General features: G+C 37.1%; 2 protein-coding genes and 1 pseudogene across 2 annotated transcripts in view; 2 read left to right on the plus strand and 1 right to left on the minus strand.

The window, feature by feature from the left end:
- The first annotated feature begins 56,168 nt into the window (after window positions 1–56,168).
- Window positions 56,169–240,946, plus strand: DOK6 (docking protein 6). Its single transcript, XM_070942417.1, has 8 exons — window positions 56,169–56,324; window positions 145,753–145,860; window positions 165,998–166,112; window positions 184,404–184,523; window positions 191,178–191,367; window positions 194,979–195,117; window positions 210,721–210,838; window positions 240,799–240,946. The coding sequence occupies exons 1-8, from the start codon at window positions 56,259–56,261 to the stop codon at window positions 240,930–240,932; spliced, it is 990 nt and encodes a 329-aa protein (XP_070798518.1). The 5' UTR covers window positions 56,169–56,258; the 3' UTR covers window positions 240,933–240,946.
- Window positions 169,746–169,839, plus strand: LOC139316063 (U6 spliceosomal RNA; annotated as a pseudogene).
- Window positions 240,947–249,346: 8,400 nt separating the features above from the next.
- CD226 (CD226 molecule) overlaps window positions 249,347–268,071 on the minus strand; it is a 25,388-nt gene continuing 6,663 nt past the window's right edge. Inside the window, exons 4-7 of the mRNA XM_070942418.1 lie at window positions 260,471–260,806; window positions 253,387–253,474; window positions 252,405–252,471; window positions 249,347–249,460 (exon numbers count right to left, since the gene is read on the minus strand). Coding sequence (XP_070798519.1) covers window positions 249,347–249,460; window positions 252,405–252,471; window positions 253,387–253,474; window positions 260,471–260,806 — 605 coding nt within the window. The remainder of the gene's footprint in view (window positions 249,461–252,404; window positions 252,472–253,386; window positions 253,475–260,470; window positions 260,807–268,071) is intronic.

Genomic DNA, 268,071 nt, shown 5'->3' on the forward strand with positions numbered 1-268,071 from the left:
TCAGGAGTTCATGAGTTCTAATCCCGCCTTGGGCCCAAAGCCAGCTGGGTGACCTTGGACAAGTCATTCTCTCTCAGTCCAGGAAGCAGAGAAGACATATCACTTCTGAAAACATTTCCAAGAAAACTAGCAGGGAGTAGCCCAGGCAATCTCTGAGAATCAAGCACAATTGAACAGAAGAAAATGGGACCTAAAAATTAAGATATAGCTTATATAATACTTACAATGTATTTGTGTATGTTTATAAAGAGAGGAATCTGTATTTGCTTAGAGTTTGGCTGGAAGCTTGAGGCCTTCTAAACAAAAAATAAAAATTAAATACATACACAATGCTGTAATAACTTTTAATCGGCTGTAATTTATCAATTTACTATTAAGTGGGTTAAATTGAAGATTTCTAATCCTGTGCTATATTGTATATAAATAAGTACTGTGGGATATTGCTTTTTTTAAAAAATGATTGTTTGATACAAAACAATGAACAATGATCAAAACCATTTAGGTAAATGTGACTAGATTATTTGAGGGACAGCTTCTCAGTGAAATCTACTGGACCCATTAGGTTTGGTAGGAAGGGTCAGGGATGGGATTCTATCAGTTCGGGCAAACCAGTAGCTCTGACGATCAGCTGGGAGTGAACCGGTTCACTCCGACAATCTGGTGGACCCACCTGCCTGCCTGCCCGTCCCTGCACTTTACTGACCTATATCTTATCAACTGATTCGTGTGGCAGAACAAATTGCCGCACCTCAGCCGTGTTACTCCCCAGCAGTATCACGGAAGGTAAGCTTTCATAAAACTGTGCACGTGTGTGCAGTTTGGTGTTGAAGCACCAAACCTGTTGTTAAACTGGCAGGATCCCACCAGTGGGAAGGGTATATTCTGGTTCCCTCTATTAGGGAGTGCCATCTATTGTATCCAGGAAAAAAACCTTTTCTGTCATGGCAGCTGGGCTTTGAATATCATTCCTCCAGAGATTAGACTGGTCTTGATCCTGTTGGATTTGTGCATGGCTTTAAAACATGGTTCTTGCTGATTGGAGAAGTCTGGGAGTTGAAGTTCACGAGTCTTAAAGTTGACAAGGTTGGACACCCTATTTTAGCCTGTGCAATGGCTATGAAGCCTGGTGCTATGGTTTTTTACTTGGCTGTGGATTATTTGTCTACTACTGATTCCTTCAAATAGTTCAAAATATTGTTTTATATTTTTTATGCTGTATTTATTCATAGCCTTCCAGAGTCATGAATTTGAGAGGGACAGCCATATAAACTGAAATAACCAATAATTAATTAATAAACAGAATTCCTGTTTATAGTATGTATACAATTTATAATTCCTAAATTGAGATAACAGTTATTCCCATTTCTCCAAGAAGCCGTGTAACCAAATCTAAAGTGCCTTCAGTTAAGGTGCAAATAAACAATAACAATGGTAACATTAACACATTTTCAAACCTTTCTGGAATTTGAAATAAGAATTTAAAATATTTAATGGAATCTCATTTAGTCTTTTTATCTATATTGCAAAAAGCCTAATCTTCACTGAGCGTGGTGTGATTTTTAAAGAGAGGAAAAATACATTCATTAAAATAAAAGTAAAATTCTAAGGAGGTTATGCCCGTTAATGTGCTTTTATATTGAACAATATATATTACATCTGTGACAGCATTGTTAAAATCTTGGTATTTCCTTTATCTCCATATTTTGAATTCAAAATGAATTAATGTGTCTTTTTTCCTGTTAAAAATCTTTTAGTGCCCCTGAAAATGAAAACATTCCATTTTGCCAAAAGACTTTTGAGGGAACACATGTAGTCATCGCCTATTTCTTTATTTCCATGCTTTGTTCTCAAATTTATAAGTAGTTTTTTGGAATTCAACAGTAGTTTAAAATATAAAGAGAGCCAACATTTTTGATTAAATGTATTTTAATGGAGTAATGGTACAATAAAAAGAATGATTCAAGACTTTGATGATCAGACATAAAAGAAAGTAGGCAGCAACTCTGTAATTGTTGAATGACTTTAAAGTTGTTTCTTCAAAGATTTTTGATGAAAGCAAGAAAATCTGTGGATATCTATCTGCACAACATACCGTATTTCTTGTTTAATTTTTTTTAAATATGTTGTAATCCTAAAAAGCAAAGACATCACCCTGCCTACAAAAGTGTGTATAGTCAAGGCTATGGTTTTCCCAGTTGCAATGTATGGCTGTGAAAGTTGGACCATAAGAAAGGTTGAGCACCAAAGAATTGAGTCTTTGAACTATGGTGCTGGAGAAGACTCTTGTGAGTTCCTTGGACTGCAAGGTGGTCAAACCTGTCAGTCCTAGAGGAGATCAACCCTGACTGCTCTTTAGAAGGCCAGATCCTGAAGATGAAACTCAAATACTTTGGCCACCTAAAGAGAAGGAAGGACTCACTGGAGAAGAGCCTAATGCTGGGAAAGATTGAGAGTAAAAGAAGAATGGGATGACAGAGAATGAGGTGGTTGGATGGAGTTACTGAAGCAGTAGGCATGAGCTTAAATGGACTCCAGAGGATGGTAGAGGACAGGAAGGCCTGGAGGAGCATTGTCCATGGGGTCGCGATGGGTCAGACATGACTTCGCAACTAACAACAACAAATCCTAAATGAATATACAGTATGAACTATGTATGCCTATTGTACAATACGAAGTATGAAGCAGGTATGGATACGTACTTAATCTATCTTCTGGTTAGTGGAAAGGATAACATATAGCCAAGTGAAGACATTTTAAGGCACAGAAAACTGAAATGTTCTTTAAGACCAGCACTAATTTTAAATTAAAATCAATGAGGGCAAACATGATCATTTTGTGTTTGAAATTTATTTAATCTGGAAAAACATTATTATGTTCTTTGCTGCAGTCATATTTTTAAAAGCTTATATTACATTCCATTTAAACATTTTAGAAAACTAGAGGTAGAACCTATATCCTATCAACATGTCCATCTTTCCAATGAGCAACAACATGCAATTGAACTATATTTGCAATTAAGTGACATCCACATTAATTCCACATTATATCTTGTTACCGGCAAATGTGTTCATTTGAAATTTATGCTAATGATTAAGCAGCCATAATTCACTTTCATTATCACCTCACACAACTGTTTTCCCTGGAGAGACTTCAATAAAACAAATTTTGTTGTAAATTAACTAGTGGGTGCAGTCAGAATATTTACACTCTGCATACCTCCGAATATATAAATTTATCATTGCTGAAAAATTATTTGAGTACACTGTATCGCTGGACATATAGATAAAAGTTTGAATAAATCAATACAATAAAATATACATGAATGGTCAAACAATGATCCCTCTATGTCTGAGTCAATAATGGGTGCAGAGATAACCTCAGCAAGCTTTCCCATAGACAATAATAAAACCTGATCACTCCCATTCTCAGCTAAGAAATGTTTTCATTTGTTACTAAGCAAAATAAAGTTGCGAAAAAATCAAAAAAACTATAACTAAAATTATTTTAAACCAACAACATTCACTATAATTCTCAATATCTTACTTTCACCATGTTCATCTATTCCTTGTATGTTGCCTTTTGTTTCTTCACATTAATATCTCAGTCTTCTCAAGAATTTCATCAAGTCCATTCAACCATTTTCTTGGTCTTTCCCTTCATCCAAATCCATTAATTCTTTCTTCATATAATTGTTCTAACATTCAGCCTCCTCATTTATAGGATTGGTCTCAGTGTAGTTTTTCATAGACATCACTCTGTTTTATTAGTTCATATATATTCAACAGCCATTCATTTTTGACTCTACAACCCAGGCTCTGGCTCACTTAAAGCAACCAAATCCCTTTGAAGTTACAACACAATTTGCATCGATACAAGCAAAAATAGACTATATACTGGAAGCTCAGTAAATTTTGACACTTTGCTTTTGCCATTAGCAAAAGCAGTACCTTAAATACCTTTCATCCACTACATTGCAAGAAAAGAAAGATAAAGGCAAAACAAAGGAAAAAAGCAAACACATTGGAAATTACAGCATGACATTGGAATATTTTAGATAAACCCATCTGTTTAATTTTATTATGTATCCTTTCCTACGAGGTCAGTATGTTCGCATACTATCTTTTCTGATATGGTTAGTGAATAAAAACATGTTGGTGTACTAGGCCACAGGTCCTTCTCCCTGTTTCACTTAGGATCCAGTCAGCTTGCTGTGAATGTTTTCTTTAAGGGCACTTTCAGCAAATCATTACTTGACATTTACTCTGTCTCTTCTTTTACCCCACACCCATTTCTACTGCACTTCAGAGGTGGGTTTCAGCAGGTTCTGACCAGTTCTGGAGAACCGGTAGTGGAAATTTTGAGTAGTTCGGAGAACCGGTAGTAAAAATTCTGACTGGTCCCGCCCCCATCTATTCTCTGCCTCTCAAGTCCCAGCTGATCAGGAGGAAATGGGGATTTTGCAGTAACCTTCCCCTGGATGGGGAGGGAATGGAGATTTTTCAATGTCCTTCCCCTGCCATGCCGATCAAGCCACACCCACCAAGCCACGCCACGCTTACCAAGCCACATCCACAGTAAAAAAATTTGAAACCCACCACTGCTGCACTTGTCTTTATATTTGTTTCAATATAACTAATTCTTACATCCATATAATACACCAGCGAAAAACATGCACTAATATACAGACATTTTAGCTTCTTTGGGGGGAAGTGATGGCTCAGTGGTTAAAGATGCTGAGCTTGTCAGCTGGAAAGCTGACAGCCTGGGTTTGAGACCCGAGCACTGCGCATGGTGAGATCTCATCCTTGCCCCAGCTCCTTCCAACCTAGCAGTTCAAAAGCATGCAAACGCCAGTAGATAAATAGGTATTATTTTGGTGGGAACATAACAGTGTTCCTTGTGCCTTGGTGTATAGTCATGCTGGCTATATGACCATGGAAGGGCCTTCATATAACATTGGTTCCCTCAGCTAAACAACAGAGATGAGTACCACCCCATACAGTCGGGACAACTGGAGAGGAGAAACCTTTATCTTTTTAGCTTCTTAGTAAAGCATCCATATATCACCAGAAACCACATATTTGCACATCTTAGAATTTCCATATTTTCCCACCTTTGGTAAATTTTAGACCAAAGTACACAAATTCATCTGCTTTCTCTAGCTCTTCATCATGTATGTTTAACTTGCAGACTCTCTCCGTTTCCCAGTTAAAGAAGTGTCTTGGTTTTTGATATATTAATTTTGAGATCTACACAGTTTCTACAATCTAACATTGCTGCAAGATATTTGGGTACTCAGCCAACCGCCTGGCATCATACGCATAAACATGTATACACATATTCACATACCCAACCAACACACCTCTAACATCACCACAAGCATTTTTTATATATTTATTCACAAAGACATTAAACAACCAAGGAATCAACAAATGCTCTGCTTACACCCTGGCTCATTCACTAAACAGTCAATTTATTATCATGTACGCTTTAGGTCCATCATATACTATTCCTACTGTTTTCAGTAACATTCTTTCAGCTCTTTATACACACAAAATGATCCATAATTGAAGTCTAATCACTCTGGCATAAGCTTTCTCTAAATGAACAAACACACAATAAAGTTTTTTTTTCTCTTGTGCCTCCAAATAGTGCAGTGTCTGTTTCTATACCGATTATCACTATTCACTTCAACATAACATGTAATTATCACCAACATATGAATTCCTATTTTCTAATGGTACACTCATCATCAATGTAACTGAGTCCATCTCCCTTGCTGCTAGTAGTACTCTTCTTCTCTTTCCTTCTACATTTCCCAGCATTAGAGCCTTTTCCGGAAAGCTGTTTTTGCATAAAGTGTCCAAAATTAGAAAAAATTATTTTGGTCATTTGTGCCTTGAGTGAGAATTCTGTGTTAATTTGTTCAATTATTAGTTGGTTTGTTTTCTTGGCTGTCTACACTATTCACAGGAGTCTTCTCTAACAGCAGAGTTCAAACATCTCAATACTCTTTCTAGCTTGCATCTTCAAGGGCCAACTTTCTTTGTCCTTTGTCACAGCAAATATCGTGGCTGATCTTTTGGTATAAACACGTCATGGCCTTTGAATATCTTTTACAAGGTCTTAATGGCTGCTATGAAGTGCTAGTCCTAGTCTGTGATGTATTTCTTGACTGTTTGTTTCTTTACCATTGATAATTGAACCTAAAAGGCAGAGGCTGTTCAGTATCATCATTGCCAATTGTAAGACTGGCTTTATATTGGTACTTCCTGTTGTTAGTTTGGTCTTCTTTGTATTTCATGGCCATGCTAGTAGTAACAAAAATAGTGGTCAGTAATGATATTTTTAGGTAGTATGTCACAATTGTAACCAAGGGAGACTTTTGTCTAAGCATGCATATTACATCCAAGCTAGCATAGAATTAGAAACCACATTGCAAGCCACCCTATTTTTGTCCAGATAGCACCAGCTACAATTGATATATAGAGTGAGATATATCAGTGAGCTGGCACACTATGGGGATGCCAGAAAACTGTTTTTGTTTTGTTTTTGTTTCTTCCAATAGCTCACTGCAACCCCATAAGTGGCCCCATAGTGTGCCAGCTCTCTTGGCTGGTGCTGTCTTACATTCTCCTCCAACTTCTGCCCTTCAAATAATCTGATGATGGGGGTTAGACTGAGAGATGTTGAATGACCAAAAATATCCAGTGACTTTCTATGGCACAGAACGAAAATAAAAATCAATACCTCTAGTCTTAGTCCAATTCCAACTCCCTTATTTACAGTTCTTCTGAGAGGGAGAATTCATGTTGTCAGATATAAATACATGGTTATGGGGCTTGCATGCTCTGAGGAAGATGAAATCTAAGGCTCAACCTTACTGGACAAGTCTCATCAGAGGAGCCAGATGAAGATAAACAGTACGGTGAGATGTAATTTACAGAAATACATCCTGGATAGGCTGTTGCCCAGATCAACAAAAACCATGTTAGCTATTACTGTTCCTGGGATCTGGTGATGCATAGATTACCTGAGCAACCAGACTCAGCAGCTTCAAAATCATTGGAAGAAAAGTTGCTTATCCATCACAAATATTTTTGAAAACAAAAAAATCTGTTATTACAAATCAAGTCCAACAAAAAGAGAATATATGAAAATCATGGACTGGCTCTCTGTTGAGACCATAAAATAGACAAGTAATAGATAATGAAGAAGCTAGAGTGCTCTTGGACTTTAGAATACAAACAGACAACCAACTGCCACATAACATCCCAGATTTAACCATTTTTGTTTTCAATAAGAAAGAAAAAAGTATTGATAATGGATATTGCATTACTGGGAGACAAGAGAAGAGAAGAGAAGAGAAGAGAAGAGAAGAGAAGAGAAGAGAAGAGAAGAGAAGAGAAGAGAAGAGAAGAGAAGAGAAGAGAAAGAACTAGAGGAAATCTGAAAAAGACCTTCAAACCAGGGATGAAATGCTCCCGGTTTGGACCGGATCACGCGATCCGGTAGCGATGGCGGCAGGTAGTTCAGAGAACCGGTAGCAAAAATCCCTGCCCCCCCCCACCACCTTGCCCAGCTGAGCCACACGATCATCAGAGGCTTTTTTTTTTTAACTTTTAAAAGCATTTTTTCTACAACTTCTTCCACCAAAAAAATGTTTTAAAAGTAAAAAAAAAAAGCCTCTGGTGATTGCATGGCTCAGCTGGGATCTCAGAGGCTTTTCAAAGCATTTTTTTTCTGCAACCTCTTCTGGGGAGCCTGTTCTGGGGGAGAGGTGGTTAAAAAAATGCTTTGAAAAGGCTCTGACGATCAGGCAACACAGCTGCCTGTGCCAATTGGGCTTTTGAGCACATGCCGTAAAATAAGCCCCCCCCCCCTCCAAAAAATATAAGACCTCTCCGAAAATATTTAAATGCATGTGCAGCTGGTCCCTGCCTGTTAAGGATATTGTTGTTGATAATTGATTAGTTGTTGAACTGGATATAGCTAAATTACAACCCTTTGTGGGTCTATTATTATCTCTAACAGACATTTTCTTATTCTTACAATATTTAGCTATATGCCCTTTAGCCCCACAAGCAAAACATCGTTTTACAACATAGACAGTTGAATACATTTTGTCTTCTTTTGGTTGATTTATTCTCAACTGATCCCTTTCTTGTCTTCTGGATTCTTCCAATAACCTACCAGTTACGCCAGCCAATGTGAGGTCATCTCTAATCAAAACCTCCAGTGAAGAAACATAGTCATCATAACTTTCGCCCAGAGAAGAAAGAATTATATAGACTTGCTGTAGTTCCAAGAAAACAAGTTCCTTTTCGTGCAGCTCCTGGAAAATTCTGGTCATGGATTCCAAATGAGCCATCATATCTCCTCCTTTAAGAAGATGTTGCTTAAATAATTTCCGTGTGAGATTTATATGAGGACCCACAGTGTCACGAACATATAGTCTCTTTAACTTGGTCCAACACCTAGCAGCAGACTCTTCGCCACGAATATGGACAAGTTGCTGGTCACTCAGTGTCAGTCCAATTATGCAAAGAGCTCGTTCATTGTCTCTGGCAAATTTGGCTATTTTCTTCGCATCTTCTTCGTCATCAGGATTCCATGTTGTTACATCCAGTAGATTAATTACTATGTCCCAAAGTCCTTCTCTACGCAGAAGTAGATTACATTTTGTAGGGATACATAGTTTGTTCCATCCAGCCGGGTTATCATGGAAATATTCGATAACTGTTCTTGTGCCATCTTACCTTGGATTCTTTATCACAAACACAGTTTTCTGTATTATTCACATTAACTCTCAGTTTAGCTCTGAACAATCCTAGTTAGTTCTGGTTGGCTCTGGGCCCATAACCAATGTTAAGGATATTGTTGTGTTACCAACCAGCAGAGTAAGTGCACAGAGAAATGGTACTGAGAGCAATGAATACAATACATACAAACTGATTTAACAAAGCTTTTACTTTGTAGTGAAAAACAATTGCATAGTCTTTTAGTTAATCCAAGTCTTTAGCCATTCAAATCAGTCCGAAGTTACAGATATCTTCTTACCAGACAAACAGCAATTCAACGCTGGTAACAAATCACGATGGTAGCATATCCATCCACGATGAGAACTCCTTCATACACGATGAGAGCAGGTCCAACCAGCAAGTCAAGCAGCAAGTCAAGCAATGATGAGAGCAGGTCCAACAATGTCTATAGCTCGGCTTCCTTCTTATATACAGTTTACACTAGTAATTATCCACTTAAGATAAATGAAGTCAGCAGTGCAATGACTCAACAGTACAATTACTCAGCATTACATTTAAAGTTACAGAATACATTTAAAGTGATAGAACACATATATTGCCTGGACAATTTGTTAGACTTATACCATATCCTAACACTGCCATTTCCTCTGGTTTCCTCCATGCCCACCAAAATAATAAGACCTCCCTGAAAATAAGGCCAAGCGCTTATTTCGGGGTTCAAAAAAATATAAGACAGGGTCTTATTTTCGGGGAAACATGGTATATCAAAATCTCTCCTGAATTGGCTTCTTCTCAACATATGGAAAGTACAAAATGATTGGCTACCAAGATTAGCAAACAGAGCCCCACAATTCCTCAATCTATTGCTATTTAGGTCAAATCAAATCAAATCTAAGTAAAAACATTTCAAAAAGTGACACTTAATATCTGTACTTAAATGCACTTCCTTCACTTTCATGAAAGCAATTAGAGACTCACTTGCATTTCTATGTAGTTGGCTGGAATAATTCTAATCATAATACGAACATTGCTCTTGATTATCAAAGACAAAAGAACTTCTGGAGGCATAACATTTAGAGCACTTATACATACAGAGGAAACACTTCATTTAATATCAAGGATTTCTTCTTCTGGTACCTTCTTAGGACAGGCAGATAAAGAACATAATAAAGTTTCATGATTCTTCCAGAGACTTGGAGTTGCATTTTGGATGGGGAATCTATAAACCCTCCCCCCCACACACACACACACACCAATGCTTGCACACTGTTTATGATTTACGAATTTGTTCCTGCCAGATGCTGATTATTTTCTGTCTTCCAGTGAAAAAAATGTGCCATGGAATTAGCTGGCAGTTTATTGAAGAGCAGGAAGTAAAGGAAGCTGCAGGTGCCCTCCAAAAGAGAGAATTCATCCAGACCAGAAGTGGTATTCATCAGGTTCTGACCAATTCTGGAGAACCGGTAGTGGAAATTTTGAGTATTTCGGAGAACCAGTAAATACCATCTCTGACTGGCCCTGTTCCCATCTATTCTCTACCTCCCGAGTCCTAGATGATCGGGAGGGAATGGAGATTTTGCAGTAACCTTCCCCTGGAGTGGGGTGGGAATGAAGATTTTACAGTATCCTTCCCCTGCCACGCCCACTAAGCCACGCCCACAGAACCGGTAGTAAAAAAATTTGAATCCCACCACTGATCCAGACATGTAGACCTGTCAAAAAGAGTGTGGGGGGGGAATCACAATCAGCAAATAATGAATAATGATTGTACATGTAATGGACATGTAAACTTTTGATTTCAAACTCTGAGCTTTTTAAAATGTGGAATTAAGTTAGGAGCCTTCACTTCTTTTAAAAAGGGCCGTTCTTTGTCATTGTCATCTCTTCCTTTTAATGCTGGGCTCTAAATTTCCTGGTATCACTAATAATTGAGTTATGCCACTGTATTGCTAATGTGTAGCTATAAACAAAAGCAAAGCCTGCCTGAAGTCAGTTGTGCTGGATTGTCATGCACTGCCACTGCTGATGAAATATACAGTAAAATATAACAGTATCTATGATGGGGGGAAGTTTCCTCTCATATTCCCATTATAATATTTAACTCTTCAGTTTCTTGCTCTGAGAACTTCTTCCACAGCTGTGTACGTGTTTCAGATTTCACATTGTTTATGGCATGCTTCACATCTCAGAGTCTGAGGATTGTTAATCTGGGGTGCTAGCTGTCAACCCATTTGAACTAAAAATGAGTTCTTTGAGGTCAGACACTATATCTGTCCTTAGGTGATAAGTGGTATGCCCAGCAATAATTTTTAGGGAAGCTAGCACACAGTTGCTAGATTTGTCATTAAGAAACTCTTTTTTAACATTTTGAAATCATTACTGCTGCATTACAAATACGAACATTGTCACTTGCCAATATTGAGAAATAGTAGGAGTTGTGGTTTAGGACCGGGATGCCTTGCGCATGGTCACTCACGCCCTGGTCACCTCCCGGCTGGACTACTGCAATGCTATCTACATGGGGTTCCCCTTGAAGAGCACTCGGAGGCTCCAACTGGTCCAGAATGCGGCCGCGCGGGTGGTTATGGGCGCGACTCATTGTGCCCATGTGACACCTCTCCTCCGCGAGCTGCACTGACTCCCAGTGGTCTTCCGGTTGCGATTCAAGATGTTGGTCACCACCTTTAAAGCGCTCCATGGCTTAGGACCCAGGTACCTTCGAGACTGACTTCTGCCACCAGTAGCCTCCCACCGGCCAGTCCACTCCCACAGAGAGGAGCTCCTCAGGGTGCCATCAGCCAAGGTATGTCGGCTGGCGACACCCAGGGGGAGGGCCTTCTCTGTGGGAGCTCCTGCCCTGTGGAATGAACTGCCCCTGGAATTGCGCAAGATCTCTGACCTCCATGTATTTCGCTGTGCCCTCAAGACCCTGCTGTTCCGCCAGGCCGGGCTATCAATGTAAAGGATTTTAAATTGGGTGTTTTAAATTTTTGGGTTTTAATTTGGCCAAAATTATTTAATAATTTTAATAATTTTTTAATTGATGTATGTATATTTTTGTGTTTTTAATAGGCTGTTATTTAGAAATAAAATTAATAATAATAATAATAATAATAATAATAATAATAATAATAATAATAATAATAATAATATTTCTGTGTTTGTGTGTGACAAATTTCATGTCTCCATTTTAAAAGGGATTTTGGAATTGTTTGGCTACTACATGAGCATTCATGATAGCATCAAGCCATCTTCAACATGTGGCACATTGAGGAATGTCTATCAGAGGTAATGTTGAAAGGAGTGATAACAAATAACTTTAATAGCAACCATCATTGTATACATCAGGGGTGTCCAATCTTGGCAAATGTAAGACTTCTGCTTAGGAATTCTGAGAGTTGAAACCCACAAGTCTTAAGTTGCCAAGGGTGGGCACCCATGCTCTATAACCTTCTCTTCCTCAACACTTTTGGGCTTTACATTTAATGCTGAAATATCCCAAATCCTCATTCAATTCATCTCCTTAAACCCATATTCCAATCTTGGAAAGTTGCTGGTTTCCAGGAACAGCTACTACAATTTTGACCCTGCTTCTTGTTCTAGCTTGCCTCTCTACCCAATAAACCCATATTGGGTAGAGAGGCAAAACCCATAGAGATTTATAGAAAGTAGTAATTGAATTAAAGTCAAAAAGTGACATTCGCTACCAACAAAACCTTTTCTCTCCTGCTGAGACAAACCTGTTTGCAAATATGAGGAGAAAATGTTGGTCACTTTTAAATTGTTTTGATGCTAAGCATGAAATGAAAAAAAAAATGTTGATTTATTAGGTAATTTAGGATTACTTCATAAATAAATGAAATCCATCTTAGAAGGCTTCAAGAAAACAAATGACTAATACAAGAATGCACTTGCATGTCTTATAGTGGCATTTTGGAGACTAATGGGGAGATTCACATGGAAGGATAGATATGTAAATTGGAAACAAAACAATCTTTCCTGTGATGTGTATTGGGGAGAAGACTGCCTCCAGTTATATACACGATCATAAGAAATGCTTTGCTAAATTAAACCAAGGATCCATTTAGTCTAACATCTCATTTTGCACAATGGCCAAACACCTGCTTCTCATAAACACAAGCAAGACAGGAGACAATATTTTTCTATCTTGGTATTTCAGCAGTGCGCCACCTATAAATTTCAGAGCTGGACTACAATAGGGAATTTGTGGGTTGTGGGTTGGGCTTTATTGATTGATTAGGCATACCTGAAATTGTATATTGTCACTTGATTACTTTGAACTGCCTTCATATACTGTCATTCCAGACTTCCAGAAGGTTCAGTCAAGCAACTGAAAAAAATCCATTCCTGACTCCAGTGCCTTTTTTTCATCAGTAAAAAAGACACAGCAATATCGACAAAGGAAGACTTCTAAAAAGAAAAAGAACTCGTTAACAACTTATCCATTTTCAGCAAGGGAGAAAAGGCAGTTTGAACAAATAAATAAATGAAGAATAATGGTAAACTGGTTACCGTGAGTAAAGACACAAAGAGCAGAGATATCGAAGATGTGGACATTCATCTGAGGAGATGTGAACAATTATTGAGGAAAATGTGATGTTGAAAAAAAAAAGGGTGCCTAATTTACCAATCAGCTCTTTATTACAGGCCCAAACCAGCATATGGAAAATGGGATACAAATAATTAATAATTTTTAAAAAGCTACAAAATATAAAAATGAAAGTTTCACAAGGTTAAAAAATGGTGCCTGTTTGCTATGTGATACAGAAAATGTTCAGCTTGTCAAGGTGCTTAACTGCTGCCCAAAAAACTTTGCAATACAGCTTTTCCAAAGTAGTAAATTCAGTGGGGAAACCTTTAGTTCCCAAACCATTAGCATTTGCAAAGTGATTTTAGTTTAATATGTGCAAACTAAAAGAGACAAAGAGAATCCACTGCAATAACTGCTATTGATAAAAAGCTGTCTGAACATTTGAAAAATTGATGAAATTTCACTGTAGTAAAGAGCAGGTAGTCTATGGAATTCTGGGGAAAAAATTAAAATTAAAAAAAATATTTAAGAGGCAGATGGGGCGTTTGAAATTGTTGTCCATAGGAATTGTTATCTCCATGGAAACTGCAGCTAGAAATACGATAGAGCTGCAGTCAGAAGTAAAAACAAATGAAAATAAGCTTGCAATCACAAACAGGCAGAGAGGAACAGGCTGAAATGAACTGTACGATGATTGTGGCAAAGATATCAACTCAATGTGGATTTAAACGAAAAACCTGTAGAAAATGCAGCACAATGAGGTATAGTACAGGAGAACAAATGGATAAACAAGCATTTAAAAGAACAAAGTCTATGCCATTGGTGGAGAATAGGATAATAAAACTGAAAGGAAGATGCAAGCTCTAAATCTATAGCATAAAAAGTGAATAGCAAAGCCACATCAAGGCAATCAGTCACTGGTTCTGGTGTATATCACAGCAGGAATTTGAGCAGCATTTCTGAGATGCTAAACTAAAGCTGTCAGAAATCCACTTAAAAACTTATACAGGAGAAAAGATCATTCACATTGAAAAAAAAATGCTTTTAAGTGGAAAACACAATAATCAACAAGACGTATTGAGCTGAGACATTGTGAAAATAGTTGGCCAGCACTATAAAATCATGTCTGGCTGAGGAAGTTGCTGCAGGATCATTGTCAAATCAACAGCTTGTGGATTATATTTCCTATCATGGAGGCTACAGAGAATAAATTGAAGAAAGATATTGGATAGGACATTCAAACACATCAAAGATAGGATAATGTTATAACAAAATGCTGAACCCAAGCATATTCCGTTTTACAGATGCAGAAACAGTAGAATCTGAGCAGAGAGAATTCTTCCAAAAGATTATTGGAATCCATGGGCTCTACCTGTGATTGCAGCAATTAAAAAGAAGAGATCCATCAAGATCTATGATGATTTCAGAGTTATTGCATGTCTAGCTCAGTAGGCTGATTATTGCAGAAATGGAAATACAGGAACATTCCAAAATGTTTATTTCCATAACTATATACAACGAGTTATATTATTATAACTCATTTGTAGAATAGTATCTTCACTAACACTTTGCCAGAGAGCCCTGGAACAAATGCTACAAGATTATCCAGACATTAAATGAAATCACTAATGCCAGAGAAAATGTTGATGTGCATCTGAGAAACCTTCAAGATAACATTGCAGATAGATCAGATCATTTTGGTCTTTGAACATCATGCAGCATATACGAGTTCTGTAAAGTTTGCCTTATCAGTTGTGGCCATGCTATTAACGAGCAACACTTACTTTAGCATACTGAGAAAATTAAGATAATTATGAATGCACCAAATTATGACATAACTATATATCACTTATAGCCTTTATGTACACTGAGAGCTTATGCACCGAGGACAAATTCCTTGGCTGTCCAATCACACTTGGCCAATAAAGAATTCTATTCTATTCTATTCTGTTCTGTTCTGTTCTGTTCTGTTCTGTTCTACTCTACTCTACTCTACTCTACTCTACTCTACTCTACTCTACTCTACTCTACTCCTATTTCTATTCCATTCCATTCCATTCCATTCCATTCCATTCCATTCTATTCTATTCTATTCTATTCTATTCTATTCTATTCTATTCTATTCCTAATTCATATTCGATGCATATTCTATTCTATTCTGTTCTATTCTTTGCAGAGTTTGTTATTTTAGAAACTTCTTGCCAAATTTAGCCACTGTGCTCCAGTGCTCAAATACTTTGCTGCAAATGGGTTGGTTAGAGCAATGGACAAAATGGTGCAAACTCATCAAATATGATGCTGGCACTTTAGAACCTACACTTACAGTAAGTGAGTCTGACTTGTGATGCTTCACAATATGGCAATGGCATGCTCATGGCACATTTCATGGAAGATGGCAGTACATGCCTAACAGCTTTTGCATCATCCTCACAACTGCTGAAAAAAATATGTACAATAAAAAGGTGCTGAGTTTGCTTTAGAGAATTAAATGTTTCCTCCACTAGTATGGAAGGAGTGTACTTTCATCAATGATCATCAGCCACTACTGTCACTCTTTCAGCTACAAAAAGGGATTCTGTTTATAGCAGCTGCCCAAGTGCAGCTTTGGGCTTCATTCCTTGGCACATGCAGATATAAAACAGAATTCAAAAGGACGTGTAATCATGCTAATGTGGATAGATTGTCTTGTTTACCTCTAGAGAGTAAGCAGTCTGAAAATCCATGTCAGATAGGGATTTCTTTGACATGTTGTCTCTCACAGAGATGAATGGTCTTTCTCTCAAAACTAAAATGATTCAAAGAGAAATTAGAAGAGACACAACAGTGTCAAGTTTACACAGCAACCCAGAATAGATAAGAATACAGTCCACAGCAAAAAAATCTCTGTTGAGTTTTACTTCACAACTGTGGGCCTGACATCATACAACAAACAACCCAAGCTATGTAAGCCGTAGATTTTGAGGCAAACAGACAGCAGCTGGTGAGCTTTAACTAACCTACTGTAAATCTTTCAGCAGTAACTGTAGCAAAAAATAAGAGCAAATATTAGACAGGTTTGGAAATATAAAAGTCTGAGTTCTTATTATGTAAAGTGAACTATGTCAGCAGAGCAAGGCTATTTGCTTGAAAAAAATGCAGGCAGGAAAACTTGGAACATACAAGAACAGGCCATGTGTCTAGCCTATCGCCCGAACCGGTAGTGAAAATGCTAAGGTTCGCCCAAACCGGTAATAAAAAAATGCTTTAAAAAGTAAAAAAAAAAAAGTTCCAATGATCACGCAGCACAGCTGATCTTCGGAACTTTTTTTTACTTTTTTTTAGCATTTTTTTACTACCAGTTCAGGCAAATAGGTAGTAAAAAATGCTTTTAAAAAGTTTTTTAAAGTTCCAACGATCAGCTGTGATAATCAGCTGTGCCGTGCAATCCTCGGAACTTTTTAAAAAACTTTTTAAAGCATTTTTTTACTACCTATTGCCCGAACCGGTATTTTTGTGTAAAGTGTGATACTTTGTTTTTGAGCTCTCTGTGAGGTTCCTGCTTGTTGCAGGGGCCATTTTGTGTGAAGTCCAGCTGCTTTTGCATTGTGTGTGAGTCAGTTGTGTAGCTTTTGTGTTATTTTTATGTAAAGTGTGATAGTTTGTTTTTGAGATCTCTGTGACTCTGTGAGGTTCCTGCTTGTTGCAGAGGCCATTTTGTGTGAAGTCCAGCTGCTTTTGCATTGTGTGTGAGTCAGTTGTGTAGCTTTTGTGTTATTTTTGTGTAAAGTGTGATAGTTGGTTTTCCTGGTCACATGACCACCAAGCCACACCCACCCAGTCACATGACCACCAAGCCACACACACCAAGTCACACACACCAAACCATGCACACCAAGTCACACACACAGAACCGGTAGGGAAAATTTTTGAATTTCACCACTGCCGAGCAGTCCTATGTATGTTGAGATATGTTATCTTATTTGCATATGGAATTCACCACAGTGCCCAGATTTAGATAAATAATATTTGCATCTTGGCAGAGACAGTATATTACATTATTATTGTTGTTATTGTTTAAGTATATGCAGTACACAATCTTGTATTGTTACTCAGTTACCTTGGATTGCTTGTGTACGTTATATTGTTTACATTTTTTGCAGACTTAAAATTTGTTATTCCAGAAATTATTTAGTTATTTATTATAAATAATAAATTATTTATTATTTAGTTATTCCAGTAAAGCAAGCAGCAGAAATACCTACTTTTGATTTTGGAATCATTTGCTGATCAGTAGGAAAGACACAATATTGTAGTTCTCCAAATGCTGTTGAACTATATAACTAGTAGCAGACACGATAAGCATGGTCATTAAAATACAATATAATTGAGGAATATCTTTCATGACAGAATATTACAAACAGCCATCACAATATTTTCATCCATTGATTTGTCTAATCCCTTTAAAAATATTCAAACTACATATTTTGCATTTTTATCCCTATAAAATAAATTTGCAAGTTTCCATTCTGGATTAGAGTTCACCAACTGTTTACTTTCCTGAATTATGCTCACGTTCAGTATATCACTCATCACTTAAAGAAAACCTCCACTTTTGGCAATAAAGTTTTTTCAATGGTGCCCTTAGATTAGTAGGCACAATTCTTTTATCCTCACTCATGTCAATTATCATCATTTATTTATTTATTTTTGTTCCTTCCTCATTATTTAAAACTTTACATAGAAGAGTGGCAATGTGTGGGATCTGCTTGATTAAAAATGTATATGTTGACCTTCCGAAACAAGATAGATGTTGCGGAGGAGGGAAAGACCTGCAGAAAATTAATGTGAACCAAACTATACAACACGTTCAGTGAATAAACTGCTAGGTTACCAGTAATACACTTATGTAAGTAAGTTGTATTTCTTATTTAAACTTCAGGTTCACATTCATGTTGCCGCAGAGCTAGCTCTACCATTATGAAGAGTGAGACAACTAGAGGCCATGTCCACATTTATCTTTTCAGCTGCTCTTGTCCAGGGTTCATGGCAGCTGTAATCTAAACTGTCTTAAGAAAAACATGCCTGGGCCAAGATACCTTGGAAACAACTTGCAAAGAATTCAGTCTTAAATACATGCTACCTTCCACTGGGCTGTTCCCCAGTTGCTCTGCCTCCATCTTACTGTTCTAGGTCAGTAGTTATCAGCTGCTTTCCTTCCTGTGGGTGAATCTTCCTGGATATATATAATTTTATACACAGTAGTATGCATTCATGCATAAACGCATATTTAAAGTTAAATTTATATTTACAAAGTTAAAGCGTCAAAGGTATCTTGCACTCTTAATAACTTCTAAATTCTCTCTCATCCGTGATAATTACTGCTTCCTTTCCTTCATTTATCTAGCTTTCCTAACTAACTAACAGCTACTTTTCAAGAGGAGGAGGAGGAGGAGGAGGAGGAGGAGGAGGAGGCCCACCCGCCTGGACATCATCATGGATGCTCTGCGCATACGCAGAAGCACCGCGCACGAGCGCAGCAAGCGCACACACATGCACGCTCAAAGTTTCAAACCGGTAGCGGAGGTAAGTGAAACCCACTACTGGTGGGAGGTGGCATCTTATTCCACCCTCAAAAGTGACTGCTGTCTTATTTTGGTGACAGGGAATTAGACAGCACAGAGAAATTCTGACTCAGATCGAATGCAGAATGCTCTCTCAGTCAGATGTCCAGTTAGCTTCTGTGGATGAAATGGGAAGGCGATTTTTTATCTTTTTGCCTCCAGTGGCAAAATATTTTGACCCAATATTTTGAAGCCTGAAACAGTATGTATGCATGGCATCATGTCAGGCTTTGACTAAAAAAACATTTACATTTCTCTTTATCTTTTTCCTCCTGGGACCTTGTTTGAGGGCATTGCTGCCATAACTTGAAATCTCCACATACTGTGTGGCGAACATTGGATGGCCCTAATTAATTGTGCTGTTTTGCTATTGCTGAGGATTCTATTATAATAGAACAGGAGTAAGGAACTTTTTTTTTCAGCTTGGAGGCAGAATTCCAATTTAAAACAATCCAATGTGCTTTATTCCACTGGAGTTGGAGGCCAAGGTCAAAACAGATGTCTCTAATGAGATGGTGGATGTAGCTTTTCTTTCACAAGCAACTGAAAGACCAGGTGAGATGCAATTCAAAACCCAATCCCTATCCACATTTACAAGAGGAAACTGTAACAATTAAAGATAGTGAGAGATACCATATTTTTCAGAGTATAAGACGCACCTTCCCCCCCCCAAAAAAGAGGCTGAAAATTTGGGTGCGTCTTATACTCTAAATGTAGCTTTTTCTAAGCTTTTTTTCAGCCCTAATGAGGCGCTAACAAGTCACTAGTGAGTGAAGCGATCTTCCCAGCTTCGCCTGCTCCCTCGACTCTCCGCTGTGCTTTAAGAAGGTGCTAGCGAGTGAAGCGATCTCCATGCTTTGCTCCAACTCTCAGCTGTTCTTAGAAGTTTTTTTTCCAGCCCTAACTAGGTGCTAGTTGAGTGAAGCGATCTCCCCCCCCCTTGTTTTGCCTGCTTTTCTCATTGCTGCTTCCTCTCAGCTGTGCCTTAGAAGCTGTTTTTTATCCCCAAGCAGGGGATAAAAAACCAGCAAACTATTGTACTGAACCTGACCATACTAAGGACGCTACCCAGATGAATACCTGGTAGGCAGATTTTTTTTCCTATTTTCTTCCCTGCGGAGTATAAGCTGCGTCTTATACTCCGGTGCGTCTTATACTCTGAAAAATACGGTAAGTAAAATATTAGACAGAGGCATTGCTTTGACAGCAAGAAGCAAATGCTGTCCATTGGAAGATACAGACTCAACTCCAGCAATCATTGAAGGGCTCTTGAATAGTTAAAAATGCCAACCAAACCTTGGAAAAATAAATTTTGAAGATCTCAACACAGTCTGAAACTTTGAAGCTCCCTCCAGAGATTAATAAGTCTCTACAGTGTTCCTTGCACTTACAGAGCAACGGGCAAAGATTAGAAGGTCAAAGAAAGACTGGAGTTAGAATCTCAAGGCAATTTAATTCAGCAAAAATAGACAACTGAGAAATCAGAAAGTTAAAAAAGAATATGAAATCCTTCTACCAGCCCTGCTTCTCCAAATACTTCAGAAGTATTAGGGTTAAAAACAGGGAATATGTTCACAAATAATGGTGGGGGGGAGAGAGGAGAGAAGCAAATCGGACTAGATAAGATAGCAGGACCAATAGATGGGCCAATTATTGATTATTGATTGATAACATTATTGATTCTTATTGTATTTACTTACAATCATTTTTACAGACAGCCAATATATTTATCTTAAGTAACCTCAGGCGTGCAGACATATTGTAATCAAAAATATTACAAATAATATTTACATATCTTTTTTTCAGTTACAGATGAATAAAATTAGCCTCAGTTAAATCATTCATTTATCTTATAGTACTTATAACCCACTCTGGACTGTGGATGCTATACAAAATCAAAACAAAACAAAAATTAAAAACATGACAATAAACAGCGAAGTCCAGAACAGAATGAAAACCAGAAATAACTAGTAAAGAAAACAAAGGGAAAAATTAACCCAGATAGCTACATGTTTTTATTATAAGGATTTCTGCCTTGTTTGGGGAAGACTTGAGAAGAAATACAGAGTTTACCTCCCAAAAATTGTGAATTTGTGCTTTCCTTTCATACTGTTGTCTTCCAAATAGCAACTAACTATATCTGAAACTTTAGAATTTAAAAGGCAGCCTTTCAAATAATATCAATTTCTAGTTTCTACAAGAGTTAATTTCTTAATTATTTTATATAAAGTGCAACAGAAATGTATTTTGGTATTTATAAACTGTGTGATGGGAATTATTATTCCACTGAAAGTTTTCACCAACTATCTCTTAAAGTTATCAATAATGCTAAACTTTTGAATACTTCTCGAAATATATGAGGCAGTGCAAACCAGTAGGACAGTTATCTAGATTTATGAAACTGCTTATTACTACTTTTATAGCCACTGAAATCTGGTTGTTGAATAATTTTTCCTGCAGTATATTTCATTCTAAACATAAAGCTAAAGCATCTCATTTAATTTTATAATGATTCAGTCTCTTCTGGAAAATACAATATAAACCAAAACCTTGTGCTATGAAAAAATGAGATGAAATGCAATCATCTGCTTCTATTTGAAATAGGAAATATTTCAAAAATGACAATACAATTTTTGCATACATACACACACACAAAGAGAGACAAAGAGAGAGACAGAGAGAGAAACATGCTGAGAGAGAGAGGTTTAACCAGATGATTTATCCAAAACAATATCAACCATAAAAGTAATGGTACTTCAACATAAGAATAAATGTTTGCTGTTTTTTAAAGATATCAGGGTACGATGGCTCAGCAGTTAAAAAAGCTGATCTTGTCAGCTGGAAAGCTGTCAGCCCAAATTCAAGACCTGAGCTCCATGTGATGGAGTGAGCTCCTATTACTTGACCAAGCTTCTGCCCATCTAGCAGTTCAAAAGCATGCAAATGAGAGTAGATAAATAGGTACCACTTCAGTGGTAAGGTAACAGCATTCCATGTGCCTCAGCATATAGTCATGCTCACCACATGACTATGGAAATATCTTCGGATAATCCTGGCTTCCTTGGCTAAGAAACAGAGATGAGCACCACTCCTTAGAATTGAATATGACTGGACAGTGAAAATTTATTTATTTCTTTATTTATTGGTTCGATTTATATGCCGCCCTTTTCCGGAGACTCAGGGCAGCTTACAATGCGTTAAGCAATAGCCTTCATACTTTTGTATATACCTGCTTAGTAGGGCTTTCGGGCCCCCTGCTAAGCAGTGTTCTTTTTTATACAAAGTCAGCTTATTGCCCCCACAAACCGGGTTCTCATTTTACCTACCTCAAAAGGATGGAAGGCTGAGTCAACCTTGAGCCTGGTGAGATTTGAACTTGCAATAATTGCCGGCAGCTGGTGTTACTTACAGTGCTTTAGTCTATTGCGCCACCAAAAATCTTTACCTTTACCTTTTAAGATATGCTTTTCATTGTCAACTCTACAATCTTCCTCTTTTCCTTCTATAAATTGTTCCATTTTCTGCGTCCTCTTTTCTCCTTATACTATATGAGACCTAATCCTGACACTCAAAGGGTTTAGAAGACTACAATTTGAAGCAGTATTTGAACCTTCCCAACTGGCTGGTTTTTCTCACAGCAACAGAAGCTAACAAGCACGAAACAACATGTGCACTGTTATCAGTGTCAGGTTATTGGGAACCACCATTTTCATATTTTAGAATCTCCTAAACTTTGGAGAACTTAGGAAAAACAAACAGGTAGCTCCTCGCTCCAGTCATATGGCATATATAAGAGTATTGGGAATAATTAGATATAATATTATAATAATAATTGGGAGGATGTGATAATCTAATGGATACGGTTGTCCTGAAAGCTTCTTTATGATACCAAGACTGGGTACTGCTACCCCCTCTCTCTGTATGACAAGACCTAGAATACAGGTAATAAAACATTACAGCAAAAACAAAAATCCTGAAATATTCATACATACAAACCTGGAAAATGGAGAACAATTTTCTAATATACCCTTACTAATATCATTACTGTCCAATGCCATAAATAGTATCAATACAACAGTGACAACCTTATGAGTCAGAATAAACTGACAGTGAGTTACAACCAATTCAGTAGACATTCTAATATGTCACCTAGATAGGCATGACAATACTTTACTATTCTGGCTCTTGATAGCACTGCTAACTCAGAAAAAAAAACCTAGTAAGTTTAAGGTTATACTTTCTATCACATGGCTCAGAACATCTGCAATTCCTCTGTAGCTTGTTTATGACTGAGCCCACTCAAACGATAAAAGCTAGATATAACTTGGGCTGTTGAAGATGCTTATTAGCATTCATCTATGATTATATCTGTCTCTTCCACCCCAGCAGACCCATTTACATATATTAATCTAGTGGAGTTACAGATGGCAAGCTCAGTGGTTAGAAATTGCTCTGACATTTAAACTTATCTGTTCTTAATTGCCATGCTTGAAAATCCTGAGCATACCACCTAACACAATTTTCTGTGCTCTTATGACCTTACCAGAAGCTGGAGGGTACAAGGTTGGAGAAATTAAGTAATGTCTTTTTAAAAATGCTTTTTAAAATGGCAACTAATCACCAAAAAAACAAAGAATGCTGGTGGGTACAGCTTCAAGAAACTTTGATATACGGTAATAATTTCAATATTCCTAGTTAGACTGTAATCATATACCAAACATGGTTACAAAGTTTGTGAGATCATATGGTTTAACCATCCTTCCCTATTTAATGCAGGATGTACTTATAAAATGGTTACCCTACCCTTAATTCTGCCTAGCTGCAATAACTACTTATCCATAGTTCAAAAACAGGCAGAAGTCTGATCATGCATACATATACCAGTACTTGTTCTTAGAAACCATTCTGAAAGTTGTTTTCTTTTTTTCAAAGGAGAAATTGAGGCTAAGAAGAAGTATTAATTTTCTAGATGAAATCATGCCAGGGTATGAATGAAGAGATGAAAGCTACCCAGTTTTTAGGCTATTTTATTGGAAATTTCTTGTAGTGGTACCAGGCTAGAAACCAGGGAATATGAATTCTAGTTCTGCCTTAGCCAAGTGGGTAATTTTGGACCAGTCACCTCTCTCAGTCCCAGGAAACAAGATTCTGAAATTTTGCCAAGAAAAATGCAAGGTCTTATCCACACTCTCGCCGGGAGTTAAAAAATGACTCAAAGGTACATTAAAGAAATGGAAACACCAGTTTAGAATAACAATAATAACAATGACACAATAAACATGGCAACATACTGGATTCTGAATTGGATGTTACTTTTCAGAATATGTATTGACAGCATACAGATTAAGCATCTTAATTTATTTTTTGAAAAAAAAACCAAGAATTATTTATAGTGTAAACTCAACCTTGGTGAGCTTACAAGCTCACCAAGAGCCTTGGTGATGCAGTTGACTAAGCGCTGTTAAAGTAGCACCAGCTGGCTGCAATTACTGCAAGTTCAAATCTCACCAGGCTCAAGGTTGACTCAGCCTTCCATCTTTTCGAGGTAGGTAAAATGAGGACCCGGATTGTGGGGGCAATAAACTGATTTTGTATAAAAAAGACCACCGCTTAGGGGGGGCCGAAAGCCCTACTAAGCAGGTATATACAAAAGTATGAAAGCTATTGCTTAACGCATTGTAAGCCACCCTAAGTCTTCGGAGAAGGGCGGCATATAAATCGAACCAATAAATAAATAAATAAATAAATAAATAAATAAATAAATAAATAAATAAATAAATAAACAAACAAACAAACAAACAAACAAATAAATAAATAAATAAATAAATAAATAAATAAACCTTTAAATTGTTGGTTATGACTTTCAAAATAGAACCAGGGTATTTCAGGAAAGGCCTTCCCATAGAATTATTCCTATGAATTAGTCTCATGTTCTTGATCACTGGAGTTTTGTTTTCAGTTCTAGTTCTTTCTGAATTTATATTGGATAGACCAGGCTGGATCGGGCAAATTGAAGAGGCAGCATGACCAAAGCATCATTCTTTTGTACATGCATGAAATATTGTTGTAAGTTCATAGCCACTATCTTGATGTTTTGTTCTCTCCCTTTTTCTGCCTTCTGTTGATATTGTTGATTACTGAAGGAAATATAAATTATTCTCTTTCCCTGTAAAGTTCCTGAAAATATATAATCTGGAAGAATGCTTGATACAATATGGGAGATAGCTTTATTATATCCCAACAAGAAAGGAAATCGATGAAAATTCCTCTTTCTTCCTTTTTCAAATGAAGGCCTCTCTGGATCCCAACCAATTCCTCACCAAGGAAGCCTTCTACTTAATGTATGCAAAATCTTTACCACACTTAAATAAAATAAACATTGAATGTTACTCTCTCTCTCTCTTATGAAAGAGTTAGAGTTTAATTTCAACCATTATAAAGTTACCTTATAGAAAGCTTAAAGGATTTCCATTTTCATCTCAAGAGAACACATTTCTTTTTACAGTAATGTACAAGTGAGAGGATTTGTACAAAATGTCATTCTTAGTCTTCTGTAATGAAGTAAATAATGAAGTTACATTAAAACGAACATAAATTGAGAACAATTAAATACACATTACATCGTTCAGCACGACAGTAGTACAAGGGGATAATGAATGTAAGGACACTTTTAAAAACTGAGCAAAAAGAATAAAACCAGTTTATCATGCCTCATAAACTGAGTTTCAGTTTTAAGCTGTAACAATAATTTAAAGTATAAACTTCTAATGAACAGCCAAGGGAAGATTTTATTATTCAAAGAGAAGTTAGAGATTATTTATGATTCTGTGAGAAAGGGAAAGCGAATAAAAAAACACCTTTTCAAAAAAAAAAGTTTTACAATTGGATGCATGTAAGAGTATGAATTATATAAATGTATTTGTAGGGTATGTGAAAAGATAGTGTGGGGTCCTTGTCACTAGAACACATGTATTGCTGCCAGTGTAAATGGTAAATTTGCTTAGTATTCAGATATTTGCACTATGATGAAATCTTTCCTCTGTTATCCATGACCCTCTTTCTTTCTTTCTTTCTTTCTTTCTTTCTTTCTTTCTTTCTTTCTTTCTTTCTTTCTTTTTTCTTTCTTTCTTCCTTCCTTCCTTCCTTCCTTTTTTCTTTCTTTCCTTCTCTTCTTTTTCTGATCATAGTCACTAATTTATTGAATACCCATGTCTTTAGAAATTTTAGGATTTCTTTTCAAGCTCTGCATTTTTCCTTATCCCACAACTTCTTTACCAAAACTGTAAATTATACTCTACTACACTACTTCCAACCAGCAGCTCAAAAATATCCAGTAACACATTGTCTCTGCCTCAGCTCTTTGACTCAGCTATTCATTTTATAGAGAAGGGAAGGAGTCTGTATGAAATTCATATATTTTGAACTTACATGACAGGGACAAGCTCCCATGATGGATGATTGTGAAGCATCCTGCCACAGTCTCCACAGGAACTCAGACTTCCAAAATGAAGTCTATCTTTCATCTTAGGTTGGTGAAGCTGGAGGGAAGTCCCTCACCTTAGCATGTGAATTGTGTTTTTAAGCTTGAAAAAGGCTTTTTTTTTTTTTTGAAAAAAAATCTTGAAGAAGGCATCTTTCCAATTATCTGACTGGAAAATAATCTTTAAAAATCATTCCAAAATATTTTGAAAATTGTGGTATTGACAGTTGCAGAGCCATCAGGCTGAAAGCTGCAATTGGCCTTTGATTTATACTGTATATTGGGAGCTATACAAAGCAAAGGGAAGCCAAGTTAAAAATGTAATGTAATGTATAATGTCTTCTAATTTAATTAACATTTAATCTAATCACAATTCATATGACTGTTGCTTATGTCTGTCTGCGATCCTATTAAAATTTATATTTTATTTCATAATTTTGATTTCCCCCCCCCCTCTGGATACAAGTGATTTTATGGGCTGTGTCCAGAGCTTTATGGATCACAGAGAAACCTGACAGCAAGTCTCTCTGAAAATAGGAATTATGAAAGCAAGCTATGTTATTCTGTTCTCACTTTCCTTTCCGTCTCCTTGAAAAAGAGACCCTTCCAAATGAAAAAAAGAACAATAAATGCAATGGGTAAAAGAGAGGTTTATTTTGTTTCTTCATGTGGTAATACAAGAGGGCGTGTCTTTCTGCAATATAGTAACTTCAAAAGAAAGCACCTATTTTGTTCTGTAGTAATTAATCAGCAATTTTGCAAGCAAATATTGTTTATTCAATATTGTGTAATATTTTGCCGCAGCTCCCCATATTATATGGATCATCTGTGCTAAGAATAATCTGTGTTGCTGTTACAAGACAAATTCAATTAATGAGATCTGACTGTGCAACATTAACTTCCATCTCATGTAGATTCTTCTTTATTTGCATTGTTTGGTTAAAAATGTTGCTGGTTTAATATCTGCATTTGGAAATATTTACACTAACAAAGCAATGTTTCCATTGGAGGAACACAGAGCATGGTGCCATTCATCTCGCTTACAGGTGAAATAAGGCTAATGAAATGGGACACAAAAATATGAAATACAGCTAGGCAAGACACAGCTGGGTTATTGTACAGGGCTTTAATAAACTCAGTTTGGGGCAGAATGTCTGTGTAGCATATCATGTTTCGCACTACCAAGTTGGTTCTAGGATAACATTTGTATAAATTGGATATAACAAAAGCAGTAATAGTGACTGATCTGTGTCTGTGAAGCCTGGTGGCTCAGCAGACTGATAGCATTGTGATTAACACCAGCTGTCTGCAATTACTGTAAGTTCGAATCTCACCAGGCTCAAGGTTGACTCAGCCTTCCATCTTTTTTAAGGTAGGTAAATTGAGGACCCAGTTTGTGGGGGCAATAAGCTGACTTTGTATAAATATACAAAAGTATGAAGGCTACTGCTTAATGCATTGTAAGCCACCCTGAGTCTCCGGAGAAGGGCGGCATATAAATCAAATTTTAAAAAAAAAGCCCATGGAGGTTTCTGAAAGAAATACCTGAAGGACACCACATTACTGCTTCAGACAGGAAGGCAGTGTAGAGTGATGAGGTTGGCAGAAAAGATAATGTGTGTGTGTGTGTGTGTGTGTGTATCAGGGGTGAAGTGCTTCTGGTTCGGACCAGATCGCCCGATCCGGTAGCGATGGCGGCAGGTCGTTCAGAGAACTGGTAGCAAAAATCCCTGCCCCTCCCCCATGCCCAGCTGAGCCGCGCAATCATCAGAGGCTTTTTTTTTTTTACTTTTAAAAGCATTTTTCTATAACCTCTTCGGATGAAAAAATGCTTTTAAAAGTTAAAAAAAAAGCCTCTGATGATCGCACGGCTCAGCTGGGATCGTCAGAGGCTTCTAAAAGCATTTTTTTCTGCAACCTCTTATATATATATATATATGCACCGCCTGCCCCACCACATCCATCGGACAAACCAACAGAAGAATAAGTGCACGCATTGAAGAACACAAGAACTCAGTCAGAAAAGAGGAACCAACTTCTTCCCTGGTCCAACACCTTAAAGCCACAGGACATGAAATTGACTTTAAAAAGTCTAGAACTATCGCCAAAACTGAGCACTTTAACAGCAGAATAATCAGAGAAGCAATTGACAAATGAGTCCCTAACACAAAGAATGACACCAGACCCACACTCATGAAAACCACACAGGATGTCACCACCACACATCCACGCAAAAAGCAAACTCAAACCCACACTGATGATGAGGCACGGCCACAAACCAGAAGCCAGACCACAGCTGCATCATTACCCACTTTAAACCCCTCCAATCCATACATGACGCAAACTGACACCCACCAAGAAGATGTGGCATGACCACAAACGTGAAGCCAAACAACAGCAACGCAGCTTACCAGCTCAAATCCCCCTGCAACTCAGACTAACCCGAGCACAACCAAGCCCCCACCCAAACAGAACACACCCCCATCCAATCAGAGCACAGCCAAGCCCCCATCCAATCAGAGCACAGCTAAGCCCCCAACCAATCAGAACACACCTCCACCCAATCAGAACACAGCCAAGCTCCCACCCAATCAATTCGCACCCCACTAGCAGTTAAAAAGAAGAAACAGCTGTGATCACACATTGCTCCTAGAAGCATGAAGCCGAAAACCCCAGCCTGAAGATGATGAATGAGACTTCGTTGAAACATCGCCAAGATACTTCCAATTTTACGCAGGAGAAAACCCGAATAACCAAAGACATATATATATATATATATATGCAGAAAATTAAAATCTCGGGTGTTTTCCCACATCATTATAAATAAATTGGTTAAAATATTTAAAATCCTGGTTAAAATCCCAGCTTAAAATCTTCTAAAAATCCTTACAGAGCACTCTGTAAGGTCCTTTAAAACCTCAGCTAAAATCCTACCAATGACTTTAAAAGTTTTTCTGTCATCTTCAGGCTCTGTTATATATTTTCTGAGGTTTTCGCGGGTGTTTGTATGTAGGTCTTTGGTTATTCGGGTTTTCTCCCGTGTAAAATTGGAGGTTTCTTGGCAACGTTTCGACGAAGTCTCATTCGTCATCTTCAGGCTGGTGTTCTCGGCTTCGTGCTTCTAGGAGCAATGTGTGTGATAGCAGCTGTTTCTTCCTTTTAACTTAAAAAGGAAGAAGTTAAAAGGAAGAAACAGCCACGATCACACACATTGCTCCTAGAAGCACGAAGCCAAAAACACCAGCCTGAAGATGACGAATGAGACTTCGTCGAAATGTTGCCAAGAAACCTCCAATTTTACGCAGGAGAAAACCCAAATAATCAAAGACCTACACACACACACACACACACACACACACATGTGTGTGTGTGTGTGTGTGTGTTTTTCCTCTAGCCAGGTTTTCCCTACGTAACCAAGGTTTTTCTGCAGCCCTAACTCAGTAGAATCACATCCACTCGATTCTGGGCTTTTTTTCTTTTCTGGTAGCCAGCAAGTTCTTCCTGATAGGTGGAAGGAAGGAATAAATTTCCTGCTAAGAACTGCTAAGAAAACCTGGCTAGAGAAAAAATACACATAAACCCTGGGAAGAAGAAAGAATGTGTGTGTGTGTGTGTGTGTGTGTGTTTTCTGAGGTTTTCGCGGGTGTTTGTATGTAGGTTTTTGGTTATTCGGGTTTTCTCCCGCGTAAAATTGGAGGTTTCTTGGCAACGTTTCAACGAAGTCTCATTTGTCATCTTCAGGCTGGTGTTCTCGGCTTCGTGCTTCTAGGAGCAATGTGTGTGATCACAGCTGTTTCTTCCTTTTAACTGCCAGTGGGGGTGTGAACTGATTGGGTGGGAGCTTGGCTGTGTTCTGATTGGGCGGAGGTGTGTTCTGATTGGTTGGGGGTTTGGCTGTGCTCTGATTGGATGGGGGGTTGGCTGTGCTCTGATTGGATGGGTGTGTGTTCTGTTTAGGTGGGGGCTTGGTTTTGCTCAGGTTAGTCTGAGTAGCAGGGGGATTTGAGCTGGTGAGCTGTGTTGCTGTTGTTTGGCTTCATGTTCGTGGCCGTGCCACCTCTTCATGGTGGGTGTCAGTCTGCTTCATGTATGGATTGGAGGGGTTTGAAGTGGCTAATGATGCAGCTTTGGTCTGGCTTCTGGTCTGGGGTCGTGCCTCATCATCAGTGTGGGTTTGAGTCTGCTTTCTGCGTGGATGTGTGGTGGTTACATCCTGTGTGGCTCTCGTGAGTGTGGGTCTGGTGTCATTCTTTGTGTTAGGGACTCATTTGTTAATAAGGGTGGGTTTCCAAATGGCTGGTAGGCGGGAGGTATCATCTCGTTTATTCATGCTGTGTGGACGTTTTCCTATCTCGATGGCTTCTCTGGTTATTCTGTTCTTAAAGTGTTCAGTTTTGGCAATAGTTCTGGTCTTTTTAAAGTCAATATCATGTCCTGTGGCTTTGAGGTGCTGGACCAGGGAAGAAGTTGGTTCCTCTTTTCTTCAATGTTCTTGTGTTCTTCTTCTGCGTGCACTTATTCTTATTCTTATTCTTATGTTGGTTTGTCCGATGTATGTGGTGGGGCAGGCGGTGCATGGGATTTCATTTCATAAAATCAAGGAGTATATATGCAAGTGTAGGAGACCCTACACCATTTCTGACAGATGGCAGTGCAGTCTCTTCTTGAAAGCTTCAAGTGATGAAGCTCCCACAATTCTGAGGGCAAGCTGTTCCATTGGTTGATTGCTCTCACTGATAGTGAGAGCACTATATATAGAGAGAGTCACTGTGTGTGTATGTAGGTATATATTTATGTATGTATATAGCATGTGTATATGTGTGTTATGTATGTGTTTGGGTAGATATATACTTTCTCTTGAGAGCAGGCAACAGAATTTCATTTTTAATGGGGGCCAGTGTGCTCACAATTAAAAAAAAAATGACAATAAGGTTATATTATCTATTATGATTATTGCGTTAACACTATATGTTAACTAACAACAGCCACGTAAATAGGTTTAATTTTTAATACTTTTAAAATGAAAATTGTATGGCTATAGTGCTTAAACAGCTATCTTTATGCTGAGAGTAGGAGAAAAAGAAATAATAATTTAGCTATATTCCTCTAAATTCAGACAGAACAAGACAAATAGACAATCTTTTCTACACTTTTACTGCTGTTTTGATATCACAAGCAAATCTGAGGTGTTTGGTTCCAAAATGACATAGAAAAAATAGGAAATTGCAAATCGTAAGAGCTGAATTCATAGATCACACTTGAGGTTTCTTTAGATATACTTCGTAAATCAGAAGTTATGTTTCAGCTTGGTGTGTGAACTCAGCCAGTTGTGATTTGATTCATGACTAATCGCTGGTTCAGTGCAATACAGCCAAAGAATGTGCTATGCAAGGCCATACAAATGTTGTGTGAGACTGACCGTACAGTGGTTTATGCCTAGTTTAACTTAATCCTATCATGCTACCTAAATGGGGGGGGGGGGAATACAATGTTCACTGTATCAAGAATCACTGACATAATTTTCAAACAGATCATATAAAAGCTAAGCCTAATGGAAAACAGTACATTCAAAAAGACAATATTAAGGAATTGCAACCAATCAAATAGTTTCAAAAAGGTATGCTATTTTATATAAATCAGGGGTGAAATCCAGCAGGTTCTGACAGGTTCTGGAGAACTGGTAGTGGAAATTTTGAGTAGTTTGGAGAACCAGTAGCAGAAATTTTGAGTAGTTCAGAGAACCGGTAGCAGAAATTTTGAGTAGTTCAGAGAACTGGCAAATGTCACCTCTGGCTGGCCCCAGAGTGGGGTGGGAATGGAGATTTTGCAATATCCTTCCCCCAGGAGTGGGGATGGAATGGGTATTTTGCAGTATCCTTCCCCTGCCACGCCCACCAAGCCACACCATGCCCACCAAGCCATGCCCACAGAACCGGTAGTAAAAAATTTCATCACTGATTAGGGTTGCCAGGTCTGCTTCCAAAACATAGCGGACAAGCGGGGGGGAGGGGGGTTAAGTAGTAAAAAAATAAAAAATAATTACAATTAAATTATATATTTTCTTACAAACATTTTAACACGTATTAAAATAATCACTTCAAAACTTTACTTAAAATTCGAAACATCAAATATAATAATATGTAAAAATGGAAAAATAGCTTACTTTTTGTATTAATGTAACAAGATCACATCCCATCTCCATAAAGCAGCTTATCGTGTATGCAAAGACCTTTATGTACTATAATAAATTTTGAACTGAATTCTATATTACAAGTATGATTTAAAAGTTCAGTGAAGGTTGCCACTGAGGATGAAATGTGTTAGCAACCTAGCCTTTGTAGTTTGACTCATATGCATTATTTCTTAATGTACTGTACTTAAATTAAAGCTGTAAATGAATAAATATTTTACAGCAGCGGCCATTATATTCCCAGAATATTTTAAATGGGGTTCCCACTGCACATTGATAATATTCCCCCTAAAAAAATAAGAAATGGGAAGCCATCATATTAAAGTAACATTTATATGGAATTATATCAGCTTTAAAAAGATGTATGTGCATTCCTCATATTTAAACAGTGATTTCCACGATTCAAACAAACATCAAAATGGTGAAACTGAAGCAGAGTTAACTTTCTGGTTTAAATCAATGGGACAAACATCTAGAAGCCCTTTTAGCTGCAGCTCATGGGGTCATTTGCACTGGCATAAAAATCCTTTCTTTAACAAATGGGTCTGAACCTTGCAGCTTACTCCCATTTGCAGTTTAAAGATTCAATTGTGCAGGACAGCTCTATCGCCAGGCAAAATGAAATTAGCACTCCCGGCTGCTGATTCTGGGTGATATGGAAGGAAGCAGATTGATAGTTAGGTAATTAGTTAGTTGTGGCATTTTTATTGCTTAGGATAAGAAAATATACTTATGGGATGTTCCCTCTCATGTGACAAATATAACTTGCCTGGTTATGGACATAATGAAAGGAGCAGTGAATTGACATAGTGCAGTATTTAAGCAGCAAGTATCTTCAGCCAGTCCTTAAATAGGAGTCCAAAGAAGAGACTGGTTCTTTTTGTATGATTTAAAGGTTATTGATCAACTTTTGATCAAAGAAACATCTGGTGCAAACTTTCTGACATTGCATTTCCATTCTGCATTTCCATCATCATCATCATCATTAGGTCCTGTGCAGAGCACATTGGGCACCAAATGTTTTCCAGCAGTTTCAGTCATCTTCGGCATCCTCCCAAGGAACATTAATAATCTTAAGATCTTCCTTAAATGTTTAGCACCAGATTTTTTGAGGTCAGCCTCATTTTCTCTTTCCTCCAGAAGGTATCCAACGTAGTGCAATTTTTGGATGCTGACCTTTAGGAATATGTAAGGTATAGCCAACAAGCCACATTCAACATTCATTCAATAAACTCTGATAGAATGGAGCTTATTATATATCTGCAAGATGTAATCTGAGGAAAAAACCCAAGAATTTTGGCAACCTAAATTATCCACTTCATTGAAGCAAGAATAGTAATATGTATAGGTGGATGAAGACATTGAATGCTTATGAATAACATGCATGTGTACAGAAGCATTTCTTGAAGGCACTGTTGGCAATGGCCCCAGGTGTCTGTTGGTTACCTATGAATGATTTAAATTACTAAAAAAAGAACTTCTGCCTCGTGTTGGTCCTATTTTGACAGAATTAACAAGTTTCCAGATGGCAACAAAACAATGCATTTCACTGTAACGTGACTCTATACAGTATTTGATCATGTGTGACTTGTAGGGCCATCTTACATTTCCTAGTTAAGAACAAAAGGAGCTGTTGAATAAAGGAATATCGGGAAAGGCTAAAGACTGCAGACATTCCTGCTGAAAAGCTTGCATGCCTTACAGGTAAGCAGTTGTAGGGAAGGGGCTGGTGACTGATACGTTTTAACTTTTTTGTACCATCTGACCAGGCATTGTTTCTGCTTTAGAATCCTGTCCTGTTAGATCTTTCCTCAACTCATTCAATTCTTGGATCATACCCATTGTTTCTTCCAGGACCTCAAATTGGTTTAAATAGCACTTTCTCCCTCCAAAACTCATTTCCATCCAGTTTGGTCCATGTGAGAATAGAATATACATGTAGATAGAGCTCAATTGATTTTATAAAAGGAGTACCCTATTCTACAGGCAATACATTTTAAGTAATATATGTAAATTCATTTTATATGTGTATGCCTTCAGGGAGGTATGAATAAACACACCAAAAAAATGGATGTATTTTACAAAAGAAATTGATTTTAGCTGGAGTTATCCAGCTTTTATTATGCAGGTGTTATGCAGGATTTCTCCCCTCCCTGTCCCCCGTCCTGGTCTACCCTTGTTTTCTACCTTTTTTGGAAAATTATATTACATTTGAAGTTAAGTAAATAATAAGTGTATATATTAAGATTAAAAAGGTTTTCCAGCAATTACATGATGCCTTTTTCAAGCAATGTCTGAAAATGATAGATTGCAGAGAAATGTTTATGTTAGCAAAACACTTTTAAAAGCACTGTGATTTTGTAGGCAAAGTAGATATTTCTTCCAAGAAATATCAATACCTTATTCTGTTGATTTATGGAAATTGTTATCAGTGTAAGTGTGCATTTATTGACCATTTGTTCTGGTGTAGTCCTACCAAAGTGGACCGTATACCTGATGTAGTGCTCTATATTCCATTTGTTCAACTAATTTAATTTAACCAGCTTTTCTCAGATTTGTTGACTCTAGTCTCTGGGAAGTTGGACTTAGAGCATATACATTTACATTTAGAAATCCAATTACATTTTATAAGGCAGTGATTTTTATTTTTGGTGGACTTTGAAAAAACATTTTTTCTAGTCAATTAAAAAGTGAATAGTTAGCTGTTTCTAGAAAAATATGTAAATTAGATTTTCAAACCCCATAATATTGTAATATGTCATATGTTTTATATAATATATAAGCCACTTTCCATTACATAGTATTTTACAACCATATTGTATCTGGAGACCAGATATATCCAGAAGAATCGGGTGTGGTGCATGGCTGATGGGGAGGCAGAAGGAACTGGGAAGTATGGCCAGGATGATATACCTTGAATGTCACTGTTTCTTATACAGAATCAAGAGAATATGTAGTGAATAAAGCATTAGCTAAATAAATAATATTTAATGACTTACAGTGTGAAATGGACACAGAATTTGTAATGTTTTTAAAAAATCAGCATCTTCGAAAGATTCAGGCATCCAAGGACCCAGATGTCTGATAGCAATAACAATAGCACTTAGACTTATATACCGCTTCACAATGCTTTACAGCCCTCTCTAAGTGATTTACAGAGTCAGCATATTGCCCCCAACAATCTGAGTCTTGATAAATAGGTTTATTATAAATAAAAAAAGCCTACGGTAGTTTTGGCAAAAGAACTCATGTGACTGCTATGTATGAAATGCAAACCACATTTGTACTGAAATAAAGATGGAAAATATTGTGTGTTTTTCTGCCATTCCCAGAGTGTGATGTTGGTAATAAACTAGCTTCATTTCAGGCTGTTATTTCTAATCTTGTTCAATAGCATCTCACAGTTGGTGAGGTTCTATGGAGAAAAGATTCCTTCATCTGTCCTTTCTTACCATTTAACACATCTGGTTTAAGAATTTAACTTTTTATGTAATGAGAAATACAAATATACGGGTAATCTGTGTACTTTCCAAGACAACACTGGACAAATTACAGAATTAGAATGAAAGAAAATGCATGGTCAGGCATACATAGATTAAAATAAAAAAAGATTACATAATCAAAATGATTACATAGGAATTTTCATTTTTGTTCATATCTACCTCAAACAGCTGAATCATATTTTAATTTCATGGATGGGAGAGACAACATATTCTGAAACATAAGTTACTCTGTGATGTCAGGAAAACCTATTTGAACAAAATGTTGCTTTATCCAAGTTACACATAAAAAGAGATTGTATTTTTTAATAAACAGCAGGTACCTAATAAAACAAGAAATACAGCCACATTAGCTTTTTAAAGGGAATTTTTGAAAGTAATAGCATATTCCAAAAAATTATCCATTGGGTATTTACATTTATATTTCAGTGATACATTGATACTTTATTTTTCCACATTTAAAATAAGCAATGTCCTAAACCAACTAAGGTAGCTTGTTTCCTCAAGTGCAATGGTAGATGCCAACCTAGCTCTTTCCATACAATGTAGTATGTTATCCTTGCTCTGGAGAGCAAAATATGACAGGGACTTGTGGTAGCAGCTCAAAGATGAATGTAATCATGGTCTTCAATGTATTCATAATTGTAATTCTAAATTGTGTAGACATTTAAGGTTTTGGATTTTACAGATAAGGCTTTTGATAGCTTAAAGTTAAGTAAATTGTCACTTGAAGGGAGCGGATAATCCAACAAGATAGATAGGGCAAACAATTTCAATAAAGTTTTCAGAAGACCCGCAAACAACATTGCCTTCTCCTCTGCTGCAAACAAGTTTATTTTGCATTAGAAATACAAATGTAGGGAAATAGGGAAGAAATAGTGCAGGAAAGTCTAAATGAAATGAAATGTTTTGGGCTTCAGGGCTTGATTTATTTAGCGATGAATGTGCTTCCTGGGACTAGAATCCTGAACTTAACAGTGTACTGAAGGCATATATTAATGATCTAGTAAAACACCTCCTGTTGTGTCTCGTTGCTGGATTTGGAAAGACTGTGGTGTGTTCACATTCTTTTTTAAAATCTCTAAAATTATTAAGAATGTGTTGACCTTGAAAAGAGTCCCTAATCAAAAGCAGTTGTTTATACTTGCTTGTAAAATGAACAGTAACTCTATCCGTCTAATCTTTTATTTATTTCTGATGAAACACAAGTATTTTCTATAGCACTGTACAAGGTTTTCATTTTTCAGTGAAGAGCTGAAATGCATGTTAAAAGTAATGCAATTTTATATTGTTATTTCATATTATTAGCATTTTAGTGCTGCCACAAAATTTTAAAAATAAACTTTTGTTATGTTTAACTTTTCAACTGTAATACAACTTTGTTGCAGTCCTAAACATTTTTCTTACATTCCACATTATTATTCCACAATATTATACAAGTTAGATGGTGTACTTATACTTAGGTTCCTTTACAAACAGTGGCTACCATTTCCTAATAAATACACATTAGCATGTTAAAAAAGCAGCTGGCTTTGTAACTTGCATGGCTTCAGCAAATTAATATGTTCTTGAGAAACACACTGCAAACTAACACGGCTAGTTTGTTGGACCTATCATTCAACAGAGCAAGGCACTTATCGAGATAAGACTTAGAAAAGGTAACAGCAGACAATTTTTTAAAAGCAGGGCTGTGTGTTCCATATAATCTCCTTTGCAGCCTTAAAATAGATTTTTTTCCACCCTGCTATTTATAAGCCTCTAAAACAAGAGTAGGGAACCTTGGCCCTTTTATGACTTGTGAACTTCCACTCCCAGAATTCCTGAGCCAGCCATGCTCACTCAGGAATTCTGGGAATTGAACAGTGGTGGGTTTCTACCGGTTCGCCCTGGTTCGGGCAAATTGGTAGTGGCGGCAGCGGGAGCCTCCACCCACTCGTCCAGACGTCATTACGGACGCTCTGCGCATGCACAGAAGATTCTGCGCATGTGCAGAAGTTCAATGCACGACCGAAGCGTGCGCGCTCACACTTCCGAATTGGTAGCGAAGGTAAGTGAAACCCACTACTGGAGTTGAACTCCATAAGTCATAAAAGGGCCAAGGTTCTTCACCCCATTCTAAAATAATGAGTTTGAATGTCCTGTTTTGATAAATCAGTAGAGCATCATAATAAAATACTATGAAATTAAGTGTCCATGATCTTGTAATTAAGTAAATACAGCACCAAGAACAAGAACAAAATATGCTTAAATATTGGACATCATGTAAAATGTTTAATAAACATATAAATGATAGTTGCAGTCACCTTACTCTTGGAGATACAATTTGGGAATTGGAACAATAACTCATATGATTTGGTCTTATCCTTATCCTAATACTGTCACAATTTAGGACAACATCATTAGAATTGTTAATTTGACTTGGGAGCAATTTCTGTGTTAAAAATGCATATGCTATTCTTGACTATTTTCCTAGGAATTGGAATCTATCAAGATACTGTATCAAGTACAGTCAACAGCTGTGTCATAAGAGCACAAAGGCTAAAAAGGACTACTATACAACACTGCAAGGAAAAAGCATTCCTAATTTGCAGCAGTGGGTACACATTCTTCCACATCATGGTTTTTACTAATAAAGGATGACATAGCAAGAAAATTAAGATCATAGTTTGCTGCAATGAGTAGTAATTCAATAAGTTGATTGTTAGAAAAGAAACTATTTTTCTGAAGAGCAGCCTCTCTTGTTATGAGAAGTACATTTTAAAGTGATATGATAAACTGCTTAACTACATCCATGGCATTGTAATTTTTATGCCATAGAAGTGAGTATTTTGTAGTCCCAATACCAGTAAGCCAGCAGCCCACATAGTTAATTATGAATGTATTCTCTTAAGTTAGAAATCCAATATCTCAAGATGTCAAAGCAGGTGTTAAACTCATCGAGTATTGTTATCAGAAACTTGCCATATCTTGCAAGCAAGTAAGATTACTATAGTAGTCTTCTTCTTTGGATTGCTGTGAAATATTTGCAGGTATCATTAACTGAAATTGAGATGCGGGAGAAGTTTTAAGAAAACATGTTAACAAAGCAGTTGGTGGCCAAATTACTCCATCAAACCTATTTCCATCTGTAAAATTGGGAAAATGAAACTTTGCACACCCCACCTGAAACATGCACTGCAGAATTGTAGCCACAGCCTCTCATAACTTTTGACTCAGCAGTCGTAGTTAGGTAATTTATACATATTTATGGGGGTGAAATGGTTTAATAATCTTCTATGATATTTATCAAACGTATCCCAAATAAAATTCAGGTCCGTGTCTTGTTGAGAACAGAACAGACCTCCAGCTGCATGATAAAATTTATGATTCCCTAATGGTGCTCTGCGGGCCTTCTTTAACCTTTATGGACCTGAGAACATTTTCACCTGCTGTTGTGTGCTTGAGCGCTAATGAGCCATGATTATAAGGATGGGATGATGCATATGTCACATTCAAATGCATAATTTTCTATAAATATATAAGAACTGTAACAAAGGAGAAGAGTGGAACAGAAAGAAAGCTGGGACATGGGGTGGCGTGGGAGTGGAAAAATACATATAACTTTTGAAAGAGCAACAAAGAGCAAAGAAATTTTAGCTTTCAATTTGCAAGTTCTTCTTAAATGAATCTGACGTGCTTTGCAAATCCAACAGTTACTCATTTAACTTCTGATATACTTTGTGAAGCGTGTGTTTATTTGTGTTTTAATTTAATTTAGAACAAATACATGTTGTAACATTTTCTATTTCATATAAAATAATCTCCACCAGTCCTCTCTGTTTCCCAACTTTATCACATGCAGTGTACACTGAGATTTTATGAAATTTTATAAATTACTCCAGCTTCTTGCATTCATATGGCTACATTTTACCTACATTGAATTCCACTCAGCTTCTTTCTACTGGCTACTTCTGGGGAAGACTTGTGGATTGAAGATGGCTCTGTGTAATATATCAGTGGCCCCCAACCTTTTGGGCTCCAGGGGCCGGTTCTGTGGAGGGCAGTTTTCCATGGACCAAGGGGCATGGTTTAGCACACTGCCTGGATCCCTCATGTAGGCAGATAGGGATTCGCTCACTTGCACAGCCTGGTTGTGGCAGTGTCGTTCTGTGGCCTGGGGGTTGGAGTCCCCTGTAGTATACATACTTTTTGTGAGCTAAGTGGAAAATTGCTTTCTTAGTGTTTTTTCTTTCTAATTTTTCTTTCTTTTTTGTTTTCTTTCAGTTTTTACTCATTTTTTTTTAATTTTTCCTTTCTTTTTAGTTGATATTATCTGTTACTATTGTAATTAAAAGTTTAATGACATTATTTGTAAAAAAAAAAAGATTCTTCCTACCAGCAAAAAGAAATAAAAAGGGAATAGAAAATGAATTGTGATCAAACTTTGCCTTCCTGACATTCCCACCATTACTTTTCTTACTGTTCTGAAGAGTCCCCCAATTTCTAAAGCGGAGTAGCCCGAGATGACTACATTTCTGATGTGTAAACTTCAGCTCCCAGTATCATCAGCTCTAGCTAGGCTGGCAGAGATTCCTAAAAGTTCCTCTCACAAGTGGATATTCCCAGTTTAGAAAAATCTACTCTGGAGCCTATTTTGCAATGGCACGGGGGACAGCAAGAGAAGTTTCAACAAGAATTGTCAACTCTCCCATTTCACAGTGTACAAAGTTAGCATCCACCCCTCTCCTAGAAGAATGAAATATTTTGGGAAATATTAAAAAGGCAGAATATTATATTTCCCCTAAAAGAGAAATAGAGATCGCAAGGGAGAAAGAAACTCAGCCCCAGCTCCCTGCTCCCAGCAGATATTTGGTGCCTATTAAGAAAGACTGGGCCATCCTATCCACAAGACAAAAGACCTTCAGCTCCAGGGTGATGGGATTAAGGCATGACCCTCCAGGATATAATAGGATTATCTAGCAGAAGACATAGAGCCCACTGCATTGCAATCTCCTAAAGACATTGCATCACCCAGCAACTTCAACCAAATTTATCTCAGACAAACATGACCCCACATGGCCCCATGGGAGTCTGACAACAGCCAATACAATACATGTTCTTGCATAGGAACATGAAGTTCAAGTACAAAGCCCAAGAGAAGTTATAAAAGCCCCTCTCTCTCAACTCCATGTGGGCAGCTACTCAGAATCACACATGCTTGGTGGTTCTGCTTCATCAATAAATGGACCCTCTTTCCAATCAGCCTCCATTTTGTCTCCAGTGCCTTTCTCCTGGCTTGGAACTGAACCAGATGCAGAGGTGGGTTTCAGCAGGTTCTGACCAGTTCTGGAGAACCGGTAGAGGAAATCTGAGTAGTTCGGAGAACCAGTAAATACCACCTCTGGCTGGCCCCATCCCCATCTATTCTCTGCCTCCTGAGTCCCAGCTGATCGGGAAGAAATGGGGATTTTGCAGTAACCTTCTCCAGAGTGGGGAGGGAATGGAGATTTTACTGCCATGCCCACCAAGCCACACCCACAGAACCAGTAGTAAAAAAATTTGAAACCCACCACTGACCAGATGGATATTTCTTCCAACAACAATCAGGATTTCTTGATTGGATCAGAACTTTTCTGTAGACAAGTTTATTTTCTGACTGCCTAAAGCATATGATATACTTTTTCCTTTTGTACTTTCTCTGCACTCTTTTGAGTAATGAAAAGTAATAAAACTGCTGTTGGTAATAACGTGCCAGGGAGGTTTTCTCCCTCTGCTCCCCTTTCATGGCTATTCTAAGATGATTTCTGATACCTGAGTTGGAGCAGCAAATGGTGCTCTCTTCTCATCATGATGAAAGTGTTGATTATGCTGACTAAATTATTTTGGCATCTGAAATTTAAAAAAAACAGCAACCCAGAATCTCCACTTCCTTGACCTGAAAAGATACATTTAACAAAATAAATAAATAAATAAAGATGGGTGTCCCCCCCCTTTTTTTCCCCCTTTGGGAGGGTGTGTGCTTTCCATGACATTCAAAATGTGCTGCCTCATTTTTCCTTCATCCCAAACATTATTTTTTTAACACTAAAAATATTTGCATGTGAATATTTAGCACAGCCCTACATGTGAAATATCTATTGCAACATTGGAAAGTCATTATAAATATATATATTTATATATATACACCCGAGAAAACACCCGAGATTTTAATTTTTTGCATATGTATATCTTTTTCTTTCTTTTTCGTAGGCTTTTATGTGCATATTCTTTCTAGCCAGGTTTTACCTACGTAAGCTATGATGTTATGCAGCCCCGGTTCTGTGAAATTTCATTCACAAGTTTCTGGGCTTTTTGTTTCTTGCTAACAGACAGCAAACTCTGTGCTGCTTTTTGGGAGACTCAGATAGCTATTTCTGCCTTATAAGGCTTCATCAGTGAGCCTTATACAGGGAGGATACCTGAGAAGAGGGTGTGGCTCACTGATGAAGCCTTATAAGGCAGAAATAGCTATCTGAATCTCCCAAAAAGCAGCACAGAGTTTGCTGTCTGTCAGCAAGAAACAAAAAGCCCAGAAACTTGTGTTTAAAAAATATCTTAGTTGCCCATGGAAAGCTAGCTAGTTGGACCATAGTGATTAATGATAAGTGCTGCATGATTAAGTCCACTCCCCCTGAAGAACTTTAAAGGATTCATGTAGTATTTATTATACAATAAGGAACTCTTCCAAGTTAGCCCTTGGCATGTGCATATGCACACAACACACAAAGATATCTCAGTATGATTGCTTCATTTATATCCTATAAATAAAATTACATTTCCTAATGCCATGAGTTGCATTTATATATTATTATCTTTCCAATGATGGACAAGTTTGGCAATATAATTAGAGACTGGAAGCATGAATCATGTATAGTTTTCCATCCATTCTTCACTCAGGAGCAAAAGCTTTGCTATAGATGTCAAGCTGTATATTAGAGACTAAAAAAAAAAAGAGAGAGAGAGAGAGAAGCTGTGGAAAAAAAATACTGTTTTTATTCTGATTCAACTACCAGAATATCAGCATTCTCTTTCTTCGCTCAGCAAATTGACTGCTGACCTTATTAAAATATGAAAGGAAATGGAGTCGGAAGGCCATTAATTTAAAACAATCAAGTATAAAATGAACAAATATTAAAATGGGAGATGATAGGTAAAGGGTAATGTATCCTGCAGTCATAAATGATCAGTTCAGAATCTGTAGCAAACTATTATATAATCCTGGTAATACATCCAGGCTAGAGAACAATACTTCCAGTACGTGGAAAGTACTTGAACATAATCCCTTTTGGAATATAATGAAAAACTTGCAGGAATGAACCAATCTCAAATAAACAAAATCCAGTTTTGTCTGGCATTTTGATAGGGATCAATATTGAAACTGATCATCTTTTTGGGTGACCTATGGTGAAAAGTGGATTAGGGAATTTGGTCAGTTCTCCTAGACTTCTCACTGAGTTTTAGTATCCTCAACTATGGCTTGATTTGGCCTGGCTAGTGGAATTGGAATTTAGATTTCCAATCCTTCTATTCAGGATGTATCCAGATGTTGGTGTTGGGACACTATTTATATAGAACACTAACTTATGATGTCATATAGCATTTGATTTATTCCTCATGTTGTTCAACTTCTAGATAAAAAAACCTAGAAAAATTGTCAGAATTTTAGAGTGGAGTGCTATCAGCATGTTATTCTTCCTCACAATACAAATCCAATACAATTATTTGTATTCTTGAATATTACCTAATTTCTATTACATGACATTTCCATAACTTAATTCTCAGCACAGATGGCCTGTTTTAAAACACTTTTCCTTCTTACTGTTAGTAGGTACATTCTTTATCCTCAGAGACTTTATTCTTATGGTACTAGCAAGGCGGAAGCTCTTGCCTATGTATTTCCTTTTCTATGTTATCCCAAGAGATACTTTGCTTTCCCCAACTAAGGATCCTACAGAAAGAAGTTTCTTATCTTTTAAAGGAAGCTATCCCCTCACTTCAATTTTAAGTAGCAAAATAGCTCTACAAAATACAGACTATAAAAATACGAAATACCCAACTGTACAAAACTCTGATTAGATGTGTTCTTTTACTGTTTATTCTTCTATTATAAGCAGTTTTTCCTCCTCTTCTTACGATATTGGTCAAAACCCATAGTAAACATTTATCAGGGAAGAAATGCTACTGGTTTGCACCAGTTCAGATGAACCAGTAGTAATAAAAGCTACTGGTCCAGGCAAACCGGTAGTTAAAAAAAATGCTACCGGTTCATGAGAATCGGTATTTCTGACGATCAGCTGTGCCGTGTGATTTATATTCTCTAGAAAGTAGGAAATCCTGCTTTCTAGTGAATCTAAATCGCGTGGCAGAGCTGTTCCCCCCCTCGCTTTTCTACCCTTTTTCCACGTGAAGCGCGCGTTTGGTGTGCACTGCGCATGTGCGTTCATGCAGTATGCATTTGGCGCACACTGTGCATGCACGGGCAGCAAACCGGTGGCAAACTGCAGAGGATTATACCACTGACATGTATGTATGGTATGTATGCTTAACTTTAATAATGGTCTGAATAAGAGAAAACAAGTTGAAATCAAATCCAGGCAAGTCCAATAAATTGGAAACTAAGTCTCTTGAGTACTAAATTTCCCAAGTTTCCAAGTACATGTTGCTTTTGATGGAGTTGCAGTTACCTTGATTATCTAGGATTTCTTTGTGATCTGGAACTATTATTGAATTCACAGATAGCAAATGTGGTGAGGAATTCATTACATAATTACACCTAATGCAGCAACAGTGAGCTTTCCTGAGCTGCTTCAGTTTTAACAAAGATTATCCACACCTTCAGTACTGATTCCTTTTGCTACAAAATGTTTTGTAGTATGCTACCAATGCTGGACCACCTTTCAAAGTGTCTGAAAGTTGTTACTGATGTAAAATGAGTTGAGGCTCTTCACGGCACAAGGTATAAGGATCATATAGATAATTATATTGAAGATACCACGTTGGCAAATTGTTTACTTAGCAGAGTTTTAGATACAGTATTACTGTAGGAAAAAAACTCTAGATTAAAATATTCTTAATATTAAAAAGAGGCAGGATAGAATATTTCCCCAAAGGAGAAAAATCTTAAAGGCAGAAAGCAGCCCCCATCTTCCAGCTATAGGAAAAAAGCCTCAAGCAGAAGCATGAAGAGGCCAGTCTTTAGGAAATTTTGTATCCATTCAGAAAGATTGGGTCACTCTATTCATAAGCAAAGAGCCAAAGTTGACAAGATTGACAAGATTAGAGACCTAAGATTTGCATTTCCCCTTTTACCTGTAGAGCCAGCCATGACCCCTACATGACCCCATAGGAATCTGGCAACTGCCATTAGAAAGGGTCTAAGACTTTTCAGATCGAACTCTTGGTGCTGCTTGTTTCTCCACCAGGGTTTCACCTCCGCGTTATTATGCCCAGCACTTTGGGCCATGGACCCTCTGTCCCAGTCCCTTCGACATGGCCCATTCATCGCAGTACAGTTCGCGTTGGGCTTTTGGGCACACAGGACAGTTTGGACTGACTCTGACTGACTCTGTCAGTTTGGAGCCTCCCGAGTTGGCCGAGAGCAGCGCAGGGGAGGGATTCAGCCACAAAAGATGGGGGGCTGTAGAGGTTTCCAGGGCCTCTCCCTGTGGAAGAGGGGTCTGGGAGTTGGCAAAGGTATTTCTACTCCAACTAGGACTGCCATAGTTAGTAGTGCTTGGGGCTCTGAAATCTCCACCCCGCCACAGCCACGAGCTCCTCACCTGTCAGTTTGGAGCCTCCCATGGTGGCCAAGAGCAACGCGGGGGGAGGAGGGCTGTAGAGAATGAGGGATCCATCAGGTCGGGCTTTTGAAACCAGCTGGCGGGAATGGCTGGCCTGATCTTTTGCTTTTCCTTCTGGTTTCTGAAGATCTTTTGCTTTTCCTTCTCCTAGTTTCTGAAGACCCACCTGTCCCAAGAGCCCTGCTCTCTTCTAACCCCAATCCCCACCTCTTCATTCCCTCTCTGCTTCTCCCAGGATTCTGGGAGTGAAGTACCTGGCATTTGTCAAAACATATGTCTCACCTTCTGTCTAAGAACATATCTCAGCTTTGATCTGTTCCCATCACACCAGAAGGAGTTACACCTTCTCTGAAGTGTAGCCTCCATTTAAGTTTCTTGTTTGGCATTTATGAGCTTAAACCAGGGGTGAAATGCTCCCAGTTCGGACCAGCTCTGGTGAGTAGGTAGCGATGGCGGCGGGCAGTTCAGAGGACCGGTAGCAAAAATTCCTGCCCCCGCCCCCCCATGCCCAGCTGAGCTGTGTGATCCCAGCTGAGTTGCCTGCTAATCAGGAAACTCAGCTTGGATTGTCAGACCCATTTAAAAGAAAAAAAACTTTCTTTTTTTCTCTCCCCTCCCCCCCAGCCTCCAACTTGCTTACCTTTGCTGCTGCTCGCAACACCTGCCTTGCTTTGCTTGCTGTAATACCTGCAATACATTGCATCAGCAAGCAACTGAATCTCCCTGCCTGCAATCAAGCTCATCGGTGAGCAGCTCTATCTGCAACTTTAAGACTTGTGGACTTCAACTCCCAGCAAAACTGGCTGAGGAATTCTGGGAGTTGAAGTCTACAAGTCTTAAAGTTGCTAAGGTTGGAGACCCCTGTTCTATTGGGTAAAAAAGTTTTTTTCCCCCCTTTGGGAGCTTTAAAAAAATAGTTATTTGGGGATTTTTTTAGTTGTTCTTTTTTTAGACCTAGCCATTTAAAGTTTAGGAAGTTTTAAATTTAGCTTCTTTTATATAAAAATAAAAATAAATAAAAATAAAATAATATTTGTGCAGCTTTCTGAGATTTAGTGTGTTTCTGTAGTGTTTCACTCTAACTACACAAACCCACAAAATCTCACAAAGCTGTATGTGGAATTTTGTGTGTGTGAAGTGTGAAAGTTGGTTTTGGGGGCTTTTTGTGGCTGTGTGAGGTTCCTGCTTGTTGCAGGGGCCATTTTGGGTCTAGTACAGCTGCTTTTACATTGTGGGTGAGCCAGTTGTGTTGTGTTGTGTTGTGTGTGTGTGTAAAGTGTGAAAGTTGTTTTTTTGGGCTTTTTGTGGCTGTGTGAGGTTCCTGCTTGTTGCAGGGGCCATTTTGGGTCTAGCACAGCTGCTTTTACATTGTGGGTGAACCAGTTGTGTTGTGTTGTGTTTTGTAGGTTAAAAAAGGGCAAAGAAGTGACATTGACTTGGCCATGCCCACCCAGTCACCTTACCACCATGCCCCACCCACTAATTAAGCCCCGCCCACAGAACCGGTAGCAAAAACATTTAGATTTCACCTCTGGCTTAAACATATTATTATTGGACCTTACAGATGGAAATGAAGAGGAGTGAGGAGCAACACTAATTCCAATCGCTTCTCCTTTTCTCTTTCTCTGCTCACGTTCCTTTCAAGCTCCCCATTGAATTCCAAGGAAAGACCGTCCACCCTGACCAGGGGCTCTAGCCCTCCCAGGGATGTTTGGGGAAAGGAACGTGAGCAGAGAAAGAGAAAGGATAAGCAATTGGAATTAGTGTTGCTCCTCACTCCTCTTCATTTCCATCTGTAAGGTCCAATAATAGTACGCTTTAGCTCATAAATGCCAAACAAGAAATTTAAATGGAGGCTACACTTCAGAAAAGGTGTAACTCCTTTTTATACAGTCAGAAACGTCATAAAATAACATCCTGGCTTCCTAATTAGATTTGTGTATTCGTGCAAAAGGGATAGAATACTCCTCATTAGCCTTTACAGTCCAATCTTTTTCCTTTCTCTCTCTTCTTTCTTTTTCTTCCCACCCCCTTCTCTTACCATTCGGTGTCAGGGAGGCAGGATCAGATATAGGGCAGCTTCCACCCCTCCCCTTCCTTCTCCTAACAAATGCCTGATGCTGTTTAGCCTTGTCCTAGTAAACTCCTTCTTTTTTCTGGGAATTTTCCTCTCTGTTAGAGGCACCAAAATAACTCAGATGATATAAGGTCTCCTGCTAGAGGAGGGGGTTGGACTAGATGAACTCCAAGGTCCCTTCCAGCCTGAATCTATGTCTAGTTATATTAATGACTGGGAACCCCACCTAATGGATCCCTTGCCCTCTACTGCCCCCCTCCCCCTCCCCCATCCTGATGCTCTCAACAGCCTCGGGAGGCTCCGAACTAACAGGCGAGCGGCTCATGGTCGGGGGTGCAGAGCAGAGGTGAAATCTAAAAATGTTTGCTACCGGTTCTGTGGGCGTGGCTTAATTAGTGGGTGTGGCTTGGTGGTAAGGTGACTGGGAGGGTGTCGCTTGTTGGTCAGGTGGGCGTGGCCAAGTCAATGTCACTTCTTTGCCCTTTTTTAACCTATAAAACACAACACAACAAAACTGGCTCACCCACAATATAAAAGCAGCTGTGCTAGACCCAAAATGGCCCTGTAACAAGCAGGAATCTCACAGCCACAAAAAGCCCAAAAAAACCAACTTTCACACTTTACACACACACAACACAACTGGCTCACCCACAATATAAAAGCAGCTGTGCTAGACCCAAAATGGCCGCTGCAACAAGCAGGAACCTCACACAGCCACAAAAAGCCCAAAAACACAACTTTCACACTTTACACACTTTACACACACAAAATTCCACATACAGCTTTGTGAGATTTTGTGTGGTTGTGTAGTTAGAGTGAAACACTACAGAAACACACTAAATCTCAGAAAGCTGCACAAATATTATTTTATTTTTATTTATTTTTATTTTTATATAAAAGCAGCTAAATTTAAAACTTCCTAAACTTTAAATGGCTAAGTCTAAAAAAAGAACAACTAAAAAAATCCACAATTAACTATTTTTTTAAAGCTCCCAAAGGGGAAAAAAACTTACCCAATAGAACAGGGGTCTCCAACCTTGGCAACTTTAAGACTTGTAGACTTCAACTCCCAGAATTCCTCAGCCAGCTTTGCTTTGCTGAGGAATTCTTGGAGTTGAAGTCCACAACTCCTTGCCTGCTTGACTGCAGGCAGCGGGATTCAGTTGCTTGCTGATGCTATGGATTGCAGGGATTACAGCAAGGCGTTGCGACCAGCAGGTAAAGTAAACAAGCTGAGGGGGGGAGGGGGAGGGATCGTCAGAACCATTTAAAAGGAAAAAAGTTTTTTTTTCTTTTACATGGCTCTGGCGATCCCAGCTGAGTTGCCTGATTAGCAGGCAACTCAGCTGGGATCGTCAGAGCTTGGCTGGTCAGAGCCATTTAAAAGAAAAAAAAGGCTCTGATGATCGCGTGGCTCAGCTGGGCATGGGGGGTGTGGGCAGGGATTTTTGCTACTGGTTCTCCGAACTGCCCACCGCCATCACTACCTACTCACCTGAGCCGGTCCTAACGGGAGCATTTCACCCGGGTGCAGAGCCCCAAGTGCTACTATTGAAATACCTTTGCCGCCTCCCAGCCCCCTCTTTCACAGGAAGAGGCCCTGGGAACTTCTATAGCCCCCCTCCCCCCATCTTTTGTGTCCCTCCCCCGCACTGCTCTTGGCTGCCTCGGGAGGCTCCGAACTGAGCATCCCTCTGAACTACAGCCTCCTCTCTACTCCCAAAGCCCCTGAGGCCCTGCATTGATTGGCTGGCTTCGAACTGTCCTGTGTGCCCAAAAGCCCGACACGAACTATACTGCGATGAATGGGCCACGGTGAAGGTACTGGGATGGAGGGGCCGTAGCCCAAAGTGCCAAGGTGTAATAACACGGAGGAGAAACCCTGGTGGAGAAACAGGCAGCTCCAAGAGTTCGAGCCGAAAAGTCCCATTCCGATTAGAATATTATAGGACATGTTCTTGCACAGGATCAGGCATCTCAATCACGAGGCCCCAATGTATAAAATGTATAAAAGCCCACCTATCTCAACCCCATTTTGTCAGCCACCCCAGAAACATGCTGCTGTCATTGAAGTTGCTGGCATCTAAATAAACAGAGACCTTCTTTCCTTGCAGCAGCCTCCATTTTATTTCCAGTGTCTTTCTCCCAGCTTGGAACTAGATCATATCTTTATTCCAACATTACTGTTAATCTTTAAGTTTAAGAACAAGTTTAGGAACTCACTATTTTAAGGAACTGCATCCGGCATTACAGATCTATAATTATTATTTCCACCCATCACCAAACATTCTGGTTGCTCTGATTCTTTTTATTTCAGGTTGCTACTATCAGATCAATCTGCTAGTACTTCAATGGTTACAGCCAAATAGTGTTCCATAGTTTGTTCACTATACTGTAATTTCTCTTCAAACGTTGGGTATTTTCTGTTTTGAAATAATGAAGCTATCTTTTTGGTTTCTACTTTTTGAAATGTTTTTGATATTTTTAATTCAATGTTATTTCAGTTTTAATTTCATTAGCTGCCAATATAGATAATATAATCACTATAATGAGACTCTAACTTTTAGTTTTGAAATCATAATAAATCCTTATGTATTATCTTTCTTTATACATTATACCACTATATTTTTCTAGATTTAATAACAATTAACAACTTTTCCTCCTTTTAATATTATAATAGTTTTACATATATTTTACTATTAGGTTATTTGGTTACCCTATATAAATTCTATCCTACTGTACTATTTACATGGTAATGTGCCAAACTCTTAAATTTTAGTTTCCAATTTTACTTATATTTTTATATAATTTTATAGCTTGTTTTATTTCATTCAATTGGGACCCTTTTGTTTTTCTGGTCAGTGTCCAAAATAAAATGAGTGATTGACCAGCTGATCAACTGATTTTCATGCTCCTTCAAATCTTGCTTTTAAAAGTTACACAGTGTTCAAGGCTCATAAGTTCTCTCATCTGAGGAACAAATGAGGGACAATTCAATTTTTATATGATCACAAAGAATGCCTTAGATATCCCTTTTCATTAAAAAGTGTATTAAAGGATTGTTAACTCAATATGATAGTCGTCATAGCTCATTTAAAGATGAATACTGATAGGACTATACATTCCTTTTTTTAAGGAGCAACTTCTATGAGTATGTGAACACCCCCACCAAAAATCTCTCTCTCCTAGCAATCAGCCTATTGAACCTTCTCATAAAACTAATATATTTCTTTGCTGTCTTCTGCAAAGAAAGATTATATTACATAATCTTTCCAATTTCTTCCCAGATGTCACAATCCACATAATATTTTCTTTGAACAAAACACATGCAGGCAAATCTGAGGTAGGTATAAAAATGTTATCATAAAGGAATTGAGAATAATTCCACTTTTTTGTTATGAACTTGTCCAGTTTTTAAGGTCTACAAGAGAAGCCCATCTGAAGATGTTCCTGTTTTTGGACACTTGCTTGTGTGACACATGGATGGGGCACTTTTTTCTGAATAATTCCTAGATTAGGGAATGCTTTCCCTTAAAAGTGGTGTCTGGCCTTTATTCTTTCTGATTTCAGAAATGCAATTAAAACACATCTCTTTCACCACCTTTTGTTACTTTTGTTTAAATTTGCATCTTTGATTTTTTAAAATTGTGCTTTGCATTTTATTAGCTATCATCTGCTTTAAGCACTCAAAATCATTAGAGAGTAATGACTGAAATCAAAACAAATATATAAACAAAACAATAAACTAAAAGACATTTCACTCAGGGACTTTGAAACATATCAACTTGATATAGAAAATATTTACAGTAGGGATACCTAGAAACTTTAATGATTTCAGAAATCTACCCATGAAATAGAGATGGGGACACACATCTCAGCATTTTGCTATTGAATTTCAGAAATGTGATTTTAAAGACTCTGGAAAGGTTGTGGTACAAGGAACTGAGGATGCCTGATATTCTCCTTTCCTTTAGGTAGAACAAATTGGGGTTTTCAGAAGTCTTACCTGTTTAAAAAAAACTCTAATATCTCATTTTTGATAAACATATAAACGTACCCAAGAATATATTTCATATGGATTTTACTAGGTCTGGGTTTCAAAAATCCAGATAGCTAGTGTATCTATGGCAGCAACAGGATGCAGAAGACACTTTTATATCCTGTGATCATTTGGATTTCTCCAGCCAGATCAGTTAGATCCATTTTAAAGCTTCCCGAACAAATCTTCTTACTTCTTGAACAAATCTTCTCACAGCTCATTATATTTGGTGGCAACATATAAGCAAAAGGTAGTTGATTTTGACATCTAAAACTCAGCACCTAAGGAAGACATGGTAGCTCTGTTTCCCTAAGTAATAAGAGATTTGTGGCATCCACACTGACTTTCTGCTGAAGCCCCTAATAATGTTTATTTACTGGTCTTGAGTCTTGACCTAAATAAAAATGAATGAATGAGATTTTAATGCAGTGGATGAGTTCCTACTGATTTGCTTTATTGTTTCAACTGTAATTGTACATATTATTGTTGTTGGCCACCTTGAAGTTTATCTGTAGGGAAAAGATGAGATAGAAATTTTATATCTTTAAGTAAAACAAAATAGCTAAAGCAGACATACATTGGAAGCTTGCACAAAGCTTTGATAGGGAGGAGATCTAAAGCAAAGGTAATTGAGAATAGAATAGAATTCTTTTCCCACTCTCTCTCAGTATACATGCAAACAACAATTAACTGATAAGTCACAGATCATAAATTGTAAGGTACAATCATAAGTCATAAGATACAAACAAGAGTTGATAACTCATAATATACCAATAGGAAAAGGTAGTAGAAAAGATGAGAGGTGAGAAAGATGAGGAGATCAGAAGATGGGAAAGATGATAAGATGAGACAGATAATAGCATTAAAGCCTACTACATGGGTCTACATCTTAAAGAGTGCTGTGAGAGTTAGGTCTTTAGCAGAGTGATGCATGGAGGAAGAAACTATCTTTGGGTCTAGTTGTTTTGACATGCAAAGCTTTATAGTAGTGTCTTGAGGGGAGAAGTTGAAAGAGTTTGTATTCAGGATGTGAGGAGTATGTAGATATTTTCTCAGCGCTTTTTCTGGTTCGTACAGTATACAGGTCCTCAATGGAAGACAGACTGGTTGCAATTGTTTTTTCTGCAGTCCTAACTATCCATTGAAGTGTATACTTGTCCTGAATGATCCTATCAGAATGCAAATGCAAAATGAAGTGACACAGTATTTTTTTTTTCTTATTGGATTGGCACAGTCATGCTACTTCAAGTTGTCTGCTTCTTTGGCCCCTTAGTGTTCTTCTGTACAATGGCAATGTACCCACAAAAGCCAAAACAAAGCAGCTCATCAAAGCAAATTGGTTCCACTTGAATGCTTAAGTGCAATGCATCTGATGATTTTCTTTGGGGACTAAGTCACATTGCATCACTGCAGATGCCCAAAATGAAATATTGATATAGATTGGGCCCGTTTTTTTTAAACCCAATAAATGGATAATGCAGAAGGAGCATCTTATTTCTTCTGTATATTTTCCTTAGCCTTTTCAAAATATAGTATATTATCCTAGGATTGTTGGAAAAATAATTATCTCTAAAGCTGCCTTAAGTTGCAATGCAATTAAAGACAGTTTTGTTTAACTGATGGAGGACTTGGAGATGTTTCATGAAGGGAACTATTATGCACTCATGCATGCATCAATAAAATTAGGACTCAATTGTCAAAGGAAGAAACATCTCAGCTTTTCTACATCTGTAGATTCTGTACACATTTTTGATTAAGCTTCCAATAAGGCTTAATTTCATTTTGTTACCATAGTGAATAGTGCCGATAGTCTTGCTGAGCAAACCTACTCAATTCAATGAAGCTCAAATTCATTGAGATATGGATCAATTCAATGAAAATAATGCTGGGCTTCTACTCTAGCTGATTCACTAGATTTTGATCAGTCATACGCTTTAGATCATGCTATAATCAAATCATTGCAATCCTCTTTTCTATTACGGGTATCCATCTACATATACATGTAGAAGCACAAGGACAGCAGACATATACCAGTACTTCTTTCCTTACTTCCCAACATTGTATGTTCCATTGGACTCCCCTTTATAATCAGACAGTGTGGTATTTATACAGAAAACCTACATTATATTGCATAGAGTTGATGTAGTTCAGTGCATCTGGAAGACACAAGATAAGTAAAAGCTAGCAAGAGCTTATTTCTGATAGACTGCGATGTTATTAATCAATGCTTAGAAGAAAATCTCTTGTCCTTGGAGAACTTTTTACTTAATTGTACATTTCTTCAAAATGCAGTTTTCATGACTGAAATTCTCATCCCCTGATATTCATATGGAGAAGACTTTGATAATTTGGATGAAAGATTCTTGGGTTTAATCAAAATTTCAAGATCTCTCTTTAAAACCAGTATCATTCAGGATTGCCTCCTAATTATTTGGCAATTTCCTAGGAACTTGTTATGGGCTTTGTATACATTCTTGAAATAAGTCAGAAATTAATATAGGCTTAATTTTAATTTATGGCCTGCACTTTCATTTCATTATATAGCCTGTATACTCTTTGTTTTGCAGTATAACTGCCTTGTGAGTTATAGTGATCAGAAATATGATTACAGTTTTTTTTCAGCCAGATTCAGGGTTTCTTCCATGGAATATAAAATGATGTAGAAAGGATTCCTCAAACATTCATCTTTTAATTAGGGGAGAGGTTGCTTTATTTTGAACATTCTTATATGAAAGCTATTTTTCTGAAGCAGAATGACCCAGGCTTTCTTCCCTGCAGTTTCAAGAATGAAGCACGCAATCTTATGCATACTTATTTGGATGTAATTAAGCCCGCTGAATGAATGGGATTTACTTTTGAACAAACAGTGCAAACAGGGATTTTATTGGGTACGGCAATTATTACTAGCATAACTGTAGAGGTAAAACTTCTCAGTATTACATTGCATACTCCAAGAGTCTAAAGGTAAAATTCTGAGAATAATTTATGTAAACAAACTATTTTTAAACCTAACTAAACTTAACTATTTTAAACCTAAAAGGACTTCAGAATATAAAGTAGTGGCTTGAGGAGTTATAGCTATGTTGAAATTCAGTTTCCATAATGGTGCGGAATCTCAACTTCTCTGAAGGACATTATCCTGGAAAAGGATAGTGTTGCTTCCTAGGGCATTTTATCCTCTTTTAATGAAAAGTGAATTTATCAGCAAAGGAGCATTAATGTCATTTGCATCCAAATCCCAGCAATGAAGATAGAGGAGCCGTGCTATGGACCAGTCTGTTTTATACAGAAATCTTCTCATATCAATGTGAGAAAAAAGTGATCACCCTTTCTGTTATCTACGTTTGTATCTCTGCTGGTGTGTAAAACCATCCTCAGTTTTCCAAGTCTGGTCAACTGGCCAAAAGACATTTCCCAGAGCCATAGTCCAGTTTTGACTATGGGAAGAAGTGACTTGCTAGGCCCACGAGCTTGTCCAGCTTGGAGGGGGGAGGGAAAGAGAGAGGGAGAGAGAGTGGGTGGGTGAGAGAGAGAGAGAGAGAGAAAGAGAAAGAGAAAAAGAAGAAATAAAAGGGAAAGGTGCGCTCGGGCATGAAGAGCAAGGCTGACATTTTCTTAACCACCCTCCTCGGGGGGCGAGATGCGCCTTAATGGGGAAGACGACGAAAAAAAGGAGGAAGCGAGCGGGAATCCCTCCTCCTCCTCCCTCTCCCCTTTTTCTCCTTCGCGCTGGAGGGAAGCTAGTGCGGCGGGAGCAGCTCCAGAGCCTCTAGGTGCCGAAGGAGCGACGCTGGCTGCGGAGGGGCAGGGGGTGGGATCTGCGAGAAGAGCCGGGGAAGCGGCTCCTTCTTCTGCGCTTCAGGCAACGATGGCGTGGCGAGTGCCTCCTCCCGCTTGGTAGCGTTTGGAACCGACTTGCCGCTGAGATCCAAGCAGCCGCTCGCTTCGTATAGGGCGGCCGGAAAGGTTCCTGAGTGTTGAGCGCGGCGCCCCGCAGGCGGAGTGGGCGGGCTGCGCTGGGCCGGTGTGTGCCCGGCGCGCGCCAGAGGTCCTGCACAGCCGCCGCCGCCGCCGCCGCCGCCGCCTGGATGCCAGAGGCTCCCCGGGAGCCGGCGGCCAAGGGCACTCAGCGGCAGCTGGAGGAGGAAGAAGAAGACGAAGAAGAGGAGGAGGAGGAAGAAGAGGGCGACGATCCCTGGCGCGGAGCGGGGGGCCTTTCCGGGGCAAGCTGATCCTGGCCATGGCCTCCAACTTTAACGACATAGTCAAGCAAGGCTACGTGAAAATCCGCAGCAGGAAGCTCGGGGTGAGTGAGAAGGGGGAGCCGAGCGCTTTGTTTCTCCTCTCCCCCACCCCCCGCCGTCATCTCCCGCGTTGGGTGGCGGAGGTGGAAAGGCGGGCAGTCTTCGAGGCTAGGAGACGTTGGGTTTGGCTTGGCGTGGGGGGTCAGGTGCGAGGGGCCTCGGGTTCCCCGATCGCTTGCCTCGGAGCTGCTCGCTTTTTTCCCCCTTCCCCCCCCCCCGTGCCTTGCGCGCCTGCCTTGCCCGCTTCCCGCGAGGAAGGCAGCGCGCAGTGTTGGCATCTCGGGAGGCGTGCGGGCAAGGCATCGGGGTTTAACTCGGGGAGGAAGCCCCGCGGGTGTCAGTCGGAATTGATCTCGACTAAAGTATGGCTAGGACTGCGGCTTGTTATCGCGGCGGGCATTAGACGCTGCTGGGCTGTGCTTTGGCTAGAAATCTGACTGAATTCATCCGGGAGGATTGTCCTTTTCACTCAACTTGGTTTTTTTTTTTTTTTGAGGGGGGGGGACGTACATGTTTTATTTATATTATTATATTATATTATATTATTATTTATATTAATTATTATTATTATTATTATTATTATTAATTATTATTAACACCACCACCATTTGCGTGGTGAGTTTGAGTGGAATCGGCCACGTTACTTAAACTTCCTTTTCCTCCCCCCTTCACACATCTCCCCCCCCCCCCGCAAAAAGACACCCTACTTGTAGGCTGAAATCCTAAATGATTTTGACCAGTGAATAAATCCCACCCAGAAGATAATGGGGTTTCAGGAGAAAGATTGTATAGGACTGAGCAGTGGGAAAACAATGCCTTGATGAAATTGGAAGCAGAGAGACACCCCCCCATCCCATGTTTTCCTCTCTGGTTCAGATGGCAGCACTTAACAGGTTGGAGTGTGACTGGATCAAAGGTCAGGACGTTGTAAACTTTGTGCAGAAACATTTCTTCCTCCTCCTCTTCCAGTCACCAGGAGAAAGCTTGACAGAGCTGATGAGATTTCAACTTGAACAGCTCTTGTGAGAAGGCAAGCGGGAGTGGTGGGAAACAGGAAAGCGAAAAATGCACAAAAGCCTCTCCTGGGTGGAGCGTCTGATACTGGATTGATAGGACAACAGGGGAACCCCAGTTAGCTAAGGTTCTCGGCAGGTGGCAGCACCTGGCTGACCTTGGAAAAGCTTAGAAGATAAGCAGGGCTGAATCTACTTATCCTTTGAATGAGAATCCACCAGGCAATTTCTGGAAAAAATTTAAAAACAACCATGGGAGAGGAAGCACAGTAAATGGCTTTTTTCTTGCCAAAAATTTACTGTACCTAGGTGTCGTTAGCAGGGGTAGAATGCAATTTAGGGTTTTTACTTTTATTCAGGTAGTTAAGGCTCAACATCACTGGTGGAAAAATATGTAGATTCAGTGCACAGGGCAGATGGTCTAGAGAATTGGCAGGTGGCGGTTGCTTTCTCTTCACTTCAGCTGAAAGATTGTATAGGCTTGCAAAGAGAAGATTTATGGCTTTAAAGAAAACATTACTGTCACTTAGAATGATGATAAGTAATGAAAAGGGATTCACCTAATTTTTGGCACTATCGTCTGCTTCTGAATTTGGCTGGCTATCAGGAGTCAAAAAAAGGCTATAGCTCTTACTGAATGCTGTCATACTTACCCAGAATAGAAAGTTCTTTAGGAATTTGTTAGGAAATATGGTTGTTCTGAGAGTATTTGACAGGTTGTAGGCAAATACAATACAAAGTCTCATGTATAACCAGATGGAGATATTTGCTCTTGTTGCACATTACAAGAATTTTATCCAGCTACAAGTCAAATAACTGTTTATTTATTATTGTAACCTGACCAATTACTAGATGTTTTTAATGATAAAAGATACAATATAATCAATAAATACCATTTTCAATTTAAAAAGTGTTATGATTACTGGGAAATTATTGTTTGCTTTGCATAGTAATCTGCTACTTGCTGTGAACTGTATAGCTTACATCTTACTTGTCAAACAATATCAGAACCAGATTGTCTCCAATCTATGCATACCTGAAAACACTGTACATAATTGAAAAAGTGAGGACAAAAATGCTGCTGATTATCATGATGTATTCGTATTTATTTTAATGATAATCGAGGTTGTTTCTTTGTTTGGAAAAGGTGTTCTTTTGCAAATCACAACATGTTAAATTCTTTTACATCCCTTAACCCCCTCATATCTCTATTGTGGAAAAGATAATAAGCATTTTTAAGGAGTGGTCTAAAATTATGCCTCTTACTTATCAGGCTAACAAATTTTAAAGATAGGCCACAGCTATTCAAAATGACAGTTCTTTTAAATTTTTTTAAAGTTTGAAAAATAAATAATACTGCCATAAAAACAGAATAAATAATTACATATACCTGTTTATCCATAACCATCATATTATTCTTTTTTGGAACAAAAAGTGCTATGGAAAGGGTACAAAAGGAGTAAGAAATAGTTAGCCAGGGAATTAAAGCATCATGAATGAAAAAAAAGAGGAAACATAGTCAATTTTAGTTTACTTAACCATGATACCATTCCATACCATTTGGTTTTGCAAACTATCCATGCTGTCTTCAGAACTGTATACTACTTCATACATTTTGTTCTTTAAGCTTCTCGTCTCTCTATTTTTCATGATCTCATCAGCTTCATCCAACCAATAATTGTGGCAGTTATCCTTAACTCATTCCTTTGTTTATTTGTTTTCTGGTTCAGTCTTCATTAATTCTCTTTATATAAACAAAAGTACCGAATCCACATTCATTCAGTACCTAGTCATTCTTGACCCTACTTCTTCTTTCAATTAAAGTTTTTAAATTTGAAGGTGTAACTATATCATTTTTTTAAAAAGAAGTCTCATATAAAATTGATTTAAGTGTTGCTTAAAGGCAAAACAATTTATAGGCTAAACAAATGCCTAAATATTTAATTAGATGTTTTTTTCATGCTAATATATTTGAATTGTTTTCAACAGATAACATTTTGTACGGAAAAGGCAACTTTCTAGACATTCTCTTTTTAACCTGGCTTATTATCTAACTTGGTTTATCTAATCTGGTTTTTATCATCATGGTTAGCAAAGAATTCTTCAACATTGGAAAGATAGTACAACATCAGATTGCATATAGGATTGCCACTAAGTCCAATAATGACATTGGAATTATTTAGAAAGGGGTTTTGCCATGCTCCATTTATACAAGATATTTTCCATGTTTCTGTGACTTTAGCATGGGAAATGACTAATGTCAAATATTTTTCCATCCTTACACCATTGATATAGAGTAGTGGTATGTACACTGATGCTTTCCATATTCTTGCTGAATTCATTCCGTCCCTTTCCATGTATGCTGAAGTTGATAGTAATTGATCTAAAACAAAACAACTGACCAGCACCTGATTGCTTATCAGTGATTCCATTTCTTTGTATGATACAGATTTTCATTTTACGATGATGTAAGTGAATTTTAAGTATTTAGTGATAATGGCTACGATGTTACAAAAAGTTACTTCCTTTTGAAAAACAACAGATAAATGGATTTTTGCCACAAGATCTGGTGTACAGAATCAATACGTTAGTTAGATTTTGCTAAAAAAATGCCAAATATATTACCAAATTGGAGTTGGAACATATTTAATAATTCCAACAATCAGCATTTATTGGTCTGTTGTACCTTATAGTTTTGATTGTTTGTGTTCATCTGTTGGCTGGACTCACTTGCCCTGATAAAATTATTGACCTAAGTGATCCTCTCTCTAGTATCTCTTCAATGTTTGTTATGCCACGATAAAGCCTCCACTAGTTTTAGGCCTTAAGGTGTTTTTGGAAATGTATAGGGTTTGATAAGGTTGAACTAGACAACCTGTTATGTTTAATAACTTCACCAAAGAAAGAAATGTATATATATATATCTGGAGAAGAACTACACATAGTAGACCACTACATATACCTAGAGCAATGGATCTCAATGGACGGTGATACAATAAAGGAAATTGAACGGCATGTTAAATGTGGTTGGCAGGCATTCGGCAACCTATCTCCTCCCACTTATGACTGTATGACTGTAATCTTGTTGCTGGTATCCTTAAGATTTATATTGACTGTTTCCTAATATGATTTGATTGCTTATTTGTTGCCTATGACTATCATTAAGTGTTGTACCTTATGATTCTTGACGAATGTATCTTTTCTTTTATGTACACTGAGAGCGTATGCACCAGGACAAATTCCTTGCGTGTCCAATCACACTTGGCCAATAAAGAATTCTAGCCTAGTCTAGTCTAAGCATAATTTTCAAGAACAACCTCTCCCCCATGCCTGACGAGAAAAGTTTTCAATCACTGTGCGCTACTTGCTCTAACATATAGCAGTGAAACATGGACACTAACTTCACAATCAATACAAAAACTATGAGTTTTAAAGAGCCATGGAAAGATACATGCTTGGCATTACAAGACAAGATAGAAAGATCTGCACCTGCATTAGAGAACAAACAAAAGCATGCAATATCATCAAGAGAGTAAAGAATTGCAATGGAAATGGGCTGGTCACATAGCAAGAAGAACTGATGGCAGGTGGACCAAGGCAGTCATCGAATGGATCCCACTTGATAAAAAGAATCCACAAAAGAGACTTAAAACAAGATTGAACGATGACATCAGCAAGTATTGGAGGCCCAATTGGCAAAAGAAGGCTCAGGACCGTATTGGTTGGAAACATGTGGAAGGTGCCTTCATCCTCAATGAAGGCACCTTCCGCATGGATAGACACTGCCTAAAATGATGATGATGATGATGATGATGGTGATGAAACAGAGAAACAGAAAGACCAAGTGAAGATCAAAGAAAAGTGGTGGCAGTAGGAGCACTTTCTGACTTCCTGCTGGCTTCCCCATCGAGTTTTGGGAGTCAGGGGTCCCAGATTTGGGATGTATTCTATAAGTTAGCCCCTTTAAGGTACCCTTTAAGGTTCAAATTTGTTGCTCCACATTGCACCATTTCACCCAGTTAAAGGTCATGACATTGAGAATTCTAGTAGCATACAGATTCTATATTTTTGGAATTACACTATAACATCTGGAATTTTCATTTCGTCTTGGGTTAGATAAAACTTCCACTATTTTCCTAATCTGCATTAGGAGGACAGTTAGCTGTATAGTTAAAATTGTTATTAGCTCAAGGGAATATATGTACTTAATATGAATGTACTCCCCTTTCAAGAGAGGTAAGGGGGAGGCCTGAGAAATTTCAAATTGTTCTATAAGTGACTAAAAGCATCATATTGATAGCATATATTATCTTTGCTTGGGTGTGCTTTTCTTTGCAAAAAGGGAGTTCATGACTAAGGCAAATCTAATCGCAAACTGACCTTTGAAACATGTTTTCTTGACATGTCCTTTACTTCTGAATAAAAGCATTAACGTTGCTGGAATCCCTGCTACAGAACCTTCAATATTTTTGTTATGGGATTTATGTTTTTGTTTTTAAGATAGCAGCTTAAATTTTTTTTGGAAGCTGTATTTTGGAATCTGTGTTGTAAAAGGGAAGAAGTGCTGAAACCTGTAGTCATGCCATTTGAAACAAGGCTAGCTGATTGCATTACAGAAATGTTATTTTCTTTTAGTTGCCAGAAAGCCAGCATGGAATGTGAAAATAGGGTTAGCTTAGGTGAAGGTTAGCTTAGTTGAAGGTTCTAAGTGAGATGAATTTCTATGTCTCCCTGAAGGTGGCAGAATGACCTTTAATGACCCTAAAAGCCAAGATCCTGGATCAGAGCATGAAAAATGAGAAGATTTGGGAGAGAAAAAGTTTATTATTATTAGCTGCATTCTAATAATAAAATACTAATATTATTATAGTAGTACTAATAACAACTACAGGTAATCCTTAATTTACGACCACAATTGAGCTCAAAATTTCTGTTGCTAAGTGAGACAGTTGTGAAGTGAGTTTTGCCTGATTTTTTTCTTGCCATAGTTGTTAAATTTAATCTGGCTTTCCCCATTGACTTTGCTTGTCAAAAGACCACAAAAGGTGATCACATAACCCTGGGACACTGCAACTATCAAAAATATGAACCGGTTGCCCAACTTCCTAATTTTGATCATGTGATCATGGGGATGCTGAAAAATGGTCCTAAGTCAGAGATGGGCAACTGTGGCCCTTTTACAACCTGTGGACTTCAACTCCCAGAATTCCAAGCTGTCTCAGGAATTCTGGGAGTTGAAGTCCACAGGTTGTAAAAGGGCCACAGTTGCCCACCCCTGTCCTAAGTCACTTTTTTCAGGGACGTCGTAACTTTGAACAGTCACTAAGTGAACTGTTGTAAGTCAATGACTACCTGTACTTGTATAAAAGCTTTGAGTACTAGGAAGTATTAGTATTAAAATTCAAGATTTATATGTGCAAGTACTATTAGGAATATATGTCATTGCATTTTCAGTCAAGTTTTTATATTTCATAGATATATGCCACTAATTTTAAGCCAATTTTAAAGTGGTTAAAAGTATCATTTAGAAGGGGGATGTATTCATTATAATGTAAGCTGATTGAATCACTAATTGCTTTTGTTGGTGTTATTGCAAAAGCCATGATGGAGTATAAAATATTTGCCCCACTTTAAATATCTATTTTCAAATGAAAAATTACTGTGATGTGGGACATTATTTTTATTTTCAGTATATAATGTCTTTACGAGCAAGAAAACATTTGACTTCCAAATCAACTCATTTATATTTAAAGCTGGCTGATTACTTCCAATGTCATTTTAATCAGAAAAGAAGTAAAAGTCACTCATATTTCTTTTTTCTCCTCCTCCCAAATATGCTATAATTTTTAAAAGGAGATCTCTGACTTCCATTTTGGAATTTGATTTGCTGATGAGATTGAATATCTTTTAACAGAAGCAAGTTAAGTAATATCTGCTTTCTCTTCCCTTTCAACAGAATAAGTTGCTTGATTGATTATTGCCATCAAGTTGATATTGATTCTTAATTACCATAGTAACTAAGTAGGATAAAAATTGATATTAAAATAGCTTGAATATAAGTATATTCAATATAAGTAAGGTTGCAATAGTGGTTTACAGTATATCCATAGCTGCAGCAAAAGAAATCACTGCAGGCTCTGTCCTGTATATCAGGGCAAATTATTTGTAAATCAGCATAATATTTTCTGTTGTAACTGGGAGAAGTTATTGGAGATCTTGGCACATTATTAGCTATCTGATCCGGAGATGTTAGCAATCAACAATCTTTTTTGTGTGTGTGTTGCAACTTGGGCATAGAAATCATCACATCTCATCTTTGTTCTCCATCATATCCTCATGAACTTGGAATCAATTTAACTTGGAGCTTTGGAGTTATGCATTTATATCCAGTAATAAAAGTGAACAAGAAGGTGGTGTAATTAATAACAGTAAACAATCATCTACAACCAAATTTTATCTTGTTATACTTTTTTACATAGGAACTCAATTCCTGTGGTAGTAAGTTATAATGTAGTTAATTGGAGTTTCTTGAATAAACCATATTCAAGTATTATTTTATATATATATATATATATATTGAATAAAGCAAAATAGCCTACACTATGCTTATGACTCTATGATAGCTGAACATACAAATGTTCTGGAAGTCTAGCAATGAAAATTAACAGCATTTTTAAAAAATGGAGATAAGATTAAATATAAAACCAAACAAATAGTAATAGCTAGAGGAATCAGCTTTAGAATTGATAATGAAATAGTCAAGTGGTAAATAGTGTTTACTTTTAGAATTGACTATCAATAATAAAGGAAGCAATAGTCAAGAAATATGCATCAAACTAGCACTTGATTGGACAGCAATTAAGGCCTTAGAAAAGATAATTCAAGTGTCATGTTCTGTCTAAGAAGATCAAAATCATTCAGGTAATGATTTTTCCTGTGACACTTTATGAAAAGTAAAAGTTGCACTTGAAGAAGCTGGATAGCGTATTGATCCTTTTCAATTTTGGTATGGGAGAAGACTTCTAAGAAATCACTGTCCAGTTGGCCAGTCACTCTCTTTCAGCCCAACCCAGCTCACAGATTTCCTGTGGGGAAAATAGGAGGAGGAAGACAATTTAACCACATTACTGCTACACCTAATGGATATGTTTGCTGCCTTGAGCTATTTGTAAAAAATAATAAAGTCGACATAGGAAAAAAAAAAGAAATAAAATAAATGATGAATGGAAGTATATACAGTGTGATGATAGGAATCCCACTGAAGTATGAAGTTGGGGCAAATCATCCTGGGGAAATGTATCTCTGTGTGGACACTAAGAGTTAATACTGTTTTGATTGCACTAATCAATCTTCAGTCACACGTTACACTAATATGTAACTAGGATAAACAGTGTGCAATTCTCATGCAACATGTAGCACACTATTTGTGGTTACCCTCATCCTGAAACAGGATTGCTAAAATTCAGTAATAAAAAGCCAATTCTAGGGATATGATGCTTCTTCCAAAAAACAAACAAAAAGATAGAAAGACAATGGGTGGCTTCTAAAAGACAAATCACTTCCATTTCAAGTTTAGCCTCCACAAACATTGCCTGACAATGTTTAGCCTCCACAAAAAATTGTGCCATGAAAAGTGGCATTATTCAGCCCAATCATAGTGTGTGAACTCAGTCATGAGGTTAATTGAACACTGCCACTATCTAGCTGGAACGCAAATTAGCTGACTAAATAGCTAACTTTTCTGTGGGTGAAGTCATTTAAGGATATAAAGGCAGAAAAAGTTGCATGGATGTAGTAACATGTTTTTCTTCTGGTAAACTAGTCAAACATTTAACCAGATATCTAAATAAAAATATATTTGAGTGAAGGTGTAACACTAATGTAGTTTTGAGTTAAATTGTTTTGGTAATTTAAAATATGGCTTTGCTTAAAGGCAGAGCTTGTGATATCTTTGTACCAATGCCCTGAGCATGAATTAAATTACTGTCAATCAAGAAATGTATTTTTATCGCCTAGTGTTATAAGCCTAAATGATACATAACACTATATTGATAGATAAATAAGTGCCTTTGATCATGTGTTATATAGTATTTATGAACACAAATATTACATGGAGTTACAAATATCTCTGACACAGGAAAAGTAATATTTCACTGCTATGTGATAATTTTTAAATATTTTGCACTTCCTTCCTTTCTTAGAAACTGGCATGTTTACATATTAATCATGTAATTTTATTTAAAACAGTTTCAAAATTCTGAACATGTATGTATGCATGTATCTATATCGTACACACCCCTATATGCACATACTGTGTCTGATTTATGATATTTAAATTGGCATTTATGCATTGATGTTTTAAATATTTGATTTTATAACATAACTAGTATTCTCAAGATTTTAATTGAATACATTTATAAACAAGTCCTGTAAAAATAACTATATTGGCCTCCAATAATAATTAGCTTCAGCTACAGATGAAATTATTAGCATTTTTCATAAATATTTTTTATTCTTGCCATATTAACATAATTTCAATAATTGGTTGGTTTTCACTGCAACTGTTCCAAAACAAAAATAAAAGAGCTGAGGAATGTTTTTGTCTGTGGTGGAACAGCTGAACATTATATGGTACCAAGCAGTCACAGTATGTTTTAACCCTGCCCTAGATGGACCCAATCTTAGAGCAAATGTTTTATTTATCTTGGCAGGAGCTATATCGAACTATGATTGCCTTATCATTATTTTTTAACAGTCTGCTGATACAGATGGTAGCTAATGTATTATGAGTATTATGAGCTTGCATGTCATGCCTTTGGAGCTGCCCATCAGCTACATAAAACTTCTCACATATCAATAGTATTTCAGCAATATCACATTATGACAGTATTACTCTTCCAACATCTGTTCTTTTCTCAGGAAAATAATTTAACCAGTGTTAAATAGACAGCCCTCTCCAGTGTGTCAACATTAATTATGCTTGCATGCTTTTATCAAAAACTGTGGCTTTTGTTAGTATGGTTTGCTAGCTTAGAGTGGATGTTAACACTACTACAGCTAGAAATGAAAATACAAATACTGTACTATAGATTTGTTACATAAGAGGTATCATCATCATCATCACTTTAGCCATTGTCTATCCAATGCAAGATGAAGGCCTCTTCTGCATTTTTCCAACCAATACAATCCTGAGCTTTCTTTTGCCAATTGGGCCCACAATATTTACTGATGTCATTGATCCATCTTGTTTTAGGTCTCTTTCGTGGATGCTTTTTATCAAGTGGAATCCATAAGAGGTATATAAATTCAGAGTTCATGATTCCACTAAGGGAGTTTTATATAAAAAAATAAAATCGCTTTTGAAAAAGGAAAATACTCTTGGTGTTTTATTTCTTGTACTTTTATAGTTGACACGGAAACATGTAGACAGTTGATGGCAAACCCAAAAGTTGGTCTTATCTTGATATGAATATTATTCTTAAATAAATTCTCCATAATTTTATTCTGATTCTCTTTAGCTTCAAAAAGATTATGGAGTGTCAGTAAGTCAGAAGCCAACTAGGTATCTTTAATATAAACAGAATATGTACATATACATATACATATACATATACATATACATATACATATACATATACATATACACTGTACATACATACACACACACACACACACACACACACACACACACACACACATATACTAGATTTTAGGCTAGGATTTATAAACATGCATGAATCTTTATTTTGGATCTGAAAAGAAGTAATTTTTAGAATAAATTAGGTCTCCAAAATGTTCCAAGTGCTTGGATTTATTTTTGAAAAACAAAAGCAAAACAAAAACTTGAAAAAACATCTTGAATGATATGGCATTGGTTTACATATAATGGTAAAATGGGAGTCCCATTTCCTCCTTCTGAAGTGTTTCTGTGATGGGTTAAGGGAAGATGAATGATGAAATCAGCATTGTATTCAGGATCTGCCTCCTTTGTATGTGTATTGTGATATCACATATAAAATGGTGGAGCTGACCGTATGCTGTTTTGGGATTTTGACAAAGAAACCACATCATATTTACATATTTACATATGTTTACATATTTGTCAAACTAAAATGAAACAAATTGTGTTACATCTTCATGTAATGCGTAAACCTATGGAAGTACTAATTTCTTCCATCTTTCTTCCAAAACTAGAACTGTTCTCAGATGGTTTACTGTCAGATTTTGATGAATGATTTTAAAGGCACCAGGGATTGAAAAGAAAATTTGAGATTTTGTTTAAGTAACTCTTGTTTTTGGTTTTTATAATTCATACTTAATAATAATTATTATTATTGTTATATTGTTCTCAGAGCATAGCCTAGAATGGAAAGTTCCATCTGAACTCTTCTCCAGTTTTTGTGCTGTAAAGCAGTGGTGGGTTCCTCCCGGTTCGGTCTGGTTCAGCCGAGCCGGTAGCAGTGACGATATGATGTCACCGAACCGGTTCTTCCCCCCCCACCCTCGCACCCCCCACCCACCCACGTTATTCTTACCTTTTATTTGGTCCCACCCCCAATCTATAGCTGCCTCCTGAATCCCAGCTGATGACTAGAGGGAAAAAAAACTGTTTAAACTCTTGCTGCAGGGCTTCCTGCAGCTGATCAGTGTTAAAAGCAAACAAATGAGTTGGGTCGTAAGTGCGAGGACTGGTCGTAAGTGCGAGGATCTTCCAGAAATGACTCTGACCAGCTAGCCACGCCCACCTAGTCACATGACCTCCAAGCCACACCCACAAAATAAGCCACGCCCACAGAACTGGTAGTAAAAAAATTTAGAACCCACCCCTGCTGTAAAGCTAGTCTTTTTGCATGCACTAATTTACAAACATCGTATTTTATGAGAAATATAAATAGGAATTAATTGCATCTGAAAACAATACTGTACAGATGTTAGAGTACTGTACAGTACAGTTCAGGTCTGCATTATTTGTTAAGGAAATTCTTCAACTGGTTCGCTAGCTCACGGTAGAGTTTCTTTGGGACTTAGTTGCCTAATCAAAAGAAAATCAATTAAGTCTTAAATTAAATGGATTAAATAGTAAATTAATTAGAAGCCTTGGTTATTGCAAAGTGTTTAAGTTTAAGTTACTTTTAATAGTGTAAGTTTCTACTCATTTACAGGAGCAAAAACCATCCCTTGGAATTTGAATTTTTTTGCTGCTGCTGTATTGGAAAGATCTGTGAAAAGCTTTTCATAGACGCTCAGATTATTTCTACTCTGTGCACATCAAAGGCGTATTATGTGCATGCATAATTTTATTACCAAATCAACATTATTAATGTCTCAGGATTGTACAGTGCAACATATAATGTAATTGGGCTTAGAAAATATTTTTGCCTGAACAATGTTTCAGCCAACTCCATAAAAGAAAGATAACCTGTTTGCATTTTTTGTATTATGCATTTGATCTTCTAATGTATTTTGTTCTGTTTGTAGTAGATCTATAGCCTGCAGATAACTGATGACAATTAACTTAATTGTCATCTACTGATTAGTTGGCTATAACTCTTTTATAACCGTATATTGCTCCATGGTTGTTACAGACAAGATAGGATTTGAGGAAGTGAGAGGTGGAAAATTGTTTCCCATTTAATCTTGTTTGGGGTCCTGAAAGCAGCAGAAAACATTAGAAATACGTGTTTTCTTAGTGAGCCTGGGTTTGAAAACTTAATCCAGTGAATTAAAGTAGGTAGGAATATACACTATACTCAAAGATACTATTGAAAATTTTACTTCTTTTCAGCATATATTTGTTAAGCGGAAGTTAAAAATATACTTCCACAGATGATGGAACGATAGTTTATATGAAGCCAGGAACTATGATAATTGAAAACAGAAGGGAAGGGGAAAATTGCTTATTTTGAACTTTGATAAATCTTTGTTTTCTGTGGTTTTCATTCCAGTGAAAGTGATTATTTTGCTTTCTGAAATAGCAGGCAAGTTTAGGCCTGTTTCTTAGTTGGAATACTGTATGTCAGGTAAATTAGTGATTGCAAGTGAAAGGATCTGTAGGGGAAAGTGTTAACAAAAGGGAAAAAACAGAACTTTATATTGCTAGGGGGATTTCTAAGACTACAGAGATTTTGAGTCATTTATGTCCCCTATTCCATTTCTGCAACATCTCAATAACAAGAGAATTTTTATACTGTGAATATCTGCCTGCCTTTTCTTCTGTAAAATGTATAAAATGATAGGATAGCAAACCAACATTAAACCAAAACCAAAAACTTTGCTATATCGTTGAAACAGAGTATTTATAACTCAGGATTTAACTGTAGGGTCCTTGGTGAGTTTGGTTGTTTTTTTGCAGACATTTCATTACCAAACTAGGTAACATCATCAGTGCTGTAGGGAATGTGGCTTGTTCTCATTTATATACTTGTAGCTTTCCCTGTCAATGTTGATGGGAGTTGTCTTGGTGCTTCTTTGATTGGGTTGTTGTTTACTGTTAGTTTGTTTGGCAGTTCCTTGACTGGCGTGTAATTTGCTTCTTGATTGTTGGTCTAATGTTAATTTTGGTGTCAGTCTCTGCTTATGCTGGCCAAGACGTGTTTTGGTCTTTTTGTTTCCTTTATGGTTTTTTAATTATCTTTTTTGAACAGTATTTAGATATTGTTAGATATGTTGTTAGATATCCAGACTTCCAGGAATTCTCTAGTATTTTTTTTTTTTTGGACCTAACTTGGTTTAGTATACACATAGCTTCTCTGTTGAAACTATGGTTAAGTCTGCCCATATGATGTTCAATTAAAGACTTTTCACTATGTTCTCACTGCTAGTTGTATATTTATGAATTACAAACATCTTACATCTATACACTGTTCCAGATCGTAATAAATTCACTTGCTTTTTTGCTTTTTTTATTTTCAACTATTTAGCCTGATAAAGAATTTTAAGAAACACAAAATCACTGAACTGAAATGCAAAATCCTATGTCTGTTATAATATCCGTTAAATTATTTGGATAATAACCTGATAATTGATAAAATCCTTATACTCATACTCCAGCTGCAAGTACGAGGCTATTTTGAATGTGTAATTAATGAAGTTTTATTCACAGTTGCAACTGCTGCTGAATGTAGCACTTCCTTCTTGCATGTGTGTATTAATATTCATATCTCCAGTTAGCATTTAAAAAATAAAATAAAATCTCAGGGTTGCCAGTCTAAGTGGGTTCTTCTTCTCACCATCATGTATTAATAATAAGGTAGTTTAAAGGAATCTGAGTTGCTTCATTACTTCCAAAATAAAAATACTTGAATATAGTTCAGCATTTAATTACTGTCAAGAAAAAATCTTAACAGCAAATAATTATAGAGACCAAGTTTTTACAGATTTGAAATGTAGCATACTTTGATGAGAAGTATATATTTTTCTGTTGCCAGGATACCGACACCCAAAGTTAAGCAGATGTGTTCTTAATTCTTTTTTGGAATTAAACATGAACTATGTCTGTGGTATATTTGTGCTGATAATCTATAGAAAATGAGAGAATGTGAATCACATGGCTAATGTCAAATTGTTGCAATAACTATCATATTATTTTTTTATTTCTCTATTCTTGAAACAAGTTTTGTTACTTTTTGCAGGATTAGTACTCTCAAAATTATGTCATCAGAAATAAAAAATTATTTGTTTTCAGATGCTATCATCCAGAATGCTTTTTTTCCCTCTGAAATTTCATATTCAGTTCAGAATATGATTATTATGCATCCCTGCTATGACGAACTATAGAAAAGCATAGGAAGCTGGAGGCAGAGCTTATTATTCTTGTATATAAAAATTCCTAGTTCAGTTCCTGATTTCTCCAAGTTGAAAAATGAGCCAAATTTTAAGGAGAATTTATCAAAGGGTCATTCTGCCTCATTGCCCCCTTTATCCATGAACAATAGTATTTAATGTTGCTTTTGTCTGGTGAGATTTGCTGTCTTTGAATGTGTAGAGAATATGTAATTTAGCATATATATATATAAAGTATTTTCTAACAGTTAAAATACATCATATATTGCCTCAATCATATTTTGAGGAAATTAGCTCTAATTCCTCAGTTTGATTTATTGTATCCAGTATAATACCCAAAACCATATTTTGAAGTGGAAAAATGTATTTAGATAGAAAACATGGCACTGTTTTTTCTAGAAAAACATGAGGTGGGAATGTTAATTTCCCAGTATTGGGGAGGGTGGTTATTTAAAAATATAGATTCTTAATGCTTATTTATACTAGCAGAGGGATTTCAAAACTTTTGGTATCATGCTCTTTTTTAATTTTTTTAGATACCCTTACCTTCCCCCCCCATATCTATTAAATTCATCCATCATTTTGCACATGCCTTCACAGTATATCATAATTCCATTAATTCACTCAATCCAGTCTTCACATTGCTTCTCTCTATTTCATCCATTCATAGTAATTTCCCAGGTTTTTTTAGGTCTTCATTTGAATATTACTTGGATGCATTTATGCTAAAAAAAAATAAAAATGAAAAAAAAAAACATATTCATTTCCCTATTCCTGCCACCTTTGTTTTTCAGGTTGGGAATATTTCCAGTAGCCCTTCTTACTGATTCTGTGATTTCTGGATCATTCCCATAGTACATAATGTTTTTCTCAACCTTGTGATGACTGTTGTTTTTAAAAGTTATCGAAGTATATTGATTTCTCGTGAGGGTGGAAATGGTTTCAAAACCATAGAATTAGTTGTATAGTATTTTTCTCCTCAACTTCTCTTTTGAGAAGAATATGGAACTCTTTTTCTGTCTCAATCTCTAGAACATTTTCTCTGTCATCTACCATCACCATTGGAAATGGTGTTTCCAACATCTTCAGCTGTTTCAACTAAGAGAGAGTTGGGGCTGGGATGTGAAGGCTGCCTGTCTGGTCACGATCAGGAATGAAGCTACTGTTAAATTTTCTTTAAGTTTCATATAGGAATCTGATGGTTTCATTTTTGAAATGAACATGTCGTTAGATAATGCTTCAGCAATGCAACATAAATCAGCAAAAGTTGGAGATCAGTACAATCTGTAACATTTATTAATTACTGTAAGTAATATGTTGTTAAATTTGCATTTCTGCAATTGCAGAAATAAAAATGCAGTCAAGTATAGTGGCTGTTTATTCCTTTGCTGTGATGGTGATGATAATAGAATGGAATAGAATGAATGAGCTGGAAGGGACCTTGGAGGTCTTCTAGTCCAGCCCCCTGCTCAAGCAGGAGAACCTATACTATTTCAGATATGTGACTGTCTAGTCTCTTCTTAAAAACATCCAGTGATGGAGTGCCCATGATTTCTGGAAGCAAGCTGTTCCACTGGTTAATTGTCCTCACTGTTAGGAAGCTTCTCCTTAATTCCAAATTGCTTATTTCTTTGATTAGTTTCCAACCATTGTTTCTTGTCCAGCCCTCCGGTGCTTTGGATAATAATTTGACCCCTTCTTCTTTGTGGTAGCCCCTCAAATACTGGAATATTGCTATCATGTCACTCTTAATTCTTCTTTTCTTTTGTGATGATATTATCTATTCAGTTGTGTCTGACTCTTGGTGATTCAATGGACCAGGTCTCTCCACATTTTCCAGTCTTGCACTACTTTCCTCTGTTGTTCAGATAATATTTCAAAATCTTACGATACTTGATTTATCTAATAATCACAGCAATATACAGTGATGGGTGACATTATTATAAGCACAGTTGTAGCTGAGCTACATTAATTAATGTATGCTCAAAGCATAACTTTTATTTGGGGAAAAGCTATAAGAAATGAAAGAAGCCTCACAGAAGCCTCCCCCTATCCTATCCTCTTCTCTCCCTCAACCTTGCCCCACAGAAGCCTCTCCTATCCTATCCCCTGGTTGCTGCTGTAAAAGTAAAACTGAAAGTTAAACTCCTCTTCTTTGCTTATGTTTTGCATTTGGAACAGATTTTTTTTCAGGTGGGGAGGGGGAGTAGAACTCCTTAACATCAGAGCGTGTTAATCATAATGTAGGAAATACTAATGCTCTGATGGTCATTTCGAAAAATCCTTTCTTAGTGAGCACATAGAAGCCAAGAGAAACACACATGGCAAATTTCAAGTTTGTAGGCTTTACGGTTCTGGAGATTCAGTGATTACAGCATGAGTGGTTTTTGCGTTTATATATATATAGATGAAAGAATCTTTAAAAAACATGCTCATACTATGGACATACATACACACACAACTCAATGGCCTAGAAATGGAGATAAGCATCACTCTCTAAAGTTGGCTATTACTAGTGGAGTAAAATCCATATAGACTCCTTTATCTTTACCTTTTACATAATCAGAGGCATACAGAAATGAGCATATCAGATAGATTTGTAATGTTGAATTCTTGATTTCTGAACAATTCTTCTGCTTAAAAAAGTGGTTTCGATGTGTATCCTGCTGGGATATGAAATAAGGTAAAAAGGTGCTGTGTGATAAAGAGCTTAGATATCTTCTGGGAACGAACCATCTGGGACATGTCTGAAAGTCTGATTAAAACATCCTTAAAAATACCAAGTGGAACCTCATTGAAAAAAAGGTAAAGCCAAGAAAGTAACTGAAGACAGACTGGAAAAGATCAGGAAACAAGGATTATATTCTGAATTTAATCACAAGCTGTGAGCATGGACTAAATATGTGTTATATTTTAAAAAGTAATTTCTCTGCAGTTCTTTATTTTATTTTATATTTTTTTTAAAAAAAGAAGTAGTATATACTATATAAACTCTCAGAGGGATCATCAGTGCTGCCTGTTATTGTTGTGTCATTGCATTTTGAACCAGCTATAGTTTCCAGATGATCGTCAGAGATAGTCTCATGTTCAGCACGTTGCAATAATCCTATCACAAGGACTTTAGGTTAGTACCTTAAATCAGAGATTTGGTGTATATGAGTTGTTCTGGAAGGTAGGCTACCTAAACCAGTCATTCTTTTCTTACATTTTATCATTTAATGGCATCTTCTTTGCAAGAAACTGCAAATATTTTGGAAGTCAAGAATCCTGTATTTCAATATTGTTACTATCTCTTTCAAGTTTGCCATTTAAGTTGGTCTTGAACCTTTAGTATTTTAAAACATTTCAGTCTGCCAAGTATAAATAATTGTTTGGTATTAGCAAGCAAATAAGCATTTCTATGCCATATATATATATATATATCCCTATTCTTACATAGAAATAAGCCAGTTGTTGCAGTGAGGTTCCTATTCAAGTATTTGTGCCTAGGGTTAGATTTATTTAAATGTCTATAATATTCCACATTAAGATTCTACTAGAATCATTTGAATATGATAGTTAACCAGTAATATATGTTGACATATGATTATAAATAATCAAAAAGTTATTTTTAAAAAGAGAATATCAATACTAGGTTAACTCCAGAAGGCACCTTCTGACAACATTGTGGCTTGTATACTATGCCTGTATTCTTCAATCTACACTTTTAGTATAAATTGTGTCAGTTGACCTCTGAAAAGTGAAAATATCTCATAAATCTATTAATAATTTGTCTCAAGAATAAATGTAAATAGAGAAAAAGTATGTACAGATTTATAATACAATATTGAAACAGATACTTTAGGAAAAGATAACATTATTAATAATTTAACTCTATACTTGGACACTGTTTTTAAAACCCATGAGTTTTGGAGGGTTTTTTCCTCAGATAGATCAAGAGATACATGAATATGAAAAGGAAGCAAGAAAAAGAAATTCAGAAATTGCGATTGATTGGGGTCAAACTTCCAGTTTTTATAGCTTTTTTTTTTTCACTCAAAGGTACATCCACTGAAAACATTTGACTTCTACCGTGTTTCCCCAAAAACAAGACCCAACCGGAAATAAGCCCTAGCATGATTTTTCAGGATGCTCGTAATATAAGCCCTACCCTAAAAATAAGTCCCAGTTAAGATTCTCAGCCAGATGGATGCATTTAGTACCGTATTTTCCTGAAAATAAGACCTAACCAGAAAATAAACCCTAATGTATGTTTTGGAGCAAAAATTAGTATAAGACCTAGTCTTATTTTCAGGGAAACATGGATAATTAAAAAAAAAAATTAAAGTTGTATCATAAAGCTAGACTTGCTGAGTTTTCTTTCCATTCTTTTGCACTTTCTGAAGATGTAAAAAAAAAAAAAAAGACATTTCCTTGTAACCTCAGAAATGAGACTAAATGAGACTAAAATGTTCCTGAATGTAACTACCTATTATTGATTGCTGTACCATGGTCTGCCCACAAAGTTAATGTGAAAATTACATTACATTCCTCCAGTCATAAGATATAGGGTCTTGTAATATTATGTTTAAATTATAAGTGGCCTCTATATTGTTAAACCTGTGGGTAAGGGTTTTAGTTCTTGTGTCATTATTGGTAGCTCTTTAACAGTAGCCTTTGAGTACATCTTACAGTTTTTAAAATTAATGTTACTTCTTCAGATGTAAGTTGCTGGAACCGGAAGAGGACATTCAAAACTCAGGCAATCACTGTTTGGGGAATACACAAAAATGATTTTGTTCGAAATTGGTCATAAATTTTGACAATTTGGTTTGTCACTAAAATGTTGCTGGTCATCACAGATACAGATACAGGTTATCTGTAGGTTATTGGAGAAAACAAATAGAAATGAATAGAATATCATATTAAGGTATAGTTGACTTTATAATTTAACACATTAAGTTATAGTTCATTAGGAACCACAGCATAGTTTGGATTTTCACGTACACAACAAACATCTATAGTTTTTTTTCTTGTTCCCTGTTCTCATTTAATGAAACAAATGACGGCCGAGAAGTTTTACATGGCTTTATATAACTATAATTTATAAATAATGGTATATGACAGTACAAACTGTGGTTTGCAAATAAGCCTCAGGTGGACAGTTTTAGAGTTATAGGTTCATATATTAAACAAATAGTGTGGGGTCTGTGAAATAAGCCCTTTATTCATCTTCTAGCTGAATTTTCAAAAGCTGTATAATGATTTGTTTCAGTCTGTTTGCTTTTCTATGCCACTCCTGTTGTTACTGACTCAGCAGTTTACATACCCATAATCCATATACAAGATCAAAACAATAATAGCTATAGAAAAAAGCATAATAGCAGTAATACTTCAGATAGACATTTAGACTGCAGGAGAAATCTATCTCATAACTTATCAGCCTCCAAGGCCTACTGACCTGCTGAAGCAGCTAGGTTTTAATGGCTTTTCTAAATCCCAGCACGATTGGGGCGGCCAATCAGGATTCAAGGAAAATGTTGCTTCCAAGAAAAGGAAATGGAATTAGGAAGACCTAATGCTGGTGTCCTCTCTGATGTCACTCCCTGAGATAAGGAACAGGTGGATACTATGGATGATCTGAAGAGTTACTGGAAGAATGAAAAATATATCACTTAAATGCTGCAATGGAAAAATGGCAGAGGTCTAATCACATGGTTCCAATTGAAGAGAATATCTGTAGCTCAGAGATGAACTGTGGAGCTCGTGGTACCCTGTGATAAATCATGAGGAATGGTTCTCGTATATATAATATATCGCACAGCAAGGCAAACTAAGAATATGGTTTTTGAAGAACCATATTCTTAGTTTGAAGTTGTAGAATGAGCCAAGTAGAAATGAGAAACAATTGCACTTAGTCATGTAAGCAATTGGGTGACTTTGGGCTGGTCACTCTCTTTCAGCCGATAGCATTAGGCTCAGGAGACAAATTGTCAGTTAATTCTTTTGTAAGCAATGGATCTAACACTTGGTTGATCCAGATAAGCACTCAGTTCGACTCCTGGTTGCAAAAAAAAAAAAAAAAAAAGTGGACCCTGCATTTGAATGAAAAACTCTAGGGAAAACAATGTTTTATTACACAGAAATGGAAGGATTTAAATATAATCCATGACTGGAGAGAAAATGTTATCTTTTCAGCAGACCAACAACAACAAAAAACCAGAAGGTCTTTTACAATTATATTTATTTAAAATAATAGATTTGGTTTAATTTGTAACTGCTCCAACAGTTTACATGAACAGAGGGACACTGCAGCAGTTACAAATGTGGGTGCTCAACATGAAGTTACTTCAAACATTTGCTAAACAGGACAGGTGTTAGCATGGTCTACCTATAGATATCATGCCAGACTGTCTACCAAAGTAAATAGTATTTCATTAGTTTACTTCAGATGCAGCTAGATACGGTATTCAGGTCTTCTATCTAAATTTAATTTTCCAGTTAAGATATTTTTTTTAAAAGATAAGCATCAGTCTTCAGAAGTCCTTCTGTAAATTACAGTATTATTTGCATTTCTCTCTACATGAATATTACGTTTTGTAAAGGATATGCTGATTCCCATATATTTGACCAGTTCAAAAGCAGATTTAATTATATATAGGGTTTTTTTTAAAAGAAGGTTTGGGTTTTTTATGCAATTACATTTGTCAGAGAGGAAGATTAGTTGAGATAAGATGGTTTACTGTGATCCACTTGATTACATTGAGCTGCAATCCTTTCCAGAGAAAATACAGTTGAATATCTTGGTGTGGGCCATATCCTAAAAGAACCTATGCACAATGAATCTGGGAAGAAACAGAAGAAATGGAATGGTGGAAGGAAAACGCACACCAAAGTATTGTTATTTTCTTCATAAAAACAAAGACTCTGAAGAAAATTTTAAAGGAGGACCTTTGTAAACCAGAATGTATGACAACAAAGGCCTATACTGCAAAGGAGCATTTTCATGGAGATTGTATGGGGATTTGGCATCAAGACTGAGTCACAGAAACAGTGAAAGTTGATGGAGAAAACAATTAACAAAGGGTTTTAATATTATATCTCACTTATCTGAATTCAAATGTACTGATTGTATTAAATGGAATGCACTCTGAGCAAGGCACTTACTATACACATTAAAAACAAGAAAATTTGTAGACTTACCCTGAGTTAATTTTATGGATACTATCCCAAAAAGACAGCTGGAAGATTTTTTTTCCCCTTAATCTTTACAAATAATTTTTCAAAATATATTTTGACATACTTTCCCAAAAATAAAGATGAACAGTTACAAAAACTCAGATTATGTGTTCAGAGTAAGCTATATATTTAGAAGACAGTCTAAGACAATGGAGAAACATAATGCAGCAGTCCAGAATTACATTCAAAAATAGAACTGTAAAGTATATAGAACATTTTCCTGACTCGATGTGCCGCCAATCCTACGTATGGGTAACTTGCTTGATGATTGGGTGTACTGAGTGCCTATTAATGTTTCTGCAGCCTTGGTACCGCCCCTTATGACGTTAACCCTTCAGTCTTTTTCACTCAGTGAAAGGGAGTACATCACAGTGCCTATTCTCCATAGAGAATTTTCTTTTCTCCATTGAGAGTGGAGACAGCAGCCAGTGTGGGTACCACTCATCCAATCAGATTGCAGGACTGAGTCAGCCAATAATTTCAAGTCCCGCCCCTGTTGCCGGGCAGGCCCAGCTTTGGCTCAGTCCTTCAGTTGGACTGGCGTGTGGGTCTCTAGCTCTGACTGCTTTCTTCAAACTATCTGTCTTTTTTTGGAGATATTGGTATTTTTTGGATCTGGACTTTTTCTGACATTTCTTCTGCTTCTCCCTATGGACTTGGTTGCCTTTGGACTTTGTGAGTTTTTCCCTTTGGTTTCCTTTAAGGACTGTTAATCCTCTGGTGTGAGGGCGTTTTGATTTGTCCCTTTGGGGACCCCTGGGGGGCTTCCTGGGAGTTCCTGTCAGGCTTGGCAGCCCCTTCTTTTCAGGATCTGGCCCCCCTTTGCTAAACGCTTCCCCAGGGACTCGTATTTTTCTTCCCGGCCGTTTTTTCGCGCCGTTTCTGTGGTGGCGGCCATTTTGTCGCCCTCCGCTCCGATACACAGCCTCCAAATTTTAAATAATTTTTTTTGCCTGCTATTTGGGACTTTGGACTGCTGGGCTTCCTCGCCTTATCCACCTGGGGGCTGAATTTGCTGCCTTCGTTGTTCCTGGTTGCTTCTCTCCTATTTGAGCCCGACGTTGCTGCAAGCGCTATTTCGCCGCTCCGACTAACAGCTGAGCCAATTAGTGGAGTTTTTTTCGCTCCCGCCTTTCTTAGGCAGCGCTGACAGCCGACGAGCAGCTGAGCCGAGGTTGAAGGCTTCCTTTGATTGCACGCTTCCCTGCTACAGCGCCTGGGCGGCTTCCTGATTGTTTAGCCATTGAGGTCTTTGAGTGTGGAACTTCGCGCCCCCCCCCCATCCCAGCAACAGTGACTGAACTGCTGGTCTTTCCTGGAAGCTGTTGGCATCTTTAAGGGGCAACTATCTGGACTGTGCTTGAACTGGGCTGGCTGTGCGGGTGTTCGTGGAGCTTTGCGCCCCCTTCCTTTGACTGTTGGACCTGTTGTATTCCCGCTGACCTTGCCAGCCTCCATTTGCTGCCTTCCTGATTGCAGTGGCCATTTTGTGGAGTGTCTGCGCTCCCCTGCCTTTCGCCCATTGGATCGTGTGCACAGGGCTTGAGATTAGTGGAGTTGCCGCGCTCCCCACCTGGTCCTCATCTTGTGACTGTTGTTTCTGTCTTGGACTCTGCCATTATGCCGAAGTCATTGACCAAATCTAAACATGGTCGTAAGAACAGCTCTGCTACTCAGAGGCATTTGGAGGATGGACCTGCCTCGTTTCAAGATCCTGCACAGTCACTTGTTGCCCCAGCTTCTCACGCCCACCACAAGAGCAGGAAGCATAGCAGCGCGCTGGACAAAGTAGAAAAACGCGGGGACAGAGTCCTCACTCAACTTTGTGCAAAAGCGAATTCTGACCTTCAGGCATCAACGGCTGCTGCTCCACTGCAGGGTTCTCGACCGGCGACTCCTGACCAGTTGTCCCTCAGGGACTGCCCTGTCACTATCTCCACCTCAAATTTGTGGGGTCCTGCTCCTGCGGACCTTGTCACTGCTCCGATCCCGGATGAGGATGTTCCTGATATTTCACCTCCTCTAGACTCCTCTGCGGTTCCCTTGGCTCCGGTCCTGCCTCAGGAGGCGGTGAGTTGTCCTCTTCCTTCTGATCAACTGCAAAAGATGATTGAAGCTGCGGTGCAAAAGACTTTGGCAGCGGGCCGTCGTCCCTCCAGTGTTGCTGGCTCTGTTCTGTCTGCCTCGCCGGATCAGCCTCGTTCTTCTGGTCACGTATCCTCGAGAGCGCTCCACTCTCCTTCTTGTTCCCAGGCTAGTCTACTGTCCTCCCTGTCGGATGCAGACGATAGTGACTCTGGGTTGTCAGACGACGAGAACCTTCCACCTGATCAGCCGGCAACTACTGCCCTTTTTCCGCAGGCCTTGTTTAGGTCTCTTCTGTTTAAAGCCGTCAATACGGCCCAACTTTCCTCCCCTGCTTCCCAACCTTCTGTTTCTGTGCCGCCCGGGACTTTGGACCCGATGTTCGCTGAGCCGGCCAAACCGATTACAACCATTCCCACGCCTCCGCTTTTCCTGGATGTCGTGAAACGGCAGTGGGCTTCGCCGGGGTCAGCCCCTATCCCGTCTTCGTCGGACCGTACGAATTTCCACGTCGCATCTGAACTGGACAGTCTTCTGCAGCTTCCATCAATAGATGCTCCCATCGCCGCTCTCCTGTCTTCTGCCACTGTTCCGGGCGATCCTGCTGAGAGCTTACGACCTGATGAACGCCATGCTGATATGGTCCTCCAAAGAGCTCATCTGGGGGCGGCCTGGGCCATCAAAGCGGCGTCAACAGCGTCTTTCTTTAACCGCACCAAATTGTTGTGGCTCCGCCAGTTACAAGAGAAATTGTCACTGGAAGATGCTCGTATTAAGCATGACCTCAATAAGATTGTAGCTGCGGTTCAGTTTTCAGCGGACTCGACACTCGGTGCGGCTCACTTTGCTGCGAAATCATTAGCCTCTGCTGTGACGGCTCGCCGTTTGACCTGGCTCCGACATTGGCAGGCGGACGCCAGGCATAAGTGGAAGCTCGTCTCAGTCCCATTTGGGGGGTCCCGTTTGTTTGGGGAAGCCTTAGATCCCTTTTTGACCGAAACCAGGGACAAACGAAAGGTTTTGGCGGCGGCTTTCCGCAGGGAGGATTCCCGCTTCTCGCCGTATCCCCCTCGACCCCACTTTCGAGGTAATGATGTTGGAGGGCCCTCTTCCTCCTCCTTTCCCTCGCCCCGGCCGTACACAAATTTTGGCAGGCATCGGGGCTCACAAGATAGGGGATTCCGGGGCAGATCGTTCGGGTCTAAACGGCCCTTTCGAGGGGGAGGAGGTCGTTCCATCCATCGCCGGCGCTAATTACATTGCTGATCCTCCCATTGGCGGTAGATTGGCCATCTTCGTGGCCGCCTGGGAACGGTCCACCTCTGATCAGTGGGTCCTAGCCACTCTTCGTTCTGGTCTAGCTATCGAATTTGTCTCCACCCCCCCTGACTCCTTTGTCTGCTGTCCGATTTCTCGTAATTCGGACAGAAAGTCCCTTATGGACGCAGCAGTTCAGCATCTCCTGACCATTAGGGCTATTCAACCCGTCCCTGCGGGTCAGGAGCGTCAGGGTTTCTATTCCCGGGTTTTCCTGGTTCCCAAATCTTCGGGGGGGTGGTGCCCTATTTTGGACCTGAAACGTTTAAATAGGTACGTGGTGTACCGTAAATGTAAAATGCAATCATTGCAACCTATTTTAGCCGGTGTTCGGAGGGGCAATCTCCTCTCTTCCATAGACCTTACGGAGGCTTATTTGCACATCCCTATCCTTCCTTCCCATAGGCGTTTTTTAAGGTTTTGTTACGGTGGGGTCCATTATCAATATAGGGTGTTACCCTTTGGTCTCTCCTCTGCCCCCTGTACTTTTACGAAGGTACTGGCCGCTCTAGCGGCTTCTCTTCGTATCCGTTCTGTTAGGCTTTTATGTTACCTCGATGATATTCTCCTGTTGTCCCCTTCTGTCTCTCAGGCAGTTTTGGACGTTCGCCTCACTGTAGAGACTTTGGCGGCCCATGGTTTCTCGGTTAATTTAGATAAAAGTCACCTCTCCCCGTCCACCAGTTTGGTCCATTTGGGGGCCCTTATCGACTCTGTTCAGGGTAAGGTGTTCCTGTCCCCCGATAGACAGGCGGGTATTCGTCAGTTAATTTCCAAGGTGGAAGCTTGTAGGGCCGTTTCCCCTCTTGTCCTCTCCCAACTGTTAGGCAAGATGATCTCGGCCATCTCCATAGTTCCTTGGGCGCAACTTCACGCACGGGAACTTCAATGGTTTCTCTTGCCGTTGCAGAAGGCGGGCAGAGGCACATCATCCAGGCCGGTTCCGGTCCCTCCTGCTGTTCGCCGATCCCTGCGATGGTGGCGCTCCCCGGCCCTAGCTGCAGGGTCGTTCTTCCTGGAACCTCAGAGGGTGGTACTAACTACAGATGCCAGTCTACTCGGCTGGGGGGCCCATTGTCAAGGTCAGTTGGCTCAGGGCACTTGGAGCCCGGCAGAGTCCCGTCGCCCGATCAACTGGCTAGAACTTCAGGCGATCTTCCTGGCTCTCAGGGCCTTCCAAAATCTGATCTCCAACTCCCACGTCCTCGTCCTGACGGACAATGTTGCAGCAAAAGTGTACCTGAACAAGCTGGGAGGTACCAGGTCGAGGTCGCTTCTTCTGTTGTCTCTGCGACTGGGATTCTGGGCGGAGCGGCACCTTTGCTCGCTCCGGGCACAGCATATTTCCGGAGTGGACAACTCCCAAGCGGACTGGCTGAGTCGTCGTCAAGTGGACAACACGGAGTGGCGCCTCCATCCCCGGATCTTCCAGGAGCTGTCTCGTCGGTTCGGCATGCCGATCATCGACCTCTTCGCAACAAGCACAAATGCTCAATTGCCGCGGTTCTTCGCCCGGTTCCCAGATCCTCGGGCAGCGGGCGTCGACGCTCTTCGAATTCCATGGCCAGCGGGTCTTCTCTACGCCTTTCCCCCGACCTCGCTCCTGCCCAGGGTGGTTCGCAAGATCTTGTACGAGCGGGGGGAAGTGGTCCTTGTAACACCTCATTGGCCCCGGAGACCCTGGTATGCGGACCTTGTGTCCCTCTCGGTGGCCCCATCATGGCACATCCCCCTCGAGGACGACGTTCTGTCCCAGGGTGCTCTATTACACCCAGACCTCGCCTGGCTCAACCTGACCGTTTGGCGGTTGAGCGGTGCACTTTGACAGCAGTGCATATCCCGCCGGACGTTATTCAGACTTTGCAAGCCTCGCGCTGCGCTTCTACGGATCGGATTTACTCTGCCACCTGGCGTGCCTTCTGTTCCTGGTGTTCCGAGTTTGGAGTTTCCGTTCTTCAGCCATCCATTGTGGACATTTTATGTTTTCTGCAGCGGGGCCTGACTCAGGGCCTCTCGTCCAATACGTTACGTAGGCATGTGGCCGCGTTGTCTTCGGTCCTGGTCTGCGGATCCCTGCCATCATTGTCGCAACATCCTCTAATCCGGCGTTTCCTTTGAGGGGCCACGAATTTGTGTCCTCCTGTATTACACAGATACCCGACCTGGGATCTCCCTTTAGTGTTGGAGTCACTTATGGGCCCTCCGTACGAGCCACTGCGGACTACTAGTCTCCGGCTTCTTTGCTGCAAAGTCGCTTTTCTTGTGGCGATAACGTCGGCCCGTCGTATATCGGAGATAGCAGCATTGTCTATCCGTTCTGACCTCTGTGTCTTTCATTCAGACCGGGTGGTACTCCGTTTGGACCCCACTTTCGTGCCGAAAATCAATTCGGTTTTCCACCGCTCGCAGGAACTCATCCTGCCTAATTTCTGCCCGCGACCTGTTCATCCACGGGAGCGCAGATGGCACTCACTCGACGTACGATGGGCTTTACGGATCTACATTAAGAGGACATCCATTTTCCGTCGTTCGGAGTCGCTGTTTGTCTCCTTTTTGCCCGTTTCCCAGGGGTGCAAGGTCTCCTCGTCGGTTGTCGGTCATTGGATTTGGCACACAATTGCTTCGGCCTACGACCTTCGTTCCCTTCCGCGACCAGCTCGTCTGACCGCCCATTCCACCCGTAGCGCAGCTACGACCGCCGCATGGGTGACCCAGGCGCCCTTGTTCGAGATCTGCAGGGCTGCCACGTGGACTTCGCCGGTTCCCTTCATACGTCATTATCGCTTGGACCAATTTGCATCGGCGGAGGCGGCGTTCGGACGACGGGTGCTTCAGCGTGTCGTTACCGGGGAGACTGTTGTTGTCGACCAGCCGGTTCCCACCCTGAACTCGGGACAGTGAACTGGGGTATGTCCCACACTGGCTGCTGTCTCCACTCTCAATGGAGAAGGGGCGTTGGTCCTACCTGATACGCTCCTTCTCGTTGAGTGGAGACAGCAGCCAGACCCTCCCCTTTTCCGGCTGTGTCTTCTGTTTGTCTTTCTCCTCTCCTTACTTACCTGGTGGCTTTGTTGCCTTCTGTGCCCACACGCCGAGTCAGTCTTACGAGTCTTCGCCAAAGCTGGGCCTGCCCGGCAACAGGGGCGGGACTTGAAATTATTGGCTGACTCAGTCCTGCAATCTGATTGGATGAGTGGTACCCACACTGGCTGCTGTCTCCACTCAACGAGAAGGAGCGTATCAGGTAGGACCAACGCCCCTTTTGCATACTTTGTTGGCTTTAAATTCCTTTTTTTCTGTGCCTTTTGGCTTTATTCTATTTTTGGACGCTATTGGAGGCTTCAGCAGTTGCGGTTTTCGGCTTTTGGGACTACATTGCCGATCCGCCATTTTATATCCTCATCTGGTCCGTCTGAGGCGCGAGCGGCAGTTTCGGCAGGAATAAAACTGCCGATCCAGCCTGCCTTCCTGATCGCCGCAAGACAGCTGAGAGGCGCTTTTTGAAGCAGCCCCGCTGTGGAACGTCGGCTGATAACGTTTTCGAGGAGTCGGAGAGCCGGCCTGGGGGTCTGTGAGTACGGCCGGCAGCATATCATTAGTGGAGGCGTTTTTGCCTGCAGCCTTATAAGCTCCTGGGTGTGCGGTTGGTGGTCGCGCTGATCTTGGAGGGTAACGGATCAGCTTCCACACCTGTCTTTTTGGCATTATTAGCTTGGATTCTCAGGGTCCCTGCTGAAGGCTTGCATACCCTGCTGCTTTTCCAATGGCGCGGTAACGGTTGTGATTCCCGCCATTTCCCTTTTCAAATAAGGGTTCACTATTATTGCTTTACTTGTGGACCCAACTTCACCAACGATTTCAGAAATTTTACAGTTTCTTCAAGCAGGTCTGGACAAAGGTTTGGCCCCTTCTACTCTGCGACGGCAAGTGGTGGCCTTGGCCACTGTTTTACCTGGTGAAGGTCGTCAACCTCTCTCTCAAAATTCCAGGATTAAGGCCTTCTTAAGAGGAGCTACCAATTTATCACCTCCGGTGATCTATCATTTTCCGACTTGGAATTTGGCTTTAGTTCTGCAAGCCCTCACATCTGATCCATTTGAGCCCTTAGCCTCAGCCTCATTATGTTATTTGACCCTAAAAATGGCTTTTCTTCTGGCAATAACCTCGGCTAGGAGGGTTTCAGAGATTGCTGCTCTGTCGATTCGTTCCGACCTCTGTGTGTTTTTCCCAGATAGAGTCGTTCTTAGGTTGGATCCGGCCTTCATGCCCAAAGTGAACTCCAAATTTCATAGAAGTCAGGAAATTATGCTCCCTAATTTCTGTCCTGACCCCCGTCATCCATTAGAGAGACAGTGGCATACTTTAGACGTCCGTAGGGCTTTACGGCGTTATATTAAGCGCACTGCCTCTTTTAGAAGAACAGAGGCCTTACTAGTGTCCTTTTTACCAGCTTCCATGGGGCAGAAAGTCTCTTCGCATACGGTGGGGCGGTGGCTGAAAGCCTGTATCTCAACAGCTTACCATTTGCAGGGAAAGGTTGTGCCTGGTAGCATTGTCCCCCATTCCACTAGAAGTGCCGCTACGTCGGCGGCTTGGGCCTCCCAAGCGGCTGTAGATGACATCTGTAAGGCGGTGACTTGGTCCTCATTGTCTTCCTTCGTTCGCCACTATCGCTTGGACACGTTTGCTTCTGCGGAGGTTGCCTTCGGCAGACGAGTATTACAATCTGTAATCTCCACCCAGCCACAACCAATGGATCGACCCCTCCCAGTTAATGAGTAAACTTGGGTATGTCCCATACGTAGGATTGGCGGCGCATCGAGTCAGGAAAATGGACGTTGTCCTACCTGAACGTCCCTTTTATGCTCGATGCACCGCCAATCCGGCCCACCCGTTCGTCGACCATTGCTGCTGTGGGTGGTGTGTGTTTTTCCTTTTTTTGTCTCCTTTTTCTGCAGCGTGATTTCTGTGATCCTGTTGGGTAGCTTCTGCCATTGGTTGGTGTTGTCCTCATTATCTTCTTCGTGAAAAAGACTGAAGGGTTAACGTCATAAGGGGCGGTACCAAGGCTGCAGAAACATTAATAGGCACTCAGTACACCCAATCATCAAGCAAGTTACCCATACGTAGGATTGGCGGCGCATCGAGCATAAAAGGGACATTCAGGTAGGACAACGTCCAGTAAAATTGAAAAAAAAAACCGATTTCATTTACTGCAAAATAAAATTGTGTGACATGGAGAAGGTCTTATCCATAGAGGTACTTATCCTCTGCACACACAAAAAAACCCCACAAATCCAAAAACCTGTTGTCGTTAATATATTAGTCCCAATGCCACCATCTCTTAAATTTATTTACTGCTAAAACTCTAATGTCTGTTTAATTGTTTATAACCTTCAATTTGGGTGAAATACTCCATCAAAGGGCAACAATTTTTGAATCAACGTACTTCAAATGAGCTAACTTACAGAATGCATCCAAAATCCTATAGAGAAGTCAATGGGGAAGCTGGCAGGAAATTGTAAATCACACACTGCCTCTGTTTAGATAAGGAATTACCTCTTAAACAGTGATGCAATGAATCACAGATTGTCTACTGCCTTAAAAAATTCATCTTTATATGATTAGCCATGTAGTGGTATTATCCTTCTCATTTGTTCCACTATCTTCTCTTATTGGTATTGTTGTTATTATTATTAAATTATTATGATTATTATTACTTTGTTATTTTGCATGTACATAGACAGCTTATGCACCAGAAACAAATTCGTTGTGTGTCCAATCATACTTAGCTCATAAAGAATTCTATTCTATTCTATTTTCGGAAACATTTAATGGATTGTTTTTATTTATTTTATTCTGAGCAGTGATTGGGATTTAGAGATGACTAATAAACTACTTTGGGACTTTCTTTATATTCTGTTACTTTTTAAAAATGCATATTTTGGATTCCTACTTGAATCTGAAGATTCACTAATTACAATAGAATAGTGTTTCAGCATGTCACACATAATGTCTAAAGAACAGGGATTTACTTTTCAGTATTTTTTGGGAGGGTCTCTACTAACTTTTTGTTTATTCAATCTAATATGTTGTTGGGAAAGGGTATACATTTTTATTATTTTTAAAATTAAAAATAGACATTGAAAGCTGGGTTTTGAGATCATATCAGTATCTTGATGGAATAATAAACATTTCTTTTGTGCTTTTCAGTGCTGTACAGCATTTTTCTTTCTTAAACTGTAAATATAACAAAATGATTATGTACAAATGCTTTGCAGACAATACTCTGCATACTCTGATTATTAATAATTTAGCCTGGCTTTTTGACAGTTTATTTATATTTCATGCTATACAGCACAAAAGATGCAATTTTTTCCAGATCCATTAAAATTATATATATTGAATTTTATAACAGATTCAAAAATACATTGAAACAAATAGTGTTTGTATTTTCTAGAAAAGTGTTTTTCTTTCTATTGAAGTTACATAGTTATCAGGAAAGATTTATTATACATTAAAACTACACGTTCTCTATATCACACTTATTTTCTGACTTGTGAATGATCTCAGACAGATGTAAGTGTGACAGATGAGTCCAGATTCACAGTACAGAAGTGTAGGCTATGTAAACAACTAATAGTTGTTCACCTTCAAGGCCATGAAATGTAAGGCTGAAAAGCTGGAAGAAAAAGCGGGTTTAAATTAGCATGGGTACAAGTTGGAAACTGTATCTTTTCACTAAAAGAGGACTATTAACTGTTCAATAGGACTTAATTCTAGTTTGCAATTATGTTCCTTATTAGAATTCTTGAATTGAAGCAGTCAGAAGTGCTTCAAATATGTTATGGACACTCTCTGCTAGTTGTCACATCATATTATCCACAGTGCATTTTAGTCCATCTTTGTGCTTAAAGCCAGTATGTACTTAAAACTGCACATTTAGAAACTGTATAACCATGAGCTTTCAGCTGAAAATATGTGAGCTCTCAATTTAAAATGCTCCAACTGTGTATTTTTCTACTGTCTTCTCCCCCCCCACACACATTATTTTATATGTTATTGCTATGACACATTTGACATCCCATAGTTCTCCTATAGACTACCACTATTCTTTTTTCTTTGTCCCCAAAGAAAATATTTACTATTTCAGCAGTTTGATTTAAATACATACTGTTCTTCTATGGCATTGTGTTATAAGAATTTAAAAAACAATAACAACGTTCACTGAAGGGGCAAACCAACAGAATTTATGTATGCCCTGCGTTTCTAGTATTACTATCTCCATTTTGACTTTGCCAGAGCTACAGTTTGCCTTCCAGATTCTGCAAAACAATTTAGAACATCCATTATCTTATCAATGTTCTTACAGATAATAACTGCAGTCTTCTAATATCCTCTCTGTTTTTACTCCAAAAGATTTTGTAGATGATTGCTTAAGTAAACTTGATTGAACGAATGTTATCTGGAAAAAGTATATAAATAATTGAATACCTCAGGGAAGTCATTAACTAGATGCAGCTTGGAGTAATTACAAGGTACAACAGTTGATCTAAAACAATAAGGACAGAAAATACTTTCCCCATTTTTTGGGGGAAGTATCAGCATCAGAGGAGAAGCTTGGTAATTGGCAGGTTTATATAGAAGCACCACTTCAAATGGTGATTTATAGGCAACAGATGTTTAAACTATTTCTAGAAATGATTGAGTATGCACATTATGTTCAATAACAATAATACTTCATTAAAATACAATGTTTTGAGATAGACCAAAATTGTTATTTTCTGAAAAGGAATCATTACAGATGTTAACATTGAAGCAAGGTTCAGTATTTATTTAGTTTTTTAGACTTTTATCTCACCTCTATTATTGTTTATAAATAATGCTACGCACTGAACGTACATAATACACCTTCCTCCTCCTCCTATTTTCCTCACAAAAACAACCCTGTGAGGTGGTTGGGCTGGGAAAGTATCTAGTGCAAGGTCACTCAGCCAGCTTTCATGCCTTTAAGGCAGAACTAGAACTCAAAGTCTCCTGGTTCTTCCTAATGATAAGAGCCATATAACAGTCAGTCTATGAAGTTTGTGAATTCTCTACCACCAATGGTTTAAGAAAAGTCTGGATAGCCACCTCTGTGTAATTCTGTTCAACATTATGATGACACTGAACAAATGGCAGTTACAACCAATCCTTGAAGTCGCCCAGGGTCAAATGATAAAAATTTGGTTGCTTGGCAACTGGCCTGAATTTATGTTTTACTTAACAACCGCGTTGCTTAGCGATAGAAATTTCAGTCCCAGTTTCCAATTAGCGTTTCCAATGTTAATTTTAGTAGTTGAAAATTAAGAGTAGCTTATCTAAAAATTTAAAATTGACAGAATAATACGTGACAGGTTCCAGTTTGGACTATTTGTTTGTTTGATGTTCCCATCTTGTAAAGTGTGTTTCAGCTTTATTATGGCTTTACTAGTTACTCATTAATGTATAGCTTTGCTTCTGTGATATTGATGCTTAACATAGATTATACACACAAATGCTATATATGGTTATCCGAAGATGTCTTAGAAATGCAATAAAATTAATAAGAGATTGAAGTGTCAACTGACACTTGTTTTGTTTAATGAGTGTTAATTATATAATATATCATCTTAGTAATTATTTTCTTTATAGCTTTTCAATGACAGAAATGGTATTAGAGATAACTTAATAATTAATGTTACTATATATTGAATAATAAACATATAATAACTCATTAAAACTCTTCAAGTTTACCCCAGCAGCACATTATTGTTTATGTAGCAGAGAAATAGTACATAACAGATATATATAAGTAATGGAGATATATAAAAATGTATATATCCTGAAATTAGCTTATTTCCTAAACCCTTTATTTATTATTCTCATGTGACATATTTGCTGTCACATAGTATGACAGCTTACAAATGATGGCTTCACTCCTTCTTCAGTACTAGTCAAGCGTTAAATCTTATTGACCTTCAACAATACATGTGTATATTCTGGAGAATTCCTACATTAAATCCCTTTTAAGAAGAATTAATGAAAGTTGCTTGTGACATTGCTTTGTAAATCCTTCCAGGAAAAGACATTTATGCTTTAATTCTTCACCAACCATGTATTATTGGCATTATTTTTCCTGTTTTAGTCATATCTTAGTTGTACGTTGAAAATGGATGCAGGGTACATAAAGGCTTATAACGTTTACGAAATATACAAAGTAATAAACTGTTGTAGCATGGAATATTCAGCTTTTTATTTATATAGTACATTCCCACAAAATAACATCATTAATACTTTTCAACCCCATTTTCCAACAGTCAGATACCCAATTTTCTTAGAATATGTCAGCTATATGCTCACAACCATTCTTCTTATATTATGCACTTGCTTTGTATTTTTTATTTATAAAATACCCCTTACTATGTGAAACCAGATAGGCTCCAAGTGGCTTACAAAGTTTATACGTTAAAAACAGAGTTCAAATCAGAAATAAAGTTATTTCAATAGTATCTGGGAATATAAAACTGGGAAGTTAAATAGAACTATAAATAGTGGTATTGTTACATACAGTTAATCCCCACAGTCTCTTCAGAAGAGTTGCATATTTCCTTTTCCAAAAGTCATGAAGGTGGGAAATCATCTGTACTTCAGAGGTAAGCCATTCCAGAGGAAGGGAGCTACTATGTCTACCATTGTAACACTTATGTCTTATGCCATATCTCCAGCTGGATGAGGATTGTTAGCAGGCATTTGAGAAGAATTGGCAAAGACTACTAGCAAAAAGCTGTCCCAAAGTAACCCGACTCCAAATCATATAAGATTTTATAGGTAGTGACTACTACCTTGAATGGCACTCTAGGTACAACTCACTTATTATGACAGTGAAGTTTCAATAATGGAAATGACCCACACGGCATATGCAATATGAGTGTAATGTGACACTACAATACATATGCTGTGCATTTTGGACCAGCTAAAGTTTCCAGGTGGTCATGTGGATAACAGTATCTGATTTTTAATCTACATTAGTCTAATTTAGAGATGACAAGGACCTGGGCAACCATCTTTACTGCATCCTGTTTTAGATGAGGCCAGAGGTCATCCATTAGCTGAAGCTTTGCAAAAGCCATCTTGGTCATGGTGACTATCTGCTCTTCGAATTGAAGCTATGAATTAGAACAACCTCCAGATTACAAAACTGCTCATTCTGACAGACACAATCTGATCAAGAGTCGGAGATGGTATGTACTGGTATAGGTTGGGCTTTGAATCAATATCCACCATGCCATTTATGAGTTCAGTTTGAATTTCCAAACCAAACACAGCCTGCAGACACTGGGTCATGATTTCCATTGTAACTTCCAGTAGGGCCAGGACGAAGATAAATGAGTATCCTTTCCATAATGATGATACTTTACCCGGAAATGAAAACCTCTCCCCTGATTTTATTAAAACTGGATAGAGCTGAAAGAGAACTGAACCCTGAGACACTCTATATACAGAACCGAGGGCCCAACCTCTCTTTCCCACAATCGTTTTCTTACCTGCCTGCCCACGTTGGAGTAGAAACCATTGTAACATTGTGCCGGAAGCTCAGAGCCTTACAGGCAGTCCAGAATGATACTCTGATAATCAGTATCAAAAAAGTGCTGAAAGAATTAGTGCTGCCACTTAAGCACTACCAAAAGTCTGCCTTAGAAATATAATTCTGTGGGGAAAAATTGTTTTTATAATTATACCAGAATTTATTGTTGTTACCTCTGCATTACAGAAAACAATTTGATTGGGCTGAGTTTTACGAGTCAGCAAGGCAAGGGCATTAAGTGGTTTCCCAATATTTTGGATTTCTGTTCTATCAACCAAAGCCAGCATCACCCTAAAGCCAGGGGAAATTACAATCTAAAGCAACTGAATGACAATATACAGTCTGCCCCAGGATGGCAATTCTCATGGCTCATTCTCATAGGAGATTCTTCTTGCAAGATATCTACCAGGGAGAGAAGCATACATCTGGGAATCTGGGAAGGCATAATAGAAGCGTGACTGGACTAATTCACAGTATATTATGAGATTCTTGGATTTAGTTTAATGGATTGTATGAACATAACGTGGCTTTCCATTAGAGTGTGATTAAAATAAACTGCCTCAATATGACATATAAACTCAGAGTTACTCTTCTATGGTTTTGTCATCAAAAAAACCCCCACCAAATGATGTAACAAACAAGAAACAGTGTGGGAAGCTTAATGAGAAGTCTGTTTCTTCATCCCAAAATCTTCTTATTCCAAATCACCGTAAACATTGTCATTGTGCAACAGCTTGTTCCAGTGCTACTGTAAATTGGCAGTTTCTGATTGGTTAATGGTGTATCATTTTCCTATAGCAATAGTAATAGCACTTAGACTTATATACCGCCTCATAGTGCTTTACAGTCCTCTCTAAGTGGTTTACAAAGTCAGCATATTGCCCCCAACAATCTGGGTCCTCAATTTACTGACCTCGAAGGATGGAAAGCTAAATTAACCTTGAGCTGGTGAGAATAGAATGTACTATTCAGAGGAGGAAATGAAAAAATTATACTTAAATTGAATATAAAAAATTGTTCACATCTCATTTAATTTCTCATCTTAACCCCAAATTTATAGTCATCTATAAAACAATTGGCTTCTAATAAAATCTTCATTTCCTGTTTTGTTACTCATGCAATTTTTGTTTGTTTTTTGCTTTTAAACTGTTTATATATCCATTGAATCATAGTGGCTTAAAACTTTATAGCCCATTATTCAACCAAACTATTTTTCTGAAAAGACACCTATTTTTTGAATAGACACCTTTATTTGTCTGAATAGACACCAGACAAACAAAATGATTATTTACCTGTCCAGTATATGCATGTTATATATGCATATGCATACATCTTCATCATAAGTCTGAAAAGGAGAATTTCCAAAAGACTAATTATAGGAATAAAGAAAGTTGAGTCATAATAAATAGTAATTTTTTTTATTATCCAAAAATTATTTGTGGGATGTATTGTTTATAGTATTTTGTTTCCCAAGCTTCTCCTATGATTTAACACTATAAACTTGCAGGTCCAAAAAGCTTGGTGTAGTAAGAGTTTATATATCTTGAGAAAATAACAGCGGGTGTAGAAGCTGTTCCTTTCAGCCCTTTAAATTAGATTCCATTCAAGTGTCCCCTAAAGAGATCTTCCTAAGCATATTTTTGCGACAAAGAAACTGCTACAGAGAAGATCAAGATGATTTACCATGATTAACTCTGAGAATATGATTTTCTTAAAACAAGACGCCAGCAATTTTTCCACAACTGAATTTACTCAGTGGGATGATTTCAGTGTACAGACTGTAGTAGCTAATTAATTTAGTTGGTGAAAGATTAAAAGGATATTAGAATGTATTAATACAGTAACTTCTGTTAATGATCTGTTTCCTGCTTTCATATCACCGTTGTTATTGCCACTTTTAAAAAACGTAAGCAAATTTATGGTGGCATTCTAGACATCTTTAATTATACTTTGTATTACATACACAGCGAGATTAACAAAAAACAAGCATATTTTTCAGATTTAGTTATGTAGTTTATTTCTAATGGAGTATGTTATCAATGGAGTATGTAGAAAACATAAGTATACCATGCATAGTTTATACTGTAGGTAGTCCTTGATTTACAACCATTCATTCAGCAACTCTTTAACTTACAATGACACTTCGTTTAAAATGGAAATTCCAGGCCCAATTTAGGTTAAGTTTAGGGTCATCCAAGGACTATTCATAGAATAAAAAATACTGTGTTTTAATATAAGGTTTTCTTTTTATAATTATCAATCTTCTGAGGATATTATTTGAGGATTACTTCTATAATTTATGTAGGATTTACTTGGGATTTTTAAAGAAAAGAATTACTTTTCAGTTCATTACATTATTATTAGTTGTATTAAATAGGAATGAATTTATGCAGCAAAGTTCTTCATTGTGTAGAAAATCAGAGCTGCTGCCAAAGCTGATGAGAATTTTATTTTTTAAGAAAACTGCACACAGATTCTTATATTCTTTATGGTGACAGTCTAGACAACTTTAATTATGCTTTGTATTGTATACACCAGTATAATTAAGTATTAGTTACTGTAACTTTTTCTTATATTTTTGTCCTTTCATTTAAACCAAATGCAAATCTGTATTAAGTACTGATGTCTGGATTTAGCTAGCAATAGCCGTTTGTTTTGAATTTCAGTGATCTTATGCGAAGAATAAGAATTGTTTCAATATATTGGAATTCAATAGCAAAACAATTTCTTCAGATAATGTACATATAGTCAGTCAGTAGTCTTGTTCTAGCTAGTAAGTTTCAGCATGTACTGAAATATGAAAAACTGGGATCTAAAAATACATAAATTAGGTACCAATTAAAATGTTATGCCACTGACTACTGTAGTGGGGAAAAAGTATTCAGCTGAACTGGCAGCAACATCTTTTTATCAAATTTAGGTGAATAGACATATTCCTAGCAATTTAGATTTTAATCAGTAAATTTTTTAAAGCAACAAAATTCTAGTACTGTTTGCAAGTAGATCCTTAACTTCCTGAAACTTTAGCCTTCTTTAAATATGCTTATCACTGTTTTTGGCTTTTTATGATGTTAAATTGCTAGATGGCTTTCCTCTTCCAAGAAATAAAATTCCCCCCCTTGACAATAAGCATGTTTCCAAATATTAAACTTTCATAATATTTTGAGAATATGTTACATCACTGTGGCCATTCAGACACACACACACACACACACACACACACACGCACGCGCACACACACACACACACACACACACACACACACACACACACCATTCTTTTAAGATTAAACAAGAATATCTGCTTTTTAATTGATAGGTTTTTCCACTTCTTTTGAATGGTACATAGATAAATAATTCAATCCGATCCTGGTTTGGTCAGGTTGCACTTATAAATTCCAATTGACTAACTTTTGTTTTAAATGGACACATTTTGAATTTGAATACTCATTTTGAATGAGTATGTTTGCACAATGCTATGGTAGTCAGCCACCAAAAAACAAACAACTTGTAAAGCCAAAAAAAAAAAAAAAGGATTGGGTTTCAGGCAGTTACCATTTTATTTTCTAAGAATACTTTGGTTGACTTTGGAAATTAGACGCATTTAGGATCTTAAAGTACACCTGAGGCAGGTGCCTTGCTTCCCTGCATGCTAGCTCCCAAACTAGCTGTCTGAAGTTGAATAATTGAAAGAGATGCATATATTTGTCCTTGAGAAGCAAAGCATAACAGAGTAATACGATCTGCAAATATCTGAAGTTCTTTCATGTAAGGATGAAAAAGGCTTGTTTTCTAGAGGGTAGAACTAGAACTGCATTAACTATGGAATGGACAATCTATAATATCCCTTCTAAGCCAGACCTCTGATTCTTAATTATATTCCTGTTTGAACCCTTTTTTTCTCCCTGAAGCACGAATCAATAATTTGGATTGCTTTCACTTATGATAGATGTAACAAGCACACTCTCTTATTTCAAGAAATGTAAAAAGCTTAGTTTAGGTATCTAGGATAATAAACATGGATAAAAGAACATTAAGAAAAATATTAATATAGTACATTCAAATATTGTTATTTGTGCCAATGGGTCTTTTATACGTGTGAACATTCATGTTAAAGAATTTGTCATCAGTTCTCTTTTATGCAGTTTTTGAAAACCTATGAGCTCTTTGGGGGTTGAATGATCAAAATTTTATCTACTGTACCATAATTGTACATATATTTTAGAAATAAAAAATAAAGGTCATCTTACAGGATTTTTTTAAAATATTGTTTTTTAGGTTGTTTTTTTTTTAAAAAAGTATGATTACTTCATAAATATGAAAGTTGAGTACAACTTAAGATAATGAAAACCTTCTACGCGATATGTGTACATGTATTTATATGAATTCTTGCAGGAATTCTATCTATCATTTTGATAGATCCTAATACAAAATCCCAGTGTGGAAAGGATAATACGTGGAACTCTTTAAAAATTAGCTGATATTGCCTAGATCTTGCTCTACAAATTATTGTGTATTTTGGAGTTAGTCACATCAATGCATCTGTGACACTAAAGTACCATGCAATAGTAGTGTACACAATGATTAGAATGAAAATACTAGCCTAAATCAATCTCTCTCTCTCTGTCTCTCTCTCACTCATTCACTCTCTCATTTTCTCCTTAAAACAATTTTACACATCTCTGTAATAATGCAAACATCTTGGTTGTTGCTTAGTATTAAGAAACTTTACTCCAGAGAAGTGCACAAGAAGGCCTATGTGCACAGCAAAACATTTTAGTATTCAATTCTTTTTAATAACTGTTTCCCTCTAGCCTTTTGCAAGCTAAAACTGTCCTGGAGTGTGATTTTATTTCAGCTTTAAACAGACATTCATGACTATATTAAAGATTATGGTACAAAACTGAGGATTTCCACATGTTCTAATAATTTTAAAAACTTCTTTATGGTCAAATAGAAATACAGGGAAGTGTGAATATTTAAAATGGATCTAAAAGAGATGCAATCTCCATTCCATCTCAGCACAAATAGTTACCAGTATATAATATATACAAATGAATTCATTTGGCTGCCGAGCATACCAGACTTCAGTGAGATTTACTCCAGGCCTAACTTTCTGTGTCAGCATTCACACTACCCATATTTTTCCCAAAGGAAAAACATTTCTTATCAAAATAAAAATGTGGCAGAGTTTTCATCAGACAAATAGGGGACTCATCAGCCTTTCTTTGACAGTAAATAATGCATGGGACTTCATTCTCTGCCAGATGTTCTGGCCTTCGACTACATAGACTTTGATTCTATACAGGAGATGATGCCCCATGTGCCCTTATCTGCCAAGATATTCTCTGCCAGGGCTCTCACTGGCAATAGACATTATGTAGGGCACCATATCTCACCAAGAGATCTCAAGAGAATTGTAGTCAATCTTCCTGAGTCCCAGAGAAAAGAAAAAGCTTTTGTGCATCATTTACCAGCTAGCCAGATGCTCAGTGTTGCATCTTCTGTCCTGATGAGCCCTTTGTCACCTGCTGTGGAACACTGATCCGTCAAGTTAGTTTGATGGGGAATTAGGATGGAATAGTATGAAGAAGAAAAGGCAGATAAAGTAGGATTTTAGATAATGAGTTTTTTTCAAATGAATCAGTGAAAAAATATGTATTGGGATGCAAGCAAACTTTTTTTTTTTAAAGAAAGAAAATCCGATTATTTAGTGTGCAAATAATTTATTGTTTGCAGTTGCAGTGCATAAAATACAGCCTTTTTCAGAAATGATATTACTGCTTTCCTAGGTGATCAATTCTCAGAAACCTCTGAAGAAGGTTGCAAAAGTCTTCATTGATAGCTATGGTTTTCAGAAACCACCGGGTGCTTCCTTAACATTATCAACTGGTTCAGTTATGTAATTTTATTGTTTTTTATTTACCATAGTTTACATTATTTGCTATACTTTATTTTTATTATTGGGCTTGGCCTATAAATCAATCAATCAATAATATCCTCATTGTTATAAAAAGCATCAAATTATTTAGAGGTATTTTGTCTCTTCCCTGCAATCCAGTGGCAGATGCCTCTATTTCTGAAGAACAGATACAACTGCCATCAAGGATCTGAATATGCTTTTCATTACAAAGTTTTCTGATGTTTATTCTGTCATTTTGTTAGGAACACATCGATGAGTAGATTTATATTTTTGCAAAATTATATTTCAAGATTAAAAACTACAGAATCTGAAAGCTTTTGAAAAGCCTTCTCTCTGATTGTTGCATTTTCACTCCCTTCTCATTTCAAAGCTGTTTTGTTCTGTTAGCAACAAATATTGACTGCAGCTGAATCTGATGGTGTTGTGTATTTCTGTCTAGTCATTCTGGCCATTTTCCTATGCTGTTCAGATAGAAGTAGCAGTTTCTAAACAAACTGCTAGGAATATTTTACGACAGTTTTGCAAATCTAAACACATTTAATCATTTTCACATACAGTTGAACCTAAGGTTTCAATTTAGTTGAATTTAGTTACATTTCCAATCTTTATCTGTTTTTCTCTAGCCATAGGATATTGAGCAAAGATCTCATTGTCAGATGTCTTACTAACAAATACATAAGAAATTCATGTCCTGGCTTTGAATCTATATTATTAAAGAGAGATTATCGGTATTAATTCCATTACATTTAATGTAAATTGTGCTCCATAATAGCATATTTAAAAAGAAACGATTAGGATTGTGGAGCTGTGGTTGGCTTTTTTTTTTTTTTTGCTTCAAGATATCACCATAAACGTAATGGAACCAAAATATGACAAGTTTTTTCCCCTTAGGATCAAAACATAAAGCTTAAGATGATCTCCATGAGCTACAGATTTTTCCTATTTTTGCCAACAAAGGGAGAACAGATTATATGCTTTCTTCCAGCATCCCTTTTACAGCCCAATTCAGGTCCAGTTAAGAAAGCACATTTTTAATGTTTATTTGTTTGTTGTTTGTTTTTTTTAGTCAAACACTTTGAACACACACACACACACACACACACACACACACAGACACACAAAAAAAATTCAAGAAAAAATGAAAAAAGAATAAAAAGTACAACATGTATAAATAAAACACAGGTTTTTTAAATGTCATAGTTGTGACTTCGTTAAATATAATTACTTGTACTATTACATTATGCAGTTAAGAATCACTGTAGAACTTAAGCCAAAATGAGTATAAAAACCATGGTCTATATAATTTGAATTACCAAATGGAATTGTACACTATATTAAGTTCAGACCATATTACTAAAGATTTATTCAGTGTAATGTATTTATTTAATTATTCATTTATTTGTATCTTTGAGTCAGTGTTGATTCCTGCCAACTGCCCGAACTAGATTTTCTTGGCAAGGTTTTCAGAAGTGATTTGCTATTTGCCTTTTTTTCCTAAACTGAAGAGTAAGGAACTGACACTAAGCCAGCTGCTGACCTTGGGCCAGTCACTCTCTCTCAGCCCCAGCAAGGAGGAAATGGCAGTCTGAAATCTTGCCAAGAAAGCTTCAGGGATTTGTCCAGTTGCCAGGAGTCAAAACTAAGTCGGAGGCACTATATATATATCTTTAAATAGTGGTGTCCTTTTATTCTTGAACTTGATTCTCAAATCCAGTCTTGTTAGCTATGAGAATTGGATCGAAGTGCACAGGTTTACAGTGCTCCCAAAACAGACAAAGGGCCTGATTGAAAATATCAGTATGGCAGTACAGTACAGAGTGAGAATGCTTAGAATCAAAATATATTTGAAAATCAAATGTCGTTCAAGTTGCCTGTACATTTTTGAAGGGTTTTTAACTGTTTATATTTTGAAGAAGAATCTCAGCAGGATTTGCCGTCTGAGGTTGTAGAATCTAATGTGCCACAGCAGTGACTCAGTGTCTGAAAAGGTCATGGAGCTTTGAGCATTGTTTTGTTCTATATTTTGGGTGAGTACAAGTCTTCAGACAGCACAGGCAGCCTGAGTCATTTAAGATCTTTTATTTTCAATTAATTTTGCAGCACCATTACTAGGTGAAGCCTTCTGAAGTGATGTTTCTCTCCTTGATAATTGGGCAGTTAAAGATTTGACTGCTGATCAAGATTGAGTGTTTCTGTTGATTCCGAACTTAGTGTGAAACTGAAATGATTTATATTTCTACTTTAGAATCCCTCCCCATCCAAATCCAACATTTGTTTTAAAAGTAATTGCTTTGATTTTAAGAAGAAACATTCAGTTCTAAATGAAACAATAACAAGGCAATATTTTCTTGTGGTATCTTATGAAACAGCGACAAGGCAAAATAAGAATATTTATGCAAATGAACTGCAAGACAAAATAGGAAAAATGCTTTATCACATCACCTTCTCCCTTCACGTGAGCTTTGTAATTTGAACTCTGTCTTTAGATTCAGCTCTCTGATTCAGTTTTTATATACTTACCGGTATTTTATTTATTTAAGTTTGAGTGGCATGGTGGCCTAGAGGTGGAGCTCTCGGCTGACAATCAGGAACTATGCGTTCGATCCTAGATAGCGGCAGATATTTTTCTCTCTCTGAGGGCAAAGAGAAAGTATTTGCTGTGAACTTTGCATAGGCATCAGGAAGGGCATCTGGCCAGTAAATGCTCAGTTCCATTCAGTTGCCCTGACTCTAACCCAATGCAAGCTATTAGAGGGTCATTAAAAGAAAGAACAATATTTATTTGAGTTATATATCTTATATTTATTTAGTACAACACATGGTGAGGTGCATAATCCTCCCTGTCCCTATTTCCTTCACAACAATAATCCTATGAAGTGGGGTGGACTGAAAGAAAGTGTCTGTGCCCCACTGTATTGAGCTGGCTTTTATGCCTAAAGGAGGATTTCCTTGTTATTTGTCCACAACTCTCATCATTAAACAAAACTAGCTCCCAATAATATGTGGTATCTATTTATAATATTTAACTACATTAATATATTCCATACATTTATATTAGTTATATGGCAAAGAAAACCTCAGAACAAATAGGAACTCAGATGATATGAAATTTTAGTATTCACATGTGTGCTAATTTTAGGTATGACTGCAAAAATAAATATTTGTATACCTAGAAGATTTTACAGCAATAAGAAAATTTCCACTTTTCAACATTTTAAAATGATTCAAAATTAACTGTCTTGCTTGTAAAACATGTTTAATTTACTCCTGGCCTCAAGGGCTGAAAAATTCTAATCAATATCTTTGTAGAATTCAGTGCTAATTGATTTATTGTTCAATAAGAGGAATGGGAGGTGGTGTGAAAATTCAATATGTTTTGCTAGATAGAGGGAAATGGCTGGAGTTCAGTGAAGATTGTCAATTAGATCCTATCGGCAATATAGTATGAATGGTTCTAGATTTATAGTTCTAGTTTATTGCTGTAGATTTAATATGCTGTTCAAAAAGAACATGAACAAGTTTGAACAAAAACACATCAAAAGGGTAGGAGCTTTATCATATGTAGACATATATCCGTTGGACAGATCAATGAGTATAGGCCATAAATCTATGTAGTACCTCTTTATTTGGATCTGTATAAATCTGAATATGAGGTATTAGCATAATGGGAATTGATTAGATTAGCCTTCTCCAACCTTATCCCATATAAATATGTTAGGACTAACATATCCAGAACTTCCAGGCACCTTCAAGACTTCTTGTAACTTCCACTTGTACAAAAAAATACTTGCGTTCTATCAGAAGAAGTTGGCTTGCAATTTGGGGATTGAGCACAGATACAATTGTAAGTAGAAAGGATTTGCTCCTATGTTGCTGGTGCACCAGAAGTTGTCCCATAGTACAGTAGGCAGTACAGTAATTCAACACTGCAAGCTCTCAATTAGTTTACTACAATATCTTCTACATTGAGTTGCTTTTGAAGACTATTTAGAAACTAAAGCAGCTGATGTGTGAAGCAGTACCTGCTTAACACATCAGTACTACTGTACTACTGCTTACAGTACTAATGTAAGCAGTACAGTAGATTGAACTAAAAATCCAAAGTCAAACTTAATATTACTTTTATTATAAAGTTAGGGTAACAGAATCTTGCAAGTTTGAATATGCTTCCCCCTCCCTTCCTTTATCTTCATGAGCACTAAGGAGGGTCATGCCTGAAATGCTTTCTCAAATTACATTTCTGCCTCGGTCTTGTATTTATTTTTCTGATTGTTGTGTTGAGGTAGCGGCTCTTGTTCCTTGAGATTTTCCTTTTTTTCCCATGCCCATTGAAAACATACAATACTGATATTGTGAGCTTTTGGTTGCTGGTTAATTTCTGGGTACAGCTTAAAATATGGATCTGACTTATAAAGCTGTTTATATCTTGACATCTGAGTACTTGCTGGACTGCCTGCTCCAACCCCAATTAGCTCAACTTGCTAGATCACCTAGGGAGATGGTCCTACAATTTGGGAGGTAAAGAGCAACTGAAACTAAGGGAATAGTAATAGCAATAGCACTTAGAGTGCTTTACAGCCCTCTCTAAGCAGTTTACAGAGTCAGTGTACTGCCCCCAATAATCTGGGTCTTCATTTTACTGACCTCAGAAGGATGGAAGACTCAGTCAACCTTGAGCCTAACGAGATTTGAACTGCCAAATTGCAGTCAGCCAACAGTCAGCATGAGTAGCCTGCAATACTGCACTCTAACCACTGCGCCACCGTGGCTCATATACATTAAACATAATACATAAAACTCCTAGCTGGTACAGATAATATGATTGTTCTGAGAAATCTATAAGTATGTCAAATACATTTCTAATGGAAATAGCTTTCTCAGCTGTTTCCTGTTATCAAGACTACTTAATTAATATTATTTAATAAGGGGAACTGCTTGCCTTTAAAAGTTGTGGGTGCTTCATTACTAGAGGTTTTTAAGACAAGATTGGACAACCATTTGTCTGCAATAGTAAAGTCTCCTGCTGGAGCAGATGGTTGGACTAGAAGACCTCCCAGGTCTCTTCTGTGTATTTCCTTCTTACATTTTACTGTTAAATTATAAAGTACTAATTATCCCGATGCTACAAATAATAATGCTGGCATAGAAGTGAGTGCTACTGTCATATCAGCCAAATTTTCTTCACTAGTGGGAAGGCAGCTTTTATATTGTGTATTCCTATTACCATTGAAATGTATAAAGAGAACCTCAACTGTGATTGCCTGCTTTTGTGTTCATGATGTCCTTGTGATGTGCATTACACTGTATTAAGCAGTTGTTCTCTAATCCAGTTCTTAGTTGATTAGGGCAGCAAAGCTTGGCTGCACATGTTAAGTTTCTTCAAGCGGATTATTTGTTGCAGCTAAAGTTATAGAAAAGAGAGTAACGTAAAGAAAGGTCATGTTTATATAGATAAAAATAGTTAGAGTAACAGTGTTTTAAAATTCAAATGAACAGAAAGTTTGGCCTACAGCTTTTTTGTTTAGAATCTTACACATTTCTTTAAAATTCACAGAAACTGAAAAATAAACTGCCTACTTCTTTTTCATTAAAAAGAAAATGAAACAATATCTTTCCTTCTCCATACATAAGGCTGGTTCAATCCAGTCAACTTCATTTGGCACATACAGTAATAGTAATGATAACTGGATTGTTTGAATTCTAATGCCTTAAAATGCAATAGCCCTATGCAGCATTAGACAATTCATAAACAATTCATTGAAGAGAAGCAGAAAACTGTACTGTTGAATTATTGAAAAGAAAAGCTATTATAGAAAGAAAGAAATAATTGCTGGAGAAGCTTCTTTTCTGAATGTGTTTTCTCTTCTCTATAGGGTCTAACCCATCTGACCAGTACATATTTATATAAATATAGCTGCTCCTAGATCTTCTAGCCAAAACCTGCTAATGTTACTTGTGGGTAATTTAAAACAAAATCTCATAAATAATAGTATCTCAAAAACATTTTGCATATTTAATCATCCTGAGTAGTTGACTTTATAAATAAGAGATCATCAAAAGAGATAGGACTTGGGCAAATGCTGTTGTTTGATTTTCTTTTTTATTGGTCCTTTTATTTGTTTTTTGTTATCTCATTTTGAAGCAATTGTGCCAGAAAACATTCTGAATATATTCACATTGCTCCACTTGAAAAACACCCTTGATTCTGAAGAAGCAACAAGTACTGTCCTTTAGGAATTAAGATAAATGTCTTAAACTCTTGTTGCTGTTCTAATATTGCAACCTGGTACTGAACAAGGATTCTATAATGAAGCCAGTTCTATCTTGTGGTAATCACCTTTTTATGTAATACTAGAAGAAACAATACATTAGAGATTAAAAAAGGAATTCAGTTGAGAAAAATATATCCTTTTTATTGAGATGTTTCATATTGTTAAATTTTTAGGGCCTTTTCCAACAGGCTATAGTTGTCATAGTAGTAATAGCAATAACACTTAGACTTATATACTACTTCATAGTGCTTTTACAACTCTAAACTCTAAGCGGTTTACAAAGTCAGCATATTGCCCCCAACAATGGGTCCTCATTTTATCTACCTCAGAAGGATGGAAGGCTGAGTCAACCTTGAGCCTGGTGAGATTTGAGCTGCTGAACTGCAGCTAGCAGTCAGCTGAAGTAGCTTTCAGTACTGCACTCTAACCACTGCGCCACCTTGGCTCTTAATAGTAAATGTGATCATTTATTTATTAATTTATTTTATTAAATTTATATACCGCCCTACTCCCGAAGGACTCAGGGCGGTGAACAGCCAAAAAATAAAACACATAGATTACAAAACTTAAAAGAATAATATAAAACCACATTAAATAAATATGGCCCGGAACAAATTAAAACATCCCCAATACTGAAGACAGATTTAAAATTTATAATTTAAAAAGTTAAAAGGGAGAAGTTAGGCCAGGCCGGCCTGTTGAAATAAGAAAGTCTTGAGGGCACGGCAGAAGGTTCGTAGATCTGGGATCCTCCGTATCTCCAGGGGGAGCTCATTCCAAATAGTAGGTGCCCCCACAGAGAAGGCTCTCCCCCTGGGGGCCGCCAGTCGACATTGGCCGATGGCACCCAGAGGAGCCCCTCTCTATGAGAGCGTACTGGTCAGTGAGAGGCTACTGGTGGCAGCAGGCGGTCCCGTAAATATCCAGTTCCTAAGCCATGGAGCGCTTTAAAGGTGGTAACCAAAACCTTGAAGCGCACCCGGAAGACCACTGGGAGCCAGTGCAGCTTGCGCAGGAGAGGTGTTACATGGGAGCGCCACGTCGCTCCCATAACCACCCGCGCGGCTGCACTCTGCACCAGTTGGAGCCTCCAGATGCTCCTCAAGGGGAGCCCCATGTAGAGAGCATTACAGTAGTCCAGGCGGGAAGTGACGAGGGCATGAGTGACCGTGCGTAAGGATTCCCGATCTAGAAAGGGATGCAACTGGGGGATCAGGTGAAAAGTCTTCCCAGTCACAGCCGTCAAGTGCTCTTCTAAAGACAGCCGTGAATCCAGGAGGACACCCAAGTTGCGAGCCCTCTCCCTCATAGTACAATTAACGTATTAACTGTTGTGGAAATTGTTATTGTTGTTATGTAAGTTGTCATTTCTTAGTGCAATGAGTTAAGCCATGTTGAATGGTTTGGGACATGGCTATGGAGTTCCTCTAAACAGCATATTAATGTATATTTTTCTAGTCTTTGAGTTGGCAGGAAAATGTCAGCATACTATACGCTGATCCCACACCAAAGATCTAATCAGCCTCATAATGTGATTTCTATCCTTGCAGCTCTGTTGCAAGCAATTGAAAGACAGTGATTGGTAAAACTTTCCCGTCTTTGTTTCCATATCAGCAACTATCTGGAAAAAGTACCTTCAGTTGTTTTCCTTTAAGTGGGAGCAAACTTGGTTGAGTTTGGGTGGTTGCTTGAGTTAGATAGAAGCTTTAGTCAAATTGTTCCACTGATAGGATACCGATGTAGAGATGATACATATCGATCAAAAGAAGGGGCTATTTCTGAAAACGTGTATTAGGTTTTTTTTAAAAAAAATACTAGCAGACCTTTGTCAAAAATAGTTTAGCTCGGTGGGACAGAGGCTGGGTGCAGGATGAAGTGAAAGGGAATTGATACAATGATCGCAAGACTTTCCTGCCATTTTATCCTCCAGCCTGTTATCTTATTAGTTGGGCTGCTTTTGGATAGAGGGTTGTTAGTTTTATATAAGATTGGTGAATAAGTTTACTTTCTTATCATCCTAAATGGAAGAATTTTGTCAACTGAATCCCAATAGCCAACAATCTCAAATGAATAAATGCTAAAGAAAACTTTCTTTCTTTCTTTCTGTATTCATTCGGGAAAGAATCATAAGGACATATCTTTGCCAATTCAAATCAAATAGCGGCCTTCATCCCTCCTCCCCCTTTTGTTTCGTGTCATCACAGTAGACAAACCTATTGGTCTTTCAAAAGACTGTAGAACACATATTTAATAACAGATTATGTGATGTTTCAGAATACTAATATGCCATTGTATATAAGGAGCCCAAAGCATGGGCAGATCTAGATTGAATTCAGAAGATCATTGACAGTAAATAACTATTATGATATTGACCTTATTTCTAATAGCGTGTGCCTGTCTTTCTGTCTACTATCTACTGAAATGTATATGCCAATTATTGTTCTGATTTGATTTGTTTGAAAGGTTTTGTACTAGCAAATTAAGGCTTCATTTTCTGCTTTCCCTAGTATTTTATTGCAGATAACTTTAAACTAAAATACACCTTAAGCAGAATGTTTGAGAGAGAGCTTGATAGAAGAGACGATGCTATCTCAGGCTTTATATGGGGAATAATGAAAACAACAAAATAATAAAACATTGATAGATTAAGTTCCTATTTGTATGGAATATTCCTTTCCTTTCTTTTCTTTTTTCTATGAAGGAGGACTTAAGAGTGATACCTTTCTTTTTAATAGCCATTTTGCTTCTGTATTATTTCTTAATTCTGCTGCATTTCATTGCCCCAACCAGATTTTCTCTTCTTATTCTCTCTTACATAAACAAACAAGTATGCATTTATTGTTATATATTTTCAACACATTTTTATTTATAGAAAGATAATGTGTAAATATTAAATATGCAATTATTCAACCAAAATCTAGTGTTTCTTCAAGTGTGGCCCTAGGACTCTGAGGGTTCCCCAACATCCTCACAGATAATTATTTGCTCTCCTATGTTGAAAAATAATGCAATATTAAAATTCTTTCAAAAAGTCTTGCAAAGCAGCAGTGGCAATGAATACATCTTAATTTTTAATAAAATAATTATAACCCATATAAACAAAAGTTCTTTTAGGGTCCTTCATAATTTTTAAAAGTAGGAAAGGGTCGTGAGAAGGGAAAAAAGGTTTAAGAATTATTGCTTTAAGTGACTTTTATTTATGGTCACACATATTTTCAACTTGGAAACATAATTTCCATAATGTTTATGACAAATGTGTTTGCTACGACTCCAGTAAACTTTGGCATAACAGCACACAGCATAAAAAACTAAGAAATAAATTTGTTTAGATACAGAGCCTAAGGCTGATCATTTTGGAATGGTAAATTACTCAAGTATTAATATTTCTTAATTTTAGCAGAGAAAATGTGTGTATCCTCTATGCAGAGTACAAATCTTATTCTGTACTCTAGGCAGAGTACAAATCTTATAAACCTGGAAATAAATCACTGACATCAGACTCTGGGTGGGCATTCATTTCATTCATTATTTTTTCTCATATACATTCTATTCTTTTATGTCTATTAAATAAAAAAATGTTTTTTTGAGAAATTCTCACCAAAAAGTGTGTTCTTTGGGGTAAAGAAGGAAATACTGAAATTATTAATAGGGAATTCCACCAATCCGTTGAAGTAAATCAAAGTATGAGTTTCCTCAAGATTGACGTTTCAGTCTGTCCGTACACTTGTCGCCTATATCAATAGCTGAAAACCTATCACAGATGTTTAGTCTTACAAGCAGGATGCTCTATGTCTTGTGCGACATAGAATGCATATTATTCTATACGCAGACCTGGGTTTAATTATGAAGAATCTTGAATTTTAATTAATATTATTTCAGTCTTATAAATACATTCATGCAGAATATATTGTGTGTGATTTTTTTTTTAAAAAAATCAGGAATACTTGAGTGATACAAGCTATTGCAACACTGAAAGGTTTAATAGAAATATATCAAATTTACATGTTGCAGACTAGAAAATAATTCTTTCAAATTTTATGTAAGTTGATTTTTGTAGCAGGATTGGATTCAGAGAATTATTAATTTTTGTTGCGATCAGCATTGGTCATATATAATCTAAAGGTACAATGCAAAGTAAATTGTAATTTCTTCATTGACTTAAAATGATTGTTTCTGAAAGAAAATATTTTAAATACTCAAAACTTAAATAATAATTTAATAAATTAAAAAAATAAATTAAAAATCTGCAAATTTCAGATATTTTTTCCTATATCCTATTTTTCTTACATGAATATCTAGGATAGTCCAGACCCTCAAAGCCATATCTAATCCAAATGTATGGATGATGGATTTTATATTTCAATTTATCTAAGCGAAGATAAAGTTGAGAAAAGTTGATATCCAAGTAACTAGGTTGTTGCATTCCATTCAATTTGTTACTTATTCAAAAGTGATCTAGTTTATATATTGCTTAGCAAGTAACAGGTTAGAGCGAGCTTAAGGTAGCTACTGCCAATGAAACATGAAGTGTGCTGATAATCCAGATGACATCATGATGAAAGTTTTCTCCCCCAACATTGTATGCACATATACAAGCCGCAGTGCTTGTGTGGTGACTACACAGTGCATTTATTTACTTAAATAATGAAGTTATCTGATTCCAAACAGCTCTGGGTAGCTCACATTTTAAAAGCAAGGGAAATAAAATCTTGTCTTTAAAAAAAAAAAAAATTGTGATACACAGGAAATACCTGTCACCCGGAAAATAATTGACAAATAAATCCTGCACACCAAAAGATAAAACCATACATAACAGGAAAGAACAATATACAGAGGCTCAGCCACTTATTTACCCAAATACTTTCTGAACATCATCAGGGTATAAATTCATGAATCTTTGAGGGGGGCACTATTTCAAAGGACAGGTACTGGAGGCAGAACAGGCATGCTTCCTCAATCACAGTAGATGACATTATTTAATTGAGGTGCTTTGGAGCATATCCACTTTGCTGATCTTACCAAACAGGCACAAAAATCTTACGACCAGGACCTTAAATTGCACCCTGATGCCCAGTGGAGGCCAGTGCAGCTCATTGGACAGTAATGTCACTGCCAGGCCATGTCGTTGCATTTTTGACCAGTGGTAGCTCAGAGGTGGGTTTCAGCAGGTTCTGATCAGTTCTGGAGAACCGGTAGCAGAAATTCTGAGTAGTTTGGAGAACCAGTAGTAAAAATTCTGACTGGCGCCATCCCCATCTATTCTCTGCCTGCCAAGTCCCCACTGATCGGGAGGAAATGGGGATTTTGCAGTAACCTTCCCCTGGATTGGGGAGGGAATGGGGATTTTACAGTATTCTTCCCCTGCCACGCCCACCAAGCCATGCCATGCCACACCCACAGAACCTGTAGTAAAAAATTTTGAAACCCACCACTGTTGTAGCTTCCAAAGTTTTCAAAGGCAGCTTCTAATAGAGTGCATTGTAATAATCCAATATTTTATAAATTCTTCCCCTTTCCATATGTCTTTCTATTTGTGTCTGAGGTTTTGTGAAATAGGAATAATAATAATAATAATAATAATAATAATAATAATAATAATAATGACTTATATGCTGCCCTCTCTCCAAAGGACTCAAGGCGGCTCACATCAGTGAAACAATCCCAATAAATACACATTAAAACAAACTAAAACCCCATCAGTCCAGGCTAGGGCGTTTAAACAGTCATGTCTTAAGCTCATGGCAGAAGGTACAAAGGTCTGGGGCCAATCGAAGACCCAAGGGAAGTTGATTCCAGAGGATGGGTGTGCCCACAGAGAAGGCTCTACCCCTGGAAGCCACCAGACGACATTGTCTAGCCGACGGAACCCTGAGTAGGCCCTCTCTGTGAGAACGCACCGGGCAATGGGAGGTCGATGCTGGTTGCAGGTGGTCCGACAGATATCCTGGGCCTAAACCATGAAGGGCTTTATAGGTCAACACCAGCACCTTGAATATCACCCAGAGGGCAACCGGCAACCAATGCAAATCGCGCAGGAGAGGTGTAACATGGGAGTATCAGGATCCTCCCATCACAACCCGCGCAGCCGCATTCTGCACCAGCTGAAGCCTCCGAGTGGTCTTCACGGGCAGCCCCAGGTAGAGAGCATTGCAGTAATCAATCCGGCAGGTGACTAGCGCATGAGTGACTGTGCATAGGGCATTGTGGTCCAAGTATGGGCACAACTGGCGCACCAGGCGAACCTGGGCAAAAGCCCCCTTGGTCACGGCTGTTATATGCTCCTCCAAGCCCAGCCGTGAATCCAGGAGGACACCCAAGTTGTGCGCCCTGTCTACAGGGGGCAACACCTCACCCCCTATAGTCAGAGCTGGAATCCCTCGTTCGGTCCGCGATGCTGATATCCACAGCCACTCGGTCTTGGCCGGGTTGAGCCAAAGCCTGTTCCTCCCCATCCAGACCCGTACCGCTTCCAGGCACCGGGACATCACGTCGAGGGCATCGCTGGGCTGGTGTGGGATGGATACAAAAAGCTGGGTATCATCAGCGTACTGATGATATCTCACCCCAAAACCACGGATGATCTCTCCCAGTGGCTTCATGTAAATGTTGAACAGAAGAGGCGAGAGAACCGACCCCTGAGGCACCCCACAAGTGAGAGGCCTCATGGCTGACATCTGCCCCCCCGCCAACACCACTTGTGTACGACCCGAGAGGTAGAAGGTGAACCACCATAAAACAGTACCTCCCACTCCCAACCCCTCGAGGCGTCGCAGCAGGATATCATTGTTGATTTGTTTATGGCTATAAATCTGATTTGTCCTCATCACGTCCTATAATTCAGAATTCAGTTCCTTTAACCTTATTGGTTTTTCTTCTGGTAAATATTTTATAGTCACACCACTATAATAATATCCTTGACACATTTTTGTAACATTAAGTAGGCCCACTATTAAAAAAGGGAGGCTTTGACCTTAAGGCACAAACTGTGCAGAAAAGTGTTTTGGGTGTTGATCTACCACTTCTTCCTTAAAGAATCCCTCCAGGAAAGCTAACTGTGAAATAGTGCAACAATTTGCGAGAAGAAGCATTAAAAAAACATTTAGATAAAAAAAAATGACATCAATTGTTATGTATTCCTGTGCTTCTAAAATACTTATATATGTATCCTTTCTTCCTTCTTTCTAAGCATCAGAAATATAAAGGAACACTTATTTTCATTTTAGAAAAGGAGTATTAAAGAAGGGAAATGAAATTGCTGGGATGCATTTATTTAGGGAGCCATTTGGATTTTATTGGAAGGAATTTCCACCCAATTTAACAAAATAATTTTCTTTACAGAATTGTAAATGGCAATTAAAATTGTGTTGGATAGACACTAATACACATTTCCTGCATAAACAGAGCCAGGGAAATAGGCTTAGCTCAGATAATTTGAGTGCTTCTGCGTGGAGTGTTCAAATGTCAGTCTTACGGTCCTCATAGAAGATAATGGGGAAATAAGGCTATACCTTTCAAATAATGGGCCTAGTTAGAGTGGAGGCACTGCTAGCAAGAACTTAATCAAAATTTGAAATAAAATAACCTCATTGGCACAGTTTCATGGAGTCTAAACAACTAGATTATTTTGATTTGATAAACAACAGAGTCAGTGGTATTTTATTTCAAATACAGTAAAGGGGTAAAACATTTGCCAATTTCATTTTCTGTTATCTAAGCTGAAAAGAGAATGTCCCCTTTACAAGAAAGCAAGGAGTATTACCTTGAAATATATAAGGACATTTATACTAATGCATCCTTTTAATTCTAATCAGAAATGGGAGAAACATCAGCTAAAGTTGCATCTTTCCTGTTAAATGTAGAATAGCTTGTCACAACTGCTAAAACCAAATCAGTCTCCCTTACTCCTAGTTAGTTATTAGATTACTGTTGTTGGAGCAGGGTCTTTTGTCAAGCATAAATTTTCTTCATGTGCAGTAGTCTTCAAATCAATTGGTTGCTTAATTGTTTAATTGCCATAACAATGGCTTCAACCATAAACACTTCCACCATAAAACGTCACATTGCCCCACCTGAGGTCACATGACCATATTTCAGGTGCTTGGTGGTTTTCTTTTACAACTAGTTGCCATCTGTTCTGTGACTACATGATTTGCAATTTTCAGTGCTGGCTTCCCCAGAAGGCCAATAGCTAAGCTGGTAGGCAAAGTTTTAATTACAGCAGATCAGAGGTGGGTTTCAGCAGGTTCTGACCAGTTCTGGAGAACTGCTGGTGAAAATTTTGAGTAGTTCGGAGAACCGGTAAATACCACCTCTGACTGGCCCCAATCCCATCTATTCTCTGGCTCCCGAGTCCCAGCTGATCGGGAGGAAATGGGGATTTTGCAGTAACCTTCCCCTGGAGTGGGGAGGGAATGGAGATTTTACAGTATCCTTCCCCTGCCACGCCCACTAAGCCACGCCCACCAAGCCATGCCCCGTCCACTAAACCACACCCACAGAACTGGTAGTAAAAAAATTTGAAACCCACCATTGGAGCAGATGTTGTATTTGAAGTCTATTCCCCCAGTGTGATAAGAGATTTTCCCTCCATGCAGGATGGAAAATGTTGGCAAAAAATGTTAATGAATGTTGTTGTTGTGATCATGTGGGATAAGGAAAGGGTCCAGGCCATCCAGGTATGTCTTGGTTCTCCCAGTCATTTAACAACTGAAACTGGAAGAACCAGGATTGTGGTAGTTAAGACAAAGCAGTCACATGGTGCCTTGCTTAACAAACACTTTGCTCATTGAAAGAGATTCTTGTCCCATTTTGATCTTAAATGAAAGGCTACCTGTAGAGATACTACAATTTTCTAAAAGGAGTTCTATCTCCAATATCCCTTTTCTTTAAATCCTTTATTATATACATCTTACTTACCTGTTAGCAGTTTTAAACAGATATAGTTGTATGATGCATAGATACATTACTAAATACAAGTTCCAGTGATCTTTATGTAATTTTTTTTTCTTATTTCCAACTGATCTATTGTTGGTTCTTTTGTGTATTTTGGAAAAAGAAGCTCAGGTTATTTATTTCCCTGTTCTTCAATTGTACAGGAAGAACTGGTCTTAATGGTAATATAGACTACATCATGTTGTTCCCCCTGCCCTTTAATAGAATAATAAGACAACCTTTAGAACTCTGGAATTTGTAGTTCTTACAGTAATAATTTAGATAGGAGGGGCACTTTACTTTTTCTCTTTCAAACCCTATAGGAGCTACAATTCACTGCCATGAAATGTGAGGTAACTATCAATTTTGATATTATAGCAAATACATGATGGTAAAAACTATTAACGTTTATTCCTCATGATGGCTGATTAATTCTCTTTGCATTTGACTGCTTAGAAGTTGCAATGGAAGAGTGTTATTTACTTTCTCTTTGTCCTTGTGCATCTCACTTGATATGGCTGCTATAATTGGATATTGGACCAGATAGTTAAAACGTTGTTACTCTAATGAAAGGCCAACTTTCCACCTTTATGTTGGAATACTGTTTTTGATATGATATAGCTATTATAATATCCACATGTTCCATATAGTTACATACATATGTACATACATATATACATATTTGTGTAAAACATCTTCCAATATGATTTACTATGAGTATGGTTATGTTTTGGCAAACAAGAAAGAAAAAGAAGAAAGAAAGAAAGAAAGAAAGAAAGAAAGAAAGAGGAAAAGTATATGTGCTGATAAAGTAATTTATCCAGGGAATTGATCCTTAGATTAAGAAATTCAAAATTCAAATGTGGCATTTCTCTCTCTCTCCCTCTCCCTCTCCCTCCCTCCCCCCCCACACACAGACAGAATATAAAGCATTTTAATACTGACAGATCCTGACACTACTCACACTGTGATGACATCGGTGCTTAGTGCTCATTATTTTGTTCTCCTAGTCTATCTGTGTAATTAAGTATGGCCCTAGGCCAGTCCAAAATGGCCCACTATATCTCCACTGGCTAAAGTTTACAACTTGATCATTTATGTACAAGACTTTTAATATTTGAAACCAGTATAAATGCAATAAAAGCAGGAGTACAAACAAAGTACAACAGCAGGGTTTCATTTTGTTACTACCATACTTGGAGACTACATTGTCTAGACTAAGAAAAACATTCTGAAACCAGCAATTGTAAGGTTTGTTGTCTGGAAAACAGCCTGGATGGGGTCTATACAGTCACCAAGAGTTGAGCTCAACTTGAGGGGGTACTTTACTATTCCAACATATCTAAAGGATATCAAGATGTGGAAATCTGAGCTCTATTAGTATGCACGATAAACATAGCTGTACTTATATGAAGAAATAGGGCAACATATTGGTAAATTTGATCAGAATGTCATTTTAGCAATTGCCCCGAGCAGCCTTTTGAATAATACAAACTGGAAAAATTTGTGTACTACTGTTTATAATTCAGTGAGGTACAAAATTTAATTTGTGTAATTTACTTTTCTATTTAAATATGAATACATTATGAACTTTCAGACTCACAGTTTTCATATTGTTAATATTTGTGGTGAATTGTGCTAGGTACATATATTTTTACAAGTTGTCAATAATTCACCTGTAGTTATAGACAAGTAGTCTCATCCTTAATTATAATACCATGGTGTTATGCATGTAGTTATACTGATTAAACATTTAAAATTGTAATTAAATCTTTCTCGACGTATTCAGGTTAGGATATAATATTCCACTATTTATATTTGTTTTCTTATGATCTCAAACATCTTAATATGAAAATGTTAAAGTTAGACCAAAACAAAGAAACAGAAAGGGTACTTTATTCCATCATCAAATACATTTTCTCCATATGCCAGTGAATTAAAAATGCTAGCCAAAGGAACCAATGCTGAGTTAATTTATAGTATCATGACTACCAGATCAAAATGTAGGTTGGGCAGTTAATAAACCTTAAGCAAAATCTGCATTTTTTCCCCCAATGCGCCAAAGGGGGGGGGGAATCCTCAAGAGGATTCATATGTGTAAAATATGGGTATGCAATAAAATTACAGCTTTGTGACCCCCTCCCCATAGATTTTCTCTACAATGTGTTTCCCCCCCTCCCTAGATTTTCCTAATAACTCAAAGGTATCTGGGCTGTCTCGTTTTTGTGATTCTGCCAGTGAGATTCAAGGGACCCCAGATCCTTATCTTTCCTTCTATATTCTACCTCATCTTAGCAGGGATGTGTGTGTGTGTTCCTGGATAAGTCAAGAAGGTTGGGAACATATAGCAAGAATATAATTCCCAGCAGGATCACAAAGGTGTGAAGATCATCCTGCTACTCAACTAAAGCAAACAGACACTTTTATTGGGTAGCAGTGATAAAGGCAGATGCTGGAGATATATTATCACTTTAGTTACAATGGCAAAAGCATCAACGTGTAGGCAATATAAATTACTCATGTATTTTTACTAAGAAAGACATGTGGATATAAAATGTAGAATGCTTGACAATAAAATGTTGGATGATAAGCCCATCAAGTTGGATGACACTCAACATGCTATTGACAAAGAGCTGAAGATCTTCTGGAATACTAATAGTGTTTATGATGTGGCTAGATGAAAGTCTTGGCTCCTTATAATGAATGTACTTCTATTTGCAGAGCCTTAGAGATAGAAAACATAATGCATATATTATATTTGAAAATCCGTTGTTTAAGAAAGAGAAAGATCAGTATCTTGGACCACACACCACACAATCATGGTCAGAATTAGAAAATTATATATAATACAATCCTTTAATTGAACAAAGTATATTTGAGAACACAGTAGGTGAATCTGTTTGGATAACTTGTAGAGGTGACATGCAATACAATTTGCAATTTTCCTATTTCTTTTATTGCAGTTTAATGTATGATATCATTGTTCTGTGTGATATATTTTATATTCTGACATGGCCTAATGGCCACTAAATAAAGTATAACTAAAACCTTTGAGATGCCTAGTTTTTGATGTTGCCATAAAGGAAAAGGAAGTCTGAAGCTGCAAAGTCAGAATTACAATAGGAATATGCAGTGGATGAAGGTTGAACATGGCAAAGTTCAATTTATTGACAGGATGAATGTGAAAAGAGACTGCCAAAAATGAAGAAACAAAAGAAAACAATCTGGACATCAGAACTGTGGAAACTGCCAAAAAGACAAGTCAAAAAGAGAAAAGAAGCCAAACCAAGAAATGCAAATAGCTCAGGAAAGAATTTAATAAAGAGTTTCAGAGAATACTAGAAGATACTGTAAAGACATCAAAGATGAAAACAGGTACAAGAAAACAAGGAAAGGTGACACAAAAGATCTCTGAACTCAGAAGGAGATTCTAACCTTGAATTGGTATGCTGAAGGCCACCAGACAGTAACTGATTCAAAGATCAAAAAAAATATAGAAGACGTATATAGAAATAATCCAATATCTTTAGCAGATAATCCATATTTATAAGAATCTATAGTAGTAGATGAAATTAGGTTATCACTGATCATTACCAAGTCAGAAGACTACAGAATGATAGAATACTGATAGAATACCAGGCATTGTACTCATGGGAAACCTATATAAAAACCAGGAAGCTACAATGGACAGAACATGAAGAAACATACTGGCTCCAGATTGGCAAAGGAGTGAGACAAGGTTGTACACTCTCCCCTTATTTATTCAATCTATATGCTAAATATATATTAAGGGAAGATGGATGTGGTTTTAAAATTGGAGAAAGATACATCAATCACATATAATCTGAGTTATGCTGATAATGTTACTCTGATAGCTGAAAATGCAAAGAATCTGCAACTCTAGTAATGAAAAACAAGAACCACAGTGATAAACCAAGAATAAATGTAAAGAAGACAAAGCTAATGACAACATGTACCACAATCAGCTTTAGAACTGGCAATGAAGAAAATGATAAATAGCTTCTGTTTCTTAGGATCAACCATCAACAATAAAAGAACAAAAAGGATCCATCAACAAAAAGGAACAAAAAGTCAAGTAATCTGCCACAGACTAGCACTTGACAGAGCAGCCTTGAAGACCTTTGAAAAGATTTTCAAATGCCATGATGTGTATATCCTTACAAAGATCAGAATCATGCAAGATTACTATAAGGAAGTCAAACGATTAATATGGAACACTATGTAAAAAAAAAATTATAAGACATTAGATGAAAAAATGTGAATGACTTTGGACATTTTTCCATCAGACACTTAAAGTACTGTATCTTCTAATTTCATCCCTCCATTGCTGGGCCAAAATAAAGTAATGAAGACAAGCTTTATATCACTTTGGCAATGGCTGACTGATGCTGTAAAGACATTGTAAGTTACCAGTGCAGAAATATCTTTATTCCATTTTTTTTCACCTTCAGAATGAGTAATTGCTAACATTTTGAGGGCAGAGTGAGAGAAAACTGTAATTTGGGTTATTTTAAGTTCTCTGCCACCTATTAAGTCTTTGGCTATTTTTTTAAATTTTATGAACATGGATTTCTCTGTGCTTATTTTTTTGAACTTTAGAATCTATAGCATAATTTCATTCCACACCATGGTTTATTGTGAGTGATTGCATGAAATCATAATGCTGTAGAGTTATACGGGAGCACTGACCTTTCCTTCCCCCAGCTTAGAGTACAGTATATCAACCTTGTATGTGTGTCTCTTGTTTGTAGCTGGAGAGAACTGAAAAACCCAAAAGATGGCTTCAGGTTCCTCTTCTTAATACTTATTTTAAGGGACTAGTATGTAATGTCTCAATTTGGGAAATAATGTACTGATAGGGAGAATTAGCTCATCAGGAAACCTTGACTTATAATCATTCATTTAGCAATCATTCAAAGTTACAATGGCACTGAAAAAGTGACTTATGACCTGTTCTCACACTTAGTCTGTTGCAGTATCCCCATAGTCACATGGTCAGAATTTGGACACTTGGCAAACAGCATGTATTTACAATGGTTGTAGCAATTTGGGATCCTGGGATTGTCATTTGCAATTTATCTAGGGAGCTTCGGACAAGGAAAGTCAATGGGAGAAGCCAGATTAATTTAATACTTCATGATTCACTTAACTGCAGTGATTCACTTAACAACCGTAGCAAGAAAGGTTGTAAAATGGGGTGTGACTCACTTAACAGCTGCCTTGCTTAGCAGCAATAATTTTGGGATCAGTTGTGGTCGTAAGTCAAGGACTACCTGTGCTGAATGCTGTGAGTTGTTCAAAATTTATCCTGTTGCTCATTCTGTTCTGAATGGGACAGATAAAAGGTATTCTAGTATAAAGGGAATATAATTAGAGGGAACGGTTGGCTCAAAGGATTAGTCATGGAATATTGAACACTTAAATTTAGACTGCGGGAAATCTTCCAGAACACAATTTTATATTGAATAAAAACGTATTCATTTTTCATGCCAATTCTGTGCTTCTACCATGCTTCCTCTGGTGTTAATAGTCAACCTTGATGCTATTTGTTGTATACCTGAAACTTTATTGTAGGGTCCCTAAACCTAATGCATATATGCAGAAGCATAATAACTACTTATGTATATCAGGGAAAAGTTATTTAATTAGTTGTGATTCTCTCTGCTTTCTAAGATATGTACTTCACATCCATGTTTACATTTTGAAAATTGGCATGGAAAGCTAACTAGGGCTCTGCAACAGTTTGGATTCAGTCTCCATAGAGTGCTCTGGAGCATGCAGGAGCACAAAAGCGATACCTATTTGTAATATCTTAAAGCAGGCTCCTTTAAGATGATGTAGCGCATGGTGGTATTTGCAATTCTATGTGCTCCAAAGCAGGGCACAGTCCATAACAGTGAGTTTTATATACCAGTTTTCTAGTTCAGTTTAACTGGTTACTATAGCAGATTTTTTTCTTAAATTTTTCTTGGAACACTAAAACTTTTTTTATTCTCTGTTGCAAGAAACTGTATTTTAATGGGTTCTTGCATGGCTACTGCCATATGGAACCATTTATACTTTACTGCATGGGGTAACTATAATGTGTGAGCTTTCGTTTTATTGCGAATACTCAGATTCTTTGCTGATGGACTTGATGAGCCACATTGAGGTAGATTTATCAAAACAATTTTAAAGTGATTTTTAAAGCTTCAGCAATAGAAATATATTTATGTTGTGTCCTTTGTGCAACCAGATTTGCTTTTATTTATTGATGCTCTTACATAAGTGGGTTGTCAGCTTGGCAATGCTTTTCCTATAGGATTGTTGGTTGTAAGATGAAGATAGAGTAGCATGCTATTTAAAATAGATAATGAACAATTAGTGTCTTAGAACATAAACTCATATACTGGAAGTAATCCTTGACTTACAACCAATCACTTAATGACAGTTCGGAATTACAACAGCTTCAGAAAGGATGCTTTATGGCCCGTAAAGAATTTCCAGACATGATAAAATGTTGTGCCATCCTTGAGGGTGCCATGATTGCATTTCAGTTGCTTGGCAGCCAGGTCACATTTACACTAGTTGCTGTGTTCCATGGTCAGGTAATTACAATTTGAAAGATTTTTGCCTATTTTTGAGGTTTTTTGCCAGTTTCTAACAAAAAAACGCTCATTTGAATGAATGGATTTGGACAACTGCTTTTGTCTGAATTCTACCCATTGTCCATCTGATAATCTTTTGTCCTGAGTATCTGAGTATATGGGCTACCATTAGATTATTCCAGATAATGTAATCTGTGCAATTTTAGTATTCATGAAAGTGACTATTTGAGAATATCTATAATTTCATATCAAGACAGTATAATTGTCTCGATTATATAGAATAGAATAGAATAGAATAGAATAGAATAGAATAGAATAGAATAGAATAGAATAGAATAGAATAGAATAGAATTCTTTATTGGCCAAGTGTGATTGGACACACAAGGAACTTGGTGCATATGCTCTCAGTGTACATAAAAGAAAAGATACATTTATCAAGAATCATAAGGTACAACGCTTAATGATAGTCATAGGGAACAAATAAGCATATTAGGAAACAGTCAATATAAATCTTAAGGATACCAGCAACAAGGTTACAGTTATACAGTCATAAATGGGAAGAGATGGGTGATAGGAACAATGAGAAGATTAATAATAATGCAGACTTAGTAACTAGTTTGACAGTGTTGAGGGAATTATTTGTTTAGCAGAATGATGGCGTTCGGGGAAAAAACTCTTTGTGTGTCTAGTCGTTCTGGTTTGGCCATAAACACAAAGCTGACTATATCTTAGGTATTATTTTCAGTAACAGCCTGTGCTAGTGAAGGGGTTACTTTTATCATGGACTTGTCATACAAGTGTCATGGACAAATTACACTCTGGTCTATTTTGGACTGACTGTTTTGTGTCAAGTAGTGTCCAGTTAAAATGGGCTATCTTAGAAACCTGGAGGATTTAACTGATTTCTTGAAAATGCATAGGGAGGTTCCTAACTGTTCTGCCAACAGTATTTAAGGAATTCAGACTGAATTATAGAATATGAAAAAAGGCCTGAATAATTGACATTTTTATTCCCAAGCTTTTTGGTCTTCTAACCAAGTTAGTTATCTGATGCTGGTATTAGTGAATTATAATCAAAGGACCACTTATGGAAAACTGAAGATGAACCAGATTGTAATAGAATCTATTTATCAGAAGAATTATATTACACTAGAGTATACTTGGTGATGAGAGGAATAAAAAAAGTTACAACTTATTGCTGTATCAACACAGAATAGATGGCAGTTCAGGATATGATTGTTTTTGAAAAATAAAAGTTAAATATAATATTTTTTTTTCTTGAGGCAAAAATAAATCTGAATTTCTGCTACAGCATTTTACAACTCAGAATTCTGCAAAGTTCCTTCTAGTTGATTTTCCTCCTGTCTAGTTTTTTTATGGTTCAACTTTTGCAACAGTAGGTAGCTTTGGGAAAATACGATAGTGTGGATAATCTGCATTTAGTTGCTAGGCAGATATCCTTGCTTTTCTATACATGATTCATGCTCTTCATTGCTGTGTGGCCCAGGGCAATTTGATGCTCTATTTCTGGACTGTTCACTGGTTTGATCAATCTGCGATCCTATGACAGTAATTTTTTTTCTATTTGTTTTTTATTATTATTTTTAAAATGTTTTTTATTAATAATACAAAATTAAAAAAAACATTGGACATAGATATGACATCACTGGTTCCAAACATCTTTCGTCACTTTACAATAATATTAGTACCCATATAAACATATAGTTTTTAAGCTTTGTTCACTATTTAAACATAATATGATATGATATTAATACTTTTCCCCTTATTTCTGTATATTTATTTATCTCTTAAACATACATTTATCAATAAAACATATATACATGTTTTGTTCTAATACCATACATTTGTCTTAGCTACCCTCTTGTTATCTATCCGATCATAATATTGTTCCCAGATTTTGTAGTACTTAGTTTCACTTTTATCCTTGAGTTCCAAAGTGAATCTGTCCATTTCTGCGCAGTTAAAGATTTTCAGTAATATTTCCTCTTCAGTTGGATATCTTTCTCCTTCCATTTTTGAGCGAAGGCTATTCGTGCCGCTGTGAATATATGCAGTAGTAAATAATTTGTATCTTTCTTATATTTTCTTTCTATAATTCCCAGTAAAAAAATTTCTGCTTTGACTTCTATATTTGTTGACAAAATTTCTTCCAGCCAGTTCTTTAGTAAATTCCAAAATTTTTGCGCCTTTGGGCATTCCCACCACATATGATAGTAATTCCCAACGGTCTCTCCACACTTCCAGCATATCAAGGATTTCTCCTTATTCATTCGTGCTAATCTTGTGGGGCGGAGGTGCCACCTATAGAACATCTTATAGAGGTTTTCCTTGTAGGAAGTTGCTAGTGTGATTTTTAATTTTTTTCCCATAAACTTTGCCAATTGTCCAAATCGATATTGTAACCAAAATATTTACACCAAATTATCGTCATTTCTTTCACCTCTTCCTTAATCATATCTTGTTCTAATAAATATTGATATATTTTACTTATGGTCTTGCCTTCCCTGCTAAATAAAATTTTATCTAATTCTCATGATTCTTGCTTTATGCCCCATTCCTTTTTATCTTTGCTAAATTTAGATTGAATTTGGAGATACGCCCACCATTCCAATTCAATTCCTTCTTCTTTTAAAGTATTTCTCGCTTTTAATTCTCCTTTCTCATTCAAAATATCTTTATAGGTGACAGCTCCCTCTTGTTTTGTCAAATTTGGATGTGTGTACATTTCTAATGTTGACATCCAGTTAGGAATTTCCATATAATTATTTTTTTGTTTTTTTCCAAATATCCAGTAGTGCTCTCCTAATATAATGCCTCCGGAAGTACTGATGGACTAAATGTTTTTCCTCCCATAGAATAGTGTGCCACCCTGCTATGACAATAAATTCTTGCACTCATTCAATTTCTTCATTGTTGATTGTGATTTTGATATTTCCATTCCTCATAGTGATTGTAAGCTTGATCTCACTTTCTTCTGTAATGCTTTTGATCAGATGTATCAGGCCTTTGGTTTCTGGGAGGAGAGTTGTGTCATCAGCATATTGAAGAATTGTTGATGTTCCTTCTTCTAGTCTTTACTCCAATTTTTGATTCTTCACATTTCAGCTTTCCGATGATCACTTCAGCATTCAGGTTGAATAAGAAAGGAGTAGGAACACAAGTTTGCTGCATTCTTTTCTCAGTGTCCCCCTATGGTGTTTGGACAGTGACTTCCTGATTTTTGTACAGTGACTGCACAGCTTGACCAGATGTGTTGGCACCCTCTCTGGTCTTCTAAGGCTTTTTTGTAGTCAGTAAAGCTGTTCTTTACTGTCTGTAGATGTTCTTTTGTTCTTTTTGAGATTTTTGCCATGATCCAGTGTAGATTTGCAATACGGTCATGAGCCTGCTTGAACATCTGGTACTTACTAAATTAAGAAAATGCATGGTGACATATAACACATGCAGACGCTAGTAGAAGACAGTGGGCTATATGTGCATTGTTGCAAGGAATGGCTATTGTTGAAAAAAAGCAAAAATGGCTGTGCAAAGGGACATGTTTCTGTCCATTTTGTTATACAGAAATTAGAGCTACATATGAAAGGGGAAGCAAAACAGTTGAATGCCTTGCAAATGGCCATACAAACTTGTGTGGTTTAAAAGAGATAAGGTCAGAAATGAACAGATGATAAATGAATATGGGTTGAGTTCTGTATAGAAATTAGTGTTAGTACAAAAGAAATACTTGAAGGTAGCTTGAGTAGATTGAATGAAGATCACATTTGTGTATGTGTGCATTCTCCCTCCCTCCCTCTCTCTCTCTCTCTCAATGAATGCAGGGAAAGACCAAGAAAGTTATGATTAGATGGAATTATAGATCCTCAAATCCCGATGAAAAAGACAGAAGTGGAATTTTGAAGAAAAAAGGATGAGATATGGATAAGTGTAGGGGAATTGTAGAAGTAAGGATCTTCTCCAAGAATAAGGAGCTATGAAAGGAATAGTGAATGGCATAAACCATATTTAGTCAAATTTCTTTTTTCTTCTCTCTTAAACACCTGCCCCCAAATCGTTCTGCTTGCTACAACTTTACTATTTTATGTGCTTTGAATAATGATGCTTACCCCAAAAGGCATTAGCATGATAATTATTTATGTGTGCAATTTTGGTACTGGGAATGAAAAATGAGCAATAAGTAAATACACTTTGCTTTTTTTCTGTTCCAGATTTTGTTACCGATTACTTAATTTTATTTCTTGAGCACTTTCCTTCTTGTTCCTGTTGTTCCTCTTTCACTTGTGGAAAACTATACTTCCCATTAAACAATATATATTAGACAATGAAGCAGTTGTGCCCAAAGAATCTTTGTGTGTTCTATATTTCTATAGTCTATATTTTAAAAAAAAAACAACCATAAATAAAATGTACCCTACCAAAGTGCCAATTGGAACTTTCCTGTCAGTAAATATTTCACTCTGATGTCTTTATCTGTAAAATACCTGGAAAATTATCTTAGTAATTTATAATTATTTTATGAGCATAAATAAATAGAATTCACCCTGCAAGTTAAAACTTTCCTGTCAGTAATTAAGGTATAATTATTTTGTACCTTGAAGACATACAGTGGAGAATGTTTTACGTCAACACCCTAAAGTGTTATTAATAAAGTTATTAATGTGTGTATATGTATACGTTCACAAACAAATTTGAAACTGAGATCTGGATATGAATTAAGGATTCATTGTATTACTAGGAGATATATATATATAAAATTTAAAAAAACAAACTTTATTGAATTTAAAAATATTAACAAAAAAAAGAGAAAATATACAAATTTTCTCACTCATAAAATTTGTACATTTTCAATCCACAATTACACTAACAAACTAAATATATGTGATTATATAAACACATATATACAAATATACAAACAGTGATTTATTTACCTATTCTATCTATCTGACGGTGCATTCTGTATTGCTTGAATTTCCCCTAATTCTTATCTTTACCCCTTTTTCCTTTGGTTTATCCACTTATAACATCTATTCCATACTATAAAATATTTTGAGTCTTCCTTGTCTTTTAATTCTAGAGTTAATTTATCCATTTCTGCGCATATATAAATTTTTTGAATTACTTCCTGATCTGTTAGCATACAATCTGTTTTCCACAATTGTGCTAATGCCAATCTGGCCGCCGTAATTATATGTAGTGTTAAATATTTTATGTCTTTTCTAATATTCCTTTTTATCATGCCTAATAAGAAAACTTCTGGTTCTAATTCAATTTCTTGATCTATTATTTCTACTATCCATGTTTTTATTTTTTTTCCAATATTTCTTTATTTCTGGGCAAAGCCACCAAACATGGAAAAAAAGTACCCTGAGCTTGTTTACATTTCCAACAAACAGGATTTACCTTCGGGTACATTTTCGCTAGCCTCGAGGGAGCTAGATACCATCTGTACCACATCTTATAATGGTTCTCCTTATATGCTGCCGATTTTGTCATACTATAATTATTTTCCCATACCCTCTCCCATTCTTCTAACAGTATATTATGCCCGATATTCTTTGCCCATGCTATCATCTGTCCTTTGACCAGTTCTTCTGACAAGTCGAATTCTAATAAGTATTTGTAAATTTTTGAAATTAGTTTTCCTTCCTTGGATTCTAATAATTTATCTAATCTGTTTGGTTTTGGGTCTATTCCTCCCTCCTCCTGGTCTTTTCTGTATCTTATTTTTATTTGTGAATAGGGCCACCAGTCTATTAATATTCCTTGTTCATTAAGTTCTTCCCTTGTTTTCAATACTCCTTGTGAATCTAATATTTCTCGGTATCTTAACAGTTTTTGTTTTACTAATAAATTGGGATGAGTTATTGCTTCTATCGTTGATAACCAGCCGGAAACTTTCATATAATGTTTGCTTTTTATCTCTTGCCATATGTCAATTAATGATTTCCTAATAATATGGTTATTAAAATGCTTAAATATTTTATTTTTGGGGCTCCATAAAAAAGCATGCCATCCCTTCATTAAATCGTGACCCTCTAAATTTAATAATCTTTGATTTTCCAGAGTTACCCATTCTCTAATCCATGTTAAACTTGAGACTTTATAATATTTTTCCCATGCCGGAAGTCCAAATCCGCCTCTAGTTTTGTCATCTTGTAATATAATTAATTTAATTCTTGATTTTTTTCCCTTCCCACACAAATTTTGTAGTTATTTTGTCCAAATTGCTAAAAAAAACTTCTTATCTAATTTTATTGGGATTGTTTGGAATAAATAAAGGAGCCTTGGCAGTATATTTGATTTTATTGCTGCAATTCTCCCCAACAATGACAATTTTAATTTTCCCCATTTTTCCAAATCTTCTTTTATTTTTTGGACCAAAGGTCCATAGTTATTCTCTTTTATCATTGTACTTCTGGCTGTCATATTTATTCCTAGATATTTCACTTTTTTAACTACCTGCAATCCTGAATCTTTTGCTAATTTCTCTACCTGTTTTGCTGTTATATTTTTTGTTATAATTTTAGTCTTCTCCTTATTAATTTTTAGACCGGCTACATTTCCAAATTCCTCAATTTCTTTTATTAATTTGGGTGTTATTTTTATTGGATCTTCAATGAAGAAGACAAGGTTGTCCGCAAAGGCTTGGACCTTGTATTCTTCTTTTTTTACTTTTAATCCTTTTATTTCTTTATTTGACCTAATTCTGATTAGCAAGTTTTCCAGAGTCATGATAAAAAGTAAGGGCGACAATGGGCAGCCCTGCCTTACTCCTTTATTTATTCCAAAGAATTTTGTTGGGTCCCCATTTACTAATACACTAGCCTTTTGGTTCTTATATATTGACGATATCATTCTTGTAAATTTCTCTCCGAATTTCATATTTTTAATTTGGTGTGTCATAAAGTGCCAATTAACTTGGTCAAATGCTTTTTGTGCATCCAGAAATATCAGTGCTACCTGTCTTTCTGGATGCAACTCATAGTATTCTAAAACAATTATTACCATTCTTATATTATTTTTTATTTGTCTTGTAGGCAAGAAACCGTTTTGATCCTGATGTATTCTATTATTTAGTATTTTTTTCATCCTACTTGCAATTATGCCCATAAAAATTTTATAATCGGTATTTAATAAGGAGATTGGTCTATAATTTTTTATTAATGTTGTATCTGCTCCCTCTTTCGGTATCAGGGAAATATATACTTCCCTCCATGTATTTGGTAACTTTGCCTCTGTCGATGCCTCATTATATATTTCTAATAGTATCTCATTTATTGAGTCCCCTAAACTTTTATAAAACTCCATTGGTAGGCCGTCGGTCCCTGGCGTTTTGTTATTTTTTTGTCTCTTCAATGCTTCTTTTAACTCCCCCATAGTAATTTCCTTATCTAATAATTCTTTTTCTTTCTCTGTTAATATTGACATCCCTTCCCCATTTAGGTATTGTTCTATTTCCTCTGTTGTTACTTCATCTTTCTCATAAAGCTCTTGATAGTATTGAATTATTATCTCCTTTTTCTTCTCTAAACTCTGTTGGATTATACCCTTTTTGTCCTGTAATTTCTGAATTGTTCTTTTTTCCCTCTCTTTCCTCAACCTATATGCTAGCCACCTCCCCGGGTTGTTTGCTTGCTCAAAGTAATTCTGTCTCATGTATTTCAGTGTCATTGCATATTTCCCCTGTTCTAATATGTTCAAATTGTGTTTCGCTGCCATCCAATTAACCCAAATTTGTTCATCTCCCGGATTCTCTTGTAATTTTCTTTCCCATTTTTGAATTTCTTCTAGTGCTTTATTGTAATCTTTTTCCCTCTCTTTTTTCCATTTTGCATTATAGGCTATCGTCAAGCCTCTTACATACGCCTTAGTTGTGTCCCATAAATTTTGTAGGGAGGTGTGCTGTTTTGTGTTTTCCTTATAGAACAATTCTAATTCCTTCTCCATGTACTCCTTATATTCCTTTTCTTTCAAAATCTGTGTATTCATTGTCCATCTACTTTTTTTTCTCCACCGTCCTTTCCATGTTAACATTATTGGGTTATGATCCACCCATTTATTAGACAATATTTCTACAGATTCTATTTCTGGCATCAACGTATTAGTAACCCATGCCATGTCTAACCTGGACCAGGACCTATGTGGGTTTGAATAGTATGTAAAATTTTTAATTTCCGGGTTATAAAATCTCCAGCTGTCTACCATATTTAACTCTTTTACCAAGTCTTTAAATGTTCTAGGCAGTACATTTTTCTTACTTTTATTTCTCTGACCACTTTTGTAATCTTTTCTTACGTCCATAATCACATTAAAATCACCGATCAAACATACGTTTTCCATTTTTTGTTCTATTATTTTCTCATGCACATTTTTATAAAATTCTAATTGTCGGCTGTTTGGAGCATATATAACCACCAATAAAATGTTTTTACCATTGACCTTCAACTCTATCATCACTGTTTTCCCTATCGTGTCAACATATTTTAAATTGCTATCTATTCCTTCTTTCACATATACTAGAACCCCTCTTTTTTTCTCCTCCGCCAATGCTACATATGCTTTGCCTAGTTTCTTATATTCTACATACTTTTCATCTTGTTTTCTTATGTGTACCTCCTGGAGGCACACAATATCTGTTTTTTGTTTCACAATTTTTCTTAAGATTTGGTGTCTTTTGGATGGTGAATTGAGACCGTTTACATTCAAAGATAGAATTTTTAAATCTTGTTCCATTTCTTAGTGGTTTTCCTGTTGTTTCTTTTTTGTTTCTTCCTGTTCCTTTTTTCCTCCCTTGTTTGTACTCCTTCTTCCTCTTGAATCTCTCCTTCCTCCTCTTTTTCTCCTTCCTTTGACACTCTTTCAAGCTCTCATCTCTGTTTTCCTCTGGTGTTCTGTCCCAACTCCTCTTTACTATTACTTGTTGTTTCATTACCCATCACTTGATCATGTAATTCCCTTGCTTTGCTTTGTTTGTCCACCCTTATTTTCTTTCCCTGCCACGTTACCAGCATCCGTTCTGGTGTTATCCATCTAAAAGGTATGTATCTCTTGTTTAGTAATGTAGCTAAGAACCAATAGTCTTTCCGCATCTCTCTTATTCTTTTCGGGATTTGTTTCAGGGTAATTATTTCTTTATTCCTGTAAAACATGGGATCATCCTTTGTTATTTTATATACAATGTCTCTGACTTTCTTTCTCACAAATCGTATATGTACCTCCCGGGGTAATTTGTTTTGTCAAGCGTAATTTGTATGGACTCTGTATACTTCGTCCAATTCATTTATTATTTCGTCCTTCTCTCTTTGGAGGGCATCTGCTATCATTTCCGCTATTACTAACGTTAGATCCTCCTCTCTGTCTTCAGCCACATTTTGGAAACGTAAATAAAATGCAGCTCTTTCCATCTCTAATTGCGCCACAGTATTTTCTAATTCTTTATTTGTCCCATCATTTTTAAGTCTAAAGATTCCAATTTTTCTTCAGTCAGTTCTGTTTTCTTTTCTATGGCTATTATCCTTTGGTCGTTTTTTGTTATAATTTCCTGTATCGAATCTATCTTTTCATCTATCTTCTGGATATCACTCTTTACCTCTCTCTTAACATTGTCCATATCCTTCCTGGTTTCTTCATGGTTCCTAGTCATACACTCCTGCATCTTAACCATAGTCTCTTGTATTGTCATGAGTGTGGCCTGCATTGTTGGCATACTTAATACAGCCGACTGCTTCTCTGATGAAAACATTCCCTCTAAAGTCTTCTGTGTCACTGGGGAGGCCGATGGTCCAGCTAGTATTGATGCGGTTTTCTTCCTTGCTTTCAGCGTCTTTGTGGTGGTACTAGTCATCTCCTTAAGTATTCTGTATTGTTCCACCAATATCTTATCTACCTTCTCCCAAATCACCATCCAAATTCTATATAGCTTCTTTCTTTCTCTACTTTCCTTCCTTTTTTTTTTTTTTTTGACCTCCAACTATATTGGGCTGCTTCACTCCTAATTTATTTTCATATATTCAATTCATTAATACTTTTACAATTTCTCCAAAATCAACACTCCTACCTAATAATTGATCAATTAATCAGTCAGTCTATCTATTGTTCAGTCAATCAATTAAATAGTAAATACTTAATTACTACTATATAAATACTAAATGACAAAATAAGCACTTAAATAAAATCTAATACTTCAATAATTAAATAATCAATACTTAATTGTAAAACAGTAACAATTGCTATGAATAATTATATATATGAAATTTTGCAGTTGTAAATAATTCTAAAAGATATTCTAAAAGATATTTATAGGTTATTTATAAGTTCAATATAGAATATGTACTGTTTATATTTCTATAACGTTTCAATTAATTTACTACAAAGTCAATGAAAATAAATATGAAAGGACTAACAAGTTACTGTAGATGTATGATTATATCCAGAGGAAGAGGGAAAAAAGAATAATGATATATTATCACGAGTTCTTTATATCCAAATTGTTGTATATTTTTAGAAAAGTTTCCGGTATCTCTTCACTATAGCCTTTTCTTCCGTTTCTGATTTCCTTTCCGGCTTAGAATGTTTCAATATGGCGATCTGCAATCTGCACAGTCACACATAAGCATTTCTTACTTTGCCAAACAACCTCTTTCCTCTTTCCATTGGGGCAGCTAAAAAGCGGATGAATGTAGTGTCCAATTCCTTTCTCAATCCAGCTATTCAAACAAGCCTCTCTCCATGTTCTATTTTTTCATATATTAGCATTCAGTCTTTTAATTTTTGCGTCTGGTTAAAGTTCGCCCTCTTCCTTTTAACTCTCCTCGTCGTTTGCTGCCCGTTTAAATTCTGAATTTTTCTCTTGCCCACTGCCCCTCTGAAAATCACCTTCTCCTCTTCGGTCTCACGCAGAATAAAAGTATTTAAATTATTCTCAGTCTGCTCACACTGCTGGTCTTTGCACCATACTCACTATTCTGCTTCCCGTTGGTCTCTCTCGGGGCGTTGGGCCTCTGAGTCAGCCGCACCGGCCAGCTTCTTCTAAGTTCGGAATGAGGGTCCTTCTTGGTGTGGCGGGAGATCGCAACTCCCCTCGCCTCCTCTGAAGATTCCCCACCTTACTGCCGATCCCTCCAGGACCGATCTTCACCCAAAAGGGTTCCAAAAACTTAGAAATTCGGCACTGGAAACAGAGCGCTTCTTTTCCCGTGCCGCCACGACCCTACATCACTTCCGGAAGTCCACTAGGAGCTTTATAAAACACTCTGTTTTTCTTCAGATCTTGACATTCTAAATAGTTGAAGACTGTGTGACACCAAGAATATTATGTCACAAAGAGTGTTATCATTGATAGACATGTGCCATACAATAGCATTGGCACAAATAAGGTTAGCTGTGCAAAGCATTCTAATATCAGCTATTGCTAATATAAAAATAGTTTTATTGCTCCCAGGGCTCATTTTAAACTTGTAGCACTCTCAATTAGAGCAGTAAAAATGATTGAATTTGTCCTTCAGTGGCTTAGAACAGGTGGTGGTGATTATTATTCCATTCAGAATCTCTGCTTAAACCAAAGATACTCTGTTACATGATTTGGATAATGTAATATTTATTTTGACAATTCCCTTTTCCCTTAACATGCAATACTTGAGATTTAAATAGAGAGTTTCAGTCTTTCAGCATAAATATTATGTTTTATGTTGTATGTGAAGGTCAGAATCTTCAATTCTAAAAACTCAAACACATTTTAGTAATTACGTGTTCTCATAGTATGACACACTCTTTCATTGTGGTAAACAACATTTATCTTGTCAAGTAACAGGTGCCCAATAGCATGCAAATGTATTAAGCATCTGTAATAGAAAATTCTATTTCAATAGAATGTAAGTGACACTGCAGAGAGGAAAATATGGCATTATACTTGCAGAGGAATTACTCAAAACTCAATAAATAGTGTATGTAGCAGAGAACATTGATTTTTATTTCTTGATATATGCTGTTTACTGAACAGAAAGATTCATTTCCAGACAGCAGTTGTCAAATAAGCAAACCAAATACAAAAGCAAAACATTTATACAGAGATCTTCCTTTTCCAGTCTTAGAAATGTAAAAACCATAATCTTCTCCCCTCCTCTTCCTCATTGGGCCTAGGCTCTCCTTTACCTCTTGTGATGTTTTGCTACACAGTAAGAGTGATAACTGATGATCATTTTGGGCTTGCAAAGCAGACTTGATATGATTGCCAAAATTCAGCTATCGTGGAATTTCAAGATGGAGATATTCTACTCCAAACTGTGTTTGTAAATCTCTTCATAAGGAAAACAGGAAATAGTCCTATGTAGGTTGTTGTTGTTGTTGTTACTATTATTATTGGAAACGATAAGTAAGTCTAACTGTGGCTTATGTTTAGCATGTCTAGAGAGATAAATAATAGTTTCAGAGATTGATTTTTGGAACTTCCTTCTCTAATTACAGCTGTATCTCAAGCTTTGATAATTCAGCTTCCTTGTATGGAAGGAAATTACTTCCTAAATGTTTGCTTGCTGTGTATGTCCTTTTCTCTCTTATGTTCCCTATCAGTTGCCTGTTGTTTTAAAGGATCTGGGGCTTAACTAACAAGATTTGTAATTTAGTGCTGCTGCTAATATTAAATTGCAAGATGGTATCCAGCATGCAGCTGCTGCTGTATCTTTTTTTTTTTAAGCCTTTTGTTATTTCTATTCATTTTTACTTCTTATTGCACTACTGTTTTACACATTACTCCCCATTTCATCTGTTTGTTTTCTTAGGTTATTTTCATATATGCAAATGCATAGCTTGCATGGACATAACATGGAGCATTACACAGCATGGAGATGTTTTATTTTGAATCTGAAACAAATTATTGTTCAGTAGAAATTCTGCTAAATCATTTCAGATCTACAGACCAGGGGGAAAAAAGTTCAGAATGTTTTGTTCCAGCTTTTGACTAGGCAAAAAACATCCAGAGGGATCCTAGAGTGATTTTGTGGCACACATACAGGTAGCCCTCGAGTTACAACATTTCATTTAGTGACCATTCAAAGCAGTGGTGGGTTGCTCCCAGTTCTGTCCGGTTCTTGAAAACCAGTAGTAAAATCGGCAGGAGGCTCCACTCACCTGCCTTGATGTCATGTTTGGTGATCTGCGCATGCGCAGAAGCTTCTGTGCATGCAGAGAAGCGCGAGCGAAGCGAGTGCGCATGCACGCTCCCGTTGCAAACCGCTAGTAAAGGTAAGTAGAACCCACCCCTGGTTTAAAGTTATAATGGCACTGAATAAAGTGACCTGTGACCATTTTTCACAGTTACAGCCTTTGCAGCATCCCCATGATCATGTGATCAAAATTAAACTGTTCTTATTTATGACCATTGCTGTGTCCCAAGATCATGTGATCCCCTTTTACGACCTTCTGACAAGCAAAGTTAATGGAGAAGGCAGATTCGCTTAACAACCAGGTTATTAATTTATCAACTGCAGTGATTCACTTAAGAACTGTGGCAAGAAATAAAATGTCATAAAATGGGGCAAAACTCACTTAACAAATTCTCACTTAACATCATAAATTTTGGGCTCAATTGTGGTTGTAAGTCGAGGACTACCTGCAGAACAAAGCTGGGGTATGTGTGGCCTCCTATTTCTCTTCTGCTGTATGGCTAGCCTACTCCCTGATCTACATTCATCTTTCCTTTGCTATCTTACTTCTGTTGCTGCTCTTTTCACCAAGCTCACTCCCCAGCCTTGATTTTTTTCCTCCTGGTTCCTTTCCCTGCAAACCACTTCTTGGAACAACGGCATTTTTATTTTTATCCTTTAGAAAATAGCATTGCTTGTTTCATACAGACTATGATGTCTCCAGATAGCTGTTTCATTCATGAAATGGCTTGTGCCTAGAATATTTTGCATATCCCTAATAGATTAGTATTACTGGCAATGGAGTGAAAAGAATAAACTTCACTCTAATGAGCTAAGTGTCTTTGATTTCTGCAAAGTCAGGCAAGGAATTAAAAAAATGACAATATTTTCCCAAGTAAACTGACATATATGAAATCAAGGATCAAACTGGATAAATTCAGTTAATTCTAACTCTGTCCAGATATGATTTGCTAGAATTAGTGCTAGAATTGGAGTCGGATGAACAATTTCCTATATGGGTGGCTGCTTCTCTACTAAAGGAATTAATATTTGGAAGATGTTGCTTCTATTTCTCCAATCTTTTCATTTTGGAAGTAGTTGAAATGCATTTCAAATTCTTTTCCAAAGAATTCCTTGTAAAACTAATTTCTCCTAAGTAAGAAATAAGACAAATTGATACAAAGGGAAGGTTTATCTATGTATTTTAACAATACAAAGTGTAATTGCCATTTTTAATTATTACTTGGCATACTAAAAATGACTTTGAAGCCCTTAAGCTGATGGTTTTTAATAAAAGCTCAGGATTGTGACCTTCAAGTTACTTGGCAAATTGGCATATTGGATAGCTAGACACAGACTAATTACCAGGCAGTCCAAGACCAACCAAACCTAAAAGAAACAGCAAAACAATATTGTCAGCTTCAAGTTTATCAGATTTTTTTCTGATTTTCTCCAGTAGATTTAATAGAGGACATTGGTTATTTAGAACGGTAATATTTCTTCCTGCCTTCCAACTATTTTTCCACCATTTCTATCACATCAATTTGGCTACAATTCAGTTGGGAGAAATAAGATTCTTCTAACATGTAATTGTTCCACAGTCCCAGTGAATGTGTAAAATAAAAACTTTTTAACCATGTTTCAGATGTTTCTCACAGAGGTATTTGTAATGAGAAAATAAACATGTTAGTTATATTAAATGAGATACTGTAGCTCTAGCTATAGATATTATGTGGGAATAGTACCAGTTGATAAATAATATTCCATGTGTTGCATGAAACCTTGATAAAAAGTCATTAAATGACTGTAGCAGGCAGGCTATTTATTTCAACAGGATGTACATTTGGAAGTCCACACTACAGTGTGAAGTCTTAAATACATTGTTGTTAGTTACTGATGTAAGTGAATCATTTGCTGTTGTTCCAGAAACCATGTTGAACACTAGAAGTTTAAATCAATGAATATTTATTTCAATTTATACTGCTGAAATGGACAGTTATAAAAAACCGTTGAATAGCCCAAGCAACACATTAGGAAGTTGAAAAAGTTGTTGGTATTGTGTTGGCGTATCAAAAATAAGATTTTTTAATCTTTAATATTTGTCAGTGGAATTATATGTCTCCTACAAAAACTGATTAGTAAACCAGGAACTGATTAGTACACCAGGAACTGACTAGTATACCAGGAACAGCATTATAGTGAGAAAAAGAAAATCCAGTGATATCTATCCATAGATATAGAAGTCTCTTATTATACCTGATACTATTTTGTATTGATTTGTAAATGTTCCTCATTAATTTTTTAACACTTGTATAACGGCAATATTAAATGTATGCAAACTGTATGTGAATGCAACCAATGGGTTACCAGTGTATTTTTAAAAATCCATTGGTTATTTTGGAAAGTCCAGATATAATAAAATAAAAATTAACAAATATAAAAATCATATATTAAATTCACTTTCAGTTCCAAATACAAATGATAGCTAGAGTAGAGTAGAGTAGAGTAGAGTAGAGTAGAGTAGAGAAGAGAAGAGAAGAGAAGAGAAGAGAAGAGAAGAGAAGAGAAGAGAAGAGAAGAGAAGAGAAGAGAAGAGTGGTTCTCAACCTGTGGTCTGTATACCTCTGGGGGCTGTAATGTCATCACAGGGAAATGTTGTGATTTAAATTTGAGTTAAGTCTTGGTGGTCTGTGGCCAAGATCCATAGCCACAAAAGGTATTTAAAGGTGGCTTGTGGTGAAGAAAAGGTTGAGAACCACTGGTATACTTTATTTGGCTAAATGTGATTAGACACACAGGAATTTTGTCTCCAGTACAGAAGCTTTCAGTCTACAGGCAAAGCAACAGGATGAGGATGAGGATGAGGATCATCATCATCATCCCAATAAGAGGGGGGAGATAATAAGGATAAATGGTAATATTACAGCCATTCTACGTGAGTAATATATATGGCTTTGTTGTTGTAAGCAGGTTGGTTGGCTGTGTTGTTACATCTTGATCCACACCTCCCCACCAGTATTTATAGAGAGACACCAGCCTGAAGATGACAAGTGGGACCTTGTCGAAATGTTGCCAAGATACTCTCAATCTTACATGGGAAAAGACCCAAATACGCCAAGACTTGCATACTGTACCCGTGAAAATCTACGAAAAGATAGGTAGGTAGGTAGGTAGGTAGTAGCTATAGCTATAGATAGATAGACATTAGACAGCACTGTGAGAATTACATTTTCAGCAGATTGATGGCATGAAGGAATAAACTGTCCCTGTGTCTAGTTGTTTTGGCATGCAATGCCCCATAGTTGAAGGAGGAGAAGTTGAAGCAATACCATGTTTCCCCGAAAATAAAACATGTTCGGATAATAAGCCCAATCGGGCTTTTCAGCGCATGAGATAATATAAGCCACCCCCGCAAAATAAGCCCCCCAGTCCCGCCATTTCCTCTGGTTGCTTGCCACGCAACCAAAATGAGTTGAGGCAAGGCCGGAGGGGTGGGGAAATGGGGGACATGCTCTCCCTTCCCTGTTCTTCGCGCCGGCCAAACAGCCCAACACATCCCACCCCACCCTAATGGCAACAGCAACCTGGCTGCTTCCCTTCCCCACCGTCTCTTTATCCAGAGGGGTGGCAGGTGGGGTGGGTGAGAAGCAGGATGCAGGTCTTACCTTTCAAGCTCTGCCACTTTCCTCGCCGTTTTGTCCAGGGAAACACGCTGTAAAAGAAAGCCTTCTTGCAAGTTTGAGAAGTTTAATTGAAACCTGTGTCCCGCTTCTTGCCCACCCCACCTGCCACCCCTAAATTGCATCTCCAAAGGGGGTGGGTAGCTAAGTGAGGGGCAGGAGCCTTGTCATGCCTAGCGAGGGGGAAAGAAGAGACAGCAAGGGGAGCCATGTCTTGCTCCATGCATTTCGCTTCTCCTCTGTCCCACCTGCCACCCCTCTTGATAAAGAGATGGTGGGGAAGGGAAGCAGCTGTTGGGGACGTGTAGGGCCGCTCGGCTGGCGCAAAGAACAGTGAGGGGAGGTGACGGCAGTGATGGGACATCCAGTCCCATGCTTACCGCCTTCTGCACCCCCAAAATAATAAGACCCTTGATAATAAGGCCAAGCCAAAAGAAAATAATATGGGGAGGAGCAAATATTAAAAAGGAAGAGTATCAAACAAGCCATGTTACTTACCACATGACTCTTTGTTTCAGCCAGGAAGGGTTTCCTATCTGTCCCTTTTCCTATGTCAGTGATCGTCCTAGCATGGCCGACTTCCTGTCCTGCCGTCTGTAGTTGTCTGCTGCTTCCTTTTGCAGTGACCTTCCCAGCCTGGTTGTCCACCCTCTGCAGGTGTCCCCCATTTCCTTTTGCTGCACATGTAGTACCAAAACAATGATGAGTACTGGGACAACATTTTAATGTCAAAATGCATCAAGGACCAAATTTGATGAGTTTTGAAGCAGTCGAGAACCAAGGTACAGTACCACTCTATTTATATAGCGGGGCATGAATCTAATTAAATTCAGTGTGACTACTCAAAGTGGGTCACACTGAATTTAATTAGATTCATACCCCAATATACAAGTATAACATTAAAGCTTAATTTCTTTTTTTAAGGAAATTGTACAGTGAAAGTTGAAACACACTATTCTGTGCAAGGTATCACCCATTATGACTTTTCAATAATGAGTTCATTTGTTATACAGAACTTGTAGAGTAAAATTCTGTATTCCGCATGTAGAATACTTCTTCGTGCTACCTCAGTGATTAGTCTTCACATTGATTTATAATATTGAGTGTAAAATATCAAAGAACTTGGTAGTGCCTTTAAAGATCAACTCTGCATCTGAACTCTATCGGATAAGGGAGTTCATGAAAGATTATATCTTTTAATAACATTTGTTACTTTGAAAAAGATGCTACCTGACTATTGGAGATTAATGCCTTAGTTGTCCTCCTACAATATTGAGAATAGTGATAGTACTGCTCTATAAAATAGTCAATCATGATTTTATAAAGTTCATAGGAAGAAGCTAATATGAAGCCTTACCAGTCAATTGTTTACTTTATGACTCACTTGCATTATTGGTTGTAATTTGCCACACAAAACACAATCTGGAGTACATCACTTATTGGTTATGAAGGTGCCAAGAGTCAGTAGTGACTCAGCAGGATATGAGAAACTTGCCTGCTATTTTTCTATATGAGGAACTAAAAAAGAAAATAAAAATAATATTGCCTCATTCAGACTAGTAGACTAAAGTTTGTGATTTTTAAATTATCCTTGGCTGCTTTAAGGAAATTAGCTTTGTGGTACAGCATACTAATTTTGTCAAAACTTTTTAATGGAAAAATGATATCTCATATATATATATATATATATGTAGGTCTTTGGTTATTCGGGTCTTCTCCCACGTAAAATTGGAAGTGTCTTGGCGACGTTTCGACGAAGTCTCATTCGTCATCTTCAGGCTGGTGTTCTCGGCTTCGTGCTTCCAGGAGCAATGTGAGATCGCAGCTGTCTCTTCCTTTTAACTGCTAGTGGGGGTGTGAGCTGATTGGGTGGGAACTTGGCTGTGTTCTGATTGGGTGGAGGCGTGTTCTGATTGGTTAGGGGCTTGATCAGAACACGCCTCCACCCAATCAGAACACAGCCAAGTTCCCACCCAATCAGCTCACACCCCCACTAGCAGTTAAAAGGAAGAGACAGCTGCGATCTCACATTGCTCCTGGAAGCACGAAGCCGAGAACACCAGCCTGAAGATGACGAATGAGACTTCGTCGAAACGTCGCCAAGACACTTCCAATTTTACGTGGGAGAAGACCCGAATAACCAAAGACCTACATACAAACACCCGCGAAAACCTGAGAAAACATATATATATATATATATATATATATATATATATATATATATATATATATATATATATATATATATATATGTCTATGTAAATTTTCACGGGTATATATGTGTGTATAGTTAATATTTCGGGTTTCTTCCCGTGTAATTGTGGTATTCCACAATTACACGGGAAGAAACCCGAAATATTAACTACACACACACACACACACACACACACACACACACACACACAGATAGATAGATAGATATAGATATAGATATAGATATAGATATAGATATAGATATAGATATAGATATAGATATAGATATAATACAATATTAGTTTTTCATTGCTGAAGTAAACCATACTGATACATTTATTGTAAATGGAATGTCGAATCACAGTTTTAGGAAGTCTTTCTAATTTCCTTTATTTAGTTTATTCATATACCTCCATACTCCATATGGAGTCATGAATATCTATATATCTCTTTATTCGTTCTGGCAAGCTCTTATTTACTTGTGTGTATCTGTAAATATATTTCCAGTATATCAGTAAAACTATTTTAATTAAAACTATATGCAAGAAAATTACATTTACTTTATCAGTGTCTGAATTTCCTCTATTATTGTGGGGAATAAATGTAAGCATTATATGAAATGCATGTAAGAATTGTTTTATATGGTATACTTTAAACCAAAGGAAGGATAGTTTCTGTGCAATTTCATCTCGTAGTTTTATTTGATGTATGCTGTTCCTTATGTAGCTTTTGCTGTACATAAAAAATAATATAATGTATCCTTATAAAAGATGGAAAAGATACAGATATGTAAATAGTCAGTCAACCATGCCTTCTAATGATGAGCTTCATTCAGACCAAAACAAGATGGAGAAAAGAGGGCTCTGGCAGGGGGAAAAAACCCCAAAATTGGTGCACAGTATAAATAAGAGGATAGGGAACATGAAGTGGGAAAAAATAGATTTATGTTTTACACCAATTGCTTTAATTAAAACACATAAAGCAGATTATGTGCACACTGAAGTGAAGATTGGACAGTTGATTTTATCTATTTTTCTATCCTGTTCTCACAATATTTGATTAATCTGTTATTATAACACCATTTGCCACACCTCTCTGCCCTGTTTATTGTTCAGATTCAGAAAGGAATAAACAGATAGAATGATCTCTAAGACGTCATCTTAGATAGATATCAAAATCTATCTTCTAATAAAGCAATTCAGAGGATCTTACCTGCTTGCTTTGCAGCAAATAGATATTGTGTTGGTCTGTTGAAAATCAAACCTAATAAATTAACGTAACGTAATAGTTCCTGTAGGGACATGGTGGCTCAGTGGTTAAAATGCTGAGCTTGTCGATCGAAAGGTCGGCAATTCAGAGGTTCAAATCCCTAGTGCCACATAACAGGGTGAGCTCCCATTACTTGTCCCAGCTTCTGCCAACCTAGCAGCTCGAAAGCATGTAAAAAATGCAAGTACAAAAATAGGGACCACCTTTGGTGGGAAGATAACAGAGTTCTGTGTACTTTTGGCATTTAGTCATGTCAGCCACATGACCACGGAGACATCTTGGGACAGCGCTGGCTCTTCGGCTTTGAAACGGAGAGGAGTTGGGAACAACTAGCACATATGTATAAGGGGAACCTTTACCTTTACCTTAATAGTTCCTGAATCAGTGTGCATATATTTTGAAATACCTGTACAATAACTTGTTTATAGATTTAACAGAATATAAAATAAACAGAAGGGAATCCCCTTGTGATAGAATTCCTAGACATAATTGTTAGGTATGGAATATTGACCGTCAGCTAGATAAATAGGGAAGCATCTATCTAATTATAAAATAAACAGGGATACACACACACACACACACACACACACACACACAAAAGAAGAGGCACCAAGTCACTGCATCACCAACTGAATGGGTTCCTGCAGGAGACATTCTGTATAGCAAGATTGACTGATGGGATACTCCATTCTGCCAGTTGAACAACAGACCATTCACCAATACATAATTGGGATTAAAACGTACAGTCAATTAAAAACAACTACTAGAAGTATTCCTGTGAAACTGAGAGTCATAACTAAAAGTACCATATAAAGAATAATAAAAGGAAACCTACTTTCCCATCCAAGAGTTAGTTAAAACAATCCAGCCTTCCTTTTGATGAAAGGAAGCTTCCTAAAAGGATCCAATTGAGTATCAGGTGGCAGTATTCCAGAGAGCAGAGAGAGCCCTGATGAGACACATAGGGAGCATGGCCTACAACCTCTTTTTGACTGGTTGAGCAGGGAAAAGGCAATTGCACAAATACCTAGGCACCAAATTCTGAAAAGCACTCCTGGAATTGCTCCAGAAACCAACTGGCAAGCAAAATATCCATCAGATTATCCAGAGGGTATATCCATCTGATTCAGAGGGTTCTAACACAACTGAGCCTGCTTTGGAGAGCTGTTTGGATCTCAGCCTGAGAAAGCTTTGAGCATCCAGACACCTGAGGCTACCCTAAAAATCACCAGGTTCAGCTGTGTCCATTGTCCAGCTATAGTTCTTCGTTCGTCCAGAACGAAGAACTATAGCTGGAAAGACCACTCAGGTTCAGAGCATGCTGTGTACGATGGAGAACAGAGTAATGGTATTCGGCATATCTCTTTGTACACCAGGGTCATTTGCAGCCTTGATTGAGTGACTTAAGCTCTGTTTGATAGCCTGTCTCTCAATAGGAATAACTGCTCCATTTATCAGAATATCTGCAATTTTTTGCCCTGAACTTCTGCCTGTGGGAACTCTGCTGCTTTGTGACAATTTCATTACAGCTCTCTGATCCTCAGACTATAATTCAGACAACCTTTTGGCTTACTTCTCTGGACTTTTGACTATCCTATAGTTTTAAACATTATCTGGTCCAGATAATGTTTCATCCACAACTCTCTGCAATTTCAGTTCAATCACTTTCTCTACAACCTCCCCCTCTCTGAAGGAGAGATTGGAAACAGGTGAATAACTGTCCATATATGCAGAGTAAACCTTGGTTTCCTAAGAAGGTGTCACTTGCAAAAATGGGTAACAATTCCTGCTTGCCCATTACAGTTGATCTCCCAAAGATACATTGATTACTTTTCTAATGAAGCTCCAATTACATCTCTGGAGGCTTTCATTAACCAGGTTAGCCGTGGGTCCATCCTACAGGAATATTGGAGAGGATCTTGTCCACTTCTTCAGAAGTTACAAGATCAAACTCATTTCATATAACACTGCAGTATGGATCTCAGTCAACTTCTGACATTGGAGCTGCCCAGCTGATATCGAACTCGTGAGTGGATCTGAGTGAATTTTTCCTCCAAATTTTTCACAGCAGCAGCAGGATCTCTGTTTCCAAACTCTGTCCATGGTGCTGCAGTTCATTTATACAGGATCACAATATAAGGGGAACCTATAAGATTGCAAGTTGCAAACTGCAAACTGAATATTGATCACAGTTTTGACCTAGAAGTGCCATGAAAAGATTACAGGGACAGTAAGGATGTTGAACTGAGAAAGTTGGAGAAATTCGTGCAACTAACAGTGGATCAAAAATAATACAATAACTAACTGTACCTGAATAGTTAACTGTGTTTCTGTTGGACAAGATGTCTTTGGTAAATATACATTCATTTGTAATGCATGATATCTTCCTGATCTTATTATTTATTTATTCCACTTTACAAAGATTGCCTATTCGATTGTTTACATGCTAAACTAAAACAAAAATAGAATCCTGGAACAAACAACGAAAGCTTAAGATGTTGGATTTGTTTATCAGCTGAAATAAATGCTAAAAGCCTACAATTTACTTTAGCTGCACACCCAGCTGCAAATACATTTAACTAAAGTTAGATTGTCCAGATAGCATTGCTTTCAACAGATTTAATAATTTCAGCGCACACTGAATTGACAGTGATTTCTTTCATTGATACTGTATTTTTCCTCCAAGCAGCTCAGGAAAGCATAAATTGTTCATTTTTTTTAACTTTATAGCAAACCTCTGAAATAAATTAGTCTGAAAGTTAGGCCCAAGGTCATCCTCTGAGCTTTGCGGAAGCATCACTTAAATCTGAGTTCACATAGTCCTAAGTAATACTTAGTTCATGATAGTTTGCTAATTATGAATTGTATGTGAGTAGGCTCATTGTGCTCAGACTTTTTCATTCACTGATAAAAACCAAAAGTCATTCAATTTAGTTCACAGTATTTATCTCAACTATCATTTAAGTGATTGAATAATGAATTAGTTTGGAGATTCAGTCACAGGGATTTTGTCATTAACATTGAGAGTCAGTTAGGAAAGATATGCAGGTATTTAAAAACTTCAAGGGGGAGTTTGAAATAGCTAAAGGTTGGCAAGGAAAAGTTTTAAGTTCATTCCTTCCTTCTTTCCTATTGTATTTCTAGTGGAACATTTTCAAAATTTCATTTTCAGAAAAATAGCTATGTAATTGAGGACAGAATTACTCTTGGAGTTGAGGATGGAAATAATATTAGGATTTTTTAAATCATTAAAAATATTATAATTTTGACAAAAGGGCCTCCTGTTTTTATTATAATTTGATACAGTACTCTCATGCAAGCTTCTTGAAAAGAATTCGTGTCATTGTTCGTAGTTAAAGAAATAAATGAGCAGCTTTCTTTTTACTAATAGCTGGATATATTATTGCTGCACAGAGGATTTTTAAAAAAAATAGTTTTAAAAACTTTTAAGTTCAGGGCAAAAGAAACTAGATAATTTATAAAAAGTAGCTTCTGTAAAAATATTGGAGGCCTCATACAATATTGTACATTTTAAAGTATTGCCCTTGATCTCTGTTTCAAATATTCAAATAAAAGGAGTAGGTGTAAATTAGATTAAAAAGAACAGACATTGAATACATTGATCAGCATTAACAATAGCAAGAGAAATTAACAAAGAAGAAAGAAACAGATTCTAATACCTTGGAGATGCAGAACACAAAAGAGCCTCTTGTTACTCAAGGACTAGAAAGTGAAACCATTGTAAATTAGGTATTCAGTAAAACACTAGATATCAAAGTACATGAAAAGCACTACCTCTGGGTATTTACTTTCTACTAGGTTTACTGGAAGTCTGCCACATTGTAACATTATTTCTAGAGATAATGTAGGATAAAGTTGCTGTTACAAGTAACTCTGTGCAGTCTTCTAGCTCAATTCCCATCTCATCTGAACATCTGCTTGTTCCTGAACACTCTTGCAGTCCCCACACTGAAATAATTTATGTTCTCTTAGGGGCTGGGATCAAGTTGGTTAGTGAATATGTCATTGAGACAATTAGCAGATTGATGTTAAACCAGTTGCATATGCTAAAGGGGGGCTGGAGGAATATCAAAGAAAATCTTATCAGTTTTACTTTAATACCTGACTCTAAAACATGACTAAAACTGATATTCCAGTGCATAAAATTTATTTTTCTTGTACAAGATATATTTTAAAAACACATTGGCTGCAATCTGGTACATGCTCAGCTCAGAATAAAGCCTATTGATTTAATGTATTCTGCATTAAATAAGAAGAAGAGGAGGAGGAGGAGGAGGAGGAGGAGGAGGAGGAGGAGAAGAGAAGAAGAAGAAGAAGAAGAAGAAGAAGAAGAAGAAGAAGAAGAAGAAGAAGAAGAAGAAGAAGAAGAAGAAGAAGAAGAAGAAGAAGAAGAAGAAGAAGAAGAATGATTACAAACAACAGTCGCTCAGATGGTCCACTGGAAATTGTGTCACAACTACCATCTGTCTGTAGCAAAGAACTGGGGGATCATAAGCCTGAAAAAGTATACAGACTGACAAAGTTTTGGAACATAATACCCCAGATATCACGATTGTGGAGAAGAAAAAAGTGTGGCTCGTCGACATTGCCATACCTGGTGACAGCAGAATCGACGAGAAACAACTTGAAAAAGTCACCAGATATCAGGATTTGAGAATTGAATTGCAGAGACTATGGTATAAACCAGTGCAGGTGGTTGCAGTGGTACTCGGCACACTGGGTGCTGTGCCAAAAGACCTAGGCAAGCATTTAAAAACAATTGGCGCTGACAAGATCACCATTGGTCAGCTGCAGAAAGCCACCTTACTGGGATCTGCTCACATAATCCGCCGATACATCACGCAGTCCTAAACGCTTGGGAAGTGTTTGACTAGTGATTTGGGATACAAAATCCAGTTATCTCGTCTGCTGTGTATATTGTCATTTTGTATATTATTATAATAATAATAATAATAATAATAATAATAATAATAATAATAATAATAATAATAATAATATAATAAAGCATGCCCAAGATATGTTTATCAGTGAATCTGGTATATATCCCTAAACCAATTTCACAATAGTATAATACATGATCTTGAAAAATAATTTAGTACTAGAAATGGGCTAATTTTTTCTTGTCCAAATTATTCAGGTGTTTTTGAGATTAAGAATTAAATCGGAAACATGAAATGCTCTAAAAACAATGAATGTTTCTCACTATTCTATATCATACGTGAAACAAACAAATATTTATTTATAAATGAAATGAGGGAAACCTTACAATATCAAAGTTCTGTTATCATATTCAGGTGGCTACAATATGAGTTTTCTACGGATGGTAATTTTTCTTTTTTTTTGTTTGTGTGTATAGATTTTCAGGAGATGCTGGCTGGTCTTCAAGAAAGCTTCAAGTAAAGGACCTCGAAGGCTAGAAAAATTTCCAGATGAGAAGGCAGCGTATTTCAGAAATTTTCACAAGGTATGTAGCAACTATATTAGGCAGAAAGCTAAACCACTTTTGACACATTTGAAGTGGAAGCAACATTACTTGACACTGTTGATGTAGGCTCAGATAATGAAACATGATTGTCTTCTTTCCATCCCTTCTATAACATGCACAATTAATTAATGATCAAGTTTGTAATCTACACTAATTATCTGTAATTCAATATACAGTTTAAACACAAAATATCAGTGCATTTAAATATCTGAAGCCATTTTCTTAAGAGGTTAACAAAGAAATTTAAACACCTGCCTGGCACTGAAAAGGTTTTGAGAAAATTCATGTATAAAAGTACCACAATTTAAACGTTTGCTATCCACTGTCTGTCATTCAGCAGATGGAAACTTTTCCTTCCATTTGTATATCGTCAAAAGTACTGTAATTCATTCAATATTCTTTTTAGCCTATGTTTGCTTAGAATTCTTTTAATATTCTTAAGGCTGAGCTACAGTAATATATTATAGTGATTTTGAGAAAAAAAAAACAGCAAATATAATTTATATAGTATAGCAGCTCAATAGAATTGAATGGCTGCATATTTGAGTGGGTATCTTATAGTGAGCTTCCTATGAATTAAATATAATATATTAGTGAAAGTTTTAGATTATAACTTTTCTCTATTTCTATATGATAGTTTTTTCAGGGGTATGGTTCATGGAAGCTGAAAGTTGCCTAGCAAAAACACTATCTGATCAGCCATTTAAGACAGACTGGATGAAATGCCCTCTTAGAATTAAGTAAAGTTTTATAGTAACCATATAGAAGAAGGCATTTTACTTCTATGTACTACTGCCTACAAACATACTGTATTTTCAGACTATAAGACGCACCGGAGTATAAGACGCACCTTAGTTTTTGGGGAGGAAACTAAGAAAAAAGCTGATTCGGGGTGATTCGGCCTCCCGGAATACCCTCAATGAGCTGTTCCCAGAGGTCAACTTTAGCAATCCGTGTGTTGGTTGTGAGCTCTGCGCCTTGCTTTTTTCAGCCTCTGAAACCTGAAGTGGCTCTAGGAAGTTTATTAAATAGCATTGCTTAGGGCTTTATTTCAATCTCTCGTTTGAATTTTGAAAGTTGATAGAACTTCCTTAAACTCTTATAATATTTGGCTTTCATTCAGAAAGAATATAGCTGAGATAAGATATTTCATCAAATCCCATTTTTAAAGGATTGCATAGACGTGTAACTATTGCCAGGAATTTGGTAAAACTTCAATTTTTTATAAAATATATTTCTTATTGTCTGGGACTACTGGCTGCTGGAGCTGAAAAAGAATCCAAATTAGCTTCAAGGACAAGTATGGGTACTACTATTAAATATGGTTCAAAGCTAGACCTTAATCTCAGCACAGTCAGTAGACATTTGTTACTTAATTTATAAATTTAATCTATACTTCATATCCTGATTAAAAGGAGATGGTTGTTTCTCTAAGGGTTTTATTGGTGTTTTTGTTAGGTAGTAAATAAATTAAAGTCATGTTTTATTGAACCTTGGGTCCTGGTTTTTAATGCCAGCAGATACATTTTTTTAAGACGAAGCATTGTTGCTGACAGCAATATCAAGCAATGCTGTTATGCTCAGTTGGCAAAGATTTTATTCTGTGCCTAAGGCAGAAATAAAAATGCAGATCATTACCATGAAATATACGACAGATCTATTGTTTAGGACTTCTCCTGGCATTTTGCCCACTATAGTCTACTCAGTTTGTTTAGTAGCTGGCAACCGTTCTGTACCTTACAGTCTTTCTTTGATTGCCTGCCACTTTGATCTTTTTGCTAGGTCTTTCCTCCTGGAAATATTTGGTAGGTCTTGCAGGTAATCCTCAAACTGACAACCATTTGTTTATTACTGTTTAGTGGCACTAAAAAAAGTGACTTACAATCGATCCTCATATTTATGACCATCACAGCATCCCCATGCTCAAATGATCAAAATTTGGGCACTTGGCAACTGGCATTTACGACAGCTGCAGTATCCTGAGCATGTAATCACCATTTGTGATCTTCCCAGCCTGCTTCTGACAAGCAAAAACCATGAGGGAAGCCGGATTCACTTAATGACTTATGATTCACCTTACAATTGTAGTGATATGCTTAACAGCCATGGCAAAAAGGTCACAAAATCGGGCATGACTCACTTAATAATCTTCTTTACTTAGCAACGGAAATTCTGCTCTCAATTGTGGTCCTAAGAGGAGAACTACATAGACTCTCATGGACCTTTTAGAAGACTATACCACCTCATTTGGTCTGTTGTAGGGCCTTTTCAATGGCTGTTCTATTGCCTTTCCTGATCTCTTAAAAAGGCAAATTTCTTTCAAATTGAAAGAAAAATCTACCCATGCCTTTTCTCCTTGTTTGGTTTTGGGGGAAGCATCTATCTTGCATCTCTGTTACAGTCCCATGACTTTGCTATATAATTCTGCTTTTGTTTATGCAACTTCATCAGCATAAGAAGGTGTTTAAAAGCAACAGGATTTTGCAGGAAGTTAACAAGATACTCTACTCCATTCTCAGCAAGATTCCTTTCTTTCATAGAGTTCTAACTCCTGTACTCATAGAATCTATTCTTCTAATTTTTTTAATTCATTGAATGTTCTCACAGTGACATTGTTAAAACAGAGTAGGGGAGGCATACAGAGCATGGCTTTTAGAATTTATTCAAACATTTTCTATCCTACTGAGTAACAGTCATCATCAGAGGTATTTGTATTGTCTTATATGTAACAAGGTAGTGATATGACTGAAAATGAAGCTGCCACCAGTGTTCTGCACCTTGACTAGCAGCTTCTTCTTCTTCTTCTTCTTCTTCTTCTTCTTCTTCTTCTTCTTCTTCTTCTTCTTCTTCTTCTTCTTCTTCTTCTTCTTCTTCTTCTTCTTCTTCTTCTTCTTCTTCTTCTTCTTCTTCCTCGTATTTTCAGACTTGTTACTACCGGTTCTGTGGGCGTGGCTTGGTGGTGGTGGGGTAATGTGACTGGGTGGGCGTGGCCATTTTATTTTTTTTTACTTTTAAACCCATTTTTTTCTACAACCTCTTCAGCGAAGAGGTTGTAAAAAAATGCTTTCAAAAGGCTCTGACGATCCCAGCTGAGTTGCTCTCCAAGCTGAGAGGCTCTGCCGATCAGGCAACTCAACTTGGATCGTCAGAGGCATTTAAAAGAAAAAAAGGGTTTTTTTCTTTTAAAAGCCTTTGATGATCCCAGCTGAGCCGCGCGATCATCAGAGACTTTTTTTTTTTTTTACCTTTAAAAGCATTTTTTGGCCGAAGAGCTTGTAGAAAAAATACTTTTAAAAGTAAAAAAAAAAAGCCTCTGATGATTGTGCTGTTCAGCTGGGCATGGGGGGGGGGGGACAGGGATTTTTTTCTACCGGTTCTCTGAACCACCCACCTCCATCGCTACCGGATCGGGCGATCCGGTCCGAACCGGGAGCATTTCACCCCTGCTCGTAACGTTCTTTTGCTAGCTTCTTTTCCCATATCAAGTCTTATGAAAAAGGAGGGAGGGAGAGAGGGCAAAATAGCGGGATAAAGAGTGAACTCTTTATTTAGTTGTATATTTAGAGAAGAAATGGAAGAAAACAAATTAGTTGAGTTTTTTAGGAAAAAGAAAGGAAGTCCTTGAATTTTCAGGTCTTAGATGACAATGCCTAGTTAGACTTGTCTGAACTCAGAAACTAAAAAAGGCAAATCCTGAGTAGAATTTGGTTGGAAGACTACCAGGAAATTAGAAGACCAGGCTTAGAAACTGAAACAGGTACTGTAATGTCAAAGCTCTTCCATAGTATTGGCACAAAAATTGTTTTTGCAACAGCAGATGTAACCCGTAGCTAACTTTGACTGATCTTAGAAACTAAGCTGAATTGGCTTGATTGAATGGGGAACAACATAAGCATTCCATAATTGTTGGCTAATCTGGGAAGTTGAAAAAAAATGCTGAAAAGAAGGCAATAGAGTGCTGCCAAGAAATATGTATGGATATCGCCAGCAGAGGTATAGGGTACCTTTATTTTTTCATACGCTGTTCAAATTTTGTTTTAATGCCATGGTAATGCACAATCAAATGTAGTCAGTCTTTTTTTTTTTAATCCCAAAGCATCTGTTCATTTAATATAACAGCGTTTTGGAGGATGGAACATGATAACAGCTCTTAAATCTGTTGTTTTGTTTCATTTTTGTAGAAAAAAAATGTACGATTTGCATTCATTTACAAATAGAATATGTTGCTAAAATGTATTGGTGTTGAAATAATTAGTGCACACATAATATATCTAAACAAGTTTATTGCACTTGACAATTGTATTTAAAAAATCTCATTGCCCAACCAATATAATTCATTTAATTTGAAATCAGGTGAAAGTAGAAGCAATTTAAATTATTTTATTAAAACAAATTAATGGCAATTTATAAGAAGTTGCCTCAAACAAAATGAAATTTAAATATATTGTGTATTGTGAATTCTTTCTATTACATTCCTTAAATACCATACTTATTCTTATCACGAGAGACCTTGAATGTTTTTATGGTGATTAGCATACCAGGAAGATAAGGAAGAATGCTTTGGAAGCATAAGAACATAATTGAGTTTCTAAATGTCCCACGGTCATGCAAAGGAATAGTGCATTAAAGAGGAATCTGATTTGTGATGTGTGCCATGTGTTCAATTAACGTAGCTTGAAAAATAATGGCAGTTGCATATATACATATGGCATGGTAGGTTTCTTCAGTCAACAAATTAGGAAGCCCACCACACCTCATAGAACTACCACATGTTACTGAGATGCTCATCTCGATATTATATAGTATGAATAATATTTACCTTAGAACATTAGCATACTTGAACAAAATAACTGGAGCGATTTGATATTTTATAGGCTCTTTAATTCAATCTGTCAGACTGCACATCAGGACACGACTCAATTAATTTAGAATCTTTTTTTGCATGCAAAGATAAAACATATATATAAAAGATGAAAGGCCCTTTCCAGTGCAAAAAATGGATGTCTCTAAATAGTTGAAATGCTCCAAAATAAATTCTAGCCCACCAAGCACCCTTGGGAAGAGCACATACTTCTTTTTTTAAAAGTAATAAAATCACCCCCACTGCGCTGAAAGTGATGTTGCCTAGTGCCTTACTTACCATGACCACCCAATCTAACACTGTAGTTGCTCACCAAATTGTTAATTAGCCCACCAACATTCCTTTGCAGTCCACAAAGATTTTAAATTCATCAATGTGGGCCTTTCCCTTCTACAAATTGTGCAGGCCTGTTCTAGATTTTCCTCTTGCCTTTCTGAGTTAACTCATTGGTCTCTCGTTGACCAAGAGTTGACTTTGTAGGGAAGGATATTATCATTTGATGTATATTTAACATATGTTTTACATTTATTTACAGATTATACAATATTTGTACACAATCCACATGGCGAGGTTTGGGGCAACCTACAATAGACAAAATGTATTTTTAAAATCATAAGTCAAAAACAGAAAAGCATAATTAACCAGAAATTCTCACACACACACACACACACACAAAACCATTAAAAATTACCAATAATTTACATGAAATAGAATTCATTATAATTACAATAAAATGTAGTTAAACAACATTCAAAGATACCAATATACAATTATAACAATAAGAGCAGATAAACAGTTGGTTAGAAATACATTAAAATTAGTCACAGTACATTCTTACTTAGTATTTCTAAAAATGAATTTACAGGCTGAAAATCTCTCTGTCTCCTCGTTTCAAAATTACATTAAAATTACAGTCTGCTGTATTCAGGATATTTTACATCATGTCAGGTCTATCCAGATTTTTGAAGCAATAATTATAAACATGTATATTCAGTGTATTATAAATGCCACATGAGAAAAACCATAAGATTTAAAACTATGATGCCGATTTGAAAATGTTTTATCCTCAAGGGTTAAAGATAAGGGGAGGAATAGAACTGTGGCTGATATTTTCTCATTATTAGTGAACAAACAGATTTTTATAGCATCATTGGTGACAGAGGAAAATGTTCTGACAGTTTTGTTTTATGGTATATTGCTTCAGTTTTACTTCTTTTTCATTAACATAACAGCTGGTGAAATCATTTTTCAATGCTATCTGGATAATTTTAATGTATTATTAAAATGGTGAATATTAGTCTTTAAATAGCAGTTAAACTGTACAGTGAGGTTTGATATATGAACACCTTTCTCATTCTCTCAGGTTTTGAGAAACCCTGCATAGCAGTCATACATTATGTTTTGGCTTTTCCACTTTGCTGTTGGCATAGAGAATGTAATTTTATTCTGCTGCTGGCAGCCTTTATGGATTAGGCAGCAGTTCTGCAGTTCTGGCAGTACTACTGGTATGTGTTTTGGGAAACAAAGTGAAGTATCTTGGCTTGATGATACTGCCTTATTGCCTGATGAAGCTACCAATATGCATAATTTGCGCTGATCAAGTAGATTGATTGTGTTGGCTGAAAGAGATGGTGTCATGCTTAAGTATGTTCCTAAGTAATATAAATAGTGTAGTCTTTTAAATTGTGTTCTCCCCCCCCCCCCCCAGCTTTGGACTCCATGTAGAATTGAAGATTCAAGTGCATTTCTGTTCTTCCTTTATCAGAATGTTATTGCATAGTACAGTAAATGAAGTGTAGGGTACTAAAAACATTTAAAATGATTAACAAAAATAAAATGAAAGTAAGGATTAACTTATTCAAATTATTTTATTTCTATAGTGCTAGACTATATCACAGAAGCAAACAATTTGACACCTTAATGACTAAGAGCTATAATGATATAAGCATTCATAAAGTTGACTCTACTTTTTGGAATGATGTAGAGTTTTAGATATAAAAACTTGAGCAAAAAATGTCTTTAAGGTGCTATAAATCAGCTGTTAAAATTCTTGTTGGTTAAGATCTCTGAGTTCTCCTATCAGATATCCAGGAACCAAATCAACCAACTACTTACTGCTTTTAGTTTGAATTGAATTGTTTCTGAAATGACCATTTAGGAATGCTTTCATTCTTCAACCATATAGAAATATTTCATCAGTAGCTTTATACAATATTTAAATTTCTTTTTTTAAGGTCTGAAACACTGGTTTCATTCCCTTGTCATCTTTTCTCATGTATCTATTCAGAGTATAGATTTTCAGATGCATATATTTAATATTGTATTGTGACACTAAATATTTTCTATTAAATATGGAAAAGATTTTTGCAGAGCTTGATAGTAAAGAAAATGTGAAAGTGTGTTTGGGACCTTAGGAACTAATATTTAAGTTTGTGTCTTTCCTTAAGAAAAATCTCATTTGTTTGAGGCTTTAATTGCTTTTCTCTTTTGTAATAATTAAGTGAAAGTGGCAATTAACTCTTTTAAATTTGTAGCTAAACCCAATCACTGCTATAGTGACAAGAAGTCATATAGTTGCTTCTCAGGATACATGTAGTGCTATTTATGTTGTGATTTGTATGTTGTTTTTATATTGTGATACGGTTTTTTATGTTGTGGATTTTAATGTTGTAAGCCTTCCAGAGTCATCTGTGTGGGAGTTGAGAGGCTATATAAATTTGCTTAATAATAATAAGAGTAAATAATATACTCAGCTTGTGCAAGATCGCACAAACTGATTATAAAGAAGAATACAATACAGTCACCAAAATGATTCACTGGAACATCTGTAAAAAATATCATGTACCAGTAATGAAAAATTGGTGGCAACATAAAGTTGACAAAGTAGTTGAAAACGAGCAGGCTAAAATATGGTGCTAATAAACTGCTAATAACTTGGCTCATAACACCCCAGATATAACTGTGGTTGAAAGTGATGTGGCAATATCAGGAATAGTAGAATAGGAGACAAAGAATTGGAGACAATAACAAAGTATGAGGATTGAAAGTCAAAACTTAAAGATCCCATTGGTTCTTAGTGCACTGCGTGACAACATAAAAAATCTTGGAGGGCACTGAGAAAATCAGTGCCTTGACAAAATTCTATCTCACAATTGCAAAAGGTCACACTGCTCATATCTGCACATATTCTAGGTGGACATCCTAGGTCTGTGATGGCAAACCTATGGCACGCATGCCAGAGGGGGCACGCAGAGCCCTCTCTGATGGCACATGAGCTGTTGCCCTAGTTCAGCTCTGCTGCGCATGCACGCGCCTCCTGCCAGCCAGGTCTCTGCTGCGCATACGGGGGGGTTGGGCGCATGCAGGGGGTTGCACATGCATGCATTTTGGGGGTTCGGGCGCACACGTGCGTGCTCTTTGAGCACTTGGTCCAGAAAAGGTTAGCCATCACTGTCCTAGGTCCTTAAAAAGCTCCATATGCATGAAGACCAGCTAAAGAACTTACAGCTGTGACTTCACATTGTTGTGAGAATAATAATGATAGTGTCATCAGTGATAGGTGCATTGTGTGCAGCTCATAACAATGGAGTACCACTTAAACATCATCAACATTAACAAAATTACCATCAGTCAATTGGAAAAGGCGATTTAACTCAGAACAATTTATATTCTGCAACAATATCTTTAACAAAATATTTATTTATTTTTATTTATTTTATTTTATTTCAAATTTATATACCGCACCTTTTCCCAAGGGACTCAGGGCGGTGTACAGTCAGATAAAAACATACAATACAAACATTAAGAACAATTAAAATTTGCCTATCTACCATATTTTTTAGACTATAAGACGCACCTGATTATAAGACACACCTAAATTTAGAAGAGGAAATCAACAAAAAAAGTTTTTGGCCTCTGTGGGCCCCATTTTTGGGCCTTTTCCAGCCTTTTATCGGCCCATTTTCAAGCCTTTTTTCTGCCCATTTTCAAGCCTTTTTTCAGCCCATTTTCGAGGCTTTTTTCTGCCCATTTCTTAGGCTTTTTTGACCCATTTTTGAGGCTTTTTTGGCCTGTTTTTGAGGCTTTTTTCAGGCCATTTTTTTTTAAAAAAGGCCCAAAAAAGCCTTGAAAATGGGTCGAAAAAAGCCTCGAAAATGGACTGAAAAAAGCCTCGAAAACAGGCCAAAAAAGCCTCAAAAACGGGCCAAAAAGCTTCAAAAATGGGCTGGAAAAAAGTCTCAAAACCGAGCTGAAAAAGCCTCAAAAACGGGCTAAAAATGCTCAAAAATGGGCTGAAAAAAGCCCCAAATACGGGCCTGAAAAAGGCCGAAAAAAGGCCCAAAAATGGGCTGTGTGGAGGCAAAATAGTGGCTGGCAGGTGGGTGGGACTTCAGCAATATTCAGTCTATAAGAGGCACAGACATTTTCACCCCCTTTTGGGAGACAAAAAAGTGTGTCTTATAGTCCAAAAAATATGGTAGGTCCTTGGGAAGAACTCTATAGGTGGACAAAAATGCCAGATCTATTCTAAACATGTGGCTAGCTGTGTGATGAACCATAATATCAGTAATCATATATCTCATATATTCTTATGCACATTTCATTTATATTTCAATTTGAATAAGGCAGAGCATGAAATGCATTTAAATTGAATGGAATTGCATGCATTCATAGGTACTATATGGATTACAATAATGAAAAACTTCCAACTTAATATTGTTTCATATTCTTGCTTCAATAGGAGATCTTTTTCATTCTTTGCCAAGTTAGATGGTTTTAGAATAACTTTTAATTTCACACATTTCTGCCATTTTATAAAATGTAAAGCTGATCTTCACAAAATGCAAAGGCTTGTTTCATCAACCTACTTTATAAATACATGAACCGAGTATCAACCAGAAAAAGGATTCAGAACAAAATGGCAGAATTGTATTTGTGATGTACAGGAATATGTAGAAATATTTAAATATGCTCCATTTCAACAACAATTTTCATTAGGAAAAAGTAAGCATTATTTTGACTTAGAGATGCATATATAGCAGGCCTTGTTAGTTAGTCAAGTTAGTTGGAAAACGATTATAACAGACCACATTTGAACTATTAAAAATGTAGGTCCTGCTATCAAAATGGCTACTGCATGAGGGTTGAAATTTTTCCAGAAAAAGTAAACCAGTTAAACAGGTTGAATTTCATAGTTGCACACCAGACTGTTCATATTCAAAACATTTGTAGAAATGTTTTGCAGCATCCTGGGGGCACAAAAGACAAGATGGTGGGCATGGCAGCATAATTGAATTCGTGTCCCCTCTATGCCACATCAACACATTTACCAAAAGGGGAGGGAAAAAGAATAATTACACCTTCCCCTGCAGACACTGCTGAATAAATCAGTAGTTTTCATAACACATCATGGTGTTTGTCTATAAAATATTTACAATCAAGGCTGAACAATTAAGTTGCCAAGTTACATATGTCAGTTATTTCCAAAGAAAATTGGAACTATGGTTTCTGCCATTAAAAATGTATCTCACATTTTTAAGCTAGCCTCACATAAAATCCTAAATTCAAATGGCTTGGAAAATTCTTAAATATTGTGGATATTTCAAGAGTATATAAATACTTGCTTCAAGGAAGGGATGAACCTCCCTCCCCAATTCTGCTTCTATTGAGATCTGATTGGTAAAAAAAAAAAAGAATAATTTGCCATTTAACCCTGCGTTTAGCCACTTCTACTATTTTAGCCACTTCTACTATTTTCTTGAAAAAGGCACAATTCAGAGACTATATGAGTAAAATATGAGTACAAAAACACTCCCAATTCTACTAGACCCCTCATGGCAAACCTATGGCACGTGTGCCAGAGGTGGCACGCAGCACCCTCCCTAATGGCACATGAGCCATCGCTCCAGTTCAGCCCCTCTGTGCATGCACGCGCACCTCCCGTTGGCCAGCTGGTCTTCCGGTCTCTGCTGTACATGCATGGGGGGGCAGGCACATATGGGGGTGCATGAATATGCATGAGGTTGGGGCATGTGTGGAGGGCAGGCCGCATGTGGGGGTATGTGCACATGCGCATGGGCGGGGCACATGCGGAGACCATGCACACATGTACGGGGACTGGGCGCATACAGGGGCCATGCACGTATTACATTTTGAGGGTTTGGGTGTGCACTTTGGGCACTCGGTCCAGAAAAAGTTAGCCATCACTGTACTAGACTATCCATGAAACAAAGGTTTATCAATTTACCTGTACTGTTGTTGTCTTCTAAATTCTATTTAATAGTTGTTTTCTTTTGCTGATTATTATGAAAGGTATTTTTGAGGGTTTAACTATTTTCAGAAGATTTCAGAAATTTCTGAGTTAATCTGAAGTAAGATTGTGGCTTTTGTTGATCCCTAATAGAAAACTATGATAACAACCATTTAAAAATATTTTAATGACTTTAAAGAATTTTATCACATTATATGTTGTGGAGCTAGAAACAAATATAAAGGCAACTAAAAGGATTAAAAGAGATCAGAGTCTGAATGAAAGAAAAAAAAAACTACCCTTTCATGTACTACATAATTAATTTATAGATTCATATATTATAATAGCTTTTAACTTACTTAAATGGTTTAAAATTGATAAGACAATTAACACAGAAAATTACTCAGTGATAGGTTTAGGATTAGATAGCAAAGTATGACTTCATGTACAGTGATAACATAGCTTGGTTTAATTGTAGTGTTTCTAATCCTAGATTTCTTGGATCTGTTATTAATGACCAGTATAAGTGATTTTCACAGTTATTAAACCCCCGTTTCCCATGATTTCTAGCTTAATTAAAAGTATTTTTCTCTCTAGGATTGCAAACACATTTGATCCTAGTTTTAAACTTATTTTTGTAGTAAATTCTTTTGGTTCAGCTTTCATAAGAAATTATAGACTAATAAACCAAGAAACTTGGTTAAGCATATAGTTTGTCCCAGTGGGCCAGGAATAGTACTACTGATTTGGAACAATATTCTCTGTTTAGGAGAGAGCATTCTGGTCTTATTTAACCTTGTACTTTTTGTAGCATGTTTTTCTCAAGAATGGAAATCTACATGAGCAAGTGTTAGTGAATCATGTTTACAACTTTAATAGAAATAAGATTTATGCAATGAAATCATATGGTAAGAATAGGTTAGCATCCATTCAATTACAGTTTACCAGGAGAGACAATAAGAGATGTGGCACATTCATATGGGATCACAAGTAAAAATTCCTAAAATATCAATTTAATGGCAAAGAACAGGCTCAATATATACTTCATTGATTATAGAAAGGCTCTCATTTCTATGGCCCATGTAAAGCTGGATGCCCTTACAATAATGGGAACCCCAGAACGTCCCATTGTCCTCATCTGAAAACCTGTACACAGGGCAGAAAGCTGGAATCTGGATGAAATGTATTGAAACAAATTGACTTCATGTCAGTGAATGAATGAGACAAGGATGTAGGCTGTTACCTGACTAACCTAATTAACCTATCCATCCTAAATAAATATCTTATTTGAGCAGCTATAAAGGTCTTTCATAGGAATTAGTGAAAAACCAGAATAGAAGATACTTCATATGTTGATAGTCAGCATTTCATTTACCAGCTCAAGAATGCATCGGATACCATTGACCATTGTTGACTTCATATATTAGCATTGGAAATCCACCATTCCTAGAATATCCACAAATTGTGTGATTGATTTTCATTGATTCGATTTTTTCCCATATTAAAGAGCAACATGAGCATCTTATTAAAACAATCATTTTGCTACTACAATCCTCCAATACTTCCAAAATGGACCTATCCATTTTGTTATTGTAAAATACTGTCTGCCATGTCCTGAAGTCTTCAAAAGATATTTTTCTTTGTAAACTTATAACTCCTTGTCATGCCGACTCTGGTGATATTGCCATGCTCATCCAAATGTGAAAGAGTTGTGCATGAATTCATTATTCCTTTCAAATTTGGAGCATGACTAATATATATTTAATTCTCATTAAATAGTTGCTGACAAGAATTTGAATTGTTAGCTATGTTCACATATCTTGTATGGTACAGTAGCAAAGAATTTCACTAAAAAGGTTGATGAAGACATGTCTTCAGGAAGGAGTTAGGAAGACTCAAAATTAAAAGGAGAAGGTCCTAGACTCTTTTGAGTAACGTGGGACAAAACAACTTATTTCAGAAAAAAATACAAGAGTTCCAGGAAACCTTTTTTGATACTATTTACCTGCTGACAATTTTTATAATTCAGAACCTTTTTCTGTATATAATCTTATTTTCTTCCTGACCTTGGCATTTTCAGAAATAGTGATATAATAGCTTTTCTTTGAAATTCACAAACAATGTAACCAGCATTGTTTTTATACCAGGAATCTTTGCATTTCTACTTTCCAGGAAAACAAAATGATTTTTATAAGAGGGATTTATCCCCCATCAATCTATGCCTCTAACACCTTAACAGCATTTCTTTTCTGTATAAAACCATAAATCTGTCTCTTTCACCATGTCCTCCAGTGTGAGATTAATGCCTTGAACATGGCACTTCCAATGCCCTAGTATTTGTGTATCTTTCCTTTATTTCACATTCTTGCTGTTCTAAAAAGCTTTTGTGTTCTGGTTTACTAATACATAGCCCTGAACATGGATCTGTCAATTCTAGATCTATTCATTTGCTTAAAAAAAAAAAAAACACTTGAAGTTCTCTTATCTTGTAATAGAAAAGAACAGCCTCTTAGGATTTGGGGATTGGGATAAAGGTAGGTAAATAAAGATTTTAATTCACAACTCGGTGAATTTCTGCAAGTTCGTGAATTCCCAAGAGATACCTAGTTATTTGGTCACTTCAGAAGGAGCTAGAATAAACATAAACTGGTTCTGTGCAAGCTGTAGACTTGCAAAAAAGAAAAAGAAAAAATAGATTCATACCTGTGATTCCGTAGTACGTTGAGTATCAGCGTAGACCTGAAAAAAATAAAGATAACTTAAATATATTTGGTATTTATTTAAATATTTGTTGCAAAGGTTGATGAATGCAAGGGTTCGTAGCCTGGAAACCTTGTATACCCACAATTCTAGCAAATGGATTTAAGCAATAATACACATATCCGGTAAAGTAGATTGCCTCCAAACTAAGAGTTGCCTGCTTTAGTGCTGTGAAAATAATGATTGTTTATAATGGAGACTAGTGCTGTCAAACTGACTAGACATTATAATGATAGTAATTTAAGCCCAGAAGCAGCTTTATGTCCAACAAATAGCAAAATGTATAATAACAGTGTTGGGGTATGTAGAACTATTCTAGGTATATAATAGTCTGAAGTCCTTGTGTGACTTGTCCATATCACAATCTAGTCATATATTTATTACAAAGACAAGCATAAAAAGTGTGGTGTACAGTGCTGAAAACCATAGAAAATATATCTGTCTAAAAATAATCACAATTGTAAAATAGAAAATATAGATAAAAAATAAAAGCATAAAATAAATCTAAAAGGAGAAGTAGGAGGATTAGATGGGTATAGAGGGAGCATAAAAGTTGGGCAGAATATGTCTATCACACTACACACTGTACTGTACCCTAGTATGACATGCATGATGAATTTAGATACTCATTAAGACTAATTTATGACACAGGTCATCATATGATGGACTGCTGCATAGAACTTAGTAATATTACACGTTAATACCTGAAAGCAGCAGCAAGGTAGAGAATTACCTTGCTATTACTTGGGTGGGTATTTATGCAATAGTGATGAAATGAGGCTAGTACAAATGACTCTGCAATACAGACAATGGAGAATCATGTGCTTTCTGTATGTTCAGAGTCAGTTGCATTTTATCTCCAAATAGGGAATCTTCCTGTATCAACCTTCAAGGAGAGTTGAGGAGCGAATCTGAAATCATGCCAATAGTAGTTGGGTACTTCGAGTTTAGTTACGTATGTCCTAGGGTGTTGTGGTCCGCCAGCTGCCTGTGGAGCTGGCAGCGGAGTCAGATAGTGAGGAGGCTGGGGAGGACAATGGGCCAGTCCTGGAGTCAGGGGAAGGCCTGGACAAGAGCTCTGCATTGGAGGCAGAGATGGGGCCAGGGCCATCTGGGAATGATGCACAGACTCTGGAGCCTCAAGAGGCAGATAGCAGAGAGGCAGAGGAACAGGAGGAGCTTGTTCCTAGTGCATGAATGCGAAGAGCTGCCAGAAGGCAAGAGCAGCTAAAGGAAAAAGGACATCTCTGGAGTAAGGCCAGGAGATGATTGGCCCCTCCCAGAAGGCTTAAAAGAGCAGCAATGGCTCTTGGGATCTTTGTAGGAAAGTAACATTGCTACATTTGTTTCTTGTCAGTGTCTCTTGCTTCTGAACTTTTGCCAAGAAAAGCCTTTGGCAGGGTGCCAAATAAGACAAAGGTTGGTGATAAGGCCGAAGGACTGTTTATTTGTTAATTTGTTTTGGACTTAATTTGGACTAAGCTGAGAATGAAGTAATTCTCAGCTGTTCTAATAAAATATGTTTGTTTAAGACTGATTGTGTCTGGTAATAACTACTTGGGCCTAGGTCATAACATAGGGGAGGCAGAATACCTGTTCAATTCACTAGCAATAAAGATTGAGGCAGTGGTGAAATCTAAAAAATTTTGCTACCGGATATGTGGGCGTAGTTTGGTGGTCATGTGACTGGGTGGGCATGGCCAACTTGACATCACTCATGTCACTCACTGTTAGAGCCAGGAGCTGCACATTCTGAAGCATGTTCTGCCCTTCTGAAACCCCCAACGCTTTGAGTTTCCTTCCGCCATCTGGCATGGGATGGAGAGAGCTTTCTTAGAACTTGCACAGGACTCCCTGTCACCTGTCACATTTACTTGGGGGGGGGGTTCAAATCCCAGAGCGATTGGGAAATTAGTGTCTTTTCACTTGTCACCAACACCTTAGGGTTGGGATGTGCACTAGCTCCTCACCTGAACCCCCGAGCCTCCATCAGCGCTGCAAACGGAGCCAAGACTTCCTAGGTGGGCCACAGCAGGATGATGCAGTTGGCCACAGCCAGGGCCAGCCCACACTCTCTCCGTCCCACACTCAGTTCATTTTCCTTCCACGCAACCATCAATAGCTCCCTCTTTAACATGATTTATAGACCTCAAATCTCAGCGTTTGCAGCTGAGGGAATGCCAGGCCCTTCCTGGAACAACCCACTGCCCCCCCCCACCTGGCTGCAGATGTCCACCTGCCCTCCTGGAGCACCACTGCCACCGTTCACTTTCATTTCACAGCGAGAGAAGGAAGAAAGCGAACAGCACTGCCACGATGGTGCTTCAGGGGGGCAGGCGGATGTCCCGGGGCAGTGCAGCAGTGTTGTCTCCACCAAGGGCCGCCTGACCACCCACTGGCCAGGCCAGGCCAGGCTGGATGCCAGCCTCGGAAGGCAAGCAGGCGTGGGGGACTGCCTGGAAAGCAGGCAAGCATGGCAGGGCTGCGGGGAAGGGAGCTAGCAGCCTACTCCATTCCCCACAGCCCTGCCATGCGTGCCTGCCTTCCACACTGTGTTCCCGGCAGTCCCCCACGCCCACTTGCCTTCCGAGGTCAGTGTCCGGCCTAGCCAGTGGGTTGGCAGGCAGCTCTTGGGGGAGACACCATCGCTGCGCTGCCCCGAGACATATACAGAGCCCGGGACATCCACCTGCCCTCCCGGAGCACCACCGCGCCGCCAGCGTTCACTTTCTTCCTTGTCCCGCCATGAAACGAAAGTGAAACTGATCTCGGAAGGCAAGCGGGCCACTGGGAATGCAGCATGGAAGGCAGGCAAGCATGGCAGGGCTGCGGGGAAGGGACTAGGCTGCTAGCTCCCTTCCCTGAAGCTCTGCCATGCTTGCCTGCCTTTCACGCGGCCTTCCGCTTGCTTGCCTTCACAAGCTGGCCACGGGGATGCCGAGAAGGCAGCGCGGAAGCCAGGCAAGCATGGAAGGGCTGCAGACCAGTTCGGGGGTGTGGCCAGCTAGCAGTTGCTACTGGTTCAGCAAACCAGCCCCAATGTCCGCTACTGGTTTGCCCGAACTGGTTCAAACCAGTAGCATTTCACCCCTAGGTTGAGGATCTAGTTAGATCCAAGTGGCACCCTATCTGCTACACATGGTTTAATGAGTGCTTTGCCCTGATCATATCCCATGCTGAGTAGAAAACTTGCAGGGAAACCCATGGATCAAATTTTAAGTTGCCACTATCTTTTTACATGTGATCTGAAAATCATTTCCCATAATTAATTCCATCAGAAGAGCTGAGGGCAAAAAAAGCTTATGGTTGAGTATGTCATCCACATTCTAGCCTAGGATCTGAACAAATTCTAATGGTGCAAAATTAAAGATGGACATCATAACAAAGTTGTGCTATTGATCGGAATAATTTGAGTGCTTTAGGTGTTAGTCGATACCTCTTGTCTTAATGAATTTATTTTATTTTTATTTTTATTTTATTGAATTTATATACCGCCCTACTCCCGAAGGATTCAGGGCGGTGAACAGCCATAGAATAAAACATATAAATACAAAATTTAAAATATAATAAAACGAATTAAATAATTTGGCTATTAAGGATGGCAGATGAGCTTCTCTGTATATTTTCAGTAATGTAGTCCCCATGGGTTTCCTACTGTTAGCAGTATACTCCTGGGTATTTGAAATAGGAGACTTACTTAGTCTTGTAGACATCTATGCTCTAGGGATGGCTTTTGGGCTTTTGGCATATGCCATGATTTTAGTTTTCTGATAATTGAGGTGTAGCTGGTCTTTCTTCTTTGAAATGCTGTGTTAGAGCTCTCAGTGTTCTTTTAAGGCTTGTAAGTATTCTTGAAAGTATTGCTGCATTGTCCGCCTAGACTGCAACAAAGATGTGTCTTCTAGCCACTTTTGGAGAGTGAAAGTTTGTGTTAAGCTACCAGGGAATTGATATAGAAGTTGAATAGGACTGGGGCTAATATGCAACCTTGCTTGACACATTTCTCAGTTTCAATTATAGTGGTAAGATGGTCCTGGAAGATTCATCTTATTTTGACTAAGGTCCCTTCATAAAGCATACATATTAGATGAAGTAAGCATCAGTAAATCAAGGAGACTTCCTCTTTTTTCCCATAGTTTAAGTTGGGATATAGAATCAAAAGCTGCTTTGAAGTCTGTGAAGGCAGCATAAACAAAGTTTGTGTTCAGGAGGATTATTTTTTGATGAGATGTGAAGTAATTAGGCACTGATAAATGGTGGAGCTGTCTTTTATAAAATCAGCTTGCTCCTTTGCAAGTATGTTTTCTTGTTCCAGACAACAGAATCTTGAGCAACAAGAATCTTGATGTCTGTTATAATGGCAGAATTTCTATAGTTTGGCTATGCCTTCCAGGTCCTTGGGGGGATGTGATAGTCCACAATGAATGGGCCATTGGTTTCGGCTCTTCTCTGTGTAAAATACATTAAAATTATTTTTATTATATTACATGAACAAAATGAGCAATTCTATATAAAAAATGAATCCTATTAAGTTCAATTTTAAGTAAAAAGGCTTTCATTGTTGAAATGTCTGTTTCAAGAAACAGGTAGTCTTCCCTTAATGACCATTCATTCAGTGACCATTCAAAGTTCCAATAGTCCTTAAAGTCTTTAAAGTTACAGTTGCTGTCCCTGTGATCAAATTTTTAGCATTTGCAAGCCTTCTCACATTTAGGATTGCAGCATGTGCTTCAATTCCTCTTGCCTATCTCTCCACAAATCTGTCCTTTTGACTGCCTTACCACTGCTGCGTACCCTTGCCTATCCCAGATACCATCCCCATCTTCTTCCTCCTCTTCTTCCTCCTTCACCTGGCCAAGGCAGCACCCTGAGGTGGGGGGAGATAGTCAGACTGGGAGTTGAAGTAGAGGCAAGCCCAGCAAGAAAAAAGAAGCATGTGGCCTTCACCTAACAATGTGGTCACCCTTTGAGAGTTGTATGCATTGAAATTTCATTTTAATGTATGCCGATTAGGGTACATTAAAAGTGACAATAAATTTATATGTTAAAAGTTATTCTAATAGTTGCAACCGGGACTACCACAACTGCTGTCATTTAGCAGTGCAGTCATGTGATATTCTATCTAGTAACCATTTCATTCATTTAGTGATGAATATTCTGGTTCCAATTAGCATTGTTAAATGAGGACTATCTGTACTGAGTGGGAAGCATTAAAGAAAACTATTTCAACATGCTTTTGGCTCATGCTAATCCACTATACAGTGAATAGGAGGCTAAAGTATTAGGTATGTACACTGCCTTGAGTTATACTTTAAAAAAGTGGAATAAATAATAATAATAGCAGCTAAACACCCGCATTTTGGAATGATTCCTTAATCAAATTATTGAACATATGTTGATTGTTGTATTAGTCTCTCCATCTTTTGTAACTATAAATGAAAAATATGTTTCCAGTTCTATTTGCCTGTCCCTGCAAGTTATTATTATATATTGATAGCCTATTTCTTCAGCAGATGGAGAAAAACTTTGTGGGAATTAGTAGAATGGCTGATATTGAAATGCTCAAGATGAAAGTTAAATTTGTGTACTTTGAGTCAAGCTTGGCTGTCAATAGAACAAGCAATTCTCTTTAAAGCAAAAAAAGCCAATCTCTGTGTCATGTTAATTTGTGTGATGGATAACAGAAAGATATGCTCTCTTTATTTTTCTGTAGATTTTCAGAATACAGAAGCTATTTGGTGTTGCTTCCACAACAAATTTGCCACTTTAGAAATTTTGACAAACACTTTATACTGTGAACAATTTCCAAATCAAGGCTGCGAAAATTGATAGGGATATCTGTTTTATTTCCAAAAATTTTCTTATAAAAAATAAGTAATTGCATAGGCTAGAGCAAGTGAGTTGTACACTCCTACAGTGATACACTGTTACTTTACAATTAAGTCAGGGGTGGGTTCTACTTACTTTTACTACCGGTTCGCAACGGTACCACGCACACGCGCTCACTTCTCTCACACTCTTCTGTGCAAGCGCAGAAGCATTTTGATGATGTCAGGGTCAGTGGGCGGAGCCTCCCACCAGTTTTACTACCGGTTCTATAGAACCGGTGCAAACCGGGGGCAACCCACCACTGAATTAAGTCTACTCTAATGGATGGAAAATATTATAATGAAAATAGAGGGGGTATTATTTCTTTATCCTGCTATTTATAAACAAGACTATGTTCTGTATCCCTTAATTTTAAGGTAACAGAGTTACACAACATCAAAAACATAACCAGACTGCCTCGAGAAACCAAGAAGCATGCAGTAGCAATTATCTTTCATGATAAGACATCAAAAACATTTGCCTGTGAGTCAGGTAAGCAGTTATTACCGTATCTTTAACTTAAGTAAATTTTGCTACTTATGAAACAGTACTTCATATGGATTAAGATACATTGTTCATCTTAATAGGAATGTGCAATAGCTGTTTGTTTGTTTGTTGCATGATGTGGTGGTATATCTCCCCCTTTCTGTATTTTTAAAAAAACTTCTGTTCTTATTTATTACTTATCATTTTTGTTAGTTTGTACCCCTAGGTGGACAAAAGGTCCCTTTCCAGTTTCCAGTGCAAATTTTAGAGCTGAATAAACATTGCCTCAGGGAAGCTATAAGAGAAGCATTGATGTGCATTTTTGTTGGTTGCTAAGCTTGTTACAGGCACTTGCTAGAATATTAAAAATCCCATGCGTGTAAGAGGAGTTTAGAAAGAACTGTTCTAATTCCAGGTTAAATTCACCTTCAGTTTAATTTTATTTGTGGCTAATTTAGTTTTCCAATATTACAAACAAAGTCATATGATTCATGAGGAAAAAACTTAAAACATTTCTCATTGGAATAAATTTTCTATTTTTAAAATCACAGTATGCATTGGAAATAAATTATACTATAATAGACTCTTAAATTTCTCTCCCTCTCTTTCCCTCCCTCCCTCCTTCTCCCTCTCCCTCCCTCTTCCCAATGGATGGATATGTTTCTAATGGACCAGCAGAGGCCTATGGATAGTAGTAATAGCTCTCTCCTCTTTTGGTCCTTAATCAGAACTCCTTTTGTTCTCCCATAGAATCAAAAGCATGTTTCCCAGCATGATGTCCAACTATTGATTCCCTTCTCCTTCATTAATTCTAAAACTAAGCTGGTGGCTGTCACCATATTTTGAGGACACAAATAGCATTGTTTTATTATGCACTATGTGAAATTGTACTGGCTTTTTAAGGATCTAAATCTGTTATCATTTAGGCTCATTTAAAGTGTTTATGTTGTAGAACTCTATTTCTCACATGTCTATGCTGCCAGTAAGCAGTGTACAGCAAAGAAAAAAGGTTAACAATTGTGGAACATTGAAAAGCAAAATATATAGTGCAGTGGCACTAATCAAAAGGATAGATATCAAAACCTAGCATCCGCCTAATGTTGTACCTCAGCACAAGGTTTTCATTTATTTGAAAACCCATTAGAGTAAAGCAGAGTTTCTCAACCTCTGCAGCTTTAAGATGTATGGACCAGAATTCAGTCCAGTGACTTGTGTGTTAAATGAAATGTTGGGAATAAAGCTTTTAGCTCCCATCTCATATACTGATTACCCATATAATGTTTCCTTATGTTTATTTTATTTTGAAATGTGGTGAACAAAATTATATTGAATTATCTAGCCAGTGATGCATTATAGAATATATACATGCTACTGGTATGAAATACACCAATAGTATTTTGGTGTATTTTTCACAGCAGCTGAATTTTTGCAACTACTCAGCTATTTACTATAACTCAAATTCCTTACCTATTCATATTCATTGCATTACATATTTTGGATAGGATTTTACCTGTATGTTTGTTCTCCCAGCATTAGGAGTCTCCATAAATCCTAATTTTACTATCATCAATAGCTAAAGATCATTCACAAAAGTGTCTGCCTCACTGCTCCCCCTTGTGGAATCTCCACTTTTCATTTTATTTATTCAATTTTTATGGTCCCCCATCTCAACAAGTGACTCTGAGAGGCTAAAAAACAAAAACAAATAAACTCAATTACAATACAAAATTGAAAACATACGGCAGTTGAGAAATATACCCCATAATCACTAGCACAGCCAAGAAATGGCTCCCTGAATATACTCAAGGCCCCATCATTATATCATTCTGTGCAGGTACTGCCAGTTGTGTGTGCACACTCATATTTAGACAGCTGGATATGGCTTTGGAAATAGCTTTGCCAGTCTTCCAAAAGATATAGCTTGCTTATATTTCAAGGAAGAGTCCTTAGCTTGCATTAACATGATTTAAAATTCACCTCTTTTAATGCTTTACATGGCTCTACTCCATATATAAATGTCTTATTAATGCCAAGGGTTTCAAGACTCTAAGAATGTTAAACTGCAGACAAGCTTCAAGAGACAGTGAGAAATGTAGTGTCACAAAAGCATATTGTGGTTCAAATGAAATATAGAGGTATAACTGAGAAAATTGTATGAAATTGTAGTGGAACACCAAAAAAGAAAAAGAAAAGAAAGGATTTAGATCCTTAAATTAGAACCAATTTAAAGTCCAAAATACAGTAATGAGTATTTGAAGGCCGAATCAAGTGATTGGTTTCTTTCTGCCTTAAGGATCTTGCCAACCATCATCAATTCCATGTTTTTTTTTTAATTTAGAGCCAAGCTTAATCAGCAAATTGATCTTAAACAGTTTGATATTTCCATATGATTTCATAAAGTGGCTTCATAATTAGCCAAGAAGAAAAGGAAATAAAAAGAAATGATGCCATGCATCATAGAAAATATGTAAAGAACAAATAATCATCATATTTTCAAGTTGTAGAATATGCACAACTATGAATATATTATTCATAGCGCTGCAGTTGTCATAGTTAATAATTAGACCCTACTATAGACCTTTTGTATTTATTTAAAGAGTATTTGGCTTTATGTTAGACGCATCAGTTATATATCTTCATCATTAAGACAGTAAGCAAAACCGTGTCATATACTGTCTAAGTAAATAATAACACTAATTATTTAAAGAAATACAATAAATAAAATAAATTTGGCTATTTTTTTTATTATTATTATATCCTTACTATAAATTTCTGGGTTCTGAGTTCCAAAAATATTGTTTGTTCTCTAGAATCTATTTCCTACAGTTTTATAAACAGTAATATTAATTTCAAACTCTTTAATGCATATCTTTTTAAAACAGACTACCACCTTCTGGTTTTGGTATTTTTCTTTTACAAACTATAGTTTTTATACATAAGTCGCCAGTTATTTTTTTCTCATGAGCTGAATAACATTGTGAATTTGTCTTAAACACTGGATGTCAAAATGTTAACCTAATAAATAAAAGCCAAGTGTATAAAAACATTTATATGCATTTTTTTTCTTTTTTCTCTTTAAAGTTTAATTTCATTTATCATTTAAGAGATTGGTTATAATCAATAATTATTTCGCAAGGAGAAAGGGTAAGAACTGAATCCTCTAGCCAAATGTGAATATGTTATTTGGTTAAGAAGTGGCATTATAGAATATTTTTTGCATTTTAACTCTTTAATTGCTAGTAATGTAGCAATTAAGAAACCAAAATACACTTCAAGGTTAGGGATTGGATGCTCAATGAGGCACCCTTTGAAACATAGGAGGTAGTAGCAAAAACTATCTCAGACTAAGAGTTGGAGCTAAGGGCTTTGGGACTTAACATAATAAGGATTAAAGCATGCAATTGTTCTGCCCCAGCTACGGACCCCAAAGAACGCAGCACACACAAAGTCTGTACCAAACTCAATTTACTAAAATAACTCAGTCTTTTTCAAACAAAGGCTGTTAATAAACTTTCTTAACAGCCTACAAGAAACCAAAGATAAAGTAATCACAATCTTACTATGGTTGGCAGAAAGCCCAGAAGCAATTTACAGAGAATCCAGATGCGAAGGAGAGTGAACTAAAGTTGTTCCCTACATGTGATCGCTTTGGCAGCACATATACTAAAATTGGAACGATACAGAGAAGATTAGCATGGCCCCTGCGCAAATTCGTGAAGCGTTCCATAGTTTAAAAAAAAAAAGTTGTTCCCTACAAATTGTTTCAGTCGGCGTTCCTCCTTAAATAGGCTAAGCTCCAAACCTTACTCTCGAGGAGTCTGAGGAGCCACTCCTGCCTTTTGCCAGCTCTGCGCGCCCGTGCATTGAGAAGAGGCTCCTCCTCTTCGTCCTCTTCACCTAAAGGAGCTTCTGGAGATTCTGAAGGCCTTGGCTGAATCCCTGCCTCTGGCACCACATCTTCTCCAGCCTCCTCATTGTCTGACTCAAGCGCCAGCTGCACAGGCTGCTGGTGCAGCACCACACCAGCGTCCTCATTGTCAGAATCAGCTACAGTCTGCACAGGCCGCTGATGGGCCACAACAGCAACGTTTCATTAACCAAATTACCTTTGGGCTTATTGGTATTCTAAAATTTCCATAGCTACATCTTTGTATTATGCCAGTAAAATATGAAATAACAGGGTATACAGTGCATGGAAGCATACAGGGTATAAAATGCATCTATAGCATTGTTATATTTATATTGAACTGTCTTTGACATAGAAAAACCATTTGTTTTCTATACTGTTAATATTGTCACACAATCAAACAAGAATAAGTGAGTTTTGGTAGAGTCTTGGATCTAACAAATTCCAAATAAAAAGACTGTCAGAAAGAAATATAACAATGTTACATAATCCTTGCATCTTCTTCATATAAACTGAGAATGGTGAAATTGTTTGATTCATTCATTCATTCATTCATTCATTCATTCATTCATTCATTCATTCCATTTATATCCCTCCATTTATTTGTGATAGAATTTTTACGCAATGCAAAAAAAAAAAAATTGCAGATAAGAAAGCCTTCTACTTACAGCCACCGTTAAGCCCAACATTTCTGTTGATAAGCAAGTCAGTTGTTAAATGAGTTTTGTCCCATTTTACAACCTTCTTTGCCACAGTTGTTAAGCGAATCACTGCACTTGTTGAGTGAATTATGTGATCGTTAAACGAATCTGGTTTCCCCCTCCCCCATTGATTTTGCTTGTTAGAAGTCATTTGGAAAGGTTACAAATGATGATCAACTGACCCTGGGACAGTGCAACTGTCATAAATACATGCTAGTAGCCCAGCGCCCAAATTTTAATCGCGTGACCATGGGGCTGCTGCAACAGTCATAAATGTCAAAACTGGTCATAAGTCATTTTTTCAGTGCCATTGTAACTTCAAGCGGTCACTAAATGAATGGTTGCAACTATCATACATGTTGATGCAGGTATGTTTAAAGAAAAATAATAAATGAATAAATAAAATTAAAATTAAAAAGACTTAGCTTTGATCCATGAGTTAATTTTCCAAAACAAAGGAACTATGGAGAGAGATTTGGCTTACCTGACAATGTACACTATTTTATGATACTAACCCAGTTTGGATCATTGACTGCTTTTTTCTAAAACATTTTTCTTCTTTCTCATGCCTTCTAAGAGTTAACTATTTGGCTTAGAAATGTAAAGTGTGTATATGTGTGGATGAATACTCACCAGAATAAAGATAGATAGGCCACTTGGCATTTGCAGCAGGATAAAAAGCATTTAAATAAAATTCCATTTGCCCCCCAAAAATAGAAGAGTGGGTGGTGATGAGTTTCCCTTCTGACAGGCACTAAAAAAGCCATTTTTGGCTAAATAGTTTATCAAGAGAAATAACTTGCTCTCGCTAGACACACATCTGGGATGTGACAGAAAGAATCCGAAGACTCTTTAAGCTCATTAAGAAATATCTATCCTACTGATCCATGTGAGAACAAACGATACAGCCAAATGTAGTCTTGAATATATCACAAGGGAGAAGGACAACAATTAGGCAGTGTTGAAATGTAAAATCTGTTACTACTGGTTCTATGGGCGTGGCTTGGTGGGGGGTAATGTGACTGGGTGGGCGTGGCCAACTTTTTTTTTAACTTTTAAAACCATTTTTTCTACAATCTCTTTGGCCAAAGAGGTTGTTTTAAAAAATGCTTTTAAAAGCCTCTGACGATCCCAGCTGAGTTGCCTGATCGCCAGAGGCTTTTTTTTCTTTTAAAAACATTTTTTCTACAACTGTTTCGGCCAAAGAGGTTGTTAAAAAAAATGCTTTTAAAACCTTTGACGATCAGGCAACTCAGCTGGGATTATCAGAGGCTTTTAAAAGCATTTTTTCTACAACCTCACCAGCCAAAGAGGTTGTAGAAAAAATGCTTTTAAAAGCCTCTGACGATCCCAGCTCAGCTTCGGGATCATCAGAGATGGGGTTTTTTTTTACTTTTAAAAGCATTTTTTTGGCCAAAGAGGTTGTAGAAAAAATGCTTTTAAAAATAATAATAAAAAAGTTTCTGATGATTACACAGCTCAACTGGGCATGGGGGGGGGCAGGGATTTTTGCTACTGGTTCTCTGAACCACCTGCCACCATCACTACCAGATCGGGAGAACTGGGAGCATAGGAAGCGGTGAGGTTTTGTTTTTTTAATTTTTGCTCCTTCATATCAGAGAAGTGGCCAAGAAAAGAGAAAAGATAGTTAAAAATTGGCTACCCAAGTAATGCCAACAAGGGCAATTTAAATTCATTCATAGGGATACTTTCCAGAAAGAGGGATTCTGACAAAAGATAATTTTCTCACAAGAGCTGGGAGGTACTTTATGTATTTGGAAGGTGGTTTATAAACCTGAGCCAGAGGATGGGGCAAAAGAAGGCCCACAAATAATTAAATGCCAAGTATTGAGAATGGAACAAGTAGTCATATGCAGGATATGGAGAATGCAAAGTTAGGTAAAAAATGCAGGAAACCAGAGGTCAAATTACATGACCCAAGGACTTATTACAAATGCACAAAATATGGACAGCAAAAAGAGAAAAATATAGACATTTTAATACAAGAAGACAAATATGAATGTGTAGGTTTCACAGATACCTGGTAGAATGAAATAATGAAATTCATGAAGAATGCAAACATTGAAGAGTACTACATATCCAAAAGGAGTACGCCAGACAAAAACAAAAAAGGAATGACATTAAATGTGAAATAAGGTCATGTATGCATTAAAATCCAGAACTTTGAGTGTAAATATCTAGACAGGAATATTTGTATAAGAATACAAGGGAATTACTGAAAATACACTAGAAAGTACACTAGCTAGGCAGACCTGAATAATGCTGACCTAGGCCAGATTGCATTACTTTCACGGAATACAGAAATTTTTCATCATCATCACCAAATAACAACATCTGCCTATCTACTTGGGAAGAAGTCAGATGGATAAAATGATAAAACAAGTCTAAAAAATCTGACTATGCAACCAACATTAATAATAATACCCCAGTGACATCAACATGATTGTGGGGTTTGCATGCTCTGAGGAAGATGAGATCTATGCCAGAAGTTCAACCATACTGGAGGTGGAGGAGAAGCCAGATGAAAAGTATCTTGTCCATAAACATATGGTGAGACATAATTTGTAAACACACTGACCTGTCAGTCAGGCCTGTGATGGAGGGGGCCTCGATGGACCGTAACCTTATCTCTTTTACAATCTACTAGAACAAATGAGCCTCACAAGCAGTTTACACTAAACTGTTTTTATTTAAATAAAACAAGGTCTATTCAAAAAGAATATTAGATGTCATTCTCTTTCTGTCAGCTCTCTGGTTCAATCGCTCTATGCGATTGGAGTTCGGCTTTTCTTCCTCAGAAGGAAGAGGCTTTAGTGACTTCAGCTCTGCCTCTGATCCCGAAGAGTCACACAATGTCTGCTGGCAAGCATCTCCTTTTATACTGTCACAGTGGCAGTTAAGGGAGGGCATAAAAAAGCCCGGGAGATTCAGAGCCAGGAGCCACTGGGTGATTGGCTTATTTAATTGTCTAAGCCAAAAGCCTTTAATAGGCACAGCAACTGTGAGGGAATTTTTCTCTCACAGGGCCAGTTTGATATTACCATGGACCATGCTAGGTGTTGGAGTTCCTGAACATCTAGTGACAAGGGAGCCACAAGACTCCAGACTGTTGACTGAACAACCAGAGCTAGCAGCTGCAAGTCTACCGGAAGAAAAGTTCCTTACCCATTACAAATACAATAAGAATGAAACCAAAAATAAAATAATGATTCGCTATTACAAATCGAGTTCAGTGAGAAGAGGGTATCTGGAAAAAACACCAGTTTTGGAAATAATATCCAGAATGAGAAATAACCAAACAGAGACTAGCAGATCAGCATTGTTTTATAATACAAAAAAAATATAAATATTTAAAAAAACATTGCTGATGAACTGTGAAACCCAAATTTTACAAATAATATGATTATGAGCATAATTCATAACATTGACTAAGTTTGGAATGTTTTATTTATATTACATTTAAAAGAAGCCTTGAGCTGAAATCATGATGACATACAATTTTCTTAATAGTACTCAGGTAATGTTTTCTAATTGCTTTCTTCCAAAATGTTGTTTGTTTGTATGCATATCTTTTCTTTTCTTCCCAGTCTGGCATACAGCCCAGAAATCCCCTGGAGGTCCCCATAAAAATACAAACTCAGGCCAATTCAGCTTAACTTAAACCAAGCTTATTTGGGAAAAATTAGATATTTTTTTTAAAAAATGTAGCTTATTGGACTTTATTAGGTATGACATGCTCCTGACTATCTTGAATAGTCAGTGATCAAAAATTGTAATTCAACAACTTCTGAAGAGTCACAGATTCCTTGTCCTGGAACTAATTTCATAAGGGTTTTATTATTGTTTTAATTCTTTAGGGTGCTTTACAATTCTATCCTGTCTTTTCTATGAAATACATATTCAGGATGGCAGTGCCCAAAGAAATTAAAGCTATACTACATTAATGGCAACTGATGTTTCATAGATGATGCAGAAAACAAGTAGAGATATTTTACTTAAGCTCAAATTTTAAAAAGAGGGAGGTGATTTCAATACATCTTGCAGATATTGCAAATGAATGTATCACATCTGGTAGGAGTATATTTTTTCATGTTAGTTATCCCACTTTATTAATTAGAGTACTCTTTGGCAGCTGGATGTTGGTCAAGTGAATTTCAAATACGATTAGTTGAATCTATTTTTAAAAATGAGGAGTCATCCTATTTCTCAGCAAAGTCAACTTTTACCCATCACTTTGACTAAAATCTATAATGGTCTCAAACCCTGTGGCTGCTCAGATTTCATTGTTGACCTTTAAAAGAGCAGACTACCAACATTTCACAATATTTGCCAATATTTGTTAACATTATAGTGAAACTATTGGTCCGCTTGATTATAATATTTTTAAAAATGCTGGGTTTAAAGAATTAGCAAATGGCAAATCATGCAATGAAAATGGTACACAGAAATTCAGAATACGTATGTGTTGTGTCTTGTGTTGTCTTCACTCTGTTCAACTGTCTCATTAACACTCTTTTGTTATTTCATAAAATTAGGAACAGTGCAAAGGATTTTGGCATGATCTCCCCTCACACTTGATTTGTTCAATGAATAGTTACTAAGAAGGAGCACAATATTGTTGATTTCCTCTTATAGAAGCTTTCAAAAACAGCGATAGTGATATAATATATTAACTTTTAAAAGGCTTATTATAAATGCATAACTTGAACAGTTTTTATATATCAGAACCTGCTGAAAGTTTGAGCAGTGATTCAAAACTGTAAAGTATTTTTACATAAGCCATTTCATTCAATATATTCTGTCTTGGGGTCTGTCTTTGGATACAGTATATTAATTTGGTGGGTTTTATATTGCATTGTTCTAAAATTCCATTTTTCCTGAGATCACATGAAGATCACATGAGATCACATCACATCTCAACATACCCATTTAATTAATTTCTCTATTTTGTCCGTTATTTTTTAAAGCCATGATTTTTTTCCTAATTATTTCGGGAGGGTTTGTTTTGCTTGCTTACTTTCTTTTACAATTAATGGGACTTTCTGGAGACATGGTTAATTTGCATTTTATTCCTAGTTGAACTGGATCAAGTCCTTTTTAAGTACAAATAGTATTATACACCCTGAATATAACCATTATTCTCGTAGTCATACAATATAGTTTCTTTTAATTACATAATATTATACATCATTGTTATATCCATTATTTTCATAGTTGTGCCATAACATTCTATACCTTTGTCTATATGTTTTAATCTATAATCCCGTACAATCCACTAGTACTGTTACTTACAATATCTATTCTTATATATATCTATATAACTGTATCTATTTCTATTTTGCTGATCGTCTTTCGTTATTAAGTTACTAATCTCTGTACCTGTTATCTAACCATTTGTACAATAAGTCCCATGTTGAGTAATACTCAGATCCCTCTTTATCTTTAAGTACCATTGTTAACCTGTCCAATTCGGCACATTCTATTATTTTCTTTATTACCTTTTCGTCTATAGGTATACTTTCATTTTTCCTATTTTGTGCATATGTGAATCTAGCTGCTGGGTTGTTGTTTTTTTCACATTCTTTTTCTGAATGGTAAGGCTTAAATATAAAGTGAACCCTACGAAAAAAAAAAGGCAAAGCTTTTTATTATTATTACATTACAATATGTAATGCTTCTAATCTGGTTGTGACCATTTAGGCCTTATAGCACTCCATTTTATTTTTCACTCCCTTTTTCCCTTCCTGTCTTTTCATAGCAAGATATCCTATTGGAAATATGTATTGTGCTTTTCTTTTAAAGTTATACCTGCAATCTCCTAGGCATGCTAATAACTCTCTCCCGTTTCTCAGTAGCATTATTTTGACTATATTGCCTTCAGCGCAAGAGCTCACTGTTAGATAAGTTATTGTACTGTGTATTAGAATTAAGTATTCCAGTCATTTTAGCAGACTTTCAGCCAGTAAAGGATGCTGAATCTCAGAAAAAGTCCCCAAATGATTAATCTATTTACAGCTGCCTGTACTGCAAATACAACATAAATAGCCAAATGCAAGTGAGACCAAACAGTGACAGAAAACAGAAAATGAAAAATAGATCTGGTATTTCAGGTTAGATGCAGTAAATTACCATGTTATTCACTGAAATCTCTCCAAACCCAGAAACTCATATATCATCTGTCAATAGCTTAAATTCCATATATAAATTTATGTCATTTTTGTCTGTTGTCTCTAAATGTGTATTATTCTCAGAGGAGTCTTGAAGTTGTGGTTGTCATGTGACACAATTCTATGGATCATACTTTTACAAATTTCTTCAAAGAGCTAACCTGCTTTCCAAAAACATGCAAGAAACTGTCAATTGCTGTTTTCCCGTTTTTTTCTAATATGCTCACTTCTTGGCAAAATAGTATTTTGGATGAAAATAATTATCTAAGCATTGTCATTTTTAAATCAGTGAGGCCATGTAGATGTAAATACATTGTGCAATATTGGTAAAATATCCATTGGGATTCATATACATTGTATTCGTGTTATATTTTGGTTTCAGATTTTAATGTAATCTTATGCTTTTTTTAAAAAAAAAAATACGTAATTGCATCCCAATAAAGCTCTAATGTGGAAGGTTTGTTGTATACAGGCTTATCCAAGGTCAGATTTATATTCATCCGTATCCAAAGAAATTGTCAAAAGCCAATTTTATACTGAATCCAGGGAAAGATTTTATAAGGTGATATATAAGATGACAATAATAACTAGGTTTAAATGAAAGAACGTTATTCAGCTGAAGATGATAAAGACCAGAATATTGCAAGTTTCTTTTCTGTTGCAGCCAGATATGCAGCTAAACTCCTTAGTGCAGGGGTGTCAAAATCGATTTCATTAAGGGCTGCATTAGGGGGCCAGGGTAGGCATGGCCAGCATGATGTCATTTGTGTCGAGGGGCGCCTCTGGTGGCCCGAGTGCTCTGCCAGTGAAAATGGGCTCCTGACCTTCATTTTCGGCTGGGACAGCATCCTGTAACCCTCTGCCAGCAAAAAATTGAGCTCGGGGGGGAGGGGGGGCTGCACGCGGTCCTGGCAAGCCTTGTTTTTTCTGGCAGAGGCACTGAAGGCCGGACCTTTGTTGTTTCCAGGGCAGGCCCGTGGGCCAGATCTAAGCACTCCATGGGCCGGATCCGGCCCTAGGGCCTTAAGTTTGACACCCCTGCCTTAGTGTCATGGCCCAGGTTCAAGACTCAGTTTCTGAAACTAAATCTGGCCCTGAAAAAGCTGCTCCAGTTGAGTCTGTGGAATGTCAGCCACAGCACAAAGCCGGGAATTCTACCAGGTTGAACAAACACAGTTATCATCTGAGCAACTGGAAAAGTCAGGCGAGGATGACATAACACCTCCTAGCTTCCCCATCAGACAAGAGAAGTGAAGACAGCAAAACATTGAAATTTTCTTAGGTTCCTCATTAAGCAAAAGAGTAAACTTTCTGGCTAATGATACTAATAAAGGAGAATATTTGTAGCTCAGGGTTAACATGAAGGGTCCTTGGTGCCCTCTGAGCTTGCTTGTTTTCTTGCAGACATTTCATTTAGCAGACTAGGTAACTAGCACCAATGATGTTATCTACAGTAGTTTGGGTAATGAAACATCTGTAAAAAAAAAACAAGCAAGCTCAAGAGAGCACCAAGGACTCCTCATGACCAGTGATAGCTACCTACTGCCTTACTTAAGAAAAAGCTCTGAATTAGGTTTGCTGCAAACTACATCTGATCTTCAATTCGTGTGTAGATTCTACTCTTGGGCATCTGATCTTTGAACTGGCTGACAACCTTGACATGGCTTTCTGAAATTTGGAACAATTTTAGACAACTATTTTGCACTAGTATTTCAAAGCAAACTTTTCAGCCAAGCCTTTTTCTTTTCTTAAAGTCCTTTGCTTCATTGTTAACTCTTCAGCCTTGAAGTAAAACTGATAAATCTCTCAGTAACCATGTTTGTGGCTGAAACCTGAAATAGTACCCTCAGTTTTCTAAGACTGTATTTTTAAAAGGGCAAAAATATTAACCTGAAAACTTAATAATTTAAAGAGTATGAAAGACGATTTATCTTGAGCTGTAGCTAACCTTGGTTACTAAGGCTTCCTAATTGGGGAACAGAAGATTTGATTGTCTAGAGCATATTGTGAGAGTATTGATTTCTGACTGCACTGAGAAGGTATTGATTACAAGAGATTCAAGAAGAAGAAAGTAGAATTTAGATTTCCTGAATTTAGATTTCCTGAATTTAGATTTTCATCAACTATGCAGCCGCAGTCTCCAGAGCCTTTGCTGAACCTCTCTTCTTCCTTCAAGTACGTAGCTTCTTATGAAGCCTTTACAAATAATGTTGCAAGTCCACAATCCCATCGTTCTGCCTCCTTCAAGATCTCAGTTTGTGTTGTCAGCGGCAGAAGCGGACAAAGACATCAAACATCATCCCCATTGCGTACCACAAACACAAATAAAAAGAACTTTTGGTAAACTTCATAAAGATCAGGAGTAGAAATTCCCAGAACCCCTTTCCTTGATAACATCTAAGGGTCACAGTTTTCTTGTCCATGGCAATGTCACTTCTATGCCCAAAAAAGTATAAGGCCCAGTTCCAAGCTGGGAGAAAGATACTGGAAATAAAACGGAGGCAAACTGCAGGAAAGGAAGTCTCTGTTTATTTGGCATCCAGAAACTAGTGACAGCAGCATGTTTCTTGGGTGGCTGACAAAATGGTGTTGAGAGTAGGTGGGTTTTTATACATTATTTGGGGCTTTGTGATAGAGATGCCGTTTCCTGTGCAAGAATATTCCTTTAATATTTTAAAGGCTGTTGCCCAGCGGTGAAATCCGGCCGGATCTATCCGGCTCGTGTGAACTGATAGCACCAGCAGCAGGAGGCTCCACCCACCCGCCGGGACGTCATTATATCCTGTCTTTGACCCTCTGTGCATGCGCAGAAGGCTCTGTGCATGTGCAGAAGATGCGCGTGCAAGGGCATTCAAATTCCCAAACCAGTAGCGAAGGTAAGTGCATTTCACTGCTGCTGTTGCCAGATTCCTATTGGTCATGTAGGGATCATGGCTGGTTCTACAGGCAAAAAAAAAATGCAAATCCTAGGTGTTTTCTTTGTCTGAGCTAATTTTGTCAGTTTCTGCTCCTTGCCTACTGTGTTGCTTATTTGGAGTTTCTGGCTGCTCTTTGCTCTTTGCTTATGAATAGAGTGGGCCAGCTTTCTGAATGGATATAAAATATCCATTTCTAAAGACTAGCCTCTTTGCATTTCTGCTTGAGGCTGCTCTCCTATAGCAGGAAGACTGGGTCTGCTTTCTGACTTTAAGAAGATGTCTTTCCTGTTCTTCTTTAGGGAAAATATTCTATTCTGTTTCTTTTTAATATTAAGAATAAAGAATATTTTATTCTAGGGAGGGGGCTTTCCTACAATATGTGACTTTATTCTTTTACATGGTGACAATTCTGGTTGGTGCAAAATACTGAAATACATTTTTTTATTCTTTCTTAGAAGGATCTCAATTCAAATTCCAGAAGAAAGTATAACTTAAAACTGCTTCATAAGAGTTTTAGACATTGCACTTTAACAGTTATCCTTAACTGAGAGTGAATAGTTATATTCATGGTAGTGAGCTTTGACTTGATTAAATAGAGGAAATTGGCTTCATTGGGCCTAAAGAAATGCCCCTGCATATTGAAATCTTTAAGCTGAGTTATATATTATTTTTATTGATTAAATTTACATGCCATCCATCTCACCTAGAGGTGACTCTAGGTGACTTGCAACCAACAAAAAGCAACAAGATAAACATTAAACTGTTAAAATAATAAATATTAACATTGACGTAAAATTAAGAAAGATGGTAACAAAAGAAGCAAGATAGCAATAGCACTTAGCCTTATATACCGCTTATTTATAGCCCTCTTTAAACAGTTTAAAGAGTCAGCATATTGCCTCCCAACAATTTCCTCATTTTACCAACCTCAGAAGGATGGAAGGCAGAGTCAACCTTGAGCCGGTCAGGATCAAACTGCTGGCAATCAGCAGTCAGCAGGATTAGCCTGCGATACTGCATTTTAATCACTGCACCACTACTGCTTTTTAAGATAAAGTGGAGGTATAGTCTTATATCAGTCCATTAATCATCTCCAGTATGACACACCCCCATCGGGGCTCTAAGCCAATTGGCAGACCCAGATTTTTAGGCACTTTCAGAAGGCCAACAGGATGGATGCAGATCTCACCTTGAGGGGCATAATCTTCCAGAGAGTGGGAGGCACAGCAGAAAAAGCTTTTCTTCTGGATGCTGCCAGCTAGAATTCAGTGACTGATGGGATCTGCAAATTTCCCATTCTATCAATGCAGATGGAGTAGGTAATCCCATTACGATGAGATTCCTTGGGTAACCTGGACCAATGCCATAAATGGCTTTAAAGTAATAACCAATACCTTGAGTTCGACCTGGAAGCAAACCAGCAACAAGTGCAGCTTGTGCAACAGCGGTGTGACATGGGCCCCCAGGCCCCCCAAGAACTGTTTGCATGGCTGTATTGTGCCACTTATAGCTTCCAAATACTCTTCAAGGGTCACCTCACACAGAGTGCATTGCAGATGTGAGAGGACCAGGGCCTGAATGTCTGAGCACAGCAACTCACATATAGAGATACAGCAGAAGTTGAACATGATACAGAAAGAGGAGTATTAGGTACTGCACTGGAGATGAGGAGAGTGGGTCCCACATTTAAGTAGCAACAAGTGTAGGAAAGTATGGCCAAGGCACTGGGAACAATGTTACAGGAGATTGGGGAGCCACACATTTGTGTAGATCCCTTCTAAGCCATAAACTCCATTCTTAGGTCTAAGTGGTCAAATATTTATGTTATTTGTAAAGCCATGGCAATAATTGGCAACATTATACAGGAAATGGCTGGATGAAACTGTATGAATACTATACATGAATATATACATGAAAATGGCCTTTTGGGACAATCTATGGATTCTTCTGATAGGTTTATCATCCCATTGACCTGCAGTGACTCTCTTGGAGCTTCATTGCAAAGCTAGTATTGGAGTCTCTCTGGCCTTTGGAGCAGGGGACTTCAGCACCAATGCTTTTGGTGAAGGAAAGGAAGTAAAGTGGCCTCGAGATTCATGTCCTCAATATTACCATAAACTTGTCCCAGGTAATTTATTCGTTAATCATTAAAAAGAGCAATAGCAAGCAAAAGGAGAAAAGAAAGAAAATAATTTGTATGGAAATACAGTAATCAGTAAGTGGATAAAGGAATTATTGTGATGATACAGTTAGTGCTCATTTTGTTTATGAGAAATTATCCATAAAGCACATTATGCAGATTAAATTATTTTAACAATGTGAGAAAGGATTTGAGTCTCTTGAATGATGTCCCAAAATCTCCACTATTTTTATTTAAGAATAAAAAATGAAAAACTACTGAAAAACATTATAGATAATTACTTTCTTCCTCTTTGGTCTATTTCAACTAATACACAATATTTACAGATATTTAACCTTTTGTGATTTCAATTCTTTAATTAGTTGTTAAAAACCATACTCTAAATACGTATATGTGCCTTGCTTGCTGAATATATATAGTTTATATCAGGGGTCTCCAACCTTGGCAACTTTAAGACTTATGGACTTCAATTCTGGGAGTTGAAGTCTTAAAGTTGCCAAGGTTGGAGACCCCTGGTTTATATGGAAACCATTCTTGCTTAAATTGAGTTAAACTTCTATTGTGAATATGTGCTGTAAATTTTGTCATTATTATGCATTCCCCAAGATTAAGTACCCAGTCTGATAACCTGACTTCGTTCAGTAATATTCCTCTTTTCCGATTTTCCACATTCTGGATTTCTACTTTGTAACAGATGGAACAATATGGAAGACGTGTGTTTATTTACTTGTTAATTTTTCATGCTGCCCATCTACCCTGTAAGTTCACTCTGGGCAGCTTATAGGTTTATCCTTTATTATCTAAGGTCAGGTTTTTTTTTTTTTTTATCTAGCTACACATTGTCAGCATCTGGAATCTCTGAAATGGCAAAGGACTTTATAATGATCCATCAGAGGAACTGATGAATTTTGATGGTTTCCTGAGTGTGCTTGAGAATATCCCAGTGATAAGGAATGAAGCTCTGGTTTGTACCTGTTTGAGCTCTAGTAAAAGCAGATTGCCAAGCAGGGAAAAACAGGTTTTCAAAGGAGCTCCAAGAAATGAAGCAAATGAAAGGGTTCTTAGATTAATGGTAGTGGGTAAATCCCATTGAAAATAACCAAACGTTGATAAGGAGATGGATTTTGCACTACATGATGGTAAAAAGCATGATGAAGCAAGTGTATGCATCTGCTTTTATTGCGTTTTCAGATTCTTCCCAAGAAACTTTGTTCCAGGTATTCTGAACTGTTTGGGGAAATGATGGATAAGATCCATCAATGCTATAATATTTTTGCATCTTTCTCAAAATAGACAAGGTTTTTACAATTATAATTGCTTTTTATGGTGAGAAAACATTTACTATGGGGAGTTTTATGTACATTTTTGAGGAGATTTTTGATTGAGATTTTTGGGAAGTTTTATATTTTGACTATAACCATAGTATTTGAAATGTATCAAGACACCTTGATACATACAAAGAACTGTTAAGTTCTTTGATTAAAATAATTATTCAAAAGTAGAAGACAAAACTCTATATCTGATTTGCAGCAATGAGTTGTACATTTAATATGTTTAAATGAATAGTAAAGTTGATATATTAATTATATTTAATGTTATTTTATTTTTAAATATAATAAAGTTAAATACATTTAAATTTTATGCTAATATCTGATATTAAAATTTGGGGTTTGGTCCCCAACAATAATTTGTTATTTTCTTTTCTTGTGTGAACTGTTTAATCTAAAAACAAAATGAAACCTGGACATATGAGTAGAAGAAACAAAAAAAATATAACTGAATAAAATAAACAATCATGTGTAATAATTCAGCTTTTAAAATACCAATTACATTTTGTTGTCATTGAATCTTATCATTAAATATTTGGGTTTTGCCAAGCCAGCCTTTGATAACAGGCCAAATTATTTTCTAAGATCTTCTTTGCAATTTTCCAGGCATAGTCGATCCAGAGTTCTTCCTATTCTTCCCATCCCATTTATTATCTAACCATTTTATCCTTAAATTTTAACTCCTTTACTAAAACTCTGTTCACAATATTAAATCTGTTCAATAAATATGGAAAAACCTGAAAACATGACAAAATCATATGAGTAAACAGGGCTTCAAATCTCCTTTACCACACCATTTTGAGACTGAAACCTCCTGAATACAGAGAACACTTTTGAAAACCAGTGGAGATGTAGCTATATCACTGAATCTTATTTCTTCTAATAGCTCACTGAAAATCTTTTATTTTCTTGGCTTTGGCTCCTCTTCTTTTCCTGGGAATTCCCACCATCTTCTCTGACACCCAGGTTTTTTTCTTGATTTTTTTTTTTTTTTTTTTTGGCAGTCTCTTCTCACATTCATCATTAACAACTTACCGTACTTGATTTATTCCACAATCCCTATGAAAAATATTATTCTATTAATAAGATTCCTGGTGCATTTTTTTTTCTTTCAGAGCTTGAGGCAGAAGAGTGGTGCAAACATCTTTGCATAGAATGTCTTGGAACTAGACTTAATGATATAAGCCTTGGTGAACCCGATCTACTTGCTGCTGGAGTTCAAAGAGAGCAAAATGGTATGTGTTTAGGTAATCTACTTAACATACTTCAAAATCAGAAATTCATTTGTCAAATTATTAGGATATTTATGTTGCATATAAATAGTTGATTTTACTAATGGGTACATTAGTACAGGGTACAGTTCAGATAAGGTCAGTAAAATTTACTATGGAAGTTTGACTTCCTTCAAAACTGTGGACTAAAGTAAGTTGTGATTTATGAGTAATTTACAAGGCAAGGATGTGCCAAAGGTTTTTATCATATTCTGATAATACAGACATTACTACATAAAGAATAATCATCACTATGAAATATTTTCTGGATAAATTTGCAGTGGAAAGTAAGCAATGTCAATGGGTTTCACTAAGACTAGAAATGGAAATCTCTAGTTTCTGAAATTCTAGTATGGAACTTTTGAAAATTTGATGTAGGACTTCCCAGAATGGACCTGAGACAGTTTTATTAATGCTATAAGCAAAATCATAATTTGGTGAAGAGCAGGCTGAAATGTCTATGGGGATTCTCAGTCATCCAGGTCATGGTTATCCCAGAGGTGTTTTTCCAAGAGGCAACTGGACTTTTTTTGAAAACGTTTCATTTCTCATCCAAGAAGCTTCTTCTGAAAAAGTTTCTTCTGAATAAGTTTCTTAGGTAAGAAGCGAAACATCTTCAAAGAAAAACCAGAAAGTACAGATGCCTCTTGAAAAAGCACCTTTGGGACAGCAGGCTGAAATGTTTCTGAATTTTTATCTAGGACTCTCTTGAGCCAAGTCAGGTCAGAGAATATATCGGCACAAATGCCAATTGATGCAACAGGTCAAAATTGTCAATTTTAAATTGCCAATAGACCACAGTCAAAATAAAGAAACTAACATTTATTTATCTTATTTATCTACTCAGTATAGCTAAAACATATCTATTGTTTTAGATTAAACAACTGTTTTGAAACGAATCTATTTAGGACCTATCCCCAGGTTCTCCATTCACAATGCACCCGTAAGACTCCAAGTAGCCATAATTAACAGCAGCATTTAAATTCAAGACCCGAACAAAATGGATGTTTTAGTAATATGCAAAATTGAATCATTAGTTTCACTACTCCAGACATTGCAATTTTGATAAATATCCCCCAGTGCCGAAATTTGCATTTAAATTAGCAGAGCTAAAGCTAGCTGTCACCTTAACTCTAGAAAGAAAAGCAGGCATTACGGTTGCTACACATAGCAAGACACGATGCAAAATATTTATTAATAAATTTAAATCAGGTATCAGGACTGGATAAACCATCTTTAACTGGAGCATTAGCATCTATAACTGGAGCATTAGCATTAACTGGAGAGGGCGTTCTCTGTAGCTGCACCGACCCTCTGGAATGGTTTGCTCACCGAGCTCCGGACGGCTCCCGACCTCCGCACCTTCCGCGCTGACATTAAAGACATGGCTCTTCCACCAACTTCCCTGATCTGCCGTCGTTTTTAATTTGGGTATTTGGGGATTTTTAATTTGGTTTTAATACTATTAATTTTTTACTTATTGTCGGATTTTTTCTATTGTTGTGAGCCGCCCCGAGTCCTACGGGAGAAGAGCGGCATATAAATCTGACAAAATAAGTAAGTAAGTAAGTAAGTAAGTAAGTAAGTAAGTAAGTAAGTAAGTAAGTAAGTAAGTAAATAAATAAATAAATAAATAAATAAATAAATAAATAAATAAATAAATAAATTAGCAAATGCATTGAAATATTTCCTTTTTTTCCAAACACATATTTTTTTAAAAAATTGCTCCAATTCACTTCTTACTTGCACATCAAAGCAAAAGTTGTAATGCAACATTCATGGAAACCTAGCTGTGCTTTGCTACCTTTATCAAGAAAAAACAACATATAAATGCACATTCAGAGGATTGGGTAAAATATTAATGAGTATCACAAGATTTTATTTAATGAAATAATTTAGTTTAGAAATATTTTCCCTTTTATTCAACATACGTAGGATGCATTTGACTGAATTTTTCATTACAAAAGGGCTTCTGACATCTAAATGGTGTCCTAGCCTGAAGTCAGAATTGTATTTAAGAAACTCACAATCACAGATAACCTTTTTTTTAAAAAAAAAATCATGACTTAAATTATATATATATATATATATATATATATATATATATATATATATATATATATATATATATATATAATTTTACCTTTATTTTTATAAGTAATTCAAGGCAACAGATCTACCTACGACTCCTTACTCCTCCTATTTTTTCACAACCACAAATCTGTGAAATGAGTTGGGTTGAGAGAGAATGACTGCTCCAAATCATCCAGCCAGTTTTCCTGCCTAAGGCAGGACTAGAACTCACATTCACCCATTTTTTAAGTTGGTGTTTAATCACTAGACCAAACCACTAGGTCAGATTTTAATACACTTCATCAGTTTTATGTGCAAAATAATTCAAAGAGGCAGGCAAAAGTTAGTCTGCTTTTTAACTACTATTTTAATTATTAGCTTGAATGTTATTATTTTTTTGGCAGAGGATCAAATTTATTATTTATTTGCAGAGCTTTTATGCAACTGATCTGCTACTTCAGTTGAAACCAACTGTGAGTGGCTTACATAGACTATCACACATACATAAAAGCTTTTCTACACAGATAACAATGCTGCAGAGATAAAATTTATGTTTATTATAATCCACATTACTGTACAGGAAGCACAGCACACTCTCCTACCCCTGAAGAATCTAAATTTTGATAGCCATTCTGAAATTCAGCACAGGGAGAACCATCCATATTTTAGTTTAAACTACTAATAAACTATCAGTGGCTACTTTTACATACCACTCAGTCAAATTAGAGCCAAAACTAATCTTGAGATCATTAATGGAGTATACCCTTTTGTTAATTGATATTAATTCACCTATATTTACAGGAAAAAATAAATTCCTTCAATTTATTTTTAATGTGCATATGAATCAGGAAATGGAAAATAATTGTATGCTAATATCCATATTTTATTTTAAAAAGTTCTGTGCAATGAAGCTCTTGAACAGAGCAAATTAAGGTTGCAAAAAGTGATAAAATTGTATATAACATATTGTACTGACAGCAAAAAAAAAAAGCAATAAATAAACTGTCCTCTGATTTATAGCAAATTCAATTCTGTGTAATTATAAATTTAGAGAATGCCTTATTCTAACCAAAGTTAGTTAACATAATTATCTTCATTTTCATATGAATATTTCTTGATTAATTACTCTTCAAATTCATCCATATTGCAGCAAAGTCACAGATTAAGTAGGTCATCTAAACAAGAGTATTGTTCTTACAGAACCAGATTGTTCAACCAGGTATATTTCTTATGTTTGGAATTACAATTTCCGTCAGCTCTGGGCAGCAAGAGATGGAATTATAGCCCAAACCATCTGGAGAACAGATGATGCCTGTTCTTTTATAGTTTATTTCTTGGATTATTCCTAAAATCTCATTTGCAAATATGTATGACTGGGTTGCCAACTAACCCATTAAATTACTCATTTATTATGAATGAGCTCATATTATGGAATCAGAATCTTAAAGCCAGTGCAGATTTGTCAAGAATATTTTGTTTTTCATGCTTATATCCCTCTTCTATTAATTGTATTTATTTATGAATGTCATTCGCTATCACGGACTATCACATTAAGGCTTGCCTGTCATTTGGATTTTATGTGCTTTTCTTCTTTTTCTTTAAGATATAATTACATTTCTTAGCTGACTCAAAGCAACCATTGTGCTCAAAAAAATAGCAGGATGGCCAGTTCCGTATATTCAGTACTGAAAATGAATGGAGTCAAACCTCAGAGATGCATTTACCCTTCAGGAATTCCTAAACATCTAGTCCAGCAATTTATATGTATTTGTATAAATCTCCCAAACATTAGTAGCATACTTGAAAGTCTCATTTGAAAGTTTACCATCAGCTCTTTTACAATGCAATACAATACAATTTGTAAAACCTCTCAGGAGTTCTGCCTTTGTGAACTGGATGAGATCGAACACATTCTTCTGTGCTGTCACATTTACTCCCATTTATTTCAGCTTCTATTAATTCACATTAATTTTACATTTCAATTCCTTTTAGCTGATTCTTAAATTCACCTTTTTGCTTCATAGCATAAAGGATTCCCTTTATGACTATGCATCCTCAGCTCAAGTAAGGTTTTTGAGCAACTCAGGATATGTACATCTGTATTTATTTCATTACCACTCTTGTATATTTTATTCTATTCTGGATAAAATGGATAAATGGATAAAATTGGAATTGATCTGGAGTAGGATTATTGTTTCTTTGTATGTTTAGTGTTACAAAAGAGGAATATAATAAAATGATTTACTGCAGAATCTCTTTGTGATAGTTGTATTTACCCAGTAGCTTGGTATATTAAACTTCTAGGGTTTTTTTTTTTTATCAGTAGTTCTAATTCTTCTAAGTTTCACTGCATACTTTTTATTTGTCTTCCACTCTTGGATAATTACTATTGATTCTGTTTCTTTGTTTCGCAGCTGATGTTCAGTCTAATCAGGAATTTTTGTTTTTAAGGACAACTCACCTTAAGACACTTAAGCTCAATGCAAAAAAAACAAATGTGTTTTGACATTTTGAGCAAACGGTGTTTCCCGAATGTTCTTTTCTAATAATCTCCAATAGTTTAACATGGCAAGAAATATTTTTCCCTGATTTACTGAATCAGATTCTAAGGAAAAAGATATCAAAAGCCCTCCCAATCATAATACTAATTGATATATCTTGGATTAAAACTTTAATAAAGATTGATTTGATTTGATTTGATTTGATTTGATTTGATTTGATTTGATTTGATTTGATTTGATTTGATTTGATTTGGTGCAAGATTATTCATGAAATACTTCATTCTGAAATTAAACTATTCACAAAAATTAATAGGTACCAGCTGGGAGTTAATTGCAGTTACAACTGTGAAATGAAAGGTACAGGATACAAATACTGGACATTGACAGAGTATTCTCCATTCAGACGACTGCTTTATAATCATAAAGCAGTATGTATATTAACATTAATTCAAAATATTGAATTCAACGAAAAGTTGATCTAGTTTGTTAATATACATTTTGTAAGTTTTAGTGTTCTCAAAGAACACTTGCCACACCTCAAAACAAACATTTCTTTAAAAAATGTATTTTCCTGAAATAATCCATTGATTTTCGAAAATTTACTATTCCAACTCTTTCTTCAACAGATTAGATAAATCATTGATTCTACTTTTCATTTGAATTTTTAATAATTTTTAAAAAGACTGTGAGTTTCTGTTATAGTGCAGCATCTCTGAAAGAAACTAAAGTTGCAAGTGCCCCAGGGCATGTTAAAGTACCTAGGCCAGTGATGGCTAACCTTTTTGCCATTGTGTGCCAAAAGTGGGGGGAGCGCGGGGAGGTCGCCCACGTGCGCGCCCACACCCATAATTCAATGCAGTCCGCCCCTGCATGTGTGCCCCCCGTGCTCCCCCCTGCTTTTAACATGTGATGGCACGGTGGGCCCAGTAGGCCCGTTTTTCACCCTCCCCAGGCTCCAGAGGCTTTCTAGGAGTCTTGGGAGGGCGAAAATGGCCTCCCCCACTCCTGGAGGCCCTCCGGAGGCCGGAAACATCCCATTTCCCAACTTCCGGTGGGACCAGAAGGCCCAAAAGTCAGCTGGCCAGCGCACGCATGCACGCTGGAGGTGAGCTATGCAATGCTCGAGTGCCCACTGATATGGCTCCATGTGCCACCTGTGGCACCCGTGCCATAGGTTCGCCATCATGGACCTAGGCCATGCAGTTTAGTTAATACCTTGTTTCATTTGCATAAATTACCAAGTGTATATTGAAAGCAAATTAGACCTAAACCAACTATTAAGATTCAACTGTCTAATATTTCACATTAATTCTGATGCATCTTTCCAGTTTAGTGTTCAAAGCAAATAAGGCCAGTTGCCTCTTGAAAAACCACCTTTGGGTCTAGAACATTGACATTATAAATTCATATAGTAGCATGCATCCAGTCAATAAGAATAAATTAAATGACTAAATAAATGGCTTTCAACAGAGCACTTTGTTTATCTACAAAAAGTTGCTTACCTATCACTTTTTGGATAGATTAATTAGGAGGTGATGTAATAAAACAACTTGAGAAATATATTTTTACTGTCTCTCTCTTCATCTGTACAAGGAAAACATGGAAACTAAATGCTTGACAAAAAGAGAGTTTAATTCCAACATTTTCTTTTGTATAACTGTAGTTTTCAAAGCTTAATGTGTGTATTACAAGTCTGTTACAAAAAATGTGCCAAGTTCTTTAAATCTGGAAAACAGGTGCATCTTCCTAAGTAAAGGAACTAATTGAATTTATAAATGCTAAAAAAGGAAAGTGATTATATAATTTTATGAAGGTCATAAAAACAGGCAAAGTTTATTTCATCAACAGGGTTTCAACTCTTCTTCCAAATGTGATAGGAATAAAATGCAACCCTATCCTCTAAATCCATCATGCCCCCCTATCTTTAAATAAGTTTTACTTTAATAAATGCTTCAGTCAATAGGCAAAATGGAAATTGTGGTAATAATTCAAGCCAGTTCACACTTTTTACCACAATTGTATTATTTCTGTTTCTGTCTTCCAGAACGATTCAATGTATATCTTATGCCTACACCAAATTTAGATATCTATGGTGAATGTACGATGCAGATCACACATGAAAACATTTATCTCTGGGATATCCATAATGCTAAGGTTAAACTGGTCATGTGGCCTCTCAGTTCTTTGAGAAGATATGGGCGTGATTCAACATGGTTCACTTTTGAATCTGGAAGGTAAGTAATAGTTCATACTTTCAAATAATTGTGTTATCGATAAGGTCAGCCTTGTCATAGTACAATGTAAAAGGGGCACATAGTTGTTTTAACTATTGTCAGCAAAGTTGTTTCTGTAGATTTAGGATTTTGTTGTTGTTTTAATGAATTTGCATTTCCAATCCACAAAGTATAGTTAGGCGACATTATATTCTGGCTTTAAGCATTGGGGTTTGTCTGATGATGTTGTATCTGACACATTAGCAGAATATCAGTTTTTAATAAAATGTTGATTGTGTATTTTTATATCCTAAAAATGTCCTATTAGGCACAATGTAATTCTTTAAAAAATTTGTTTAATTGATCTGCGATTGACAAACCTATCAAATAAATTAACTCATGATGGATAGAGGGAAAAGAAATAAGTAAAGATCTACAAAAAGTAGACAAAGAGTGCATGAGAATTACAGCTTGGGGAGGGTGTGTGAGAGTGTGCAAGAGTGCTTGTAAATTATGACAGTATATAAATTTGATTGATAAATAGCCTTCTAGGTTGAAACTATACCAACAAAATGATATCCCCACAATAAATGATTTTTCAGGATAAAAGCAATAAAAACCTAGTAGATGCTTTATATTTTTATAGTTAACTGTATAATTTAGATTCAAGCATCTTCATGGAATAAACTAAATAATTTTTTTTAGACAAAAACATCCAAAGATTACTCTGACTGAGATGTCTCTTTAACAGCATGGTATTCTCTTCAGTAATTAATTCTATTAAATCAATGAAAAGTGACAGAGTCCTTCTCCAGATCCTAAATTTAGCTCTAAATATACTTGCTAAAATGTTGACAGCAGCCATGGCATAAATTTTTCAAAATGCATTATCTCAATAATCTATCCAACACAATCTGGTTTCATGAAAGGACATCAGGCATCCGATAAAATCAGTTGGTTAATTGACATATTAGATATTCCATCAAGACATCATAGATTGTTTATATCAGCTGCATCATTTAAGACAAATGACAATTATTCTGGCTGCTTTGGAAAATGTGGGATTTTCTCCTCTCTTTGGGGGTACAATCCAATTAAATCCACCACATTAAGGTCTGGAGAATCAAGGTTTTACTGTACTACTCACCAAAAAAGGATGAACTTCCATGGTCAATCATACTTCTGTTCTTCACAGAAGCTGGTATTTAAGCAGCTGTGCCTTCTTTCTTTCGACTGTTCCTAATGTGGAACACTATTTGGGATCTTATTCCTCCAATTATTCAAATGGGAACTGATAAATTAAAAAAAAAAGGAATGTTCCTGTTCAGTAGCCAAATATACAGAGCAGCTGATCAATCAGCGGGATTTTTGTGCTTAATCCAAGACAATTTAGTTGTGAGTTGCCTTAGTTTTCTGTCCAGTATCTGTATATTGAGTTTCAGTCTCACAGGAATGTAACAGATGTGTAGACAGAATTACTCTGAAGGAAAGCATTGCACTGAGCCATTTATACATGGCAAACAAAATCTCGCAGAATGATAAGATTATAAAAACAGGTATTATGAGTAATCCATTAAAGCAGGAAGGAATAACAAAAAATAAGCAACTCATAGTGAACTGGTCCATATCCAAGATTATCACTTCTTTTTTTTTCAAATTTCAAATATGAATCACGTTCACAGAGTATAGTCATAAGGTAATAATGCTTTTATTTTTGTAGGCAACATTCCTTGATTTGAATAAAAGAGAAAGGCAACTGATAAGAGCTGAATAAAATGTTCACAAATTTAGCTGCAGTTTATCTGTTTTCTTGGGATTTTTTTTGTTCACTTTTAAATAGATTAATCTTCATTTTGATTTACAGGCTTCTTTATTTCTCTGACCCTTTTTCACCTTTAGGGCTTGTCAGCTGTCAATATACACTGATTAATAGCTCAGTCTTTCTGGGCTTCAGTTTCATTTTTATTGGTTAACCTTTGCTAACTTTAACTATGATCTTTCATGGCTTTAACCTTTAGTTTATTGACTGTCCCATGTTACAGGATTATGTACTGTAGTTTTATTTTTCACAAAGATTTCTGGCTTTTTCCTGCATTGCAACAGTCTACCTCTAAGTAAATAACTTTGATTTCATGCCAGTGTTGCATAGAAACTTTTTAAATAAACTTTTAAAACAACGTTCAGGATTATATAATGGGTCTTGTATATTTCTATGCACCAGAATTATCTTTTCTACAGTATAGTCCTTGCTTAATGACCAGTGACTTAGTGATTGATCAGAGTTATGACAGATCCCCTAATAGGTGCTCAAGGCCCTAATGTCCATTATATAATGTTTTGGGTGCTTGGCAATTGATGCATACTTATGGATGTTCATTGTGTCTCACAGTCATACCACCATGATTTTTGATGTTTTTTGCCTGTTTCTAGAGTTTATTTTGGATTTCCAACAAAAAAAATGCCACTTGGATAAAATAGATTTGCTTAACAACCGCCATGTGTGTTTAATGACCATCACGTTCTTATAATTGCTGAAAAAAAGTTTATAAAATTGGGTGCCATTGCATGGTGACCTGCAGTACTTAATCACAATGATTTAATTATGACCATAATTTGGGCTCACGAACATGTTGTTAAGTAGGGTCTCTAAGACACACGTATTGAATATAGGCTTGTCTATTAGGAACTGAAGGGATGTGATGGGTTCCACAGGAAGTTAACTGTTATATATTAGAAATAGAACAGCTGCTTTACAATTGAAAGAAAAGCTGTTGTTGAGAAATATAGTGTGTTTTTGCAATCCTATATCTCTATATTGTATTATAAATTATACAGACTTAAATTTGTTATCTGAATCTTACATCATAATCGTACCCAGTGTCAGGTGTGGAGAATCAGGACCACGTGTTAAGTTCCTGTTAAACTGATTTATTGTTCATGCCTATATACAAGAATCTAATCAACTAACGATCAGTACTAAATTTGTGCTAGATAAGAGTTAACAGAATTCAAAAAGAGCTGGACCTGCACTGCTTGTGGGAATATAACAACTCCAGGCTGATTCTCTCTTGACTCCAACTCCATGTTTTGCATTTCTTCCTATAGGCAGTGAACCTAAATCTCATTGATTGGGACATCACGCAGCATCCTAAACCATGATTTTCCTAATCATAGATTGGTCAGTATGTGACAGTTAGCACTAAACCAGGATTTAATGGCATGTCTGCACAATATGCTGAGGCAAAACTCTTTATTGTAGGATGTTGTCATATTAGATGGTATGGCTAAAGTCCTTAACTAATTTTGTGCAGTTGCCAAGCAGTGAAACTATTGTTTCCAAATTCAGGACCTAACATAGAAACATGAGGAGTGATTACTGAAATATTAGGGAACAAACCATAAATAAGGTGCTGTCTTGGACATTTCCTTCAATATTTTAATATGTGCATCTCTAAAGAAGATTCTTGATTATTCACATAGTCTTGTTTATATATGTGAGTGTGTATATACACACACACATCTACAAATTTAAGCATACAAATTCGTGAGACATTACTTAAAAGTATTCCAGTTATTTCTTTATTCTTTAAAACAGAAACTCATCTTAATATAAATATTCATTTATTTTTCAGGATGTGTGACACAGGAGAAGGGCTATTTACCTTTCAGACAAGAGAAGGTGAGATGATCTATCAGAAAGTCCACTCTGCAACACTGGCAATAGCTGAGCAACACGAAAGATTGATGATGGAGATGGAACAGAAAGCACGGGTAAGACCCTTGCTATTATTAAACGATTGTTTCTTGGAAGGAAATCGTTCGTGAAATAAAATCAGATTTATATAAGAAACCTTATATTTAACTTAATTGACAATTATTAAACAAATGATATTACTCATATCAAACTCCTCTTTGTTAAAATTACGGTTTTATTTATTAATCACATAACCATGGAAGTGAGAAATTGCCATCAATAAAATTTTTTCTCTCTCTTCCTAATGAGGTACAAGGTCAAAATACATGCAATTGCATATACATTTTGCCTAAATTTATCAGAACAAAATAGAGCATTTAAAGTTTCAATAATGTGTTTTCTTTCTTCTATGTGGAATCAGATCTACAATAGGTAGTCTTTGAGTTATGACTGGTTCTTTAGCGACCATTTGAAGTTATGATGGACTTCTCTAGGGGATACTTACAACCTACTTCCAATGGCCACATACACATTACACCCGCAATCATGTGATCTCATGACAAGTGCTTGGCAACTGGCTCACATTTATGGAATTGTGCAGCATCCCGTGGTCAATGACCACATTTTACTATGGGTTTGCTGATCAATGGCATACATTTTCGGTTTTCAGCAAAACTGCCTGTAGCGAACAATGGATTTGCTTTAAGACTGTGGCATTTGTTTTGGAACTGCTGCAAAAAAGATAATAAAATCAGGCCAGTCACACAGATGACCTGCTTTATGAAGATCATGTCTGTGGTGGGCAGGAAGCTATTATGGTTCTTATAATGATAGTAAAGATGTTGGGAAATGAAGAGTATTTTTAAAAATTCTATTCATATTCCTTGTTTGGCAAATCACTAGTTACCCAGATCTTCCTTGCAGTAATTACCTACTTATTTCAGCTTAATAGCTTAAAAAGGAAGGACTTCCACAGGCCAATCCGTACCAGTTTGCTACTGTATATATTAACCATGTAAGACATCACAGTGTTCTTTATTTTTATTTGGTTTTTAAAAATGGTATAAAGAAGTAAAATGGTAATGAAAATGTTTAAATCCTGGAGGCTTTGTATTATAAAGTTCTGAACCACTAGGTAAATATAGGCTGTTACATCACGTTTCACCAAGCAGCCTCACAGCAAATTGAGAAGGTAATTTGTCTTTCTGATTGACTCTCAGGGACATTTTCTCTTCTAATAAGTTTGACTTAAGTGTTTAATTCTAGGAGACCAAGGTATTTTCAACAGAAAAGCCCATTTAGGGGAAAGTCAATACTCTCAGAGCAGCTATATGTTATCGCATATTAAATCACTGTGTATTTCCTTTTAGTTTTTCTCTGGCCAGTTGTGAGAGTTGATCTAAAGAGCTCTAAAAGAAAGGAGAAAAAAAATATGGCCATACCCTTTTCAAATCTGTTGATCAGAAGAATAGTTCTGATACGAAATTTATCTTACTAATTGAACTTTACATTCTATGACATTTCTGATATATTAAATATGGTTTGAAAGTAACTAACAAGGTCTCTCTAAAAACCTATTATAAATCATACTGCTCCAGTTAGCTTCCATATTACTTACATCACAATTCCCGTAAATTACACAAGCTAATAGTTGAAACCAAGTCACCCTTGGAGGAGATTTGTAGTGAAAAATAATTAAGTCCATAGAACTCAAATATTACTTGAAATTAAATATGTTATGGTAACTTAAGTCTCATTCACCACAAGTCAGCTATTAAGGCAATTCAACCTACTATGAGGCTTTGTGCTGGCTTAATTTTTTCCTTTCTTTGTCCAATTTTTATTTTTGAATAAGCCACAATAACTATTCATGTGAAATATTGGAAGATTTGGATGCAAGAAAGGTGGAATATGAGTGCAGTGTCATTATTATAAATCTTTATTAATATAGTAGAGGGACAGCAAAAAATGTAATGAATTTGAGGAAACACAGAAATTTTGTACAAATAAAAGATGTTCTATATAGGTTGGCAGATATAACTAATGCGACATAAAACTTCAATTTTCTGTATATATAATGTGCTCATTCCCCATATTTATTTATCAATATTTGTATTAATATATATACAGCAAAGGGTATTTTAGCATGACGTCAGGAATTGTGTTCGGTGCAGACATAATTTAAAACAAAGTCACAAGTATTTTTTTCATAATTTTTTTATTGCTCTCTCTCTATATATAAAATATATATATAGTGGTTAAAAATAAAACTAAAAATGCAATAAAACAAGTTATTGTTACATCACCTTCCTTAATAATATCTTCTCTTCATGGAAGATTAATCTTGCCAGTTCTTTCTTATCTAATCACCTTCTTGTCTTTAATTTACTTCCTTTGCATTTTTTAAATAATGGAATTTGTCTTATCTCAACCATATCTGCTGTGGTTATATAGTTAAGTACAAGGAGCACACAGGTTAATGTAGTCTTCCTATAGAAGAGTAAGTGGTTGAAAACAAATATTTTTCAGCATGCTTTATGTCAACAATTATATTGTATCTTACATTAGAGGAAAGGGGGAGAGGTCACCCATCATCCACAACCAAAACAACAAGGCTCGGTCTTGTTGAATATTGTACGTGTAAGGAGAAGAGATGGAGGAAGAGGAAACAGAGAAAAAAGCTTTTGTATTTCTAATGCTTGCATCTTACTCAAGTGTTAAAAATCTGGTTTTGTTATCTGAATTGTGCTTGGACAATATTTGGAATCATTACAGTAGACAGACTGAATTGTGCCAAATGCCTAAGGTTTGCAAGGCATAAGATTTGGCCATAGCTGGATTTATTTAATTAATACAATCTTAAATTTATACATTCACGCAAGGAAAATCTGTTATTTCACTTAGTATAAATAATGCAAACAGCAGAAGTGGGCAGACTTATTTATAAAATACCAGCTACCAAGGCAGCAATAAATCTTGTTTGTTTTGTACTGTATTATTTTTTTCTTCCTTAGATTTAGAAACCTTGAAGGTCAATCAAGAGAGGATATTTTGAGTTTTCCTAAAGCAAAAGTAACAATTTAGATTTTATTTGTTTTTTTTTAAATTATGGATTTGTTTTAATATTTAAATTATGCAATAAGTGAAAATTTTACCTGGTAAGGACACGGCAAGAGAACGTTACTATCCCAGTATGTTCTTCATAAGTAATCCACAGCTTGATCCATAAGCAGTTACATTCCAAATCATATGTAAGGTACATATTAGAGTTTAGATACACAGGTAGTCCTTGATTTATGTCTATTTGTTTCGCAACAAAAATTGCTATAAAAAGTTACTTTCGAAAAAGAGGCCATCTAATGTCAAAATTGAACAGCCCTCTCTCAAAAGACATCATCCTGTCTACAATACAGTCCTTTCAGCAGTTCCAGGAAGGCACTGCACTCATTTGCGCTACTCAGATGACCCTGATAAACACAGATAAACCTCCAAGTGGACTGTCTAAAAGAATGCAAATGACCATGCAAGCTGTCTGCAAGGAATATTAATACTTCCATTCCCCATCATCCAGTCAGAGCTGAAGAAGCTTCTTGGATGAAAAGTAAAATCTCTTCAAAGAAAGTCCAGTTGCCTCTTGAAAAAGCATCTTTTGGACAACCATGACCTGAATGACTGAAAATCTCCATAGACAAAATTACTATAATAATGAAAAAACACAACTTACATCCTTAAAGTTCCAATTGTTGCAGAGTGCCCCACAGTCATGTGATCAAAATTCAGGCTGGCCCACATTTATAACTGCTCATATAATATGATTTTGCAATAGCAGTACCATCCATTGAGATTTCTCACTTGCACCAAAGGATGCCAGTGTTGCCTGCAGAACATTCAGGGTAGTCTATCAGTTGTGCCACTAGCACTAGTGCTATAAACAAATCCAGTTGTGGCTAGTTCCAGTTGCTGGAAGCTGTCTGCAGACACCACTAGCATTCAGTAGTGTGATTCATAGGCCCTTACACTGTGAACATGAAATAACTGCATCAGCTGGAGAAGCAGCATGTGCCATGTGGTGTTAACAGGGCAACTCCCTTTATCATAAGCTAAGCAAGTTGCACCAGAGAAGGTGACCATATGCTTCAAACAGGTCACCTGTAATCAGAGAGAGTCCTATTATAGCATGAAGATTAGCAGCTATCTCAGATGATCGATAGGATAGATAGGAATCGGGAAATAATGGTGCATAGTGAAAGAGTAATGTGCTTCACCTTTTGCCCTGCATCTTTAGGTATCCAGATATTTCCAGTTATGATGTAGGAGATCATTCAGTTTGGCTCTTATGCATGGTATACAAAGGAATTCCATCTGATTCTTCTCTTAGGCAAGAAATTGGTAGTTGTACAATATGCAAAACCATCATGATATTGAATATTCTTCTCTTGAGCCGGAAAATGTCTGGTCACATGAGTCATCAAGTGATAGATTTTGCTCATTGCAAACACATTTGGAGATACAAGAGAATGAAGTACAGATCTGGTGAAAGTAGCCTCCTATGTGTTCCATAATTAATATTTATGTACACAGCCTTGACTAGCAGAGTCACTCTTTGCATTCCATCCTGCATTGAATTTGTCTCAATTAGCAACCATTTTATTAGAGGTAAATTTTCGGAAATTGAGCATTTTTTTTTGAAAAAAGCGTTCCACAAATATTAGTATAGTTGATGAAAGATGAATACAATGAATTCAAATTTCATTGGGCAGTTCAGTGTTAGATCTTAAATCTATTGTCAAGGTTCCAGCTGATGAACCCAACCGAGTCAGCACTCTGAGACGATCAGATTTCTCAAAGAACTGTTTTATTAAGTACATCATTTCAACACACATGAAAGCAAAACCAACTATCTCCCACAGTTTAAGTATAATTAAAGAATAGATATTCCCCTCCCTCCTTGTCACAGGTTACACTGTCCAATTAGGTGTTCTTGCATCTTCCTGGCAACTCCTTCCAGTCTCTGGCCAGCACCTATTGAGATGATCTTGTTTCCTACAGGATGATCTGTTGTTATTGTCTGGTCTGACAATAACAATAACAAGCCTCTTCTCTCCCCCCGTACTGTGTGGCAAATTGAGAAATGAAAAAAGGCTGTGGCAGCAGATCCATTTCTAAGTTGACACCTATTCTTTTTTAAAGCAGACTGGACAATTCTGGCTCCCAATTTTAAAACCCTCTGGAAACAGTCTGTTCAAATCTCTGGACAAGAATGATCCAGAAAGGAGGGAGAAAAGGAGAGAAAAAGATTTGTCAACAAAAAAGAATTGTCTTGGTCCCTGTCCTCTTTTGAGTCAGCTCAGTGGTGCTTTTCCCACTAATCATAGCCTCCAGCAGCTTAGCTCTGAGGGAATGCAGCCTGCAGGTGTTGCCTACCTCTGCTTGAAAGGATATGTCCATGATGTCATAAAAAGATTGTGTTATATAATATAGCGATGAAGGATATAGTATGTCAAACATGTCATCAGTAGTATTTTTCCTAATAAATCAGTGATATTTTAGAATTTTGAAATGTGTTCAATGATGCAAATATTAATATTGTATTACCCAAGACGGCACAAATTACTTGCCAGGGAGGAGGATGCACTGCAATTTGCTACCATCTGATGCAGAATATTTATAGTACTGAGACAAAACAGAGCAGGGTGCACCCTGTTGCTAAGGTGATAAATAGCCAGCTATCAATATGCTCTTCATAGGGCAACAAAAGCAAAAGACAGGTCTCTGCCCTAAAGACCTTACAGCTTTAAAGGAACATTTAAATAAATACTTTGAGGAGCCAAAAGAAGAGAACATAGAAAAAAACAGAATAAATTAACTAAAAAGAGACAACTGTGAAAAGTTACATTAATATATGTTTATTGGAGATTAAACCATGAACCATGTCAATCTCTCTGATGATGCATTAAGGCAAATATGGAATATTACTATACTGACCTTTAGTTTTTAAGGGCCCGCTTTTATCTTTCAACATTTAGACCAAAATCCTTTGTATAAATAAATGCTACGGTTTCAGTAGCAAGAAATGGTACCATTATATGGGATGCATTTGTTTCTGAGGGAGAATTCTATTCATCTCAAGGTAAAATTTCGTCCATTGCTTCTTCTGAAGGAAGAAAAGCTTTTTCTTTTTCTTTTGTAGTAAAAAGATCTTTTGATCTCAGATATCATTTAGGTAATGTATGAGATCAAATAGCCTGTACCTAGTAGCACTGAAGCTATTAAAACTTCAAAAGCAACTTTGGAGGTTGAAGTAGTTTTTTTTTATTTGAACTGAAACGCAAAAGGGATCCATGAATAGTAGTACCAATGCTTGCAGAGCTCTCAGTATGAGTTCCAAAAAGACTTGTGGATAAGAGGAAGACTGTGTATAGGTTGAGACTGTGTATGAGAACACACAAATACAGAGAGAGAGAGAGAGAGAGAGAGAGAGAGAGAGAGAGAGAGAGAACTGGAACACTGCCATGAAATTTATTTATTTATTTATTTATTTATTTTTAAATTTGTATACCGCCCTTCTCCCTGAGGACTCAGGGCGGTGAACAGCCAAGTAAAAACATAAACTACAAACATTAAAATACAATTAAAAAGATATATATAAATTTGGCCCCATGATTAAAAACAATAACAAACAATTAAAAACATTTTAAAAAGTGTTAGGCCAGCCCGGCTTGCTGGAAAAAGAAGGTTTTAAGGGCACGGCGGAAGGCACCAAGGTCTTGGATTCTCCTTATCTCTGGGGGCAGCTGATTGCAGAGGGTAGGTGCCCCCACAGAAAAGGCCCTCCCCCTGGGGGTCACCAACCTACGTTGTTTGGCTGATGGCACCCCGAGGAGGCCCTCTCTGTGGGAGCGCACAGGTCGATGGGAGGCCGTCGGTAGCAGCAGGCGGTCTCGAAGATAACTAGGTCCTATGCCATGGAGCGCTTTAAAGGTGATGACCAACACCTTGAAGCGCACCCGGAAGACCACTGGGAGCCAGTGCAGCTCAAGCAGGAGACGTGTTGTATGGGAGCGCCATGCGGCTCCCGTGACTACCCGCGCGGCCACATTCTGGACCAGTTGGAGCCTCCGGGTGCTCTTCAGGGTGAGCCCCATGTAGAGAGCATTGCAGTAGTCCAGGCGATAGGTGACGAGGGCATGAGTGACTGTGCACAGGGAATCCCGATCAAGAAAGGGCTGCAACTGGCGGATCAGGCGAACCTGACCAAAAGTCCCCCTGGCAACAGCCGTCAGATGTTCCTCCAAGGAGAGCTGCGAATCCAGGAGGACTCCCAGATTGCGAGCCCTCTCCGAGGGGCCAAAGACTCACCCCCAATAGTCAGTGATGGAGTCAACTGACTATATTGGGATGCCAGGAACCACAGCCACTCAGTCTTGGAAGGATTGAGCTTGAGCCTGTGTCTCTCCATCCAGATCCGCACAGCCTCCAGGCACCGGAACATCACTTCAAGGGCATTGTTGGGGTGGCCTGGGGTGGAAATGTACAGCTGGGTGTCATCAGCGTACTGATGGTACTTCACCCCAAAGCTACGGATGATCTTGCCCAACGGCTTCACACAAATGTTGAACAGAAGGGGCGAGAGGACCGACCCCTGAGGCACATATAAGCGGCCTCGAGGTTGACCTCTGCCCCCCTGCCAACACAAACAGCGACCGGTCTGAGAGAAAGGAGGAGAACCACCATAACACGGTGCCCCCCATCCCTAACTCTTCCAACCGGTGCAGCATGATACCATGGTTGATGGTATCAAAAGCCGCTGAGAGGTCTAACAGGGCCAGAACAGAGGAGCAACCCCTGTCCCGAACCTTCCAGAGATCATCTACCAACGCGACCAATGCCGTTTCCGTGCTGTGCCAGGGCCTGAAACCCGACTGGAACGGATCTAGATAAGACATTTCCTCCAGGTACTGCGGAAACTGTCGTGCGACTACACTCTCAACAACCTTCGCCACAAAGCGAAGGTTGGAGACAGGACCATAGTTGGCTAATACTGCCGGGTCCAGGGAAGGCTTCTTGAGGAGAGGCTCAACAAAGCGTTACTAATTCCCTGGAGCCAGCCTCGTGTAACCTCCACGGATCCAGTAAACATGTGGCCGCACTAAGTCTCCCCAGAATCCTGTCCACGTCATCAGGGGTCACAGAGTCAAACTCTTCCCAGATAACGTTCTCAAGACTATTCCTCGCCACCCTGCCCGAATCTACCCAGTCAGAGTCCAAATCCCCCCGGATCTGAGCCATTTTGTCATACAGATATTGTCCGAAATCCTCGGCCCTGCCTTCCAGGGGGTCCTCCCGTGCTTCTGGGTGGAGCAGGGAGCGGGTCACCCTGAACAGGGCGGCCGGACGATTCTCTGATGAAGCAATAAGAGCGGAAAAGTAATTAAACTTTGTCACTTTTATCACCACTAAGTAGGTCTTAATATGCGACCTTACCAGTGTTCAGTCAGATTCAGGGAGACTGGCCCTCCAACCGCTCTCTAGGCATCTTTTCCGGCATTTCATCTCCCTCAACTCCTCGGTGAACCAAGGAGCCATGAGGGATCACACTGGGTCAGAGGCCGCAAAGGCACGACTCGATCCAAGGCCCCACCAGCCGCCCGATCCCAGGCATCCACCAGGTCCTCGGCCGAGTCGTGTGCCAGATCTTCAGGAAATGGCCCAAGCTCCATCTGGAACCTATCAGGATCCATTAGGCGCCTGGGTCGGATCCACCTAATTGGCTCCGCCTCCCTGCGGCAGGGTGTAGCGGTTCGAAGGTCCAGACGAAGGAGTGAGTAATCTGACCATGACAAGAGTTTCATGTCATTCAGTATTTGAAACATAGTCCAGAATTACCGGTATGTGTCGCCCAGTAGACAACTACCAGATGGCTTTGTGGAGCTCACAAATCTGAACTAACAGGAAATAGATACAACTCTTTAACTGTTGCTTCTAGCAATCTGCGTTTAAAACATCGCCTGTGATTCAAGAGGTAGTACAAAATATTAATTCTCATAAATAAACTAATCCTCCATGATCCTGCAAAGTTCCTTTTTAAACCACTCAAACTGGTTTCCTTTATTCCCCCCCCATCCCCCACCAACAGCTGGTAGTGAATCCATAGTTCAACTATACTGTGAAAAGTATGTATTTGTCTTGATTCAGAATTTCTCACTATCCAGTGGGACTGATTTGTGGGGGACTTCATTTTTCATATCTTCCCCAAGTGAAAATTGCCCGTTTATTTTTACTTTTTAAAAAAAAACTAGTTACCAATCTATAAGAGCTCCTATTAGGAGAGGAAGTGTCAAACTTTTTGAAAATCCATCTCTATAATATACTTTGGATCACTATATACTTGATGACAAATGTATGTATACTTGTTGATAAATTGAAATGGATATATATCTATATACAGTATGTCTATATCTGCCTGTCTGTCTGTCTACCATCTATCTATCTATCTATCTATCTATCTATCTATCTATCTATCTATCTATCTATCTATCATGCATATTCATTATAAACCCCAAAACTTGACATGATGTAAATAGTCTTGATTTTCACAAAATGGAACATGAAGTTAGGTCATGAGAATTAGGAAACAATAATTCTAGAACCATGAAGTTAAACCAATCAGCCAATGTATTGAAAACTGCATAAAGAGAAAGATTTAGAGGAAAAATATGTTTTAAAGTCATATTGGAAATAAGGAAACAACATGTAAACATGCTTTGTGTGGCCTCATGCAATATGTCCGAACAAATATCCACAGAACTGATGTCATCAGTGAAGTGAAGAACAATCTGTTAGACTTACTTCAGCAGAGACTGCGAACAACAAGGAAAATATGCTACGCAACAAAACTACTGAAACTTTGTGTATACAAACTGAAAATTCAGCATTATAGCAATATCTATATTGCACATGCATAGGGCACATTGTTCCAAATGGAAGCACAAGAGAAGATACAGGGATTATTTTTTATCTCATTTAGTTTTACCTTGCCTGTAGCAAAAAAAAAAAAAAAAAGAAGTGTTATCTACCAAGAAAGTAGATGATTTTTATGTCCCACATGTTTTTCCCTGTTTCTGAAATTGAAATTTACGGACATATCCCTAGTGCCAGCTGTTAGCAGCATGGATAGAATCTGTTGTGGGCTCCGTTGGCTAATATATTCTCATAATCTCTGTGAATGAAGATTTTTCTTTTTAATGAGCAAGCCAGTCACAGAATATTAGAATACCTGAAACATAAAATGAAACATTTAGAAAGAGTATTTTATTCTGATCTTGGAATCCTCAAAATTCCTGTCCAGTGCATCTAATTTACTCTGGAATATAGAAATTCATAAGTGAGGCTTTCTTCTGAAAAAAAAATTGACCAAATGTAAAATATACAATAATTCTAAATATTGTTATCCTGATAGACTTCTCAAAATATGCCTAATAGAACAAATAAGCATGGCCCAGCCCAACTCCTGGGTCAACCAACTTCCCAAAGTTATTTCGCAGTGTGGGTTTTCTATGCAGCATTTAACTCTCAGTGGCCTCCCATGCAAGGGAAATTTTTAAACAGAGAGTCCTAGATATTAGTGTTCAACCCAACATGGAATTATTGGCTAAAAATAGAACCCTAGGTTAGTTGGCTAAGAATAAAGCGGTTTTTCAAAATGAAAATGCCTGTCGTTGAGTCGGACACAAATTTTAAGAAGGGCCTATCCTAGAGCAAGATTTGAATTGTTGGACTCTGGTTAAATATGATAACTTCTACCGCTTGCCATATAACAAGAGAACCCTCATAAGCAAACCCCAGCCATTGAAAATATTTCTCATATTTTGTTCAAATGTCAATTATATGCCCCCATTAGTGTTAAATACTTATCATCCCTATTGGAAAGAACAGCCAGGGAATGGGTATCCAATCTACAGATTGTCATATTTAGTCCTGGGCTCAAATGTCCATACTGTATATAGAAGTGATAAGTTGATAACTAAGGCAGTGGTTGTCATAATCCTGTACATTGCATTATAGTACCCTGTAAGGGAGATTTATTCATCTGATTATGACACTTTATATTAACACATATGTATTTTACAACTGTTTCCACTACCTTACTCCAGAAATAGACTTTATGCTGTATTTTATTGTTATTTTATTTTATTGATACGGTCACAAGACTAATCAGTAAATTACGACTACTTCTAAACATTGTTTAAATGAATGTCATGTCTGCATGTATAATATTTTTATATATATTTTAAATTAGGGTGGTAGCGCAGCATGGTTGTGAGATGCAGACCGTATAGCCCTATAAGTCCTTCTCAGTCCCGTCCCTGATGTCCTTTAATCATTGTACAATGGCTGCAGTAGAAAGACCACATGAGAATTAATGCTGTTTTTCGGAATCATTACCTCCTAATGAGATTGCTGCTTGCAAGCCCATGAACTTTACACAGAACGCTGCCTTTTAGAGCTGCTGTAGTAAGCCAGTTTTACTCAGCCGTACTCACAAATCCAGACCGGCTTGGACAAAATCTACAATTCACTTTTTTTTTTCAGTGAAAAGATGTAGGGGGCTTCTTTCACAGATACAGGAATTGTAAAGTTTAGTTGAAATTTTAGAACTAATCATAGAAAGATAGATTCATCTAAAATATATTGCAAGGTTTATAATCATTAAGCAACAGTGAAAGAAGCGCCTTACCATAATGGAGAAGTGGGGTCAGTTTTCTCATCTCCCTCTCTCTCTCCTTCCCTCCCTCTCCCTCTCTCTCTCTCTGTCTCTCTCTCTCTCTCCCACCCTCCCTCCTGCCCTGTTACCTCAAAAAAATCTAGTGAAAGAAGTTGTCTTTTGATTCCTTTTCATTACTTAAAAGCTTAAAATGTTTATGCCATTTCAAAGGCACAGAAGAGTACTGCAGCCATTCTAAGATTTTAAAGAGTCCTTGTACTCTTTAAATAGCTTCTGCGGTGGTTGAACTATTGGAGGACAAATCATTTTTTAAATTTATTAAATTCTACACTGCCTATCACACCTAAGTGACTGTTGGTGGTTTACAGCAACAAAATTAAACAATAAAAACAATGAATAAAAACACAGATTAAAACTGAGTGAAGAACAGACTTAAACTTGCAAGGTAAAAGTGCAATTCAGAGTTAAAAATTCAAAAGACTAAAAAACTGACAAGGCAGAAAGAGTACCCTCAAGCCACCAGCCATCCCCAAGGTTACATCATACTCTTAGATCCCCATGCTATTTGACAGAGCCAAGAGTCTTTACACTCTTCTGGAAAACCAGAAGATGGAGGCTCACCTCACCTCTGGGAATAAGATGTTCCAAAGAGTGGAGGCAATACCGTGTTTCCCCGAAAATAAGACCCTGTCTTATATTTTTTTGAACCCTTAAATAAGTGCTTGGCCTTATTGCCATGCACTCAAAAGCCCGATTGGGCTTATTATTAGGGGATGTGTTATTTTGGGGGAAACAGGGTAACAAAGAATGAAATTCAGTCAGGTGCACCTTCAAATCTTATATGATATGAACAAATCCAATCAGTTTTCCTTATAACCATAGTATACATGCTATCATATTCCTGAGGCTGGTAGCCTGCTACCTAAACATTGAAACTCAGGTCTGGTAAGAGTGACTTTAAAGTATAGTAGATTGTTTCTTCTCTGGTTGGTGGATACTTATAAAGATAAATGGCAATTAGTTTGTGAATAAAATCTGATTACCTCTGGCTTCTCACTAGAATGTCTAAATCAAATGAGGTATGAGGATGCCATGACAGTGTCCTTGTAGAAAGGACAGAATATGGAACACCAGACCCACACCTCTATTGCTTTTGGTGGCAGGTACTAATGAAGCCATAACCAGTGATTTATAAAATCATATTTTTACAAAAAAAGAGGTGGACTTACCAAAGGCCTGCATTAATGTTTTCCCTCTGCAATATAGTAGATAAAACAGATGAAGATTTCATATCTAGAATTCTACTGCCAGGTGGAAAGGGAGAAATAGAATCAGTGGCTCATATTCTGCTAAACTGCCCTTTCAAAGTACAAGTCAGACACTGAAGGATAATCCACTTATTAAAGGGTTTAAGGGCAGCCCATATAATTTTAACTTCAGTTAAATAGATAATCATAAATTCAATTAAATTGACATCTCAAACACCATGATCATAATAAAACAGATTCTACTTGGAGCAAAGATTCTATTAAGAATGACATAATATTTAGATTTTTAGGACAAAAGCCAGCATTTTGAATTGAACATGGAAATCTATCGGTGACTGGAGAATTTATATTATATTGAAGTCATTCCTATTAACATCTAAGGACCTGGCCACCTCAGTTTAAATCGTCTGTAGTTTCTCTTGTCATCTACAAAGGGAGTGCTATATAGAGCATGTACAGTAATTGAAATGTGTGCCAATGAGGGTGTGAACAAATTTCATCGGGGCTTTAAGATTAGGCAGGGCCTAATTGGCACACCAGGCATGCTGTTTCAGCAGGAGCCATGAATCCAGGAGGATGCCCAAGTTTCAGGCCTCCTCTTGAAGACAGTGTAACTCCTTCTAGAACATTCAATGAACCATGATGTTTTTGAACTCCAGTAACTCCATCTTTCTGGGATTCATCATTCACTTGTTTTGGCCCACATCCAAACTCACCACCTCCAGATCCTAGATCAGAATTTCCATAGTATATCCATTATGGTATTGGGTATAATTGAGTATTGATCAGCATATTAATGCTATCCTTACAGCAAAACAAAACAATAGATAATGTCTCTCCCATTGATTTCATGTAGATAGCAGTAGGGAAAGACAGAAGTTCCCTGAAGATGGATTGCAGCATGAATTTGAAAGCTTGGAAGACAAAACCTCTGGTTCTGGTGACTGATCAGATTGGATCCTGGAGTAGGGAAAGAATTAAGCCCTGAGATATCCATATTGGAGAGATCATGGGCTTGATACTCATCCCCATTACTATCAACTGAATCTATTTGCTGTGGTAGGAGCATGACCATTATGCTTGGTATCCCTACCTCCCAAAATCCATATATTGTAGTCAATGGTATTGAACACTGTCAGGGTAATGATGATTTAAAGCTGACCAGCCCCTTTATGACTGAGGATGAGTCAGCAGGGTTATTGCCACTTTAAGAAGCTGCCTATATAATGGAGGCCATGAGAGGGCACTCTCTCTCCTCATGTATCACTCTCCTAGTTGTGTTCTATCAGCATTGTAGTTCTCCGCATAGAGTTGAAGAATGATTGCTTGTCTGGTATGTGCTTACCACTTGTATATAGACGCCTGTATATAAGCCACTGTTTGAAAGACAAAATCTCTGTACTGTATTTTGCTCCTGGGTTGTCTCAAACTAGCAGTCACACTGTGCACACTCTGATAAAAGCTGCTGAGATGTTCGTTAGTTTCAGCAGGAATTCACTCCCACTTTCTAGCTCCTGATGCAATTCATGTACCAGACCCATGTAGAGGTCTGAATCCATGCTGAAAAGGATTCCTATAGTATCATCCTCTGAAGCTGATTTCTCATCACCTTCTCCAAAATCTCCCCCAGAAAGGAAAGGTTGGGCATTGGTCAAAGGTTGTCAAGATAAAGCTTCTTCAGAAGACAATGCATTACCAGCTCTTTCAGGATTGATGGCACTGCATCTTTTCTGAAAGAAACATTCATAACCTCTTGACTCCAGCTATTCATAGTCCTCCTAGTCACCAAAAGTAGCTAGGAAAAGCATAGATCTCAACATCGGGTCGCACAGCTCACACTATAAAGAACGTTTTCTACTAATTGCACAAGCTGTCTATTGGAAAATATTGTGCCTCTTTCCTTCTTAATTGATCGCTGTAGCTTTTGCACCATGTAACTTTCATTCACCTTCATTACTTCATTTGATTAATATGTTCCTTGTTATTTGTTACCAACAAATCTGTCAACTAAAATCCATCTGCCCCCTATTTCAGCAAGACAATAAATATGTAGAGAGCAAACTTTTGTGCATAGATCACAATTTATCTTAGGAGCTGGTTATACTAAAGACATTGTTCCTAGTACATCACGTACCCTTTTCTTGTAGCAGATAGGGAGTTTATAGTGTTATGGTGATCCCTATATTCAAATTCCCATCCCTTGAACAATATCTGTAATTTTGCTCACTTGCAGATATTAAGACAGCTAAATACATGGTTAAAGGTTCTATTTCTTGGGTTAAAAAAAAACACATCACATTTCTTGAACAGGTTTGAAAGTAACTATGAGTGGAAAGGCAAATTCTCTTTTGTTTGCCTGCAAGGTTGCCTCTTAAAATGCAACTATAGTAGCAAGTATACTGCTACAAAGAGGAAGTACAATTATTATGGTTCATCACACAGTCAGCCAAATGTTTAGACTGGATTTGGCACTTTATCCACCTATCAAGTCCTTCCTAAGGATCTGAATGTTTGATGGTGTTAAAGTTATCATCGCTGTTCTATGTAGATTCCAGTCCACTATTCCAGCTATGTATGTAGTAATTAGATTTGGCCAGATATTAATTGCTTGATATTTCCTCTGCTGAGTTTGGACTGAAGGTGATTACTGAAAAACACGCTATGGTGTATTTTCTTTATATTTGCAGCTTCAGACCAGTTTGACTGAACCAATGACGTTACCTAAGTCAATCTCACTTCCTCGTAGTGCATACTGGCATCACATCACTCGGCAGAACAGCGTGGGAGAAATATATAGTTTACAAGGTAAGATGCTTGAACAGTGAAAAGGTATGTCCATTAGGTCACTTCATAAATTGTTTTTCTTACCATTTAAATTACTAAGGCGGATGGATGGATGGATGGATGGATGGATGGATGGATGGATGGATGGATGGACGGACCTACGTATTGAGTCTTGGCAACTAATGTGGAAGAGTTATATGGAATTTACCAGAGGAAGTATTTGCTGGTAGAGAAGATTTAATTTTGTTTACACTGACATATTCTCCAAAGAATTTGGGTCGTTTGCCACCATAGATAAATAGATAATAACTCAAAGCACTTTCTCAAGTATAGAGAAGAAAGGGTAAAAGTGTTTTGTATACTCATACATAATATAATCTTATGGTTAAAAAAAAAAACCCTGAAAACTGCACTTTCATTGGACTTTTCCTCTAATTTATATTGAAATCATGACTGAACGACTAAAAAAAACAGTCACACTAAACTTTTCCAGATTTGTTTGTAACTCTCTGGATAAAAGATGGCTACTGACAAATTATTTTTCTGTAAATGTACACCTCAGATTAGTTTTATTGTGACAAAGGTGAAATCCCAGTTGTGTTTTTATCAAAAACATCCAGAAAATGATGGAGTTTGTATTTGAAAAATGAGAGAAATATAGGTACATATGCAACTTCTTCTGTATATGTTTTCATTCACTCAAGTCAGATAGAGGTCAAAATTATAGGTTGGACTGTAGATAAGGTCCAGTTTAGTTACCGAAATTATTATCAATTTATGCCTACTTGTGCTCTCCTCCAGTCATCTGATTACTTTGTTATTATCTTTTGCCTTTATCATCATTTCGGTCTTGTATCTGAGCAGTTCACTGAAACACACATGTGTAATTATTAATTTACCAACATTGGCACAATAAAAAAATTATTAGAATTGATAACACCTGCCAAACAATATACTTCTGGTATAGTGTTCATGATATATTAATAAGTGGAAATGTGATAATGTATATAAATCAAAGTACAGAGATTGAGAGTTAATATGCTGTTAATCCTCAATTGAGATGGCTATTTGCTGATGTCTTGTAGGAAAAAAATGAATATATGTGTTACAAGAGAGTGATGGACTGTCAGAAGCAATGTCTTTAGGTCAGATTCTCTTCCTCTACAGAACTGTACAGCCTTAAATCATCAGAGACATTCATAATTTGATGAAATAAGAACAAACCATGAAGAATTAAATGCTTCTACTACAAGGTCATTTTTGGTGACTGCCTTGTGTTTCTTAAATACAATTCTGTTTAAAATAATAGAAAAATAGGGCTAGAATCAGGTTCTCCCTCAAGTGTCACTACTTTATTCTTAAAATACATGGAGACATTTTGAGAATTTGTGGAGGTACATACGTACATACGTGTGTGTGTGTGTGTGTATGTGTGTATATATGTATATTCTCCTTTTCTGCCTAAAACACACAAGTCAACAAACAATAAGAGGTGCAAAAAGAGAAAAAATGCTTGCTAAAATTGTATTTATTGTCCTTACTGTTCATGATCCCTGATATTGTTGGCTGAGACTTTTTTCATGATTACTAGTATGGCTGCCTACATTTTAATAGTGACTCCAAAGACATATTGGGCCTGTAATAAGTTAATTTTAAGTTCGTTTTAACAAACTGCATCACTGTTTGGTTTGGTAGCTGCAGTGCAGGGGTGAAATGCTCCCGGATTGGACCGGATCGCCCGATCCGGTAGCGATCTTGGCCGGTGGTTCGGCGATCCAGTAGCAATGGTGGAGCGAAGCTCCACTCACCTGCCCAGGTGTCATTATTTCCTGGTTTTAACCAGGAAATAATGTGTTTTTTACCTTCTGCGCATGCACTGAAGGTATTGTGCATGCTTAGAAGTTCTGCACATGCAGATGACACACGCAAGTGAAGTGAGCATGTGGCGCATGTGCTTCCGAACCGGTAAGGAAGGTAAGTAGATTTCACCCCTGCTGCAATGCCTCAAAGAGAAAGTCCTTTCAGAGAGTGGTAAGGGCAGCCGAGAAGATTATAGGAAGCTCACTTCCCATTATTCAGGGTACTGCTTGTAAGTGCTATGAAAGAGATGCCTAGAGGGCTGTTGGAGATCTTCCTGTTCCAAATCTGATCAAACACAGTTAAGAACTACATTAGGTCTTACCTCGTGGCGATGGATGTGGCGAAACGTGATTATTTCGCTGCTCTCATTGCGCCTGCAGAAAATCGCCCAGCAGCCTTGTTCCGAGTGACCCGCTCTCTTCTCAATCAGGGAGCGAGGGAGGACCCCTTGTAGGGCAGTGCTGAGGACTTTGCTTAATTTCTGCAAGACAAAATTGCTCAGATCTGGATGAGTTTAGAGTCTGACAGGCAGGACCTGACAGGGAGATGGAAGCAAGTCTTGAAGGCAACATCTGGATTGACTTTGACCCTGTATCCATAGATGAAGTGGACAGCATTGTGAGTAGGTTGGGGGCCTCCACATGTTTGTTGGACCCATGTCCCTCCTGGCTTGTTGCGGCAACCAGAGAGGTGACCGGAGACTGGATCCAGGCGATTGTCAACACTTCATTGAGGGATGGGGTCTTCCCCGCCGGACTTAAGGAGGCAGTGGTTCGACCCCTTCTCAAGAAGCCTGCCCTGGATCTGGCCACCCTGAATAACTTTTGTCCCGTCTCCAACCTTTCGCTTTATAGCAAAGGTTGTTGAGTCTGTGGTGGCATACCAACTTCCACGATTCTTGGAGGAAACGGATTATCTAGACCCATACCAATCGGGTTTCAGGCGTGGACACAGCACGGAAATGGCATTGGTTGCCCTGGTGAATGATCTCTGGCGGGCCCGGGATGAGGGTTATTCCTCTATCCTGGTCCTACTTGACCTCTTAGCAGCTTTTGGTACCATTGACCATGGTATCCTACTGCGATGACTCGGGGGGCTGGGGGTGGGGGGCACTGTTCTACAGTGGTTCTCCTCCTACCTCTCGGGCTGTACGCAGTTTGTTTGGGCAGGGGGTCAGAGATCCGCCCCGAGGCCCCTCACCTGTGGGGTGCCTCAAGGGTCAGTTCTCTCCCCTTTGCTCTTTAACATCTATATGAAGCCGCTGGGTGAGATCATTTGCAGTTTCGGGGTAAGATATCATTAGTATGCTGATGATACCCAGCTCTACATCTCCACCCCAGATCAACCCAGGGATGCCCTTTCCGTGATGTCTAAGTGCCTGGAGGCGGTGCGGCTCTGGATGGGTAGGAACAGGCTCAGACTCAACCCCTCCAAAACTGAGTAGCTGTGAATGCCAGCATCTCATGGTCTAGTACCCCCATCACTCCAGATGGGGGGGTTGCTTACTCCCTCTGAAAAGGTTTGCAATCTTGGAATCCTCCTAGATTTGCGGCTGTCCTTGGTGGACCATCTGACGGCCGTGACAAGGGGGGCTTTTGCACAGGTTCACCTGGTGCACCAGTTGTGCCCTTTCCTAGACAGGGATGCCCTCCGTACAGTCACTCATGCTCTCATTATCTCGTGTTTGGGTTACTGCAATGCCCTCTACATGGGGCTGCCCTTGTGCACCTGGAGGCTCCAGCTGGTCCAGAATGCGGCCGTGCGGGTTGTTACGGGAGCTTCCTGTTACTCCCGTGTTACACCTCTCCTGCGCGAGCTGCACTGGTTACCGGTGATCCTTCAGATTCACTTCAAGGTGCTGGTACTTACCTATAAAGCCCTCCATGGCATGGGCACGGGTTACTTGCAGGATCACCTCCTACCGGCCTCCCACCGCCCAGTGCGTTCACATAGGACTGCCCTCCTCCAGGTGCCTTCGGCCAGACAATGTTGCCTGATGGCGCCCACAGGGCATTCTCTGTGGGCACACCGACCCTCTGGAATGGGTTACCCACTGAGCTCCGGACGGCCCCCGACCTCTGGTCTTTCCACGGTGACCTGAAGACATGGCTTTTCCAACAAATTGCCTGATCTGCTGGGAATCTTAGTTTTAACTTCTTGGGGATTTTAATTGGATTATTTTAGTATTAATTTTATTGTTCCGTTGTTTTATCTTTGTGAGCCGCCCCGAGTCCTTCAGGAGAAGGGCGGCATATAAGTATGAATAAACTAAACTAAACTAAACTAAACTATGTGCTTAGAGCTCAAAGCATTGTTAGAGACCCCACACAGCCATTTCATTGTCTGTTTCTGTGGCTCCCCTCTGAGAAGAGGTTTCAAAGTATTTCTAGCAGGACTACCAGATTCTGTAACAGCTTTGTTCCCTATGCCATCCGTCTCACAGGATTCGTTTTTCTCGCCATGTACATGTATACATCCGAACTAGACTGTGTTGTTTCTCTCTGTCATATAATATATGTGGGTATATGCATAATTTTGTATGTATGTATGTCATGCTTATGTAGTATATATTGGAGGTGGTGATGACCCTTTGAGAGCTGTATGCAATGAAATTTCATTTTAATATATGCCAATTAGTGTACATTCCAAGTGACAATAAAGTTATTCTTAAGTTCTAGTTCTCAACATCTCTCTGTTATTTATTAAAGCAGTCCATCATTTTTTTATTCTGTTGTGTGTGTCTGAAGAAAAAGTTAGCTGCTGCCTTAAGAAACATGTGAAATATCTAACCCAATCATAAGATTTCATCAGGCTCCCATAAAAGCCTAAAAAAGTTGGGCAGTTTTAGTGAATGACAGATGCTATATTCATGTTCACATGAAGTCTGAAGAACTTCTTCCAAATCGTGTTGAAAAATGGGCATCCTTATTTCTTATTTGTATTTTTCTCATTTGTTAACTTGGCCGTTTCTAGGTAAGAATGGATTAAGAAGGCCTAAAGATGTTTTTTTTTTATTGACAATGACATTGTTTATGCACTATTTCCTGTTATTAGCTACAATGATACGCATACCTTTGAATATATGTTTATATAATCTCTTTCAAAACCAGGAATTGGGTTTAGAAAATAACAAAACCTACAGACTTTATTGCCTAAGAGAGTATTTAACTGTTTTTGATTAAGCTAGAACAATGTGAAGTAAGGAAAATAAGAAATGAAATGTTTAGTTCTCTTAAAAATACTTCTATTCTTAAATTAACATCAGCAGGTGGGCAGCTCTTGAAAATACTGCAAAAGACAAATGCATGTATATAGTGCAGCATGTGGTTTTATGTCTTAAAGGCAAATGATAAAGCAAAACAAAGATTTTTTTTTTGAAACAGACTTTTCAACTAAACACAATATGTGCATGTTGAAATTGTTTTATGCTCCATTCTCTTTCTTCTCTACCTATGCTACAATTCCTTTCATTAAAAAATTATTTTAGTGGAAGAAAAATATAATTCCCTTATTCCAGATTTTAAAATTAGCCAAGGTGATTAATTGACACTGCAGACTCATTTAATGCCAATTCCTACTGAAAATCTTAAATATATATATCTGATTGATATGGAGGTGTCAAGATGAACATATTTAAGACTGGAATTCTTAGCCTAGGAGAGTGAATAAATGTATCATAAGAACATTAAAAATAATAATGGACTAAATGTTGTATATTGTCCAAATCAGTTATTTTATTGTCTCCACTATCAATTATACAATGAGGGGAGGGGTTATTGTACAAGAAAATGTTAAAGAAACCTTAATTTACTGGAACTATGATCTATTCGTTACCCATATTGATATTATAACTAATATATCTCTTACCTTTCTAAACTATAACCATAACCAAATTTCCTTGGAAAAATATATGCTTGGGGTTTAAAGTTATCTTTCAATGATATACTAGATATTTTTCTAGAAAGAATGAATAAAGTTAATAAACCCATATAGCTAGCTAGCTGTTACATAACTAACTGTTGCATTTAGCTCTTTTCTTTGCTCATTTCCTTTTCATGTTTAATTTTTGGTTCTATATTCTTGGGAAGCAACATTAAAAACAGAGAGCTAATAATAATTTATAGCCTTTCTGTTTTCTTAAATGGCTGGTTTTCATAATGTAAAAACAGAGGTGGTATTCAGCAGGTTCTGACCAGTTCTGGAAAACCGGTAGTGAAAATTTTGAGTAGTTAGGAGAACTAGTAAATACCACCTCTGACTGGCCCTGTCCCAATCTATTCTCTGCCTCCCAAGTCCCAGTTGATCAGGAGGAAATGTGGATTTTGCAGTAACCTTCCCCTGAAGTGGGGAAGGAATAGAGATTTTACAGTAGCCTTTTTTTACTGGTAGTAAAAAAATTTTAATCCCACCACTGTGTAAAATCATATTCATCGTGTTGTAGAAGATAAAAGTATTGAGAGAGGAACTGAACACAAAAGTGCTTTTCTGGGACACAGAAAAATAAATAACTGAAAACTAAACTAGTTTTCAGGAGGATTATTCTAGAATCATCATGGAAATTTAGTTTAATAGTTTAAAAATAGAATTGACAGTTTCTGTGAACACAAGAAAAATACGTTCTAATTTAGCTTTTTGAAATAACTTTTTAAAAAATTTCTAATTAAAATATAAGGGGATAATCAGTATTATAGAGCTTAATTATAGTTTTTCATTATTCCTGGTTATAGAATGGATGACATGAAATACTAGATGCAAAAAATGATATATGTTGAGATCTACAAAAGTTTGTTCAATTTCTATAAATATATATTTATTCAGACGTGCTGAGTAAATGTATTTTATGTAAAATGAACACAGTTTTATAGATCAGCATCTCATAATTTTTCCTTAGATGTTAGGAAAAACAATATTTTTGCTGAAGCCTAAGGTACAAGTCATTAATGAGTAATCCAGCCACATAGCCAATAAAATTGGTTTTGTTTTTCCCGTCTTGTAAAACTCCTCTCCAACATGACAAAGGTGGCAGAACTTCCCAATGAATGATTCACGAATTGCATTAAACTATAATATGATTTACTTGCTTTGGGCTTAATGCATTGTCTGGACCAGTACACAATGTTTGTACAGTTTCTAAACTATTTATAAATTATGTATAGCCATTCATAGATTAGTAGGATGTATGAACTTATCCTATTATCTCTTTTCAACAAATCTTGCTTAAGAAAATTGGCTTAACTATCTTATTCCAATATATCAGGGAAATGTTAACATAACATGCAAAAAAGGGACATCAACAGCCTTTATAGATAGATTTCTTCTGATTTTCATCTATGAATATGCTCCTGCATATTTGGAAATTCATAATTTACAATATTTCATGTATAACCCACTTTTTTATTTTAAAAAAATCTCCTCAGAACGGTTAGCAAGTGTAAAATACAAACACCATAACTAAAATAAATTAAAGCCAAATCACAATTTCATATGCCAAAATAAATAGTCTGGGTTTTAAAGAATGAAATAAATCAACACATAACTATGATAGGTGGGTAGTAAATGGCATTAAACAAGACACAAGCCCTATAACATTAACAACTGGATCCACTGGTAAATACAGGTAGTCCTCAATTTACAACCACAATTGAGCCCATAATTAATGTTGCTAAGTGAAAAATTTGTTAAGTGAGTTTTGCACCATTTTATGACTTTTCTTGCTACATTTGTGAATCACTGCAGTTGTTAAATTACTAACATGGTTGTTAAATTAATCTGGTTTCCCCTTTGACTTTGCTTGTCAGAAGGTCATAAAAGTGGGTCACATGATCCCAGGATACTGCAACCATAATAAATGTGAATCCGTTGTCAAGCATCCAAACGTAAATCATGTGACCATGGGGATGCTGCAATGGTCATAAGTGTGAAAAAATAAGTGTCATAAGTCACTTTTTTCAGTGCCGTTGTAACTTTGAATGATCACTAAGTAAACTGTTATAAGTCGAGGACTACCTGTAATCCATTAAATGCTGATACAATTCTTAAGCCTGGTTGTTATGAAACATCAAGGAAAAAAACCCTTGAAATAATTATCAAATATACATATCATCGATGCAGTTATTTGGAGGAAGTTATATTATTGTATTCTTGGCAGCTACCAATTAATAAAACTCTTTCCAAATTCCAATATGTTTAGTAAAAACCCTAGATGATAGCAATAATTAACAACTCAAATACTGAACTGAAATCATTGATCTAAGACATGGGTGTCAAACTCGTAGTGTCACATTGCCATCACCTGATGTTTTGCTATGTTTTCCCTCTTTGCGGAGCTGGGGTGAGCATGGCCTGCGTGTGACACATCTGGCCGACGGGCCGCCAGTTTGACACCCCTGATCTAAGAGATAGTGGAAGAATCCTGAAATGCACTTAGTGGCCACAATTGGAACCGGCAACTCAGTTGCTAAGCAATGTGTTTGAAAAGTGAAATATCATACTACCGCATCCAACTTACAACATCAGTTCCAGTTGTGGTTTTAAACCCTGATGTCCCCTGTGGTTGTTAAGTATGATATCAAGTGACTACAATTTGCAACTTCTGCCAGGTTCCTGGTTGACTTTGCCTGTCTCTAGCTGGCCATGAAAATCACAAATGGTGATCATGTGACCATAGGATCCTGCGGGGGTTGTAAGTGCTCCCTAGTTACCAAATATTGATCACCTGACTGTGGGAATGTTGCACCAACTGCAAGTTTGAGTACCAGTCATAAATCTCCTTTTTTTTTTTTTTCAAAATCCTGTTGTGATTTTGGCTGCCGAATGAGCAGTCAGTAAGTGAGGACTACCTGCATTGCTGCTATATTAGTACCAATAGAAAAGAATATTTGTAGCTCGGGGTTGAATGATGTGGCTCTTGCTGTTCTCTTATATATATTTCTTGCCTTATATATATATCTTATATATTAGTACTGTTATATTGACATTGTTAATTAAAATCTGAAATGAATAGTCAGATAGGAAAAATTGCAAAACTGTAATTTGGAAATTATGTGCATGATTCTTACAGGTGTTTTCAAACAGTGTTCAGACTTTTTTTAAAGTTTTGCTTTAGTTTTAATGGTACTTATTGTTCAGTGCTTAAGATAGTATTACTGTTCTAGCTACAGTATTAATTTGCTGTATATTTCAAAAGTAATTGGGGAAAAATACTCTTAATATTTTACCAATATGCTTAAGCTATTTTACCATTGAAGAATCAAAAAGACAATAATTATTTCATTCAAATGCAAAATACAGAGTTTAGAAGCAAAATAAAATGCATTGCACGACTTTACTAAAAAAAAAAAATTGCGTACAGAACATTAAAAGAATTTTCTGAGTCATTCTACTCAGCTGTTTTTTGCGGTTTTTTTAGGTTAATCCTGCAGGCATTTCCTTTGTTACCCATATAACTATCTGCAAATTAAAATATGTTAAAAGAAATTGCTGGGGCATTCATCATTTTGGCATATCCACAGTTACGTTCATATTTAAATAACTCTCCTAAGTGTCAGGTTTCGAGGTTGTCTCAAATAAATTGCATTTCAAACAAAGTCTTTGAAGTAAAACTCCTATTTATTAAGCACGACATTCTAAAACCCGACTCCATCGAAGCCAACACTGACTTCCAGACCCAAAACCTTCCCTTTCCATTCCCCACTCTCCTGCATTCATTGGCCATCTTCCAAGTCATTCTACCCCTAATCTACCACTCCAGCTCAAAGGAATTTCCCCCCCTCCCATCCCATCTCCTAGGGGATATTATCTCCAGGGAAAATAAGTAGGTGAAAAGTCAAATATCCCTTTCCAGACGCGTCCGCCCCTCCTTCTTATGTCAGCACTAGAGTAAATGCAGCTTGAAGTGCTGACACTAAGTGTATTCTTTCATCTCACTATGAACTGAACTGAAACAGTGAAGAGAATATAAAATATATTGCACTATGGCTTTGTTTAGACAGCAAGATGAACCACAGCTTACCATGATAGTAAATAAACTACAGTGAACCTCTGCGCCCATCCAGGTAGCCACATTAAAACTAGTAATATATATATATATATAGGGTGGCATACATTGTGCTGCCTTCAGATCATATTGTGCCCAGGGTGGCAAATGATGTTGATCTGATTATTTTAATGCAGGATAAATTTAAAAAATGTGATCGGCTTTTTTCCCTTCCAATCATTTGCCAGCAAGGAAAAAAAAAGACCATCAATAGCTACATTTCCATGCGTTGGGACAAGGATAGGCAAATAAAGGAAGATGCTTAGAATGGCACATATAGTCCCTATCAAGTTGCCCAAGTAACAGGGTTCATATGCTTCTTGCCTGTTTCATGTCATATCCAGCCCTTGTCTGAAAGTGTGCTTAACTAGGTCCAAAAATAGCTTACTTGACAAGTCACAGGCTGAAATGGGAAGGAGTAAGCAATAATAGCCCATGTGTAAGGTAAAATATACAGTAGTAGCAATCATTTTATAAACACATAATATAATTTACTATATTTTGTTACGTAATTTATTATGCAGTAGGGTTATAGAATGAAATAATGATTACAGTCAATATAACTGATGTAATAGGAAGGGTAGAGGAAAAATGGGTAGCTAGGAGTTAGCCAAACTGGCATAGGAATAGTCATATAATAAAACTTTTGAAAAAATATGCCCCGTAAAACTTGTGGTATGTTAATTGAGGCCAAATCAACATTGCACACTAGATACAACTCAACCTCTCCTTTACTGTTCAAATCAGAATTCTGTCCAGAACAGGACTAGTGATCTCTCAAGACAGTATTACAGATAGTCCTCACTTAATGACTAGTCACTTAGTGACTGTTCAAAGGTACAACCGGCCTTCCAGAGCTACTTATGAACCTTTTTGAAGTTCTGACAGTTGCACCTCCCCACAGTCATGTGATTGCATTCTGGGTGCTTGGCATCCAGCTTGTATTTATAGCCATGTGCAGCCTCACACAGTCACATGACCAACTTTCAGCATTTGTTGTCCATTTCCAACATTAAGACCCTCATTCGGGAAAACAGGCTGGTTTGACTATTGTGGTGTTTTCTTAACAACCATAGCATTTGTGTAATGACCAACACAAAAAAGATCTTAAAATTGACCGTGGTCATAACTGCCACAACCTATGACCATAATTTCAAACTCAGTTACAGTCATAAGTCAAACACTATCTGTAAAACCATGTTTAAAAAACATTTCTGGTACACTTTCAAACATGTGGTAAACCCTGTTTGTCTAAGGAGCTCGCATGAGACCAACAATCACTTCGGAAAGTACTGTTCCAAAATAGTGGAAGATAGGGTAGAGGCATTGCAGATGGCGTCTGCAAAATTTCTAGATATCTAGAAATATATCTAACATTTCTGTAGGTGAAGAAAGGATAAGGCCCAGTGAATGGAACAGAAGAAACTCAACCATTATAGTCTTAAAGTGGATAATGTCTACTACACTGTCAATTTAGCATCCTAAACTGTGATCATGGCAGAAAGTATGTTACGAGAATAGAGAAAAGTATTAAACTGTAACAGTTATATATCTTTAAATTGCCTAAGCTGTGGGCTAGGGATGAAACAGGCAGTGACATTCATTCCTTCTGTCATTCATTCATTTGCAATTCTTATCTGTCATAGATGCTAGAATGTTATGTTCTCCTTGCATTTCTCTATTTTCTTTAATAAAGAACCTTAATGGGTGGGGGGGGGGGGGGAAGGAAACAAAAAAATAAAAATAAAAATAAACTTTCAATATCAGGAAAACCTCATGAAAATTGTTGAGTGTTCATGGTCCCATTCTCAATAGCATCTCACAGCATGACATTGTCCTAAAGCTTCATTTGCTACCATCCCCCCAAAACAATAATAACATCCAGAGAGCTAGCACATGCTGTTGCATTAAAAGTCAACAATATAATATAATATTCTTAGGCAGCGGGATACCATTATCTCTCTGAAAACTTTTTTCCCCCCAGTATTGTAGCACTTCATTTACTGATGCTAATAGCCAACTAAAAATAAAAATTATTCCTTCCCTGTTATAGCTTTAGCAAAAATGTCTTGATCTTTTGCAGTCATGCATGTCTGCATATACATTCTGTTAAAAGAGAAGTTACAGCTTCCATGTAATAAACAGGATCTCCAAATGGACTCTTAACTTGGTTTTAAGTGGTATTTTTAAGAAAGCATAAAGAAGCAAAAAGAAACAAAAGATTAATCTATCCCCCTAATTGCCAGAAAGAGTTCATTGACAAGTTACACTTTGTCTTTCTTTTCCTCCAAACTCTCTTGACTGTTCTTGTAGCTTTGCAATCTACTTTTCTTTTTTAAAAGAATTGTCTATTTTGTCTGATTTGACTGGTTGGGGAAAGAGCAGCCTGCTGTATACTATGAAATTATATACCAGCATCCAGATGAGAGAGATGTATGTGAGAGATTGTTGTTGTTGTTAGTTGTGAAGTCGTATCCGACCCATTGCGACCCCATGGACAAGGTTCCTCCAGGCCTTCCTGTCCTCTACCATCCTCTGGAGTCCATTTAAGCTCACGCCTACTGCTTCAGTGACTCCATCCAGCCACCTCGTTCTCTGTCGTCCCCTTCTTCTTTTGTGCTCAATCTTTCCCAGCATTAGGCTCTTCTCCAGTGAGTCCTTTCTTCTCATTAGGTGGCCAATGTATTTGAGTTTCATCTTCAGGATCTGGCCTTCTAAAGAGCAGTCAGGGTTGATCTCCTCTAGGACTGACCGATTTGATCGCCTTGCAGTCCAAGGGACTCGCAGGAGTCTTCTCCAGCACTAAGGTACAAAGGCCTCAATTCTTTGGTGGTCAGCCTTCCTTATGGTCCAACTTTCACAGCCATACATTGCAACTGGGAAACCATAGCCTTCACTATATGCACTTTTGTTGGCATGGTGATGTGTGATGTGACTCCTTTGTTCCTTACAGAGAAATGTAGAACTTCAATATTAGTGACCCTGAGTGGCGAAGTGACTGTGGTTGGGGGATGGGCTTCTCTGTATCTGGGGTTTATCATCTTTGGTCTTGGATGGAGTTGCACTGCCCCAAATGGACCCAGTGTATAATCTGAGGTTCCTCCTGGACTCGTGCTTTAGGAACAGTTATGGCCGTTATGGCAAGGAGGACCTTTGCTCAACTTCATGTTGTGCCCCAGTTCCCCTCCTTCTAGACCAGGAACCTCTTCTTTCATTCACTCTCGCTCTGGTCATCTCTCATATGGACTACTGCAATGTGTTCTACATGGGACTATCTTTGAAGAGTATCCATTAGCTGCAACTGGTAAGAGTGCAGCCGGGTGAGCAATCTTGGATGTTCTGAGGGCTACTCATATAACACCTTTGCTGTGTGAGGTGCATTGGATGCCAGTGTGCTTCTGGGTCCAATTTAAGGCCTGGGATTTTTAAAGCCTTTCACAGCATGGGACCCAGTTACCTATCGTGTCCTAGTTACATCGATTCATCCCAGCAGGTCAGGTAGGAAGGATATGTTGCAGACCTCATTGGTTAAGTATTTCAACTGAAAGATATCTTTCTCTGCCATTGGCTCTGCCCTATAGAATATCTTGCACCCAGAGGTGAGGTTACCTCCCATTCTTCTGGACTTCTGAAAGAGCATGAAGATCTCACTCTGCCAATTGCCATGGGGATCTAAAAATGGTATGGAGTCTTATGGTGGTTGGCAATTAGAGGGCATTATTTTATTAATTCTGTTTTTAACTGTTTCTTAGCTGTGTCTTTTTATATGGTTGTATGGCTTTTATCTAAAAATTGCTCAGAATCACTCAGACAGCGAGATGGACAGGATATAAATTTAACAAACAGACAGACTTATGTGCTTCCTGACATGAATTTTCAGAGAGAAAAAGAATTAGATCAACTTCAAACTTTGAAATACATAAAATGCAAGTAGCTTTGATGGAGCTTTGTTAATACACAAAACTTGGTCAGAATAAAAGGGAACAGCTGGGAAGAAAGTAACCTTGGGGAATTCTTATAACAGGTTAATTATTGTCATTACCCATAAAACAGCTTATGATCAATTACTTTGTACTGCATAATTTCTTAAAAGTGTTGGACAGAGAAGTGTATAGAATGCACAGATGTGTAGAAATTAATGCAGAACATGAAACTATATATGTGAAATTTTTCAGCATTGCTAAACTCCTTAATGTGTTTAATAAGTGTGATAAAGTGTGCATTTTGCTTATACTATAATTTAAAAAAATATTTATATGATGTTCTGTGTCTTTTTTTTTTGCCATAGAAAAATAGAGTTTTTACAAACCACCCAAAGTTTTCAGAAAGTTCCTGCTTTCTTCCCCTCATCACTTTTGCATGAATTTTTATTCTTAGTCCTACCTGCACCCACAATCTATAAATATAATTTCTATTATTGTTTACCATTCTTGCTATAAAGATAATTTCTAAGTTTGCAAGTTGGAGAAGAGAGAAAACAAGTTTGCCTAATGAAGTCAAGGGCAACTTTGTTTTCAGTACACATAAGGATATATCCACCTTGAATCTCCTCATAATTATTTCAGCATAGAAATAATTAGATAAAATAATAAGAGATACCTCTTCAGGTATCTCTTAATGTCTCCATTTAATCTTTTGAATGCATAATGCACCCAATGAATAAGCTTATTCCTTTTTTGGATTATTTTACTTTCCTACAGTCATTTCGGTTATCTCCCAAAGACTTTTGAACTACTGCAAGATTAAATTTTATATTCACTAACACTTTTGTGCATATTGGTGCCAATTTGGCTACATATGTTTGTTTAGTAAATCACTGAAAATGGCCATGAATGTGGGCTGGTTGCGGGTCGAGAGGCGCAATGGTCAGAACTTTGGAACCAGTAAGTACCTTTTGGGTGTCAACTTTGTAAGGTTGCTAAACAATCAACTCATAAATCAAGGGTTACCTGTAAATTATCGTTTTAAATTATTATTTTTGTTAATTTTCTCTCATGTTTGTATGTTCTAACAGAATAAACATAGGGAAAATGCTTGGTATTTATTATGATTGTGATTTTTATATGCTTTCTTTTAAATTTTAGAAAATTCTGATTTGCTTGGGGCCGTCACAGTCAACAATTGATCTACTGTATTGAAGCAATGGCATTAGAGGGTTTAATATTGGTTTCCTTCAACTTAGCTATCCCAAGCATTCCTTTTTTAGTTCTTTGTAATACTTCACTTTACCATCTTGAAATACTAAAATTGATATGAGAGTAAGTAACATTCCCCAAAGTGTTTTAAGATTATAACTAGTCATCAAGATTTTTTAGAGTTCAGTCATAAATGTTGCCTAAATATTGTGCTGGCTTCTTGAAGCAAGTTGATTATAGTTCTCAAGGGCTGAATAGCAAACTGCTTAGAAAAAAATAGTAGTCAAATTTTGCTCAAGGGATGGCCATGCTGGCAGTTTATCATGAATACTAAAGGGACATATTAAGGTTCATCAGATGGAGCCAATAGTTAAAAGATAATCTGCTCAATAGAGCATCTTGAGTATCTATAGAGTGGTCTCCATAGGATCACTTTACAAGACTTAAAAGATTTCATTCTCTATTGTTATATATTGTTATTTGTAAGTCGTCTGGTAAATAGCAACAAAAATGCAACAGAAGCAAATGTGTTTCTTCTCCCAAAAGCTGTATAATCAGTAGTACACAATGGGGAGAAACATTTATAATTTGACAGTAGACCTCACTATATGTAGTATTTTGGAATAAGGCAGAATAAGCTAGAAACAATTTTTCTGAAGGAGTACTTTTTCATCTTTTGCCACATTTTAAAGGATTAACAGCATAAGACAGTATTTCATACTATATCTGTTTAATAAAGAGGCAACATATTTCTTACCATTCACAGTATCTGTATACCTCACAAAACACCCATATAACCTGGTTTGTTTTCCTCCTGGTGTTTGCCAAGACCACATCTGACTTTGACCTATCTTGATGAATTAGGTAGTCATAGGAAATAAGGCATCATCAGCTGAAATATTGCTTTCCTGTCACAGATACTTTACATTTAGACTATTCTCACAGACCTTTATATGACTCCAGAGACTTGGAGAAGCCTGGCCTGCTGAATGATCAGTAAAACAAGGAAGTTGACTTAAAAGACAGTAGTGGTTAAATGAAAGAAACACAGAAGCCCGAATAAAGAAATAGGACAAAAATTGCTTTTTAATTCAAATTAGGCAAATGTTAGCAATTTGTTTTCCCATTTAGACTTTTGCCATACAGATAGTTCTTGACTTATGACCGGTTGCTTTGAGACCATTTGAAGTTACGACAGACCTTCCAAAAGGTACTTACGACCGAGGCTCAAAGTTCTGACAGCCAGGCGCATACGCACAGATGGTCACATGATCATGTTTTTCTTACTTCGCAACTGCCCACATTTATGGCCGTTTGCAGTGTCCCACAGTCACATGATCATGATTTATGACTCTTTTTTTTTTTTGGCCAGAAAGCAGCATTTACTTCCACTTTCTGGCAAAAAGAAAAAAACAAAAAACAACCCCTCCCATTTCAGACAAAGAATTCACTAAATGAGCATTTTTAAATCCTATTTTACTGTGTAAATTAAATATTTCTTTTCCTATCAAAAGGCTTCAGAGTATTTACATTGCTTTTATGTAGATTGTCTGAACTTTTTCTCATGATTATAAATGCCTTTTTAATATAGAACTGTATTGAATTCCGACATACAAGTTTTCTCTTTCTTCCAACGTCCAACCTAAATCAAGCAGTTATTAATATTGGCCTGACTTTAAAAATGGTATCATCATGAAGTTCTCAAAAAATGTGTTAGATTACTGGCACTATACTTAAATGGGTCTTCCAACTACCTATAGTTCTTTTTTTTTTTCCTGTTGCCAAAAAAAAAAAAAAAGCCTTTGGGTTTCTATTCAGTGTACTTCTGAATTTCTTTTGAAGGATTGTTGAGCTTTATTGCTACAAGATAATCCTTAGAGTGCTTCTGCTTCTTTATTCTGTGACATATAAGACCATTGTTTGACTGCCTGTCCACACTTCACACTTCTGTTCACAAATACCCCATGGAACAAATACCCCCCTGAACATGTTTCAGATGATCCCTTCCCTGGGAATTAATAAAAACAAAGGAACCTTACCAATATAGGGATATTACTAGAAGCCAGTCTTTGTGATAATTCATGAATTAAGGGAGATCTTTTCTACTTGTTTTGCCACTGGTCAAATTACTTCATTTGCTTGATTAGTTTGTTTAAATTATTTCTTAAAAAAATCAAACTTAAACATCTTTAGGTATTCCTAACAGCATTATACTGTGGTTGTAACATTTCCTCTGTTGTTATAATTAGATATTTTTGGTAGGATTGAACTACTTTAATAGTAGAATATATAAAGTATTTTTAATGAAACAAATGTTTTTAACGATAAAGGAATGCTAGGCTTCATAGTTTCTTATTTGAACCGTAATAATACAGTAAAATTCAAAGATTATATAGAAGAGAAGAGAAGAGAAGAGAAGAGAAGAGAAGAGAAGAGAAGAGAAGAGAAGAGAAGAGAAGAGAAGAGAATTTTTTATTGGCCAAGTGTGATTGGACACACAAGGAATTTGTCTTGGTGCATACGTTCTCAGTGTACGATAAGTTCATCAAGAATCATAAGATACAACACTTAATGATAGTCATAGGTTACAAATAAGCAATCAGGAAACAATATCAATATAAATTGTAAGGATACCAGCAACAAGGTTACAGTCATACAGTCATAAGTGGGAGGAGATGGGTGATGGGAATGATGAGAAGATTAATAATAGTGCAGACTTAGTTAATAGTTTGACAGTGTTGAGGGAATTATTTGTTTAGCAGAGTGATGGCGTTCGGGAAAAAACTGTTCTTGTGTCTAGTTGTTCTGGTGTGCAGTGCTCTATAGCGTCGTTTTGAGGGTAGGAGTTGAAACAGTTTATGTCCAGGATATGAGGGGTCTGTAAATATTTTCACAGCCCTCTTTTTGACTCATGCAGTATACAGGTCCTCAATGGAAGGCAGGCAGGTAGCAATTGTTTTTATAAAGAAAATATTAAGCATAACAGGCTTATGCAGTGCTATGTATTCAAAAGGAAAAGATGCTTTTGAGTGCATGGGTGTGGCACATTAAGAAGAGCATTGCAACTTACTCAAAATAATCTATGCCTAGGTTCATATGACTACCTCTGCAGCTGAAGTGGTATGCCAGGAAAAAAAACCTGTATGGGTTAAGTCACGCTAGATGACTTGACAAACATGATTATGAACCTGTTTTTGCCTTCAAGCAAAATGATGCTCATTTCTAACACAAATAAAGTTGCCACTGTGTCATGAATTGATGTGCCTTCTGTTGATAGGCAATTGCATTAAATTAATATCGATATTGTTTCTGATTTGTTAAAATAAATGTTTCTCCCCCGGTACAGTTTCAGAATGGTAACCATAGACCCCAAAGCCAAGGAATCTCTCAGAATTGTTGTACGAATCAAAAGCCGTTTCTTTCAATGCAGCACTTAAGCAGAAAGAATGTAAGTTCCAAATCCTATACAGTGTGGTTCAAATAATTGTCTTAAAACTATAGATTCAGCCAGCTGTTTCTTGCTCCCACTGCATGGTGATATGTTTTGATTAGAGTTGCCTGAAGATATCTACTATAAATAAAGTTGAGTGTCATAATCACATTTATCAGACAGTATGTTTTTTGCACCTTCTCTTGAATATGACACCATTTGAAACTGTACAGGTAGAGTGTATAGGTATCACACTATACAGAATGCATAACATTTCATAATCAAAATGAAAAAAATATAAGCCAGTGTACGAGCACTGTTTCTGCATTTTGTCTGTAATGAAAATTCCCTGCAATTTCCACCAATTAAAACTAATCTCTTCCTTTTGGAGCCCTGCTCCATTTTCTTTGTGACAGCCTCCAAAATACATGAAGACAGTTTTCCTTTCTTCTTTTGATCTCTTCTCTAGATTCTTATGTTTGTTATCTCGCAGCAAATATAGAGATATTTTTTTTAAAAAAACAACCCACAGCAGAATGTAACATACCGTAAAATACTTTTGCTGATCTGAGTCAGCAGGCAACTGAGTTACACACACAGCTGCTGCTATTTATCTCTATTCAAGTAAACCATTTTATGTACAAGTAAACCTTAATTCAAAGTTCTTCAATAGACTCACAACCAGACAACAGTAAATGACTCAATGCATATTATACTATGTGTTATTTTATTGTATGGAATATAATGCTTCGGAAAGTAAATCCTGGCACCTCGCCATTCAATTTTTTATGTGTAAGCTGGAGACAGAGAGAAAAAACAGTGTTTCTGGTCTTGGAAGCTAAGCAGGGAAAAGCCTGGTTATTATTTGGATGATAACTACCAGGAAATACCAGTAATAGGTAAAATGACCCTGAATAAGGGAGTGACAAACCACGTGTTAGCCCTACAAGGTAGTCCACATAAGAAGCACAATAATGAATAGGTTACATAAAAAAAAATTGCAAGACTGGAAGTATTTCTCCCCTCCTCTCCCCTCCGAAGAACTAGGGAGGGTATCTTCTTAAACATTTCCCATGTAGCCCAGTGGTGGGTTTCAAAATTGTTTACTACCAGTTCTGTGGCTGTGGCTTGGTAGGCATGGCATGGCTTGGTGGGCGTCACGGGAAGAATACTGCAAAATCCCCATTTCCTCCCGATCAGCTGAGACTTGGGAGGCAGAGAATAGATGGGAGTGGGGCCAGTCAGAATTTTTACTACCGGTTCTCCGAACTACTCAAATTTTCCACTACTGGCTCTCCAGAACTGGTCAGAACCTGCTGAAACCCACCTCTGATGTAGCCTCTCCTTCTGTGGACTAAAATATCTTTTACATACCTGTTGTTTAATCTGTGGCTTTTCTTTTTGTTTCCCAAGGCCATTCTCACATATTATTCTGTATTACTGTATAAGAAAATTGCTTGAACATTTCTTTGAAGTCACCACTCACAACTTTATTGGGAGAACACAGAGGTAGTCATGAATAAATATAAATAAATGCAGTTACTCAGATTTTGTTTTGCAATGCACAACTGTATTGTTTCCATATAGCAAGATGCAAAGGCATTGGCTTCCATGTTATCATGATCAATGGTTTTAAGTGAAAGTTGTTTTTTATTTAACAACCATTGTTATAACTGCATGCAGGATTGATGCTGCATTAAAGCATTCCTCCTGAAGAATCTTTTTGATCATGACTTATGAACTGGGAGATGGCAAGAATGTTTTATAGAAAAAGCAACACAATTAAATAAGCTCAAAATACAACAAAACCTATTAAAGAAATTTGAAACAAATGTTAATGCATTCTATGAATAGGATTGAAAACTGGGAGCTGCTTTCACATGGAAAAATAAAATATGAGTTTCCAATTAAAACACTACAATTTCAGTAGCATCGAAATATTACCACTAGCAGCTGGCATTAAAAAGATATCAAGGAAAGAGTCAGGTGTGTCTCATTAGGGAGAATGCTTCACTGTTACAATGCCATCATTACGTAGTTTCTGTTTTATTCACCTGCTATATCTTTGATAAAAGATATACCCAAACATCAGGTACCACAGCGGTATAAGGTGCCACATGTGCCCCAAGAAATACAGCAAATTGGCATAATCAAAACTCAAAACAGGGCAGGATTGTGGTTAGGTGGTCTTGGGGATGATGCATGCACTTAAAAATCCTTTTAGTAAAAATGGGGTAGCATTTCCATCTTTGGGCAGCTGAGTTATTACTGCAATTTGTTGTATATTATAATAGCGGACTTATGTTCAGTCCAAATATTGCTGAACTACAGCTCCTGGCAACACTAATGGTGAGATAAATTGAAAGTTGCAGTGAGTGTTGCTCCACTCTGCAAAGATATTATTTTTGGAAGGCATTACTATAATACTAGAGCAAGATTTTGCTTCTACAAAATAGAGATATAAGTAAGAGTTCTTTTTCTACCCTAAAGTGGTTATGGTAATATTAAGATCAGGACAGCAATGCTGGTTCCTGTCCTCTTTAGGAAAGACGAATCAAAGTACAAATAACCTTTTCTGATATCCTACCAGTTTGGAAGTGATTGTGCTTAAAAGTAAGCTCATGTTTTACTCTTGTAGTAAGTATTAAGGAGAGTACAGCAAGGTGAAGTGCAGTGTTAATAGCAAAGTTATTTTACATGTAATTACATTTCTAATTGCTTAATAATTAAGTTGAAATAAAGATGTTGACAAATTGCTGCATAATCAGTGAATGGCTACATGATAAACGTTCCACATATGCTTTTCCACATTTTGTCAATGGTTTTGGAGGGAAAAGAACTAAACAGAACCATCATCACATTCGTTTGAAAGAAGCAGGTGGCAAAAGAAAATGGCAATATATATATTTTTTAAAATTACTCTCAGAAATTGGAAAATTATGATAGTGATTTAGTTCATGAAACATAGCATGGATAGTGTTAATCCTTTAAATGTAAGTAAAATTATAGGGCAAGACCACATATGCCTGATTAGATTGATTAATTGATACAAGTTTATTATTTTCCTCTCAGGCATCAATCTGAAAATATATAGTTGGGTTGTATTTCTTGAAAGTGAAGATTTCTTTTTCAAAACACTTTGTCCTAAGAAAGCAATGGTGAACTTTCAGGATGGCCTGAAATGGCCATGATCTAATTTTCTTTTGTTGGAACATTTGATCAATTGTAAGTGGCATCTTCAAAGCTGGAACAAGCTACTTTGTGGTGTACCTCTTTTAATCACATAAGCAACCAAAGGCATTTTCATAGACCAGAGCCATGCATCCCAAAAACTCATCACTGCTTCATTGGTGCCAGGCATGAAATCCACACCAGCACTTTCTCCTAATTTTTTCAAATGGCTTTTGATGTACTTTTTCTGTAAAGCTGCCATAAATTGTTGAGCCGGATGTTTTAACTTCAAAGTATTAAAAGATGCTGAGAGTCTGACTCTTCATAGAATTAATTCTATGGTTTTAAGTATTGGATTCATTTATTCTAGGTTAGATTAGATTATCTCTAAGGTGTCTTCCAACCCCTACATTTCTTGATTTTCCCTAGGCATTTCTGTTTGCTTCTAAATGAAAATATATGTCTTGTTTTCATGAATCAAATCTTGAAGGTCCAGTATGTAAGTTTGTTCATAATTTCTAATCTCACTATAGCATACTTGTTACAAAATAACAATTTGGACTTCCTTGTGACTCATTTTACCTTCCTATATAGTCATGCAAATTAGTATGTTGAATAATTAGCCTCCTAGATTAGGAACAGAGAATACTGAGTTCAAATACTTAAGCATGAAGATCATTGGGTGACTTGGTTTTTGAAATCTATATTAAACTCAGCTTTGCATAAATATACCCAGCCATCCAAATTCAGGGCATGTTCTAATTCTAACATTATCTTTTTTCTCAAATGCACTCTTTCATCCAAACCAAAGAGCAGCCTACAATATACAATTTAAAATCAGACAGGCCTTGTCCTCCTCTTTCCTTTGCATCTTGAAAAATTTTATATTTAATCCTTAGTTTTTTCCATTGTCATGTTTTGTGAACATCTTTTTTTTCTCATTATTAATTTTAAAACCATTGAAACCATCATTCACAAATGCCCTTAGCTTGTATATTTCTGTTTTAATCTTCAACCCAACTATTCTGCCATCTTGGTTTACATCTCTATAATACAATATTGTATTATACTGTATTGTATTATAATATATAATACAAATATTTTTCAAAAATTCAAAAGCAAGAATGAATAACAGCAGCAAAAATGGACATCCTTTCCTTGTTCCTTTCTGTATTTCACAACATTTTATCAATTCACTGTTATCTATAATACTTGAAAATATCATCTGCCGCCTCAAAAAGCAAGGTTCGATTTAAGTTCCAGTAGTATTTAAAAAATAGTTAATTTTCCAAATAAATAACTAATTACTGTCACCCCAATTTGAGGCAGGATGAAGGCCTCTTCAGTAAATTTTGTCTTCCCTCAATTCTTTCAAAAGACAATTCCAGGGTACAATGACCTCTTTTCTCTTCTGTGTGGGACAATAGAATCTTTTCTTCATACAGGATGGAATAGATAATAGTTTCCTTCTTCATGGGCAAAATGGAGCTTTGTGGGAATAGCTTAAGGAAGAGGGTTGGGATGCCTGGAGCTCCATGTACCTGTGGAATAGGCCCCATTCTGGACATAGGTAGTCCCCATCAATATTTACATCAATATTTAATGCATGAATATTTCAGAAATGGATTCAGGAGTTATACAGTCTAGACAATGAGGTTACCATATGGATCTGATTCCCTCACTCTTATGGAGCTCCCTTTATTGAATTTAAGTATTCTAATTTTAAATACAAATGTATTGTAATTTATTCTCTCTTGCAGTGGTCTTGGATTCTTACACAATAGTTTATCTGCAAAGTATATAATTTATTACTAATCTATAGTCACTTCTTTGTAATTAGAAAAGAACAGGATAATCATTGTACCATGTAGCATGTGCCCTATTGACTATCTAAGAGTTAAGGAACAAAGTATCCTCCTGGAAGTAGAGTTAGGAACAACTATTTAAATAGTAAAAGGAATGAAAATGGTATGGTTTTCTCCTGAGTAATCAAGGCGATTTAGACATTATTGGACTGAGCACCATTATAATAAATTCTAGACGTTGTTTCAGAAGTAATCATTTGCACATGGTCATTAGTGGCATTGGCTGTTTCATATTCAGCCTGATGCATTCAGCTGAACACACCACTTAACTTTGCTATCCAATTGATTTGGCATTAACTAAAAGTGAGCTATAGCCATAATTGCTAAATTACTTTTAGACAACCTTATTATCCAGGAAGACAAACTGTAAGTGCAACTCTGGCTCACGGTGATGCGTGATTGTTTACTGTTTCTCTTCTTCATAACTTGTCACCCTTATGCTCATTAAGTGATCATCTCTTTATTTATTTATTTATTTATTTATTTATTTATTTATTTATTTATTTATTTTTCGGCTTTGCATACTGGGACAATAAAGCAGATGTCCATAAAATGTACTAAATATTCTGAGTTGTGAATTGAATCGACAAAGGATGAATTAAGAAGTTCTTACTAAGTACCACAGGCATGGGCAATCTTTTGTGTAGGAGAAAGAAATGAATGGGCCAAAAGGGAGAAATAGGCCCCAGAGCCTCAGATTGTCCTTTCATATGTTTCGGGTTTAGAAGAACCAGTGTTATTTGAACAGGAAGCAATATACTATGTTTGTAGAATTATGTCCATTTTATTTTCATCTACTGCAGAAGGTTGCTTTCATTTAGACTGTCAGTGGAAGTTATGCCCCCATATCAGTGTTTGCATATTTTCTAGGTATTCTTAAGAATTAAAGATTATTTTTTTTAAAAGTACCATGCCTAAAGATTGTTAATATTTTTAATAACATCTCAGTGCTCAAGTCACTGGTTTTAGGTGATTCAGAGAGCAATATTATGCATGTCTTATCAGAATTAAATCATATTAATTTCCATGGCTTACTTCTACATTTCATTTCAGTGTATAGATATAATGTCTATATCTCAGTGTATAGATATAATGTCATATCAGTGTATAAATGTAATGTCTCATATCTCTGGAAAAAAACTATTCTATAGTTAATCTTTTGTGACTATATCATTCACTGAAACAGATTTGAATGAAAGAAAAAGCCGAGGAGCTACAGCTACAGCATTACCTTTTCTTGGATCTTTACACAAACTTTGTTGCTATGCTTAAACAACATTTGTTACATTACGGCATATATGTCTAGATGACAGACAAATCAGTTGAAAGCTACTTTCACTTGCATCACTTGGTTGGGGTAATGCCAGCTGGACTTTCCAGACAAGGAGATATAGTATAACATGACAATACTCAACCTTGGCTTGTGTCTAAAAACCCATCTCAAGTAATCACTTTAAGAAAAGAAAAAAGAAAAAAAAGAAATATCTCCAATCCTTGCCTGAATCAAACTATTTTTGTTCAGTGACATAAACAGGATTTCATATAAGCTTAATAAAGACACTAAAGATTGTTGCAGTTACTTCTTAAGTGCTGATTTCATAAAACATCAGCTATGGAGTTTTATAGTGGTTCATAGCTCAGGCAACTCAGCAATCAGTTGCTGCATGACTCACTGAAATGCTATTGTACTGGAGAAAGGAACTTCTTTAACATGGTTATACTTTGTGACTGCTGAGTAAAACTGTGTGGGAATGGTTAGGAACTGATACCACAGTGCCTTTATGTAATTGCTGCTCAAACTACATATCCTTTGTAATATGAAATAAACTATTTCGGAATGAACAGTCTGTAGCCTGCAGCTGTCATGCATATGCAGCCTTGGAACTTTTGCCATCTTTTAATTGAATTTCAACAGACTTGAAATTGATTTCCCTCATGGAAATTGCATTTTCGTGTTTTCCTTCGCAATGACTCTGCTTGAGTTCATTGCTGAATTGGCTGTGGAATCTCCAAGAGTGACAATTTTGATGTGTATAATCTGATGTGGCTCCAGGGTTCATGGCCACTATGGATCTGACTCAACGTATTGAAGGATTAACACACACAGGAGCTAAAGAATGGGAGGCCCGATGTTACAAGACTTCTCTTTTTTGGATGGGCAGTTCCAGTCATGGGCAGTATTGATAGGTGGTCCAAATCAGATCCCTGATTTACTGGATGTCTCAGGGATTGATACTCTTACCTTTCTGTTTAATAAGTTATTTAATACATAAAATGGTTAGGAGAGGTCATCTTTTACCTATCAGGTACCATCAGTATTCTGATGATACTCAGCAGTATATCTCAATTCCTGGCCAACCAAATGATGCTGTCAATTTTGTGGTCCAATACCTGCAGTTGTTCAGGACTGGATAAGACCAAGTGGCTTAGCTGAATTTTTTTCTGATACCAGTAATTTTGTCCCTTTAGTTTTTTTTCTCCCTAAGGCCTTCATTGCTACCTTTCTAGATATTAGCCTACAACTAGGTTCCTCTTGGGTGCTGGTTCCGTTACTGTTGACAGTTGATCCTAACATTTATATTATTGTGTATGACAATTGTTACTTGGGTTAAGTTTATAGTGTGTTGTATTATATTTCTGTTTCTGAGCTTCTAAGAGTCAGCATGATTGAAGCAACATTAAACCAACAGAAATTTTTTTAAAAATCAAATGTGATAGAAAATAAAGGGGATTTTCTTGGATGCTAAATTATCTTCAGAATGCAACAGTCAGAACCAGGCCAATATCACATTATAAATCTTATAAGCTTCAAGCAATATCTTTCTACAAAAGGATACATGGTTTGCTTGTTCACTAGATTATAAAGAATTAAGAACTCAATTCAATACACATTGGTTATTTATTTAGCATTAAGTTGAATATATGAGTTGGAGTCATGCAACTCATGACTAAATGCATTATGTTTTTCATTCATTAAGTGTTAGTAATCTACAAGTTTTGGTAGGAGTATTTGATCTTTAAAGTCATACATATGAGTCCCTATATTTCATATCCTGAGAAGTATCTTCCTCAGGTGAATTAGCAATAACAATAGCATTTAAACGTATATACCGCTTCACAGTGTTTTATAGCTCTCTCTAAGCAGTTTACAAAGTCAGCATATTGCCCCCAAGCAGTCTCGGTCCTCATTTTACTGATCTCGGAAGGACGAAAGGCTGAGTCAACCTTGAGCCTGATGAGATTTGAACTGCCAAATTGCAGGCTACAGGCGGTCAGCAGAAGTAGCCTGCAGTACTGCACTCTAACCACTGTGCCACTGCGGCTCAATTAGTTTATTTGGATCACAATCTGGCAATTAATTACATGGGAAAATGGCATTCTATGTACTATCCTATTTTTAAAAGTTGGGTTGGTTTTTTTAAAAAAAAAACATAAATGTTTTATTTAAATGTTCTTAATACCAATAAGAATAATTTATTTTATTGAAACAAATGTTTTCGTCTTCCCTTGGTAAGTTAAATGTCTCCATAGGACTTCCTCTGTTACATATCCACACAAAGCTATTGCCTCAAAATAAATTCTAATATGCTTCTGAGACATATTCTCCACTAAAATACCATCAGTATTGTTTCTGTATTTGGCTCCAGATATATAGGATTTATCATTGGTGATAAATATATATATATATTTTTGGGGTGGCACCATATCAACATCATGAATGTTTAACTTACTTTCACAGTTCAATGAAATCTGAGGAAAAAAGCTGTTCTAGCTTTAGTTTATCATTTAATGTCCTCCCTTCAATTCCTAACAATAACTTATTGATCCAAATTTCTCATTGACAGTTGCAGTTGCAGAGGGGGGAGAGGGGGGCACACTTACCGCTCCTGAATTGGAGTACCTTGGACTTACTGACCAAAATATGCCAAAATTAACTAAGATTATAGTTAAGATTAACTATAATATGACAAGAGTGCTACCAAGACTAGTGAAGTAATTGCCTCTGTCTTACTAAAATACATTACAATATATGAAGGTCTCGATTGATCAAAGGCATAGAGCAGGGGTGTCAAACTCACAGCCCATGGGCTGGATGCGTCATGCGCTGGCCACACCCACCCTGATTTAGTGAAGGGGAAAAGTTGCGATATGTCACGTGATGATAACCTGTTGTCGCAGTTTGACACCCCTGGCGTAGATTATGATAAAGTTCAATACTGCATCACTGAGCACAGCTGAAGGCAACCAAGGCATAAATTAGTTAGTGATGTGCAATGTAAGAATAGTAAATGCTAAAGAGCATTAATTAACAAATGCAATAAAATAGATATGTACTGTATCTGCAAAACCAAGAGGAAGAAAAGGATAGAACAGTTCTAAATGATCTATAGAGCTAATGAATGCACAAGGGAAAGGAAGCTATAATTTAATTATGAATGAAAGGGCAAAAATATCTGTCATAAAGAATGGATTGGGGTCATCTAGTTTAGGAAGCCATAGTTTGGTGATAGTGACATGTTAGAGCCCAGTAAATATGGTAATAGAACAAGGAATGGCTTTGGAGGGGAAATGTGCAATATTATGATTATTTTTTGTTTTGTTTTTTCCTTTCCCTTTGTACTTCCATTATTCAGTATTACAAAATCAGAATCTTCTGTTTAGCAGTAAACTATAAAGTCCATCTTCTGGCTTGGGCTATATATTTAGATTTATATTTTACTGAACCTTCTCCTCATTCTTTAGAGCAGGGGTGTGAAACTCGCAGCGTCACATTGTCATGTGGCATATCATGACTTTTCCCCCTTCACCAAAACGGGGGTGGGGGTGTTCAGCGCATGACACATCTGGCCTGCGGGCCACGAGTTTGACATCCGTCATTCTTTAGAGGATTGCTGTATGTAAAACATAACCTTAACTTGCTTCATAGTATTGGGCACCACAAGAATATAATTTGATGGACACAGGTTTCTCTTTAAGTTCTTTAATACATGCTTTGCCTTTATGACTAAGAAAGGACAGAAATAAAGTTGCTTCATTTCCTTGTGGATCTTCACAGTCCAAATAAGATGTCTGTTTTAGAGATCTACAGGGTAATTAAAAGGCAGAGTATATGGGGATTAAGTTTATGCTTTCAAAGGAATTCTGGCATATCTGCAGTAGCAAGCAGAAAATTAAGATTCTATAAAAAGGGCAAGTTTAATTTAACAGGGCATTATGTTGAACCTCTGATTTATTATAAATTCATCAGCTGGAATCTCATGGATGACTAATGACTGTCAAGAAGAACTTATAAACAGCCTCTAATATTCTAACAGTGTATACTAATGCATTCTTTTCATTATTTGGCTGCCACCTTGCACTTAATACAATTATGCATTAGCTTCTTGAAGCTGAAAGATATCTAAGTTGTGACATTACATTCTGAGAGTCAACAAAGTGACAAACTCCAATAAGTAAGTTATAAAGCTATATGTGCTTTCTCATGTTAGATGTCATGAAGTCAATTATCTAATTATTATATTGCCCTTGAAAATGCAGGTTACAGATTCATAGTCTGCTCTCCATTCTCCCTTCATTCATTCTGTTGATATAACATTTTATGATTGGTCTGTTGTGCATTCAACTGGTTCATTAAAAATGGCTTTAAACACTAATTACCCAAGGTTGTTGTCCATATTGCTATTAGCAACATTCTTATTTGTTGTTATTGATCGGTTGTTACTGAAAAGCAATATAGAAAATAAAAAATAGCACTTAGACTTATTTACCACTTCACAGTACTTTTGCAGCCCTCTCTAAATAACACGAAAATTAGAGGTAAAATGGCCGAAATCAATATTTCAGTGTCTCCTTATTGAATAATTTGTACAGGAAATGCGGGTAGAGACTTTGCAATACTAATTGTTGAATGTACAGCACTTAAATCTTATATCCGAAATTGAATTATTGCCTATGAGTTGTACAAAAATAAGCTTAAAAATAAAAGGGGAAATGATCTGAAAGGTGAATTGAATGGGCACAGATGATTAGATGTCTGTCTATTAACTTGTACAGAGAAAAACTAAAGAAGAAATACAAACTAAGTACTATAATAGCACAGAAGACAGAATTCACAGTAACATAGTTACAAATATATTACAAATATAGAAATATGGGGAGAATGGTGAAAGATCTGGTAAGATGTTGGCTAATCATTTAAAGCCAAAGAAAGATAGAGCAATGGTTTCAATTATTGGAAGGAAGGAAAGAAAGAAAGGAGGGAGGGAGGGAGGGAAGAAAAAGAAAAGAAAAGAAAAGAAAGAAAGGGAGAAAGGAAGAAAGAAAGGGAGAAAGGAAGGAAGAAAGAAAGAAAAAAGAAAGAAAGAAAAAGAAAGAAAGAAAGAAAGAAAGAAAGAAAGAAAGAAAGAAAGAAAGAAAGAAAGAAAGAAAGAAAGAAAGAAAGAAAAAGAAAGAATATTCATAAACTCTGTCTCCTTCCTTACCAGGGCACAGTCTTGCAAAGGTGGCTCGTGCACAGACATTTCCCAGCTACACCTCAGAACAGGGTGAGGAGCATGAGCCACGCCTGTCCCTTTCCAGCAGCTATGGATTCAGCTACAGCTCGGACCTTGTGCAATGACACACATCTGGTGTTTGAACAGAGAGACACTCTAACGTGGAACCTACCTGCAAGCCCTGGAAGCCATTGATCTTTCCTTGGGTGTCCCAAGAAGACAGTTGGTAGTGAAGACCGAGAAGTCTCCCACCTGATGACAGTGGAAGTGAAAGCTTGGATCACTGCTTCCTTGAGGCAGAAGTCTAAGTCTTTTATTTATTTAAATTTTATAGTTGTTTTTGTCCATGTTTTTTTAAAAGAAGAATTCCCTTGAAAATCATGGATGTATGCAGTCGATGTTTCTGCATAACAATAACCACAAACATTATGTGCTCTAAGAGGGTGGATGTCATGTTTGCAATATTAGGCTTTTGATCAACTCTGCCATCAGATCTGCTTGTCCATGACAGTAACCACTTTTATCTCCAAGGCATCAGCCTGGCTCATTCTTACATGTTACAAAACTTCAAAGGGTTTGGAAGGCTTCCTTCCAATAATTATGCACATTTTAGTCCCATTAACCTCCATGGGATTTATGCATGTCTATCTTTAGGACAATAGCCTAAAGTTTCACTTGTGAGAAGAAGCCAGTGATTCTTAATCAGATTCTCATTATTAAAATTAATACCCAAGATAGATAAATAGATAGATACTGTCAATGGGATGGCATGGTGATGCTTAGTAGCCTTTCAGAAAATAGATTGTGTCGTGTTATTAAGAGGTAATTTGCCTAGAATATTTGCCACACTGAATTTTTATGCCCAGATTCGCTCTTATCTATGTGCATTCTGAACCTAATAATCCACAGCTTTCTACTGGGAACAGTGGTTATAGATGTCAAGGAAGACCGTGTTTACAATGCACTTGTCAAAGTCTTCCTTTTGTAGATAATTTTTGGATAGTTGAATTTGTAATCAGTATACTTTTAACCCTGTATACTGTGCAGGTAAGAATTGACATCACATTACTTGATGGCAGCCCAACATTCCATAATTTTAGACAACAAGATGCCTGTCTGGTGGAATAATTTCAAGAGCAGTTGTTTTTATGGAGGTCTTTTAGGCAGCAACTTGGATTTTCTCTCTTCCTTATATAGCACAGGTGTCAAACTTGCAGCATCACGTCATGTGATGTATCGCAACATTTTTTCCCTTCATGGAGCTGGGGTGGGCGTGGCCTGTACATGACGCATGCGGCTGTGGGCCACCAGTTTGATACCCCTGTTATACAGCATTGATTTTGTGGTGGATTCCCTGTACTAATATCTTACTCAGTTTTACCCAGGTCATACATAGAGATCCATTTTGCACTTACATTTTATTACAGGTAGTCCTCGCTTAACAACCACTGTTGGGACGGGCAAGTCTGTCACTAAGTGATGTCGCCTGTAAGCAAAGCATCATGTGACTGCAACTTGCAATTTCCTGCTCGCTTTTCCATTGACTCTGCTTGTCAGCTGTGAAGTGAACAAATAACAATACAAAATGATCGTAGGAATGCTGTAACAGTCACAAGCCTGTGGCAAGCGTGTGTGGTCAAAGTTATTTGTTCAGTGCTGTTACTACTTTGAATGGTCAATAAACAGGGCAATTGTTAAGTGAGGATTATCCGTAAACAATGACTTTTTAGTCCTTCCTACAGTCAGTCGCACGGAACTGGATTGTTTAAAACTGTAGAGTCTTTTATTGGCATATTTTGCCTATTTCAAATTTTTCCAATTCTATAAAACAAATGCTGATAGCAATGAGTAGAAGAAGTGAAACTATTGAAGATCTGAGTAAGTTTTTCAAAACAATATTTTTGAAATCTAACATGTGTCATGGTTATATTAATTTGTCAGATTTAACTCCATTTCTTCAGGTTTTTCATCAATACAATATCATTTGTTGTCACCCATCATTTGTTACAATTGAATATTATTCCATACCAAAACCAAAATCTTGCAAACTGAGGATGTCAACATTGAAAATATTATCATTGATTATCTTTAAGCACTAAAGAAAAGGAACACAAAAAATGGTCTTATCCAGTTGATCTCTAAAGCAAGTCTGGCCATTTGGAATGCAAACTACTTAGAGGTGCATTTTTAACTACTTTGAATTGAATTTAGAAACAAACCAAATTAGATCAAAGAAATATTTAAACTTGAAACACATGCCTCACATAATAGTCCCCTTGCCAAAAGAATCTGGCAATGTTATTCTGCATTCCATACAATGTTTGAATGTCTGGTATCACCCTTCAGGATAAAAGAGGTTCTTTCTTCATTTTTGCCTATGGTCCAATTCTAAATAGATTAAAATAAAATACAGTCACAGTCACAATGATGGTAAATGCTCATGTGCAATTTATCTAAGGTATCAACCTTGAAGTCATTTCCATGGTAGAACAAGGCCAGAAGAACTAAAATAAAATAAGGCTTTGTATTGGAGCACATCCAAAGTATGGATCTTCTCCCCCACAGGCATATACTCAAGAACGTTATTTTTGAGGCAGCCTGAACTTTTGCTAAATGTTGTGACTTGCAAATAAATTGCACAGAAAGAAATCAAGTAGGGTCCCCACCCATTTATGAGATGAACTAACCCTCACGCTGGCCATTAAAATGAGATGTATAAGAAATCAGTTGAGATGTAGGCATGGTGAAACAAAAATGAAAGCAAAAAGAGATTTTCCCATCCAGGATCTTTAATCCTCCATAAATGTTGTTAAAACAAACACATATAGTAAGCAATCGTCAGAAATTATTTCCTGCCAGCAGACTGCTCCATCGTTGAAGTTTCTGCTTTTCATTGTTTTATCAAACCAGCACAGAACGTGTTGAAAGGAAGAGAATCGAGTTTCCCATTCCACTAAAAGATCAAGTTTTATCTACCGCAGTTTGATGGAAAGAATTTTGCTTTTATTCCTTTTGTAAACAATGTGAAGGAAATGTCTACTTCAATTAAACATTTATTAATACATTACAGTGGAAGATTTTTCTTACCCAAGCTTTTCTTGCAGTCTAATCCCTTGAAGGTTTATACACCTCAGTGAAGAGCTGCTGAATGAAACTAGTGGGTGATCTGATGAAATTAATCACTCTTCCTTCCACGACAGCATCTCTTCCCCTTATTTTCTTTTATCTTGCTCGCCATGTTTCCACTGACCAGACAGAACAACTTCCTCTGCAGGAAAATGATAAGCTACCTACTACAACAATGCAAAATTACTGTTCCTGGTTGTGCTAACACGCAACCATTCTCTTGCTATAGCTCTGGTCATCCATTTGACAATTTCAGTATGAAATCACACTCTTCTGGATTAATTAGGGTATTAGTCAATGTCACTATATAAAAATTATATTCATCCGAACAAGTTTTCTTTGACCTTAAAAGGGGGGAAAATACACAGAATGATTTCCACTGAATGATTTCAAAATGGCTAAAAATTATCTCATGTCCCAAACCAGAATTGCCTCTAGATACATTTTTGAAATAATCCATACTACTGTTCTTTATTTTCCCGTGAGAAAATAACACTCAGAAAAGTCTCCTATATTCCCAGTACATAATTATGTGAGGTTTCATTGTCAGAACCTGCTTTCATTTACCCATTACCCATCCTTTTCAGAATTGCTAGGATGGTGAACTTCAGTAACAGTTACAGAGTTGGAAGGGACCTTGGAGGTCATCTAGTCCAACCCCCCCTGCTCACGCAAGAGATCTGTACTAGGGATTCGAATTGCCAAAATGCCAACCTTTCTGATCAACAAGCTCAGTGTCTTAGCCACTGAGCCACCTAGTCAGGCAGATGTCAGTTGGAGTCAGCTAGAGTCCAACAAAGAACAATGCAACAGGCACAGAAACATACAAATACTATGAATGCAACTTTTTTTCAATAAAGTGTCTTTCATATATTAATTCCTAAACTTCCCAGCTAGCATTCCTATATTACCTAAGGTCTGCAGTTCTAACACTCCTATACAGTGCCAGTTAAGGAAGGTGAACCTAATGCAAGCTATATCATAAAACCCTGGGTGTCTGTTTGATAGTAATAGCCCTTCGAGTAATGTCATGTAATTTACTTATTCATAGCATCTCCTGTAAGAGCGACATTTCACAAAATGTACAATTTCTAAAAAACTACAGGGATGGCCATACTTTGAAATGCCCTTAAATGAGCCAAATTGTTAAAAGAAAACAAAGATGTGTACTTGGATCTAATCAAAGGGGAGGGGTATCCAGATGAGAAAGGTAAAGCAATAGCTCAAATTACAGAATGGGTTTAGTAGACCATGCAGCCTTGCATGTGTAAATTTTCTTGCCATTTCCCATTCACCCAACGGAAATAAGCTATTCCACTGTTTCCTAGTTGACAGGCAGGCAGATCTATTGACTGAGGACCCTGTTAGAATTCTTTGTACTTGACCTGCAAGACTGTTCTAAGTCAAGAAGAATGCTCTCAAGGTTACTTTGGATGTACATTTCTTTTCAAAGGATTCTGCAAGACCCTGGTGGGGTTCTGAGACAGGATAGTCTTGGGGAGAAAGGTTTTTTTCCCCATTTCATGTACATGAACTAAATTACAGGTAATCCTTGACTTGCAACCATTCGTTTAGTGACCAAAGTTACAATGGCACTGGAAAAAAGTGACTTAGGACTAATTTTCACACTTACAACCATTAGCTACTGGCATGTATTTGTGACAATTGCACTGTCCTGAGGTCAGGCAATCACCATTTGCAACCTTCCCAGCAAGCAAAGACAATGGGGGAAGCCAGATTCACTTAATGACCACATTGTCCTTAGCAACTGTGGCAAAAAGTTGTAAAATGGGATGCAATTCACTTAATAGCTGTCTTGCTTAGCAATAGCAATTGTGGGCTCAATTGTAGTCGCAAGTGAAGGACCACATGTATTCTATACCATACTATGTGAAGTGCATCTCTGCATGCCCAATTCAATGGTTTCACGGAATGGAGAGTTCACTCAGCATTCTATAGTGACCACCGAAGCCAACTGCTGATCAAACCAAAACATAAAAATGAAAGGTCTGTAAAAGGGAATCTAAACACTGAAATTAATAATGATCCTATTATGTCATCCTGAAGTTGTAAATCTGAGTTATTGAAAGAAATAGATTGCTTTGCACCAATATCCCATCATCATTCTGATAGAAATGGAAGAGAAGGTTTTGGTCTCCATCTAAATTAGATCCCCTCTCCTTATTCTTAATAATACTTACAAACGTACATATGTATGTTATCAGAAGAATGTTATGACACCTGTAAGATATGCCTTGATCTCTACATTTTTGTCAGTGACTACAGGCCTTTTAGAATGATTGTTTATTCCCAATTAACTGGTCCAGTCTAGTAATTTAGTCTTTGGTTTTCAATGATGCTGTGAAGTTTGAATACTGGAATCAAGTAGGATTAAAATGAATTGCCTTCCTACCTCTTACTCAGTCTTTGCTATTATTTGATACCAAGCGAACCTAGTTATTATCTCCTTTCCCCAGCTTGTTTCCCAGATGGAGTTCTCAAAATAACAGTGAATACTAAGATCATCAAGCAACCCTCACTTTCTCCTTTCCCATATTGATCTGCTTTTCAACCATTTCATTTTCCTTGGAGAAGCTAAACTAAGAACCTCACACTTGAAAATTCACAATGTAAAATGTCAATAAAGTGAAATCATTTTGGAGGAAGAGAAAATTATGAGCCATATATATTTCTCTAAGATGTTGTTGATTCTTTAAGAGTAGCTTCTGCCACCTTGGGTGAATGAAAGTTGTTTTAAGGGTATTTGGGGCAGAAGCAGGATTTGTGTGGCTTAAAATGGCATTCAGCTACTGTTCACTGATGTGCTGTCTTGGCAGAATGATACATTAACTGTTGTTTCTTGTTCTATTAATGGAAAGAGTTAAATACCCTGCTCTTCTGCTCTTTGTGATGTGATGATCCAGTTTTCCCTGTGAACCAAACCATCTATGAAATTTGAATTAAATCAGATTAAACAAGTACCAAGATGTAGTGTGTAATTTGCCCTCTCCACAAAGCTCAAAATTCTGGAACAAAAGCCATCCACCGAACAAAATAGAAATACGTTAGGCAAAGAATGGTCATAGGTTGGTAAGAATCCAACTTTTAACATGCCCAACAGAGCATGGGGTTGGAAAAGGCTGTATATGAAGAAGTGTCTGTATTGCTGTGTCACTATGAAGTTCTAAAAGCTGGACAAGAAATTCTGAGAACTCTTGCAATGTGGTGCCACAATCAAAACACCTGAGATTTATATTATTTGTATTATTCATATTGCACATGATCACAGAGTGCAATTGTGACTACTCACAATGTCTGCTGTGATCCAACCTGACTACAAATTACTTTTACTATGCTAGCGGACAAAATCTTGGATAATAATGTTTAATTTTAATTCCATTCAATTAACTTTCCTTGGGGGCCTTCCCTTCCTTTCAGAGCACAGAACTCAAGACATGTTGAATGGCTCTGGTTTATGGCCAGGATTAGACCAAATATTTATCCGGGCATTGTCTACACTAACTTGACAAGACCAAATCAGTTCAGGCCCTGCAGCTTCCAGAACTGAGTGCAATTCCTTTTTGATCTAGGGAATGTCCTCAGCTCATGCCAAGAACATAACCAGTAATGACAGTGCCTAGAAGTGGTAATTTATTTCCTCAGGTAGAAGGAAAATATTCTGAATCTTGCTTTGCATCTGATGTGATCTTAGTGATATTGTAATAGAATGTGTCCTTGCACATACATGCATTGGTACATACAGGGGTGGGTTCTACTTACCTTTACTACTGGTTTGCATCGTGCCCATGCACATGTGCTTTCTTCTGCGCATGATCACGTCACCTATGATGATGTCCGGGTCAGTGGGCAGAGCCTCCCACTGGTTTTACTACCGGTTCTTGTGAACCGGTCTGAACCAGGGGAAATCTACCACTGGGTACATACCATATTAGCCCTTCTGGCTCCCCCAGTGAGAATGTCCTAACCCATAATCTATACATTTATGGATTATCAAAATCCTGGGCAAAGCCCGATACCACCATTCTTTTCCAGAGAAGAAACCAGTTTTCGCTTTTGTAAATTCATTTTTGGAGTTACCAAAGTGGCTGGAATGCAAAATAGGATAAATTCCTTGTCAGGATGAGACTAACTGATTCCACAGAAGATACAGGTAATTTGTTATGTAGATTAAGTTTAGAGCTAATTGAGAATTGTAGACAATGAGAGAAATCTTGCCGACTTTAATCTTGTCAGCAGGAATATGCATGCATAATAGAGGCAGAGTGGGGAATGTGTGTGTGTGTGTATCTTATACCAAGGATATAAATACACAATTAAGATAAATCCAGAATGTATTTTTTTAAAGAATCTAATGTACATCTATCTCTATATTTACCAAATGACTAGTTCCTTTTTATTCTCCAGATCTCTTGGTTGGGATGCCAATCCAAGAAGAAAAGTCATCTCAGGGTAGAACATCAAAAACCAACACAAAATGGAGGTTTCCCATCTTCTTTTTAAGGCCCACCTGAAAGGTGCTCCTAATTGAGTCATCTATATGAATTCCCTGATTTTTGCAGACTTTTGCCTGATTATTTAGAATTATTGGTTTATATTTATGTTGATTAACTTTGTCACTTGCCCTCCTAAATCTTTGGAGATGAGATTTCTTTTCCTTCCCTCAGATACAAACTTCAACCATGGCTCTCACATAACATCATCTTGTTGACAGATCTGCTGAATCAAAGTTACAATATATTTGACAGCACCCCTATTTGGAAGCTCGTTTTGTACAAAAGTAAGTTTTTGCTTCAGTGTTAGGCTATGAATGAGAAAACAAAGTTACACCACATTAAAGTAATAGCCAATTGATCTTACATTCAATTACATTACATAGAATCATTTATTAATACATAAGTTAAAACAAAAATATTCACAGATAGTTGCATCATCACTGCATGGATTTCTGTTAACTAAATTGCTTGTTTGGATGCCTACCGACTCTAACCAACTTTTGCAGATATGTACATCAGGAATACTGCACAAACTATGACAAATTTATATCCATTCCGGGTTGCCTTCTGGAATATAAAGCTGTTTTGCTTTATATTCTGTGAAAATGTACCCTATCTCCTGAGCATACTTCAGAAGGGCTGGATCCTGCCAGTTCTGTTTAGCACAGTAGGTTTTCATTCTGTCTCATATACGGTAGCTATCAGTGTTTTTGAAAATTCAGATATACCACTACAAATCAATGCATCTGAGGAGAAAAAATGCTAGGGTTTTTTAATTTCCTGTTTTCCTGATTTATTAAGTAAAAACAAAACCATTGGTTATCTTGCTATATTCTGATTCTAATCCCAGAGATCAATGAATGAGTTGAGGTAGTTCATTGATATACAAGGCAGTAAATTCACTTTTTCATAACCTGTTTGCAGTTGGCATAGATTGGATCCTCTGTTGCAGTAGGACTTTGACTTGCATGTGCTGAGTCCTGGCCAGCCCAGTTTTTGTATTGATGCTGGGGCTATAAAAGCAAGAAGAAGAAGAAGACAGTAATGGGAAAAAAATAGCAAAAAAGGGCTGTCCTTCAAACACAAATGCTCACAATGGAGGCAAACTTTCCATGCTGCACTTTTAAGAATTAGGATCAAAATATGAATACACATGCATGTTATATTATTGCAGATGTGGTCGGCATTAAAGAAAAGAAGTTAAGGTATAGATTAGATTCACATGTACTGCTAAACCCTAATTTATGTAACTGAGGTTTATATAATCCATAATTAGCTGAGTTGACACAACATATTAAAGCAAAACCAAATCAATCATGTTATAAATTGATGCATGACGCCAGCAGAAGAATTTCTAAGAATTATCCAACCTTCCAATCCACACCACGTACTCAAATAAAGGATATTATTTAGCCAGGTATCTTTTGTCATGAGGATAGCTGCACTTTACAAGGAAAAACTGTAGAACTCCCTGTGTTCAATCTCCAGAAGAGTCACAGAGGAGCATCACGTCAAAATAAAAGTTGAAAATAGGAACTTTTGATTTGACTTAAGCTTAATTCTTATTGTAGGGGGAAATTTTAAAAGGTTTAAAATACTACGTGCTAGTAGCTTGCACATATTCCCAGTACGTACCAGGTCTTGTACCTGCCGATGTTACAAATTAAATAAATGCATTTTGAAATTAAAATGGCTACAAATGTCATGACATTTCAGCAGTCTCATTCCAGAGCTTTCTGCATGTGATTTATGGTGAATTTTTAAAAAGGTGGTTTGCCTAGACAAGCAATCACACAATTGTGCAGGTATTCCAAAATGCTGCTGCAGTCCTCACTTAACAATGGCAATTGGGACTGAAATTTCAGTCACCAAACCACTTAATGGAGTCATAAAATGTACATGACTGTGCCTCTTAGCAACGGCGGTACCAGCAATTCCTGGTTGCTGTTATTTAGCAAATCAATGCAGGTCATTTAGCAAGGATCTCATGTGATCATGACTGTTGACTTCCTTCTGGCTTCCCCATTCATTTTTTTTTGTTTGTTTTATTTTGTTTTTGTTTTTATTGGATTTATATACCGCCCTACTCCCGAAGGACTCAGGGCGGTGAACAGCCACAGAATAAAACACATAAATACAAAAATTTAAAATAGAATAAAAACGAATTAAATAATTTGGCTGAGACAATTTTAAAATACCCAATAATTTAAAAACAAATTAAAATTTACATTTAAAAGAGGAAAAGAATTAGGCCAGGCCAGGGAAGCCAGCAGGGAAGGTCACAAATCATGATCATGGGAAACACTGTGATGGTAAGAAATGTGGGTCAGTTACCAGGTGCCCATATAGTGATGAATGTAACAACAGGAATGTTGCAATGGCTGCAACTTCAAGGACCAGTCGCTGAATGAGAGTTGTTCAGTGTGGATTCTCTGTCTAAATAAACCGTATAACTCTGACTACTTCTTTTAAATCCAACATCTTCTATGAAAATGCTGTCAAACGCGCTTTTAGCTATTGGGAATATTCTTTCAAAACTACTTAATCTCATCAAACTACCCTTCTACTGCCTGCGTCCTGCATTATCATTGCTGTGCAAGTGCATGGAAATCATCCAACTTAATACTGGTTTTTTTTTTCTCTCTCCAAGAATGGAAGAAAGATTCAGCTGCAACTGATTCTTCTATTTTCCTCTGTAGAAAAGGAACAAAGAAAGCTGAACAAAGAAAGCCAAATCCTCAGCCTTTCAGGCTGATACAGTTGTGAAGCTACCAAGCTGGCAAACCATGAAAAGCTGAATATTAGCTACCTAATAAGAATAAAACAGAATCAGCTCAGCTAATGACTATTATGGAGAAACAAGAAAATTCTGAATAGAATATATGATGTTCTGTGTCACTTATAGATTCTCAGTTATAATGCCATTCTAGAAATAAGTAAATAAAGTCTTTGTGCTTTGTGAGCATCTTATGTAAACTGCCCCAAGGCAGTTTGAAGTGTGTCAGAGGTTCTCCGCTTTGTTGTTCAAACAATTGTCTTACAAAGTTTTATCCTAAGACCACAAGAACGACTGTGATGGACCAGGCCAAGGCCCACCTTGGTCCCCGATGTCATTCAGATACTTCTGATTGTCATGAGTAGAAAGTGAAGATATATCCACTCTGTATCTATAGCCATGCTTTCAGGGGTGAAATGCTCCCGGTTTGGACCGAATCGCCCAATCCGGTAGCGATGGCGGCAGGTGGTTCAGAGAAAATCCCTGCCCCCCCCCATGCCCAGCTGAGCCACATGATCATCATAGGCTTTTTTTTTTACTTTTAAAAGGATTTTTTCTTCAGCCGAAAAAATGCTTTTAAAAGTAAAAAAAAAAAAATGTTGGCCATGCCCACCCAGTCACATTACCCCCCCACCAAGCCACGCCCACAGAACTGGTAGTAAAAAAATTTACATTTCACCACTGCATGCTTCCCCCAATGAGATCCTAGTTGAACAAGCTCTTGAACCCAAAATGCACAACTAAGTTGGATACCCTTATGATGCCCCTCTTTGTCCACGCACCGGATGTAATGGAATGGGCTAATAGAATTCTCTGAGTCTCAGAAAGAAAAGGAATTTTTACTAAACATGATATATAAGGACCACATGAATATTACCCCTTTAACAAAGTCATCTTTTCAGAAGGCTATTAGAAAAAAGGATCAAGAGAACCCTGTCTTAATGTAATCAGTAATGTGAGGTCTATGATATACTTATCTAACCCATTTTTCCTTGCATTAAGCCTGATTAGTAAAACTCTCTGTGAATCCCCTTAGTCATGTGCTACTGTAAGGAGTTTGACATTGTAACTGGTACAGTTATTTAAAAATACTGCTTCCGTATGGTTTGGATCCTTTGCCCCCAGGGAGAGTATTGATTTTTAAAAAGTCTACCAACGAAACAATTTCCATTTGCACATACCTGTCTAGAAGTAGTTTTGTAGTCTCTCATCTTCTTAATCCTTTTCCTCTTTTTGGTGACATAAAAACTAAATGAACAAAAATAATTTTGTGGTTGTTAACTATTAATTCTTTTGATCATGATTAAAATTTAAATTATTTTTAAATTGCACAACTAAATCGGTGTGTAGCTGAATAAAATGTTACACAAATCAACTTAAGTCAAATCTGTGGCACAGTAGTTTCCATATCCCTCCCATTTCAGACTTTCCAACAAAGATTCTTTCTTTCTTTCTTTCTTTCTTTCTTTCTTTCTTTCTTTCTTTCTTTCTTTCTTTCTTTCTTTCTTTCTTTCTTCTTTCTTTCTTTCTTTCTTTCTTTCTTTTGAAAGTTTGGAAATCTTATGTGGACTTTTTGTTAAAATAAGAAAAGACTGAACTGATGATTTGGGGATTCAGGGATTAAGAACAGATGACGCGAATGAGGAAAATATTAAGACGACAATTACTTGATAGTGAGGGAAAGCATAGTTTTATTATTTCTTTTTCTCTTTATCTTATTTTATATCTCTTTTTATTTGTTTTGTATTCTTTTATTATATTGAAACATTCTAATAAAAATATACAAGAACAATTTTAGACTCTTAGTAATATTCAGAATGAGAGTCTGAAAGAGATAAGCCTGGAACAAAAGCCACATTTTTATATGTTTGCAAAGGTCCATTAACTATCTTGTAATTGAACATTTTCAACCAATTGCTACAGACTGAGGCATGAAAAAACTGTTTTCCTTGGCAGAAATCAGCAAGATAGGTTCTCCTAAATGCTTCCATGCCAACTGTAACAACTTGCAGCGTATAGTTATCACTCCTTGTATGGAGATCAGCATGACATTAATTTGATAAACTACCAAAAAAGCTTTAGATACCATGACAGGATACAAATACAAATTTTGGGACATAGCATACTGGGTGCATTCTGCTATAATATCGAATCATATCTTACCTTCTGTATATAAGTAAAACCACAATAACCAGGATTAAAAAGGCACCACTTCCAATAACAATCATATGCAGCTTAGTAAATATAGGTGCTAAAAAAGAAATACGGTAAATATAATCAATAAGAGGAAACATTTATTTTCTGAACAATGCATCATCAGAAGACATTTCAAATAATTTATGCTATGAATATGGAAGTCTTAAATATACGAGAAGAAATTAGAAGGACAAGAAGACAAGAGTAGAGTATGGAATCCAGAAGAATGATTTATCTTCTGAGATTACTGTAATTCTCATTGTAATTGTAATCAATTTAGAAAGTCGAGCTGATCCACATTAGCTGACATTATTTTGAGCATAAATAGTATCATGCTTGCAGCCATGTGGTGTTTATAGAAGACATTCCACAAATCATTCCCCGTGTATGTATTCCAAGTACATTGGCATCCAATGCAATGAAAAGGTTTAAATTACATCATATTTTGTTGATAAGGGATTAATACATGCTTCTATAGGCAGCTCCTGGCATATACTCCTATTAGATAATCAGATTTGATAAACCTAAACTAGGGTTTTCTCAATCTTGGCAACTTTAAGAAGCCTTGGCTGGGGAATTCTGCGGTTGAAGTCTACACATCTTAAAAGTTTTCAAGTTGAGAAACGCTGTCATAGACCATTACAGGGTGGCAGAGCTGTGGAAGCTTGTGGCTCTCTAGATGTAACTTCAGGTTGCTCCCAGTAGTACTAGAGAGTATGGGCCATTGGAAGGAATTCTTGAAAGTGCAATTCTGTACAATCATCCATTCCTTTTTTCTCACCTTACAATATGGAATTACCTTGAGTGAAAGTTTATCAATCACAGATAGCTCTCAAAACATGTTCTTTAAGTTTCATTTCAAGAGGCGTTAAGAGTGGGATAAGGCTTTGCCTCCAACGCTGCATCAAGGACTTTCACAAAGAAGAAACCTTCCAAGATAGTCATCTGAGAACCGGATATTAAGGATGTTCCATTTTTGTATTGTTAGCGAATAGTAAAATTTCTGCCTTCTATGTTAAGATAGGCTTTAGATACTATCGCATAATAAGAACTCCTAGAGAATCTATGACACTTTTTAAAGGATTAGTTTCTTTAAATAAAAAACAGAAAGCCTGCATGAAGGTAGCCTTTATGTTATATTTCATATAAATTCAAATCTCAAAGGCTGAAGAAGATAACAATTGTCTTGAAGAACCTTATCAAACTGATCTTCTAAAAATCCAGGTAAAGCTGATTATTAACTTTCTATACTATTGTCTGAGACATAAAGCTGAAAGACTGTGTTTCCAGCCTATTTCTCAAAGCTATGCTTGGGAATAGAGCATGTCACTGGTGTGTGACTTCAAAAGCTGAAAGAGCCAACACACTCTGTTGGAATACTTCTCAGCCTATGAAAATGTGATTTAATACAGTTATAACAATCAGATGGGAATTGCAGCTTGTCTCCTTTTCCTCACATAAAATCCTATAGTAGGTTATATTTCCCAATCTGTTTTTTGAGACTCATTTGCTGCAATGAGTCTCAAAAAATAATAAAGTACTGATTATCTGTGTTTTGCAGAGCTAATAGCAACAGCAGAAACACTTAGACTTATATACCACTTCACAGTGCTTAACAGCCCTTTCTAAGCAGTTTACAGAGTCGGCATATTGCCCCCAACAATCTGGGTCCACATTTTACCCACCTCGGAAAGACTGAAGGCTGAGTCAACCTTGAGCCTGATGAGATTCAAACTGCCAAATTGCAGACAGCCGGCAGTCAGCAGAAGTAGCCTGCAGTACTGCATTCTAACCACTGTGCCACCGCGACTCTTGCTAAGTCTACTGCAGCTAAAAAATGTCCTTCACTTAATCTAGGCCAGTGTTAGCGAACCTTTTTGGCACCGAGTGCTGAAATGGGACCGCGCATGCGCGCACGCATGCATGCTAGAAACTCGAACAGCAACCCCCGGGGTGCATGCACACACCGGGGAGATAATCTTCTGGCTTCCGGTGTGTGCATACGCACCGGCCACCTGGTCTTCTGGTTTCTGGCACTCCTGCATGCGTGAAGACCAGCTGGCTGATGTGCTGGAACCCAGAAGAGCAACGGGCGACAGCTTGCATGCCCAGAGAGATGGCTCTGTGTGCTACTTCTGGCATGCGTGCCATAGGTTCGCCATCAACCTATGGTTCGCCATGAGATTGGTCCAGGTGCTGACTAATTAAAAAGCACTTTGTTAAGCTGGATGATATCTTTTCTGTCACACCTCCAGTTTTCAAACATTTCTTTAGAATTGGCATGGAGGAGGAAGATTGACTGACTGGCTACCTGACCTGAACTCACAAGGTTAGGGCTGGATAGTGCCTAACCCTATGTATATCTTCTTCAGAGTTCTTCATACCCTTAACCCTTCAATCATTACATAGAGTTCGCTTAAGTTCAGCAGTCAATAGAAATTTATCAGTGTATCTTCATCATTGTCCTGAAGCATCCATGATTTGGAATCAAGAGATGGTATCCAAAAAAAATGGCATCAACCTTCCCCCCCCCCAACCAAACTCTGCAAAAGAAATGATCAGTTTTGACCCAAAGCCAATAAGAAAGTTGCAAACTCAATACAACTTGGGCTGCGTATCAGGAGCAAAATAAGAACAAATAATGCCTGGTGCTCTTTATTTCTTTGTAGAGACTGAGATGCAAACAACAAAAGGTCTGTTTCTTTTTTTTTTTTCCCCTCAGGATTTCAAGTCAGGCATATATGTCCACCAGTTTTAATGTATCAGCCCTATTTCCTAGAAGATATGGAAAGCAGAGATAAATCACATGTTCTGACATCTCTCCCATCTGCAAGGAGAGGAAATACTCATTAAGCCTGCCTTGAAGTTTAGTCCTAGAAACATGTAGGTGAGTGATTTCAACCTTCACCGCCCCTCGACTGCAGTTCTCTAGAAGAAATACTGACAGCTTGTCAGTTCCAACACACTCAACCCAAACAAGCAGGTAGACGGTAGAGCCACTTGTTAGGTGCTTCACTACTAAAAGGTTTGCAATGCTTGCTAAGCACATGAAGTGTAAGAACAGGTCTGTGACAGCACTGAGCCTTGTGGAAGACGAAGCAAAAGGCGTGGAGTGCTTAAGCATCATCAGGTCCACCTCTGTGTGATTTCCTCCCTTGCATTTTTCTTGCAAAAGAGAGATGCATCCAGTGACACCATCTTCAAGTATCTCAACTCTTTTTGAGAATCTGGCCCTTCACTATGTCATTTGCTCAGGAACAACAACACTGGAGTTCCTGAACCAGCTAAAGCTGCTTTAAAATATTAAAAATGCTATTAATTGACTTTGCTGCCATGCGGTTTAGAGGATTAGCACTCATATTGACTGGAATCAGAATCAGCAACACAGGTAGCAAACAAAAGTCCCAAAATCTAAGCAGAGAGCAAAAAAAAAAAAAAAAAAACCTCCAAAAAAAAAAAGATCACTGCTGGCAAACAATGAAACTGATTCTATTAAAGTGATAAATGAGGCATGTGAAAAGTGGGGAAAAAAGCAACATCAGAGAATGTCTGTGGCTGACGATAAGGGAAAAGCATCACGGTTGCAAAGGAGCAACTTGTGAAAGGAGGCCTCTGCTTCGATTTTCTTCAGCCATTCCATTCTGATTGGGATGCATTCTGATTTTAAAAACAAACAAACAAACATATATTTTGTGGCTCAATAAACAAAAATACGAGGGATTTATGACTTTATTGTCAATGTCTGCTATTCCTACTAATATTTAAATTGCTACATTCATATTCACTTGGTTTCCTGCACAACGTTTTCGGTATCTTTTCTTGGTCCTTCTATCCTGGGAAATGCATTATTTCTCTTGATTACTTTCTTACCAACGCTGGCTAGCTAGCTACTTTCCTCTGTTGCCAAAACTGCTGGGAAACATGTAGAAGCAGAGATGGGGATTAATACAAACAAGAAAAGTGAAAGAAAAGCAGGAAGGACAGGAGAAGATAGAGAAGAGTGGAGAAGGACCAGCCCAGGGGTGAAATGTTCCCAGTTCGGACCGGATCGCCTGATCCGGTAGCAATGGCGGTGGGTGGTTCGGAGAACCGGTAGCAAAAATCCCTGCGCCCACCCACCCCCCACCATGCCCAGCTGAGCCACACAATCATCAAGGTTTTTTTAACTTTTCAAAGCATTTTTTTCTACAACCTCTTCCGACGAAAAAATGCTTTTAAAAGTAAAAAAAAAAAACCCTCTGATGATTGCGCTGCTCAGCTGGGATCCTCAGAGGCTTTTCAAAGCATTTTTTAAAAAGCCTCTCTGATGATCCCAGCTGAGTTGCCTGATTGTCAGAGGCTTTTCAAAGCATTAGAAAAAATGCTTTGAAAAGTTAAAAAAAAAATTGGCCACGCCCACCCAGTCACATTACCCCCCCCCCCACCAAGCCACGCCCATAGAACCGGTAGTAACAAATTTTACATTTCACCCCTGGACCAGCCCTGTTATCACTTAAGCTCTGTGAACAAGATACCTGGGCCTCAGGTTTGAAGTTACCCAGTCAGCTTCAACGGGAACAGTTCTACAGGGAAATCAATAGAAGGGCAGCAAAAATAGGGCAATATTCTTGCAAAGAGATCTTGTAAGAGAAGAGCTTAAGCTTGTAAGCAGGAAGAAGAGAAGATATATTTTCCTGATAGTCGGATGCATTCTTGGGTCTGAGTCAGAATTCAGACTGAACGCTTGCTTTGCAACGTGTTCAGTTTGTGGCATCTGCTGGTATTTGGAAAGAATCACAGCAATGGAAAAACCTGTGCCTGATGTTTTGGAAAATGTGTCCAAGTGGCATCCAAACAATACTCTTTCAATAGACTGTGATATAAGGTATCTTTGTATTCATTTTTTTTTACATTAAACAAATGGTTATCTTACCCATGGGAGCCATGAGAAAACTATTTCTATGAACTAATTAAATGTGGGTGTAACCATTTTGGCCTTTTCTTAATTTCATGTCTAGGATTCCAAAGACAGCGCTCTACAAATGCAAAAGGGATTTTGTTCTGTTTTGTTTTTTTAATGGGAGTTTCCATCAGTTTGACTTGTGGGCTTCGGTGTTATTCTAAATTTGGTTCTTTAGTCTTCATTGCTTAAACTGATGGGTTTTTTTCCAATAGGATGCAGTAATACGTTTTTATTTAGTTTGACACTTCTCACTTTTGCAACATTTCCTTTCTAACACCTTTGCAACATTTCCTTTCCTGTCTACTTTTTGATCATTAAGTCAAAGATAATGTGTTCAACTTTTTTCATGCTCTTTCATTTTTCAGATGTTTATCAGTCACAGAACAATGTAACGTATATTTATTTAATAGCAATGTAAGGATTTTACTAATATATATTTTTAATAGAGTTATCTTTTTATAAAGATTCTTTTTATAAAGAATCATTGGAAATGAGCACATATATTTTAATAATAATGATAAGTAGAAATCCTAGGTTCTTGGGAAGAACTCAATATGTATGACAGCCAACTCCAGCTAAAGAACGGCTGGCTGTGAGGTCACATTTTTGTGTGTATAATAATAAATTATTATTGCATTGGAAGATCTGCAAGCAAGAACTGGTGGGATAATAAAAGACAGAAAGTAATAGAAAATGAAGATGCTAAAGTGCTCTGGGGCTTTCGACTTCAAACAGACAGGTACCTGCCACATAACACCTCAGACTTAACAATTGTCGATAAGAAAGACAAAAAGTCTGGATAGCAGATGTGGCAGTGTCTGGAGATAGCAGTCTAGAAGAGATGTAACTGGAGAAGATAACAAAATACAAAGACCTGCAAACAGAAATAGAACAACTGTGGTAAAGGCAAGCAAGGGTAGTACCAATAGTAATAGGCGACTTGGGTGCAATCCCAAAATAACTGTAGCAACACTTGTATGCTATCCGCATTGACAAATTCATCATCAGTCAATTGCAAAAGGCAGCTTTATTTGGAAAAGTTTACATCCTGCAACAATATCTTTAAAAATTATTAATCAACAACCTCTGCCTATCCCAGGTCTTTGGGAAGGACTTATAGGTGGACAGAAATGTCAAATCCAGTCTGAACATCTGGCTGACTATGCAATGAACCAAAATAAATAATGACAACATCAAGCAGACTCAAGGAGACTTAGCAAAGCAAAGGCTTACATGGCCAATCCATTAAAAATGCAGCAGGCCAAATAGATAATGAGACCTGGCAATGATTAAGAGCAAGAAAATTGAAAAGAATCAGAGAGTCTAATTCTGGCTACACAAGACCAAGCCGTAAGAACAAATGCCTACAATGCCAGAACTGAAAAGACAGCTATAGACAGCAAGTGCCACCTCTGCAAAGAAGCTGAAGAAAAAGTGGACCACCTAGTTAGTTGCTGCAAGATCATCACACAGACTGACAACAAACAATGGCCTGACAAAGTAGCAACATTGGTGTATTGGAAGATCTGCAAGAAATACCACTTGCCTACAAGCAAGAACTGGTAGGACCACAAAACTGACAAAGTAATAAGAACATGAAGCAGCTAAAGTGCTCTGGGACTACAGAATTCAAACAATCACATGCCACACAACACCCCAGACTTAACAGATGTTGATAAGAAATACAAAAAAATCTGGTTAATGGACATTGCTATATTTGGAGACAGTGGCATAGAAGAGAAAGAACAGGGGGGGGAAATCACAAAATATAAAGACCTGCAGATAGAATGACTGTAGCAAATGAAATCAAAGATAGGATCAATCGTAATAGGTCTCTTGGGTGCAATTCCAAAACATCCACTTGAACACCACCAGAATTGACAAAATCACAATCAGTCAATTGCAAAATGCAGCTTTACTTGCAACAGTTTACATTCTGCAACAATACCTTTAAAATTATTAAATGACAATATCTTCTGTCTCGGGACTTTGGGAAGGACTCGATAGATGGACAAAAATGCCAAATCCACTCCAAACATCTGGCTGGCTGTGTGACTCATCACCATCATTATCGTTCTCATCATTGTTATATGTTTTCCTTTAACTTACCATAGCTATTAGTGGTCAGTTTTATCCAGCCAGTTCCATTTTCTCCATTCACCTTGTCGTAAGAAAAGCGGTACATTCCATAGTCAGAAGCTGTGACATTCCAAAGCACAATTGAACTTTCAGAGATACAATCTACACGGTTTTGATAATCCAAGCCATAGACTGGCATTTCAGAATCCGCACACTGGATTATAAGATCTATACAGTCGGGTTGCACTTTTTCCCATGTCATTCGATTCACTGCTACATCGGAGTTAGACCAAGATTCAAAAGTGACATTTTCTCCTGGTTTAGTAGTCAAATGATGAATTGGCAACTTTGAAAATTCAAATGCTCCTGTTTGGAAAAAAAACCCCAATAAAAGTAAGAAGTGTGAGAGATAGGGATAATGTCATGCATAATGTATTTATGTTCAAAAATGTTACATGCCTTGTCTGCTTTAGAAGCACTCAAAACAGCTGACAAGTTAATTAAAAACAGTAATATAAAGCAGTAAAATAAATACAAGTAACATTTAAAACCACCATTTACAATATTCGACATAATTATAACATCAATTGACCATAAAGGTGAGAACCAATTAGATTTTTGAGAAATGCCAGGAAATATCACAGAATTTTTTTTAAAATCTTATATTTGAACTAAAATAATTGTGGGTAATTATTATATCCAATATCTTGCATGGAAAGTTTCCCTCCAAAATAAAAGCAGCCACCAAACCAGCTGATTTCTATGTGAATACTAATCTGTGAAGCCTGGGTAGAAACTGTGAGGGAAGTTCTCTAGTTGTTTTGAATTAAGAGGGGTATTCTATGATCTGTACTTTGAGCTCCAGTCCAGTCACAACTCTAGTTGATTGATTTTGGATCAATCAAAAAGTCTAAAATCAAGAAATGCCCCAGTATAGGATTCCATGCTGACAGTTATAACACTAAGAGGTGAAATAGGTATGGGCCAATGTGGAAAGTGCTTCATGCTCAAAAAATTCTTGGAGAAAGAGTTTTATACACACATACACACAAACACACACATGTGTGTACCCTGTTTTCTCAAAAATAAGACCTAGCATGATTTTTCAGGATGCTCATAATATAAGCCCTACCCTCCCAAAATAAGCCCCAGTTAAGATTGTCAGCCAGATGGATGCATTTAGTACCGTATTCCTCCAAAATAAGACCTAATCAGAAAATAAGTCCTAATACGTCTTTTGGAGCAAAAATTAATATAAGACCCGGTCTTATTTTCGGGGAAACACAGTATATATATGTGTGTGTATATGTATATATGACTCTTTCTCCAAGTATTTTTGGAGCATGAAGAACTTTCCACATTGGTGTGTGTGCGTGTGTGTATGTACACACACACACCCCAATGTGGAAAGTTCTTCATGCTCTAAAAATACTTGGAGAAAAAGTCATATACACACATATATACATACATGTGTGTGTGTGTATGTATGTGTGTGTGTGTGTGTGTGTGTGTGTGTGTCTATATATATAGAAGACAGATATATATATATATATATATGTCTTCCGGCGGTGATGTCATCGTGTTAGGGACGAAAGGAACGGCTCTCCGTTCTCCAAGTCCCTAATATCGCCGATTTAGGAGCCGATTTAGGCACTATTGACCTCGGATAGGTCAATAGAAAAAAGGGGAAACTCCGAGGACCTCGGGGAGGACAGCAATCCCCCCGAAGGTTCAGGAAACCCCCCTTAATCCTGATCGGGGAAAAACCAGCCATCCGGCTGGCCAGAAACGTTGACAGCTGACTAAGAGGGAAGCGAAAATCAAATAAAGAAGACTTCGGTGGAAAGATCGGGAAAGAAAAAAGCTCAAAAGGTATATTTACAACCCATAAAGTGAAATTCGAAGGCGGAAGAAGTTAAAACTCCAACTAAGAAGCTAGATAGCGGCGACTGTGAAATAAGCGGAGACAGCTTCCATTTTGACAGTGACAGCGCACAATTTAGCAGCCGGCGAAAGCGGAGGAAACCCAGGAGGAGAAAGCGAGCCCAGACAAGCTTGGATTTTGAATATACAGCCACAGAGGAGAGACGGAATTTAAGGAGAGAAAGGGGGTTAATTTGACAGACTTTGTGGAAGTGATAACGAGACATTTAACAAACATTCGATACCGGAAGAGAGAGCGCGCCAGGAAAACTTCGTTTAAAGTGGAGATCAGTGACTTTTGGAGCTAAACTAAATTAATTTAAGCGGAATATTTCTCTTGGGACTCTTGGACTTTTGGACTTTGGAGATTTAGAGGTTTGGACCTAAACTTCGGGATTTGGATTATTTTACCCTCTACTCCTTTTCTCTCTCTGTTGAAAGGTGGACACCTGGGGGTTTTGAAACTTTGGTGGACATTGGACACTCATTTAAAAATATTTGGACATTGGATACTGGACTTAGAACTTTGGACTTTGAACAATAAATAAAGAAAGATACAAATTTGGGAAGAAGAGAGAGAGAAGAGAGTGATCCAGAAAAAGAAGAAGAAGAAGAATCAACTGTAAAGTATAATTAATTGTATTAAAAGCTGATAACAAATTAGTGATTAAGAACTATAGAAGGTATTAATATTAAATGTATTGTTTGTGAAATCTATATAATCCTATATATTATATAATATATACTATATATATAACTGTTAATTTAATTTTATATTTACTCTTAATATATAACTATATTTATCTCAGTGCTTTATTTTATCTTGGTAGTTAAATATTATATCTCCCTGCATGTCTAGCTTTGAAAACTATATTAGATAGATTAATTGATTTTAGGATTGAAATTAAGGTAATTGATTTGATAAATACTAATTAATAGTACTTAACAATTAACTTAAATAAGATAGTAAATAACCAAATATAAGGATAGTTAACTGATGAATTGCTGAAGTATTAGACTTTTCCCTCGCTTCCCCCCCCCCTTATATTCTACCCCTATGCTTAGAGAGTAATACAGACCAGACAGTTATTATGAATTGAAGATCTCTGTAAAATATCGAAAAAGGGAAAATAGAACTTATAGATAAATTTACATATAGATAGTGATAGTGCGACAGGGGAACCTAACCTAGTTGCTTATTTTCTTGGGATTACTGGGACTATTGAAAGCCACTAACCATACAAAAATCCCAAAAGAAATAGAATAACCTAAATAGAACTCAGTATATGAGATTCTGGGAGAAGATATTAAAAGAAATACAAATGGCAACTACAAGCTCAACAACAATCTCTAAGTTAAGTAAGAAAATACCATCAAGCCAGATGATACTCACGGCCTCCCCAATACAACAAAAAATAGCTGAAACCACGGAAAAGGATAAAGCAGTTCCCACCCTTAGTATACCAAACATTCATTCCATATTAACGACGATCCAGGAAGGAATGAATAAAATGCAAGAGACTATGGCCTATAACCATGAGGAGACAAGGAAAAATCATGAGGAACTAAGGATGGATGTGGGAGAGATAAAGGATAATATTAGGAATATGGACGAGAAGATAGGAAAGACACAACATAAAATGGAGGAAAATGAACAGAGGATTTGTAAGGTGGAGGAGAGAATAGAATATACAAATAAGAAAATGGAGAGGATGGAATATGACCAAGCAGCTACAAATAAGGATCTAGAGGACACGGTATCATATCTTGAGATGGAGAAGGCATCCTTCTACTTAAGGTTCCAGAATGTAGAAGAGCAAAAGGAGGAGGACTTAGGAGAAATCATGACTGAGATACTCTCTGAAGTGACCCAGAGGAACAAGGAAGAGATTCGAAGTGGAATAGACGAAATCTATAGAGTCCACACGAACTACGCCCGGAGAAATAAACTGCCAAAGGAAATACATATCAGATTTACAAAAAAATCCTTAAAAGAAGAGATCTATAGGAAGATGAGAGAGGATACAGCTATGTATAAGGGAAGAGAAATTTTAACCCTCAAACAGATACCAAAAAGGACGAGGGACCAAAGAAGGAACTACAACTTCCTAACGGCACAATTAAATAAATTTAAAATAAAGTTCCGCTGGCTAATACCGGAGAGTTTACTAATTTCCTGGGAAGACAAAAAATACAGAATTGATAACGTAGGAAAAGCACAGGACTTCTTTGATCAACACTTCGCGCTGGAGGAGGAGCAAGAGAGTAGAAAAGAAGAAGGTCCTAAGAGGCAAGAGGAACGGCGGACAGAGAAAGAAGGAAGAGACCAAGAAGAGGGGAGAAGATTGGAAAGAGAAAGAATGGAGAGAGAGGGAGCGAGGGAAAAGACGCAAATGATACTCAGAAACAACAAAAGACTGCAATCAACGGATAAATAAATAAAGAGAGATGGAAAAAGAACTAAAACTCATCTCAATCAACATAAACGGACTTAATTCACCAGCAAAAAGAAAACACACATTTACAAAACTTCAAAAACTAGAAATGGATATTATAACACTTCAAGAGGTACATATTAAAAGACAGCATCAAAAACTATTGGATAATCAAAGATTAGGAAAACTATATGCAGCGCTTGGAGACCAAAAAAAGAGAGGAGTCGTAATATATGTGAAGAAATACCTAAAAACAAAAGAAATATATGCAGACACAGAAGGACGTTTCTTAATAATAGAAATACAAACAGAATCCAAAACAATACTATTAATATCTATATATGCACCCAACGCAAATCAAAATGATTTTTTCAAAAAGCTACACAATATAATCAAAGACCTGGAGTACGAAGCTATCTGTATGGTAGGAGATTTCAACGCAATCACGGACATAGAAAAAGATTATCGGAGTACCAAACAAAGTAAAACCAGAAAGAAAACTCTACCGGAACCCTTCAAGGATATGATCAATGAACTACACCTACATGACGTATGGAGAGAGGCAAACATGCAAACGAAACAATACACATATTATTCAAACCCACACCAGTCATGGTCTAGGATCGACATGGCCTGGATGACCTCAGACCTCAGAGAGGAGGTAAAAGATATCGAAATAGCAGCGAACACCTGGGCAGATCATAACCCCATTAGAATAATATGGAAGGGACATCGAAAGCAAAGGAGGTGGATGATGGACATGGGAATAATAAAGGATAAGGAATATATACAGATGATCGAGAAAGAGGTTAAAATGTTCCTACAAATAAACACTAAAGAACAGACATCACTTCAAAATCTTTGGGACACAATTAAAGCATATATAAGAGGTCTTACAATCGCGTATATGGCAAAAAAAAATAAAGAGAAACATCAGTCAAGAAATAAGTTGTTAGAAGAACTCAGAACATATGAATTAGAATTGCAGAAGGATCCCCAAAACAAAACAATAAAAACAAAATTAAACCTTACTAAACATAGAATCAATCTGACTACCCAGACAGAAATCGTACAGAAAATTAAATTAGCAAAGCAGAAACACTTTGAGCATGCAAACAAAACGGGGCGCTGGTTAGCGTATAAATTGAAAAAAGAAAAAGAAAGGAGAACAATATTTCAATTGCAAGACGAAACAGGACAAATATATTATACCAACCTAGACAAAAAACGTATAGTTAAAGATTTCTTTCAAGGTCTCTACAAGGGAGAAGAGATTCGGGAGGAAGATATTAAGGAATACCTATGTAAAACAAACATCATAAAATTAGAGAAGTCCCACAGAGAAGCATTAAATAGACCAATTACGATGTCTGAGCTGGTGGAAGCAAGGAAAAAGCAAAAAAATAACAAAGTTCCAGGCCCGGACGGGATACCAACGGAGTTTTATAAGAACTGTCAAAATGCAATGGATGAACTGTTACTCCTGGTTCTCAACGATGCATTATTAGAGGCAGAAATTCCCAAATCTTGGACTGAAACCATCATTACACTTATCCCTAAAGAAGACACAGACCCCACACAAATTAAAAATTATAGGCCGATTTCACTGCTTAATGTAGATTATAAACTCTTCATGTTGGTCATAACGCAAAGATTGAAAACAATTATTCATAAATACATACATACGGATCAGAACGGTTTTGTCCCAAGAAGACAGATCAAAAATAACATAAGAACAATTATTAATGTCCTGGAACATTACGAGAAAAGAAACGATAAACAAGCAGCCCTACTTTTCTTAGACGCACAAAAGGCCTTTGATAATTTAAACTGGAACTTCCTCATATCGCAATTAGAAATTATGGACTTTGGTGCTAAATTTTTACAAATGATTAGAAGAATATATTCCCTCCAAACGGCCAAAGTTATGATTAATGGAGATATGATATGAAAACTTAGATATACAAAAAGGAGTGAGACAAGGCTGCCCCTTATCCCCACTATTGTTCATAATCTCTTTGGAAATATTATTAAATGAAGTCAGGAAAGACCCCGAAATAAAAGGTTTGAGAATACGGAAAGAGGAGTACAAATTGCAGGCCTTTGCTGATGACGTGGTGTTTATAATGGAGCAACCGGAAACAACAGGAGCCAAACTTTTAGCGAGGATAGAGGAATATGGAAGAGTTGCAGGGCTCAAAATTAACAAACAAAAAACTAAAGTGTTAACAAAGAACTTGACAAAGGTACAAGAGATACAATTAGAAGACAAATTAGGAATACAAATTGTAAAGAGAATAAAATATTTAGGAATCTGGCTTACTGCCAAAGCAATAACAATCAGAGAAGACAATTACAATAAATTAATGAAACAAATTAGAAAAGACCTGGAAACGTGGAATAAATTACAACTGTCATTCCTAGGGAAAATTGCATCCATAAAAATGAACATACTCCCTAGATTACTCTACCTTTTCCAAGTAGCCCCAATCTGGCCAGGAAAGAATTTCTTTAAGGACCTTACTAAAATAACAACAAAATTTATTTGGAATGGGAAAAGGGCCAGAATTAAAATAAAATGTATGCAAGATACCCGGGAAAAAGGAGGCTTAGGCCTACCGGACTGGGAGCTATATTATAAAGCAGCGTCGCTAAACTGGATAAGGGACTGGATAGATCTTAAGAATAAAAGAATGTTATCATTAGAAGGCTTTGATTTACAACGCGGATGGCATGCCTTTCTCTGGGAGGGAAAGGATAAGCACCATGGGTATTTTCAGCAACATATCATTAGAGAAGCATTGTACAAATCATGGCAAGAGGTTAGGAAACACTACACCAAGATCCCACGATGGCTATCGACAATGGAAGCACAAATATACCCCAATGCCATGGACATAGCGAAAATGAGGACTTATAAAGAACTATTGAACAGTGAAGGAGAATTACAAACAAGACAAGAATTACAGAATCAGGGTATAGACATTGATTGGTGGCCATACATGCAAATAGAATCAAGATACAAAACTGATCGGGCACAATTCGGATTCCAAAATGAACCAAATGAATTGGATAAAATATTACAAAGTGCAGATGAGAAAATGATTACCAAAATTTATAAGTACCTACTACAATACAAATTGGAAGAGGAGGTTGTCAAAGAAAGCATGATAACATGGGCCAAAAACATAGGATATACTATTGAATTGGATAAGTGGGAGAATTTGTGGAAGATAAACTATAAGATGACACTGTCCATACCCTACAAAGAAA

The sequence above is a fragment of the Pituophis catenifer genome, unplaced genomic scaffold (genome assembly GCF_029215685.1).
Source record: "Pituophis catenifer annectens isolate HBS135680 unplaced genomic scaffold, rPitCat1.0.hap2 SCAF_3, whole genome shotgun sequence".
Taxonomy (NCBI): Eukaryota; Metazoa; Chordata; class Lepidosauria; order Squamata; family Colubridae; genus Pituophis; species Pituophis catenifer.

Coding starts and splice junctions, on each gene's coding strand:
- DOK6 (XM_070942417.1), top strand. CDS start 56,259: ATGGCCTCCAACTTTAACGACATAGTCAAGCAAGGCTACGTGAAAATC. Junction 184,524..191,177: donor AGTTCAAAGAGAGCAAAATG/GTATGTGTTTAG, acceptor TCTGTCTTCCAG/AACGATTCAATGTATATCTT. Junction 195,118..210,720: donor AGATGGAACAGAAAGCACGG/GTAAGACCCTTG, acceptor TTATATTTGCAG/CTTCAGACCAGTTTGACTGA.